This window comes from Neofelis nebulosa, chromosome 13 (assembly GCF_028018385.1).
Source record: "Neofelis nebulosa isolate mNeoNeb1 chromosome 13, mNeoNeb1.pri, whole genome shotgun sequence".
NCBI classification, from domain to species: Eukaryota; Metazoa; Chordata; class Mammalia; order Carnivora; family Felidae; genus Neofelis; species Neofelis nebulosa.
Genome location: NC_080794.1, coordinates 80,245,051 through 80,503,640, shown reverse-complemented (window position 1 = coordinate 80,503,640; position 258,590 = coordinate 80,245,051). Strand labels below are relative to the sequence as shown.

The following is a 258,590-nucleotide window of genomic DNA, read 5'->3' as shown; positions in this document are numbered from 1 at the left end:
CCCTCCCACCCCCCCCCCCCACCCCCGCTTTTGCAAGCAGAGCCCACAAAGCCCAAGGTCAGACACAGTTCCCTTCTGCTACTTGCTCCCGCCATCTGCTGCTGTCAGGCCTCTCCAGCATGTTTGCCAAACCTTAAACTCATGTTTGTACAAACAGAGCGACCAGACACTGTTACTTGTGAGCTTTCCGACTCAGACTTTTCCATTTGCAAAATTCCCTGATGTCGAGGGTGGCTGTGTAGTTTATTAAGCAAACCAGGAAACTTTTGAGAGAGAAGGGAAGTCAGTTTAGCAGTTGCCTGGGATAATAGACATAGACTGGTTCTCTTCTGATTGAACCAGTTTGCAATGGTGACCCTCCCCTAGTGTGACCTCTCTGCTCTTCCCCAGATTCCCTCATATCATTGTCCATTCACTGTGGTCGGAATGTTTCCTGTCCTTGCATCTCAGGCCTGGGGAAGGGATGCCTTCAGGGAGTCATTCACTGCTGAGAACGAAGTCCGAGCATTCAGCATTCATCAGAAACAGCAAATGCTTGATCCCCTTACATGGGGTTCTCTGCCTTCCCTGGGACCGGGACATCCCACACAGGCCTTCTCTCTGCTTGGGACGAGGTAGTGACACTGAGATAGATACCCAAGGGACAGGCCATCCTCAACGAGCAGTTTCTTAACCAGAAAGGTGCAGGGACGCGAGCCCACCCCACCCCACCGTTGCTGATGTAAGGTAATTGGGGAGCATCAGATTGCTGAGCAACCAGCTCGGTGCTCCCTTCAGAGCTGGTCCTAGGCACTGCAGGTGGGCTGGGAACCCTCTTTCTGGCTTTTTACCCTTTCACCACTGGGCTCAGAACCCCTTAAGAGTGGTGGTCTCTTTGTAAGTGCTTGACTAAAGGAAACAGCTCGAGTTAGCCAGAAGATTATCTACCAAAAGAAAAGCCTATCACGTAGGAGTTGCCCGGAAAACTGAGCGCCAGTGGGATGTGAGCCACGTACGTTTAACCACAGATCGCTCCTACCAGCATGAACTCACGCCACTTCCTCTGGCTTTGCTCCTGCCCGGCTGCCCGCGTCTCTGCCAGCTGCAAAACTGAGGCGCATACAGCATTCAGCTTCCTGAAGCCCCTGCACAAGCGAGCCGGAACTTCCGAGGAAACCAGGTAGCCAGAAAGATGCTTCTGCCCAGCTTTTACTCTCACCCCGTCTATCTGACCATCCCTCCATTTGTTGATGAGTATTTCAACCGTGTCTGCAACGTGCCAGGGACTGTGTTAGATGCCAAGATTCAATGGGGCTGGGGGTGGGGGGAATAGAGCAGCCACGAGGACTCGTGCTCTCGTGGCATTCACAAGTGTTATAAAATGTAGGTTTTGTTGTTATCCAGGTATGGGGAGGAGATCAGGAGATGATGAACACTGCAGAGTTTGTTTCAGGTCCTAAGAGCTGGGGCAGGCCAGGGTGACGTGGAGAACCACCGGGGGCCAGTCAGGAGACAGAGGGAGAAAGTGGAAACTGTGGACCGGGGCACTTATTACGGTTTCCTTGGGAAAAGCAAAGCAAGGTAAGCAGGCATGGGATTATTGGCCAGTTTGAATAACCCCCGCAGGCTCTGGGGCCCAGGGGCTGTCCCTAGCTGCCTGGTACCTGGGCCTAGGTGATGAGGGCAGGTGGCCCAGAGTGTGAGAGCCCTGTGACAACCTGATAAAGGAAGTGGTTGGAGTATGAGCTCTGGGTTGGTGAGTTAGCCCCGGTTGTTTGCTAGGTGAGCCCTGGGAAGGACATCCCTCCGGGGCCAGCAGGGCCCTGGATGTCAAGACATCAGAACAAAGCAAAACCATGCTTAACACAACAGTCTGTGGGGTCTCAAACTCTCAACCTGCAGGTCATAGATGTGTCTGATGGGGCACGTGTTTTAAATCTTCCAATGCAAATGCCTGAGGCAGAGCATGAGAGTCCCCTCCAGTTGGCTGTAGGACCCGTCGCTCCCTGTTGCCTATGACAGGCCACTCACATATTTATATTCTCTGGTCACTCCATGGTTTGGGCCCCGAACTCCACTTCCCTTGTGCAGAGAGCATTGTCTCGGTGACTTCTTAGGCCTTAATGAGATACTTCAGATCCACTCTCCAACCTGCCTTTCTTTTTTTTTCTTTCCTTCTTTCTTTTTCTGTTTCTTTCTTTCTTTCTTCTTTCTTTCTTTCTCTTTCTTTCTTTCTTTCTTTCTTTCTTTCTTTCTTTCTTTCTTTCTTTCTTTCTTTCTTTCCTTCCTTCCTTCCTTCCCCCTTCCTTCTTTCCATTCTTTTCTTTCTTTTCTCTCTCTCTTTCTTTCCTTCCTTTCTTTCCTCCCTTTTCTTTTTTCTTTCTCCTTCCCTTCCCTTCCTTTTCCTTCTTTCTTTCTTTTCTTTCTTTTTTTGTTGTTAAAGTTTATTTTGAGAGAGAGAAAAGAGAAGGAGAGGAAGGGGAAGAGAGAGAGAGAAGGAATCCCAAGTATGCTCCACACTGTCAGTGCAGAGCCCAATGCGGGATTCGATCTCATGAACCATGAGAACATGAGCCAAAATCAGGAGTTAGACGCTTAACTGACTGAGCCACCCACTCGCCCCTGACCTATGTGGCTTTCTAAGAGTAGACTGTGGTCTGTGTGTCCCCCGCACCCCGTCCTGCCTACCCTGCCTTCTGAATGGCAGCTCTCCCTCTCAGGCAGGGGTGGGGGCGGGGGGTGGGAGCTTTGCTTCTTTCCCACTACTTCACCCACCAAAGCTTAAAAAGTGGGGGAACAGCTATGTCTCCCAGTTTCGAGATGGGAAAACCAAAACCAATGACATGACTCAGACAGGCACATGCTCCCTGCCCCCAGCTCCCTTTCAGGCCCACCCTGTGCCTGGACAGAGACTTAATGACCACCCACTATGCCCCAGACCAAATACGAGACACAGGAACGTAGGAGAGGAAAGAATGAGGCGCAAACCCTGCCTTCGGGGAACAGCTGGTCACGAGATGAGGTGGAGTCTTTTCCCAAAAACCCCGCTACAAGGAAGTGACTGGAGAAGGGCCAATGGCACGTGATTGGCTGCTTGTGTTCATCTTTTAAGGTTGCAAACCCAGCTGTCTTGTCTTCCCCCTAAATATCAGGACATCCAGTGTTATGTTCACGCCGGTGAAATGATCTCTTTCAGAAACATGAGAACGGTTGCTCTGTCCTTGTGAGCGTAAGCTTTCCCTCAGTGTCAGGTGAATTCTGGAAAGTGAAGAATTAGTTGGTGCAGTTTCCCCTTGTGGTTTTGCTCACGGGGACACATGTCCCTTCCTGTGTGACAGAGTCGGGGCCTGATGAATTGGCACCAACTGCCAGGTCCCAGCTCTGAATTTGGGAGCGCGCTTTGTTTACGAGCTTTGCGAACTGCCATGCAGGCGGTCACGACCCGCATTCTCTCATTATTTACCTTCATTTGCACGTGTTCTAGAACTTGCATTTATTTAAGTGCTAAATGGGCTTGTGATACCATTAGCGTCCAGGTTTTTTAAAATTTGTGTTTCTTCTCAAGGTTAGTTGCACACAAGGCAGCGGGCACAGTAAGAGGGGCTGGCGCCCGGACAGAGGGGGAGAGACAGCTGCCCAAATGGTTCCCAAACCCTGGGCAGAGGAGCTGGGCTCTGCTCGGATTCCCATAGGCTGTGCAAGTTTTGCAAGTCCAAAGTTGCTCGAGCACAAACCTGGGGCGGGGGGCACCCTCCTGGGGCCTGTGAGTGAGGGGCTTGCGGGTCGTGCCCTCCCTGGGTGCTTGGGTGGAGGGTGTTCACGGTGCTGCATCCGTCTGGGGGGGGGGAGCTTTGGCAATTCCCACAAAGCCACCGAGTAGGGGCACCTGGCAGTGGCCTAAGCGCCTCCCCCTTCCTGCACCTCTCCGATTCATCAGTTGGTTCTCTAGATTTTCTCAAAAGCTAGCACGAAGGTGCCCACGCCCCCTCATCTCTACAGCCCGGGGCCCAGCCACACTGCTTCTTCATCTCCAGTCCCCACACCAGCCTCCCCGATGGTCCGACCTCCTCGCTGCACTCCCCTGCCTGTCACCGTGTCAGCGTGTCACCATTCATCCTGTAGAAGCACAGACCTCCCCGTGTCCGTGCTGCTCACCTGCATAAGCCCCCGCCGTGCCTCTCCTTGCCCTCAGAATAAACATTCGAGCCCAGCCCCACCTCACCTTCTGCCCCTCCGAGGATCTCCGTTCCGGGACTCGGTTCGGATTCGCGAGCAGGGCACACACGCTGCTTTCCACAGCCTCTCACGCGTTGACCTTGGTGTGGATGGCTCCTTCCCTGGTCTCGGGCCACATGTTAGCTCCCGGGAGAGGTCTTTCCCGAGGACCTCGCTAAGCAGCCTCCCCCCCCCACCTTAGGTCCATTCCTGGTCCCTGGGGAGCCCTGGCACACGACTGTTTGTCCGTTGCCCATGTGTGTCCCCCTCTCCCCAAGGATGAGGACCCAGCGTGTTTCACTGTGTTCCTGGAGTGCCTGGCCTGGAGCAGCCTCACAGCGGGCCCTCTGTAAATGTTTCCAGTGTGAGCGCATGAATGCCAAATGGGTCAATGTCTTGAATTTTGGTTGATTTCATGCATAGTCTGGCACCTTGCTGTTGCCCCTTGCCAATGGCCAACGCTTGTGATTGTCATAAAAGCGCAGAATCGGGAGGGACAGGAGAGACCTACCATTTCCTGAGTGTCTCCCACATGTTGGGCTTGTGTGAGGCCCACTGTAGACAGTGGCGCACTTCCCCGGGATCCCTCCGGAAATGATCTGCAGAGGAACCCATCCTGTACCAGGTGGCCACGGTTCACGGCTGGCCTTGGCAGGATTAGAACACAGGTCTTTCAGACCCCACAGGGCACCACCTTTCGCTCTACCGAGTGGGGCCAGATTTCAGCTCAGGGAAATCTTTGGCCATTCCAACTAGAAAATAGAGTTTCTTCTCGGTTCTTCCAGGGAAAAGGCCGCTGTCCAGCCACTCCTGACCTGTTCTTTCTTTTCTTCTCTAGGACATGCAGAGGGGGCTTCACCCCATCTGGGGAGGTAGAGTCAAAATGCTCCTTTAAATAGACTGGTTTTGTGTTTACAACCAGTTTTTTTTTTCTTTAGCAATGTATCATGACCATCTTTCTGTGCCAGTAAACATAATTATACACCATCCTCCAAAAAAGTCCAGTTTCAAGATTATCTAGGGAAGATAAATGTTTCCCTTGTGCTAATTCCAGTACAGTTTATATGCTGTTTTGCAACACGGGCAAACTGTTTTCTTCTTATTTAAGCATTTAAACTCTGCTTTTTAAACTGTTATGGCATACAGATCGCCTAAGAGTAACAGATGTCTGCTTGATAGAGATGTTCCCAGGAAAAGAATCTGCTGCTTCTCGGTCTCCAGAGGAAGGATGCCTTTGCAAATATGTGGCTTTTGGTCCACAAGCCGCCCCCCACCCCCCCAAACCCTCCTAAGAAAAAGGGGGAAGAGATATAGTGTTGCAGGCTGCTTGGTGAATATCTGTGAATATCACAGATCCTGGTGATAGTAGAGGGGAGACCCTGGTCCCCCGGGGAAGTTTGACCCTGCTGCTCCTGGAGGGAGTATTTCTCTGAATTCTTCTAGGTGGGTGAGGTCACTGTCCATGATCCGGAGATGTGAAATGTAGGCCCATTTTTACTAAATGTGTAGCTCTCCCCAGAATCTTAGCAGTGGAAGAAACTCTCTCAATTATCTCTAATTATTATTATTATTTTTTTTACTATTGGTTAGCATGAGAATTTTGGTTTAGATCATGTCATGAAGGGGCACCTGGCTGGTACAGTCCGTAGAGAATGGGATTCTCAATCTCAGGGTCATGAGTTCATGCCCCACATTGGGCATGCAGCCTACTAAAAAAATAAATAAATAAAAAAAGGTCGTGTCATGGAACTTGACGACCAAAATTCTAACCCAGGTCTGTCACTTTTTAGCCGTGGGATCTTGGGAAAGTCACATATCTTTCCAAGCCTGTGTCTGCACCTGTTTGATGGAGATAACATTGGTCCCGACATAAGATGCAAGGAGATAAGACACATAATGTGCATAACACAGTGCCTGGTCCCTAGCAGGTCAATAAATATTGGTGATCCAGAGAGGTTGTGTGGTCTGTCCAAGGTCACACAGGGAAGGCATACCAGATTCCTAGGCTGGGCTGATTTCTAACTCCTTGGCTGGGGCTCTTTCCCCCGCTGTTTGGCAGCAAGAGGAGGCCCAGGGTCAGGGAGCAGGATCCAAACGTCCTTAAAATGACTGAAGTTGAAGTAGGTGGGTCTCCAAGCAGGAGAGGGTGAGGACCCAGGAGGAGGTCCCAGCAGACAGCAGCCAGGAAGGTGGGGGGAGACCTGAGCCGGTCTGGGATTTGGTAACGAGGCCGGGGGATAGCTCCACTGCTAACCTAGAGCCAGGTTCCTAGGCCAGCCAAGTGGCCAAGCTAAAGGGAAGGAAGTTTGAGAGGGGTCACTGACAGCAGTGGGATGCCCACCCCACAAGGAAAAAGCAGTGAAAATAGGGAGCCAGCAGTCTCCTCTGGAGGCATTATTTTGCATCGGAAGGATAGGGAACAGTCCTTTGGGACCAGACATCCTTTGGGGAGCCCGTCGTATCTTCAGTGACTTTCCCTTGGCAGGCATGCCAGGGAGGACCTGCCCTCGTGCTTTGCAGGATAGCCTGGGCACCCCAGATTCCTCCAAGGGGAGGAACCTGGCGGGACAGCCTTCCTGAAGTTCCTGGCTCGGGCTCACGGGGGAGCTGGTGAGCTGTAGAGGGAGTGAGTGGCTGGGTCCCTGCAGCACAGGACCCTCTGAAGCCCCGGGCGTCACGATGTCTAAGTGCACTGGGGTGGCTCCTGCCCAGGTCCAGTTGTAAAGGTGTATTTGTGCCAATCAGCTTCAGAGAGCATGGGCCCAGGGATGGGGCAGTCCTGGCACTACGAGGTCTGTGCCACCTGACCAAGGCTTCCAGGTGTGAGTGGCACCGAGGCTGGGACTGGGCAGGATGGTGGGGCAGCTGCTGTATCCTTCCCAGCCCCCATGGTTCCATGGCTGTTCAGGCAGGAGGACGAGGCAGTTCTGGGCTTGCTCTGAGGTCTTCTTTCTCCTTTCTCCTTCTTTCTCCTTTCACTCTTTCCTGTCCCCCTCACCTGCCACCTTGACCTCTGCCCTTGACCTCTGCTGGCTCCAGAGACCCCAGATATCCCACCGGGCCATCAGTGAGAGACTGTTGTCTTCATTTCATTCATTTCTAAAGTCACTGCTAATTATTTTTAAATTGTTTAAAAGTTTATTTATTTATTTTGAGAGAGAGAAAGAGAGAGAGAGAGAGAGAGAGAGAGAGAGAGAACAAGTTGGGGAGAGGCAGAGAGAACAGAGAGAATCCCAAGCAGGCTCTGCACTGTGAGCGCAGAGCCAGATGCAGGGCTTGAACTCACTAACTGCGAGATCGCGACCTGAGCCAAGGTCAAGACTCTTGACGCTTAACAGACTGCGACACCCAGGTGCCCCACTGCTAATTTTTTAAAAACACTTGGTAACAATGTTTTGATGTGAGTTTATTACTTAAAGACCTGCAGGACTTTGTGCAATAAACTGCCTGGTACTAAAAGTTCTATTAACAAGATCAAGAAATGACTGGCTGTGTGCACAGGGGCTTAAAGGTTTAAAACGGTAGAGATATTAAGTCTCTGCCTCTCCCATTGCTGGATTTTAACATTTTTCTCTAAATCCCCATCTTTCATCTCTGGTGTTTGTTCTGAAATGTAGTTATTGTTTCTGAAGCTTCTAAGATAAAAGGCTAAAATTTTACTCTTTTCAACCCTGTTCTCTGGGATGCGCTATTTGGGGAGGGGGCATTAAGTGAGATAAAACTAATGTTCGGTAAAGGAGACAAATCTCAGGTGGGCAGCTCAGTGAATGTGAATGTTTGTTTACACACTTGGAGCCACCACTGGGTCCAGCTACAGAATACCGCCGGCATCCGGAGTATAGTTTTTAAGGGGCGTCTTCTTAAGGAACAATAACCTGAACCCTGGGACTGGAGGGGGGGGGTGTTGAGGAAGCCAGGGTTCCCACTCTGCTTGTCATCCTACCTTCCCATTTTACGTCTCTGCTCCCAGCATCTCAGCAGAGGGGGACCGTCCGTCCCCCGTCCCCGACTCCTTGTCCAGCTGTGCGGAGCGAGAACAAAGTGGCCTCTCCCTCATGCACGGAGCTCTTTGAGACTTTCATCTGATTTTTTTCCATGAGGGAAATTAGCCGCTTGGCAAAATCTTTAGCAGTCAAGGTGCCATTTTGCCCTCGTACAATCTTGTGGGATTTGGGAGGGATTTTCAGGGAACTTGTCCATGTCTTTAGACCCCTGCTTCTTCAGGGCTGAGAGGTTGTCTTGCTCAGCTTACCACTAAACCATTACTTAAGAAGAAAAAAAAGACTTTTTATAGGAATAATTTCAAAATATTTAAAAGTTAAATTATGATTATAATAAAACTATTGTCTGTATTTCATAATTATTGGCACTCTGCCATATTTCCTAGATCTGTTCATATTTTTTTTGCCAAACTGTTTTTTGAAAAATTAGACATGATGGGCGCCTGGGTGGCTCAGTCGGTTGAGCGTCCGAGTTCTTCGGCTCAGGTCATGATCTCGCGGTTCGTGAGTTCGAGCCCCGCGTCGGGCTCTGTGCTGACAGCTCAGAGCCTGGAGCCTGCTTCAGATTCTGGGTTTCCCTCTCTCTGCCCCTCCCCTGCTTACTCTCTGTCTCTCTCACTGTCTCTCAAAAATAAAAAAATACAAACGTTTAAAAAAGTTAGACATGATGGTTCACCTAAAAGAGGAACATTTATCGTATCTAATAAAATGACTAATTATTCCCAATATCATCTAATTCCTACTCCATATTCAAACTTTCCAAGTTAGAGCACACTTGGAAATTGTCTTTTTTTCAAACCAGGACGATCAAGGAGCAGGCATTATAATGTCTCTCAATTTAGACCACTCTCCCAATCTTTTTAATTTTTATATAATGAACAAACCAGGTTAAATATAGTGTAAAATGCCCTACGTTTTCATTTGGTTTCTTGTTTCTTCATTGTGTCCTTTAATTTATATTTCCTTTCCTTTTTTTTTTTTTAAGTTTATATGTTTATTTTGAGAGGGGATAGAGAGGGGCGGAGAGAGAGGGAGAGGCTCCTCTCCCAGAGAGGGAGCCCCAAGCAGGCTCCACACTGTCAGCACAGAGCCTGATGTGGGGCTCGAACTCACAAACTGTGAGATCATGACCTGAGGTAAAATCAAGAGTCAGATGCTTAACTGAGCTTCCCAGGTGCCGCTCCTTTGCTTCTGAAAAGGAAATAACATTACCTCTGCTGACCTTTCCCGTTAGTCCAGATGCTTCTGAATTTTCTCAGTTCATGATGCCACTGGGGTCTCAGGAAATTTTTCACAGTGTCCCTAGGTTAAACAAACAAAAATGTAATTGTTACATTTATTAAACAGGTCCACAGAACTTCACAGGTATTTCTAACAGCTTAGTAGCTGGTTGAGGGAAAAAAAAAAAAAAACAGAAAAGGAAACCTAACATAAATTGAAAAATTTATAAGAATTTTTTTTTCATTCAAAAATAACCAAGAATACTAGGGATGCCTGGGTGGCTCAGTCAGTTGAGCATCTGACTTTGGCTCAGGTTGTGATCTCACGTTTGTGGGTTCGAGCCCCGCGTCAGACTCTGTGCTGACAGCTCGGAGCCTGGAGCCTGCTTCGGATTCTGTCTCCCTCTCTCTCTGCCCATCCCCCGCTCACACTCTGTCTCTCTCAAAAATAAATAAACAAACAAATAAATAAATAAACTAACATTAAAAAAATCTTTTAAAAAATAACCAAGAATACTTACTAACGGAATGTGTGCCCCTGTGGGCACCACACAGCTTCTCAGACCATGGAATCAGATTGATGCCACCAGCCTTATGTCTCGTCCCACAATGGTTTTTAACAAAAATTCTTAAGTTTATTTATTTTGAGAGAGACAGAAACTGAGCAGGGGAGGGGCAGAGAGAGAGAGAGAATCCCAAGCCGACTCCACACTGCCAGTGCACAGCCCCACACAGGGCTCGAACTCACGGAACCACAAGGTCATGACCTGAGCCGAAGCCGAAAGTCGGATGCTTAACCGACTGAGCCACCCAGGGGCCCCCGTCCCACAGTGATTTTTGTGTGGTACTTATTTTTTTGTCACAGCAACCACAAAAACCCAGCTCTGCAAAGACAGAAAGAACGTAGCATGAAGTGATGTTGAAATTGTGAACTGACTTGAGCTAATTCACAGTATCAACTGTCACTGTATTTCCCTTGAAAATTTAAAATATCCTAGGGCATTCCTGTTGGTTTGCTGTGGCATCTGGGTGCCTCAGTGGGCAGCTGGGGACTATGGTGTGACTATAGCCCCTGGTAACTTCCTCTGCAAGGATTTTAAGCTGTTTGAAGGCCCAGTGAACGGCACAGGTTTGTCTCAACTAAGTGAACAGAGAACACCGCCTTGTAACCTAGAGCTGTTGTCTTAAGTCGGCTTTGCTTCAGAAACATCTGGGAAACTCCTGACCCCACCGAAGACTCCTGAGCCCTGCCCCGGAGGAGCTGATCCAGGTTTCAGGTATCTGTTTAAAAAGGGAGCAACCCCCCAGTGGTCTAAATAATCTAGAGACCCTGGTGTTAGGACAAGACTTCCCATTCATCTCTGACACAGAGTTCACTCTCAGAGAAGAAAATGGGAAAAGACAGAAAAGGAAAGTCAGCCAACAAAGTGGGTCTTGCTCCGGCCAACAGAGTGACTTCCATGGCCTTGTGAATGCCTCTCACTCACTTGTTCTCTTGAACTGCACACTGATTAAGCACATCTCAGGTGGCAGTTCCTGAGCTCTGGGCAGCAGGGGACCCAGAGGTGGACAAGCCCGCCCAGCTCTTGAGGTCCCCCAGCCGAGTAAGATGAGAGGGATGGAGATAATGTGTCTTTGAGGCACAGCTTAGTGTCCGGACAGCTTTAAACAGTGGTGTTACAGTTTTCAGGGCTATTGACTGATGTCACCCTGTGTTTTCTCTTTCCCATTCCATACCAAATAAGGCCATTCCCCCCAAATCTCAGTACTTGGGGGAGGGATTGGGAGCTCTTTTCTTTCTTTTTTCTTTTTCAATGCTTGTTTATTTTTGAGAGAGACAGAGAGCACGAGTGAGGGAGGGGCAGAGAGAGAGGGAGACAGAATCCAAAGCAGGCTCCAGGCTCTGAGCTGTCAGCACAGAGCCCTACTGGGGGCTTGAACTCACCAACCGTGAGATCATGACCTGGGTCAAAGCCGGACGCTTAACTGACTGAGCCGCCCAGGTGCCCCTGGGAGCTCTTTTTCTATGCAATGATTAACATTTCCAGAGTGAATTATTTAAAATTCTAAATGGAAATATCGGGGGTCTTTGTAGGTTTTCTTTCTTCATTCCTTCATAAATTTATATCCCATATACACCTACATTATCTCCACTGAAGGTAAAAGCAGGCTGTGAGGCCGGAGGAGTAGGGAACGGTAGCCCCATCTTATAGATGGAAAGCAATGTGGCCCCGGTAGAAAGGTGGCTGGTGGCTGGCCGGGCTGCTCCCACGACCTGCTGCGGCTCCTTGACTGCAGCAACTTTCCTGTCCCCTTCTTGGCAAATCTGAGAAGAAGCCATCGAAATTCTGATTGGTTGAGGTGAAATTGTGTGCCTTCAAAATTGTCATCTGCTCGAACATTTGGGGGCACCTCTTATCCACCAGGCACCGCGTAGATGCTTCCGGGTCATCTCTTTTGACTTCCTCCAGCCCCCATAGGGAGCCAGGATGGGGGGAGGGGAGGTGCAGAGTCCGGCATCGAAGGCCAGAGTACCCTTCAGGGGGGTTTGCTTGGGAAGAAGCCAGGCATCACCTGCTCTGCCTCAGGAGGCAGGAGGAAAGTCCCCTGACTCTGGAGATATTCGCGCAGGGGCCTGGCACTCAACTGTGGGCCGTGGCGTGGCAATGTGCAGACGTCCCTTGCGATTGGACTAGCTGAGCCCTGAAGCCTCTTTCACCTCCGAGAGGCCATGGATTTATGTTCTGGAAGATGCTTTTTTTTTTTTTTTAATGTTTATTTATTTCTGAGACACAGAGCACGAAGAGGGAAACACAGAATCCGAAACAGCCTCCATGCTCCGAGCTGTCAGCCCAGAGCCCAACGCGGAGCTTGAACTCACGAATTGTGAGATCATGACCAGAGCCGAGGTCGGTTGCTTAACCCACTGAGCCACCCAGGCACCCCTGGAAGATGCTTCTTAAGAAAGACAGGAATCACATGTTCATTTTCACCCTGAGGGAAAGCAGGAAGTGAGCTTAAAAGATTTAGGACAGAAAAAATATCCCAAGTGGCAAGAGTTGTTTCAACATTTGTACAGGCTCTTAAGTCTGGGCCCTGGAGAGCTTTGAGGGTACCATGAAATGAAACAATTTCCATAGAATAATAAATATTAACCCGGGAGCCTTCCTCGGTTACCAGCTGCCCACAAGAACCCCATCCTTGCCAGCTGGGTCCATCCCACACACAAAGAAGAAGGAGTTCTTTCTGGCCCAGAGAGGTTAGATTGAGCCACACGACCCAGAAAGGTGGAGAGGGAGGGAGGGAGGGGCAGGGGGAGATGCCAAACATTGTTGGGGAGGGCTGGGGGTGGGGGACTGGGGAGAGGAGGGGTGAGGGAAGAAGGTGGGAGAGAAAAAGGGATTTTATTAAGTTCCAGGAACTTGGTATTTTGAGCTCCTTCAGCGTTTTGGGGGAACAGAAGGAAAACGCATTGGACTGTGTTTCTTCTCTGCTCTGAGTCTGGGCCCTGTAGGTTCTGGGTTTTCTAAAGGTTACTTCATTAACTCTGGAGTTCACGAGGAGAGGCTGGTGGCACTGCCACCGTGGTGGCACTGGTGTTGTAGGGTGTGGTGAGGGAGGCTCTGTTCCCTTGCTTTACCTTAGCAACGGGACGGTCTTAGGAGCTCCCTGACCAACAATGCCCACCCCATAAAGCACTCACTCTTCCAAATGATTTCCTTTGAGCCCCACTGCAAGTCCGGAGATAACATACAGGTATCGCTGTGCCCATTAAGCAGATGGCAAAAGCAAGGCTCAGAGGCGTATATCATGGTGCAAGGAACACCCGGGTTTTAACTCACTTCTAACTGCGAATCTGGCTCTTGTGCCCCTCCCTGCCCTGTGAGCACCAGGCTCTCTCTCCATCCAAACTTTGGCCTGAAGAGTCACCAAGTTGGTTTGGCTTCTCTGTCCCCAGGACAACTCCCAAATAACTTTGGAACGCAAGACTGAATTGTTCTTCTTTGTTGTTTTTTTTTTCCCCAGGCCGTTCTTTGCTTGTGGTAGGCATTTTTTTAAAAGCCCGTCGAATTGTTTGTGAAAATGAGTGACAGTACTTTTGCCAAAGCATCATGTGGGTGGTGGCATTCTGCTATCTATTCTGCACAGACAAAGGAACGATGCTGCTAATTACATCTGTCCCGTCTGGATGCGCCCGTGTGCCCTCAGCACGGTTACTGTTTATGGTGTTCTCAGCCGAGACGTGAAAGGCAGAGGACCAAGGGAGACAGGGCTGTGGTTTCTTCCGGGTGTTTACAGAGAGCCCAGCACGTTGTGGAGGCTTGTGTTTCCGTTTTTGTTGTTGCTGGGGGTGGGGGGGGGGGGGATAGAAAAAGAGGAACAGGGTGTTTCTCCGACACCAGTGGGGTGGGGGAAGGCCACTGAGAAATGGAACCTTCCATGGTTTAACGTGCAACAAGTTCAAAGGATCCGTCAGGGAAGACGGCAGGTGCTGGGTCTGAGGTACTTGGAGTTTAGATGAAAAAGAAAAGAAGAACCACTTGGCAGCTTATTTCAGAGGGGATGTGTGCCGCTCCTCCCACGAGACCCTCTTTCTGTGGGTCCCAGCGGAGGCGAGGGTGCTGGAAGGGTGCACAGGAATGAGAAAAAGGGACCATGAAATGTATTTTTTGAGACAACTCATTTGCCCTGCTTTCTGCATGAAATGGAAGAGGGAATAAGAGCGAGAAGGCGCCACATCTTTCCACATTCTTTCCACAAGGAAAGAATTTCCTGATATTCCAGGGTTGCTCAAGCTCGGGCTGTAGAAACCACACAGTTTCTTCAGAGGTGGAACCAGTTCACTGGCCTATTTTTTATTGTATTGTAGAAAAAACAGGTTCCAAGATGCTATTTACCCTACGAAACTTACTTGAAGTATCAGAGAGGTCTAGAGTGGGAAGGGGCTGACTGGTGTCAGTCCAGATGCCGAGAGGCAGAAATCCCGTGACCCTCCCCGCCCCCCCCCCCACCATGGGCTGTGCCCCCAACTCCCCAACAGAAGCTGGCAGAGAGCATGCAGCCCTGATGCCCCGTCCTGTATCCCTTCCGCTGCCCCTTTGAGTCTTTGTAGAGGTCAAGTTCACGCACACCCCCCTTACAGCTTCCCTCAATCCCTCAATCAGTGCTGATTTGTTTAACAGACTTGTCTCTGGAGTATTTTTCTAGAACGATGAGCCCCTTTGGCTCATGCTGCCAAGCCCTCGGCATTCTCCTACCTCTGGACCGGTAGCTCTGTTTCAAGCATGTGCACTCTGCAGTGGCCTCCCTTTTTGCCACTTACTTTGTGTCTGCCAGGCATTAAGGAGGCAGTGGGGGGGGGCATGAGTAAGGGGGTGGTTATAAAACGGCATCATTAGGGACCCTGGTGGTGATGGATGTCCTCTGTATGCTGGATTCGCGTCAATATCCTGGTTGTGGTGTTGTATTAGAGTTTTGTAAGATGCCACCATTGGGGGGAACAGGGTGAGGGGTACATGGAATCTCTCTCTGTTCTTTCTTAACACTGCCTATGAATCTGCGGTGATCTCCAAAGAAAAAAGTTGACTTAAAAAACGAACAGAAGTGGGGGTGCCTGGGTGGCTCAGTCAGTTGGGTGTCTGACTTTGGCTCAGGTCATGATCTCACGGCTTGTGAGTTGGAGCCCCACCTCGGGCTCTGTGCTGACGGCTTCGAGCCTGGAGCCTGCTTTGGATTCTGTGTCTTCCTCCCTCTCTCTCTGCCCCTCCCCTGCTCCCTCTCTGTCTCTCAAAAATAAATAAAAACATTAAAAATATTAAAAACAAACAAACAGAACATAACAGCAACAAAACTCCCTGTGTCTCCATATTACAGTCCAGATGGGGAAATACTTCTGACAATGTATGTTCTTGAGAAAGGTTGTTTCATTCAGAAACTAGCAGGGGGGACGATGGGCCTGTCTAAAGGCTGACCGGCCTGCAGGCCCTACAGGAAGACAAGCTTGGCTGTGGGTCAGTGACTCTAACACGTAGAGGACATCAGAATTTCCCAGAGCCCTTGTTAAAGCAGATTCCCAAGTCCCCCCCTGCCTGGAGAGTCCCTGTTCTGGGATGGGCCCAGGGACCTGCATTTCAACATGGCCCCAGGAAGAGCCCATGGAGAGCTGTGCACACGTTCCCTTCCTTCCGCAGAGTGACTGCTTACCTGTGCTGGAATTGTGTGGGCTGTTGGTTTCTAGATTTTTTTCCTTTAAAAAAGAAACACACACACACACACACACACACACTTGGATTCAGCTGTTTTGTGGTTCTGTTTCTGGTCACGACCAATACCAATATTAATCAAGGACTCACTGCAGGCCTGGAACCAGGCTAAGCACTTCCATGTATATTATTAGCTCACTTAATCCTCACCACCTGCTGTGAGATACTGACAGAAGCCCACAGAATTTAAGAGACCTGCCTGGCGTGCCGCAGCCTGGAAGCGGGGGGGTCAAGACTCGTAAGACCATGTTCTCAAAATGCTATGGTCTGAATGTTTATGGCTCCCTCGCCCCAAGTTCATAGGTAGAAGAAGTCCCAGCCCCCAGGGCCTCAGAGTGGGACCGTATTTGGAGACAGGGCCTTTAAAGAGGTGAGTAAGTGAAAATGAGGTCCTGAGAGTGACCTAATCCGTTCCGACTGGTGTCCCTGCGGAAAGAGGAGACGGGGACACAGAGGCACAGAGAGGGAAGACCACGTGAGGACTGAGGGGGAAGACGGCCGTCTGCAAGTCGGGAAGAGAGGCCTCAGGAGAAAACGAGCTTGCTGACACTTCCTGTTGGACTTCTGGCCTCCACAGCTCTGGAGAACCGTGAGGGAATAAATCTCTGCTGTTTCAGCCCCCACTCTGTGGCACTCGGTGGCAGTTCTAGTGGACCCATACAGGCTTTCCCGGTAAGGTAACAGGAAAGCTTAAAAATCCGTGGAAAGGAAATGATTTTTCCAGGATGTCAATTTATGTTATTTAAGTCTGGGTCTGAACGCTACCCACAAGCATCTCCTATGTTGGGGAAGTGGCTGGACATCTAGTTTGGGGTCCCCAAATTTTCCAGGGGAGAACTTTATGCCCCATTTCACCAGAGGCTTAAGGCCATAAAGTGAGGAGGGGCTAAGACCTCAGCGAGGGTGAGGTGGGGTGGGGGTGGCCACCCCTGGAAGTGCCCGGGATTCACCCCAGAATCACCACGGGGACCTGTTGGTAGCAGTAGTTGTCCAGCCTCCTACGGACAAGGCGAGGTCAGCCTGAGGAGACTTTGGGTCAGAGGGAAGCAGCTTTATTCTCTCAAGTTCCCGAGACCCGATAGACCCCTAAGTCTGCCCTCCTTTGGTTCCAGGAGCCTCATCGTCCCCCTCTCCCTGCTCCTTTGCCTCAGGTAAAAAATCGTGCTGGGTCAGAATTTCCCGTGGAAACCCCCCGGGAGGGCGCTGGGTTGAAGACCAACATGTCTTGCTTCCCTCCAGGGTGGGACAGATTCCCGGGTCTGAGGACCAGTGCCCAGTGGAGTGGTCGGCCTCGATGGAGGGCCCGGGCCTGGTGAAAAATACGCATCTTTAAACAGCAGAATCACACCCAGTGGCAAGATGACCTCGCCAAGCGGGGCAGTGGGGCCAGCTGATCAGACTCCCGTGTCCCCCTTGCTCTTACTCAGGGGAGCCAGCCTCCCTGCATGGGATGGGGTGTGGGATTGCCTCAACTATATAAATGGTCATATAAATTATGTGACCTTGGGGCGCCTGCGTGGCTCAGTCGGTTGAGTGTCCAACTCTTGATTTCAGCTCAGGTCGTGATCCCGCGGTCGTGAATTTGAGCCCCTCATCGGGCTCCGCGCAGAGGATGGAGTCTGCTTGAGATTCTCTCTCTCCATCTCTCTCTCTGCCCCTCCCCTGCTCATGCGTGCGCGCGCGCGCTCTCTCTCTCTCTCAAAAATAATGATGAAAAAGTGATGTGACCATCTTGTACTCGGTGGCTCTCAGATGATGCCTGGGGTCCTGTCCCTCAGCCCTGACCCTACATACATACATACATTCCCTTTCCTTCTTTCTTCCTTCCTAAGGCTCCGAGTTGACCTCTTTCAGCCCAGATATGCCTCCCTCCTCCTTTCCCGAGGCCCCATGAACCACAAACTGCATAGTGAGAGGCCATGACCTTCTGGGGCTGGGGCCCCTCATGCCAACGCCAGCCTGGCCACTTTGGCGGGAGTCTGTTCCTTCAGTGGCCACCACCCATTTCCTTTTCCTCACTCTTCACTTTCAATAACAGGCATATATTTCCTTTTTACATATCTGGAAAAAAATAAATTTATTTGGTTTGGTTTATAGTTCTGTTTTTAAACAAATAAAGGCCGTGTTATTCTGGCTGGCTTTGGTCCACAGGCTGATAAGGATTGTTGACCTTCTGGTCTGCACTTGCTGGGGGATAGAGTGGAGCAGGAATTGAGGGGAAAGGATAAAACTAGCTGAGAGGAAAGTGCTTCCACCCCCCCCCCCCCCGGGGGGCTATGGTGGACAGAAGAAGGAACCAGGGGGACTTCTGGCCCCAGAGGCCATGTGTATCCATCCCATAATGATGTCCCATGTGGTGTCTGGATGCAGCTAATACAGCCCGTGAGAGCCAATCACGTGCATGTCTTCTGAGGGCCGCCTTCCGGGACATCACGTCGGTGGTACAGTCGGCTGTGGTGGGAATACTTAACCCCAGGGATGGCCGGTGTTAGGGCTTTTCACCGCCCTCCCCGAAGAACCTGTTGCTAAACACGTATCAGCACATCACTGAGCACTCCCAGGCACAGGTGCTCTCTCTCATAGATAGGGCTGCCTATCTAGCATCTATCTACCTACCCATCTAATTCATAGGCCCGGGGGTGGGGGTGGGGTTCATTCGTAGGACAGAAACACACCCTCCGTTGGGCAACGGGCAAATAGGACAAAACGGGGAAGCGGTGAACTCAGAACAGGGCAGTGGTCAGTGAAGAACAGGAGGAAATGAACAGAGAAATACCTATTAAGCAGATTTAGGACAGAGATGAAGTTCAGATCAATTCTTTAGAAGATAAAAATATCGTTTTAAAAAAATTTTCTTAATGTTTATTTTTGAGAGAGAGAGAGAGAGAGAGAGAGAGAGAGAGACAAAAAGCACATGTGGGGGAGGGGCAGAGAGCGAAGGAGACACAGAATCCGAAGGGAGCTCCAGGCTCCGAGCTGTCAGCACAGAGCCCGACGCAGGGCTTGAACTCAGAGACCGAAAGATCATGACCCTAGCCGAAGTCGGACACTTAACCCACTGAGCCACCCAGGCGCCCCTAAAAAGATTATTTTTAAAACTCATTTCCTTCTTCAGCTTTTCAGAATTTCCACAAGTTAGGTTGCAAAGAGGTGTGGTGTCATTGACCCCTCCTGGCCCTCTAGAAATGGCCCCAACACCCAACTTCGAGACCAGCTGCTGAGAGGACAAAGCCTTTTCTGAAAACACCGCCCACAGCCTGCCTGTCCCCCCTCCTCCAGAGGAACAGAGTCCAAGGGTGTCACCACTGCCCTGCCTTCCTTGCTACATTATGTTTAAATCACCTAAGGTTTTCCCATTCACTTGGGTGAATACTTGTGTATCATTTACAAAAACATGAGCAAAATCCCTGAACTACACTTTCCAACCTCAAACCCTCGTGTTGTTTTTGGCATCCTCGGTGAGGCCCGGGCCACTGAAGGGTGGCCTTTGTAGCGAGGCCAGTAACTCGGCCCAGATGCTCAGTCCTTGTCTCAGGCCCAGGCCAGGCTGCACAGAAGGACCTCTCTGAACCCCACCCCACCCCCACCCCAAAACACCTGGTGTAAAAACCCACCGAGTCCATCCCATTTTATTGTTGTTTTTTCCTCTTTGTTGTCGCTGGTTTGGGCTCCCTTTTGTGGGACGGGCGTAAAGATGGCTGTGCAGTCAAAAGCTAGGTGGTGAGGAAGTTGGCAGAGGGCACTGGGTTTGCTCTGTGCCAACCTACTTCCAGTTAAAATAGGGCTGGACAGCTGGAGGCCTGGCGATTGCAAAGGGGTGAACTCGGAAGAGCTTGGCCAGCTGCTGAGAGGTGCCAGAGGCCCTGGTCTGCTGTGCCAGGTGGCACCAGATGCCACAGGGTGGTGCAGAGGTAATAATGGACATGACTCAATCCCACCGACTGAATCGGAGCCCTGTTGTGCCATCAGCCAGGGCCCGAGGGCCCAGCAACAAGTTCTGCTGGGGACCACCCTCTGTCCCCAGTCCCAGTGACAGCCAGGATGTCAGATGTGTTCCTGCAGATGAAGAGGGTCTCCCAATAACCCATCCTCCTGGCCCCCGGGCATCTTCCGCACATATTACGCCATTCTAGCCCAGTGTGTGGCAAATTCAGCTGATTCCAAACCAAGGTGGACTGGATGGGCTGTGGGAAACACCCAGAAAGCCCAGCTCGCTGCCCTCAGACCCTGCTGGCGGGGGTCAGGCTCCTTCATCTCTCCCTGCTCTGGAGACAAGAAATTTTGGATGACGAAGTGCCTTGGAAGGAAGGGGCCCTGGGGAAGAGGATGCACTGGCTGTTTGTCACTCCATGTGGGATGTGTTAGAAAGAAATGAGTTAAAGAGACCAGATGAAAGGGTGGCCAAAGCCACAGCTCTCGGGGAGCTGCTGATTCCCTGCTCGGCTTCTGGGGGCCTGGCCTGAGTCCCGAAACCTCAGAGGGTTGGGGTTTTGGCGCACAGGGAACGGGCTTCGTTTCAGAGAGAGAAAACCCCAGGAGTGAGGGGAGGGCTGAGGGGAGGTGGGGCCGGAGGAGAGCATGGGAGAGAAAGACCAGACAGAGACAAAGAGAGCAGGACAGACTGTGGGATGGAGAAGGAAGGAGGCACTGAGGCTTTTCTTGGACTGGTCCTGCCCTTCCTGACAGTGGTCCTCCCAGCAGCTGGCGGGGAGGCAGGTGGGGTCTCTGGAGTCTTTGACCCTGGAATGTATCCTGGGGGGTGGAGGCAGTTTGGAGAATGAATGCAGCCACCCCTCCTCATCCCAAGAGGCCACTGGAAAGGGTGTAGGGCACTTAGAGGCTCAGGGGTGCCTCCAGCCCACATGACCCCCAAAGTATCGTTAACACCCCCCATCACTACCTCTCCCCCACTCCTGGGCACCTCCCGGAGAGAAGCAAGTTTGGCTGCCTCCCTAGTCCCTCTCACTGGGACAGCAGCGGGTGAGTGACCCTCCAGGCTCTGCCCAGCTCGCCAAGCCCCCACCAGGTCTGGGATTGTACCAAGAGCCTCCCTCAGGGTTCAGGAGCCCTGTGAGCACTGAGGAAACAGAGACTTACCTGACTACTGAGTGATTAAAATCATGGCCTGCTGGGGGCTGGGCTCTCAGATCTCAGAGGCAGTAGTAGATACCTGATGGCCAACAAGCTGGAAGAGAAGTTAGCCTGGGTGGCCCCACCCTTCCCAGCCCCTGGGGGCCATCACACCAGCCTCTCTTACTCCCAAAGTGTCCTTAGCGGGCTGGGAGGTCCCCCTTCTGCAGAAACACTTCTTCCTCTTGGGACAAACCTCCCTGCCAAGCATGGTACGCATGGTACTCGGGGCTTGATGCTTCCTACCTCAGCAAATGTCACGTTGGCCATTTGGGACAGCTGCCGTTCGATCAGTTTAACAGACAAGGAACAGACTCGGAGAGATTAAGTAACCTGCCCAAGGTCACACAGCTAGCACGTGGCAACGCATGATCCACTCTCTCTCTTTATCCAAAGCTGGATCTTGCAATAAACATGTTGTACACCACCTGGAGAACAATGGAAGGGGCCCAAAGAATTGAACATACGTTAAGAGGAAATGAACAAAATCCAAGGACTTAATTGTGTAGGTTTAGATTCGAGACTGGTTTTGTATTACTGGAAAACACAGCCCTTCCTGGCAGACCTTATCGAATGACTGTCAGTGACAGAAACGTGGGCTCACTCATGTGTGATTTGGCACTTTTTTTTTTAAAGTGTATTTATTTTTTGAGAGAGAGAGAGAGAGACAGAGCATGAGCAGGGTAGGGGCAGAGAGAGGGAGAGAGAATTCTAAGCAGGTTCTGAGCCATGAGCTCAGAGTCCGATGCAGGGCTCGAACTCACAAACCGTGAGATCATGACCTGAGCTGAGATCAAGAGTCAGATGCTTAATGGACTGAGCCCCCCAGGTGCCCCATGAGGTGGATACTCTTGCCCCCATGTCACAGCTGATAAGACTGAGGCCTAGAGTGGGTAACAAATTCCCAGGTCATGTCACTGCTGTGCTCCAGACTCAAAGCCAGTTCTCACTGCCCCCAAGGCCCACATTCTTTAGTGCCACCCTGACGCTTCTTTTCTCTTCCCCTTCCTGCTTTTCTCTTAAGTCTTGTAAGAGTAGAGGGAAACTACTGGAAGCTTTGGTGCGGTTCAATCAGCGATGAATTTGATTTGGTCAGGACAAGGGGGCACTTCTGGGTTTGGGGTGACTCACCAGCCTGACTGTGGCCTTGCTGTCTTGCCGTGGCTTTATGTCCAGGTGGCTCCTGTCACAGGCCCCGGGCCTGCTGCCTGCCAACTCAGAGTCCCCACGCCATCCGAGGGCCACCTCCCTCCCCTCCGAGGTGCTGACCCTGACCCTGACCGGTCTCCGTCCACCCCATCCTGTGACAGCATCAGCTCTCTGCAGAGGGAGCATAAGGGAGGAAAGTTGTCCTGAGGTTACAAAACAGGAAAAAGTGAGAGAGGCTCAGGCCCAGGTAGGAAGGGTAAGAAAGGATGATGAGGGCACAAAGTGCCAAGTGGGTTTCTTCTTCCAAGGGAGCAGGCGGGTCTTCTGGGGGGGGGGGGGGTCTGCACAGGGCCCTGTCTGGAGGAGGAGGGCAAAGGGACCAGCAGATGCTTCACTGCCCTCCCGCCCTCCTGGAGGGCCTTCCTCCCAAACCAGGAAGGACTGAGAACAGGCACTCAGCCCTTCTCCAAGGGCTCACAGGCTGTAGTGGGGGACTGGAAGGACTTGTAGACACCCAGCCCAGGGAGAAGATGCGGCCACGTTGTTCGACAAGAGGCATTCGCAAGGTGGGCAGGGTGTGGGCGTCGGCATTAGTGGTGTTGGGGTCAGAAATCTCTGGAGCCCACCTAAGTGGTCATTTATAGGAGACCGATGGAAAGAATCTGTATGCCCGTACGTACAGAACACCACGCAGATGAGAACTGAAGACGCAAATCTGTATGTGCTGGTACGGATCTGTCTTCACAGTGTGTTGTTAAGGGGAAAAGCTGGGTGGAGAGTGTGTACAGAGCCCCCATTTTAAGATAGGAATATGTATGCAGAGAGTATCTCCGGAGAGCTTCAGGAGAAATAACAACTGTCCTCCACTGATAAAGGGATAATTAAAAAAAGGGGGGGGAGGGGAGAAAAGAAAAAAGAAAAGAAGAAAAGAAAAAAAAGTGAGGCCTAGGGAATCAGACAGACCTGGGCTTTGTGTCCTGGTTGTGTTCCTTGCTGGCGAGATGATTTTGGGTAGATTCTTTTACATCTACAGACCTCAGTGTCCCGATCTGTGAAATAAAGGTAATAATCATAATGACGTCCAAACAGTCTGGGTAGTTGGGAGAATTGAGTAAGAAATGCACTAAGCACATGACCCACAAAGTATCGTTAGCATTGTCGTTATTAATAAAGCCCCCTTAGGGCGCCTGGGTGGCTCAGTCGGTTAAGCGGCTGACTTCGGCTCAGGTCATGATCTCGCGGTCCGTGAGTTCGAGCCCCCGAGTCGGGCTCTGTGCTGACAGCTCAGAGCCTGGAGCCTGCTTCCGATTCTGTGTCTCCCTCTCTCTCTGCCCCTCCCCCGCTCATGCTCTGTCTCTCTCTGTCTCAGAAATAAATAAACATAAAAGAAATTATAGAAAATAAAGACTTCTCACCTAGGCCACTGTTCCTTAGAGGGCTGCAGGAAGCGGAAACCCCCTTTTCCTTAAGATACCTGGCTGGGGTGCTGTGACTATCCCCTGGGTGGTCAGGGGGCAGACAAGTCTGACACTAGGTGGTTCTCTCCATGTGGGGGCTGTCGGGCTCTGACTGCCTCGAGGGCACACTGGCAGATGCCTGCCTGCATCACTGGACTTGGCGCCTGGGGCTGCAGGGGCGAGGCTGCCCGTCTGCCCTCCGTGGGGCATGGTGGAAGACATATGTGGTTTCACCATCACCCACCATGCAGTTCAGAGCAAACAACAGCACCCTCTGTGCCCAGTTTCCCAGCTCCAAGACAGGCGTGCCCTCCCAGACTGCCTGCCATCTGGAGCTGAGCAGTTCTTTGCAGTTGGGACCAAACTATAAAGTGCTTTGCAAAAGACACCAAAACCCAGAAGAAGCACTTTCCCCAAGATCACACAACAAAAATATTGAAAGGCTGTCTGCTTCTGGCATTTGGATGACTCATGAGGATTTGTTGTGGGGTGGGGAAGGTTCTGTTTGCTAGAACAAGTTTGCTGGAACACCGTTCCGCTGCCCTGCCTCCTCTCAAACTCTGGCTTTCTAGTGAACAGATCATTGAGAAAGAAAACAGCGATGAACTGACAACAGTTCCAAACAACGAACCAAAGAAACGGCCTGAGCTGGAAAAGGAGAAAGAGGGGCCCTTTTAGATGTACCCCTACCGACCCCCCACAAAGATGTGGGTCCACTGGGAGTCCATGTAACACCGGGAGCCAACGATATGACCTCATGGGCGTGCAGAAGACACGACCTCTGCTGGGCTCGGATTGGGATTGGGAAGGGAGGCTGCTGTGTTCTTGCGACAGAATTCAAGGAAGGTCACCACTGTCTTCACAACCCAGCCCAGCCCAGCCCCAAGCCATTGCCAACCCTGTGTGCATCCATTCTCCATCCGCTTCTCTGTCTTCTTTTTCATTTTGAAATCCCAGACCGTGTGTCATGTCATTTGTAAGCGTTTCTGTATGCATCTCCAAAAGTTAGGGACTTTTAAAAGAAACGCGACCACAGAAATATGAATGGAGGTTTTCAAACACAACACTACATTCTCTAACAAGAATAATAATACACTAGCATTCAGTATTTGCAGCATTCTGGATTCACATCATAGCTCATTTAAACCACCTACCTGCCCTCTGTAGTGGTCACATAATGTGATGCCCTAGCCGAAATTTCAACACTGGCTGCCCACAGAGACAGTGCCTATACTTCCTCCCTACTTTAGTTTACTTTTTTTTACATATTAAATAAAAACTTTTAATTTTGAAATGATTATAGATTCACAGCAAGTGGCAAGACAGTACAGAGGGGTCTCTGGTACCCTCTCCCCAGTTTCCCCCAATGGCTGCATCTCACGTCATGATAATACAATACCAGAGCCAGGAAATTGACGTTGGTCCAATGTGTGTGTGTAGTTTTGCGCCATTTTTATCCATGTGTAGATCTGTGTATTCACCACTACAACCAAGGTACAGAACTATTCCATCATCACAGACATCTCTCTCATGCCACCCTTTACAACCACGCCCCCTCAAGCTCTGGAAACCTCTAACCTGTCTCCCGTCTCTAGAATTTGCGAATGACGCATAATCCCCTTGAGATCCATCCAGGTTGTGAGTATAGATACTTTTCCTTGCTGAGTAGTATTCCACGATATCGGATGTACCACAGTGTATTTATCCGTTCACTTATCAAAAGGCATTTGTTTCCCTGCTTTATTGTTCTCTCCTTAGCATTTTTGACAAACAGACTTTGTGTTTATTCATGTGTCTTATTTATTTCCCATACCGCCTCTGGAGGACCAGCCCCCTTAATGCTGCGACTTTGGCTTCTTTGGTTCATTGCTGTATCTCTAGGGCCAGAGACAGTGCCTGGCATGCAATAGTTCAATAAACACCGCAGAGGGACTGTTGCATGGGTTTGACAGAGGAAGAGATTTAGATGTAGGGGCTGGAGGTGACCTGCCCAACGTCCTGGAGCCAGTAGGTTGCAGAGCTCGGTCTTGCACCAGCTGTCTTTGCTCAAAGCCCCAGGCTCAGCCCCACGCCGGCCCCCGGCTCCTTCTTCTCTCTGGCCAAGCATGGGCAAAGTGGTTCCCGTTTCTGTGTTTTCCTTGGCTTAAAGGACACCGGCAGGGGTTTTCAAAATGGAACTTTACTGACAACCCGCAAAGCCAAAGGGAAATAAACAAGGGAAACATGAGGACTTATAAAATGTTGAATTTGTAAAATAGATTCTTTTTTCTTTTTTCTTTTTTTTTTTTAAGGAGTGTGAAGATTTAATGAGATAAAGCATATGAAATGCTTAGGATAGTGTCTGGGACATAACGTATACTGGATAAACACTACTCTTTTCCTTCCTTTCCTCCTCACGTCCTAAGTTCCTAGAGCAGTGTTAGGCGCTATTGGGGTGCAAGAGAAGGGTAGAAGGTGACACACACCCTTAAGGCATTTATTATCTAAGTGGGGAGACAAGGATGTAAAATGCTTGATAATTAGTGGAGCACAATATTCGTGTGAGACATGATTAATATAATGAATATATTCATATCAATTACTGCATTTGTTTCCTATTTCTGCTGTAACAAATTACCATAAATTTAGTAGCTTAAAACATCACACGTTTATTATCTCTCATTCTGGAGGCCAGAAGTCCAAAACAGGTGGCAAGGCTGTTGGGTGGGACTGGCAGGTGGGGAAATGTCCCTTGGAAACCTGCCTACACTTGCGGTGCTCTGTGACCTCTACTGACCTAGAGTACATCGCTAAAAAAAAATATATATGTATATATTTATTTCTTTTCAGAGAGAGAGTGAGCATGGGGAAGGGGCACAGAGGGCGCAAGAGAGAATCACAAGCAGGCTCTGTGCTGTCAGCGCAGAGCCTGACGTGGGGCTCGATCCCACACACCCGTGAGATTGTGACCTGAGCCGAAACCAGCAGTCAGATGCTCAACCGACTGAGCCATTCAGGTGACCCCAAATATTTTTTAAATTAATAATAATGATGATGAAAACCATAAACGAAAATAAGCTTCCTGTTAGGAGACCCCACTGGGCTGTGGCCCTTTATCTGGGTTAGTACACATCTATCCTCCTGGCTCCCAGATAGCAGGTAGGAATGTGGAGGGGGGATGGGAGGCACTTGACTGCAAAGGGACACCGGGGAACTTTTCAGGGTGATGGAAATGTCCTATATCTTAACTGAGGGATTTCTGACTATACACACTTGTTAAAACTCATTGAATTGTACATTTAAAATTGTTGAATTTCATTGCATGTAATTACATGATAATCAAGCCAAAGAAAATAATTCTCAGGAGGGCTGGTTAAACAGCCTGACCTTGAAGCGCCTGCTATGCTCTCTTGGTCTTTGTCAAAGTTTTGGGTAGGGCTCAGTAGCACCATAGATGTCTCCCATCGGCCCTGTGATCAGTTCTCCTTCTCTTCTCCTCCTCTTCCCTCCTACTTCTCCACATGATGGACTTCCAGGCCTCTGGGAATGAGCCCAAATCCCCGGGCGTTCAGAAAAAGGAACTGATCCAACGTTAGCCCAAGACACCAGAAACTCCTCTGGCCCAAGCCATAGGGAGTTGTGCAAAGATAGAGATTTTCAGATAGAATCTGCAGGGCTATTTTGGCATGCCACCGGCAGCCCTCAGGAGCCTTGAGACCAGAAGGCCCAACCCAGGGATCCCTAATGGACCCGAGGAGTCACTTTGGCCAGGCACCCCCAGGACAATCTTGAGATTGTCGCGGTGGGGCCGTGACAGCTGGTCAGGGGACCATGTGGGCTGGAGCCTGGAGCGTGCCTGACTTGACCACAGAGTCTGGTGATCCGGACATGCTGATGTCCCATATGCCCCATGCAACTGTCCCCTGGGACAGCTCCCCCAGGGGAAGTTGGGTGTCAAGTTGATGCTGGTGCCACAGAGGTTAAAGATGGCGTATGGGACAGCGGCTCTGCCACCCTCCTGCATTCGTTCTCGGGTCCCAGCTCTACACTCTGGGGACACTATGAACAAGTCGCTGTGTTGGCTTCCTACGGCTTCTTACACAAACTCAGTGGCTTGAAACAATATACATTTGGTTCTGGAGATCAAGCTGGCATGGGTCTCACGGGGCTAAAATCAAGGTGTCAGCAGTTATGTTCTTTCTGGGGGCCCTGGAGGAGAATGTGTTTTCTGGCCTGTTCTGGCTTCTAAAGGCCAACTATGTTTCATGGCTTGGGGCCCCTTCCTCCATCTTGGAGGCCAGCAAAGGTCAGTCGAGCCCTCTTCACATTACCCTGACTATTCTGCCTCCTCCTCCACTCTTAAGGGCCCTTGTGATGACATTGACCACCCCCCCCACCCGCCCAGGAATGCAGAACAACCTCCCTACTTTAAGGTTAGCTGGTTGGCAACCTGAATTCTATCCCAGCTTGAATTCCACCTGTCCATACAGCATAACATACAGAGGTTCCAGGGACCACTGTTCTGCCTACCACAGTCCCTCAAGGAGCTCATGTTCTAATAGAGGAGAGAAGCTTACCAACCAAGTCCAACCCTGCATAGGTAAGAGCACGTAGGGAGGGCAGCCAGCCCAGACAGGCAAGGTATCACTGCCCAGAGCGGGGTGGCCAACTGAGGACCCGAGTGACAAACAGGAGTCAGCCAAGGGGCGCCTGGTGGCTCAGTCGGTTGAGGGTCTGACTTCTGCTCAGGTCATGATCTCATGGTCGTGAGTTCGAGCCCCGCATCAGGCTCTGTGCTGACACTTTGGAGCCTGGAGCCCACTTCGGATTCTGTGTCTCCCTCTCTCTGCCCCTTCCCCAGCTCTCTGTCTCTCTCTCTCTCAAAAATAAATAAACATTAAAAAAAAAAAAAAGGAGTCAGCTGAGAAGAGGAGCTGATGGCGGTACAGGCAGGGACACAGCATGTGCAAGGCCTGGAAGTGAGAGGTGAGAGGTGGTAATGGGGAGCTATAGAGTGTTTTATGCAGCAGGAGACATGATTAGCCTGTGCTCTGGAATGAGCATTCTGTCTATAGCCCTCTGCCCCTCTTTGAAGCTCACCTTCTTTCAGTATACTAAGAAAAACGCTTGGGGGTGTCATCCACAAAGCATCTGTTTCACACTTCAGACCCCTCCTGTGTTCACTTGTCCTTGTCTGGGCCCGTGCCCCTGCCTGTTCTCTAAAACCGTGGGCTCCACGGTTCTCTCTGGGCTGTGGGCTCCTGCCTGTTCTCTAAAACCACCTGAATGCTGCAGAGGGGACTTGTGTGGAAGGTCCCAAGTCCCTCAGTCTCCCCTCCTCCCCCAGGAGGCCCTGCATCTATAACAGACCCTCTGAAGGTGGGACCCAGAAGAAATTACACCACAGGGTGGGAAGGCACAGCTTGAAACTGGACCCAGAATATGCTCCCATGACCCAAAGATGCAGAGTCAGTCCTTCCCGGGGGCTTCTCCAACGACACACCCCAGGTCCAAGCCCTGTGTCAAGGTGGACCCTTTCCTGGGAGCGGGCCCAGAGCCGACCTACCCTTCCCACCCACTTTTCAAACAGTCACAACAGAACATTGGTCTTGTTTTCCAATCTGGCCACTTTTGCCCACTCAGGCAGTTCAAGAACCTAGTATCTAGACAAGGCCCTGAGTTTCTCAGAACGTTCTCCCCCTGGGGGGCTTCAGTACAAGCACTCCAGTGGTTTTTCACCAAATCCCCTCCATGAAAGCCTCCAGATCTTCTCCCGGGCTTCAGGTGTGTAACTAGTAACAGATTGGTGCCCACCCGCAAGTCCCAGGGAGCGATCCTCACTCAGAGCCCGGGGGGACCCAGGTCTCTATCTGGGAAGGGGACCTTTTGCAAATGCAAAATCAGAATCATCTGCCCAGACTCCTTGCTCTTGACTGGGTGTTCACGTGATGATGCTGGGCGGCTCCTTCCCCTGGATCCCACGCTGTGTGCAGAGCCATGGGGGGAAACAGGCGCATTGACAAAGCGGGCCCCACAGCGGCCCCACTCCTTACGCAGATGGGCAGAAACTTGGAAGCTTTTCTCTACTTCATTAATTTGTTAATTAAATTGCTAGCTAATTTGTCTGCAGTGTCCCCGCTCCCTGCCCCCTTCTCTCTCTCTGTTGGAGGCCACCCTCCACTTGGGGACAAACCCTTGAGGTGGTGGTGGGGGGAAGGCTTATTCTTCATGTCACATTACAAAGGGGGAAAACCCATCAGAGGAGCAAGTTTTCTATCTTGGCTGTCTTTTGTTGTTAAGTTTATTTACTTCTTTTGAGAGAGAGAGGGCGAGGGAGAGAGAAAATATCCACACAGTGAGGAGCCCGATGAGGGGCTCAAACCCACGAACCATGAGATCATGTCTTGAGCTGACCATGACCTTAGCCGACCGAGCCACTCAGGTACCCCTATCTTGGATGCTTTTTTGAGAATGAATTAGAAGGAGGCAGGTATGAGGAGAGGAAGATCTCTCCCCATCCTCCTGGCCCGTCATTAGTGGAGGGGGCTCCTCTCCCCCTTGGTCAGACACACCCTGTCTCTACCCATCTTTAACAAGAAGCATAATAATCCAATAGAAGAGTTAAATGAAATCACAAAAAATGCTCACTTACACCCACAGAAGGCAGAAGAGGAGGAAAAGAGAAACAAAGAACAAATAGAACAAAGAGTGGGGCACCTGGGTGGCTCAGTTGGTTAAGCATCCAACGTCGGCTCAGGTCATGATCTCGCAGTTCGTGAATTCGAGCCCCACGTCAGGCTCTCTGCTGCCAGCATGGAACCTCCTTCAGATCCTCTGTCCCTCTCTCTCTCTTCCCTCCTCCACTCATTCTCTCTCTCTCAAAAATAAATAAACTTAAAAAAAGTGGAATAGCAAACAACAAGATGGTATATTTTAATCCACCCATATTTATAATTATTTTTTATGTTCTTAATTCCAGTTTCTTACCATACAGTGTAATATTAGTTTCAGGTACAATATAGTGATTCAACCTCTGTACATCACCCAATGCTCATCACAACAAGTGTGTTCCTTAGTCCCCATCACCTATTTAACGCATCCCCCCACCACCCACCCCCACTGTAACCATCTGTTCTCTACAGGTGAGAGTCTGTTTCTTGGTTTGCCTCTCTCGCTCTCTTTTTTCCCCTTTGCTCATTTGTTTCTTAAATTCCACATATGAGTAAAATCACATTGTAATTGTCTTTCTCTGACTTATTTTGCTTAACATAATGTACTCCAGCTCCATCCATGCCGTTATAAATGGCAAGGTTTTGTTCTTTTTTGATGGCTGAGTAATATTCTAGCGTGTGTGTGTGTGTGTGTGTGTGTGTGTGTGTGTGTATCACATCTTCTTTATCCATTCATCATTCAATGGACACTTGGGCTGCTTCCATAATTTGCCTATTGTAGATAATGCTGCTACAAACATCAGGATGCATGTATTCCTTTGAATTAGTATTTTTGTATTCGTTGGGTAACCACCTAGTGGTGCAATTGCTGTATAACTATTTTAAATGTGATTAGTCCGAACATACCAGTTAAAAGAGAGAGGTTGTCTGATTGGGTAAAAAAAAGCAAGACCCAACTCTAGGTGGCCCACAAGAAACCAACTTTAAATGTAAAATGTTTTCCCTAGCCTTGCTGAGTGTATTTTCTCCCAGTAGCTGAACATTTATTTGCTTTGAAAACCTCTACTTCCACATTTGGGCAAAAGTCAAGTTCAGTTTCTTCCACGCTTAGATGAGCTCCGTAATATTGGGGGTCTGAGGCGTTGCCTCCCCCCACGGTTATCTTGTGTGTAGTTTACTTTGAAATACTTTGGTACAAACAGTGGAATAATACATGTGTGGAAACTAACTTCAGTCCACGCCCTCGAAGTGCATACTTAGCTTAATCAGACCTTCATCAGGAGTCCACACTCCCAGTGTCGACACAATGCTCCAAATACGGCTGCCCAATCTGCGCAAGAGGACAGAATTAGCACAAGGAGGCTAGAGACCCATTTGTATTGAGGAAATGAGGGAGGCTCAGAGATGTGGTTGCTTAGAAAGACTAGCAACCCTAGCTTTTTAGGAACAAGGAATAAGAATCCTACAAACCCAACAATTTGTACAAAAAAAATCCTGCTGGGGTTTTGATGAGAATCACCTGGAATCTATAGTTAAAACTGGGAAAAATGGATATCTTTATAGTATGGAGTCTCCCAATTCATGAGCAGGGAGTATTTGCATCTTCTTTAATTTCTTTCAGCAACATTTTTTTTTTTTTTGTCTGGCGTAGAAATATTTTACATTTTTTGTTAAGTTTATCCCTAGGTGTTTTATGTTTTCAGATGTTATAAATTTTTAAATTTCATTTTCTGTTTGTTGCTAATGTAAATATAAAGGTGCACCATTGATTTCTATATATTGACTTTGTGTCCTGAGACCTTGCTGAGTTTATCAGATTTCATGTGTGCATGTGTTGCGTTTGGTTTTTTGTTTTTGGATTTCTTTTGTATACAATTATGTTATCTATAAATAGACAGCTCTACTTAGTTTCTCCCAATCTTATGTCTTTCAAACTCTTTTTCCGGTAATACATTGGTTAGAACCTCTAATTTGGTGTTAATTAGAAGTCTTTCCTTTTTTCCTGCTTTTAGAGAGAATGTGTTCAAAATTTCACTACCAAATACAATGTTAGATGCTTTGCTGGGTTCAGGAAATTCCTTTCTATCTTAAATTTTCTGAGATTTTTTTTTTTTTATCATATATGAGTGCTCAGTTGTTTTCTTTTTCCTCAAATGCTTTTTCTGTATGTTTTGAGATGATCATATGATTGTTCTTTGTTCTGTTAATGTGTTGAATTACACTGATAGACTTTTGAATGTTAAACTAAACTTGTATTCCTGGCCAGCATCAACTCCATCTACTATTTGGGTGACAAATGGGGCTTGATTCTTTCTCATTATCTACTAGTTTTCAAGATACTGTGTTAGTTCTCTAGACTTTTTTTTAAGTTTATTTATTTTGAGAGAGAGCGAGCGAGAGGGAGCACACGCACGCACATGTGTGAGCAGAGAAGGGACAGAGAGAGAGAGAGAGAATCCTAAGCAGGGTCTGCCCTGTCAGTGAGGAGGCCACTCAGGGCTTGAACTCACCAACTGTAAGATCAGGACCTGATCTGAACCAAGAGGCAGATGCTTAACCAACTGAACCACCCAGGCTCCCCACCTAGACTTTTCTAAAGGTGACTAACGGGGCTTTGATTTATTTATTTATTTATTTAATATATTTACTCTTTTTAGAGAGAGAAAGAGAGAGTGTGAGTGGGGGAGAGGGGCAGAGAGAGAGAGAGAGAGAGAGACTCTCAAACAGGCTCCATGCCCAGTCGATCTCATGACTCTGGGATCATGACCTGAGCCAAAATCAAGAGTCGACACCGGGTCACCCAGGCATCTCTGGTGGTTTTTTTTTTTTTTTTTTTCTTGTTGTTGTTGTTTTTAAGAAAATTTTATTTTGAGCTCTTGGATTTAAACAGGCTTAATGTGTTTTAATTTCTGTCACTTATTATTCTAACTAATGCTCCAATTGTTCCCTGTTGGGCCAGTGGGAACTCCTTCAAGTTGTTCCTGAGGATTTTGGACACAATCCTAACAGTCTTTGATAACGTCCTTGTTTGCTGGGATGAGCAAAATGCTCCAGGCTCCTCTCGGGCACTTCCTACTCCAGACTTGGAATCAGCCATTTCTCTGGGAGCCCCGGTGGCTTTTAAGTTGGAAATGGTACTTGAGGACACCATCTGGGACCCATGGTCCTCCCTGCCACCAGATTGGTCATTTCTTCTAAAGGGTACACATTTTTTTTTTAAAGAGAAAGTTAATTTTTTGTATCAAATTGCTTTTACCTCACTTTGACTTTATGTTATTATTTTTCCTTACATTGAAAATTTTTGTTCTTAATGTCATTGACAGAATTACTTGTTTTTCCCTATAACATATAAGAATTGCAGAATAATAATGCCCATATTATTACTAACAATATTCTTAGGGAAGATAGTTTAACATTTTTTGGCAGCTCTTTTTGTCCTTAGGATATGGCCAAGAGGAATGCACGTCTCATTTCTGTGTTTTAAAGCCACTTGGAAATGTTCTCTGTGTGGTTATGACACCAACTGCATACCCAGGCAGATTTGTTCTACTCATCTTTTGATTTTTAGGGATTGCTTTAAAAACGTTTAGTTTTGGGGGCACCTGGGTGGCTCAGTCAAATTAAGCATCCGACTCTTGATCTCAGCTCAGGTCTTGATCTCAGGGTTTGAGTTGAAGCCCCACTTTGGGCTCTGCATTGGGTGTGACACCTACGTAATTAAAAAACAGTTAGTTTTGTTTTATAATTACCTAAACCAGGGGCTCCTGGGAGGCTCAGTCGGTTGAGTGACCGACTTTGGCTCAGGTCATGATCTCACGGTTTGTGGGTTTGAGGTCCACGTCTGTGCGGACAGCTCGGAGCCTGGAGCCTGCTTCGGATTCTGTGTCTCCTTCTCTCTCTACCCCTCCTCTGCTTGTGCTCTTACTCTGTCTCTCAAAAATAAATAAATGTAATAAAAAATATTTATAATTATCTAAACCATTTACACGTGACATTGTTGAATTTTACCTGAGCCCTGTGCTCACCTCTCTGCGAGTCCCTCTTACCATTTTGTTCTCTGGGAGAACAGCCCCAAACCACCCTTCTCCTTATGACTTAGATAAGACCCAGGGATTCCCCACCCCCACCCCCACTTGTTTGACTATGACTTGGGCCCTCCAAATCCCCATCCTTTGCCTCATAAATGATTACCTGGACCGTCTGATCAGTCCTGACTGATTCATCAGAACAAAGTGCTTGGTAACCAAACTTTGGGTCAGTCTCTCCCCTTGCTCCGGAACCCTGAACTTTGGCCCATATTCACCCAATATGGCTGTCAGCATACAGCCCCTTCTGACAATAGGTTGGCCTCCGGCATTCTCTTCTAGAAAGATCAGGGTCTGGGCAAGTGGGATATGAGGAACCTTGTTTGCTCCTCTCCGTAAAGCAAACCCCTATTCACCTGAGACTTGAGACCTTGCAGATCTTAGGGTCAAAGTATCTTCTCCTCTGTGCTATCTCTACCCACTGTTGCAATAGTTCCTTTCGAATAAAAGTCTCTCCTGACTAAATCCAGATTTGTTTTCCATTTGATACTTGCTTCCAAAGTCAAATCTACAAGACAAGACACATTCAGCGAAGTCTGGTTTTTATATCTACCCTCTCCGCCTGTCCCCCTGTTGGCCACCTCTCTGTATAATTTTTTTTTTCAATTTTGCCTTATCCTTTCATTTTTAAAAATATACGGCAATATGACAACAATATATGTTGTTGTATCCTTGCTCCCATTTTTATTTTTATTTATTGAAAAAAATTTTTTTTTAATTTTTTTTAACGTTTATTTTACTTTTGAGACAGAGACAGAGCATGAATGGGGGAGGGTCAGAGAGAGAGGAAGACACAGAATCGGAAGCAGGCTCCAGGCTCTGAGCCATCAGCCCAGAGCCCGACGCGGGGCTCGAACTCACGGACCGCGAGATCGTGACCTGAGCCGAAGTCGGACGCTCAACCGACTGAGCCACCCAGACGCCCCTATTGAAAAATTTTTTAATGTCTAGTTGTGAGAGAGAGAGAGAGAGAGAGCACATGTGCGAGTGGGGGAGGGACAGAGAGGGAGGGAGACACAGAACCCGAAGCAGGCTCCAGGCTCTGAGTTGTCAGCACAGAGTCTGACACGGGGCTCAAACTTACGAACCAGGAGATCATGACCTGAGCCAAAGTCAGATGCTCAACTGACTGAGCCACCCAGGCACCCCATTTTTAAAATTTTTTAAAAATGTTTATTTATTTATTTTTTTTTTGAGGAAAGAGGGAGACAGAGACAGAGACAGAGTGCCAGAGGAGGAGGAGCAGAGAGAGGGGGGGGACACAGAACCCAAAGCAGGCTCCAGGCTCTGTACTGACAGGCTGACGGCAGTGAGCCTGACGTGGGACTCAAACTCACGAGCTGGGAGATCATGACCTGAACCAAAGTCGGACACTTCACTGACTTAGCCACGCTGGTGCCCCCCCTTGCTCCCATTTTTAAAAAATGTTGATTTTTGAGAGAGAGAGAGAGCTCATGAGAGAGGGATAGAGGATCTGAAGCAGGCTCTGTGGGGCACGCAGGTGGCTCAGTCAGTTGAGCGTCTGACTTTGGCTCAAGTCGTCATCTCCTGGTTCGTGAGTTCAAGCTCAAGCCTCACATTGGGCTCTGTGCTGTCAGCCCGGAGCCTGCTTTGAATTCTCTCTCCCTCAAAAAATAAATAAATAAACAAAACTGTAATGAAGCAGGCTCTGTGCCGACAGCAGAGAGCCCGACACGGAGCTTGAGGTCACGAACCTCGGGATCATGATCTGAGCTGAAGTCGGACGCCTCACCGACCGAGGCACCCAGGCGTCCCTTCCTCGCTCCTAGTTTTAAAGAACAAAGGCAGACACGTCTCCACACCATTTCCCGTTTACAGGTGAACATCTCAACCACCGGAGCCTCTGCCGTTTCCTCACAGGAATCTGTCCGTCGGGCGTTTCAATGAGATTTTAAGGAGGGGAAAGCGCTCTGTAAAGCAGCCGTCCTCAAACGTGCCTGTGCATCCGAATCACCTGGCAGGCCTGCTACCAGCTCCTGCCCTCCGAGCTTCTGGTTAGATCCGGGGTGGAGGTGGAGAATGCCCTCTTTCCCAAGTTCCCAGGGCGGTGGCCACTACTGGGCCAGGGGCCAGACTTTGAGAAGACAGTATGAACTCCCCTCAAGGGTAGTGCATATGTGAGTATTGATAAGAAATCTATACTTCTTCTTCTTTTTTTTTTTGAGAAAGAGGGAGAGATCATGTGTGAGTGGGGGAGGGCAGAAAAGGAGGGAGAGAGAGAATATTAAGCAGGCTCCATGCCCAGTGTGGAGCAGGATGCAGGACTTGATCTCATGACCGTGAGATCATGAGCTGAGCAGAAGTCAAGAGGCCGTCGCTTAACTGACTGAACCACCCAGGTGCCTCCCTGACATCTACACTTCTGGATGCAGTTCCAGAAAGGGACAGCAATGGGAATGTAGGTCCTGATTTGACTACAGACCTTGGCTTGATGTTGGGGTTTAGGCCCCTCTTCGCAAAGGCAATCCCTGGACCAGCAGGTTCCCCTGGGAGCTTGTTAGAAATGCAGACCCAGACTCAGACCTACTGAGAGTCTGGATTTTCTCAAAACGCCCAGGTGAGTCTATGCTCCTCAAAGTGTGCGAGGCACTGCCCTGTCTCCCATGCCCTCTGGTTTATCTACCAGTGGTGGCAACGTCCTCCTGGGATGCAAGGTACAGGAGGGCAGGGGCCTTATCTGATTTGGTTCCGAGATAGTGTTGAGGATATAGTAGGAGTTCACCTGCTGAATGGCTGAGTGGGAAGGAGAATTCACCCTCTAGCCAACTGCACGGGCCTCTTTCCTGCTGCTCCCCCCACAAAACAGCGGAGCGAGGCCCCTAGCCTGACCTAGGCCTGCAGCAAAGTGGTGCCAGGAGTCCTGGCCCTCTGCACCTTGAGAACCTGTTCCTGAGGCCCCGACTTTCCTCCTCTTCACGGTCTCTGGGGTAGGGGGGCAGTTAGATCCTGAAACCCTGTGGATGCCCCTCCCAGAGAGATAGTGGCTTTAAGTTCCTTGGTGCCCTGGGGATGCCCACTTTGAACCTATCCTGGAAACGAAGGAGGTGGAGACCATTCCAGTGCCCCTGATTACTGAATCCATGGCTGTCTGGAGCTGGAGGAAGGGAAGGGACCTGAGTGGGTGCAGGAGGTGAGGGAAGGAGCCACCTGCCCCCAGCCTGCCCGTCTGCTTGGGAAGGGACCAAAGTTGCCAGGCAGAGGGGTGTAAGTGGTGGGGTGGGTGGGTGCTGTGGGCCGGGAGTTTCTCCCTCAGACCGTGTGTCCCAGGAGGATGGTGGCTTCTGTCTGCCTGGGAGGCTGGCTCAGTCAGTGGAGGCTTCTGGAGAAGGTCCCAGAGAAAGCCCTGGGGACCCCGAGGGAACAGCCCCCCTGTGACGGGGCCCCCAGTTCAGAGGTTCAGAGCATGCCCTTTCCCCCAGTGGACTCTCTCCCGCGGTCGGGGGGGTGGGGGGTGGTGTATGTGGGCCAGAGCTTCAGAGGGGCCTGAGCTGTCCGCCTAAGGAGAGGGTTAATCAAGACGCGGGGGGAGCAGATGCTGGCATCTCAGCGGTGACAGCCGTGTGCAGAAAGAAAGAAATACTCTTTTCATTAAGGAATTTATTTCTCTTAAAAAAACAACAGTGGTTCGATCTAGATACAGCAGCACAGTGACATAGGAGACGGAACAAAGATTCAGAACAGAACAAAAGCCGTTATCTTCAGGAATGACCTCCAAAAGGGAACTATTTTCATTCACCATCAAAGTTTAAATTTCCCTGAAAAAAAAATATAGAAACCTTTGGATACTAGAAGGATTATTTATTTTAACGCTACCAACAGCCACTAAGCTCTTCTAATCGAGAACATTTGCTTTTGATCTATTACAAAAATGACGTCTCGATGGACTGGGGAACGATAATCTAGATTCTTTGAGGAAGCGTCTTTCCGTCCTGGGGAGAGCTAAGTTTCCAAATGTTTTAACCACCGTCCCCAGCATAAGACCAGCCGAGAACCCTGCCCTGCACCCGAGCAGGCTCTGACCCGCACCCTCTGGGCTTTGACAGCTGGACGGGTTGGTTGTGAAAGCCCGTGGGGTGGGGTCCAGGGGAAGGAGAAGGGGCCTCGGGGACGAGGCTTCACTGGTCCGTTGTGACAGAAAGAAGTGAGTTCCCTGCTGGTCACGTCTCAGCCCTGTGCCTTCAAAATGCGTGGAGGTTTCACACTCCTTCTTCGGAACAAAGGCTGTAAAGTTTAGGAGGTCCTGTGTCAGAGGGTGGGGTTATGAGGCCAGGGGACACCGGGCGAGGTTGCCCTTGGAAGGACGCAGGTGCTCACACGGACGGGGGAGTCCACAGAAGCCCAAGAGGAGAGCTGATGTCACCCGGGTGGCACTTCATCTCGGTGGGCTTCTCGTCCGCGAGGCTCCTGTTTCCTCTGGCAAGGCCTGGACGCCAGGTGCAAGGAGGCGGCCGTGGTCCCTCCGAATTGAGGTCTGGGTCAGTAGCTCAGTCGAGTCCGTGGGAAACCGACTCCCTGAACCTTTCGGGAAAGGACAGGGGTGTGGAAGAACGAGGAGCTTCGACAGCGGGCGTGGAGAGCCTGGCTTCTCAGAGGGCATGCCCTCAGCATTGTCGGGGCTTGCCAGGCTCAAGGGCAAGCGGCCGCATGCTGCTGTGCCTTCGAGGCCAAGGTGGCGTCCACACGAGTCCCCAGAACTCACCACCATTCTTTGCAGTGGTGCGTGTCAAGGGTGCATCAAGCCGAGGTACCCTGCGCTCTTCCACCCAGCCTGCCTCCCTGCTGCCTGCCCCCTCGGAGCCCCAGTATCTGCTAAGAACAGTGCATTTCAGGAAATAAGCCTGGGGCTGCTCCAGACATGGCAACACTTAGCAACGGTGCAAGCGACCTCGAGACCTCATGGCTTAAAAAGTGATGTTCCCGGCCTAGAAAGAGTAGAAAGTGAGTGGTGCGTTTGGGGGGCGGGGGAGGGTGCCGTCCTCTGTGAAGGCAGGGGTCAGGCGTGTGTGTGGTTATGGGCGACATTATGGGAGCCCCCCTGGGGGCTCGATAGACACTTGTCGGTGGTGGTGCTCATGGCGGAGACCACCCCGTCCCACTGGGGGCAGCAGCTTGTCTCCGGAAAAGTAGAAGCAGAGATGCTTCTGCGAGGCCCTGCGTCTCACCTCAAAGGCACGAGGTCGGCGAGCGTCCAGTGAGAAAAATGTCGTGCTTGGAGAAAGAGAGGCCCTTCTATGAAGAGCTCAAATGCAGTTTAAAAAAAAAAAAATTAAATTCATTCACTGCCCAAACACGCCTCATCCCAGATAAGCGGATGGGTGCGAAAGTGGGTTCCCCCTCCTTAATTTAAAAATGCCTTTTAGGGGCGCCTGGGTGGCGCAGTCGGTTAAGCGTCCGACTTCAGCCAGGTCACGATCTCGCAGTCTGTGAGTTCGAGCCCCACGTCAGGCTCTGGGCTGATGGCTCGGAGCCTGGAGCCTGTTTCCGATTCTGTGTCTCCCTCTCTCTGCACCTCCCCCGTTCATGCTCTGTCTCTCTCTGTCCCAAAAATAAAAAATGTTAAAAAAAAAAAAATGCCTTTTAAAAATGCAGCTACAAAAAACAAGTCAGAGTAGAAGCTAGGGAGAGGGTGGGGGGCAGGACCTACTTGTTGGACTTGGTGGAAAGGAGGGCTGATATTCAGGCATTGTTTGAAACGGACTTCCCTTCTCTCATAGGAAACAATGGGCAGTAGGAACAGGATGATCAGGAAGGCGGGTGACTCTGGCCCCACGTCCTACGGGCACTGGGTGGGGACAGGCAGCGAATGAGGAGGAAGACTCCAGTCGTTTTAAGAGTCCCACAAAGGCCTGTGCGTATCGTCTGAGCTCCCACGATGCAGAAACACACAGCGTTGGATGTTTTTCCCTCTTGTCTCTTGACGATTCTGGTCCTACAAATGGCCAGTGTGGGACTTTGAGGAATTAAGAGATGGCTTCTCTACACGGGTCACCGGGAAGCACTGAGTTGCTGTGAACGGGGCACAAGGAAGGAAGGAGAGTGGGGGCTCGGGCTGGTGATGGTCCCAGGAAGATGACTGTCCTTTCCATTAAGAAAGGAGGGTCAGCAAGATCTCGAGGCTCTTAAAATACTGGCCAGGGGGCTTTCCACTTCCTTGGCAGAAACGGAGTATGGCTGTTTGTACTTATCTTGTATGCAGCCCAGGAAAGTAACAGAAGAAGCCTCGTGAGGCGAGAGCCGGTCTTGAAGAAAATAATACTGCGCATTAGAGGACCCGAGGGAAGCCCACCGGTTGCTTCTCTCCCACTTATCGGTCACACGCCCTAAAATGACCCGTCCCAAAGGCAGCCCCTCTCCAGCGGCGTGCTCCAGTTTGGGGGCAAGAGCACGGGCGTGGGGCATGGGGCTGCCGTGCCCCGCCACTGTCTCCTCCCTAAAAGCTCATGCTTCGCACTGCCCGCATCACCTAAAGAAATCGTTTTGGGTCACATCCAAAGCCCCACTGCAGCCAAGGCTCACGTGCCCTTCCTTGAGGGTGCGTCAGAATGTTCTGGAGAACTTCTTTAGATGCAGATTCTGGGGCCCTGCTTCTAAAGCATCCCATCCCACAGGCTTGGGGTGGAGCCCAGGAACCTGCATGTTGACGGGAGATGCGGATCACAGAAGTGCAGGCTCCACACCGGGCGAAATCCTGGCGACTGCCAGGCGGCTGCCATCAGAAGGAGGAGGCTGGCTCAGCCGCCGGGGACGCAGCCAGGCAGGGGAGCAGGGCTGTCAACCACTCACCCTATTCTGGAGTGGGGGGGAGGCAAGCGTGGATTTGCTTCTTGTCACCTTGTGGAGGCAACAGGAGGGGGCCGGTGGCTCCTTGCTGCTGGACGGCCGTGCTCAGAGGGCCTGGACACTGCCTTCAGAAGACCCTGGTCTGGCAAAGCCACCGAGTCCTCCTGAGGGCTATTTGTGCCTGGAGTTTTGAGATGCCCCATTACATCTTGCCTTTGTCCCACTCCTCCCGGGAAGGGACAGTGGCCTTGAGCTTCTTTGGGTCCCGGCCCTCCCCTAGAGCATCCCATTTGCTTAGAGAGCGAACTCCATCCATGCCGCCTGGGCCGGTGAATCTGTGGGGCCTTGGGAAGCTCTCCAGACCCTCTGGTCCCGTAAACGCTTAAGGAATGTGCCAGGAGTCCCTGGGCAAGCCTCCCTCCCCCTCTAGGGACTCATTCAGGATGATTCCATTGACCCTCACTCCCTGATGCTTCCTTGGGCCATGAGGATTTGGGATAGTTGGGGTTCCATGACTACACCTTATCACCACTATGCTTCTCTTAAAAATAGAATAAAACAAAAATCCCCAAAGGCAAGCCTCTTAAAGCATACCGGTTTTAGCAGTCAGAACCTGCTTAGGAAGAAAGAGACCCAGTTCTGCGTACCGGCCACGTTCCAGAAGGAAGAGAAGGCCAAGGCTGAAGCAACACTGGCATCGTGTGCCTCTAAAGGAAAAGTGCACATCGGCCCCAGGTGACCCCGGAGACCCCACAGAGGACATTCTGACTGAGGGGCCAAGTCCCAATTGTGTCTTGAGCACTTAATTCGGATTGTTACAAGCCAAAAGCACGGTGACATCAATGTGAGGGAAAGGTTACACAGATGGATACAACCAATCCTTTAAAGGTGAAATGTGAGTCCTTTTCTACATTTAATAAAAACATTTTCTCATTTGAGGCTCTGGAAGTCTTGAGTCACATTTTTTTGTTTTGTAAATCCCCACCCCCCACCCCCCCCACTCTAAAATGTCTTAAAACACATGGCTTAACAGTGGCTGCACAGAAAATATACACCCTCAAAGTCTGACTTTCATTTAAATACAAATATACAAAATGTAAACTGAGACAATAGAGAAATTTACAAAACTTTTCTTTAAAAATAATAAAGACAAAATTCAGTTCTAGGTATGACGCCATTAAAATACGTGCAAATTGTCGTATCCAATTGGATTTCTATTGCAATGTTCCACCTCGGCTTGAGGGCCACCTCTGGAGACAGACCTGAGTGGAAATCTCTTTGAGAAACCTGGAGGCTCTGCGTCGAGGGGGTGAGCGGCCTCCGTCCCCGGCTCCTGGAGGGCTCCCCTGTCCGTAAGTTCTGTTTCTAAGGACAAGGGTCTAGGGCTGGTCCCACCGTGGACTTCAAGGCCAGAGCGCTAACTAGCTGCTTCCCGTGGAGTTTGAACTGACATGGTTTGAATTCATGTGGTGGTTAAAACTGGTCTTGGGGTTGGGTGAACTCTTGGAATTGTTTTGATGCTGGAGGAGAGATAGACAGAGAGAGAGAGAGAGAGAGAGAGAGAGAGAGAGAGTTAGTCCTAGTGGACAGGAGAGGCCTCTGAATCTGAAAACAGGGCCACGATCAGGGCTTGCTGACCATCTCTTTTTTTCCGCTGCCTTGTACATCACCCCCCCCCCCCCGCCCCCACCTGCCACAGACCCAGGGTCAGAGGCCACCCCTCAAGGCAGGGGGAGGTATGGAATTAAGAAAATCCCAGGCAGGGAGGGAGAAGGTGGCCCCTCCCAGAACATCTACGCGGCTAAGTACCGCAGGCCCAAGGTTAAACTGCCATGGGTTTGAGCCTGACACCTGCCACTTAGCTGAGTGACCTTGGGTGAGTTATTAAATGTCTTGGCTGCCCTGCTTGTAGTGTAGGGGAAGAGTTGCTTCTCCACAGGGCCAGGCTGTGTGCAGAGAGGGCCTGAGCGAGTGCCTGGCCCGAGAACCACAGGCTGCTTGTTTTGGTACCCCTGGCACCCTCTTGGCATACCCGTGGGTGCGGGTCCCCCACACCTGCAGGGAGGAGGAGAGAGACCCGGGCCATCTGCTTCCCTGGTGGTAGTGCTGGGCGCTGTGCAGAGGGCCACTGACCTCCACTTCCCTCTTCCCTGCTCTGGGCACTGACCTTTGAGACGGGCACACAAAGGCTGGGACAGGGGCGGTATAGTGCCACCCAAGTAGCAGGAAGAGTCAGGGCCAGATTTGAACCCCAAGTCGGGGAGCCTCCACAGCAAATGCCTGTCCCAGGACCTGGGGACTCAGCCATGTGGGAGGAGACAGGTTCCTTTCTTCTGGGAGCTTCCATTTTCCTTGGTGGAAGCATTTAAAAATTATATTTTTATAGTATATGAACATGAGTATATTTTGGAACAGGATGTGAAACTCACATGAAGCTTTTAGATAAAACCCCAAACTTGGCATCAGGCTGCATTCTCTCTCCATATGTCTGATCCGTGCTCCCCACCATTAACCCCAGATCCTTCGCAGGGGCTCACTGGCCTTGTGACTGTGGGCAAGTTCCTTGACCCCCTCAGCCTCAGTTTCCCTACCTGGGAAGTGGGTTAATTGTACACACGCTGGGCTCACATGGCACCAGCACGTCCCAAAGGAAAGATCTCAGTTTGGCTTGCTGACGCATCCCCAGCCCTGAGAAAACAGCCTAGCACACAGTAGGCACGCAATACATATTGACTGAAGGAATGAATGGTTGGACGGAGGCCCGGGCTTTTGTGGAGCTTAATTAGGAGAAGCTCTCAAAAAGCAGCCAGTGCAGAGCTGGTCCACACCAGAATGCCATAAACAGCCACCCCATCCTATTAGGGGAGCCGGGATTCCTGGGGCCTGGGGACCAGAGCTTCACAGCCTCTCCTTCTTTGTCCTCCTGGGAGGGGCACAGCTCCCTTGGGGTGGGGGGCGGGGAGGAGTATAAGTCACAGGAGCCTCAGGCTGTGGCATGGGCACAATGGGGGGCCACGCCTCCTTCAGGGGCCAGGCCAGGAGGGTGGACGAGGGGATGAGGTGGGGGCCTCAGTGGCCTCTCACTCACAGGCCTGTGGGGACACGTCTTCTGTCTGGCCCACACCAGCCCTTAATCCAGGGGCAGGCTCTGAGGAAAAATGCGTCTTCCCAAGGGGCAGAGTGTCCTCTGGCTGCCAGCTGGGGGGCACAGCTGCCATGTATGGGGCCCCAGCCCAGGAGCCACTGAGGCTCTGTGGGGACCACCTCTCCCACACCTGTTCTCCCCGTTCTTTGTCACGTTCAGCAGTTACCTACAGAACTGGAGTCCTTACAATGGCCACATGGGGCAGTTAGCTCTCTGTCAGGGAGGTTGCGCCCCAGAGACACTGGGCAAGGTCTGGAGACGTTTTTGACTTGCACAGCAGGAGTGGGGCGCTCCTGGAGGGGAGACGCCCGGAGGCTGCTGGGTATCCCTCACTGCACACGACGGCCCCCACGACAGAGAGTTCACCCAGAATGCCAACGGTGCCGAGGCTGACAAACCCTCGTGAAGGGTGAGCTCTGGGCCGGCCCTGCCCCTTCTACCCAGCCGGTGGGCTTCAGGGGCTGGGACAGGCTACTGGGAGAAGGCCACAGCTCTGGTCTCAGGGAAGTACCTGGGCCCCAGGGCGTCCCGGGGCCAACGCCAGGACAGCCGGCCATGGTGGGGGCATCCCTCACCTGACGCTTGAAGATCCTCTGGAGCAGCCCTTTCTTTGGCGGTTCTGGAGGGTGATTCCTATTCAGGTCTGGCGAGAGGGTACCGTTAGGTCCAAACACGTTCAGCTCCTTAAAGCACTCGGTTTCTATCATCTGGGGAAGGGGTGCAAACCACAGGTAGCGTGAACAGCTGTGTTTGTCATCTTAGGTGGACAGGAGCCCCGGAGGCTGGGCCACCACCCTGCCCAGAGCCGGCTTCCAATAGGTCCTCCCCTTGCCCTGCGTCCTTCAGGGGCCCCGGGCCCAGGCTGCTCCTCGCCTGCCACTGCCTCTCCCCTGCCGGCTGGCCGCAAGGGTGTGCTCATCATCCAGCTACCAAGCCCACACCCCAGCCCCCCCTACACCCTCCCAAGCCCAGGTCACCCACATGCTCCGGGCCCTTCCCCCTGCCAGCGCCCCCTCCCCTGCCCCATCATTTCCAACACATTGGAAGCAGCACCGACTCCCCCAGCTCATTCCCACCTGTGCGTCCAGCCACAGTCCTGTTTTCCTCCTCTCTCCCAGCCAGACTTCCCGAGACAGCCGGCAAAGACGGCCGTGTCCATCTCACCTCCTATTCCTCTTCTGACCCCATGCCAACGGTGCCCTGGGCCAGGCCTGGTGCCCTCGACCCAGCGGCCCCCTTCGGGGTGCATGTGGCCACCGCCCTGCTCACCTCACTCTGCCACGGGATGGGCACGGAGCCCGTGGAGAACTTGGAGTAGAAATCGTCGTCCGTGTGGTCCAGGTTGACGCCCTTCACGGTGGAGAACTGCTCGATGTCCAGCACGTCCTTGCAGTACACGGCGCGGGGCTGCGGGCAGAGGGCTCGGTCATACAGGGTCCCGCCCCAGGCCCGGTGCCCCCAGCCTCGGGTTCTGATGGGGGGCAGGGGGCACCTTGCAAGGGACCGGTGCTGCTCTCTCCCAGATCTGCCAAGGGGCTCCTTCCCGCCATCGGCCTTAGGCCGGCTGCAGGCCTCCCCACTCTCCAGGCTGGGGCCACGGTGGGGAGACTGAACATGCCCTCTCTGACCTCACGTTCCTTGGCACCCCTGGGGATCCCCACGCCCCCAGCAGATTTTCTTGTTCCCCAAAGCCCACAGGATCAGGATGATGGAAGTGTTTCCGGGCATCTCCGTCCAAACGAGGGCTGCCCCAGCTGGGGCCTCCAGCCTGTCCCCCACAGAGAGAACTGATGCTGGGGACCCAGGGCCAGAGAGACATATGGCCCAGAGACAACCTCCAGGTACTTCTCACTACCGGGCACCCAGGCTCTGCAACCGGACAGGCCTGGGCTGGGCTCCCAGCTGTGATGCTTAGGAACTCTGGGAAAGTCACATATCCCCTGTTGGCCTCAGTCTTCGCACCTGCAAAGTGGGGACATTAGAAAAACCTATGCCGTGGGGCTGATGTAAGCGCCCACCATGGAGCTGGGCACCGGAACCATGAGCTGTGGCTGTTAGAGCACTAACATCCACTGTTCTCACTTGTCCACTGGCCCTGCCCTCTAGGAGTTCAAGGTCGGTCGGGGTGGCCTCCCAGGGCCCAGTGTGGACATTCACTAAGTTGAAGTCGTGAGTCTGTGCACAGGTGCAGCCTGGGTCGGGGAGGCAACTCACATCTGGAATGAAGGGAGGGTCCAACATCCCGGCTTCTAAGCGCTTGAAGTTCATGTTCCTGAAGAAGGGGTGTCTCTTGACCTCAGCAGCCCCCTCCTCCTGGCAGCCCAGTCTCTGTTTTGCATCTTTGGTGAGCAGCTGTGACAAGAGAGCCGTGAGAGGTCATGGCTGGGTGGGCCTTTCGTCCCGCTGAAGGCCACAGGGGCTTTGGGGCTTCAGGCCTCCTTTCACAGGTGCACCCCGGAGCCTCCCACACGTCCTCCTCCAGCCTCTGCGGGGCCCGAGCCACCCCCAGATACCCAGGGGACACTGCCTTGGCCTGCTCGGGCCTTGCAGCGTGCTTAGATGCCTAGAGGCTGCAGGAGGGCGGGGGGGTCCTGCCTGCCCTCCCCACAGCAGTACACCAACCCTGCGGCACACTGGGCACCACCCATGTCTGTGGCCCTGTGTTACTTCTTCTGCTACAGGCAAGCTACAAAGGGCACGGATGGTCTCTGCAGGTCTCACTCATTCGTCTACTCAACGCCCGAGTACCCTGTAGATAGGTATCTAGTTGGCACAAACCTCTGTGCAGAGACTGGCGACGGGCACGGAGTACCTGGCCTCAACAAGGCCACATTCAGAGGACCCATCAGGGCAATACAGGTATGACACCATGATGGCAGAGGAACACGACCTGGCTGCCAGCTGGGGGGATGGGGAAGCTTTGCAGGGAAAGGGCATTTGCTACAGGCTTTCCAGGAGTGGGGAGGTGGGGAAGGCATCGGCTGGCAAAGGCGGGTGGTGGAGACCCGAGGGCAGCCTTGGGGAACACCTGTCTTTGAGTCTGGGCGAAGGATGAAGGGGCGGGGGATGGGCCAGGGTGAACTGGCTGGGGAGAATGCTGGTCAGGGTAGAGGAGTGTCCTTCTCAGAAGCCACAGGTGGGGAGGTTCATAGGGCAGGAAGAGGCTGCAGAAGCAGTCAGCCAGGCCAGACGGGTAAAGGTATGAACGGGGCGGGAGGCGGCAGGAGAGTGGGGGGCGGCGCTGGGAGGGGGCTGGGAAGGGCAGGCTGTGATGCTGGAGGACCACCAGCTGACCCCCGGGCATCTGTTTGCTCTGAGACCAGAATCAGAGTGGATGGCCTGACCTCAGGCCATTCTCTCTCCAATACGCTGGCACCCCGTGTGTGCTCTCCTAAAATGCACATTTGCAGCTGGTTGTGGGGGCTGGGGTTGCGGTGGTGGGCCAGCGGGCAGGCGGGCCTGCTGAGGTTCATGGTCTAGAGGTGGAGGCTTGCAGGAGCCATTCCCTTCCCATTTCCCTTCAAACAGAGGACTCAAAGGCGGCACCTGGGCAAACACCAGGTCACAGCCTAGAAAAGACTTAAGCTGTGAGAATCACTATGTCAACCTCTGGTCCACCGATCACCCAGGCATGTTTTGCCCAGTGAGCCGGTGCCTCGGGACTTTAGCTTGTCTTCTCCAGAGGCTTTGCAGTTCCACAAAGGCTCCAGGAATCAGGCTGTGCTGGGCCAGGGCTCCTCCCTGTTCTGAGAAGTCCCAAAGAGGCAAGGCTCCCTGCGTAGAGGCTGGTCCTCCCGGCTGTAGACCCCAGAGCCTGCAGGGCCAGCCAGCCAGAAACACGAACAAGGACATTAAAGGCAAGGTGGGCTGGGAGGGCTGTGCCAGGCCGCCCATCAGTTCTGCCAGGAGTGTTGGCTTGTGCCCAGGGCTGAAAGTCCAGGTTCTCATGTGAAATCTCTCCTGCTTGAAGTCTTGGCAATTAACCTACCATCCACCTCTTTCTAAAACACCGTGCAGGCTGAACACCCATCTATGTGCTACCTGATTGCAGCCCTGGTATCAGGTATACACCAGAAGTGAGAGGGAGAGGTGGTGTGAGCTGGGCAAGTGGGGCAGGCAGAGTGGGCTTCCTGAAGGAGGAGAAGAGATGGGCTGGAAGGCTGATTAAGGCTGAGGTGGCTGAAGGGCCAGAGGGAGGGTCCTGTGAGGAGGTCAGGGCCAGTTCTGGAACTCAGCAGGGACCTACAGAGGTGGGGCTGAGGTCTGGGCCTAGGGACTGGACCAGCGGACAGGGCACTGACACGTATGAATTTTCTGGACCCCAGGGGGCAGTGGAGAGGGTCTTGTGGCATCAGGGTGGAATCAGGGAAGGAACAGGCGGCCAGGGACCAGCCTCCCTGCAGTCTGTGGAGTGGCCTTCTTGGGCAGGCAGGGCTGGAGCTGCCAGGGTCTAGAAACAGTCCAATGTGCCCCAAGCCTTCATGGTTTCCTCACAGACAGGCCCTGCTGTGTCCTGAGCTGGCACCTCTTGGAGGCGACAGGGCCAGCCTGGCTGCCAGACCGGACAGGCTGTGGGGAGGGGTGGCCAGGAAGCCCAAGGCCAGAATCCCACGACCCTATGGTCATTTTTAAGAAGATGAAGCAAGGCCAGAGGGCTTTGTCAGTTCTTCCAGCAGAGAAAGATGAGGGGACACTGGCTCGACCTTTGAAAGCCATTGGCCAAGGTCCACGCAGAGTCCCAGGCTCAGCCACCGCCTTTCCCGCAGTAGCCACCAGGGGGCAGCAGAGGGCCAGCAGTGCCCCTAGTCCTGGTGCCCAGACAGGCACCCAGACAGCGGGCAGGAGCCTCTCTGCCTCTCCGTCCTCCCAGCATGTCCTGTGTCCTGCTGGGGTTGCTCTGGTTCTCTGAGTCCCCGACCCTGACCTGGGATATTTGGTGATGCTCTGACCATGGCTGATGACTTCCCTCTTCTATCCTTCGCCCGGTTTGGCCCCACTGGACAGACACCTTGCGTCTAAGCCAAATATTGGCAGGTCTTCTACCCCAGTTTTCAAATGTCCTTAGGGTCCCACATTTCCACCTACCTGACTTCTGTCCCCCACCCCAACTCTGACTGCCGTGACTCCTTGGGTTTCTGGGAGGCCCAGGGGTGCAGGCAAGTGCCCGGCTACGGGCCAGCCCACAGGCCACATGGTTTGGGTGTGTGTCTGCAAGCCTCCTTCAGTGACTCCCACACATGTCGATGGCAGATCTATGGGTCCTCTTTTTTGGAAGTGGTCAAATGGTCAGATCTTGCCCCGAATCCTTCTTCCCATGGCTCTGTGACGTCAGACTGAAGCCGGTAAGAGGAAAGTGGTCAAGCAGTGAGTGGATAGCTCCAGAGAGGGTCCTCCTCAGGGTGGGGAGCTATGCCACACGGTCCCTGGGCCACTAACAGTGTGGCCTTGGCTTTTCTGGAAGCAGAAGCTTCACTACTTTAATCAGCATGTCGGGCCTGCTGTTCTATACCCTCCAGCCTTGTGGTTTATACACACGAGTCAGAGAGGAGGCAGGGAGGGCAGCCTCACCCCTGCTGTCTGCTGTTCCAGGTGCAGCAGCGCTCCAGGGAGAGGAAGTCTGAGGGCTCATGGGTACCCGGAGTGAGGCATCCAGGCCCTCCTGCCCATGCGTGGCTGGCACTGGAGGGCAGCTGCCTGGGGTTGGGGTGCAGCACAGTTGGGCCTGCATCAGAGGGAGAGGCCCCAAGGGGACACAGGCAGAACTTGGGAGCATGAGAGCCAGGTGGGGCCATTCCCCCCACAAAGCCTCTGGTGAGCCACTTGGGCTGGGGGGGGGGAGGGGCAGCAGCCAGGGGTGGACTCTCTCCCAGCCCCACTTCAAAAAAAATTTTTTTTAATGTTTGTCTTTGAGAGAGAGGGTGGGGGAGGGGCGGAGAGAGGACGACAGAATCTGAAGCAGGCTCTAGGCTCTGAGCCATCAGCACAGAGCCTGATACGGGGCTTGAACCCATGAACTGTGAGATCGTAACCTGACCCGAACTTGGTCACTTAACCGACTGTGAGCCACCCAGGTGCCCCACCCCCTGCCCAGCTCCATTTTTTTTTTTTTTTTTCAACGTTTTTTATTTATTTTTGGGACAGAGAGAGACAGAGCATGAACGGGGGAGGGGCAGAGAGAGAGGGAGACACAGAATCGGAAACAGGCTCCAGGCTCCGAGCCATCGGCCCAGAGCCCGACGCGAGGCTCGAACTCACGGACCGCGAGATCGTGACCTGGCTGAAGTCGGACGCTTAACCGACTGCGCCACCCAGGCGCCCCAGCCCAGCTCTATTTTTGATGGCTCCGGTCACTACTTCCTCTATCAGGCTTCCTAGCCCCAGTCTGGTCCTGCCCACCCAGCTTGTCTAAACGGTGCTCCCCACCCTCCCCCTCCCCATGGACGATGAAGTCCCACGGTCCTTAGATTGCTGTCATGCAGGACCTAAGCTAGTGTGGCCAGCATTCCATGGAGTGGAAGGAAAACTCTATTGTAAGATGTTCAAAGGCCGAAAATATCACCACCCCAGCACCTGCATCGCACCCGCTGGCCTCAGTCAGTGCCTGGGGATCCAGAGTTCGAGGCTGCAGGGCGCCGAGGTCAAGGGTAGGGGATGCCCCAAGATCCCTTTGTGTCTCGGGGAACCAGTTGGGATCATCTGCTTTCTCCAAGACGCTGACTTGCCCTAACAAAGCCGGATCTGAGTGTCTCCCGCGGTTCGCCCCAGCCCCTTCCCTGTCATGGGGCCTCCCTGCCTGCACCCCGGGCCTTCTCCTGGCGGCCGTGGCCGACCACCCCAGTCCACGACCACGGCTGCTCGTTCCTCTGGCTCGGTGCTGCCACTACTTCTACCCCAGCGTGCCTGACCCCGTCCCTGTCAGCCTGTTTGCGCAGGAGGGGAGACACCGCTGGACACCCAGCCCACGGGCAGCGTCTGGCCACCAGGAGCTCACCATTTTGCAGATGGACTTGGCCTCCTCAGAGAACTTTGAAGAGTACACCTCCTCCGTCTCCAGGACGCGGCGGTCCACTTCCTCCCGCTTCACCTTCTCTTTGCGGCCCCGGAATGGCGACTGGCCCTCGATCATCTCATAGATGAGGCAGCCCAGACCCCAGTAGTCAGGGCTCAGGCCGTATCTCTGGTTGTTCAGGACCTCTGGGGCTGGGGGTAGAGGGGGGGAGCGAAGGGAGGTAAGAGAGAGCTGGCGGCAGGGCAGAGTCAGGGCACACGGGGCCAGGGTTGTGACTCACACCAACTGCATCCACGAGTGATGGTGTTGCTCACAGAACGCCTGAAGCTTCATGGCAAGGACATGCTTCCCCTGCTGACTCCTACTCACCAAATGCCATAAATACCGTCTCTTCCAGGGAGCCCACCCTGACTGCTCTCCTCTGTGCTTCTGGCTTCAGAAGCTTGATCACAGTGGATGGAAACGACCTGTTCCCTTCATGTCTCCCCGACTAGAATCTGAGCTGCCTTATTCACTGCTGTGTCCCAGTAACAGGTATGACATCTGGCACAGGGTACGTGCTGCACACATATTTATTGCCAGGAAGGAAAGTGTGTCCACCCAAAGAAAAGAGGATTTTAAGTTTACCTGGAATTCAAACAGCCTCTCACTATGGCTTCCCTACTACTTGGATAAAATGAATTTTAGATTAACCATAGAAGTGCAAAAAAGGTTAAGTTTCATGTCTTCAGGCAGGTGACAAGCATCCAGAGGCAAATGCGTCCACACATGTGCTGGATAACACGTATAACAGAGGCCCTGCAGATGGAGGCAGGCAGCACTCTGTGCGAGACAGACATACAGGTACACAAAGGTGTGCAGATCCTTCCTTCCTTCCTTCCTTCCTTCCTTCCTTCCTTCCTTCCTTCCTTCCTTCCTTCCATGTATCCATCTATCCATCCATCCTTCCTTTCTTCCATCCATCCATCCATCCATCGTTCCATCCATCCACCTATCCATCCATCCATCCATCCATCCATCCATCCATCCATCCTTCCTTCCATCCATCTTCCCTTCCTTCCATCCATCCATCTATCTATCCTTCCATCCATCCATCCATCCATCCTTCCATCTATCCACCCATCCATCCATCCATCCTTCCATTCTTCCTTCCATCCATCCATCCATCCATCCATACATCCATCCATCCTTTCATTCATCCTTCCTTCCTTCCTTCCTTCCTTCCTTCCTTCCTTCCTTCCTTCCTTCCTTCCATCATTCCAGCCTTCTATCCATCCATCCTTCCATCCATCCATCCCTCCATCCATCCACTCATCCATCCATCCATCTATCCTTCCATTCTTCCATCCATCCATTCATCCTTCCATTCTTTCTTCCTTCCTTCCTTCCTTCCTTCCTTCCTTCCTTCCTTCCTTCCTTCCTTCCTTCCTTCTATCCTTCCTTCCATCCATCCATCCATCCATCCATCTATCCGCATTTGCATGGGTACACACACAGCCACATAAACATAGATACACACAGGTTCCCCAATAACATGCAACCTGAAAAGGACCTTCTAGCAATAGAGACAACACACAGAATCCTGTACAAGTGCTGCTGGCATGAGCCTAGTGGAGGACAGCAGCATCTTCAGTACCCAGAGCTTTCTGGAGCCCCCTACCCCCTGGGACAAGTGGACATGTGTGTGAGGTACATGCAGGAGGAAGCCCAGGGGATGCCCATCACCAGAGAGGGATTCAGGAGGACCAGATGTAGCTCCAGTCTTTTCCCTGCAGCCCCCAGGATGGTGGTCCTAGAGTAGGCTTGTGGTGGGGGGCTGGGGGGCAGGGCAAGGAGGCTAAGGCTGGTCTCCACTTAGCATCATGCCTAGTGACACAGCAGGTGGTGCAGTCCTCTCCCTTCTGGGCCTTTCCTAGTGACCTCACTCCTCTCAGGGGGCCCCTGAAAGGCCGCCTGCCAATCACCAGACCCCTACTTGGGTTTAGCCTCCCCCAAACAGCACCATGTGCCCGCACTGACTGTTGATCCTGAGAGTGGCTTGGCTTTGAGGTGCAGGTGGGGCTGTGGTGGGGGGCTCAGAATGCTCAGTTTAGGCAAGATGAACCCTGGGCCTCAACGCTCCACCTGCCCCAGCTAAGACCTCCCACTGCCTGCTGTGGCTCCACTTCTGATCAGAGCTGCATAGAGGAGGGAGGCCCAAGAGGTGGGCTCAGGGAGGGTCCGGGCCCACACTCACCCATGTAGCCCACGGTGCCCACCCGGCCGCGGATCAGGTCTCCGTCGGGAATCTTCACAGCCAGACCCAGGTCTGAAATCCGAATGTGGCCTGAGGCGGGGAGAGCAGAGTCAGCGGGTCGCTGGGACAGTCAGGGGACACATGGCCCACCCTGGGCGGTCCAGAGACTTGCTTGCCCCTGGTCAAGGTACACAGACTCTTGGCCCCAAGAGGGGCATCCCAATCAGCCACCTCAGGGTGACTGCAGACCCTTGGGGGCATCCAGGTGTCAGAGGACGTGGGTAAATCATTACTTTACAGGAGGAAAACATAAAGACGGGAAAGGATGTCTGGATTTGGCTGGACGATGGCCAGCCTACCCATAAAATGCCCTAACGGGCTTCTTGGAAGGCTGAGATCACCAAGTTTAAAAGACCTTGGCCTGATTCTATGATTGCTTCATGGGAAAAATGTGAGATTTTCCTGAACTTTTACAGTTTGCTTAAGGGGAAAAATTATAAAGCAATTCGGGAGGCAACTCCCTGTCCTTCCCTGTTGCTCTTTGGAGGTTCTTTGCATTCTGCCTTTGGAGAGACAAGAGTGAAGTCATCCAGGCCGTGGGGAGACTGAGATGAAATGGAATCCAGGACTCCCCTCCAAAGGCCAAGATGACACAGTGCTTACAGCTCTGTCTTGCTTGGCGGCCCACTGAGGCAGGGTCATGGCCACACCAGGGCCCCACAGCCCGGACCCCAGTGAGGTCCAATGTCAGGGACTCCCCACCAGGCCAGAGGGGTGCAAACTCCCTGGCTCAGCAGCCCTGATGAAGGTGGGGAGGGGAGAAGAGAGCACACAGGTTCCAGCTATCAGGCTGCAGATCAGTGGTGAGCATGGTTCTGAGAGCAGCAGAAGAACCCCAGTGGGGACAAGAACCCCAGTGGGTCCTGGGCTCATCCAAGAAGGGCGCAGGCCCTGGGCCCTCTGCCCACTTCCCCACTCAAACCTCTCTCCAAGTCATCAATGACCTGCCTCCCTTTCTCCCTCCCCCTGCCAGGGGCTGCCTGGCATCTGAGGCATGCTGGTCTCAGCTCGCCACTGATTGCTGGGTGACCTTGGCTTGTCGGCTCCTCTAAGCCTCAATCTTGTCATCAATAATATTGGCACAGGGATTCTGGCCCTGCCCCCTCTGCAGAAATGGGAACATCTAGTCTGATAACAGATGTGAACACCATTAGCCCAGGTGTGAGAGGCTAAACATGTTACCTGTGTGTGTGTACATGTGCGCATATGCATGTGTGCATGCACACATGCACACACACACACACACACACACACACACACACACACTCAGGAAAACAACAATGGTAATGCACAGATAATGCCTAACACATTTAGAGCTGGCTATAGCTGGCGAAACAATTGCCCTTTAAGCTATTTTATTGGAGCCTCACCTCCACCCCACCCTCTGAAGTAGGCAGAGCAGGGCCCATGTTTCCATTTCACCAGCAAGGGAGATGGGGGTACCAGGAAGTTGTGTGAGAGTGAAGTACTTGCCCAGGATCTCTGAAATTCTGGACTCCTCAGTCAGTGCTCTCCGTCTCTCTGTCTCTCTTTTGGCCAAGCCACACTGCTGCCTCACCATGCCCACTGCCTGCCCTGGGTACCCAGGATTGGGGAGAGGGAGTGGGTGCTCTCCCTCCTTGCCCACTGCTCTCCCCCAGTCCCAGGGTCGTGCCTCTGAGAGTCTCTGCAGGAAGGCCCCCTGCTCCTTTTGGATTATGATGCTCTCCTTGGCTACAGAGCAGGAAAGGGGTTTCCCAAGCGGCTCCCCAACTTACCATAATCATCTAGCAGGATATTTTCGGGTTTCAAATCTCTGAAAGAGGAAGAGGACAAGCATGTGAGTGTGGGCACTCTCAGCATCAGGGCATGGCGTCTGGGTTGACTTCTTGCCGTGTTTCCTTCCCATCTCTTGGCTCAGGCTGTCTGGTCTCTTTCTGGATCCAGACAGTCTTGGACTAATTTCCTTCCTCCCAGTATGTAAAACAAATGTCGCTGTTGCCATAGGCATCTTCCCGACCTGGAGATGACTGGGAAGGGGTCAGGCAAGGGCCAGCCCTGGCTCCTATCCACACACTGACCACACCAGGGGCGGAGAATACTTCTGGCTGGTGTGGTGACAGACCCCTCTAGGGCTGGGAACACCCGGAGGTCTCAGGATGCTCTGGGATGCCCTGAAGGCAGAGCGGGGCCTGGGAATTAGGGAGGAGAAGTTACTGAGAACACAGCACCAGCTGTATAACTGGGGCAGAGAATTGTAGAGGGCAGGCCCCCTTGGGGAAGGAAACCCCTTGTCCCCCAACTCCAGCAGAGTCATAAGCCCAAGAAAGCACAGCTGTAGGTGTGCCCGTCTCCATCTGTCCCTCCTCTCTTCTCTCTGATGACACAGTCACTCTTCATAATAACAAGCCCCTCCCCACCCAACTGGGGTAGGGAGGCAGCAGCAGTGTCTGGTTTTACTAGAAGGTCCTTTCCACGGGTAAAAGAACAGCCAGTAGGATAGCATGTGCGACTCAGTTAAGCCATTAGCATCTGGATTGAGGATCCGACTCTCTCCACCAACTGGCTTTGTTTATTTAACTGCTGGCAGCTGTCCTCATGGGGAATGGTTAATGTGTTCAAATCCAGTGGGGAAGCCACACAAGGTGATAATGCGTTTGTATGGGGTTATTTATCACAAATGAACACAAATACTTTGTTGCTCTTATTTAATTCGCGTTCTTTGATGTATTAACCGTTCCAAATAAGGGCAAGAGCCACCCTCTCAGTAAGCCAGCAGCCACAGGGTTGGAAAGATAGCTGGCAGACTAGGGCCAGAGCCCAAACCCATGGAGAGGCCACGGCAAGTGGTCCAAGTGGTGGAAGCCAGGGAAGCGCTGTGGTTCTCTTCCTCCCGAGAATAAGGGCCAGAGCTTGGAGGACCGCCTTTCTTTTTGTTTTAAGAGAAAAGCCATCAAGTGGAGATTTCTTTTTTCAACCCAAAGGGATTTTTTTTCTCTTTTCACTTGAATGAAAACAAAACAAAAGCCTAAATGGGGAGAATGTTGGGGTGTGTGAGAATGTTGAGGGGGTGAGAATGTTGGGGGGTGGGAATGTTGGCGTGTGAGAATGTTGGGGGTTTGAGAATGTTGGGGGGTGGGAATGTTGGGGTGTGAGAATGTTGAGGGGGTGAGAATGTTGGGGGTGGGAATGTTGGGGTGTAAGAATGCTGGGGGTGTGAGAATGTTGGGGGGGTGAGAATGTTGAGGGGGTGAGAATGTTGGGGGGGTGAGAATGTCAGGGGGGTGAGAATATTGGGGTGTGAGAATGTTGGGGTGTGAGAATGTTGGGGGGGTGAGAATGTTGGGGGGGTGAGAATGTCAGGGGTGTGAGAATGTTGGGGTGTGAGAATGTTGGGGGGGGTCAAGGCCATTCCTTCTTGTTTCAACACCTTCTTGGACTCCCAAGATCATCCCTGCCAAGAGCTCTGTGGCAAAGGTCTCCAACTGGGTTGTGTGTGTCCACTGGGTCTGCGGGAACAGTCCAGGGGGTTCTCTGTGGGCTGAGGTTTTCAAGAACGTGTATTTCTAGGTCTCTAACCTGAGAAGGCCCTGTCCTGGCATTCTCTGGGATCTCCCCACCACGTGCCCTTTCTCAATGGGCAGATTCCAACTGACAGAAGAAAAGCAGGCTCCTTCTCGCTCTGATTGCTATGGTGTCCTGCTCCAGGACCCCAATCAGAAATGGGTTCTACTAGGGGCACCCGGGTGGCTCAGTTGGTTATGTGTCTGACTTCGGCTCAGGTCATGATCTCGCAGACCGTGAGTTCGAGCCCCAAGTCAGGCTCTGTGCTGACAGCTCAGAGCCTGGAGCCCACTTCAGATTCTGTGTCTCTGTCTCTCTCTGCCCTTGCCCTGCTGGTGCTCTGTCTGTCTCCCTCTCTCTCTCTGCCCCTCTCCCCACTCAAAAATAAATACACATTTAAAAAAATTTAAAAAAAAAGAAATGGGTTCTACTAAAATCGTTACAATGGCAACTTAACACAAGTTATTTTAACACTGAGAGCCTATGGTGAAAGGAAATTAAAATAAAAATCTTATATATATCCATCCATTTCAGGTCCACATGCTGCTCAATGATAGACTTTTAGGCCAAAAAAGAGATGACGTTATAATAACATTCTGTGGGGGAGGAAGGGAGTGGGGAAGAGAGTGATAGATCCCTCACCTTTAAAGAGTTTTCATGCGTTTTTTATAATTAATTAATTAATTAATTAATTATTAATGTTTATTTAATTTGGGGGGGGGGATGAACAGAGAGAGGGAGACACCGAATCAGAAGCAGGCTCCAGGCTCTGAGCTGTCAGCACAGAGCTTGACATGGGGCTTGAACTCACGAACTGTGAGATCATGACCTGAGCCAAAGTCAGATGCTTAACCGGCTGAGCCACCCAAGCACCCCTGTCAGGTGTTTTGACTTTAAAAAAACTATTTTCTTAAGTCTATTTATTTATTTTGAGAGAGAGGCGCATATGCAGGGGAGGAGAGAGAGGGTGAGAGAGAATCCCAAGCGGGCTCCTTACCGTCAGTGCGGAGCCCAATGCAGGGCTTGAACTCATGAATTGTGAGATCATGACCTGAGCCGAAAGCAGCTCGGGTGGGACGCTGAACCGACTGAGCCACCCAGGCACCCCGTCATGCATTTTTGGTGGAAATCCATTTGCTGTAGCAATTAGATTCCACTGGCTACCTTCAAAAATGCGATGTTAATTGCTGAGCTTCAAAATATCAGCCACTGTTTTAACAAATGATATACTATTTAGGATGTCTCCTTGATGTATGAGGGCACACAGATTTTCAAACTTCCTTGAGAGGGGCAGTGAGAAAAGTTTGAAAACCACTGCTTGTGGAACCCACAAAGTCAAACAATATGGGATGGACCGAGGTCCGTGCTGCTGTGGTGACGATCCTACTGTCTTTCTGGGACCGGCTCACCGAGCTTCTGGCAGGCCGGGCTGGAAGGCACCAGTGGCCTTGGCCCATCCTCATCAACTCTGAAGGACTAGCACCTCATACACTTGGCCCCCCAAGCAGCCCGCCTCACTTACGTGGTCCAGGGCGTGAGTTTCTCTGGTGACGGCCGGGCCCCGAGTCCCAGGGCGGGGGTCCCTGCCTGACCCCGGGTGTGGAAGGTCAGACCCCACTCAGCCACTGGTGGCGGGACCAGGCGGCGAGTCCGCTCACCTGTACACGGTGTCCTCCCGGTGGAGGTCTTCCAAGCCACAGAGGATTTCTGCCGCATAAAACAAGGCTCGCTCCTCCTCGAAGCCAGGGTTGCCCATGTTGTAGATGTGGAACTTCAGGTCGCCTCCGTTCATGATGGTCAGAACCAAGCACAGCGCATCCTTGGTCTCGTAGGCATAGGCCAGGTTGACCTGGGAGCACAAGACAGCCCTGCGGTGAGGTTCCAGCCACCGCTATCCGCTTCCACTCTTCCTCCTCAGGGTCCTCGAGGCTGGAGGGGGAGGGCCGGAGTGGGGGGGGGGCTCTCAGCAGCTTCATGCCACCGCCCTGCACCTGGGCAGCCTCACGGCACCGCTGCCCATTGCCCCTCTTGGCTGACGAAGGACTCGGACCTTCCAATATGGTGGTTCCAGGCAAGGAGGCAAAGTGGGGGAGGGCAGGCTGGTACTCGGCCCTTTCGGGAAGCCTGACAGATGGTGCCTATACGTTTACACAGACAAAAGCACGTGCCTGCTTCATTTAGTTAAAACTGTGGGTTGCCTTAGCTAGCCAGTTAAGAAAAGCAGGGCCCAGATGCCTTTTGGGCTGGGGTCTCATTGTCACGGGGACGCTGGGAGTAGGCTGTGGAGGTGGCCAGTGGGACTCTGTGAAGTGGAACGCAGTTTGGCAAAGACTGTCTCCTCTTGCACGCAGGACACAACCGGTCAAAGGGACCATCAACAGGCAGGACCTAGTTCCTTGCCGGTGCAGACCAGCTGCCCAAGGATGGATGCAGGCCATGAGACTGTGGGAGAGGCGGCAGGGCTGGGTCTGAGGCAAAGTATGCTGGGTGGTTCTCGTCCCTCTCCACTTAGGGAGCCAATACAAATGAAATCTGGCCACCACGGACCAGGCTGGGGACAGGCTGGGCCATAAAACTCGGATGCAAAAGTCAGGAACGATGGGAATTATTTCTGAGGGAAGGAAACAGAACGGGAGCCGAGCGGGAGGGCTCTGGGGACTGTGCTGGGTGCCAGCCTCTGAGCTGGCCCTCCCTCCCACACCTGCTTACGATCACCAAGGAAGGGCTCCTGGAGGGCACTACGGGGACTCCCTGCCAGGGGCAGGGGACAGGGCACAGTGGAAGGCGGTCTGGGTCCTTGATAATGTGCCACCCCATTTATCAGGCACACGGCCCTTCTCCCCCAAGGAGGACCCACCATCACCAACCCCTATGAGAGCCAGTGCTGCCCCTTCCTTTAATGATGGGGGTTCCACAGGCAGCACTGAGGCAGTGACCTATGGTCCCAATTGAAGGGGGCCGGCAGCAGAGAGGAAGGTTCTGGCCTCAAAGAGGCCTAGGGCCAAAATGCCAGCTGGTGGGAGCACAGCACCATCACACTGCCGGTGTGATGGGGGCGGCAGCTGAGGGCAGCCTGAGATGACGGGGAGAATGCACGCTCCCGTCCCCTCTGAGCGTCGCCTTACAGAACCACGCCCTCCGGGGAACGACTGAAGCACTGGGTTGATGGCCTCTCTCGCTCCCACACAGCTGGTGGGCGTTTAGCTGGCACAACCTTCACGGAGAGCCATCTGGGAACTGCTTCCAAATGGAAAACGCGCACACCCTCTGACACTGCCTTCCTCCACAGGGAGTACATCCTACGGACACACGGAAATGTGCCAAAGGCATGTTCAAGGGGTGACACGGCAGCCTTGTTCGCAGTGGCTTGGAGACCAGAACCGATCTGTATCTGTGGGGACGGGCTGCACAGCTTATGGTTTATCTCTTTGCTGTGTCGCAGGGGATGGCGCGCGGCGTGAAAAAAAGAGGTGCCACCGTAGATCTGGCCACAGGAAAAGACCTACAATTTAAGGGGAAACCACTGCAGCGAAAGATGTCTGGTAGGACTCCCCTGGCTAAAAATAATAAAGCTGATACATGAATCAGACATGTTGGAATGGCTACCCAAAGACAGAGGCTTTTGTTTTCAGTTTGAGCCTGTCTGTGCTGTTTGAGTGTCGACCTTGTACATATATATTGTTTTTTACAGTGACGTGTGGCAGAGGCATTTCGAGCTGACCAAACACCCACGTACTCTTCCACACCTCCCTGCAGCTGGCTTGTCCCTTGCAGGGACTGGTTCTGGCCAACAGCCTGTGGGCGGAGTGAGGGATGTTCCTGCAGCTGAGGCAGTGAGGGTCCCTGGGCAAGCCCCCCGGCACACGCTTTCAAGACTCCAGGTGGGGCAGCTGTAAGGTGGGGGAGGGTGGCCGGATCTGGCTGGACCCTACGTGTGTGACGCTGGCCCGTGTCGTTTCCAGCTACTTCGAGCTGGGGGTTAGTTCCTGCAGCAGAGCCTGGCCTGGTCATGGTGACACAAGGCACGTAAACAGATGGCGGCTCTCTAGGATACTGACGCTTAGGTCTCCCCTGTGATGAAACCAGCCTACAGGGATCTGTGGAAACAAAGCTCCTTGGCCGGGCCCAAGGTGGGTTGCTTTTGTCCCCTGAGGAGTTTCCCAGGTGGTCCTGGAGAACAGAGGCCATGGTCCCACACAGAGGGGAGCCAGGCCAGTTCTAGTGACAGGACCAAGGCAGCCACAATTGACCACGAGTAGCCTTGTGATGGAGGGAATGCCTGGCCGCCTTTCCGCAGCTTACTGCTGCCACACTGGACGGCCACTCCCTTCCCTAGGCACGGAAGCCCTGGTCACCAGAAGGGTGGCCTGTTGCTGGGGCCTGGACACTCACCACAAACTGGCTGTTGACCTTCTCTAGGATCTGCTTCTCGTTGAGTGCCATGGACTCCCCTTTCCTCTTTTTGATCCTCTTCTTCTCCAAGCGCTTGCAAGCATACATTTTGCCCGTGGCCCGGACCTGGCAGGCACAGACCTGAGGTGCAAGAAAGACGACAAGGGCATGGAACAGGTGGAGGTCTGCCCCAGGCTCTTCCGTGGCTGGGTCTGCAGGGCTGGGAACTGATATGCCTAAGGGTGTTCCCAGTCTCGGGGCCCAAGGATGCCTGGCCTTGGACCCACCCCTGCCCCAGGCCCTGCCCTCAAGATCTGGCTTTAGTGCCCCCTTACCCTCCCTCCTTCGTCCTTCACATGAATCCTGGCCCTTGAAGGTGCACCATCAGCCATTTACGCAGATGTTTAGAGGACTGGCCAAGGCCTAAAGTACTGTCCCTCTCTCAGAGGCAACTAGATTTTCTCCGTCCCACGCTTCCAACCGGATGCGGCCATTGCTAACTGGGGACTTCCAGGCACCAGCTGCTGGTAAGGGAAGCTTGTTTTGGTGTCGGACCCCCAACAACCCCGACTTTGTAACTCAGCAGAACGGGAGCCGGGGCATTTGGGGTCTCGTCTTCTTGACTCCACGCCTCTTTGGTTGTGTGACCTTGGCCCGGGTTATCAACCATTCTGACCCTCAGCTTTCCTCATCCCTAAAATGGGAATAACAAACCTTGCCTCCCAGTCTGGGAACATCAGACAAAATACAACAGCACCTATTAACAGCAGCATCTGGCCACTCCTCCCTCCAAAGACAGCTAAGAACACCCGTTTCTCCTCTTCAGACTCAAACCCTGACTGAGGCTGGTTCCAAGAGGACCTCTGTCCCACGGGCCCTGCGGCACAGCCTCGTGTCTCACCTTGGTGGCACCTCCAGGCCCTACGCCCCACCCCCCTCTCCACCAGGGGGCGCAGGGCACTGTAGGTGCCTCCGGAAGGGACAAAAACAGTGACAGAGTCTGGGAACTTCCAAAGACGTGGATGTTCACTCACCTCCCCAAAGCCCCCTTTTCCCAGCACTCGGTACTGCCGGAAAGTGTTCTTGGTCACCGGTTGCCTGGAAAAAAGCAAGAATCCAACATGGGTCTCAGGCTGCGGAGATGCAGAATCCACAAGAAATCAACAGCAGCAGCATCGCACAACTTCCCGACCGAGCCAGGAATCCTCCCTGTGGGTGGGACCCCCAAGGACCGGCTCCACGGCTGGGTGTTCACATCCTCGGCCCCCTGCGGCTTGGGACACCTGCCAGTCCTCGCTGGCTTGGAGGGAAGAGTGGAGGCCTGGAGATGTGCGCTAAAGCTGCTTCACCACACTTTCCGTGTGGTTCCCCTCTCTCTCCCCAGTGAAAATCAGGTGGCTAAGCTCAGAAAGAAGCTGTGTTCTCTGCAGGGAGAAGGGAGGGGCCCAGGAGCCACAGAGGTTCAGTGTCCCAGGGAGGGCACAGCAGTCCTCCCCACACCTGCACATCTCGCCCACCTGCCCACCTCCGGTCCCCAGGGAGAAAGGCTGCTGGTCATCCTTTACCACTGGTCCCCAGCCTTTCCACCCCCGAGGGTCCCTTTATCACATTTCCCCCTGAGCTCCAGAACACTAGATGGTCCTGTCTGCCCAAAGCGGGATTTATGAAGTAATCATCGCTTTGTGTCTCCTGACCCCCCGTTTTAATTAGCTGAGGCCATTTATGATGTCTAATCAGGCAGGCCCTCTATGAGGCCAGGGTGGGACTTCACAGAGTAAATAATCAGTCATCTAAAATTGCCTCGAAGAACCCCATGGTGCAGACAGCTTGGGCTTTTTCATCACTGGCCTGTTTGGTTAAAAATAACCAGCTTCCTTTCGCCCCGCCACCCCAGCTTTTCTGAGGTATAACTGACAAACGGCATGCAACTTGGTGTTTTGATGCACGTACACAAACGATGCACGTACATGTGAAACGATCACCACGATCAAGCTAACCAACGTTCTGGCACCTCACATAGTTACCGTTTTTTCTCTTTCTCTCTCGCTCTCTCTCCCTGGTGAGAACACTTAAGATTTACCATCTCAGCAAATTTCAAGCACACAATACAGTACCGTTAACTAGTGTTGCTTCGCTGTACATCAGATCTCCGGAGCATATTCATCTCGCACGATGAACTGAAACTTTATACCCCTTGACCTACATGTCTCCCCATTTCCCCCACCCCCAGCCCCTGGCAACCACCAGTCTACTATGCCTCTAGGACTCTGACGTTATTTTAGATTCCACATATAAGTGAGATCAGGCAGTATTTGTCTGTGTCTGCCTTATTTCACTTGGTGTAATGTCCTCCGGGTATCCCCCCCCGCCGCCCTGTTACCATAAATGGCAGGATTTCCTTCGCTTTGAAGGCTGAATAATATTCCGTTGTATGTATTTGCCACACTTTCCCTCCCGTGCTCCCGGCAGCATTATTCACAACGGCGAAGATATGGAAAAACCTGAGTGTCCTTGGACCATGAGCGGCTAAAGAACAACCCACTTTTAGGATGCTGAACTTAGCTCTTGGAGCTCCAGGACTATTTCTGAGCATCCGACCCCACCCCAGAGGCCGGACCAGGGCAGAGGCCGGGGTGTGACTGAATTGGCCCAAATAATTGGGTCAGCTTGGGAAAGACCAGTGAGCCTCTGCTCACCCAGCAGCTCCTGAATGAAGCTTCTGTGGAAACCTTTCCGGCTGCTGGGTCCTGAGGAGGATTTGGATTTCAGGTCCTGGGCACCACACTTCTCTCAGGACAGTCCTGAGACGCCAGGGCTCTGCTTGGAGTTCACGCGCCCTGACCCTCTCTCTCTTCTGTTTCTTTAGGAAGCAGGGCCCGACCCCTCTGGGAGCACAGGGCCGCCCCTCCGCAGGGCTCTCCCCGGCCCCATGTCCTTCTGCACGCGAGCAAACGGGCTGCAGCGAGGCCTGCCATACGGCTGCACCCGCCATGTGGCCCTGGGAAGCCTTTCCACAGCCGCCCTCGAAACCACATGAAGGCGCCCGGGCCTAACAGTTTACGATACATGGAGAACAAACAGTCGGTCGACATTACCACAGAGCTCCTCTGCTAGGGGAAATGAGTGTAATACAATTTCCGAGGAATTTCTTGGTTAACCTTGGGAGGGAAAAAAAAAATCCCTTTAATATTTCAACAGGGCAGCACCAACAGGCCATGATCTTGTTAGGAAAAAAAAAAAAAAAAAAAGGAAGGGAGGAAGCAGGCTGTTGTCAGTCACTTGGGGCATTTCTAGGCCAGTCCTGCCCTACAGGCTTCAACAACTTAACGCCCACAAAAGGGCCTGACTTCTTTGCAGCCAGCGCACGGATTCAAAAAGTCTGTTTCCCCATTTCGAGTGTTCAGTACAGACAAGTAAAATGCAAGCCAGTGGCCACAGCTAAAGGATTCTATTGGAACAGAGTGCTGGGTGGAATGAGGACTGGGTGAAGGACTGGATCAAGAACCTTGGGTTCAGGTTCCAGCCGTGCCAGGCCCTTGAGTGTGAGCCAGGGTCAATCGATCAACCTCTCTGAGGCTTGTGTCTTCAGTAAAATGGAGATACTGAAAAGGCAGCTTTGTAGGCTGATGTAGTCAGACATCCCTACTAAAACTCCAGGAATAAAGGACATGTCTCCTCTGGGGGTCTTTATGCCAACAGTCCCCACTGCTTGAAGCACCTTGCATGCACACTAATGTGATCCTCACGCCTGCCTCAGGAGGTGGGACTGTCCCCCTTCTGCAGGCAAGAATGCCGAGGCTCTGAGAAGGGAAGTGAGTTGCCCCAGGTCATGAGGGGGGTGGTGGTGGTGTTGAAGCCGGGATCCCAAGAAGGATGTTGCAGAGCCCACATCCCGCGTCTCACACCCACACTGCCACCCTGGGAAGGCGGGTACAGATCGGGTCGTGTGGCACACAGCCTAGGGCTCTGGGGCGGGGCGAGGGGGCACGATGACTACGTCCCCACCAGACTTTCCTGTGATCATCAGAAACACAAGGGCCAGCTGTTCCTTCCCATATCAGAAGCTTGAGGATGACAGCCACAGCGACACTGATGACCTCAACGGCAACCACAACAACTGTATCCAGCAGTTGGACTTCCTGGGGCCAGACGGCTGACCTTTCTGGAGCACTTGCCTTATTCTAGGCGTGGACTATGCTTAGTTCATCTCATCCCCACCCAAGCCTACAAAGGCAGGCACTATTATTATCCCCATTTTTCGGATAAGGAGACTGAGGAGGGGAGAGGTGAGCAACCCTTCCTGAGGTCCCTCTGGAGACGGTCGAGCCGGGACTCAGACCCAGACTGTGGCTCTGGGGCCCTCAGCAGGATGTCTGCACTGACCCCTCACTTCTCTGGCTCTCCTGGAGCCATGATGTGCATGTGCGAGGGGGCCAGTGGCAGTGAGTGGCCAACAGAGAAGACTGTCCCCTGTTCCACTGTCAATTCCCACCAGTGGGGGTGGAAAGAAATGCCCCCCCCCCCAGTGGTACAGAACAGGGTGTTTTCCTCTGGGCTTCCTGAAGTGGGAAGGGAAGGGTCATGAATGGGGTTTCTAGGGCGTTCCTGTCCTGCGGCTTCCTCAGAGTCTGCAGGGCACTTGGCCAGCAAAGGTGGTGACACACAGAAGCAAGATGGCTCCTTGCCTTCTAACCAAAACGTGCCCAGATACCCATGAGTGTTGGAACTCTGGCACAGGGAACCCTGGGCTGTGGGAGGGGATGCTCCCACCCTCGTCCCGCAGCTGAGCCCAGCACGGATACAACATAGGCATCGCCCCGTTCTGCAAATCCTGCAAAAGTATGATAGGCAGAGCCTGGTGCTGGGGGTCCCCCTCGGCTGCACTGCTCGCCTGCTGTGTGACGAGGCCAACCACGCCCTCTCTGTGGGTCTCCCTCCTCATCGGTCACATGGAGGCCGCAGCTGTCAGGCCAAGCCACCACCATGTCTGCGAGAGCACTTTGCAGCAGAAAGGCAGCAAGTAAAACAGGAAAAGATGCTTGGTCTCACCCATTATCAGAGATGAAAACATAAACAAGAAGGAAAGCCCGATGCTCACATGGGAAGGCACGAGACTGGTGTTAATGAAGCTGAGAGGGAAGAGGGCACTGGGGCACTGGCGGGACTGGAGATGGGGGCAGCTGTTGGGAGGGCAATCTAGCAGTCCCTCGTGGTTTAAAAGCAGTGCTTTGTGACCAGACATTCCTCTGCTAGAGATTTCTATGGACGTACTTGCGAAAGGGCAGGAAGACATATGTATAAAGCTATTCATTATTTAGGGAAGATGGTACATAAAATTGAGAGCAACCTCCATGTCCATCAACAGGGGATTGGGCTAAATAAGGGATGTGTAATTTGCTCAAAAATATGGCAGCTCTTTAGTCACTGGCAGAGGAAGAATTCCCAAAGACAGTGAACCAAAAAAATAAGGATAAGTATGTATGAGGGTGTGAATCGCGTGTACACTTTAATAAGAAGAGAGCGTTTCTAGAAGAATAGCCAAGAACTTCAGCAACGGGAGGAGGATGGCTAATTTTATTTGAACCATGGACCCATGGAGGTAACGGATTTGTATGTGGGTTTTCAGGTGACAGGCGTGTACTCTCGTCCCCTGCCCCCCACACCCTGGCACACCCTTGTAGGTGGGTGTACAAGGGGAGCACTCACCTTTCCAACCACTTCCACTGGAGAAAGCGATCAAAATACATGCTGTCCAGATACTCATGGAATGGTTCGCCCTTCAGGTAGTCGTGGACAGACCTAGCTCGGAGGGAACCAACAAACATTTTACAATCCTGACCTTAAGCAGACGGGCGGAGCCATATATCCAGCAGGTTAACCACCAGCCTCAGAGGCCCAGCATCCTGCCAAAGTGATGGGCTGATCCTACAAACCCTAACTGGGTACCTGCCACAGCACTGCTCTAGGCGTGGGGTACAGCCGTGAGCACGAAGTTGGCATCACGACGTGGGACACAACCAGCAAGTAACAAACATCTAATAAACCGCTGCAGAGGCATGTGCTCATGAGAGAGGGTTAAGTGAGGTCCACCCTCCACCCCTAGCCATGTAATCATGACCTGAGCTGAAATCAAGAGTCGGATGCTCAACCGACTGACTGAGCCACCCAGGCACCCCAAGAAGGGACTCTTGAGCTGCAATGAGGACAGAGGAGTACTTAACGGGGTGCAGGGGTGTGTGGGGGGTAGGGGCAGAGCAGGGATGCAGCCCCTGAGATCCCAGGCTCTGGATCTGGTCCAGGACCAGTGAAGCCCCTGGGAAGTTTCCATCTCCACAGCCGAATTTCCTGGTCGCCTGCTCTGGGCCAGGCCTGGAGGGAGGGTTCTGAAACTGGCTGCAGGCAGGGATGGATGTGCTTCTTCCCTTTAAAAAGTGGCAACACTGGGATGCCTGGGTGGCTCAGCCAGTTGAGTGTCTGACTCTGGATTTCAGCTCAGGTCATGATCCCAGGGTCATGGGATGGAGACTTGCATTGCACTCAGAGACTCTCTTTCCCCCTCTCGCTACTGGCGTGTGTAGCCTGGGCTCTCTCTTTCTCTCTCCCTCTCTCCCTCAAATTAAAAAAAAAAAAAAAAAAAAGTGGCAATGCTGACCAAGTGTAGCCCAAGCACTTGGGACCTGCAGATGCCTGCGGGGGCGGGGGGCGGGGGGGGGGGGGGGGGGCGGGTACAGTGCGGGGCATATACAGTAGAGGCATGTGGGACACTGTCCCGCCAGACATAACAGCAGGGGCTAGTGTAGGGGACCAGGTTGTCCACTCCCTCGGGGTCACAGTGACAGCCCAGGGACCTCACCCACTGTCAGATCTAACCCTCAGCCAGCTCCAAGAGGGCAGCAACCACGTTTGTTTCTGCTTATGGGGGGTCTGTCCCTGGCACCTACCAGGGCTGGGTCCCCAGCTGGCCCTCCCCAAATGTCCATTCTCATGATGGTGCTCCCGGCTCTTCCCACAGTGCACAGGAGCACTGGTTTTCCTGCCTGGCTGTAAGCTTCCTGAAAGCTGGGACTGGGTTCTTGCTCACCATGGTATCCCCTGTGCTAGGCGTCAGACACACAGCAGATGCCTGGTTGTCTGTGGTACAAAGGCTGACCAAGGGCGCACAGCAAGTCCCCAGACTCATCCAGAGGTGATGAGGCTCCAAAAGATTTTGGTGCACATACTGGCTTATACGGAAGGGTACACATGTGGACACATGAACGTGTGTGCCTAGTGGCTCAGGCCTTCATAGTATGTGTGTGAGGGACCAGTGGGGACTTCATTGGTGCCTGGCCAACAACACATGCACCGATTTGTCTGCTATTGCATCAGGATCGCTGTATGGCCTGCAGACAAGGTGATGGGGTGACTGAGAAGGCGGCCTGTAGCCCCCCTTCCTGCAGCAGCACCACCCAGCTCTGGTTGGTGGCAGCAGTGGGGGTTGGGGGCCGGGAAGGACTTCCAAACCACCCAGACGGGGTCAAGTTTTTACACATTCCTCTGTCTCAACAGCCTGGAGACCACTTGCTTTCAACACCCTTTGAGGCAAATGTTTTCTTTGGACTTGGAACTTTGGTATCTTTTCCCTTCATAAGAAGTATACAAACAGCTGGATGGCTTGGCTGGGGCCCCCGGGCACTGAAGCCCTGCCCTGGTGCCCAGCACGTCAGGTGTGGGGGAGAGGCAGCCTCTGTCGGTGGCGGGGGGGAGGCTGTGTGGCTGCCCAGAGGAGGCTGAAGGGCCCCGATGCTCGGTCTGGGGAGGGAGCGAGCACTTACTGTGCACAGGCAGAAAAGACTTCCTTGCAGGGCCTCTGTAGGAGCCTCTCCTCCGTCTGGGAGACCAGGTCCTGGCCAACTTGGGCTATGAAGACTGGGGACTGGAGGAAGAGAAGAGAGGGGCGTCAGTGAGGGGCAGGAGCGGAGCGCCACCTGGTCCTGGGCCACGTGCAGCGTGGTCACTTGGCTCCTCTGCAGAACACGGATAATGATGTCCCTGTGTCCCAGGCTTGTGGTCAGACTCAAACGAGATGTGTGAGACCTCGTGGTTACGGGGCTGTGCAACGAGGCCTGGCTGGTCGGGGAGCCCCCTGTGACCTTGCTGATGACCCCTGCCCGTGCTGGGCCTGTCTGCTCAGCAGGCAAGGGGAACACCTGCCCAGCCCTCAGGGCCTCTGTGACAGGGTCTGGAATGGCAGAAGGGCCAGCAAAAGGACAGCGCCAGGGGAAGGGTGCTCGGCAGGCACAGCTTCAACTAACAGATGGGGGTTCGGATCCCAGATCTGCCACTTGTAGCTGTGGGACCTTGGTCTGGACTCAGCCCCCTGTTATCGGGAAGATTATCAGGAATACGAGTGTCTCCCCAAGAGAATCAGTGTAACCTCTGGGTCCGGCATGTGGCCCAGATGTGACACCTGGTGGAGAATTTGCAATAAACATCACTGCCGTCACTTCCTTCTCCTTCCAGGTGAAGCTGTGTGTGGCCTCAGCGTTTCAGCTTGAAAGGACAGTTCTGAGAGTTTCTGCACCCAAGAGCAGCGGTCAGCTCTGGGAAGGTGCTGGGCCCACCAGAAGGCGGCCTACCTTCCCTCTTCCCGCGACCATTCACCCTCCATCAGCTGTTCGTGCACCAGCTGGGCCACAAGCTGGGTTTTTAACAAATGGCAGGGATATTTGAGAAAATTGCCAGGAGTGGGCTCAGACAGAGGGGAGGTAAATACATCTTTCTCCCCCAAAGATGCTGAAATTGGAAAGGCCTGCTTTCTCCTTTCAGCTACTGAAATGCGACTATGGAGCTGATTTCCCTGCTAAGCCCACTGGGCAGTGTCTGTGTGTGTGTGTGGGGGGGGTCCATGTGAGGGGCGCTGGCAGTAAGGGGTCCTGATGAATGAAATCAGTGGCTCATTTTCTATTCATCAAGCCTCTGAAAGCCCACATTCCTGAGTTCCTTCCTTCTTTCTTCTCTCCTAGGTCCTGCCCCCTCTGGAGGAGGGCCCCTATGTGGGGGAGCCTTAGATGTTGGGGGGGGGGCGCTGCAGTGATGGCAAACGCCGTGGGTGCACCCAATTATGCCACATAGCAGGCTTGTTTGCCATCACCAGTCCTGGGTGGTTGTGGTTCTCTCCCACCTTGCCTCCCCTTCTGTCCCTGGCCATACCTCCCTCCCCAGCTAAAAATGTTGATAAGTGGAACTGCAGAACAGCAGCCTGTAGTGTATTGGCTTCTGATGCTCGTTTTGCGGAAATGATGCTCGATGTTGCACAAGGAGCCCAAGACAGAGAAATGGGAGCCCCACACACCGGTCCACCCTCTGCCATTGGACATTTTGTGCCTCTGTCTCCTCCTCTGTTACAGGAAAGGGCTGCTGCAGAGATGCTCTGTGGGTCTTTCAAGATTCAGGAATTGATAGTTGGGGGGGGGGGGGCGGGGAGGGCTGCATCTAAGACTCGGGGAACTTTCTTGGGAATTCTGGCAGCTGAATCTCTTGGGGATCAGTAACTCTGGGCTACTTCAGAGCAATCGGATCCTAAAACAAAACCCAGAGGCCACAGGCAAATTTGCTTCAAGAGAGCTGATGGCTGGGCAGCCTTGGTTTGAAGGGCCCGGCGCAGGGCTGGTGTCCCCACTACATCACGTGAAACAAGGTATTGTGCCAGGATGCGACTCGAATCTGGGAGGAGTCGGAGATGCTGGGTGGGATGGTCATGGGGGGAAACCACCATTTCCTGGATCTCAGAAGAGGCACCTGAGTTGCCCACCTGCATGCAGTCCGCTCTGCCCCTGTCTTGTCACCAGACTCCGCCCAGGGAGGATCCACCCTCACCAGCAGTGGCTGAAGCTGGTGTCGGGCACATTATGAGGGTGTTAAAAGGTGAAGCCAGGGTAGCCCTCGACTATAAATCACTTTTTCTCCAGTAAAGACAGAAAACACAGAAATCAGGCAATACCCTAACGGGGAAGTTCTCTCTGGGCATCTGTGGTGATGTATATAAAAGGAGCTGATTGAACTCAATGGCTCTCAAACTTTTTTTTTTTCTTTTTTACTAGCAAACGTCTTTTTTCCTCTTCCACATGATATTTATCTACAGATCCAGTATTTAAAATCAGTGGAAATAACTTAACGGGTAGCCCTGGTTTGCCTCCACTGAAAGCCAACTCTGGTCGGGCACTGTGAGAAATACCTTATATGCATTATTTCATCTAATCTCTGTTAAGACTCTGTGAGGTAAATACTATTATAATGCTCATCTCACAGATGAGCAAGCTGAGGTTCAGAAAGGTTAAGTCACTTGCCCAAGGTCACCCAGCCAATAAGTGGCAGACAGGCGATCTGAACACAGGTTGGGTGGGTGGGTCTACAGTGAGTGTGGTTGAAGGTGGGGGGATGTCTGGGCCCCCTGTGCTCCTCCCACTCACTCCCCCGTCTCCCAGGAGTCCCTTAGCCCTCAGGATGAGCAGGGCACTGTGCAGCCCTCCAGCAGAGGCAGGAAGAACTGAAATGGAGGATGATACGGCTCAGGGCAACGAGCTCCTGGGCTCAGAGAAGGAGATCATTAAGGGACGAGGTCATCTAGGAAAGGCTTCATGGAAGACAGGGTCAGAGACCAAGCAGAGTTTGGGCTCAGACCTCCCACTCCTCATGGATCTTTCCACATGCCTGGATGACTGCACTCTGCTTCCTTCCTAAGCAGATGGGAGGGGCCGTGCAGGGTCTAGGGGTGACCCAGCTGTGTGTGCGAAGTCACACTACTCTCTCTCTCTCTGGGGACGCTGCCCACGGCCAAAGCCCCAATAGGAGTTAATGAGTAGGTTTAACGACCATGGGTTTAAACTCAGTCTCTGGCTCAACATGAAGAGATTAAGTGATTCCCACCAACCCTCCTTTCAAGTGACTCCAGGGACTAACGCCTCTGCCAGTAAGGGAATCAGAAGCTGTTGGCCAGTTTAAGCTGGGAGCTGAAACCCAAACCCACCAGGAGAGTGGCACCTAGGGGACATTTCAGTGGGACATTTGCAACCTGCATCAGTAGAATCGGAGGGTATCGGTCCTTCCCCTCCAGGTCAGAGAAGTCAGTTTCCAAGGGAGACACATTAGGAAGGCTCTCCCCAATCCACAGGCAAGGTCTAACACACCCCATAAGACAAAGCGCCCCCAGGCACCCAGAGCAACCACAGCCCAATCCGCCCCCTGTGGCTTGAAGACAGAATTCCACAGTTTCAGATCTCATTCCAGGAAGCTAATCCCTTCTGGTCCCAGGAGGCTTTGAGGGGGGCCGGGGAAGGGAGGGGTGAATCCTTCAGGCCAGGCGGGCTCTGGACAGGAATGTCACCCTCACCGCGAGAAGGCTCAGGGATGCAGGGGGACTACGGCTAGCAGTGTGGCCCTTTCTAGCAGGAACTGTCCCTCTGGGATGAAGCAGAGGTCAGGGCGGGGAGAAGGGTGGGAGCCATCCTCCTCCATATCAAAGGTGTCCCCCTAATTTCTAATCAAACAGAAAAGGCCCTATGGTCCTTAGATATTTGCAGGGCGGAAAGCGGCCAGGAGAGCAGGTCTAATGGAGGTCTCTGCTAAAAGGTCCCCTGGGGCCAGTAGTACTTTGAAGTGACGCTTTATTTCTTTGGTCACCAGATGGTCTCCTCAAGTAGCTCCAGCCAGCAAGCCTTGATTTGTAACACAGCAGTGTGAATCTAGGCATCAAGTTTCCTGCGAAAGGTGTGGAATTAGCTCTTGGTGGTACATCTTCGGAGGACAGGAAGAAGGAATTAGGGACAGGGTTTCTCTGCTGGAGGCCCTGTCATGAATGCCTGGCCTCCTGATGGTCTTGGGCACTGAAGCTAACCAGCTGGCCAACCGCCATGTGATCGTATGCCCAGCCCTGCCAGAAAGCCCACTCTGATGACAGTCAGGATGACCCCCAGCTGCTCTTAAGGAGTGCTCCATGGCCAACTCCTAGGACAGCTTAAAACAGCAAGACATGCCTTGGGGACATGGCTATGCTTGCCAGGGGCTGCTCTCCATCCCCTCCCCCGCCCCCCCGCCCCACAACTGACAAGAAAGAACTCAGCTTCCTTCAGGAACTGTAAGCTGCACGGGGCACCTGTCCTGCCCCTGAAATCACAACCAGAGCAAGAGAATCTGTACTGTGCTCCCCTTGTTGGCTAAGCCTCCTCCCCACTGTTTTCCCCCAAAGCTGCTGGCAAAGAGAGGGGGCATTAAACCTTGGGTGTGCTTTATCCACTCTCCGTGACTCTGTGCCTCTGGATAAGAGCCCCCCTCGCCCCCAGGGGAAAGAACCTGCCCCACCTCCTTTGGAGTGAGAAATTGACCTTGAATCTATCTCCAGTACCAGAGGAACTTGGGCCCCTCTTGGCTGGGGACCGGCTGCCAGCACCGCAGCTGGCGGGACAGACTCGGCACGTGTGTGCTGGGCGGTAACTGCCCCTCCGAATCCCTCAGAATATCTGCTCCCTCTTACCTCCTGCCCTGGTGGCCCAGACTCACTCTCTGCCGTTCCCGATGCTTACGCCACAGGTTCTGGGGATACGGGCAGCTCCTGCCATCCGCGCTAACCAGAACCCACCTTCTCAGGCAGCAAGAGGTGGAGGCCGCATGGGTGTTTTTCTGGGCACCACAGCAGAGTGAGCAGAGCCCCTCCTGCCGCTTTGAACACGGGGAGGGAAGACCCTTGAAGGGGGTAAATGGGGCCAGCGGGCTTCACACCATCACTGTCCCGTGGGTCCCTCTCCTCCCCTTTGTTCCCACCCTGGCTGAGTGCTCTGTGCCGTCACGCTGCCTCTACTGCTGCCCGTGACCCTAAATTCTGACAGGTGGCCCAAGCTAGACTCCTCTTACCCTCTGCTCCATCCAGAGTAGCCTCTGCAACACTGAGGCACAGTATTGACGACCAGTAACGAATCAATGCCCCGGAGGCCTCAGGGTTTCTAAAGAGAAGGTTGTAAGGGGAAGGATGGAGGGGGTGGGGGTGGGGGTGGAAGAGCTGAGGACTTGGCCTGAAGCTGCATTTGTAGACCCCACCCCCCACCCCCACTCCACACTTGGTTTGGGTGACTTCCGGCTAACAAAATACCGGTGGGAAGTCAAGAACTACCCCAGGGCCACTGGGCGCTGCGATTGCTCAGGGGTCCACCCTCCCAGGTCATAACGGCAGCTTCCTAAGGGCCTTCTGTGCGACACCCGAGGCAGGACAATCCGGGCGTTTCGGGGACTGAGGCAGGGCTAGAGAGGGACAGATGGTGGTGGGGAACGCAGGGGCCTGGCCTCGGCAGGAAGCCACCCCAGGGTGCTTTACTCAGTACTAGGTGCAGGAAGCAGCCGCTGATCACCCACCGCACCCAAGGCTCTGCCTCCTGGGGGGCGCCAACACCCATCTCAGTGACTTCACAGAGAGGTGCTGAAGTCTCAGGGCAGCCCAACCCCAGCTCTGCTTCCACAGCCAGGTCCTTCCGCCTCGGCCCGCCCAGGAGTCCGCCCACACGGTGGCGCCACGGAGCCCCTCGCTGCGCTTCCCTGCGCACTCACCCCGCGGGGGGCCCAGCCTCCCCGGCCTCCAAAGAGGGAGGCCAGATGGCACACCTGAAATAATTACCCAGTGATTCATCTCAGACCTGAGGCGTGCAGCCCTTGCCGGAACGGTTGAGGGGGAAAATGAGAAATCGGCCCGGGAGGGAGCCCTGGGGAGGGAAGGTGAGAGCTGGACCTTGAGGGAGAGGCCGGATTTACGCAGGTGGAGGAGGCTGGCACGGCACGGACAAGGGCTAGGAGGCCGCAGAAAGCAGGGAGGGGGCGCGCCGGGTGAGGAGAGCTCATCTAGAAGATGTTAAAAAAGCAGGAAGAGTGCTCGCTTCGGCAGCACATATACTAAAAAAGCAGGAAGAGCTGACGCTGATGGCACACTGCCGTCTCCGCGAGGCTGTTTCTCGCGGACTGCTGAATCGTTAGCCCGAGGGTGGCATCCTGAGAGCCCTGCCATCGGCTGCCCCAGCGGCTGCACCTGCTCCCCCTGGGCACTGCTGTCTCCCTCTGCATCGTGACAACTGGCAACACGAAGGGATGTCATTTCCCGCATGAGTGAGGAACTCCGCGTGTCTGAAAACCTTGTTCCTGAAGCATCCCCCAGCTTCAAAGTCTCTTGTGTAAAGACGTGAGAAAGGGGACCAGTTGTATGTGGCTGGTGTCTCTGGAGGCAGCCAGGGATGGAGGCATGGTTGGGCTGTGAAAAGCCCTTCAGAACTACCTCCCCTACCTCCTTAGTAGTTGCCAATAATCCTGAAGTGCCCCTGGGGTCACCCTCAGAGCCTTCTGGAAACACATGCCCTGCACTGTTCACAGATTCAGGACCCAAGGTGGAACAGGAGGAAGTGATCACAGAGGGCTTTCCTGGAAAGACCTGTCAGAGTCTAGCTGGTTCAAGCCTCTCATAGCATAGATGTGTTAACAAGACAAGGGACCAAGAAGGAAGGAGACCCCTCCAAGGTCATACTGTGGCCCATGGCACAGCCAGCAGTAACACCTGGAGGTCCTCTATGGCAGATCTGAGCGGACTGAGTGGATCTGAGCTGCACTGGCTCTAAACCAGGTGTCCCGAGCCAGCTCTAGGGGAAGGGCATAGCTTTGGTCTCGTTGGACCCACTGAGATCCAGCTTGTCCCTCACCTCACAGAGGGGACATGCACATACAGCAATGCCAGCCCTGGTATCTCTCTCACCCACCCCTCCTCTCCATCCCCCACCTCACTGCCCTGCATTCAAGAATTCTCTTCTCGCACCTGCTACCGCCTGCTCCAGCATTGACACAATGGTCCCCAAGGGAGTTTTTCCATACCACACAGGAGAGATGGTCTCCACTCCACAGGACAGAGCCCACGGCCTTCTTGGTCCTGAACCCAAACGCCCTTCTTGACCTGCTTCCCCTTCCTGCCTTTGGCTCATGGATGTTCTCCCCATATGCATCGCTTCCTGGGCAAGCTCTAGCTTTCTAACTGCTGGACCTTTGCTCATTCCCTTGGAAGAAGCCCTTCCTGCCCCATCAGGACATGTCCAAATTCCACCCAGTCTTCAGGACCCACTTCCAATACAACCTCATCCAAGTTGATTTTCTGAGCAGGAGAGATCTTCCACCCAATCCCAGCTCCCAGTAAGAAGTGTCACCATCATCACCACTGCTATTTCCCGAGCACCTACTATATGTTAAGTCCTAGAAGCTTTACATGGGGTTATCTTTCTAAATCCCCTCAAGGTAGGTTTTAATTATTACAATCTCCATTTTACAGATGCATAAATAGGCTCAGAGAAGTTAAATAACTCGTCCAAGGTCACACAGCTAGCATGGGAGCAAAGACAGGATTCAAAGCCAGGTAATCCGGTCAAAGAGCCTTATTCCTAAACACACCATGTCCTCCAAGAATGCCATTGTGATAAGGATGTGACTTTGGTCCTAGAGGTCCATGGGGGCTAGATAATGAGATAAATGGACTCTGCATGTTTGGGTAAACACTATTTGTACAGTGTTGTTCGTACCACACAGACACGTGCTCGTGTGTGTGTGTGTGCACACACGTGTGCATGCACACACACACACACACAGGCTAATAGCCAACATATGCTTCGCTTCAACATATGAAAACATCCCACCGAGGAGCTCCGTGCTCATTAGCCATGGTTGCATCAGTGAACAAAAGGTCAGCCCAGGAGACTGTCCGCTCTATCTCCAGACGCAAGCACTTAGGGCTTAATGATGTGTATATTTTCATATGTGGGCAGCTGACATTCCCCATGTAAACTATTTGCAATTTCCCAGTGTGGACAGGCTCCGCTTTCAGGAAAAGCTGAGTGGGAAAGGGCATCTGGAGGGCCCCCTGCCTTCCAGAAAGGGCTGCTGAGAGGTTGGCCTGTCTGGCCCATTCCAGGGTGCAGACAGCTGTTTCTTGGGGGGCGACCCCCATTTCCCATTTCTCCTCCAGGAAGGGAACAGGGGAAGGGTGCGCCCACAGACGTACCCTGGCCACCCCTTGACCTTCCCGAGGGGATCTGCGTCAGCCTCGGGAAGCCCTGTGCACGGAGCTGCCAGGGCCTGGCTGTGGGCGGGGGCAGGGGTAGGAGCCAGGCCTCCAGCAGGGCCAGGGCCAGAGGCGGTGTGGGTGCCTGCAAGGGGGGCCGGCCTGATAGCTACGGCCCCTCGGTGTGAGTTTTCCCACAGATTTATACTTCTGTTACTCCCCAGAACAATGCCATTTGGTGGGGCTTGTTGTTCCAGGGTTGTAGACATGGAAACCGAGCCATAGACAGCTCTTTGAAGGGCAGGGAAGTTGGTCATTCCTGTCTTACCAGAATCAGAATACTAGAGGGGCATCTAGTACCCCCTACATGCTCCTAGACGGAACAGTTGGCAAAAGGTGGGCCTGAGACTCAAATCCAGGCCTGGCTGCCTCCAAAACCTGTTTATCTCTCTGCTCTGCTCTGCTGAAATGAACTGATGATGGCACACAATAGTACTCAATGTATCTGTTGAATAAATGTGTGTGCGTACATTCACATTTATAGCAGGGAAGAGGGAAGCAGAGAGCAACGCTGTCTTGTCCATCAGAAGTACCCTCATGAGGGGCGCCTGGGTGGCTCAGTCAGTTAAGCATCAGACTTTGGACCCAGGTCATGATCTCACGGCTCGTGACTTCAAGCCCTTGTGCTGATAGCTCAGAGCCTGGAGCCTGCTTTGGATTCTGTGCCTCCCTCTCTCTCTACTCCTCCCCTGCTCGTGCTCTGTCTCTTTCTCTCTCTCAAAGGTAAATAAACATTAAAAAAATTTCTTTTTTAATTAAAAAAAAGAAAAGAAGAAGTAGTAATACCCTTATGAGGTCATCTGGTTTACCCTGCCTTTGCGACAACCGGGCCGGAGTTCTTCGAGATGTTCTTAGTTACAACTGGTTGGGAGCGCCTGCCTCGGGCAGAAACTGTGGGCTGGAGGCTTGGGGAAGAACCTGGAGCTGCCCTCGGGGGCAGATCCCGGTGCCCGGGTCCCTCGGCCCAAGCACAGCTGTGTCTCCCTCCGGTTTCATTTCATCATATCCCCACCCTCCCCATAAATTCCTCCTTTGTTTGAGCAACTGGGAGTTAGGCATCTGCCGCTTGCCGCCAATAACGCGGACGAGTTCATGAGGTGGTAGGGCAGGGAGGACCCCCCAAACACGACCCGAGCCACCAGACCTTTCCTCTCTCCTTGCGTTTCCTTCCCCGCCACCTCTCAAGTCGGCTGCTTCTAAGCTCTGCGAACTCAGCCCAGCCCCCCTGACTCTAGGGATGGGAACCAGGACTGGCAGGAGGCGGGTGGGGCAGGGCTCCTTTTAACCCCAAATCCTGGCTTGAAATGAAACCTGCTTGTACAATCTTGACCAAGAAGACAAAGGAGGGAGTTTCCTGAACGGCAGCCTTGGACAGAGAGTTTCCTCACTCGAGGGTGGATGTGAGGTCCGGCTGGCAGGAAGAAAAAGCACCACTATCCCACCTTTTTAATCAAAACCTTCAGTGCCATGTGCAAAAGCCACTGTCGAGCAGTTCCTCCCTCTGACCACGGCCGGGAAGCAGACACAATCCGCGAGCCCCAAATGAGAATAGAACCGAAGGACAAAGTCAGGGTTTTGTTTTCTTGGCCACCGGGGGGAAGAAATAAATCAGCCCAGACAAATGCTCGTGAGCAAAGCGCCGTGGGGCTGTGGCTCCCTCCACTCAAGGCTTGATGTCTGGACCCTCCGGCTCTCAGCTGAACCGTCCCCAACGCCTCCCCGAGGGTCCACGTGGTCAGCCTGATTGGTGGGCTTTAAGGCCCGAGCACCATGCCAGATGTAGCCCCACTGGGCAGAGACACAGGCTGGACAGGCAGCCAGTGGCCAGAGGTCCCGGGGGTAGAAGCCAAAAAACGACAAGTCCCACTGTGCCCCTTTTGAGTTCTAAGGGAGCTCACCGCTTCCCTTCAGGGTGGGCACAGTCTCCAGTCAGAAGTGATTCCCTGAAGCAGAGAAAGCTTAAGCTGTGGAGCCCTTTGCTTGCTGTCCTGGGAGCCACCGAGAGCTCTAGGTGGGAGGGAAGCGTTTCTGCACAGGCACTGAGATACTCACTTCACTCACTTTGGGTAAACTGAGATCTCGGATAAAAAGGGCCCGAGTCTCCGAGGCTCCAGTCATTTGTTGTGATTTCTTTTCTCGTTCTCAGGAAATGCTTTTGCACCTCATCTTCTCTTCCTTTTTGGAATGAGGACCGTCTCCAAGTTATTTCAGCTTCAGTCCCCACAGCACCTGGATCTTCCCTCATCTCCAATGGACAGCACTTTGTCTCACAGGGGCCTTCTCTGGAGACACACCCAGGAGTCCACCTTCTGTCTGCTACCAAGTCTTCAGGAGACCGATCTTCACCTTTGTCTTTCCATGGTGAACAGCTAAAGACCCAGAGTCTGAGGAGCTCACGGGGCTCCCTGGAGCTTCTCGTGGAAAGGGGAGAAGGTTCAGAAGGCAATACCCTGACATTGTTGAGAAGTAGCCTGGCATCCTCTGTAAGGCCCACGATCCCATTATGATGCAGATACACGGGACCACCCTGGCCATCTCCTTCATTCTTTGAGTAACAGTCTCTTTATTTATTTATTAAAAAAAATTTTTTTAATGTTTTTATTTATTTTTGAGACAGAGAGAGGCACAGCATGAGCAGGGGAGGGGCAGAGAGAGGGGGAGACACAGAATACGAAGCAGACTCCAGGCTCCAAGCTGTCGGCACAGAGCCCGACGCGGGGCTCGAACTCACGGAGTGTGAGTGTGACCTGAGCTGAAGTCAGACACTCAACAGACTGAGCCACCCAGGCGCCCCCGAGGAACAGTCTCTTGTACCACTTTGGAGGTGAGTCTGGAGATAGCTGGTTACCCCACCAGGCCAGGAGGACACTGCAAGGGATGGGAGCTGTCTTTGGAAGCAGAGCTGAGGAGGTGCTTGTGAACAGTCAGAAGCAAGGAGCTCCCCAACTCTCCTGCTGGAGTCTGAGCTGAATTAGTCTGTCAGCCACATAGGTTCCCTGAGTGTCTGTTCTGAGCTCAGGTCATGAGCTGCATCCCAAGGACCTCATAGACCAACTTACTCGGCCAATGGCAGGAAGCAGTTCAAGACTGCTGGGGACTAAGGATGGCTAAGAGACTAAGAGTGTGGTGCAGCCTCTCAGCCCCCAGGAGAAGAGCTCAGAGAGGCAGTATCATCAGGATACAAGTGGCTTCAAGGCTGATCACCGGTGAGGTCTGACTAAGTCCCCGAGGATGCAGGGGGCTTGGTTAAGCAATGAGGAGGAGGACCTTTCCTGCTTTTAGGTCCTGGCATTTGCACACTGAAATATTGTGAGAAGCCCAGCGCTCTAGAAGAATCCATTCTTGGGCGCCTGGGTGGCTCAGTCAGTTAAGCATCTGACTCTTGATTTCGGCTCAGGTCATGATCTCATGGTTTGTGGGATCGAGCTCTGCATCAGGCTCTGCACTGAGAGCATGAAGCCTGCTTAGAATTCTCTTTCCCTCTCTCTCTCTCTGCCCCTCCCCATCTCGGGCTCGCATGTGCGCTCTCTCTCTCTCTCTCTCTCTCTCAAAAATAAAAAAAGCTTAAAAACAAAATCAATTCTTGTCCTGTGGCAAAAATTTCTGGACAAATTTAAGATGGCAGCATTGTCTTTGAGGACCCCAAACAGCAGACTCACAGAGGTCACCAACTGAGTGAAGGGCTGTGAAGGCCTGGAAGTGCTCTGAGCAAGCCTGCTGCCTCTGAACGGGCTTCCCACCCTTTTGGACAGTGCCCCTGCTGACCTGGACGCCCCAAGTCACAAGGTGTCACGTCTCCTGGGTCAGCAAAGTGGAGAAACACAGCCTTTGAGAAATGGCCACAACCCTTCAAAAACAGAAAAGCAGACTGGGGCTTAAAGGGGCTTGACCTGTATTTCCTTTGCTGTTCAAGTGGCTTTGCAGAAATCGGGAGGAAGGATTTTTAGGGGTCACGGAGAGAGAGAGAGACAGGACATTTTTAAACATCGGCAGAATTTAGCCAGGGGCCCCAAGAGCTGGGCAATTTTAATGAGAAAGAGGAAAATACATGAGTGACCCTGACCCAGGCCTTGACTCTTTACGTCAAAAGCAAGAGACGATAATTAACAGAATGAAACGTGTCTGGACGTGGAGTGAGGGGCCAGCCGGGCTCTGTCAATTTGATAATCCCCGGTCATGACCTGTGGGCGCAAAGCATTGGATGGGGGAGGATGTGCTATTTACCCGCAGGCCGCACACACTGGCTGTCGGGACCCAGAGAAGCGTGACTTTTCCTGGCGAGTTGTTTGAATCCAGCCCCCTGTCCTCTGGGTCAGTGCAGCCGCATGCAGGTAACTCATGAGTGGTGCTCTGGTCCGAAGGGGCTGGCGTGCAGGACGCTCAGGGCAGGGAGTGTCCTTCATTCCTTGTGCGTGAGAGGCGCGGGCACAGCAAGCCAACTTTCCATCTTCCAAAACACCCTCCCGTTCCCCGGCTTCCAAACCGGCTTCAGTCTGAAGTTGTGTTGGAAATATCTTGGCCTTGGAAGGTATTTCTCCAGTGAAGATTTCATTCCGTGGGGCTTGGGAGTGAAGGAGGGGCAGGAATTTCCAAAGATCCAGGGAATTTAACCGAAACCCCCCACCCCCTACCCCCCATGATGTCATTTCTCTGCCCAAGGCCCAGGGACGGGGAGGGGCCCGTCAGGCTACACAGTCAGCGGAGAACAGGCAGCACAGAGCCCAGCATCGCTGCCCACCCAGGGCAGATCTGGGGAGGTGGGGGAGGGGGGGTGTCCTCAGGAACCCTAAGGCCGACTGCTCTGTCTCCAGCCACTCTAAAGACAGGAATGCCGGGCAGGAAATACTATACACACACTCAGGAATGGGGATCAGAGGCAGAGCTGGCTCCATCGGCATCAAAGGAGCATCCAATTTTCTGACCTGGAGGGTCACGAGAAAGGAAAGGGACCCAGACGGGCATGCTGTGAGGAGCCCGGGCTGGCACGTTTGCCTCCAGGATGTCAGAAGGAGCTGAAAAGAAGTCAGGCTGCGGGCAAAGAGAATTTGTTTTCCAGGAAAGGTTAGGGGAGAAAGATAAGTATGTCTCTTTGAAGGACAAATGCACAGTCGTTAAAAGGGCTGTGCGGGGAGACTCGGACAAGAGACAGTGCTAATGACCCGGGGCAGAGTGAAAGCCAAGCCTCAGGTTCAGGGCCAGCAGCTGGATAAGGGCCAGGAAAGAGCAGCCAGCACGTACAGCCTACAGATGGCAGCACCCTGGTATTCCCAGACCTGCCCATTCCTGCAGCACCTGGGACACTGATTTGGGGCGAAGTCTGTCTCTGGTTAACTTTTTTTTTTTTTAAACGTTTATTTATTTTTGAGACAGAGAGAGAGCATGAACAGGGGAGGGGCAGAGAGAGAGGGAGACACAGAATCTGAAACAGGCTTCAGGCTCTGAGCGGTCAGCACAGAGCCCGACGCGGGGCTCGAACTCACAGACCGTGAGATCATGACCTGAGCCGAAGTCGGACGCTTAACCGACCGAGCCACCCAGGCGCCCCTATCTCTGGTTAACTTTTGAGAAGACAGCACCGTGGAGGAGAAAGATCACAGGCTCTGAATCAGATAGACTGGGCTTATATCTCAGCTTCACTTTTTTTGTTGTTGATCTTTTTCTTTTATTATAAAATATATGTAACATAAAAATGGCCATTTCCACCATTTTTAAAGAGTACAGCTCAGTGGTGATAATTATATTTATAATGACAACCATCACCCGCCATCTTTTTCCAAAATTTTCTCATCACCCCGTTATGCAGTAACACCCTATCTCTCCCTCCCATGGGTCCCCGGTAAATTCTAATCTATTTCTGTCTCGACAGATTTGCCTATATTGACATTTCACATAAGTGCGATTATACAATGTGTGGCCTTTTATGTCTGGCTTCCTTCACTTTGCATTATGTCTTCAAGGTTCACCCACGTGGTAGCCTATGTCAGGACTTTGTTCCTATTTATGGCTGAATAATACTCCACTGGGTGGACAGACCACGTTCTGTTTATCCATTCATCTGTTGACGGGCACTGGGTCCTTTCCACCTTCTGGAGACTGAATAGTGCTGCTATATATATATACCTGCATACAGGTACCTGTTGGAGTCCCTGTGTTCAACTCTTCCAGCCTGCCCTCTCAATAGCGAGAGACCTCTGCCCAACACAGAAGGGTCAAGTGCATCCAGGCCGCGGGACTGCCATGAAGATGGGACGAGAGAGAGGTATAGAGCATATAGCATACAGTCGGTACTAAATTAACCTTACTTGTTCACATAGCCCCCCCACCCCTGTCTTAGAATCCACTCTTAGAAAAGAGTTAACGATTCCCCCTTCAAGTGTCTCCATTTAAAAACACGGATGATTACATGGTGGAACTTCCGGCACCAGCAGCTTCTCTGCTTGGCTTGGATGCAGCAAAGGTCTCAGTATTTAGACACAGAAGAATAAGAGCCTTGGGGGAATTCAGGCCCAGCTGCAGGCCAACGACAGTAGGAACTGGAAAATGAAGTCAGTTCCTTCTGGTGTCTTCTCACCAAGCTTCCATCCCCCTTCCATTTCCAGGGTTGGGGAAAGCCTGGCAAGGAACATTCCAGTCTCCTCTTCCAAGCCATGTGACACTTATGGGGGAAGGGTGCAGCCCCTCTTTGGGCCTCAGTCCCCTCACGTAGGGAATGAGAAGTTGGGCTTAGTTCTGGTCTTAAAGCTGGGTTCCACCAAGCCAGTAGTGTTCTTTATTTTCTTTTAAGTTTACTCATTTTGAGAGAGAGAGAAAGAGAGAGAGAGAGAGAGTGAGCATGAGTGGGGGAGGAGCAGAAACAGAGGGAGAGAGAGAATCCCAAGCAGGTTCCATGCTGTTAGTGCAGAGCCCAACGCAGGGCTCGATCCCATGAACCACAAGACCGTGACCTGAGCTGAAGTCAAGAGTCGGACACTCAACCACTGAGCCACCCAGGTGCCCCCCGACCCCGAAGTGTTCTTTAAAAGATAGGGGATGGGGATGGAGGCAAAAGGGAGTCCAGCCCCCAGGCTGCTCAACTGCAGCTGGTCTGTGTCTTTTTTTATTTTTTATTTTTATTTTTTTAACGTTTATTTATTTTTGGGACAGAGGGAGACAGAGCATGAATGGGGGAGGGGCAGAGAGAGAGGGAGACACAGAATCGGAAGCAGGCTGCAGGCTCCAGGCTCTGAGCCGTCAGCCCAGAGCCCGACACGGGGCTCGAACTCACGAACCGCAAGATCGTGACCTGAGCTGAAGTCAGACGCTCAACTGACTGAGCCACCCAGGCGCCCCTGGTCTGTGTCTTTACATACTATGAATCTTTAGCTAAAGCTATTTGCAAGGCCATGGATTAGGTGGCCTATGAGATTCCCCTGGATGCCATGGCCCACCCCAGGAGGTATCCTCTGTCCCCTCAGTGTAAACTAGAGGAATGATCCTGCAGGATGGGCTCTCAGCTCCTCTCCCAACGTACCAGCATTTCTGAGGCTCAGGCCTCCATTCAAGAAGGCGGCTTAAGCAGCAGGGGGCCCTTCATCGGGAGTGGTGCTGTGGTGGGCACTGGGGTGAACTTCAAATGAGCCCTCATAGGCCCTGCTGTTTTCCAAACAGCACCCTAGCTCCCTGGTGAGTGCTTCTGGGTCATTAACAAACTTTCAATCAAGAAGAGACTTAAGCAGAGCCCAAGAGCCAGATTAGGTCATCGTAAGAGAGCAGGATGGGTAGGGTCAAGAGCACAGACTCTGAAGTCTCAGCTTCCCCCATCCCCGAGACCTTCAGAGAGTTACTCAACCTCTCTGTGTCTTCATCTCTTCACCTTTGACATGGAGACAGTAATCCATGGGGGTAGATGTGAGGATTAAGTGAGTTCTTTAAAGCCCTTGGACTCCTGTCTGGCACAGAGTGAGAGCCGTCCCTAGATGTACAGGGATGTGAAGTTGGATGGCCAACCTCCTCACTCTACTGATGGAAACTGAGGCCCAGGGAGAGGAGGCATCTGGCTGTGAGGGGAGTGAGAAGAGGGCAGAATTTGGAGCTCAGGCCTGGGTTCAATTCCCCACTCTGCTCAAGCTTGGTGTTTCTGGGCAATTACTCAACCCCTCTGAGCTCTCATTTCTCCTCCTTTCAGCTGGCTGTTATGAGGACTGAGTACAACAGGGACAGGGAGTTCCAGGCATGCAGTAGTTGCTGAATAGGTGCTAGCTCCCTTCTGTCTTGCCCCTGATAGCTAGTAAGCACAATTCGTTTTGAATTCCGCTCTCTGCTGTTCCCAAAACTGGAAGAGGAAGAGACCCAGCCTCCACTTCCCCACTGCTGGAGAAAACTCCAGAAGTTGCTCTCTTGAGTTTCCTTTTCAGTCCTCTTCTGGGAGTCTTTTTGCAGTGCTGTGGCAAAAAGCGGGAGAAGCCAGGGTGCATGGCCCAGCTGCCCCTCCAGCCCAGCCAGCTGCCCAGCCGCATCCTGCTCAGGAGGGGCTCAAGCGAAGGCGGACTCCGAGCTCCCTGGGTTCATTGACAACAGGATAGAGATGCTGTTCCAGGTGCTGGGAGACAGATGAGGGCCAAGCAGTCTAGCAGAGATGAAATGCTGGGTCCGGGGCTAGTGTCTGGAAGCCCAAACCCCATGAAGGATGGGGCAGGCACATGGAAGGGAGGGATTTGCCCAAGCCCCCCATATCCCATGCCTTGGGTTACCCTGGTGACCAAGGCTTGGTTAGATGGTTAGGCAGACTCCAAGCCAGCTCCCCCCCAGACCACAGACTGCAGGAAGGGAGATGGGGAATGAGCCTGTCTCCCAGTCCAGTGCTCCTTGCTCTAGATCATGCTTTCCCTAACAACAGGCCAGCATTTACAAAATGCATCACAGCTGGGAAACTGACAGTTAGCCAGCCCAGCATTTTCCGAAGATGATGAGATGGTCTTAGGAGGTGCAGGGACACAATAATCTGAATCGCTCTCGGTGAACAAGGTATTCCCTTTTCAATTCTCCTTTGAGCCTCCTGCCATCAAGAAGAAAGTCTCCGTGTGATACCACCATCTTGCTAACACCTCTCCCATACTCACTAATCTCCCTTCCAAACAAAGAGAAAGGTGGCCTTAGGCTCAGAGCCTTAGGCAGGCACAAGAGGATCCAGCTAGGATTTAATGCCACTTTCCCAGTTGTCTTTCTGTATGACAAACAAATACTGTTTTTCCAGGCATGTTCCTGAACACAAGTTTCTTCTGAAACTTTATTTTTTAAAAGATTTTATTTTTAAGTAATCTCTACACCCAATGTGGGGCCCGAACTTACAACCTCAAGATCAAGAGTTGCATGCTCCACCGATTGACCCAGTCAGGTGCCCCGAAACTCATTTATTTTAAATTAAACAGAAAGACATGAGTTAACTTAAAAAAAAAAAACAACAAACTATAAACAATTGTAAGGTTGGTATGCAGATTCAGCAAAATCTGTGAAGGTACAGCAACAATGAAGGATGGGGGGCACCTGGGTGGCTTAGTCAGTTAAGTGTCCAACTTTAGCTCAGGTCATGATCTCACGGTTCATGAGTTCAAGCTCCACATCGGGCTCTGTGCTGACAGCTCAGAGCCTGGAGTCCGCTTCAGATTCTATGTCTCCCTCTCTCTCTCTGACCCTCCCTTGCTCTCTCTCTCTCTCTCTCTCTCTCTCTCAAAAAATAAATAATAAGGGTGCCTGGGTGGTTCAGTGAGTTAAGCGCCAGACTTCGGCTCAGGTCATGACCTCACAGTTTGTGGGTTTGAGTCCCACATCAGGCTCTGTGCGACAGCTCAGAGCCTTGGAGCCTTGGAGCCTTGGAGCCTGAGCTGTCGCACAGAGCCTTGGAGCCTGCTTCAGATTCTGTGTCTCCTTCTCTCTCTGCCCCTCCCCCGCTCATGTTCTGTCTCTGTCTCTGTCTCTCTCTCAAAAATAAACATTAAAAAATTTCTAAATAAATAAATAAATAATAAACGTTAAAAAAATTTTTTTTAGAAAGTAATGAAGGATGGCCATGATACTCAGACAGGGAGACTGAGGCTCCAAGGATGTAGGGCTGGAAGGGGCAGAACTGGGGCTCTGTGTGCTCTTCAGGGCAAGGACTGAAGCCACCGACTGCCTTCCTCAAAGGCCGAGGAGCTGTTCCCACCAAGAAGCTAGCCAGCCTGGGCTAGCTGACTGCTGATCTGCTTCCCGGGTCGGGAAGGGGGAGGCGCCAGTGAAGTGAGCAGGGGACAAGGGGCCAGAGAAAGAGGAACTCGGAATAATTATTATTTCCTTTCATTCAAGCTCTCTACTTTTTAAAAGGTGGATGTTTTCCGGAGAGCCACACCAGCACTAGGAATAGATTTCTTTTGTGCAAAAACTCAGGCTGATGGGTAACTTCCCCTTAACGAGAACAAACTTCCCTGCTTTACCCTATCATTGTTTATAGAAGCAAAGAGGCATGTGTCTATGTGGGGCCCAGAGAACAATATCCTGCCGGCAGACCTCCGGCAAGAAGTGCCCTCTAGAAGCTGCCCGCCCTGGGCGTTCCCAGCATCCCACAGAGGCTGCCAAGCCGGTTCATGCCAGAAGGCTGACCCAACCTACCAGTGCACCTTGGTGTCCAGGCCCTTTCAGCAGAACCCACCACCAGGTCTGAGCTACCCCTTTTGCTACCTAGCAAACCCACATCAAAACTGGGTGCCATCTGCCAGGCCTCAGTGACTGGGCTGGCACAGCTCAAAGACGGAGGCCCAGCACAACTGCTTACGAGCCCAGTTAAAATGAATCATGGCGAGACGTCCTACAAACAACATGGCTGACGCAGGATACTCGGGGACTCGCCTGAAGCGCTGCCCCCACAATTCTAAACCAGCCTCTTCCTTTCCCCGACCTTGGCTGCCTGACCTGTAAAATGGGTACACTAATTCCCAGCTTGGAGCGTTGCTATAGAAGGAGCCAAGAGCAGGTGTGTAAGATGGCATTTCAGTGTTGGACACAGACAGACTAAGAAATATAGAGGGACTTTTTGAATATTCGCGAAGGACTGTGCCTGGCCCTGCTTTTCCCAACTGGCAATGGGGCTTTGGTTCTCCAGGGGAAGCCAGATTCATGTGCCTAACGTGCACTGTGATTTATTTGTCCCCATATGCACCCTGTTCCCCAAAACCCCGAGGCCTTCTGACAAGGATAGATAAGACAAAGTGGAAGCAAGTCATTTAAAAACAAGTAACAAAACTGAATCTGAATTTTATCAAAATTAAAACCCGTTGTGCTTCAGAGGACACTATCACAAAAGTAAAAGGACCACTCACAGGATGGGAGAAAATATTTGCAAATCACATATCTGATAAACGATTCGTATGCAGAGCATACAAAGAAGCCTTAGGATTCAACTTTAAGAAGATCATCAACCTAATTTAAAGATGAACAAAGGGTCTGAATAGACAGTTCTCCCAAGAAGATCCACAAATGGCCGATAACGTCGTCAGTCATCAGGAAAATGCAAATCAAAACCACCACGAGATACCATTTCACACCCTCTAAGATGAATAAAATTAAAAAGAGGGAAAATGGCAAGTGCTGGTGAGGATGCAGAGAAACGGGAACCCTCCTGCACAGCCGGGGGGGGGGGGGGATGCAAAATGGCGCAGCCCCTTCCAGAACTTCCTTCTCGGCAGTTCCTCACATGACTAAGCACCGAGTTACCCTGTGACCCGCTACTCCACTCCTAAGTATCTCTCCAAGGGGGATGAAAACACATGTCCAGGAAGAAACCTGTACACAAATGTTCACAGCAATGTTTTTCGTTATAGCCCCAAAGTGTAAACAAACCAAGTGTCCATCCATTGGTGCCAAGATAAAAACAATGGGGTCTATCCATACAGTGGGATACTATCCAGCCATGAAAAAGGATGAAGTACTTAAATACGTTACAACATGGGTACACCCTGAAACATTATACTAAGTAGAAGAAGATACAAAAGGCACGCGCTCTATGACTCCATTTATATGAAATGTCCAGAATAGGCAAGTCCACAGAGACAGGAAGTAGATTAGTTTTTGCCAGGGGCTGGGAGGAAAGGGAGACAGGGGGTGACTGCTAATGAGTAGAGTTTCTATTGGGGGTGATAAAATGTCCTGGATGCAAATAGTGGTGATAGTGGTACAACTCTGTGAATATTTTAAACCACTGAACTGCACACTTTAAAAGGATAACTTTCAAGGTATGTGAGTTATATCTCCGTAAAGCCAATATTTTAAAGTCTGTAGTGATGGATGCTTTCGTGATCACATATTATTATTTACTACTATAATTAAAACTACTTCCTGGTCCACCCCAGCTCAGAGCAAGCCTGCCCCTCCCCCCACCACTCCGAACACCTATATCACCTCTGGTCTGCAGGTACCTGGAAGATGAGCACACACATCTGATCTGCCCCGGGGGCCAGCTTCTCCAAGCTGACATACCTTTGACTATTTCTAGGACATGCCGTGTTCATGGCTGTCTCACCAGCATCAGAGACTAGCCTGCCACAGAGACAATGTTTTCAGTTTAGGGGTTTGGGGGGTGAGAAGGCAGGCAGAAAGACATATTCCGTATGCTCCCCCAAATCTTTCAACCTCCCTTGCTGGCCAGGGGAGCTTTAACAATGCAGTTCATGCTTGAGCGCTTCCTTCACTCATCTGCTCCCCTTTGGCAGTGACCATGAGACAACACCTTCAAGATGGTGGGGCCACAGAAGCAGCCAGGACCCCTGGTCTTCACCCAGGAGAGCTGAAGACCCAATCAGATTGTGCCTAAGAAAGAAAGGATCTCTGTTGTGCGAAGGCCCTGAGATTTGGGGGTTGTTTCTTGTAGCGGCTAGTATTAATCATCCTGACGAACGTATCGCCTTCTACCGAGCCTGGCCTCTCTGGCCAGCCTCTGCGGCCGGGGGCCCTCCAGACCCCTCCTTGGCCTCGCTCAACCCCACAGCTGGAGTTCATGTCTGAGTGATTTCCTCATTCAACAGCCTCGTACTGAAAGCACAGAGAGGAGGGGGAAAGTCAGACGCTAGCCCCCACTGAGCGAGTGTCTAACACGGACCAGCCCCTGGGCTGTGTGCTTGCTGGCATTTGGGACCCTCGCCACCACCCCACCCACTTGACAGCTGGAAGGCTAGTAACTGTCCCAAGGCCACGCAGCTGAAAGAGGCCAAGTCTGCCCTCCGACCCAGGTCGACCTGGTTCCAGAAGGTCTTCTTGCAGCTCTCTGCCGCCTTTGTATTAGAGCCCCGCTTTCAGTGCACTCCAAAGCCCACCCAGGGCTGGTGTCTCCAACAGCCCCCAGCGCAAAGCTGGCCATGTCTGGCCAACCGATGCAAGGTCTGGGCAGTATCCAAGGAGTGGGCTTGCCTCTCAGGAAGGAAGCCTTCAAGCCAGGGTTTGAAGGGCGTCATCGCACAGGGAGTGAGAATTCAGCTCCAGGCATAAATTCTGACTTAGAACGAGAGGGATTTTCCAGCCAGACTCCTAGCAAACACACCATGTCAGACGCCGGGGAACAAAAACCAGCCAAGCGGCAGCTCCCCAAGAAAAGACACAAGGGACACGAGGTGAGGGGCTCGCGGAAGGAAGCTTCCCAGGGCCCTCTCGCGGTCTCATTCAAAGCAGCTCACAATGATTGCAAGCCGTGAGTCCAGCACTGGCAGGTGCAGGGGACACCCACAAAGAACAGATGCCACCATCTCTGCCCAGTGAGCAGCAATGACCTTCGTCCCATGTCCTCTGTCTTTCCTGGGGGCGCTGCACCCACTCAGTGACTCAGGATGAAAACCAGGAGTCACCTGGGTCTCCTGCCCTTCCCCTTCACACCCCACACCTGGCCGCCCCCAAGAACTCCTTCCTGCTAACATTTCCCAAGACCCTCGTGCTGTCATGTCCCAGCGTGGGTCACAGTCACTCCCGTGGCACCTGCATCAGCTCCCTAGTCTTCTGCCTCCAGTCCCCCCACCAATCCCCTGTTCTCCATGTGGTCAGAGGAACCAGCCTCAACCGCAAACGGCTCCCACTGCCTCCAGGATGCTGTCAATCTCCTCAGCATGGTTTGCCAGGCCCTGCTGCCCAGGGGATCCCCATCCCCCTACCTTCTACTCCCGCTACACCCTTGCCCACGTCTATACCAGGGTTTCTCAACCTCAACGCCACTGACATTTGGGGTCAGAAAATACTTTGTTATGGGGCTGTCCCGTGCATCGTAGGACGCTCAACAGGACCCCTGGCCCCTACCTGTTAGATGCCAGGAGCACCTCCCCCCAGTTGTGCCAATCAAAAATATCTCCAGTCTCTGCCAACTGTCCCCTGGGGGGCAAAACATTCCCAGGTGATGCTCTATACCTTTGCCCATGAAACGCCCTTCTTTCCTTTCATTCATACCTGGTCTCTTCCTCCTCATCACCTTAAAATTTGATTCAGCTGCCTCACCTCCCAGAAGCCTCCCTGGCTTGTCCAGGGTGGTCTAGGGGCAGCTTCTCAGGATCCTCCTCCCCTCTTCCCTCTTCCCTTTGCACAGTTCCGCCACTGTTCCCGTCACATTGCCGCTGACGGACCCGTTGATGTGTGTCACCCTCTGCAGGGCGGGCTCCTCAGAACCCCTGCACCGGGGCACGGAAGCACCGACCTCATGTACTTGCATGAGTACACAGCGTGGCGTGCTTGGTGACCGCCCAAGTATGTGTGATGGCATCTGACCAGTGGCAAGGGGCTGTGTGCAGCCAAGGTATCAGGCTGAGGAACAGGGAAGGGAGAAAAACAGAGTAAGGGTCTAGGTGAAGGGCCTTGTGGGGAACGGCCTGAATAGGGACAACGAGATGTGGTCGTCAAGAAGAGACTGGGCCAAAGCCCAGTGTGGGGCCTGTGGGAGGGGTATCAGGAGAAAGCATTTTGAAGCAGAAGGAAACCAGGTCATGAAGCCCCTTGGATGTGTTCTGTAGCCACAGATGTATTCAGCAGGGTGTAAAATTTGGGCGGCGGGAGGGTGGCAGGTTTTATGGTCAAATAAGTTTGGGAAATGCTTTGTCTGCGGTTAAACAGGTTTCTTTATTGCAGGACTTCTTAGGGCCTTTGAGATGCTCACGTGCCAGGCGAATTTTCACAAGGGCACATGCAGCAGATAGTGTTGCCCACATGTAGTTGCCCACAGAGCTTCTCAGATGATCAGTGTCCTTCAGCCTACCCTTTGGAATTGCTGCTTAGAGCTGAGACACGGGGGCTACGCCTTGAAAGGCTCAAGGTAAGGACAGTCTGGGTTTGGGGACAATGACTCTGGGGGTTGTTCAAAGACCTGAGGGCCAATGCCGGAGCCTCAGCCCCTGGCTCTCCAGCACCGGGGCCATCTGCAGAACTGAGAAGCGAAAACGGCTCCTGAGAGATTGTCTACAGGAAGGACTGGGAGGCAGTGTGAAATTTATTGTAGGAAAACAGTCGCCCCATGGGACTGCTTCGACCACCTCCCCCAGGCCCCTGAGCCATAACACATGGTGTGGTTTAAATTCTTTAAATTGAGGAGTACTTAAGGAAAAAATGTTGGCAGGCTCTGAGGCACTTGTAAAACCATCTGAGCTGATGAGGAGTCTGGGCCCCATCCCTCCAGGAAATGGAGGCAGCACCGAGCAGGGGCAGGGAGGTCTGGAGGGTGGGATGGGGTCCACCAGCAGAGGCTTCTGGTCGGCAGAGAGCGAAACAGTCCCCTGCAGCAGCCCTTGGATGGGCCCGAGGAGCTGGCAGGGCCGAGCAGAGGAACACTTCATCCCCACTGTGGATCACAGCCAGGCCCGCAGATGCTCCCGGGCAGGGTGGCAGGAGGGCAGTGAGGGGCCGGGAGTGGGAAACAGTGCACCACGGGGTGAAGACCAAGGGCTCAAGTCCCAGCTGCGTGACCTGGGATGGTGACAGCCCCTCCTGAGCCTCCCCGGGCGCAACCATAAGACAGAGCCAACAGAATCGCATCACGTGGTAGCTGCAGGGATCAGGTGAGCGTGTCTGCACACAGTGGGTCCTCAACACATGTCTGGGGGAAGACAAGCGGGCGGGCAGCCCCAAACTGGGCGCAGATGCAGAGCCGGACTGGCAAAGCTCAGGCACTGCGGAAACCGCCTTTGCTGAGGGCAGCGGAAGACCCTAGCGTTTGAGTGGCCGCAGCATGTTACTCGCCTCCCTGGGCCCTGGCCGCCACCTGGCCACCTCTCGTGTCCCAGAGACGGAAGCCAGCACACACAATGCCTGGGGGCTGCTCAGCTGGTGAGCTGTTGCTCTCACCCACCTCCCCGGGCCTCTGGGCCCTGCTTATGCCCAAGGCGTTCCTGCTGTTTCAAGAGGTGACCAGGTCAAAAGCCGCACGTCAGCAGCTGTAAGTGTGGGTGGACAGGGACCCCGCTCAGACACGTGTCCTTCTTGACCACTTTCAACCTGAGCGCTTCCATAGACGCCAAAGAGGCCTGTGTCTGAAACAAAGCAGGGCAGAGCTGCCCAGGGGCCCCGCAGACGGAGCGGGCAGCCACATGTGCCCAGGGCCACGCCGTGTGCAGAGGGAGCCGGCCCCGCTCAGCGTCCGGGGGCGTTTTACGAACTGAATCCTCTCATTTCTGAAATGTGCCGACGTACTGCGAGCGCTTGCCCGTCACGCGGACAGAAGGAAGCAGAAACAGAGAGACCCCAAGGGAAGGCAGCGAGAGAATGACAAGTAGGGGTGAGGGCTCGGCACGAGTGGCAGGAAGTGACGCAGGAGACATCTCTGGGTGTGAGACTGCACAGGGATGCCCCCTGGCCACCTGCAGATGCTGGAGATGAGCACCCAGAGCGGGACTCGGTGTGGTACGAGAGACCCTGGCGGTGGGGGAACCCCACACGCTCAGGGCCCCCCGGACCTCCGTAACTCCCGAGAGGGCAGCAAGGGTGTGAGGTGGGACCAGGGCTGCCAAGGACCCCCTGGGACCCTCGCTGAGAACATCAAGATGGGGTGTACCACTTCAAGGGACTTTCATGTCACGGAGTTAAAACCTACACAAATATGCAGAGACAGTCTGTACGAGCAGGGGAGAGGAGGCCTGATTTTAAAGTCTGAAGGAGCTGCTGTGGGTAGAAAGCCCTGAGGTCACCCTGGATGCCTTTGCAAGGGTGTCGCTGGCTGTCAGAAGGCCACCTGGTGCTGAAGGAGCTGTACGTGACCCGGATTGTTCTGCCCACAACCCTCCCTGTCTGAGTGGGGTCACCCTGAGCAGCGGCCGAAAACCAGTGTAACTGCATCCTGCTTTGGTGCGGCCGCGAAGGGACACCAGCCACGGGGCAGCGCCCCCAAGGTGGCAGGCAGGTAGGGGAGGGCTGGTCTTTTATCAGGGGCTAAATGTCACATCCGGGGAGTCTCTATGCCTCGTTGGTAACACCCCTCTCTCTCTGACTGAAGCATCTCCCATTTTTCTCCTTGTTTGGTTCTTATCTTGTGAATCACGTGTCATTCAGTGTAGGCTGAGAGAACGGAGTCCACGATGAGCCCATTTGCAGGGACCCTCTGCCATTATCTGGTCAAGTCTCACCCATTTTACGGCAAAGAACACTGAGACCCCGGGAGAGGAGGACCAAGGGCACATGGTAAACTAGGGGTGAAGCCGTTTCCTGATCTGCATGCCTGTGTTGCTAGCCCTGCCACACTCTGTGTGGACGGGTGAACAGCCAGGACCCCGTCACACAGGCTGTGGTAGCCCCAGTCCACCAGCAGCCTGGGACAGAGGGCGTGCCCAGTCCCAGAGGAGGAGGAAGCCACTGCTGGCCCACAAGGGTACAGGACACATCCAAAACTGTGTGGGTACAGGTCTCAACTCAGACTCTTAAGACCTCTAGAAGGTGGGTCTGGCAGGGAGGGCCACATTTAAGGAACGGAAACTGAGGCCCAGTGAGGGAACATGACTGGATTGTGTGGGGAGAAAAAATGGCACTAGAACCCCAGGCTCCCAGGCCAAGTTCTGAACCAGATGGAGACCACCTTTATCTGTCAAATTGGGGGTGAGAAGAAACAGGTTCCAGGGAACCAAGATCACCAGGACCCCAGGGGCTGGTACTATTCCTTCAGCATTGGGGTATGGGTGCTCCTGAGGTAGGGCCGTGGGGGCCCCTCTCCCATCAGTATACCCAGAACATACTTTAGGATCCTCCACGTTCAGTATGTATTCACCCAATGTCGCCTCTGCCACCCCATTTCCTTCCTGCCCACCCCTGGGCCCTTTCCCTCCACACCAACCTCTCCAAACCACGCCCGCTGTGCCCTTTCTTCTGGGCACTCCTGACCCCACCTGGGCCAGGCCTCCACCCGTCCAGCTACAAATCCTTGGGTATGGCCAGCATGGGGTCCCTGGAGGGGATTGGGCCCCAGCGAGCAGGCCTCCCCACCCAGGCCCACCCGCCTTGGGCCTCGCCAGTCTTGGGCACTTGCTGGGGGAGGATGAGATACGGGGTCTCTGCAGCCCCGTGGCTGTGCGTGCTTTACGTGTGCTGTACAGCCCCCCACATGGCCTGGCACGGATCCAGGGCCCAAATTCCTCTAAAAGACCTCCCTTTTCCTCTTGCTGTGGGGTTGGGGCAGCCTGTTACCTTTGGGGTGAGGTACTTGGTCATAATTTCCTTCCCTTTCTCTCCCAGTTTTTCATCTGGAGTAACTTCATATTCTGCCTGAAAGAGAAAAAGCACAAGAACAGTATCAGAACTGCTCATGAGCTGCTCATGGTTACACAACCTCAGCGGCCCCCGAGAAGACACCATGGAGGTCAAGGGACTAATCCCTCCTCCACAGGGCAGGAAGCTGAGGCCTGGACTGGGGAGCCGACCTGGCCAAGGAGCCTTGACGTCCAGCCCAGCCTACTTGGCACCATCCGTGAACACGTGCTTAGGGCAGGCCCTCTCCTCTCGGGCTGCACATTAGAATCATCAGGAGCAAACAGACCACCCCACACCAACCGACAGACCCTCTAGCTGCGAGGGCAGGGCCCCTGGCAGCTAGGGGTTGAGAGCCACCAACTTCGATAAATCACAGGAAGCCCCTGGAAAATAACCAGCCACCAAACGGGAAGGTCCAGAGAGGTTGTCCTGCCCTCAGGTCACTCAGACCTTACAGCTGCGTGACCTTAGACAAATTCCTTAAACTCTAAAATGCAGATAGAAAAAGCACTAACTACAAGGCAATTGTGCAGACAGAATGTGATAAAGTTCTTAGCCCAGAGCCAGGCACATAATAATACTGCTCAAATGGGGGCGCCTGGGTGGCTCAGTCAGTTAAGCGTCTGACTTCGGCTCAGGTCATGATCTCACAGCTTGTGGGTTTGAGCCCCACATCAGGCTCTGTGCTGACAGCTCAGAGAGAGCCTGGAGCCTGCTTCGGATTCTGTGTCTCCCTCTCTCTCTGCCCCTCCCTTGTTCACACTCTCTCTCTTAAAAAATAAATAAACATCAAAAAAAATTAAAAAAAATAAATACTGCTCAATGAACAGTTGCACAATTATCACCCCATCACTATTATGCCTTCCAAGAGAAAACATTAATATCGATGCCTTACCTTTTGCAGCTTTCAGATTATAAAATGAACACACAGAGATTTTTCATATGTTCTTATCTGAACCTTAAAAAAGCCCAGATAGTGACATGGGAGGCCGGGGGGGCCACTGCCATACCCCTTCATCTGCATGTGAAGGGCAGGAGAGGTTCAGCAGACATGCCCAGGGTCATTCAGGGAGGTAGCAGCCGACCTCCACACCAGAGCTCTTTGTCAACAACACCAAGGAATTTAGGACTCCAGATCGCTGGCCAAGTCAGTGGACCTCCAAAAGACAAACCTTATTTTCCTTGACCTCAAAAGGGGCTCCTTCACTCACATCTGATGCCTTTGCCAAGAGGAGGAAAGGCCTCCAGTTAACAAGAAGCCTGGGTAAGCCTGCCTTTCTCATTTAGACAAGAGAACTAATTGCACATTGTTTACAACCATTTCAAAATCCACCACCCAAGGATTTGTCAACCTCGGTCCAAAAGCACAGCTATTTCAAAAGAGACAGAGGAAATGACGTCAACACAGACAGACTGAAACACCGTGGAGCCAGGCGCCCCAGCCCTCCGGGCGCAGTTCAGGGCAACCCCTCAGCCCAGTGCCTAGGGTCCAGTTTCTCCCCCAGGCCAGTCCCAGAGAGCCTCCTGGACGAGGGAAAGCACAGGCACATTTGGAAAGCCCACGGATGCAGCTTGGCACACTTCCCCACAACGTGGCTGAGTTTCCTTGTGCTACCGTTTCTCTTCTCACAGAGAATCAAGACTCAGTGATTTTCACCAAGGAAGAAATATGAACACTTCAATCATTTGGATCACAGAGTGATGGGATCGTGGTTCTGGAAGGAATCCGACTCCCTCACTTTTCAGAGCTGGACACCAAGGCTCAGGGAAGGAAAGGACTGACCTAAAATCATACAGCTGGTCACAGCAGAGCCAGGACAGGAGCACAAGCCTCCTGACTTCCATTGGGCCACCCGTCTCAGTGCATGTCCCTGCCAAGGCCAGTGCCTCCACACCTTTATTAAGACTAGTCTCGTGGGATTGATCATTTCTTGAGTTGATTTGATTGATGATTTCGTGAGACTATTTAAGGAGAGACGGTGGCTCTTTCCCCTGGAGTTTTTCCTGCTATTGTCCCCCCTATGCTCCCCAACAATCCCCCCAAACTAACACATGTGTGCACATCTGCCCTCCCCCCGCCCCCCAGACACACATAGTGTGGAGTAGGTTATAGGCTCACCCAATTTACAGATGAAGAAACTGAGGCTCTGAGAGCACCAATAACCAGTTCAAATACAATAGAGTGAGCATGTGAGAGGGCTGGGAACTATGTCTCCAAAGGGGCTCATCGTTCTAGAGCACGACTGACCACCATTTTTCGAGGATGAAGAGAGAAGCACCCAGTGTCCCGTTGGCCTGAAAACCCGCCTAGTGGTCTGGCACCATGGGAATTACCCAGACTGCTTTGCAGGGCCCAGGCCCCGGGCAAATGGCCGACCACCTTTCGGGGTAACTCAATCCCATGCAGAACCCTGGATTTGCGCTGTCCCAAAATACATCTGTGAAGGCAGCTCTATTTAACCAAATGGAGGCTTGAAGCTCATTAATCAGCCTCAATAACCAGCTGAAAATATTATTGCTCTGGGTACTAAAACCCACGTTAAAAAAATAACATCACTTTCAGGTCAGCTGCCTCCCAGCAGAGGCCCGGCTGGGCGGCTGGGCGCCACAGTTCCACAGGGAGGCAGCCGGGAGCACGCGGGGACAGGCATCCCCAGCCCAGGATCAAAAGGCCTTTCTTTGAGAGTCCATGTCAGGTCACCACCACCTGAAGAGCATTTGTGTTGGGAGGCAGAAAACCAACAGAAGGCTTCCAGCTGGGCTTTCCACACTGATTAAGTCACCTGGAGTGACAGGACGTGTCTCTACAGTGACCCCCGAGAGGCCTCCGACAGAGAGAAGGCACCATGGCGGCTCAGCTTGGCCGGCAGAGCTCAGGCAGATCACAGCACCAGAGGCAGGGGACCACCCGGGAATCCACTGCTATGGGAACACTCTTGCCCAGGTAGTGGGCAGAAGCTGCTGAAATCAGCTAAAACCAGAAAACATAAGCAGCAAATAAGAGGTTGGGCCAACAGCCTAGAAATTTACAATTAGCGTTGGCTCGGGCAAGGGCACACAAAGACTTCAATGAGAAGAGAGAAAACTACATGCGAGGAATGCCCCCGTGACCTCCATCTGTAAGGGGGTTCCCTCCACCCAGAGAGGGTGATAGGTCTTCTCCCCTTCCCTCACCAGAGGGGACACGAGCCGTCGTCCCTGCTGTAAGGCCCATTTGAAACCTGTGAGCTCAACCCTAACAGCCAGAGTGCCAAAGGGCACCTATGCCGATCCAGGTGGAGGGCATTTCTCTTCCAACGGAGGGAGGCACCATTTCGTGAGCCTCTGTTCGCGCTGTGATTTATGCCAAACGCAGAAATGGCCTTTGTGGAGGAGATGCTGCTATAACACAAAGAGCAAAACACTACGTTAGGTTTAAGGCAAAAAGAATTATTTACAGATCCGTGCCTGCCGAAGAGTATAAACATCTGTGCGCATCCTAGTTTATAAACCTAACGTTTCATCCTCTTGGTCTGCTCTAATTACATCATCAATCTCAGAAAACGCCGGTGAAAATATGGCCTATTAAAACACACTTTCCTCTGATGAGTTCTAAAAATGCGAGGCCCGCAAGCCAGTAAAAGGGGACCTGCCACGTTTTCAAAGAAGCCGGCACTGGTTTAAAGAGCGGAGGCTGAGCCGGATTCCTCTCGGCCTCTGACCAACTTCAGATGTCACCTCCTCCTCCTGGGAGACCTTCTCCTGCCCCGACAAGAAGATGAAGTCAGAGATGCTATGAGGTCTTGCCACCTCCGGCTGCTGTAATTATCAACGTGGTCAGCTTTTCCACAGTCCTCGCGGCAGGGACAAGTGACGTGCTTGGCTGGCAGTGCTGCTCACCACGGCCCTTTCTGGAGAAACACCCAGCTCCACCCACACCGGCCTCGGCGCCTTGCCTGTGCTGCCCGTGTGGTCTGGAGGTCTCCATGTGCCTCTGTGGAATCACTCTCCACCCTGGTGTGGGGCAGGCGACAGGGTGGGCAGTCACCTGCCCACCTGGGCACCATGGTTCCCGGACCCCACTTCTAAAGACCCAGCTGGTGTATGCTGGCCTGCATCGGTCCCTTCCCTGGTCCCTGCAGACCTAGAGGTGGCAAAGGCCCTGACTTACCGCATCAGCGCCACTGATGTCCCCATCCTGCCTGGCACTTCAGCAGCAGCCCCGCACTCACTCGTGGGTGGGCCTTCCATCTCCTGCCGGGATCCTGACTGAACAGTCCTTCAGATAGTTGGGCCCTGACCTTGCTGCTTCTCTGCTCCCCAGCTGGAATGAAGAAGTACTTACAAAGGGGCATCCCCCAGGGGTCTGACGGTGGGGTGGGCCTGGTCAGCCCCAACGCCTGTATCTACCTGGGCAGAATGTTCTCTGGTCTCCAGCTGCCATCTGAAGAGCCCTCTTGGGCCTAGGTCAGGAAGGGAGTCACTGGCCCCGCCCCCCCGAAGGCAACAGATGGGATGTGACCAGACAAAGAAGGGAGGGAGGAGCTGCCTCCTGGCCATGTAGGAACACAACCCGAGAGTGGTAGCAGTGACCCCAAGGGGACCCCAGACTATCCTCGACAGCACCACAGTCCTTGTGTGCTTGTGCAACATACCCTGGCTGGGGCAAAGGTTAAAAAGAAGGAAGGACCTCTGGGGTGAGGTGACATATTCACCAGCAGCTGTCAGCCTCCCATAGCAAAGGGGCCACACCCTCACCTTCTGCTTATCTCATCGTCCTCCTGACAGCCTCAGCCCAGAGTGGCTCTCTCCCCACCCCGTCCACCACCCCTGGGCTGCCTAGCTGCTGCTCCTCTCTCCCCTAGCCCCAGAATTATTTCTCCATCTTCATTCTCCAACAAGGCTCATAAGGCCACTGTGCAAAGGCCTTTCACTCTCTCTATTACTCTTTCAGTTCTAAGGAAGAAGAACGTCAACCTAACCTAGTTCGGGCAGAACCGTTATCTCTCAGCTCCTAGAAATCAAGGATGGATTGAATAACCAAATTGTGAGGAGAATGAAAATGCAGCCAGACCTGGACCACCAGGAACCAGCAACGTGAGGGCTTCTGGAACCCACTCTCATCTGTGTGTGCGCACGCACGTGTGTGTGTGTGTGTGTGTGTGTGTGTGTGTGTGTGTGCACGTGCCCACACGTGCCTCGTTCTCTCTCAGTGCTGACTGGCTTGCTCCAGTGGCACATGGCAGTCAACAGCTCTCAACATTTTTATTTTAAGCCTTCTTTACCAGAGAAGGACTTCTCCAGCTTACAAATTCTAGAGAAAGAGCTCATTGGCTTACATTGGCTCACATGCTCATCCCTGCTCCAGAAAACTGTGGACTGTGGGTCACACCATTAACAACATGGCAGCTTCTAGGACAGGAGAATGGGTGGGGTATCCAGGACACTGGAAAATTCCATAGGCTTCTGCTATATGAACCCATTTTATAAGCGTTAGACTTCTTCAAATGACCCTGATCCCTGGGTCTGGCTTCACCAACTGTTCTGAGGGTCTCTACGTCCATCTGAAGAATGGTTACTCCCCTCCCAGCTTCCTCTTTGGGGGAGAGCACAAAAGTGATAGAAAGACAAGACAAATACTGGGTCTGAATTATAAGAGAAGCAGGATGCTTGACTACTCTGATGAGACACAGCAAATTGTTTTACAAATAATTTCAGAATAACCAGGCATATTTAAAGCCAGGTGATTGCACACTGATTTCAAGTGATTCCCTATAGTCTAATGAATGGCTTGAAGTGCCTTTCAGCATTTCCTGATACAAGATTTCATTCGTTGTAACCTCATAGTTGTAGCTGCCGGTCTCCAAGATGGAGACTTCAATAATCCTTGCCTTCTGCTACTCATGCTCTTGAGAAGTCTCTTTCCATACTGAAAAGGGCTAACCTGTGTAAACATGATAATGGGGCCATGATAGTATGGAATCACTGAGGCTAGGTCATAAAAGACATTGCAGCTTCTAGCAGGCTGTCTTGGACCACTGACTCTGAAGAAGGCCAGCCATGTTAGAAGGACACTCAAGCAGTCCCGTGGGGAGGTTCACATGGAAAACACAGAGGCCTCCAACCAACAGCCACCACCAAGTGCATAAACTTGGAAACAGCCACCAGCCAAGTGCATAAACTTGGAAACAGATCAAGCCTTGAATGACTGGCAGCCCCAGCCAACATCTTAATAGAAACTTTTAAGAAACTGTGAGCCAGTAGCATCTTGGGAAAGCATTCCAAAATTTTTGACCCACAAAAGCCGTGAGATAGTAAGTGTTTCTTGTTGTTTCAAGCCGCTAAGTGTTGAGGTAATTTCTTACACAGCAATAGATAATGAATACTTAGTTTTCTAAACTCGTGGCTAGTATCACTCACTTCATTGAAATTTTCCTTTACGTATTTATTTTTCAATCTTTCATTTAATCAAAAAGCCAGTGCCATGAGGGCGGGCACTTATTTCTGCTCAGCGTGTAGCCACCAACTGCTAGAACGGAGTATGATATACTGGATATATTCAGTAAAGGAGTGCTGAAAAACTGCCAAACCTCCCCTAACCCCAAAGAGAAGAAACCTGCCAAGTTTCAGTCACACCCAAGTGGGGGGATAGGAGGGTTTCAGGTGAGCCGGGATGCCATCAAGGCTCCCAGAAAACAGGTGAGAGAGGCAGTACATCAATCTTTAAGGAGTCCGTGCAAAGACTCTGTTGTCCTGAGGAGGTTACACTGGAACCCTGACCAGATGGTCAAATCCTCTTTGAAACCAAATCTAGTCATGGCTTTGACTCTGGCCACTGGCTCTGTTTCTCTGTGGGAGGCAATGAGAGAGTCCTTCTGAGACTCCTAGAAAGCCCTTGAAAACCGAGACGAAGGGCTGAATGACCCCTGCAGAATTACCTCTGATGAACGATACACACACCGTCCTGTGCCCCACCCCCGAATCACCCAGGCCCCATTTTAAGACAGCCATGAGTCCCCTGCTTGACTTGAGAAACTCAGACATTAGGACTGTGCAGGAGAGCAGCCTTTCCCGGGGACTACGTCAGAGCCTGACGAGGATGGGTTATTTTTAATAAACTCCGCCTGGTAGGAATTCAACACAGAGGTGGGAACGGTGTGGACGGTGCTGGCTGAGCCAGGGAGCACCGGGGCTGTATGCTACCTCCTTGGAGTTCCAGGCAGGATGGAAGGAAAAAACATATTTCAGACAAGAATTGCGCCAGCCCTGGAAAACTCAATAAAGTCTTCCTGCGTAAAAGAGGTGTTCCAAAGGCTGGTCATTTGACGTCAAGATGGGTGATGAAAAGGCCCCGCTCATTCCCAGAGATGCAGACAAAACGCAAGGGGCGGGTCGGCTCTAGGAGTGGCGGCCGCGTTAAGACGTATGTAAAGAGCATTTGTCGCATCAACAGAGGAGCCAGACTCACATTTCCTTTCCAGAAAAAAAAGCTCTTGGTACAGGCCCAGCAAAAGGGAGCGTCTGCACGACCAGAATGAAAATGGGCATCCATTGGATTTTTTTTTTCTTCTTCTCAAACTGACTATAAGTGTCTAACAAGACACGTGGCTGGAAAATTCCACTGGCTCCTGGGTTTAGCCTTGCCCTGCTCTGCCTCATCAACTCTCTAGATGAGTCTCAAAGCTGGTGATGCCTCATCGTTTCCAAATGGGGGGCAGTCTTGGTCCAGGGCTCAGGCTCTGGTCCTCATCTTTCCTTCCACATTTGTCTCCTTGGTCAGTTTGCCCAGCCCATGGCCCTAAATACCAGCTGTGTGTTGACAAGTCCCAGTCTTCCATCTCCAGCCCAGAACTTTCTCGCAGACCCCAGAATTGAACATCAATCTCCCCTCAATCATCTCCACTTGGGTGTCCGAGAGACCATCCAGCCGCGTGTGCCTAAAACGGAGTTCCTGGTCTTCCCCCAAACGCACCTCCCACAGCCTTTCTCTCCCACCACCCTTCCATCCGATCAGGTCAACACTTTGAAGCCATCCATAACTCTTCTGTCTCGCCCACACTGCATCTGAAAGTACTGTTAACTCTGCCTCAAAAACACGCCCCAAATGCAGTCACTGTCACCACTGCCGAATGCTCCCACGCTGGCTCGAGCAACCATCAGCTCCCATCATTAGTAGCTCCTATCAGAGCTCCTACCTGTTCCAACACAGGAGCCTCAGGGATCTTTTAGAAACCTGTCGGATCATGCCCCTGCTCTGTCCAAAGTCCTCCAGCGGCTCCCCATTTCACTCAAAGTCAAAGTTCTTTAATGGCACAAAGTCTTTCGTGACCACACCTCTCCTAGACCCCCCTCTGCCCTTGCTCCCTCCACTCCAGCCACAGATTCCATGCCTACAGGCCGCCACACTAGCTGTTCCCCTGCCTGCCATGCTGTTCCACCACACACTCACCTGGCTAACTCTCATAGAGGGTTCCACAAGGTCTCCCGGCCCAAGGTCTCCCCACCAGCCGGTTCCTTCAGTCTTTCTCTGGAGCCCGCACTCCCTACTAACATACCATTCTGCCAGCACAGCCCAGTACTGAGGCTCGGGTGCGTGCTGGAGGGAGGACCCAGAGCAGAGGGTGCAGCAGGGAGGGGGTGTTGGGGAATGCTTCTGAGAGTAGGGTACGAGACAACAAGCAGGCATTCAACAGGCAGAGGGGAGGTGGGGGGCATTTCAGGCATCGAAAGCGAGGGAGCCGGGGCCGAGAGACTTCAGCCTCTGTGGTGGCAAGTCAGGTGGCAGGGCCGGAACGCACAGCTCAAGAAAGACCCAGGCGAAGGTCGAGGATGAAAGTGCAGGTTCGGGGGCCTGTCAGAGGGAGGCCTGGTATTCGGCCTCAGAACGTGGACTTTATCCTGGTTGTCCATGTCCCCCAGCCCTGGATACACAGTACAGTCATGGGTGGCTTGGAAAATACCAATGTCTATTAGAAATAAGGGCCCATCCACTGGTAATGAGCACCCCTAGTGCCAGACTGTGGTCTCCAAGTACCATTTCCCAGTAGAAGGAACCAGGGCTCCTTGGAGATACAATGGACTCTACGTCTAGGGCAGGAAACATACAAGATGAGCTGTCACATCACATCCTACCACTTAGCAAAGAGACTGTCCATGACTCCTGGGTCTTCTCAAGGGCTCAGAAGCCAACCTGGGGGCCAACAATGAGAGCATGGAGAATCAACCACCATGCATCGAAATGCATCTGTGTTTAAATCCACACCTTCAAAACAAGTTGGTTACTACTACAGAAGGGTGCTGGTGAACTGATTTGGTACTTTAAAAGCATAAATACAGGGATAGAATGAACGAACTTTATCAGTGGGTAACCAAACAGTAATTGAAAGGAACTGTCACCCAGTTAGCAAATGAAGAAGGAATGACAAAATTAGAGTGTCAGCATGCTGCAACCCCTAATTTATCAACAGATTTAGGCACTGAATACCTAAACCTGCTGCCATCTCTAAAAGAAAGACAAGCAGATAGTAATGTCCCTTGATGGAAGAACACAAAACCACTTATGAAGTCAGTCCCCCAGCCCTTGCGGGGGGGGGGGGGGCGAAAAAAAGGGGAACCTGAATATGATCAGGTTTCTAGATTCGATGAGCAATTTATAAGCAACACAGAGAAACCTATTACATGACACATGGGGTGACAGAGCAGAATTCAGACTATGGGTCACTCTTCTGGATGAACAAGGGGAGATGGTTATAACCTGTCAAAACATGCATTTATGAAAAGTATGAGAAAGTTGGAAATTTAAACACAAATATTTGATGATAATAATTACTTTTTTAGAGCTGCACTAAGGGTATTGTGGTGATGTGTGTGTGTGTGTGTGTGTGTGTGTGTGTGTGTGTGTGTGTGAGAGAGAGAGAGAGAGAGAGAGAGAGAGAGAGAGCCCTTATCATGTAGGGATACCTACTGAAATGTTCACGGGCAAAATATATATGATATTTACTACAAAATGCTACAGACAGGGAGGACATGGTCAAACAAGACCGGCCAAGAGTTTGTAATTGTTGAAGCAGGGTGAAGGGCGCATAGACTATTCTTTGACTTTACTTTTTACAGTTTGAAACTATGAGAAGTTATGAAAATATTAGCTCTCACCCTCCACCCCACAGAGATTCAAATTAATGAGTCTGGGCTTCAGCTCAGGCACTGGTATTTTTTGAAGGCTCCCCAGGTGTTTCTACTGCTCAACCAAGGTTGAAAACCATCGTAGTCGCTTATGTGAGACATGCTGGGAGCCTCCACTGAGACCAAGACAGAGGTGATGGAGGGAACTGGTCCGTGGGAGGCCAAGGAACCAAACACATGGTGTTTGATTAGATGGGGGAGGAGATGAGGAAGATGGAGAGGTCAAGGACATTGCAAAGATTTCAGGCTTGGGTGACTATGGGTGCTGGTCACTGGAGTAGGGAACATGTCAGGCCTGGTAGCTTTGGGGATCTGGGGGAAGGCGACTTTTGGCGGAGACGCTCAGTGGGCAATTTGGCTTGCAAATCTACAGATCCACATTGAGACCCTGAAGCAGACACAGAAACTTGGGCCCCACAGCGCTGTCCCCCAAACCGAGACAGAGGTCAGAGTGGCCGCAGCCAAGGGTGGCATTAGGGCCGCTAGAAAACAGCGGTCTCTCGGGAGCCTGGAAATACCCCACTCCTTTCATGACTGGTCTCCATTCCTTGCCCTCCCACCCACTGTCCACCTTCCTTGGATAGACACCCAAAGGGCGGTCTTCCAGGCTGAGGTGAGAGGCCTTCCTGCACAAGTGCTGAGAAATTCCTGCTCATTCCTACACCCTGTCCTAAAAGCCCATGCAGATCAAGCACCGTTTGTTAAACCAATGACTAGGAAACCCGAAGAAAGTCTCCATATGGTATCAAACATAGCTACACATGCCAGCAGGCGCTGGAGCCAGCAACTGTCAGATTGGCTTGAAATGACCAACACATGTTCATCCCACAAAAGTTCACTTAATGCCTGTAGGTGCCAGGCCCTGTGCTAGGAATCTCAGGGTCCTGGCCTCAGGGAGCTTGCATTCTAGCAGAGAAGTAGACAGTAAACAGGTACACAAACACAAGCTTTGGACTTTCAGAAAACGGGTTTTCAGCCAAGAGAAGGGGTCCCGGAATCCAAGCGTCATCTTGGGGTGTCATCCAAGTTCCTCAGGCACTACCTGGTATACTAACCCAGGATCCCAGAATCAGAGAACTGACAGGGCTTCACTTTAAAGCAGCAGTCACCGAGGCCCACAGAGGAAGGCGGGTCACCCGTGGCCACCCAGCAGGTGCAGACTTGCGGACAAGTCAGTACTCTCAAAGTCTGCACGGGACATCTCTTGAGCAACAATTCCATTCTCACCCTTATAAACGATGTGGTCTATCTTCTCCTTTGGGCAAACACAATCACTGGTCACAGAGGACCACAGGGCCTCCCCAGGAGCAGGGACTTACCACTGAGTCCAGGAACTGAATGTAACACTCCAGCCCGGGCCTGGTTTCGCAGAACTGCCGGAAAAGCAGCCTCCCAATTGGCTGCTTGTCACATAAACTGCAGTAATCTCTGTCTGGAAACAGAGGGGAAAAAAAAAAAGAATGTGGTGAGATGCAGGAGAGAGCCAGGCTGGGCCGTCCAATCAACCCACACCTGGCTCCAGAGCCCCAGATGGATGGAGCAAGATGACTGGCAAATTCTCAGGACCCCTTATTTATCTCCAGGCTGTGCAGACTCAGAGGGGACAAGGGCGGTGTAGAGGAAGGACTGGTTATGACCCAAACTCTAGCTCCTAGCTCACTCCTCCTTCCTGATGCCAGATGCCAGCAGTTCTGGGGATGATGCCTCCACGCCCTGGGTGGCCGATCACCCTGTCACACTCCCCAGTTAGTGACTGGATAAGGGTGGCAGGCATGTAACCCAAGCCAGTTCCAATCAGAGTGGACCACAGACTGTGCCTGGGCACACCGAGCAGAAGTGCTCTTTCTCCCTCTGGGTGTTGGGGTGCATGGGGGTGAGGCCAGGGTCTACTTGCCGTGTTCTTGACCCTGCAAGGAAAGTTGTTGTGATAATGAGGCTCACGCACAGAAGAGGTCAGAGCTGGGAAAATGACACCCACCACCGTGTCCTCACGGTGTCATGAATCTCTGGATCAAACCATGCCTGCAGCTCAAACCACATCCGAAAAGTTGATTTATGAGCTGATTTCAAAATTACTTATAATTCAAAGCATTTCAAATTATGAAAACCTTGCATCTTCCAGCTGAGGAGCCAGAGGCATGGAAACGAGAAGTGACCAGCCCTCAGCCACTCAGCAGCCAAGAGAGTTCTAAAGAGGAAATGCAGTGTAACACTCCAAGCCTGGACGCCTGGAGACCGGGTGTGAGCCAATGACCTGCTATGTGACTTTAAGCAACTCACTTGCTCTCTAGGCCTCAGTCTTCCTCTGAAAAATAAAGGCACACGTTGGAAGTAAGATGGGGGAGAGGGGATCTTCTGGTTCTTCCTTAATGATGCCAAAGCCTCCACAGGTGATTTCTTTGACCAGAAAGATGTTCAGAGGACTGACTGAGACACGGTGCCTCCTGCCCTCTCAAGCACTGAACACTGGATCTTTGGTTGTGCAGCTGCATTAGAAACAGTCAGGTGACCTCAGGGGCAAACCAGAAGGAACGACTGTATCCTCCTCAAATGCAGAGGAGGAGCAAGGGCGGGGGGCGGGGGGGGGGTTCCTCTGGACATCAGGAACACAATAAGGATATGCATGCCACCATCACGTCAATTCACTTTCACACCCAAAGAGCTTTACAGAAAGTAAAGCTCTGACTTGAAAGGAGAGTGGTGGCTGTGAGCACCGGCTCGGGAGCTAAACTGCCTGGGTTCAAACCCCAGCCTCACCAGTCACTGCCTGTGCCCTGAGGCAACTGACTTAACACTTTTATACCTCAGTTTCTCCATCTGTAAACTGGGGACAGTAGTCATACCTATCTTCTAGGACTGTCATGAGGACTAAGACAATGCATAGGAAAGACTCAGAACAGAGCATAACACATAGAAAGTGCTTACTAAACACCATGTCATCATTGTGTTTGTCGGGTTTTTGGTCTGTTCCATCTCCATTCCTTCAAGGAATCTCCACTGAGTCCGCAAAAATCCAGCCCTGGGTTCCAAGGGAGCCGCACGACGGGCACATGACCCTGTGCTACAATCAGAGCCCCCATCTCCCAGCCACAAGACCGGATGAAGGACGGGCACCTGACTCAGCCCTAAACAATAAGAGGTCCCTGTTTCTGCCACAGTGATAGGTTCAAAAACAGACATGTGACTCAGTGCTAGCCAATCAGAGCCCTCCATTTCCAGGGCACAAGAGTTGAGTTGGTGGGAGTCCTGTAGAAGTTACAGGAAGGGCATTTGCTTCTCCTCTGGATGCCGAGGTCTTAGGACCAGTCCACCAAGAGCTAGCACAATTGTCTTTCCCACTGGGCAGTGAGAACCCACAGAGGATGAAGCAGGGGAGAAAGCAGGACTGAGTGCCCAAGGAAGAAACCCCGTGGTGTGAACATCTCAGGAGCCCGTGAAGCCAGCCTCACCAAGGCCAGCCTGGTGCCTGCACATTTATTTACCCGACAGAATGTTGAAGTAATTTGGTGTTGGGTTTGTGTCTCCGGCAACCAAAAGAGCAAGTGCCTAGGCATACAGGCTGGAGAGTTTTATAGCCCACTTCTCCTCTCATGGGTAAACTGGCTGAAGGCAGGAACTGTTTTTGTGGGCAGTCACCAGTTCTAAGTACACTGTGTAAGGCACTCAAAAATTTCTCATTCTCTCCTGAGTGGATGCTTTGATCAACACAGATAGCCACCTTCCAAGTTCCCCCTCTTGATCCCTCGTCAAGTGGTTTCGGGGATGAAACTCGCCTTGGACTGCTGCCTGAACTCCCTTACCTTTCCATGCACAGATGGTTCACAAATGGCCACTCCAACAAACATTTAACCCACCTCGATGTGTGCCAGAATTGGTGTGTGTGTGTGTGGGGGGGAGGGAACGGGATGCAATCCCAGCCCTCAGGGGGCCTGGATTCTGTTGAACAGGGTGGAATGTGTGCGTGAGCAGACAAGATCCCAAGTGACAGTAATAAAATGTCAAGTTAGATGAGTGTTATCATCAGCCACAGCAGGGAATCTGGGAGGGAGGGAGCTAAGAGGGTGACAGGTCTGTGGCCTGCACCTGTTAGCATGATGCCCTGTAGATACAGCCTGCGTTCTCACTGCCTCCCACTGAACCTGATCCCCCCACCGAGGTGAGGAAAGAAAGCTACCTCATCCTTTCCCAATCAGCCAAACCTTCCCAGCACAGACAGGATGGAAGTAAAGTACCTTGTGTCCAACTCCGGTTTTATTCAGTTATGGCAGAGAGAACCGCATGGCTGATGTGATTTGAACGATGGGCCCCTCCCCATTTCCAAAAGCAATTAAGAGATTTCATGTACCATATTGTGATTCCTTAAGGGTTCATCTGACAGGATTTTTTCTCTCCATATGGCGTTTGCTGTCAGTATGGAAACAAGACTGTTATAAACTCGCAGCACAGTAAACACCATGTGATTCCAACACAAGCTGTCAGCACCTCAGTTCCATGCCTCTCCCAGCTGTACAGAGGATCCCAGGCAAGAAAGCCACTCACTGGAAGCCCGGAAAGAAAGAAAACAATCGGTAATCATCTATTTGGATTCTTTTCTCAGGCTTCTATAAAGATAAATGGGCTTATCTTCTGAGGAAGCATCGCCACCACCACCACCAAAATCAAAATGCAACATTTGTGGTTCCTTGAGAAATAAAGACGGAGGCCATAGAAGGGAGCCTATGAATTTGGAAACTGATCAGAATGACAGGAGGAGATGCAAATTGGCAAGTGCAAACCCAAGGTGCTGGTCGCTTCTGCAAAGTCAGACCATACAGGTTGGAAGCACAGGGAGGTCTGTAATACATCTGCAGAGGGGACCTTTCTTCTTGGTTTCCACAGAAGCCTCCCTGTCATTGGAACCCAGCTTGCAAGGGCCCTGCCCACACCCCTCCTCCGAAGTGTGATCTGTTGGGCTTGGTGGGGAGGATCTTCCAGGAAAGAAGGGCAGAGCTTTTTCTCTCTGTCTCTGAATCTCTCTATCTCTCAGGCTGAGAGAACCCTGGGATGTTATGCACACAGGCATGCACGTGCTGCACACACACACACACACACACACACACACACACACACTCTTCTAGAACGTGAAAATCCTGCTTTGGGCTATGTGTCTCATTGGCCCTTCCCTCCAAGCCAGAAAGAAGCTATCGTTATTCAAGTTATGAGGGAGCATCGGGCTCCTCTATCCCAAAGTACCCACCGATCATCTAATTATTCTAGCTTTACTCTTGTGGGTCCTTCATTTAACAAACTGTCATCCGAGCTCTCCTGATTTTTGATACAAGAAGGTTCCTTCAACTTTAAGCCTCTCTTCTTGAATTCAACAACTGGGGGGTGTGTGGAAGAGTGGGAGGAAACATATCTTAAACTTACTGGCCGGTTAATGATCCAGTAATGGGCTTAGCGTTAACAGCTGGTGGTCAGTTGAGACCAAGAATGGGGGTGTGGCCTGTGTGACATGACATCCGACCTTCGCTGTGGTTAACAGAGGTCTAGTGGATATGGCAGGCTGGAGCATATCTAGAGGAAGGTGTGGACATGGGGAAGGCTCTAGGCCCCTTATAAGCTCTAGGACAGCGAGCTGTGTCCTTGATCAAAGGGCTGAGTGCCCCAGGGAGAGGCTGGGTTCACCAGCCCCTAGGTGCACACAGGAGTGTGGTGGGAGATAATATGTTGCAAAGGCAGGCTGGGCCCAGGAAAGGGCTGGGCTCCAAGGCCAAGGAGACTGGAATGGATGCAGTGTCCCACCACGGATCATATTAGAGCACATATTATTCAAGTACAGCGCACAGGATGCTGGGCAATGGGGCGGCGAGCAGGGAGCCCGCTCAAGAGCGGTATTAGTGCCCTTACAAAAGAGACTCCTGAGAGCTCCCTCACCCCTTCTGCCATGCGAGGACACTTCTGCGTTTGTGAACCAGAAAAGCAAGCTCTCGGCAGACACCGAACCTGCCGGCACCTTGATCTTGGACTCTCAGCCTCCAGAGCTGTGAGAAAGAAATGTCTGTTGTTTCAAATCCCCAGTCTGTGGTGTTCTGTTCCAGCAGCCGCCGTGGACTTATTTGCTCTATCGTCTCGGGCAAGTCTCTTAACAGGGGCCCAGCCGCCTCACGTCTCACCCGGACACGCTGGGTTAGGCCGAGGCCGCCCGGGGGGATTAGCAAGACGGGAGAGCCCCTGCCCTGTGTCAGCACCTGGCAGGTCCCACATGAAAAGCCGCCCCTCAGACAGATCGCAGCTCTTCTAGAAGACTCAAGAAATGGTGGCTTTTACTTCTCGGAAGGTTCAGAAAGAAAATGGGAGGTAGCCAGTGAAAGGGGACTGGACTCCACATCACACCAAAGAAGGCAAAGGCCGCCCCTCCTGTCGCTGAGCAGTGGACTCCCGGCTGGGAGAGGGCAGGGGCCAGGGCGCTGCCGGCCCTCCTCTGCCTCACTTGGAGCCTCCCTCCCAGAGAGAAGCCATGGCCCCACAGCACATGGCCGAGGTTAGGCTCTCACAACCCAGTCAATTCCTTCAAGACTCATAACCCCCGGTGGACTCAGAACCAGGAATGATATTGATAGTGCAGATAAATAAATGCTGTCACTGTTTTCATTCTTTTCGAGTGACATGAAATGGGAACATACTTTCTTAATTAAGAGCTGTGGTATGCGGATGCTTGGAGGGCAACCAGATTTTCCCAACTGAAGGCCAGAACGCAGGCAGCGAGGACAGCGTGGCTCCCCTCAGAAGGCCACAGACCCAAGTGAGCGAGGCCGCCACCCTCTGCCCCCGGCTGGGAGAGTTGGCCTCTGTCCCTCACGGATGGGGAGCAAGGAGAAGTCACAGCTTGCGGGGGGGGGGGGGGGGGGGGGGGGGGTGTCGCTGACTGAAACCTGCTTGGGACTGTTTTCATTGTTGCCCCAGGCGCTCCTTGAACTTGGGCCAATGAAAATGCACGTTCCATTTCAGAAGTAAGAGCAAGAAAGGCGGCTTCCTGAGGAAATGCAAACGCTAACACCGGAGCCCTTGGAAATGAAACCACATGTTTATTGTACATGAGGGGTTGGAGGGCGGGGGGAGCCCCAAAGGCGATTTCTGGAGCCATTTTTCTACCAACTGGAGGTTTATATTACTTCATTTTGTTTCATTTTGTTTTATTTAACATTGTTTTTTCCGAAATACCAGGTTTTGGGGGTTGGTTTTGTTTTTAGGTTTTTGTTTTTTTTCGGGGGGTGGGGAGGTGCTGATGTGTCCTAAGGTAATTTAGGAAAACAGATGTGAGGAGAGTGGATTAGGCAGGGGCCACGAGCCCTTCACTTTGCCATACCCCAGGTCTACAACAATAAACAGAAAAGTGATTTGAAGAGAGCTTTCTCTTAAAAATTCCTGCCAAGGCTGGAAAAAACAATCAAGTGCTTGCTCTAAGGAAAAAGCTCTCTGACGTTTGAAAGGCGAGATAGCATCACGGATAACGGATAACGGCAATTCCTCACAGCCCACCTCTTGGAAGGAGCAAGAGAGGAGAAGGGAAACATTTGGTATTTGGTCAGCTGAGCGGGTTCCTATTGCTTCAACAGAGATGTTTTTATGTGAAAAGAAAATGACATATGGCACATTACACAAACACACCCCAGCCAAGCCCCATCTTCCTGGGCCTCTTGTCCCCCTCATTCTGGTCTCGAGTTTTACTGCGAGTCTGGGAAGGAGCTGGGGCTGAGCTGGACAGGACACAGAGCATATGCTGTCGCCGCAGGGCCCTCTGGGCAATAATGGGGCCCCAGAGTCAGGCAATGACCTTTCCCTCATCCTCAAGGCCAAGAAAAGCAAACAATTTAGATATTCCCTTGCAGTGGTGATGAAACTAAGAATTGGGTGGGGAAGCGGAGGAGTGGGTGGTGCAGGTGGACCCAGGGAGCAGCCAGGTGGACAGAGACACTGTGCAGGCAGTAGCTGGGATGAGCGTAGCACGTTGGAAAGGGTCGGGGGCCGAGCTGGGACCCGGGTTCCAGGCCCGGCTCCTCTACCTGCCCCCACCAGATGAGAGTCCCGAACCACTGTGCTCCGAGCCCTCTCCTGTGCTGTGAGCCCACTGCTCTGTGACTGGAAGCCTTCCTTCCACGCTAGCGCTAGCTGAGCGAGGCAAACCAAGGGGCATTAGCAGGAAGGCCCCCGGTATATCAGCCGTGGTAGCTCCTGAAAAGCTCCCGGCAAAACGGGAGACACGCCGATGTGTGACCTCTGGTTCTTTCTATGTGTCTAGATCTTCAGTATTTTTGCAAACGAGGGGAGAGCACCTGTTCTAAAAACACAGCTACAAAATCACTGAGACCAAGAAGGCCCTTGGAAGCAAAGGAGCTGTAACCACCAGACATGTCCCCCTTTTAGTTGCAGGACCCGGGTCACATGCAGGTCTTATGGGCACTCCGTGTTCACCCCGAGTGGCCTGCGATGCAACCTTCTGGACACTGGTGCCAGGCCTGCTGTGGTGCTGGCCACCGGGACAGCAACACCAATGGTGGACGCTGTCCCTCCCTTGTGACCCAAGGCCTTCCCTTGCCCCACTCTGCCCACAACCAGCCTGAGGATGCTATTCTCTACAATCACATTCTTTCTACCAGCTCTTTTCTCCTTGAAAAAAAAATTTCCATGCAGATACAGGCAGTTTTAGGAACTGAAATACCCAGGCCATGCCCGGGCCAACTGCATCAAATCTCTGGAGATGCGTCAGGGGTTTTTAAAGCTTCCGGGGTGATTCCGGCTCTGTGTTAACCGTAAGGTCTGAGCTCACATTTCAGCCCCAGCCCCTGGAGCAGTGCCTGGCTGGAGCAGAAATGCAGGTGTATGTGTCAACAGACAAAAGATGGAACCAGGGAATGAACAAATCAATGTGACGTGGAGGCCACTGGCTGCCAAACAGGGGAGTAGACGTCTCGGGCCCACACCCCGCCCCCTGACACACCCCCCAGTGGGTGATCTGCCAGAAATGAAGGTCCCCCTGTAGAACTAGAGGACAGAGTCGTTCCTAGCAGGGTTTCAGTCCAAGAGAAACAAAAGGGCTCAGGGCGCCCGAGCCGAGGCAAGGCTGCGTGCTATGCTCGGAGGGGACACCGGGGTGGGTCCAGAGCCCCCAGAAGTGAGGTGGGCCTGAACGTGGGGTCCTGCCCAGCCCTGCTTTCCGGAAAGCTCAGCCAGAGCCATAGGAATGGGGCCAGGGGACTGGACTTTGCCTCCAGCACCTTCTCTGACCCCTCTATGACCTCAGACCCATTATTATTGTCCCTGGACCTTGGTTTCCCTTTCTACAAAGTGAGCCTGATGAATGAGCGGAGCTTAAATGAACTCCCAATTTGGCAGTTCCTGTGAGGAGCCTCGTGGGGATGGAGACACCACGGGGCATGGGGCCTTTCTCCAACATCGGAACTCCAAGTAGAGCACACAACCTTCGGGGCCTGCAGCCCACAAAGGTGCCTTCCTGCCCACATCTGCACTGTGACCAGCGCAGGAACAGAGCAAGCACACGCTTAGAGGCAAAATGTCCAGAAGGCCCAGGAAGGGTGCTGTCTGGGGGCCGGGAGCCCTGGTTTCTATCAAAGCCCACTACACTTTGCCATGAGGCCCTGGGGTTGTTACTCCCTGCTCTCTGTGCCTCAGTCTCTCTCGAGGGCTTTTCTGGTTTACTCTTCGATGGCGATGCCTGGCCCACCCTTACTGTGAGCTGCGCTGGCCTGGGAGGTGTGGGGGCCCTGAAGCCTCCAGGGCTGCGCCATCCAGGGCCCCGGGGACTGGCTTCACCTGGAGCTATGAGCTCATGAAGCAAAAGCCACGGCAGGGCGGGGCCAGGAAATGGCTGGGCAAGCAGGGGCCAAGGCAAATAGCAGCCTCTATACAGAGAGGCAGCTGCTTCTTCCTGGGCCGGGGGCCAGGGCCCAGTGAGGCTCACAGCTGTGCTGGCCAAGGTCACTTGAGAAATGAATGCCCGGGAAGGTGGAAGCAACTGATGACCTCCCGAAAGTCGTGACGTCTCAGGGTCTGAAGACCCCCAGCTACAATAATCCTCTTGCCATGAGCCCCATCAGAGACTCAGCCGACCTGAGTTTGTACACTTCCAGGAACTGGAAGCGCTTTACCTGCAGAGTGTCCAGTGCCCTTTGTCAACATCATGTTAACAGTCCATTCTTATTGTGAGGTCAAACCTGCCTTTCTGTAATATCTGCTCCTAGGTCCTCATTCTTGGGATGCAGAAAATGAATGTCAGGTGACAGTTATTCTCTGGTCCCGGAGCCTTCTTGCAGTTAAACTGGTTTCCTCTAGCCGCTACCTTATGACTTCCCAGAATACCAGTCACATGATGCACCTAAACTGTTTCCCCGGAGGGCTTGGCCCACTGGAACCCGATCCAAGTTTTTGGCAATTAAACGTGAAACCATGTCAACAGCTCCCATCAAGCCGTCCTTGCCTAAGTCAGCCCCAGACGCACGAGGGGCTAGAGCGGGGAAGATGTTCACGGCACAGAGTTCACCCGATGTCCATGTTCCAGACAAGAAACGGGAGAGGCATGTTGTTTCCGCAGAAACTAACACAGAGAAAGCTGCAGTCTCGATTCAGAATGCTTGGCTGAGCTACAGCTCAAGGGGGTGAGGATTCTAGACATGGACTTTTAGAGTGTTTGGCAGAGCTAGTTTCCAGAAAGAGATGACCTCTGGGCCAGGCAGCGGCTTTCCCACTTTGCCACCCGATGTAGAGCGACGATAGTAGGAACAATAATAGCTGACGTGAATGGGCTGCTTGCTGTATCCCAGGCACCTTGCTAGGCATGTTACATGCTTGTTTCCTGCAGTCCTCCTAATAGGCCTATGAAAAGGATGCTATCATCAACCTATTTTTAGATGCCAACAGAGGCACAGAGAAGGATTAGCACAAGGCCACAGAGCAGCAAATGACAGAGGCAGGATTTGAACTCAGCTCTTCCTGGTAGTGGGACAACTGTTCTGGAACTTTTAGCTTCCAGGGATCCACAGCAGCAGCAGGCAAGGACCCGAGACCCCGAGAAGTGGGGCGAGATCTCACCGGTGGCACCATCTGGCAACTTCTGGGGGGTCCATGGGGAATGGGGCACCCCTGTAACCCGGACCTCCCTATGGCCAGGGGTCGTCCCACGATCACGGGCCCAGGGCTGCTCTGCACACTGAGCCTGGGAGCTCCAGCCTCCACACACGAAGTACTGGAAAAGCCATGACAGCTCAGCGGCTGGCTATCAGCTGGACAGTTACACGCCGCGGGCTGGGCCAGCACAGGAGAATGATTTGGAATGCCTTCTCTCCTCTCCTCCTCCAGAACACCTGATCCAAGTATGCTGTCCCCTCCCTGGCTCTGAGCTCCTTCAGCTCCGAGGCCTGCAGCACACCTGTGATCACGTAACTTATGTGCTGTCTCATTCCTCAGGCTCTTATCCCCAGAGTTGGCCTTGCCTCTTCGGCTGAGCTGCAAACTGTAAATTCTCTCTCCGCTGCCACCCCCCCTTTGGATCCTCTGTAGAGTCTGGGACAGTCTGGACACTATGAGGTCACCAATAAATATAGGATTGATTGAAGCAGAAGCAGCCATGAGAAAAGTTATTCACTGGGATCCTGTTTATACTTCTTTTGTCAAAACAAATCCCTTGCTCCTTGAAGATAGAAGTCTTAAAGTCCTTGGTGTCTAGAAGTAAATGCTTGGCTTTTAATAGGGTGTTGGAACTGCATTTCATAGCACATTCCTGGGCTTGGACCTACACGGAGGCAAGTCCTTAAGCCAACAGGACAGAAGTCCAAGCAGGGCCAGACCCAACTTGGAGCAGGCAGGGCCAGGCTGCCTTGTTCCCTGCAAAGCCCAGCACCTGGCACCGAGCCTGGCTGGAGCCGTGGCGCAGGAACATTCGACGAGTGAATGAATAGAATACATTAACGACCTAACTCATCAATGTGCTAGCCATTGGCTATGTCCTAACATACCTGTTTCCAAATTCCTCCCTGCGCTGGGTCAAGTTAACGAATGGATCTGCCATACTGGAAATGGAGCCCCTTTCCAGCACTGACATGGCCCCCCCCTTCACAATGCAATAATGTCAGAGCTGGAGAAAGGGCATGTTGCAGAGCGTGGCCATCTACTCTGCAGAAAACCTGGAGGAAAGCCAGTCTGACACCCTCACCTCCCACGTGGGGAAACTGAGGCCCGGGTAGGGAAAGGGTCTCATCTTATCCATCACCTCAGGGCTCGCTCAGCCGCCTCGGACGTTCCAATAGTGATCAGGGAGTGGAAGTCGTTTAGTAAAACTCAAAGACCCTCACCCAAGGGTCCCACCCAGGCCTGGCACAGAGACGCCCAGTCGAGTCTTTTAAAAGTCCCTCTTGGGATCTGGCATTTTGTGCGCGGGCAAGTGTAGCTGCTTCTGGCAGCCTGAAGACCTGTAATCGATGCCACACAGGTGCCTCATATAAATCTTCAAGGGCCGTCTCTGCATGGAGCCAAGTAGAGGCTTTTAATCGTCAAGAAGAAAAAAAGCAAAATACCTCATGCATTTTCATTTTTATCTAAGTAGAAGAGCACAATCAATTTGCAACGTGCAGCAACTGCTTCTTGCCAAAAACCACTTATTTTCAACTGAAGCTTTCTTTTTCTGTACATCCAAGTACAGAATCAAAGCATGCAGGACCCAAAAGCACATGTTTTTCTTTCGTCCCTTCTCTCTTTCTTTTTTCAGGGCCCCACGTATCTCTTAACTGTCTAGACCACGTAAGCACCGGCTCAGCCTGGAGCTCGGCTCTCCATTAATGCTTTTTCCCTTCCCTCTGGCTGCCAGGCTCGTGACAGACAGCTTGACAAATATTTAACTGCTGTTAAGCCTAATAGGGATCCTCCTCAGCGACTCAGCACAAGACAGATAACTGGGAACAGAAAAAAAGAAGTGACTGGGATGATCAGAGAATATTCCTATTTCTAACTGGTCTGAAAATGTAACCCATAACGGCTGTTTGTTTTAAATTATTCCTTGCCAAGAACAATGTTCAGATGATTGAAAAATTCCACACTGGAACCTCCAATGCTTACTTATTTTTCCTTCTGAGCACCTGCACGGAAAGAAGCTTTGCTCAGAAAATGTAAGTGGTGAAAGGGATAGGGGAACTCTCAGCAGCTCTTAGCATGCTGTACCAGAAAGCCTCCGAGGACTTCGTAGTGGGGACCTGGGTTCTTTCTGACAGGCGAGCCTGTAACTGCATTTTGCTCTAGCTGAGTCAGGGCCAGCTAAAGTAGGCGACCAGAGGCCCGCAGGAGGGAGGCTGAGAACCTTCCTTACAGACAGGGTCCGCCTGGGGGCCAGTAGCTGACAAACCGGACCTATGCACACTTGGAACCAAGTCAGGAATGTACGTGGCACAGCCCAAGTGTCCACCACTACGAAGGAATCCAGTTCCTCCCAAAGGGGGCTCGGAATCAAATTTCCAACTTGAAGCACAGCTCACAGACGTTGTTCACGGTTGGGGTAAAGCCAGGGAGCCAACAGGATACCCTGAACCTCTGATCCAGACCAAAACAGCTCCAGAGCTCCACTGTGGAAGGGAATCCCCCCGGACCTGGCTGCCTTCTGGTAGTTTGTCCCCAAAGTTTCCAGCTCCCTCATATTTGCATCCAGCTTTGTTCAACTCATTAGCTGGGATTGGATTTGACAGGCCAGGACGCCCTTCCCCACCTTTCTTTTAAGATTAATTTACTGAGCACCTACTTGGTGCCCTGAGCTGTGCTAGGCCAGAGGATCAAGTGATCACCAGAAACACCTACTACCCCAAGCATCCAAGAAGCCGGTCCAGCTCTGGGCTCTTTTCCTTGGAGCTAACCTAGAACTCCTCCAGGATGAGAAGCAGTGGAGAGGTGAGAGGCAGAAGGAGGAACTCACTTCCCAGCCACCTTTGCAGCTAGGTGTGGCCATATGACCAAGTTGTCAAAGGAATGTGTGCAGAAGCAAAGGCTCCAAGTTAGTTCCGGGTTATGCCCTTCAAGGGAAAGGGCGTGTGCCTTTTCCTTCACTGTCCCCCTTCCCATAGACACACACGCCTACAAGGCAGATGCTGTGGGGTCCCACCTGGGACCATGAAGAAGAAGGAAACACCTTACAGTCAGAAGAGACTGGAACTGAATAGCCATACAGAACTTCCATAGCAGCCCTAGGCTCCTACCCAAGCACTGTTCCAGGAGAGAGAAATAAGCTTCCACCTTGTTTAAACCAGTGTTAGCCTGGGTCTTGGCTATAGCAGCAGAACCTGTATCAAGGCTGCTTGATCCAGCCACCTACTAGCTGTATGACCTTTCCTGAGACTCATTTTCTTGGTCCTAAAACAGAGATAATGAGACGATGACCTACCTCATAGGTATGGCTCAATCAAGGCGCTTAGCACAGTGCCTGGCACACGCTAGACCCTCAGTAAATACGACCTATCCACCATTGTCATAAGCAGCCGCCGCCGGTACTCCTGTCCAAATCCACTGCACCCACCCCCTTCACTGCTCAGCCAGGAAAGAGTGTGAACACGCATGGCCACAGAGGGCTTAACCAGAACCAATGTTCGCCCGCTTCAGCCTCATCTAAATCAAGCATTGTTTCACATGCTCCTTTGCCGCAGAGTGGGAGACCGTGGCATTGCTTCCCACACAACATACCCACCCGACCTCCCTCGGCATGACCCAGGTTGCCGTTATAAGGCTCCAGGGGCCCTCCACTCCTCTGGCAGGCCCTACACGTGAGCACATGCAGGACTGTTTCCCTGATGGATTTAAGGCACCCGAGTCTCAAAAAGCTTGTGTTCATCTCGAAAGAGGGTAGCCTGAGATGCAGAACATTTTTCCTCCCCAGCGAACACAATTCAGTCTTCCTTCCCTACGATATTCTGAGTAATCCACACTGAAAGAGTATTTGAGGAAAAATTATCGTTCGGATGCTGGAAGGTTCTGAAGTCAACAGAACTGGTTTTGCTGTATATTACATAAAATAAACACTCTGGTTCCAGGAACTCCAGGGAGCACATGGAGAACCACATTTGTTTTCCCAAGATGCATGTGTTGTGCAAACTGCCCCTGTTCCCGGCCACATCAGACTCATGTGTCTCTAGGGTTTCCGAAGGACACAGGCAAGGGGCAATCCCAAGCTGGCCACACCAGCACCTGGGCCGATATTGCCTGGGAAGGTGGGTGAGGTGTGTGTACTCAAGGGGAAGACATCCAGGCAGCCTCTGACCCCAGGCTTTATGTAAGTGGCTAAATGCAAGATTGTATACAGGGCAACTAAGGGCTTCCTAAGAACTGACGTTCCTTTTTTTAAATATTGACTTCCTTCTTGCAGGATCACCGCCTCTGATGGTCACAGAGCACGGAGTGGGGGCAGCCTGCAGCTGGAGCCCATGTTTCCAAGAGCTAAGCTGCCTTTCAACTCTGAATCCTCTCTGAGCCTCACCTGGTGCTGGGCACCAGCATGGGCCCCTAGCCCGGGCTCCTGGCACTCAACACCCGGGCTCCTGGTGATCTTCGAGATCGGCCCGGGTAAGATTGCTTGATTTACTTCCCTCCCCACCTGCTGCCTGGATATGGAGCATAAGCCCCACTCGGTCGGATTCCTAACTGTGCTCCCCAGAGCAAAGCCTGGTGCAAGGCAGGCTCACAGAAATGGGAGCACGGATGAATGGACGGTGGCTGGCGCTTACTGAAGAAGGGAATGATTTCAAGCATGATGAAGATGAGGCCTCTCCACCTAGACAGTCAGACAGCAGCAGAGGCCATACACTGACACGTGTGAGTGGCCATCTGGTCACGGTCACCAACCGGACTCCAGAACACTCAAACCGTGGTGGGCACACGGGTACTTGGCACCTACTAGGAGCCCAATGCTTTAAGACTCTACTCTCTCACTTACTACTACCCTGCGGGTGGAGAGTACCGCCCCCTGGCACAGCCGGCCTCAGGGACTTGCCCAAGGTCATAAAGTGGCAGTGGAGAGGCTCACCCTTGGGAAACAGAGGGAAGCCAGCAACTCGCTCTTCCCTTAAGAGGAAGCGACCAGTTCCCACCAGAGAAGCAAGGACACACAGGCTCAGAAACACTCGGGGCCTCCATCAGGGAGGAAGAGAGACCCGGGGAGACACAGGGCCTGGGAACAGAGCATGACCCCGAGCAAAGGGCCCTGGGCCAGGTGCAGAGGAGGAATATAAGGGATGGGAGATGCAGGGAGAATAAATATTCCCATGACGAGGGGGATGCAACCACGTCCGGTACTTCAGGATGGAGTTTCCCCTCAGAGACAGGCTCGGGTCGAAACTCTGAAAAGAGCAACTTACTGAACACCTTTGGAGCCCACCAGGGGCCCAAGTGAGCTAAGCTGAGGGACAGACACGAGAGAGGCCAAAACCAGGCTCTGCACCCCCAGGATGGATGGGCTCACAGACTCTACTTTGGGGGAGGGCTGGGTCCTGGGGCCTTCATGGAGGAAATGTGAGAAATAGGAAGTTCCACCAAAAGAGCAGCCTCCCCAGCCTCCCCAGCCTCCCAGCCTCCTCAGCCTCGCAGCCTCCCCAGCCTCCCAGCCTCCCCAGCCTCTCAGCCTCCCCAGCCTCCCCAGCCTCTCAGCCTCCCCAGCCTCTCAGCCTCCCCAGTCTCCCAGCCTCCCCAGCCTCCCCAGCCTCTCAGCCTCCCCAGCCTCCCCAGCCTCCCCAGCCTCTCAGCCTCCCCAGCCTCCCCAGCCTCCTCAGCCTCCCAGCTTCTTCAGCCTTGCAGCCTCCCCAGCCTCCCCAGCCTCCCAGCCTCCTCAGCCTCCCCAGCCTCCCAGCCTCCTCAGCCTCCCAGCTTCTTCAGCCTCGCAGCCTCCCCAGCCTCCCCAGCCTCTCAGCCTCCTCAGCCTCCCCAGCCTCCCCAGCCTCTCAGCCTCCCCAGCCTCTCAGCCTCCCCAGCCTCCCCAGCCTCTCAGCCTCCCCAGCCTCCCCAGCCTCCCCAGCCTCCTCAGCCTCCCAGCTTCTTCAGCCTCGCAGCCTCCCCAGCCTCCCAGCCTCCCCAGCCTCTCAGCCTCCCCAGCCTCTCAGCCTCCCCAGCCTCCCCAGCCTCCCCAGCCTCCTCAGCCTCCCAGCCTCCTCAGCCTCCCAGCCTCTTCAGCCTCGCAGCCTCCCCAGCCTCCCAGCCTCCCCAGCCTCCCAGCCTCCCAGCCTCCCCAGCTCCCCCAGCCTCCTTGCTGATACCTTCTGCAACCCTGCCTGGGACCTGGATCTTCTCTGGACGCCACATAGGACTCGGTGCATGAACCCACACTCCTGCCCCAAGAACACTGTCCTCACTCCAGAAACAAAGACACTGCAGACATCTCAATTTTCTACACCTGGCAGTGAGGACTCCCTTTGCCAGTTGACTCTGGCGTGTGAGTCTCAGGGCAGAGGACAGACACGAGGTGAAGAAGAGAGATCACGGCAAGGGCCTGTGCACACAATGCCGTCCTAACACAGTCCATCTTGACGGAAGGATCGGCCTTGCCGGCAGCCGGACCTCAGTGGCAGGGGCCTGGCCACCACAGGCTGCCACCCTGCCCTGCAGATGTCTCTCTCTGCTGGAGGGGGTTCCACGGGTCCTTGGCTCTACTTCCGCCTGCCTTTGCCCCGCCCCGCCCACCTGGAGTCCCACTCCCTTCCACATTGAAGACCTGAAACGCCACCTGATTGGCTGAATGGAGCTACAGCTCCCTTGCTGGGCCAAGCAGGAACCGGACGGTCCCCTCCTACCATGGCCACAGAGAGAAAGTGGCTCCTGGGAAATAGCCACAGCTCATCTGAGTTACTGGGGTGGACTGTATACGGGGTTCCCTGAAATGGGCTAGACTCCCCCTAAGTGCACATGCTACCCAAGTCTAGCATATGTGCACGCGCGCACACACACACACACACACACACACACACACACACACCCTTCCTCCTCCAGGAAGCCTTCTCAGATTGGCCCAAACCCATTTCTAGGCTCCAGCACCACCACTCAAAAACGAGTACCTTGATATGTAGTAGCACCTATTTCCTGCTGTGATATGGGGGCTCAAAGCCATGAAAGGGGCTCAGGGTGTATTATGGGCTGAATCGTGCCCCTTCCACAATTACCATGTTGAAGCCCTAACCCTCAAAGCAACTGTATTTGGAGATATGGCCTTTATGGAAATAGTAAAGGTTAAACTTGGTCCTAAGGATGGAGCCCTAGTTGGAGGGCTGGTGTCCTCATAAGAAGGTAAAGAGACACCAGAGATTGCTGTCTCTCTCTCTATGAGCACAGAGGAAGGGCCCTGTGATGACACAGCAGGAAGGCAGCCATCTACAAGCCAGGAAAAGAGGTCTCACCAGAAACCCATCCTGAGACTTCCAGCCTCCAGAACTGTGAGAAAATAAATTCTGTTGTTAAAGCCCCTGAGCCTGTGTCATTTTCTCATGGCAACCCGGGTCGTGGCTAATATCGGGCGGGTGATCAAAAGAGCAAAGTTTGAGGCTTAGTTCTGTCATTTATAAGCTCAGTGATCTGTGACAAATCCCTTGGCCTCAGTTTCCGGGTCTGTGAAATGGAGCTACTGACCCTCTACCCTGCCTCCCTGAGACGCCTATGGAGGTCCAGGGAGAAGGTGGCCCCACTGCCGGGTAGGCGGGCCTGGGCCGGGGCGTGAGATGGACATGAGGCCAATCCTGGCCCCACCACTCACCTTCTGGGTGACCCCAGACAGATCACATGCTCAGGGCAGCTGGCGTAAGCAGAGCATTTGCTATGTACCAGGCACAATCAGCTGAGCAATGGCAATGAGAACCCTGCTGTTCGTGGGAGTGACAGCCACCTGCTACTGTGGGCACAGCACCCAAGTCGGGACGAGCCATGCCCTCTGGGCAGCCAACCCGGAATGCTGCCTCCCAGCCCTCACCACTGTTGGCCCCAGAACACTGGCTGGTGCTCCAGGAACTGGGGAGAGCCGGCCCTTTGGTCCTTCCCACTGCACAATGGGGAAATCAGTCGGGGCCTGGGAAGAAGGGGCCAAAGCATTCCAGGCCATGTGCAGCAATGTCCAAAGCTCATATACTTTCCACACTGAGGCCTCTCCCCTTGGGGTGTCGTTGACACAGCCACCCCAAGGGGATGGGAGCTCCTCAGCAGACACTGCCCAGCCTGGCTCAGAAGGCTGCCTCAACACCCATCTAAAATCCAGTCCCCAAGGGGCCAGGGCATATGCGTGAAGAAGCATCCCCCCCCCCCCCCGCCACCCACATGAGGATGTTGTGGCTGCTGAAGATGGGAAGCCCTGGCTCACCACATGGCCATGTCGGCAGGCAGGGAGGTGAGTGGCCAGCAGGGAACCAAGGGCCCCTTGCTCGCATGGAAAGAAACACCTGCAGAGCAGTAAATGGCGGGAGCCGGCACAGGGGTGCTGAGTTTGAGCTGCTATCGCTAACACTGAACGAATTTCAGGACACAGATCTCTGGAGAACAGCCAGGTGTGCAGCAGAATGGAACATTCCCCACCAGGGCTGGAGGGACGCCCTCCCTGTTACGGGCCACAGCCCCTGCAACATCTCCCCGAGCGCAGGCACCTCAGTGGGCCACTCCCACGTGTGCCTCAGCCACCATCTCCCGGGGGCAGACCTGCACACATGATGCAGGTCCTTCCGAAGGCGCTTCCTCCTTGTGCTGGGATGGTCTCGGACTTCAGGGAATTTGCCCAGAGAAAGGGAACAGCTTCCAAATGCAGTGGAAGGCCACAGCCCACCCTGTCTCCCGTTTGCTGCTTTATCTTCAGAGTGTAAATAAGCTTCGCCTACATTTATGGTTACGTTGGTCAAACCCTATTCCCCAGCCAGCTCTGCTCTGTCATTTAAAAGGAAAAAAAACACCACTCAGATCACTTTCATTACCTTGGATAGGGCGAAGCATTTGGCATCAACTTCACTCCGCCTGGGCTCTGGGCTCTGGTTGGCCACCACCCCCTTTCACACCCCACTGGTTATTAAGAATTTTTCACTTCCCTAGCCAGGTTTCACCCACATGCTGTTCTTCTGTGGGAGTGGAAGCTCCTTGTCCTGGGGCTGGGTCTCTGCTGACAAAGCCGTGGAGGTATCATGAGACAGCCTGGAACTGGTAGGTTGCGAAAGGGAGGGCTGGCCGTGCAAATTTCAGTAAAGCAAAGCCTTTTTCCTTTTGTCAGTTTTGAGAAAGGTTCTCATATGAGAAGACAAATCCCCCCATAGGCTGTGTTGAAAGCTTGTGACAAGAGGGGTCAGTGGTGGCTTAGGCTAGCCCTTGGCACACAGAGGGCTGGGGTTCAGTTTTGTTGTTTGTTTGTTTTTATTATTTTTGATAGTTCTCTCGATTCTAGACCCTTCCGTGTTGATGGTTCTGGGGCATAAATGGAAATAAGCCTAGGATCAAAGGAGAGAGAAGGAGCCGGAAGGGCCCAAAGTCCCAAATTTGGATTTAGGCCATGCTGGGAGTAGACACCCAGGCATAGTAAAGGGGGTACTCTGATAGGGCATTGGGCAAACAGGACTTGAGCAAGATCAAACTGGGAAATCAGACAGGACCCCAGAAATCAAGAGGCACGAACACGGTCTAAAGTCCAAGGACTTGGAGTTCCAAACCTGGGCATTGACAGCAGTGGAAGGAATACAGCAGTGGGACCAGTGGAAGAGCTTGGGGTTGACACCAGAATAGCTCAGCCTGTCCAGCCCTGACATGGCTCCTATGGGACAGAAACCATCATCAGCAGACCCATTCTGGGCCAGATATTGTAGCTAGGACTACATTCTCTGGCGAACTTTTAAAAATTATAAAATTCTGGGCCCAGAGACTCTTGATTCCACAAAGCCTTAGAACTATTTATTTCTTAAATGCTCCAAGGTGGCTCTGATATTAGGCTCTGCCCTGGGCTGCCGTTTGAAACCACTAATTTTCCATCTAACCAAGGAAGAGGGTGCATAGGCAATGGAAATTTCACTATGTCTTTTTTGAGTTGCCCTCTGTTTTGTCTAAGAATGTCTGTCTATGCCTGGTATAATGTCATATTCTGCCTGACAGAATTTGCTCTTTTCTACGTCCTTTTTGGTATGAATACAGTATTTACTCTTGCTGGTCATTTGTTCCATACAGCTGGGTTGCAATATCCCCGGTGTTCAGTAGGTGTCGCTGTAACACAGGGTGAACATGACCCAGTCCTGAAATTCTTCCAGGTCCCTGATCTCCAGTCTGCACACAGGTTAGTACCGTTCTCCATCAGTCCTCTAGATTTAAAAGTTTCTATCTTGAATTATCTTAGAATGAAGAATAACTATGAATGAAGTTATAGAAGAATAACTTATAATGAACAATCACCACCATTTGTTTCTCAGAGCCCAGGAAATGATATTTCACAAGGATGGTCTCTGTTTCTCTCCCACTTTTGTGCCCTCTCCTACAAGGGAGGTTCTCAAACTTCATGGCCTCAGGAAATTGTCACACCTCTAGAAATTATCAACACCCCCCCCCAACTGCTTTTGTTTATGTGGGCTATATCTATTAATACTTTCCATATTAGAAAATAAAATTGAGAAAAAATGCAAACACAGGAATACACAAGCATATATATTCTGTTAACTGTTCAAGTGATGATATCATCTTGTGTCAAATGGGCTCTAGAAATTTCTGCACTTGTGAGAGAATAAGAGTGAAAAAAGAGAATAGTACCGTTATGGGATATTATGTATCATTATGAACACAGTTTCCATCTTGCTTAAAGAGTCCCCGGAGAGTCCCAATTCACATTTAGAAACTGCTACTCTATCAGTTTTGAAGTTTTGCTGTCTGTTCTTAACAAATCTGAGGTTAATCAATATTTGCTTCTGAAAGACAGAGCTTCAAATGCTTTAATTCTGATTATTCCACCTTCGTTTTTTTAAAGTTTTCTTCCTCACCTTTTATATGCTTTGTCATTTTTATACCGTCTTCTTCCTTGTTCATATTTCCAAGTCTCTCTTATACTTCTTAAAATATACCTATATCCCATATGTTCTGCATGCAATGTGACTGAGGCCCCGCCCCCTGCCAAGGGCTGGTGTCTCTGTTCCCTCTCTTTGAATCTGGGTAGGGGTTTGTCACTACTCCAATGAGTAGAATGTGGTGAAGGTGATGCTTTGTGATTTCTGAGGCTGGGTCACAAAAGGGATGTAGCTCCTGCTTCACTCTCCATTTCTGGGATGCTTACCCGTGGGATAAGCCACCATGCTGTGAGGAAGTCCAGGCCACATGGTAAAGCCACATGGGGAGGAGCTGGGGACCCATTAACAGCCAGCATCAACTGCCAGACGTGTAAGTGGGTTAGTCTTCCAACCTTCAAGTCTTGCACTCAGGCCTTGAACAACATGAAGCAAAATAAGCCATCCCTGCTTTACTCTCTTTGAATTCTGGATCTACAGAATCCATGAGCATGATGTTTGTTTTATTTCACTACATCACTCATTGGTGGTAGGTGGAACATTCCTAAATTTCTAATTTAGGTCTGGCACATTTAGGTCTGGCACATTAGGTCTAAATATTTGTTAGATGTATAAAATACCATAGCTAATGTATTATTCTTCTGGAATCTACAGCCTACTCTTTAGGAAAGTCCCACAACCTTCATGGGATATCTTCAATCCATGAGTGGAACAAGAAGTCCCTCTCTCGTTTGCCGGTGAATGAAAGCCCCCAGATCACAGGGGGCTCCTGTCCCACACAGCTCCTTGGAAAGTCAAGAGCTATGGATTCCCTGGAATCTACCCTCAAAGCAAATAAGGCCCTCATCCCTCTGTTTCCCAAACAAGTAGCTGTATTGTCCCTGGCTGTGGGTGCCATTTTGTTTTCCTCATAAACTGGGTAGTTCCAGGACAAAAGTGATATGGGGAGAAACAGACATTTTCCAAACAGCACCTGCATCATCCGGTCTAAAAATAAATCCAGTAGGACTGGTTTTAGGAGTGAAGCCACTGCTAAAAATAATGCTTACACGTACGATGACATCAGCAGGTAACTGACCTGGGAACTGCAGGGCCCCAGCATCTAACCGACATCTTGAGTTCTGGTCTGCTTTGTGAGGTGATCAATCTGTCTTCACCCTCCGCCCACCTGGCCTTCATTTCAGGAGCCCAGGGCTGGGCCCGCTAAATTCAAGGAAAGGGGCTGGCAGAACATAGGGAAGCTCTGGATTTAGAGCTTTCATTAAAAAATAATATGGACTTTCTATTTCAAGAACAGAACGTCTAATAATGCTGCTGAGGAGAAGCTCTCCAGGACCTGCTTTGATGGTAAATACAAATGGTTTTAATTAGCATATTAATAGCGGTTTGATTTCTAAGGCCGTAGGAAAGCATCTCTCCAGCCTCTACAATACTATCTGCTTGGAGGTAATTACAGAACAGAGACAGAGCACCAGAGGGCGGAAGCCTGCTCTCCCAGTTCTGCCTCCAACCAGCCTGCAGCCAAGTTTCTGGTCAAGAACACGGAGGCGTGGAGGCTGATCCCCCCCACTCGCACCCATTTTAGCCCTAACCTTTCCATGGTCTGACGACCTGAGTCCCCAAAAGTGAAAACAGAGCATTTCAGACCCAAAAGAACCCAAGGCCCAGCAGAGAGGGCCTCACACGAATAAGGATCGACGCTCTATGAACGAGTCCCAGGCCAACTTTGGCAACTCACAAGAGCATCACTGATTTTTAAAGAACGCTCCAAACCTGATATTCCCGGCAACCAGCCAGCATGCACCGCCTGAGAGCTGAGAAGTGAAAAGCAAACGCATGCCCCCAGGGCCGGGGTAGGGGTGGGGGTGTTGAGCCGGGAGGGAGGTACCAGGCAGGCTGCGGTTCCCAGGTCTCACACCTGCCCGCGAGCAGCTGCTGCGCAGAACACCCCATGCCCACCTTGGGGCTTGTGAGCACCACGCTGGGCTCTAAATCGCAGCCCAGGATTCAGGGAAAAGCGGGCTCTGTGGCTTCTGCTCTAAGGGAGCTGGATTCGTTTGTACTCAAGAGTGGTTCTTGTCTTTTCAAAGGCGCTGATGGGATGGCAGGCAGGGGCCGCCTCAGGCAGCCTAATTGCTGCAACTCTACACTCCAATTAAACACCAAATGGGGGCGCCTGGGTGGCGCAGTCGGTTAAGCGTCCGACTTCAGCCAGGTCACGATCTCGCGGTCTGTGAGTTCGAGCCCCGCGTCAGGCTCTGGGCTGATGGCTCGGAGCCTGGAGCCTGTTTCCGATTCTGTGTCTCCCTCTCTCTCTGCCCCTCCCCCGTTCATGCTCTGTCTCTCTCTGTCCCAAAAAAAAATAAATTAAAAACGTTGAAAAAAAAAAATTTAAAAAAATAAACACCAAATGAACGTGCTGAATAATCCAAAACAGACCAAGCTTCCGGGGACCACTCCAAAAGCAAGTTCCAGTCCAGAGGAAGCTTTTTCCTCTCCACTCAACTGCTGATCCCTCTAACGCCTCAAACTGGAAGCAGCTCACTCTACTGGAAGAGCCTCGAGGACAGGACGACTGTCCTCCACTTGCATATGCCCAACACACAGTAGGCAGCCTCCCTCAGAAGCAGAGCTGGCCAGTGAGATGAGGACAAGCTGTTAGGTTCAGCTTCCAGAAAAGCTCCTTCAAGGTCATTGACTCATTGAGAGAAATGTGCATTTTTCCTTTTCCTTCTATTCTTTTTTTCTACTGCTTGGAACAAGAATGTGATGGCTGGAGCTGCATCAGCCGTAGTAGGCCATGAGGTATCTGGTAGAGCAGAAAGATAGCAGGAACCTGGGTCCTTGATGACACAGAACTGCCAATCCACGGCCTACTTCAAGACTTCATTTACGTGAAGAAAAAATGTGCTGTTCAAACCATCCAGCCAGTAATCATGGGTATCTAACCCATGGGATACTTGCCTTACCACCAAAACTTCCCTTGCTAAATCCTACCACTCAGTCAAGGCTGCCTCCTCCGGGAAGTTTTCTTGGATTATACCCGAGGGAGGGAAAAATCACTTCTTTATTTGACCAACTGCAGTACTTTGTCCTCTAGTATAGCAATTAAGAATTTATTATCAGGAGCCAGACAGACCAGAGTGCAAATCCAAGTTCTTCCACTCACTAGTCATGTGACTTCGGGCAAATCATTTCACCTCTTTCAGACCCAGTTTCATCTGCTGTCAGTTGGGATGGAAACACTACCATCTTTGGGAGCTTCCTGAGGCTTGGACAATAATATAGGTAAAGCCCCTGGCATTCCATCAGCACACAATAAACATGGCCCTAACTTTTGTAGCCATCAGCCATTTGTAAGCCACTGTTGTGATTTTTTTTTTTTAAAACAACCTTTGCCATAATCTATCAACTGCAACAGTTCCCATTACTATAGCATTGACTCGATATTTCTCTTTAACTTGGGTGTTAATGGACTCTCCCTCCTACCTGTTAAGCAATTACATATGGGAAATTACTGCTGTTACTGTGTATTTTTTATGACATACATTTAAAAAAATGCATAACCACGGGGCACCTGGGTGGCTCAGTCGGTTAAACGTCCGACTTCGGCTCAGGTCATGAACTCGCTTTTGTGAGTTCAAGCCCCTCATGGGGCTCTATGCTGACAGCTCAGAACCTGGAGTCTGCTTCAGAATCTGTGTCTCCCTCTCTCTCTGCTCCTCCCCTGCTTGTGCTCTCTCTCTCTCAAAAAATAAAGATTAAAAATTTTTTAAAAATGCATAACCACAATTCAGTGTGCTACCTACAATCATCACACACACCAAGAGGTGACTGCCACCCTTCCTAATGTCATTCTGATGTACTGAGGAATGAAGTGTACATATATCTTCTGTTCCCTATCAACCAGGTTCCTTGAAGATGGGGCCTGGGTGGCACTTGTCTCTGACTAACCCAGCATCCGGGACACAAAGGAAGTCCATTGAATATCTGCCTAATGAGCAGGAAAACATTCTCTCGCAGCCATTATCGGAGAGCCCAGCCAAATTCCATTCCAGCACATTCTGAGGGCCATCCAAATTCTTCTGCTGTGCTGGGTGCATGTTCCATTAAAAAAAAAAAAAAAAAAATCACACGTAAGAAGTGGGCTGTCAGCGAAGGAGTTTGCAATTGTTTCCACAAACACTTCCATGAACCTTAAATGGCTTTTGCTGTGATGGGATTTGATCCATTTCATGACGCCCTGGAGAGACCCGTACTGGCCAGGGAAACGTGGCAGGGACTTCACAGAAAAGGGGTCCTTCTCTGAGCTGGACAAAGAGGACCTTCTGAAGGAGTTTTGCACCTCCTCAACAGCTGAATACATTCTTGCAAAATATTTCCATCAGGGAGTGTAGTCCTTATGCAAAGCAAGAGGTGGTGACATTATGAAAACACTGGATCCCAAATAAAATGTGAGCTGTAACGAGGATGCAGCAGGACCCAGCTTCTGGGTCAGAGATACTTCTTTAACGGTGGAAATGTTTTCACGGAAAATAGTGCACTTGGCCTGTTAAGGAGTAACCAAGCAAACTGTTTTGGGGCATAAGGAAAATGTTTCATTTGGCAAATCCACGCCAATTCAGACTGGACGGTAACTCACTTCTCCTACCACCTCCACCTTCCGTGGCCAAATGGCAGACTGAAAAAAATGAGGCAGGTGTAGGCAGGAGGTTGCTTGGGACCAAAGGACCAGAGACGACATGCCGGAGCTGGAGGATGCCCGCCTGGCGGGAAGTTCATCCAGCAGGAATGAGCTCGACCCTCAGGCCCCAGCTGCACTGTGTCCTCACCCCGTCCTGGGTAGGATGCCGGGTGGTCGTCACAACCATCAAGCCCCGAGAGGCAGCAGTACGAAGTCACATCCAGGCCTTGCCTGTAAACCGGCAACTTAGGCAACTTCTGGAAGCCTGATCGGAGAAGGAAAATGCCACTTCCCGCAGGATTGCTGGGGGACGGCGTGCGCTCAGGGGGTGTGAGAAGAGCTTGGCAAGCTGCACAGCAGCCCGCTGCCTCCACGGAGAGGGACATAGCCACACTCAGAGCAACAGCCAGCGGCATGTGGCCTGAGTGAGCCCCACAGGCCGGTGGTGATTTTGAGGATCATAGGAAACCCCGAAATTCGGAGGCATAGGAGGTACCAGTAGTTGAATCCATCCCCGAAGGGAGAGCTGGCTTTCCCCATCCAGACCCAACTGGGAAAATAATTGGCTGCCGGCCAGAGACCCTGGAGAGGCTATCAGCAGAACTGCAGAGAGATAGACCCCACACCCACTGCTGACGACCATCTCAGGCTCCGGAGAGATGCCTTCCACCCTGCAGGGGCCTGCCCTGTGCACAGGGGTCTTAGTTGAAGTTCATGGAGATGCCAGGAGGTGTTATTTATTCACTCCAGAGTACAGGTGAGGAACTGCTTCCTAAAGGTGACAGACCTGCCCAAGGTTGTTCAGCGAGTAAGTGGAAACACAAAGAAGGAGCCTAGTCTGGTTTTAAAGACATCGCTCTCCTTCCAGAACCATCAGAAATATGATCTAACACAGCATCCCCTCAGCCCACCTCCCAAAGCCCCTGCCTGTAGCTGCCGTATTCCTTTTGTTTGCCTTTGTAACTGAAGCCTCGGCCCAGGGCTAACAGCCCGTTAGCTCCCTCCCTGTGTCCTTCCCACACGAGCTCGCCTCTGAACTCAGCAAACGGACTATGTTTAACCTCTCCACCTAGAGCTCATTCTCTCAAACTCTCTCTCTTGTGATGGCAGGGCATGGCGAGAGCAAAGGGGAGGGGGGAGGGGAGTGGAGGACGGTAGGGGATAGCTCGCCTCTCCTCTCTTGCCGACATCTCAAAAAAAAATCTATCTCCTGTGGTGGCCAGGACTTCAAGAGCAGCCCTCCTGCGGTGGCCGAGGGAGTGAGCAGAGAAGTCCTGTCATCTGCTCCCCGCACCCCTGGCCCACCCCCAGCACACACACTCCTATTTATACCTCTCGATCCAGCTATCTCCTTTTTTGGACAATGTTGCCCTTTGGGCTCACTGTGGAAGCTCGGTCCTTGTGTCTCTTTACCAGGAAGGGGGAAGCACAGCGACGCATCAAACATAGTTGGCCTGCCACCAGTGCTGCAGCTGGTGATGTCTGATTCCCCGCCGGGGCACCTTCCGATGGCCTGTCTAGCCAAGCTCTCAGCCAGTTTCTCCAAAACGGGGAGCTGGCCAGCTGTGCCCAGCTGGGCAAGCTCGGAGCCCCCCCAGGCCGGCTATGCCATGGCCAATTCCGTGGAGGCCCACTGCATCTTTCTGCCTGAGCAACCCCACCTCGCAGAGCCCCGGGGCAGGCCCTGGCCTGGCACAGCCCGGCACGCTGGCCTGTCATAATACAGTCCTCTCCTGTGTTCCTCGAAGCCAGCAAGGACGGCTGCCACTTTGCCCACTCTGCAGACAGGAGGAGCAGGACTCAGACACACCCGCTTCCCAGGGGCAGCGGGAAGAGTTTTCACCTTTTCATGTCTAATGTACGGAGTTATTTATTGCTCGCTTACTTTCCAAAAAGGACCCGCAGCGTGTCCCAATAAAAGCACGTTTCAATTGTTCAATGAAAGACAAAGAGCAGGAAATGAGCAGCGAAGAGGGAGGGGAGAATAAAATGAGCTCCCCCCAGGACATCTGACGCAGGAGCGCTATGCTTTCAGCATGAAACTTGGCTGTGGGCTTCCTCGCAGTTTGAACGAAGAGAGACACGGGTGGGTGGTTCGTGGCGGTGCTGGGCGGGGAGGAGAAACTAAAACCAGGCTTCAGGGCTCCTCATTAAGTAAACAGACCACGAGCACCTACTGTGTGCAGGCACTGGCTACATGTCGGGGGCACCGGGGACTGAGATTCAGCCCCTGTCCACAAGGGCAGGCAGGCAAAGTTTGGTGGGCAAGCGAAGAGCTCCCGGGGGGCGGGGGGCATCACTCTGCCCTCCCTCAAGTAGCAGGGATGGTAGAGACACTGGAACAGAATGGGACAAAGGACAGTGTCACCTGGCATCCCCTGGCCACACCCACAGGAACAAGTGAGGCTGTCCTCTCCACTTGCCAAGCTGTCCTCGTCCCCTAGGGAAGGTTCGGAGCCTAGGAGAAAGGCCTTCCCTAAATCGGAGTGCACAGCCTTGCCTATATGCCCTGCAGTTACCTCTAAGGCAGGATGTGAGGAGGTCAGGAACCAGTGTCGAGTCCCTTCCTGCCACAGGCCCAGAAATGCTTCTCCCCAGCTCTAGCCCTACGCCCCACATGCGAGATGCCACTTCTGGGAACTGCCAGGCACCTCCTGAGTCCACAAAGCCAACAGACCTGCTTCTTCCTTGTTTCCTGACATCCTCAGCCTCCAGCCTGCCCTGTCCATCCCTTTTGCAGGGCCTCAGTTTCCCCACCTGGCAGCGAGGCAGTAAGGCTCACACAGGACGGAGGTTTTCCAGCTCTCACATTATAGAAAAATCCTAACTTGTTAGTGGGGAAACTGGACCAGAACGTGGATCCTCAGCTCCAGGCACTGGCACCGCCACCTGGAAGGAGCCACCAGGACGGAAGGACGTGTGAGCTCAGTGGCCAAAGGGAGGGGCTGAGCTTACTTCCTGCTGCAAACCAACATGGAAGAGATCAAAGCTGCTCCTGGGGAGATTCTCCGAGCCTTACAACCCTTGGGACCCTCTCAGCAGGAGGCAGAAGCAGAGGCAGCTCCCCCTTCCCCTGCACACACACTGCCTCTTTGGACCCTTGGGTTAGGCTCTCCTACTCACCAGCCAGTGGCTCTGACAAGTCCCTTCTCTTTGAGCCGTAGGGAGGCAGTGTGACTCATAATCAGGGGCCATACAGAATTTGAAAGTTCTAGCTTCTGGCCTAGGAGACTCTCTACCATAACCACGGCCGTCTCTTGCCAGTTTTGTCTCCGGGTCAGAGTCATTTTCCCTGACATCTGTTGAGGTGGGAGGCCTACAAGACAGCCAGCAGCCTGCCTTCAGGGTACTTAATCTGGAGACATTCACACACACACAAACACACACACACACACACACACACACACACACTCACTCACTCACTCACATAATACAGGGATGGATCACAAATGCCACGCTGTGTCCTATCAACAAGAAAGAATCCCTGCAGATTCTTCCAGAAGGCTGGACAGCAACGGATAACAAAAGCCGAGGTTCCTCTCACATAAGTTGGGTCACGGTTGTACCTGAGGCCTCAGGACGAGGCAGTCAACCAAAATGAAATGGTTCCCAGAAATCAGGACTACACCTTGATGCTGAGGTGGGGAGAGGGAGTCCCACGGACAGCAAATCAGCCCAAATGCCTTCCACTCCTGGGTGAAAGATTCTAGCCTGAGAGAGGGCCCAGCCGGCTGTGTCCTCAGAGGGGTGCAAAAGACAACAAGAAAGACCGGCTCATTCTACTGAGCTCCCTGGTGAGCTGGTTTCACCAGGGCCCCAGCCAGGGCCCAGGGATCGGGTGAACAGCGAGGACCCCCCAGTCCTTCCGAGCAGGGCCCACAGGTCGGCCAGCTAGCCCCCTCTGATGGCGTCTGACGGTCAGGCAGGTGGCGTGCGAGCTGGCCGAGGTACTCAGCCTCACAGCTCCAGCTCACACGTCCCACAGAGACCTGAGGCCACTCCCAGAGCGGGGCAGCCAGTGCCATGAGGCCAAGGCTCGACTACAGGGCCCCACAGGCAGGAAGCTGCAAAAGGAGAGTGTTCACCCTCCATAAACCCGGCCCCATGGGGCTTTTTCCTTCCTGTCCCCGGAAATGAGAACTCTGACCCAGGAGGTCACAGTCAGGGAATAACAAGCAAATGCCCCAAACAGCAGATCATGAAGGTGTGAGGACAGACTGCCAGGCAGGGGTGGAGGGAGGTGTCCAGCTGCACAGGCTCCAGAGGACCACTCCTCGGGTCCCTGCGTGACAGTGGCTTCTCATCTTCTGCTCCTCCCTTCCCCATCCTTGTAGATTCCTCTGATGACTCGCTGGCTCTGTGGACACTTTCCCATCTCCCCACGGAGGCCCAGGCACTAGGGGAGGGCCAGGGCTTACAAAAGTGTCACGCACCTTCTAGGAAAATAGACACCTGAAGCCCAGTTCTGTTCCCCGTGGCCAGGGTTTGGTGATGGCATGTGTGGAACACTCTAGGGCCCCGGGTGGAGGGGTGGGTGGTTATTCCATTGACTTTGGAGGTAGGACCTGGCCAGGTAGGGAGGAGGACAGAGGATGTGGCCTGAGCAAAGCCAGAAGCAGGAAGAAAACCTGTTTACCAAGGCCCTGGGTGCTCAGCACTGGACAGATGTTCCCAAACGTGTCCCTGCATTTAAAGTCTCCAGCAACTCTGAGACCACCTCCAGCGTGGTCCCCGTATCTACAGGTGAGGACCAGGCGAGGACAGGACCTGAGTCTGCCTCTGCTTCTGAGTGGTGTGTGACCTTAGGCAAGGGGTTTCACTGCCACAAACCCCGATTTCCTTATTTGCCAAAGAAGCCTAAAAACACCTCTCTCTTAGGGTTCTGGGGTAGGTACGAAGAGGCAATGCAAAGTGCTGGGCACAGTATCTGGCACATGATAAATGATGGTCAGTGATGGCTATCATTATCACATGGTCAGTGATGGCTATCATTATCATTATTATTTTTGCAAGGGGGGGGGGTTAAGCAAATTGCCTGAAGCTACACAGCTCGTAAATAAAAAGCAGCGATTTTGTGCTGTGATGTGCTGATAACCACCATGCTGGTAGAGGTTTACTCAAAGGCATGAGAAGCCCGAAGGCTTCCGGGGCTGGGGAGAGGACCACTCTGGGTAGCTTCACACAGCAAGTCAGTGAGCCACTTTAAGGGGGCAGAGGCCAAGCTTGGTAAGATGCCCTGCCTTAGGGCTGTGTGCTTGGACAGTGCGTGAGCCATTTAGATCTGCTAGAAGTCTCAGCTCTGATGTCTTCAGAAAAGTTAAGAAGCTTCTAAGTGCTAGAGTCAGCAAACAAGGTCAGATTGGATGGGCAAGAAGGAAAAAGAAACGAGCCATTAATCGTGGACCAATGAAGAAGAGGCTACTGCATCAGTCCCGGCAGGATGAGTGTCAGGGCAGTAGGATGGAGAAGAGGGGGCTGACCTAACTGAGTGGGGACAGGAACTCTGAGGTTTCTACCTGGTGAGCCTGGTAAAGCCACTGTGGGACATGGAAATCTAGGAAGGGTGCAGGGTGGGAATGGGTGAGAAGTTAACCCAGCAGCAGGTAAGCGTGGCTGAGAACTATTCCTTCCATGTTAAAGTCAGATGGGAATGGAGGGGAGCAAAAGCCCTAACAGAATACGTCTCATGGCCGGCTGGCCCAAGGAGGCAGCCAGGAGGCTGTCGGGGTGGACAGCCCCCTCTGCACCCACACCCACACCCTGACCCCCAGTTAGCACATGCCCTGCAAGCCCCACCTGGTGGCCCCCAAGGTGGTCTCTCAGAGACAGCCAGTGTCACATTCATGCCCATCTGCTGCCTTCCGAAAGGCCTTGTGGGGGCGGGGGGGGGGGGGGGCCCGACAGCAGGGGAGCGAGAAACCACCTCTGAGAAGAGGGAGGAAGAGACAGGTGGACAGCAAAAACAGCTGCCAAAGCAGAGACCTCATGGGTGGTGTGAAAGGCATCCTGTGACCCAGCGTCACAGAGAAACCTGCTCCCAGCCTGACACCACAGGGGACCAAAGCCCCAGCGGCTCCTGCCTCCCATGGTGTTACCTGAGCTATGGAAGAGCGTCCCCAGGAATGGAGGCCATTTATGGTACATTTCAGGTCCTGGCTGGCCACTTGAGAAGCGCTGTCTCATTTCTCCCTGGCGCAAAGTAAATGATAAATATCTGGAGAAGTGAATGGATCTCATATCACTCTGAAAGCCCTGCTTGCTCTGTCCATGGCTCCCCTTCGTTCTCTGTTCTCACCCTGCGGACTGCTGCAGGGGCTCTCACAGGAACATTTAGTGGCTCCCTACTACCTGTAGGACAAAGACCTAACCTTTCAGGCCAGAGGCACAGATGGTGTCTCGGGCCTGACGCAGCCTCCCTTGGACCTTTTCCCTCATGACTTGTCTGCACTAAGCCCGTCGAAGCAGTGCATACATCACTCCCCAAAGGTGCCCCATGGTGCCCTACTGTCACGGGGAAAGCGTGGCCAACGTGGTGGGGATCCACGGCCAGCATAGGCTTGACTCGGGCCCAGGTTTGAATCTGGGCTCTGCTTCTTCCAAATCTCTGTAACTCTGAGCAGTTTACAAATCTCTCTGAGTCTCTGCATCTTTATTCATAAAATAGAGGGTGGGGGAAATGGCGCCTGGCCCATGGGGTTTCATAACGATTCAACGAGTGTGTGCCTGTAAAGCAAATAGCCCAATTCTTGGCCGCAGTGAGTGCCTAGGAAGGGACATGCTTGCCGGCTGTACGATGCTGCGCCTGCTGACTCCAAAAGTCTTCCTTTTCTACCACCTTCCCATCCCACAGAGATGTCTGTTTCCCGTCCCAGCCCACCTCCATGCACTTGGTACTGAAGACGAACATCTGACAGCTGCCCACTTTCACACGGCTGTTAACCAGCATCACGTGTGTGCTTTCTGCCCCGTCTTCCCAGCTAAGGACACCTCTTCACCTCCCCCCTCGGGACCCTCGGCAGGGCCCTGCCCAGAGTAAAAGCTGAACAGGGGTTCATGGCTGGAACTGGCTATCACCCCATGTGTCTGAGTTGATTGAGGCCCCTCCTGCCCGGATGCGGAGGGATGGGTCAGGTGGCCTTTGTTCAGGGGGCGGGGTACCATCCTGAACCTCGAAGGTCTGCACAGAGTTAGTAAACAGAGCTTTGAGGGATGGAAGTAGGCTAAGGGGAAAGCGGTGATACTCAGGTTACATAAAGGCAATAAAGGTGGCCCAGCCCGTGATGCCAGGAGCCACTCCCGAAAGCAGCTCTCCACCACCTGGCAGCTCCCCAGATCCCTGGCACAGAGCAAGGGCATAACAGAATGAATGAACGAATGAATGAACAGATAAACTTAAGCCCAGCAGGACCTGGCAACCACCACCCACAGGGGAACCAGGAAACAAAGCTTCGAACCGAGCAGGATTGTTGCCGACATGATGGCAGTGGATAGCAGTGACAGGGCAGCTTCGGTGTCTGCGTGCCTGACGCGTGCCAGACCCTCTGCAGAGCCCTCCCGGTGCGTTTCTTCATTTGCTCCTTGTGACCCTCCTATTCCCATTTTGCAGGTAGGGAGACTGAGGATTGGAGAAGGCAAATCACTTGTCCAAAGTCACAGTCAGTAAAGAATCGAGCCTCGCCAAACCCAGGTCCCTCTGACACCAGAGCTCATGCCCCTCACTGTTGTCTCCCCCCAGACTTGACCGAGCTGGGTTAGCCCTTCAGGAGCTTTGTCCCTGAGACATAAGCCCAGTGCCAACAGCGGCTGGGCGCTCCCAGGCCGACACCGAAGCCTGATGTTGAGTCTCTGGGCAAAGCCATTCTCTGTGCTCTGCTCTGCTCCAAGCTGGGCTCAGCCAAAGTCCCGGAGCAGCATCCATCTTTGTGTCCACCTCTGCCTGGCCAATCAGGCTCTGACAGCCAGAAGGGGCCAGCATGACAGCTGGAAGCATGCACCCCTCTCTCAACTCTCCTATGCCTCCCCCCTCAGGCCAGCCGGGGCCCAGAAGGGGAGAGAAAAGCAGGGTCTTTTAAAAGGACTCAGAGAGAAAAAAAAGACCCATCAGCAATCATTCCAGGATTTGGGAAGACTAAGATTTTTTTGTTTTCCATCCCCAGGGGAGAACAAAAATATCTGAGCGAGAAAAGAAAATCAAAGGGCACCTGGGTGGCTCAGTCAGTTGAGCATCCGACTTTGACTCAGGTAGTGATCTCACGGCTCATGAGTTCGGGCCCCATGTGAGGCTCTGTGCTGACTGCTCAGACCTGGACCCTGCTTCGGATTCTGTGCCTCCCTCTCTCTCTGTGCTCCCCCCGCCCCCACTCATGCTCTGTCTCTGTCTCTCTCAAAAGTACATAAACATTTTTTAAAAAATAACACAAGAAAGAAAGAAAATCAAGATTCCAAAAGAGCCTGGTGAAGAGGAAACACCTGTGTTGAGGGCTGGGCAACAGCACCAGGCAGATCCAGGCTCCACCCTCACGGAGCCCTGTGGTCAAGTGGAGGACGGAGGTCAGTCATCAGACTGTGGCAAGGATAAGGACAAAACCCAGGCCTGGTGGGGTCACCAGTGAAGGCTTCCAGGGGAAGTGACCTGCAAGGTAGAGAGGCCCAGGGTCGAGTCGATTCCCAGGCAGAATTAGGGAAGTGTGTCTGGCGAAGGCATGGAGAAGAGAGGAAACGTGAAGGAGCGGCTGAGTCGGGGGCAGGGTGAGGAGCTGGAGTGGTAAGTGAGGACAGGTGAGGCAGGGCCTGGTCAGCTCTGATAAGACCCTCGGCCTATCGTAGCAGGTGCTGGCATGATGAGATGGACATTTTAGAAAGAGCTTCCTGGCTGCTGTGTGGAGCGTGGCTGGACACAGGTAAGCCTGGATGGAGTCAGGGTAGGGGGAGACAAAGGAGTTGAGGCAGGAGAGGGAGGTGGCCAGGGTGAGGGAAACAGTGGGGGTTAGGGTTAGGGTTAGGGTTAGGGTTAGGGTTAGGGTTAGGGTTAGGGTTAGGGTTAGGGTTAGGGGAGAGAGGCCTGACTCCAGAGATACTGGGATGCAGAGGGGCCCGGACTTGGATTGGCCGTGTGTGCTGGGCAGGGGAAGGTAAGCAGGGCACAGGGAGAGGGAGGTCCCCGGGTCTCTGGGCAGCATGGATTAGGGTGGTGATTTGCACCAAGATCAAACACAGAGGCAGCTTTAGAAGAAAGGGTTGCACACAGTTCATCAGGGCTACAGGAAAATTACATCAGCCGCTTGTCGTACCCAAGGATCACACGACCACACTGAAAACAGCCAGCAACAAACTGCCGAGCACTCTACAAAGCGTTTCCTACCAGGAACTCCTGTAGCCACCTGATCATCCACTAAGGTAAGGACTGCTGGGTCCCCATTTCAAAGATGAGCAAATCAAGTTTAAGGGACTTTCCCAAGGCCCTGGAATCAAGGGGGAGGCATGAGAGTCTCAGTCTTCTCGCTCCCAGTCTAGCAGGGACTCTACAGCCATATGTTTTCATTTAAAACGATATCTGGGGACACCTGGGTGGCTCAGTTGGTTGAGCATCTGACTTTGGTGCAGGTCATGACCTTGCAGTTCACGAGTTCAAGCCCCACATCTGGCTTACCGCTGTCAGCACGGAGCCTGCTTCAGATCCTCTGTCCTCTCTCTCTCTGCTCTGCCCCACTTGTGCTCTCTTTCTCTGTCTCTCTCAAAAATGAACATTTAAAAAATAAAATTAAATAAAATAAAATAAACAAAACAAAATAAAACAATATCTGATTTCTGGGCAGGGAAACAAATGACAGAGGATACAATTCCCTTGCCATAAGCAGAACTATGACGGGGCCACAGACCAAAATGTTCGTAGTTGGGTATCTCACTGGCCATTTAAATTTTCCTCTCTTTAGATTATATTTTGGAAATGTCATCAATGGATGGATTTTATTTTTGTAAAGAGACAACGAACTAAAAGATAATTCTAAAAATAATTTTTAAAGATGATACACGGACAGCACAACCATGAAACAGAAAAAAACAAACACCAGCACTCAGAATGTTTCTTGAGTTTGCATTTTCCTTTCTGACACTGGCTGTGAAGGGCCACAGCTAGGAGTCAACAGGAACCCGTGCCCACAGGCGCTCTTTAGGGGATAAACTTTTTGTTGTTGTTCTTTGGTGATTTTTTTTTTTTAATTTAAACGTTTATATTGGCCCCAAATCTCCTTCCACCCACATTTTTTCTTCTCACTCTCTTGGGTGCTAGCTCCGAGGTACTCGGAACAAGGGGTGTTTAATGCGTTGAGGCAGATGCCGCGAGAGATGTTGCCAAGGGGCTGCTGAGCAGACGGAGCCCGGGAAATAAATTCGTAAATAGAGTCTGGGCAGAGACCATTAAAAGTGTTGTCCTAGTGTCTCTTTATGGGGCAGAACGCTGTCATGCTGAGGCTGCTGCGGGTCAGCTGGCCCCTTGTGCTGGGTTGAGGTCCCCGTTGCTGCATAAACTAGCTTGTTTTTCCCACTTTCGGCGACGAGCCTTAAAACAGACAGAAAAGCCCTTCTCATGCCTGCGACTGCCGTGACTTGGGGCTGGCAAGCAGGGCCCAGGGCGCTCACCAAACCTGGTTTGCTTTGTCTGTCAGAGAGACACGGTTCAGGTTAATGGCGTCTGCAGATGCAAGCACAGGCTGGAAATGGAACATTCCAGAGGAAGCAAAGGAGGTGGAGAGGCCACTACACTCACTGCTTGAGTTTAGCTAATGTGTCTGGCCTTCAAAAAGACAGTATGGGCTTTCTGGCCTCTGAGCCAGAGATCAAAATGCCACAATGAGGTACAAAGGTGTTAATCTGAATACTAACTGTAATGGTAAAAACCACTGGAAAAGAAAAACAAATAGTTCTCACTGTGTGTGTATGTGTGTGTGTGTGTGTGTGTGTGTGTGTGTGTGTGTGTATACATACACATATATATATGTATATATATATGTGTATGTATAATCAATATGAAGCCTTCAAAAATCAAGTTTATGCTATACTTATGGGCAAGGGCTTATTTTCAAGATAGTTTAAAGGAAGAATACGCCCACAAAAAATAAATAAATAAGCCACAGGTAAGGATAGACTGCAGACCTGGACCAATGCTAGGTAGAAGGCATTAGGCCAGTTCCCCATTGCCCATTTGTATGCCCACTCCCCTGGAGAAGGGCAGCGCATGAGAATAGAAATTTCTGTGTTTTCTTCACTGATGTATCCCCAGTGCCTGACACTCAATAAATATGCATCAAATGGAAAAACATAAATCACATGTATGGAGAATGTTCATGACATGAGAAATATTTTTGAAATTATATTAAGAAAAAAGTAAGAAAGAAAAGGTAAGTATGTGCATGGGGGAAAATGCTAGAAGGAATTACATGAAAAGTGTTGACTACGACTAGCTGAGTGCTAAAGTTATGGGTGACCTTTCCTTACAATTTTCTGTATGTGTTTAAGCAAAGTAATTTACCAATTACAATGACTTGAACAAAGACAACAATGATAAAGATGGAATAAAAATGTAGTGTGCAGCATGGTTCAGAAAACTGTTAATCCTCTCTAGATGGTCCTGTGGCCTGTGGGGAAGCAGTCAGCCTGGGCCTGCCAGAGTTAACCCTGAGCCAGGGTCAGCAGGGAGTGGGGGGGTCTATGCTCAGACCTGGTGGGAACTGGGAGCCTCTGGCCCCTTGAACTTGACTTCCAAAGACCAGGTAAGAATGTGGGTATTAGAATACCCTAGAAAAGACAGATTAGAGTCCTAACTTCTAGTACTCCAGAATATGACCTTATTTGGAAATAGGGTCTTTACAGAGGTAATAGAGTTAAAATGAGATCATTAGGGTAGACCCTAATCCAGTATGACCAGAGTCCTTATAAAAAGGGGAAACGTGAACACACAAACACGCATACAGAAAAGGACAGGTGAGGGTGAAGGCAGAGATCAAAGTAATGCTTCTACAAACAGAGCAAAGCCAAAGATTGCCAGGAACCACCAGAAGCTAGGGGAAAGGCTTGATCCCAAACTTCCAGCCTCCAGAACTGTGAGACAGTAAATCTGTTGTTTAAGCCACCCAGTCTGTGACGCTTTGTTATGGCAGAGAAAGTAAACCAAGACAGCAAAGGAAAGCCTACCATGGAGTCAAGTCATGGGGAGAACATGGCAAGTCACTTCTTTCCCTGGGACTCGGTTTATCTACATGGAAAATGGGAGACCTGGCCTACAGCAGTGGGTTTTAAACATGGTTTTAACCTTGGGAATAAAATCTTACAAAGAGGTACAAACATAAAAGGTAAAAAGAAACCCTGATCAGTTAGAAGCCTGCTCTGGACCATACCCCCTCCCTGCAGAGCAGCCTTTGAAAACAATTCCAGATCATCTGTAAAATCTTGGTCAATACCCTATTCTAAGAACCTCCAAACTCGAAACCCACCAACTAGGATCACTGAGCATCTCACATGCATCCAAGCTTGCTCTGGACACCGGGAACCCAACCCCTTTGCCTTCAAGAGGCTGTTGGTCTTGATGGAGAGGTGAGGCTAATACCCGGAAAACCGGGCAGATAAGCCAGGCTGCCCTGTCCCTCCTGAGAGCTACAGCTGCAAACAGGTCACCTGATGTTCTAAATCCACCACATCTAAATTTATCTTGCCCTCCAAGGACGAGCAGATGCTGTGCCTTATCAGAGCATGGTAAGTGGCAGAATGACAGACGTGACGCGCCCTTATCGCCCCAAGGACGGGAATGACGTCTGCAGAAAGACTTGGTCTCCCTGACGATGAAATCAAGAGCTCACGTGCCAGGAGGACGGACGGGGACTGGGTCACGCAGGCCCTCAGGTGGGGTGGGACCTGTCCCAGGAGCCCAGATTCCTTTCCAGACCCTTAAGTGTACCTCGGGATGCTGGGGCGGGGAGGGGGAGCCAATGGCCCCTGAGGAAGGGTGCACAGAAGGGGAGGCTGTTTGCAGTAAGACCAGTCCCTGTTGCATCCCTGGGGGAGGACCCAAGGCGTCCCATTCCACACAGGAAGAGGAAGAAGGAGAACACTCAGTGAGCACCAACAGTGTGTGGGCAGACCACTGGGAGCTGGATTAAGGGGCCACTGCTGGTCAGAAAGCAGAGCTGAGCAGCCCAGTCTCTAGGGATAGTGTCCAGGGTCAGACTGGGCTGATGGGGGCCTGGGCTTCCCTCACCAGACAGAGGCCCTACAACCCCACCTGCTGAAGGCTACAGGATGGTTCCTGCCTGCCAGCATCCAAGCAGAATGGAGCAGGCGCCCCTCAGCCACGGTCCTGCAGATCAAAGGGGAAGAGGCTCTGACCATCCTCTCGGAGCCCACAGACTCATTAGGGGACACAAAGTCAACAAGGAAAGAAGATTCTGCCCTGCCGTGGAATCAGGTGGGGGATTCAGTCTTTACTCACTCAACTTTGGTTGTTTGTTTTTTGAGACAGAGAAAGAGAGAGAGAGAGCATGAGCGGGAGAGGGGCAGAAAGAGAGGGAGAGAGAGAATCCCAAGCAGGCTCTGCACTGTCAGCGCAGAGTCCAATGTGGGGCTCAATCCCACAAACCATGAGATCATGACTTAACTGACTGAGCCACCCAGGAGCCCCTCATTCAACTTTTAAGTACCCAAATAACATGCCAATGCATTCTCCTTTTTTAAAAAAGTCACCTTATAGATAAAGCTGATGTCCCCTCTGACTTCCATGCCTCCCCTGGGGCAACCACTGTTAGGACTATGGGGTGCCACCTTTCAGAACACCCACACGTCCTTTCAAAGAGATCTACCAGGCTAGGGGTCAGGGCAGAGTGTGTGACACTATGGGCTTCCCAAGGTGTGCGGTGGGGCAAAGGGAAGGAAAGAAGGCTGAGGACTGCAGGAATCAGGGTGAACCTCCAGGAGAAGGGGTCTGGAGGTGGGGGCTCAAGAAAAGGTAGGATTCACCAATGACCCCAAGGCAGGTGTTCTGGGGACTGGACCCATGTGATGTCAGCACAAAAAGAGACTCATTCATCATTCGTAGCCAATTCAGCCTCTCTAAAGCCCTCCCAAAGGGTCCTCGCCTTTGCCCTCCCACCACTAGCACCATGATGATGAGGATGACAAGGACAATGACAATGAAGGCATGTGCCGGGCACTCTGCTGGCCCTAATAACAGTTCTCCTGCTGTGGCATCAGTGTTTCGATTTAACAGGCAGTGAAACTGCAGCCCAGAGAAATTAAGCAAGTTGCTTAATGTCACATGGCTGGGGGCACCATTGACCACAGTGCCAATGCTGGAGGTCCCTCCACAGGACTGCACAGCTTCTGTAGCCAGTGCTACAGCTCTTGGGCCTCAACAATGCCTGGCACACATCAGGGGCTCCACAAATAGTTGTAGGCTGACTTCTTGTGTAAAGAGCATGAGCATTGTTGGGTGAATAAACAAGCAGTCCGAGGCAATTTTCACGCTATTACAGTGTTTGGGGTTGTTTTGTTTTGTTTTTTAAGTTAAGAATCTATATTTTCTTCTAGGCATCCCCAATAATCTAGAGCTTCTGCTCCTGGAGAGTTAAGGCTTTGGCAAGAAGCTCTCCCACAAGGCAAACGAAATGTCCCCCATCCATCTGTGAGTGCACAGGGCATCACGGCAGTTACTTTCTGTGAATGGCCTCCTCGTGAACGTCAGTCCCGCCAGGGGGTGGGGAGGGGGACTTGATTTATTATATGGCTTTTGGACAGTTCCTCCAGAAATACTGCCAAACAGAGGAATAATCAACTCTTTCACTCAAGCCCCTCATACTTTTTTTTTTTTAATGAAAGAATAAAGTACGCAATGAGCCTGAACTAAATAAATAAAAATGCCACACTTTTGCCCAACAGAACTTTCTGCGTCACTGAGGAATATTTACAGACCTCAACAATCTTTTATCTTCATGATGACGTCCAACCTTCTCAGTTTTGGGCATTCTGAGAACGTCTTTGATTTGGGTTCTCTAATTGTCTTATGGGAACAATTAGTTTATTAACTAATAATGTCATTATTCGATGGTGCTTTGAACAGACATTAGAGAACCGCTTCCCTCCCTTGTGGTCTGCCCACCCTCCACCAGGGCTGTCTGAAATCAGTTACTCACGTCTGGGCTCACACTGGAAACAGATATGTGTGGCAAGGAATCTCTGTCTTAATACTCATTGCTGACAATCACAGGTCTGGTTTCAGGCTGGGTAGGGAGGCAATGTCCATTCAGCCACTTTATCCATCCGCCCACCCACCCATCCATCCATTCACTGTGCCAGCCATGGAGACCTCCATGATAGAAATGACATGGTCCATACCTTCAGAGATCTCACGCAAAGAGATGCCCTGGGAGGCTCAGAGTGAGGCCACGTCCTCCAGGAATGTTCCTCATGGGTGGAGACCTCAGTATTGTTCTCTAGCTCAGCAGCCGGTATCTCCATCATGCAACTCTCTTGATTTGTTTTCACCTCCTTATTTCCCAGTCTCCTGGGCAAAGCTGTGAATGAGTTCCAAGATGGCAAGAACCAGGTCTACCTCCCCAGTGGGTGGTGCATAATAAGTGCTCAACGGGGTGCCTGGGTGCCTCAGTGGGGTAAGCACCTGCCTCTTGATTTTCAGCTCAAGTCATGATCTCATGGTTTGTGGGATCAAGCCCCGCATCTGGCTCCATGCAGACAGCATGGAGTCTGCTTGGGATTCTCCCTCTTTCCCTCTCTCTCTGCCCCTCCCCCCTCTCAAAATAAACAAACACTTAAAAAATAATAAGTTGCTCAATAAGTACTTTTTGAATAAGCAAATGAACACACAATCCATTCTTATGAAATAAAATAAAGACAGAAAAAGACCAACTCTGCTTTGAATACCGGCTGTGGCCTGATGCCCAAGATGTTTATGAGTCAATCTGATGTTGGGGAGTGGAAAGCTGTAGCTCAGGGCCTGGGGCCCAGACCCTCCTGGGCAGGTCACTTCTACTCTTGGAGCCTGTATACTTAGGTCCGAAATGTGTGGTTGGAGAAGATACTTTCAGTTCCTTGAGTCAGGCACTCTATGAAAACCTCACATCCCTGGGAGAATTGGTCAAACTGCAGCCTCAAGGAATAGGGGCCTGGCTGGACTCCCCCATCTAGCAGATGTGAGACCACGGCCCCGTCTTGTAAGTGTATGAAGCTTCTTCATGCACACAGCAAGGGTTGGGGAAAGGGTGCCATAGACTAGATGCTTCCCAAGTCCAAGCTTCTGGTACTTTTAAGTGGAGGACACTGGCTAAGATGAAATTTGGGTACAGCAAGCACAGGTCACATGATTTTTAAAAGAGCCCCAACTTCCAACACTGCACACCTCACTCACTCCTTGATTCACCCAATATTTGGTGAGGCCCTACTATGTGCCAGGCACTGTTCTAGTGGTGAACCAGACAAGACACAGTCACCACTGTTGTGGAACATCCAGTCCAGTTGGGGAGACGGAGAATACACAAATCAACAACTGAACAAAAGATGATTTCAGATACAGTTATGGGCAAAGAACATTAAGAAATTGTGAGGGGTGCCTGGGTGGCTCAGTGGGTTAGGCATCCGACTTTGGCTCAGGTCATGATCTCATGGTTTGTGAGTTCTAGCCCCTCATTGGGCTGTCTGCTGTCAGCACAGAGCCCACTTTGGATTCTTTGTCCTCACTCTCTCTGCCCCTCCCCTACTCTCTCTCTCTCTCTCTCTCTCTCTCTCTCTCTCTCTCTCTCTCAATAAACAAACAAACAAACAAACAAACGTAAACATAAAAAATTTTTTTGCACCATGTGAGAGGCAGCAAGTAGAGGGAGAAGCTGGTTGGGAAGGCTTCTATCTGAGCTGAGACCTAACAACTACCTGGCAAAACGTAGGAAGAACATTCCAGGTGGAGGGAACGGCAGGTGCAAAGGCTCCAGGCTGGAAACATACCTGGCGTAATTGGAGAACAGAAAGGTAACCCGTGCGGCTCGTGAATGGGGCAGGAGGGGGTGACCCGAGACGAGGGTGAGGGTCTGCCCATGCAGGGCAGGCTGGGAAGGGCATTGCCAAGAGGTCTGTGGGTAAGATTGAGAGGGTTTGTGGACTTGGAGGGAGAAAAATGTCATCTCTCTTTTCACCAGCCTTTACCTGAAAACGAGCACTTCCTTCCGTCACGAATGCCAACAACCGACAGTGACGTTAGTGGTGCCAAGCATTCGTCAACAAGATACTGCAGATGCATTCATAACACCACTGTGGCAGACATCTGGAAACATCACTTCCGCTCATCACAAACCCAGAGTTACAGCTGTTAGACCAGCCAGTTGGACACTACTATCTAAAGTGTTAACAAAGGAGCACACATATTTCAACATCATCAATTTTTAAAGTATCTCATAACTGAATCTGAAAAGAACCGGTTTCCTTTGTAACCCTACGTATTTTGTTTTATATAAGGAAAAGCATTATTCTGAGAAGGGGTCCCTAGGCTTTACCCGACGGCTAAAGTGCTCACAAGGAGTTCGATTTCTACTCCAGGAGGGACGGAGAACTGCGGACGTGCTTTCCACAGGTTTCATGGGCTGCAGCCTCCGGGTTGCAAAGTCACCCTGGCTGTGGGAGAAGACTGTGCCCGTACACGGTGGTGCCAAGGGCAAGTGAGGGCATGGCCTACTCCGACCTCTGTCCTGGGCAATCTGGAGGGGGCAGCGCCCCTAGGGCCTCGAGGGCTCTTCCCAAGCCTCTCCCACCCACCCACCACACCACCTCATGCTGCCCTCTTGACCCAGAGGAGCCCTGTCACTTGGCCCAAAGCCCACCCCAGGGCATCCTCCCAAAGAGCTTCAGAAAGTGAGCACACATATCCACAAGAAAAATAAATGCGGCCTTTGCCACTGTTTGGTTTGAATATTGGTCCAGAACAGAAACGAGATTTGTACTTTAGAAAAGCCTTCCAGCAGGACCCCAGCAGAGGCTGGGCGAACACCAGGCTGATGGACGGTGAACGCTCGGGAAGGCCCGAGCACAGGGACCCACTGCCCCGAGCGGCAGCTTTATGGCGGCCTTCCTGTTTTCCCCGGGCCTCTCTTCACACTGCCCTCTCACACACTGAGTCTTTTCAATGCCCTCCAGGAGAACAGAAGAATCCATTTGCACACGCCAGCACGCACGTTTCTCTCACCCTCCCCAGGGGGTGGACCCTGCCAGGAGGCCTGTTTATGGACATACAGGGACAGATGGGGAGGGGGCCCGCGGGTGGGGTCCTCAGAAAATCTGAGAGCTGAATCCCATGCTCCCAGATCCCCCAGACCAGAGGTGAGACTGAGGTCTGGCCAACTGGAAGGTGAGGGACATTTGTGGTGTTTCTGGGGTGGTGCTAGGAAGCTCATGGGGGGCAGGGATGCAGTGTGGGGTATGGGGGAGGGGGCTGGGAAGGGCAGGACTGGCTCACCTCAAAGGATCAGAACAGCATCCGAGAGGAGTGGAGAGGAGGCGTGCACCGGGTCTTTGGAACCAGATTTAGTGAGCGGAAAAGGAAACTGAGGCACCCACGTTGCTGATGAGGACCAGCAGAAGAGAGACAGCTCTAGCAGCCAGCTACACCAACCGCTGCCCGTTCAGCTCAGAGCCCCTTTCCCAGGCCTCTGACTAGAAAAGAACACGCTGGGGTTTCTTTGGAGGGGGAGGGGGTTGATTTTTTTTGTCTACACCCATTGGCATTTCTGGGCTGTGAGTGTCTCCCGCACCCGGTGCCTGGGAATAAGGAAGGCAGAAAGGAGAACCCAGGAGCTCACTGTCAGGTCATTCTTCACATTCCCGGGCCCCCAGCCAGTCTGCCTTCTTGTCTCCACTTTTCAGAATTTTCCTATATTTGTTTCGTACATAATGTCCAGAGCTTTGGCCTGTCCTTGGTGGGAGGGCCAGGGACAATACATCTCTTCTATCGTGTCTGGAACCAGAAGTCCTGTATTTCATACTTATATGTTTTATATTTTTAAGCAACACATGACTCAAATATAGAGAATACTCAGGTTTCTTTAACCTGCATGGCAGGAATGCCCTTTACACGGCTTTCAATGCTCTTCCATTTATTGGAAACACTGTATAAGTTGATTGTTATGCCCCTTCATCCTTTCCTTTGCTCATTCAGCCACCCAGCTGTCTGCTGTGAGCCTCCAGGCACCAGGTACACAGTAGAGAATTTAAAAGATCCTTCCCAAAGAGCCTTTCCCACTTGGGGTGAGCAGACAGCAAACCACAGCTGAGGCAGGGTACCCCCACAGAAGAGAACAGTGCGCTCTGAAAGACCCTGGCCAGTGGGGTAATTTAAATTCTCTGAGGAAGACATGAACAGACACTTTTCCGAAGAAGACATCCAGATGGCCAACCGACACGTTCAACATCACTCCTCATCAGGGAAATGTTGAACAAAAGACGTTCAACATCACTCCTCATCAGGGAAATACAAATCAAAACCACAATGAGATACCACCTCACACTTTAGAGTGGCCAAAATGAAGAAATCAGGAGACTATAGATGCTGGCGAGGATGTAGAGAAACGGGAACCCTCTTGCACTGTTGGTGGGAATGCAAACTGGTGCAGCCGCTCTGGAAAACAGTGTGGAGGGTCCTCAAAAAATTAAAAATAAAACTACCATATGACCCAGCAATAGCACTACTAGGAATTTATCCAAGGGATACAGGAGTGCTGATTCGAAGGGGCACATGCTTCCAAGTGTTTATACCAGCACTTTCAACGATAGCCAAAGTATGGAAAGAGCCCAAATGTCCATCAACTGATGAATGGATAAAGAAGATACGGTATATATATATACAATGGAATACTACTCAGTGATGAAAAAGAATGAACTCTTGCCATTTGCAACAACATAGATGGAACTGGAGGGTATTATGCTGAGTGAAGTAAGTCAGAAAAAGACAGATATCATATGTTTTCACTCATAGGTGGAATTTGAGAAACTTAACAGAAGACCATAGGGGAAGGGAAGGAAAAATAAATGGCAAACAGAGAGGGAGGCAAACCATGAGAGACTCTTAAATACAGAGAACAAACTGAGGGTTGATGGGGGCAGGGGGTTGGGGGGGCGGGGAAAATGGGAGATGGGCATTGAGGAGGGTACTTGTTAGGATGAGCCCTGGGTGGTGTATGTAAGTGATGAATCACGGGAATCTACTCCTGAAGCCAAGACAACCCTGTATACACTGTATGTTAGCTAACTTGACAATAAATTATTTTTAAATAAATAAATAAATAAATAAATAAATAAATTCTCTGAGGAAGTGGTCTTGGGGCCTGACTGTGCCCCACAGGGCATTCCTGGTACCACCACCTGTGGGCGGTCCTCCCAAAAGCAGAGAAGCAAATGGCTTCCCAAGAACAAGCTTTGCAGGTAAGGCCCTCCCAAATGAGCCTGGCTCTCACACAATGACCCCGCCTCTCTGCACAGCTCTCCACTTTGAGGGCAGGGGTTCTTACCTCCTATTCAAGCTCTCTCCTCTAAATCAACACCCCAGAAAGGTCTCTTGCATCAGTCCTTTGGCTGTAAGCATGAGTGGGAGCCCCTCCTTGGGCCCACTGAGGAAAACTGGGCTCAGCACCCAGGAAAGACATTCTGGTCTCCGGTGAACTTGCTCACCCTGGACAGGAGAGGGCTTGTCTCCCCAAGGGGGTATGACAACCATGGCAACTGAGGTCTCCACCCCTAGCCCTATTCTCTCCAAGCATAAATTAGCAGTGAAGAACAAAATGGCCCCAGGAAATAATGGGCCAACTCCAGATAAGCTCTTCCTGTCTTCTCTCTGAAAGCCACTTGGAGTTTAACTGGCAAAACTCTCCCAGCCTCAGGAGATGTGCCCATCTTCTCTCCCACCCTGCCCCATGTGCCCCAAAGGGTGAACATCAAGGGTGAATGTGGCACCCCCAGCACAGGAAGGACCTAGCAGAGTGATGGCTGCTGGGCCTCCCAGAAAGAAAGCTGAAGTGCTAAGGGAGGTGTCCTGGGCTCCTGAGGACAGCTCCAGTGAAGCCCTTTACACATGGTCTCACTTGACTGGGTTCATGATCATTTCTTTCACCCGAGGAAACAGAGGCTCAGTAAGATTAAGTGACTCGTCAGGGGGCCAGTAGAGAGGGTGAGATTTGAACCCAAGTCTGTCTGGACCCAGAGACCCTGATCCCTTAGGCCAGCTCCACTCACCCTAAGAACACCGTGGGGGTCTGATCTGAGGTAGATCTTGAGGACATTTCCCATGCATTAGCACCCCATCTTCTTCACCTGCTCACATCTGTCTTCATCAGGTACAGGTGGCTTCCTTTCATTTCATAAACACTAATTAAGCGAGCTCCTCCCTCCATGGTGGGCATGCAGGGCACACAGAACAAGCAGTTGTCATCTGCTGCGACAGCAAGGCAGAAGAATCTGGAGGGTGGGCTAAGCGGCCAGGACTGAGCAGCCCTGGGGGGGCCATGTAAGTCCCGCCTAGCCTGGGGAACTGGTGGAGGCCAGGCCACATGGAAAAGCCATTCGGAAAAGCTAAGTGGTTTTGAGTGGCTTCACATTTCATAGCAGGCACTGGGAAGTTCACCCACAGCCCTGGACAGAAGTCCCAAGAGCAGCAAGGCCCACAGAGTTCTGGGTGACAGGGCCATCCTCTATCCAGCATTCAATGGATCTCGGTCTAATAAACAGTGGTTAGCACGTCCACAAGCGCTCCGACAGACAGGAGCAGATAAGAAGCCTTCACGCAGCAGGGGCTGGTGTACATGGGGCACACAGGGGAGAAGGGTCAGGGCCCCCACCAGTAAGGAGGAGCCCCACCATGCCCACCCCCTCCGTGGGAGCCCTGTGTCCTCATTTGGTGAGTTTGGCTGTGCCAGCCCCTTAAGAAACAAGGTCCCTCTGCTGTTCAAGGTGCTTTGCTGTGTGGGTGCCGGATAAAGAGTTCTGGGCTGTTACCACTGAACAGGGTGGCCCCTCAGTGAGCACATCAACATCCTCAGCAAGAGGACAGGGAGCCTAGACATTCGCCTCACCCTCAATTCCCAAAGCTTTGCTTGCTGAGGGCAGAGCCCACAGTCTCCAGGAAAGAAGGGTGGAAAGCTATATGTGGGTGCTCAGTGCCAGGCCTGGCCCACCTCCACCACCCTCCTACAAGCTGTGCAACTTTGGGCTGGTTGCAGAACCTCAGTTTTCCCACCCAAGAGACGGAGTAAAAAAAAAAAAAAAAAAAAACAGTACTTGCAGGGCGCCTGGGTACCTTAGTTGGTTGGGTGTCTGACTCTTGATTTTGCTCAGGTCACGATCTCACGGTTCAGGGGATTGAGCCCAGCGTTGGGCTCCAAGCTGACAGCACGGAGCCTGCTTGGAATTCTCTCTCCCTTTCTCTCTCTCTCTCTCCCCACTATCCCCCCTCTCAAAATAAATACATAAACTTAAAAAACAAAACAAAACAGTACTTGCCTCCAAGGGTAATTGGGAGATAATCCTGCCCAGCACACACCAAAGAGTCAACGAGCGTTAGTTCCATCTTTACGTCAATTAGCAAGGATGTCAGCCTGGAGCTCCTATCTGGAATCACTTTGCTGCACTAATTGTTTCGTATTTGACTCACTGTCCAAATAGTTTGGTTGTAAGTGGGCTCCTTGCTCCCCTCCCAGCCCCTTCCCATGCCCCCTCCAGGCAGGGCAGCTTACCTATGGTCCTTCGGAGGTCTTCACACTGGCTGATGTGAGGAAACTTCAGGATTTCCTTCCACTTCTTGCTTTTCCCCTTGCGCTTTCCTCCACCCCCTGCAGAAATGGGGGGAAAAGATGTCGGGCTCATGTTGGTCTTGTGGAAGGCTCCAGAGCCTGTTTCCCATCCCGGCGAGCCTGTCCACCAGCTCCAGGGGCTGGGAGACAGCCAGGGGGCTCAACGTCAAATCAGTGGCACACCCCAAACCCCCCAGGCACACACACTCCCTCCTGACCAGCATCAAGCCTGTGTGTTCTCCCCACACAGTTGGGCCGGGCTCCTCAAGCAGCAGGAACAGACGAGCCCCTCCAGTCATCCGTGCCTGAACCCACGCCAGTTGCCCTGTTCTTTCTCCACATCTCCCCCTGCTCTTCAGGCCCCCTGGGTGCCCAGTCTGTGGCGTCAGACTAGACCCCAACCTTCCCACAGCAGGGGCCAGGCCGGCTGGACTTAATATTGCCTTCGGGCTTGGGAAGTCCTTGCGGAATGGATCCACAAGTGAGTGGACTGCAGCTGCCTCACTGCCTCCTTTTGTCCTCTTGTTTCCTGGGGAGGGTCCCGTTCCCCAACTGGAGGCCAGAGGTTGGCAACAAGGACTTCAATTTCCACTTGTCTTGTGTACCCCCTTCTTCTCCCTCCCCCACAAACCCCAGGGTCTCAGAGGATGTATACCCAAGGCTGGAAGGACTCCTGAAGGGCCCCATCCTGCTTTGCATCCTCCTCTGTGCGCATGTGCGATGAACACGCGCATGCTAGGGATACGCACGTGTGATGGATGTGCACGCATGATGAGCACACGTGCAATGAATCTGCACACACAATGAACATGCACACGTAATGAACATGAAATTAACACGTGGAGCTGAGTAAGGTACACACTCGGGGCATTCCCACCAACCACGCTAGTCTTATCCAAGGGACAGTGGACAGATGTCCGAACGCTCAGGTCTACAAACAGCAAGGGGAGGCACCAACTCTGGCCTGTGTTCCTGAGCCCACCGGCATTTGAGCCCCAGACCTGGAGGCCCCTCTGTGTCTAGTGGCCAGGACCTTCCAGGGACTGAGATGCCATTACCCACCATCCACCTCCAGAGTGGCCTTAGATACCATATCACTAAAGATCATATAGCTCTTTAGGTCCTTCAGTATTTTAGGATATTGAGGGCCTCTCACCCTCCTCCATGTAGTCAACACCCCAACACCTGTGGACTTTAGAGCCCAGTTAGAGACACAGGATCTGGGGTAGGGCCTCGGCACCCTGGGCCTGCTCCTTGCTCTGGGTTGGGTGTGCAGCACCTCCAGCCTTTAACCCTTCCAGAGCGTGCCTGGGCCCCCCTCTCCAACCAGCAAACCAAGGGATACAGGAGGGCTTAGCTTGTGCCCACCCGGGCCCGATGTGTGCCCCAGGGCTGGCAGGGAGCTGGTCTCAAGAGTGGGGATCCCCAACCGTCAACCCTGTTGCCCTGGAAAGCTAAGGCCGGGTTCCCCATTAGCAAGTGGGTTGGCTTCTGAGGCTGGGACCAGGACCGCCACCCTGGGGGCTGGGAAGTAGGAGAGGGAGCTGATGGTGGGGGTGTCCTTTCTCTGCTCTCTGCTTGTCCTGTCTTCTTTTCCTCTCAAGCCTCTGCAGAGGGCAAAGGCCTCAGACTCTACAGGACAGAACAAGTGTGCATTGGGCATTTGCTGTGGCCAGGCACCATTTGAACATTATCTTGTGTAATCCTCAGAATGTCTTGTTGAGGAAGAGATCACTGTGAGCCACGTCACAGATGAAGAAACAAATATCCAAGGTTGAGCAACTCGCCGGCTGATGACCCATCTGACTCCACACTTGCTCTTTCCTCTAACCAGGGTCAACACACATGTGCGCACACTGCAGAGTCCTTCCCCGGGGCCCTTCCCTGGACTCTCTGCAGTCCTTACTCTAAATCTACAAGGCAGGACTATTACTGTTCCCCCCTGACAAATAAGGAAACTGAGGCATGGGGAAGAAAGAAGCAAGTGGCTTTCTTTACTGGCTTATTAATAGCAGAGCCAAGGCCCCAACTTGAGTAGACTCTGGACCCCAGGCACTCACCCTCACCCTTCTGTCTGTAAACCTCCCTTTGGGGTACATTGAAAGCCAGGGAAATTCTCAGGGATAAAAAAAACCCTGCTGGGGTCAGACCCCAGAAGTGATGCATCATCGAGTAAGAGGAGCAGGAAAGGGATCTCTCTAGCTGGGGCCCAAGCTTGCAAGCTCTGAGAAAAGACGTCACCCCAGACACCTGCAGACTTGTTCTGCTTGACCCACACGTGGCTTGTTTGTTTGCCGTTCACTGAACCAGTTGTCAAGATTTCAAACCACGAGGAGACTTCACATGCAAATCCGGATTTCAGATTTCTCTCCATAACGAAGCATCCCACATGGCAAGAATGGGTTAGAGCTAGGGAACAGCTGCTCCCGTGGACAGGCCGTGTGGCCTGCTTGGCCTCTGTAGGGATTAAAATGTGCATCCCCTAGAAAAGGGCCGCCCTCTGGAGACATCAGCAAAGTCAGACGCTCCCGTCTCAGCCCCCACCAGGCTGGGAGGTCAAAAGGGGCCATCAGAACAAGAACTAAGTCCTTGTCCTTTCCTATTCCTGCACTATTCGCTCCCAGATCTGGCTGGAAGAAAGCACATTTGTGTGTGTACGATAAAATATACACAACATGAAATGTGCCATCTTACCCATGATTAGGTATACGGTCCAATGGCACGGATACATTCACATTGTTATGCAGCCATCACCACCATCCACCTCCAGAACTCTTTCATCACCCCAGACTGGAACTCGGGACCTATTAAACACTAGCTCCCTCCTCCCCCCTAGCCCCTGGCAGACACCATTCTACTTTCTGTCTCTGTGAATTTCACTCCTCCAGTGAAATCACACAGTATGTCCACTTGTGACTGGCTCATTGCACTTAGTGTAACCTACACGAGGTTCGTTCATGTTGCGGCGTGTGTCAGATTTCATTCAGCTTTTAAGACCAAATAACATTCCATTGTGTGTAGGTACCACATTTGGTTTATCCATTCCATCCATTTTTAAAAATTTTTTTTAACATTCATACATTTTTGAGAGACAGAGAGAGACAGAGCGTGAGTGGGGGAGGAGCAGAGAGAGGAGACACGGAATCCGAAGCACACTCCAGGCTCCGAGCTGTCAGCACAGAGCCTGACATGGAGCTCAAACCCACGAACTGTGAGATCACAACCTGAGCTGAAGTCAGACGCTTAACCGACTGAGCCACCCAGGCGCCACCATCCATTCATCTACTGATGGACACTTGGGTTGTTCCCACCACTTGGCTTTTGTGATCGGTGCTGCTATGGATATCTGAGTCCCTGCTTTTAACTCTTTTGGGTATATGTCCAGGAGTGGAATCACTGGGTCATATTGTAGTTCCACTTTTCTGCAGAACTGATGAAGTCTTCTGGACAGTACAGATCACCAGGCTCTACTGCATCAGGCTGTCTCCCAACTCTCTGTGATCAGAACCCAGGGATGTGACTTCTGGAAAGACCCATCCCCCTACCCCCCGCCAGGTGATTCTCAGGTGGCCAGTGTATGGAAACCAGAAGCCTATTTTGCACGCATATACGTGTGTGTGTGTGTGTGTGTGTGTGTGTGTGTGTGTGTGTGCATAGTTCTTACAGATTAATTGAACCATTAGGAACATTAACCCACACTCATTCATTCACTCAGCCAATATATGTTGAGCATCTACTAGAAGGAGCTGGGGCAAGAGACACAGGGTGTCACCATCTTGGGGCTTCCAACCTAGCAAGGAAGACAGACATCAAAGGCTTTATTTCAGTGGCTCAACGCAGGGGGACAACTTTGTCCTCTGGGGGACAACCGGCAATGTCTAGAGATATTTTTGGTCGTCACAGCCGGGGCGGGGGTGCTACTGGCATCAGGTAGGCAGAGGCCAAGAACGCGGTTGGGCAGTGTACAATGCGTGAGGCAGCCCCCCACAACAGAGCGATCTGCCCCAAAATGTCGATAGTGCTGAGGTGGAGACACATTGCTTTATTTAACAAGCATTTGGACCAGCACTCAGAAGGGCAGGGTTTGGGGGAGACATTAGTAACGGGGCAACATGTCGCTGAAGCTGGAGTTAGGAAGGGAGGGGGTACCACCCAGGGAGCTGTCCCGGGCCAAGGGGGCAGACTTTCTGGCCCATGTGGGGCTCCTTTCCTCCTAAGGAGTAGGAGCCCCCAGAACAGGGCAGGGACTGTGGTGGGCAGAATAATGCTCCCCAAAGTGTCACCTGAACATGTTAGCCTATATCACACAGGGGAACGAATATTACAGATTGAATTAAGGATAACAGCGGGAACATTATCTCAGGTGGTCTCGGTGGACCCAGTGTAATGGTTAGAGTCCTTACATGTGGAAGAGGGGGAAGAAGAGTCAGTTTAGAGCCATGCTGTGTGAGGAAGACCAGAAAAGCCACTGCCGGCTTTGAAGACGGAAGGGGCCACGAGAAGGCGGGTGGCCTCTAGAAACCACAAAAGGCAAGAAAACAGATTCTCCCTGGGAGCCTCCAGAAAGAACGGAGCCCTGCCCACACCCTAGTTTTAACCCAGTAAGACCCCTGTCAGACTTCTGACCTCCTGAAATGTAACTCATTAATTTGTGTTCTTTTAATCCATTGGGTTTGTGGTATTTGTTACAGCGGCGAAAGGAAACTAATCCAGGGATGCTCTCCACGGGGTGTCCCCCTAAATGGCCACTGGGATCCTGAACTCACCTGGCCTCCAGTTCCTTGGACACAAACCCTGCCCCTCCATAACTCAAAGAGGTCGCCACTTCCAGACAAATAGTTAGCTCTTACGTGTGCTACTGGGTTATTAGATCACATATTTGATGACTGAAGTGTCAACACTCTATTATTTCAGTCAGACGTGACTGTCTCTCAGGACCCTGAGGTGGTGAGGCCCAACACCCTGCTGCAGAAGTTCCTTGCGTGTCCTGGCCCTGTGACCCCAGCTGCCCCAGGCCCACCTCCCTGCTTGGGAGGATGTCAGGCCTACAGGGAGCTAAGGCCACCACCTCTCCACTACTCAGGGCCCAGCCAGGCCCCAGCAGCTGGAATGGCCAGTTCCCAGGCCTGCCCATCAACCACTGCTCATCCGTTCTCCTTGACCAGTTTCAAAGCCCTTCACCATGTGGTCACAGTCTTTCCAAGCTTTATTTCTCTCCCTGCCATTGCTCTCGGGACCTTTGCACTCACTGTTCCTTCTGGCAGTAACATCTCCTGCCTACCTACTGTATAAATGACTTTCATCCATGCTTCAAGTCTTAACACAGGCATTCGGCTTCAAGGCTTCCTATGCACCATATGGCCATCCAGGAGGGCCTTCTCTGACCTCAGTAGCTGAAGTGGGGCCCGTTCTCTGCCTTCACCACTGCCATTAAACAGTGTTTGGGAGGCCCTGGTCAGTTGGGCAGCCTGTCTCTCTTACACACACTCATCAGCTGACAGATTCACTTATCTGTCCCAACAGATTCACTTGTTCTCCCAACACATTAAGCACATTTTCACTGATGGGTCCAACCTGTATGTGTGAAGTTACTACCAGATTTCCAGGACCAGCCCCAGCTCTTACCAGTACCTGACATCTTCCTATTTAGTGATTTACTTGCCAATCCTTAGTCTCCCTGTTTGAAGGAAGACCATGGTGGCAGAGACCTTGGTTTCTCTGCTCTCCGTTGCTCTCTCCTTGGCCCACTGTGGATGTGCAAACAGTATTTGCCAAGCAGATGCAAGCGTTGTCCCTGTGATCTCTGCATGCATCATCCTCTCCCCCATGACCCCACAGGAGAAGTTCCTGACCCCTCCACCTGCTGAAGCCCGCTCTTTCTTCAAGCCCCAGCCAGCTGTCCCTTCCAGGGCTGCCCTTGAGAGGAAGACTCCCCGCCCCCCAACTTGCCAGGCCTACAGCCTACTCCCGGTTCGGCCCAGACCTATTCAGTGTCCCTCCGGGGGGTGGGGCACCTAACACAATGCCTGGTTAATCACAAGCTTTCATTAAGTTAGGACGACTGACTGGGTAAATGAATGTTTGCCGGAATAAATGACAATGTCCACCCCACCCTACCCCCAGCAGTCTGAGGTTAGCACTGAACTGGGTTCTGTATGTTTGGTGTTCATTAAGGTGGCATTAGCCCCATTTCACAGATGAGAAGCCAGAGGCTCAGGGAGAGGAATTAATGGGATCAGTGAATGAATTCCCAGCCATTTCCTGTCTTGAGCAGCTTTGGGTTTTATTTGCTTTACCATCTGACCCACTGCTGCTCATAGTTTATCTTTCGTGTGCCGGAAACAATCAGTGAACTGGACACAGTCCCTGCCCTCAGAGACATCCAGTTCATTCCAGGCCTCAAAGAGCAGAGACCATGGGGGTGGCCTGGCAGGCGGGGCGGGGGGGGGGGGGTGGTGGTGGTGGGGAGCAGCTCCAGCCGGGAAGGGGATGGCAGCAACAGGGACCAGGGGGCCAGACAGGAAGGGAGAAGAGGCCAAGATGCTGGGGGACATGGGCTGAAGTCTGCCAGCCCACGGTTCTGAGGAAAAGCACCAAAGAATCAGGATGGCAGGTCTTGATCCTGGAACGGGAAAGAGTTTTGCCTTTTCTCAAGGCAAAGCCTGGAGAAAGATGGGCAATGGGAAGATGGGAGTCTTCTCTGACTCTGGACCTCACCCCCAACTGTCCCCATAGGAGGGAGGGGGCAGCTTGCAGGAAGGAAATTGCTTAGCAAAGCATTGCTGCTTTCTCTAGTCCCTAGCGCCCCCCTCCATTGCCAGCAATGGCCTCACACAGGTGTACCGGGGGGGTGGGGGGGCACAGCTAAGGGAAGTGTGATAAGGGGGTGGCAGGGCAGGAGACAGGCAGCCAACAGAGAGGGCTGGGGGGCTCCTCTGGCAGGAGGGCAAGTCTTAGCAGGGAGTGGAGTGTGGGACTTGGGGACAAAAAGCAAAGTAATAGTGGCTCCCATGTCTTAAGCATGGGCCACACACTCATTTCTTGTGCTCCCATGGATACCCCCAGGGAACAATAAAAGGATCACCCCAAATAAACTGCCACAAGAGAGCTGTCACTATGGGGGAAGAAACTGGCTTACTGTTATTCTTGTTGCTTGTACTGTGCCAGAGGGAGGTATTTATTTGTGCAGAGGAGAGGACTGAGAGAAGACAGCACTGAGAATGAGAGGTGGACCCATGTCTACTCCGGGGGGGGGGGGGGGGGGGGAGGGTAAGGGGGAGGGCTCTGGCTCTGTGGCAGCTGGATCCCAGCGATGACAGCTTCTGAGCAATGAGCAGCCTCCAGGCCTGTGGCCAGACAGGCACAGCCGAGTGAAACTGCCAGCAGAGGCTCCTCCTCCGAAGGACACTGACAAAACCAGCGGCGGCAGTGACCCCGATGGTCTGTGATCTCGTTGGCTGGACTCCTTCGGGCCCTGGAGCATCTCTTCCCATCCTTGGAAGGAAGTGGGACAGACCTCTGCAAAACAACTGGCCCTGGAATTCTCATTAACCTTATGGTATGATATATTTGATCCGGAAAGTGAAGCAACGTGACACTTCCTGTGCTCTTGGGGTCAGGGGACAATCAGCTATGACATCATCGCACTTAATTCTCACATCAAGTCCATGAGGCAGGTCCTGCTACGGAACCCCTTTTGCAGGTGAGAAAATAGTCTCAGAGAGGCAAAAACCTTGCCTTAAATCACTCAAGCTGCCGTGTCACAACCTGAGGCAGGAGCCAGGTGCCAGACTCTCAGTCTAAAGTTCTTTCTTCCCTGCTGACCAACGAGCAGTTCATCAGGGGAAGCTTCCATGCATTTGGTGGAAAAACCTTCCTTCATGCCCTTGAATCTGAGGTTGAGTGTGGCTCTTGGACTGGCAGCATCAGCATCACTGGAGAATTTGTTAGAAATGCAGATTCTCGGGCTCCACCCTAGACCTATTGACTCAGAAACTCTGGGAGTGCACCCAACAGCCTGTGTGTTAATGAGCCCTCCAGGTGATTCTGATGCTCAGTCAAGCTTGAGAATCACTGCCCTAAATTCAGAGAAAGTCCCTGAACATCACATGGGAAATGGGAGATGGAACCACTCTCTCTGGGAATTTCTCTCTCTAAAAAAGGATTTGAAGAGACACAGCAAAGTTGGGACAAACCACCAAAAGTGTTCCTCCCAGCCCCCATATTCAGTGATCCTGGGATCTGCCTGACAAGCACCGAGGTCCCTGCAACCTGCCTGACTTGAATCAGCTTAAGCCACTTACCAGGCCACCAGCCAGGGCGAGAGGCAAACTGTACAAGGGCCCTCCTGTTTCCAACATGCTCGGTGCTGGCCCATAAGGGTCCAGGTGGGGGAGCCAGTCTCAGGGAACCCTATTCTATGCCCCCAGGCCCTGGCCTGGCTCCTAACAAGCTGGACAGGACCCCCCACAAACCCCTCCTGTACCAACAGTAAGTACACACTTCCCCTACCACGTGTCTCTACATTCTGACAGCCTCTGGACCTTGATTGTTCTACGGATCCCAGAGAGGAGTGAACCACCTCTGGAGATGGGCTCGCCGGGTCCACAGAGGACCTGACGTGTTTCGAGGGCTCTGAGGAGGGAGAATATTTTCCCACAGAGTATGTTCCTCTAGGAAAGACTTGTCGACTCAAATCGAAAAACAGTATTGGTGAATACAGTTCCAGCCAAGGTTAGCAGGAAGAGAGACTCATTTGAGTTGACCTGCAAAGGGGATTGTTACCAGGATCATGGGGGCCTCTAAGAATCCAAGGAAAGGCAGCCAAGAGCAGCTGGGTTTTGGGAATCAGAAGGCCATGGAGACATGGAGAAGCTGGGGCTGGGGTGTCTGCCCCTCACTCCACCAGCTGCCCCTCTGTAGACCATACTCACTCACCCCCTTGCACAGGCCCAGCTGGCCACTGGTGTACAATGAAGAATTTGGCCTTTGTCTCTGGTTCCTGGATGGTGACCTCTAAGTCCTTGGAATTTTCCAGGTGACAGAATGGCATTTTTATTCATGCGGGGCCCCCAAAACCATACCAGAGTCTATGCTAACAAGATGGCTCAAGGTGGGGCTGACCATGCCAGAATGACCAACCATATGATCGGGTAGGTTCTGAGCCTGGTGATACCATCCAGGGAGAGATGAGCAACTGGAGATTGGGCTCAACCCCATGGCCAACGATTCCATCACTGCCGCCTAAGTAACGAAACCTCCGGCAAAAGCTCTAGGCACCAGGCTCAGGTGATCTGCCGGCTGCTGCCGGGAAGGTGATGTGTCTCCTGCAGACCTTGCCCTATGCACCTCTCACGTTTGCTGGTTTGGATGTGTCCTTTTGCTCTAACAACATTGTAAGTAAAGTGATCTGAGGTCTGTGAGTCATTCTAGTGAATTATCAGCCTGAGGGGGTGAGAGAATCCCTGACTTTGTAGCCTGCCGGTCAGAAGTGAGTGCAGCCCGGGACCCCCAAACTTGCTGCTGGGGTCTGAAGGGAGGTCAGTCTCTGGGACTGTGCCCTTCATCTGTGCAGTCTGTGCTAAAACTCTGGGGTAGTTAGTATCAGAAATGTATTGTAGCTGTCTGGGAATGCAAGCTGGTGCAGCCACTCTGGAAAACAGCATGGAGGTTCCTCAAAAAACTAAAAATAGAACTACCCTATGACCCAGCAGTGGCACTACTAGGCATTTATCCAAGGGATACAGGTGTGCTGTTTCGAAGGGACACATGCACCCCCATGTTTATAGCAGCACTATCGACAACAGCCAAAGTATGGAAAGAGCCCAAATGTCCATCGATGGATGAATGGATAAAGAAGTGTGGTATATATATACAATGGAGTATTACTCGGCGATCAAAAAGAATGAAATCTTGCCATTTGCAACTACGTGGTTGGAACTGAAGGGTATTCTGCTAAGTGAAATTAGTCAGAGAAAGACAAAATCATATGACTTCACTCATATGAGGACTTTAAAAGACAAAACAGATGAACATAAGGGAAGGGAAACAAAAATAATATAAAAACAGGGAGGGGGACAAAACAGAAGAGACTCATAAATATGGAGAACAAACTGAGGGTTAATGGAGGGATTGTGGGAGGGGGGATGGGCTAAATCGGGAAGGGGCTTAAGGAATCTACTCCTGAAATCATTGTTGCACTATATGCTAACTAATTTGGATGTAAATTTTAAAAATTCAAATTCAAATTCAAATTCAAAAAAAAAAGAAATGTATTGTAGCTGTCAAGGACCCCAAGTCCTTAGGTCCCCCTGGCCTGGCTCACCACCTGCCTCCCAGAACCCTGATTCTTTTAATGTTTATTTATTTTTGAGAGAGAGAGAAACAGAGCATGAGCGGGATAGGGGCAGAGAGAGAGGGAGACGCAGAATCTGAAGCAGGCTCCAGGCTTTGAGCCGTAAGCACAGAGCCTGATGCGGGGCTCAAACTCGCCAGCTGTGAGATCAGGCCATGAGATCATGACCTGAGCCGAAGTCAGACGCTTAACCGACCGAGCCACTCAGGTGCCCCCAGAACCCTGATTCTAAAGTCCCGGCCACAGGTCATGGGCCAGCCTAGACTCTGCACAATCCAATCAGTTCTGGCCCTTGCAGAAGGGAGGCCCCGGGGCAAGAAGGCAGGCTGGCCAAGCAGCAGGCCTCCCTGGGGCTCGGGCTCGAACGTTCGGAACAGAAGCCCCCACGGCAGCAGTGCCAGACATCACCAAAGGCGGGCTGCGCAAGACCACAGAAGCAACCACCCTCACTTCTAGAACATTTGGGTGCTGCCGGTTGAAGGCACGGGCTGTGGTGGGAAGGGGCGCAGGCTTCAGGAGCCCCCGGATTCCCACTGGGGCCCCTTCTTCCTCCTGCTGCCACAAGGTCTTCCCTCCAGCGGATGGCCTGTGGGCTGCTGGGGGCCACAAGGCTCAGAAAAAGTCAGCATTATGGTAACGCAAGGGACTAAACCTGTTAGAAATCCGAATTATGTGGTAAAGCAGTTCTTTACAACACTTAGGGGGTGCGGGGAGCATGAAAAGTGGAGGAGCCTCTCTCGACGCACTTTGATCAAGGTCTGGGAAGTTCTCGAGTATCCTGGTGACTGTACGTGGGAAGGATCTCTCTCTGTGTTCCCAGCACAAGAGGCCGATGACTCACCCACTCTTGGCCAGTCAAGTGGAAGGTAGTGTTACAATTTCGCCTGTGACGTCTGTGGGGCTAAAGAATCTGTTCAAGTCCTTTCTACCCAGGTGAGCTTTCAAGTCTCGGTTTCCAAAGCACCGCCAGCAGGACTGGCTTTCCAGAAAATGCCGCCACGGGGAGGCTGGGAGTGTTCTCAGAGGCCACGGGCAAAGCGGAGGAGGCCGGTTTTTCTGATAAGGTAGGTTACCCCTGCGTCTGCTGCCTCCTACCCTTGCCCTCCCAGCACTGATATTTCTGTCCCATCCAGCCGGGCTTGGCCGCCTTTGCCACCACCAGAGTGGCCCCCCGGCTGAAGCTGATGAGGCGGGTGTGCAGCATCTCACTGGTTCAAAGTCTCTTTTCATCCAGCCCTGAACAAGGCAACTTCCAATTATAGGACCCAGCTGGGCCCCGCAGCACTTGCGTGGTCTCTGCCTCAGGGCGCCCTCCTCTGTGAAGTTTCTAGATGCCTCCTGCCCTCAGTTCCTCTGCTACCACACTGTCCCAAAGTGCTGGAGCTGGGAGGTCAGGATCTGGTGGTGCCGGGGACAGGGTGGGTGGAGATGCCCCGATAACTACCCGCTGATTGGAATGTTTGGAGGAAAATGTAACCTGGGGCCGCCAAAGGCATCTCTGGCCCAGAATCTCCTGAGATGAGACTGTGCCGTTCATGCTGGACCCAGTCCACGGCCCCTCAGGAAGCATCACGGAGCCTAGGGTCTTCGAGCGTGTTCTGCACCTTCCTAGCTGGCATAGGACCCCCAGGGGTGGGCCAGAGGGGGAAGCAGTGGGGGGGTGGGCACTGAGCCTCTCCCCGCCCAAGTCCGCTTGCTTTCCACGGCCCGACACAACCAGCAGCGTCACCTCCCAGCAGACACTGACCCTTCTTATCACTCCAGAGACCCAAGGGATAGGCCCAGAAGGCAGGCTTGAGCCCAGGCTCCGTTCAAAAGGTTGCCAGTCTGGTGCAGGTGCAGCCAGCCCAAGGAGCCACCTGCCCAGAGTCAGCGAAGAGAGAAGGCAGAGAGACTGGAGGCCTTTCCAGGCCCCATTAACCCGCCTGGGAGCTGAGCTCAGCTGCTTAGCTGGGGGCTCCCTTTGTTCAGGGGACTCCCCGCCCCCACCAGGAAGGCGGGCAAAAACCACGGTGGGCAGTCGCACACCCCAGGCCCGTAGGACGTGGGGAGGCAAACACCCACAGTTATCCGACCCCAGAACGTCTCCCCGAGCCGCAGCTGCAGCCGCGAGAACCTGAAACGTCCAGCATGCCCTTGAACGGAAGTGCCGTGTGGAAGTGGCACGAAACACGGAGGGTGGCACAAGCCACGTGGGGCCTGTGGCCTGTGGGCAGGTCCCAGCACCTCCGGGCCCCCCTCACGGCCTCACCACAGTGGGGTTTCCAGAGAAGAAAAACCTCAGCCACCACCAGAAGGATCCCACAACCTCAAATTAGGAAAACCCAAACCAACACCAGGCCTGGTAAACGGTAGCCACGGGGACAGGGAGACATGGCCCCTCTCCAGCACACTGAGCCTGCGAGAAAGGAGGCCGCTGGTGTGGCTTTGGCAGGGCGGGGAGGCAAGGTAGGAAAGCTTGCTGCTGAGGGCGGGGCTGAGACTGGGCCACCTCGACCAAAGGCTGCCGCCCCCCGAGTGACAGCTGGGCTGTGGACCAGGGACTCGCATGCGCACTGCCTCGAGGCTTCCTCACTGCGACGTGACGCGTGGGTACTTATCTGTCACCTGCACTGTCACCCGAGCCGTGCCGCACAGCGGCTGCGTGGTCTCGCTAAGTCACTCGGTGTTTTCTCCGGCAGAGGATGAGGCCGCTATGCAACTGTTTGGCTGGGTTAAGAATTAGAGCTAAGTGTGCGAAGTTCCCAGCATACAGTAGGGGCTCACTAAATGCAGCCATGATCACCACCGCCACCGTCGCCACGCCCCCCAGCATCCTCCTCACCACCATCCCCGCGACCATCGCCACCACCACCATCACTAACAAGAACGCCCTCCTCCCCCCTCACGTGGCCGCTGCCACCACCAGCATTCTCGCCACCACCCAGTTGCCCACCACTGCCACCATCAACACTCTAGCCACATGACTTGTGTAGATAAGAGAACTGAGAGCACGGAGTTGGCCAGGGACAGACAGCAGGCCTCCAGCCCAGGTCTTTCTTCTGACTCCAAGTGCAACCATCTGTCCATCCTACCACTCGTCCCCCCAACACACACACACACACACACACACACACACACACACACACACACACACACAACTTCCCCATCAGCAGGATGTCAGCATCTATCCCATGTTTTTCAGAGGGTACCACACGGAAATCATGCCTCCGTGATATGGACCCATTTCCTCTCTGACCTCACCTGCCCCGACTCCCTCCCTCACACCACACTCTCCTCAAAATCCTCACATGCCCTGGGTACCTTCCCACCTGAGGACCTCTGCTCTAGCTCAGGAGTCAGCAAACATCTTCTGTAAGGGCCACATGGAGTCTCTGGGTCACAGACAATCTGTAAACAAACGGGCTGTGTTCCAATACAACTTTATTCCAAAAGCAGACAGCGGACTGGATTTGGCCCCAGGGTCTTAGTTCGCCTGAATTTCTCTGTTCTTGCTGTTCCCTTTGCCTGGAACCCTTTTACTTTTTCATTTGTGTTACACCCATAACCTTGTAGCATTCTGTGTGGCTCCTTTATTCTGTCCATTGTTTGTCACCTATCTCTGCCCCTCCTTCCACTGGAATGTAGGCTTCATGAGGGCAGGAATCTTGTTTTATTCTCTGCTATTTCCCAAGCACCCAGAACAGTGCTCGACACATAGTAAAGGCTCAATAAATCATTTATGAGTAAGTAGATGGATAGACAGAGAGGCAGGGCCAGAAGAGAAGAGATGGTTTCCAAATGGACTTCAAAACAAACAAACAAACAAACAAAAAACCATACCACACACCATAGCCTTTTCTGAGCTTGTGTTTTCCTCCCTCAAAATGGGAATCCAGCTGCCTTCCCTGGGAGGGGGCAGGGTGCAGACAGCCTCTCCTGCCCTTCCCCTCAGTTATGTCAGCTCTCCCAACCCTGAACTTAGAGCCCCTTCTCCGTGCGCAGCGCAGAAAGGCAGGGTGGGGGCTCTCATCAAATGGGCAGCGTGGGACTTCTGATGCCTCTGTCTGTGGCCTGAGTGGCCCCAGGCCACCTCGCCAACCTCTCTGGGCCAGTTTTCTGATTTGGAAAACATCCAGAAGCCCTTTGTAAGGGTCAGACAGAGCACCTGCTTAAAACCCTAGCGCCGCACCAGGTACCAGGTAGGCACTAACATGATTTAAACCCCGCCGCTCCCCATCCTGGCCCCCCCAGACCTCCCCTCCCCTCCCTGGGGCTTTCCACTGTTTGCTCCATTCCTCTGTGTCTCTTCAGGGCTTGAGAGAAATTTCCTTCAAGCGAAAGCAGACACCTCATCCTCTTGCAAACACTGATGACCTTCTTAAAAATGTCCTTTCCAAGGAAAACCATATTTCAAATGTATTTTGGGGCTTACTACACTTTGTCCACACCGGTTTTCACAGTTGAGAAAGTTTGGCCACAAAAACTAACTTTTCACTGCAAAAGTAATCCTCTTCTCTCAGCAAAGCCCAAATTTGGTTACTTTTGTCTTCGCTATGTTTTCTTTCGGTTAAGGAAGAGAAAGGCTGGGTGGGGGGGACAGGGGGGTGTGAGCTGACCCCGGAGAAAAGCCACTGGCAGCTGTAAGTTGGCTCCAGCGGCCCGGCTGTGGTTATTTTGTTGGAGAAATAAACAGGACTATTTGCTCATGAAAAAAATGCCCCAGTTTTTCATACGATATTCATAAAAATATTTGCATTTCCCTGTGAGTAATAATTACTTCTGTTGCCCCCAGAATTTTTGCATCACCTACCTAAAAGAAGCTGAACAGATTCTTTAGAAAGCCCTCCCAATCATTATCCATCCAGCGACCTGGGTATGCTGTGGTGTAGATACAACTGCCCATATAGGGCTGGGAGGTCTGAGGTACAAAGAGGAAAGGGAGGGCCAGGCCCTGGTCTGAGTGCTCCATTTTCCCTGAGCCTCAGGACACCACAGCAAAGTTGATTTACTGTGCATGTGAGGAAACAAGCCCAGAGAAGCCAAGTATCTGGCCCAGGTTCACACAGCCGCTAAGTGGCTAAGCTGGGATTTGAACCCGAGAACGCCTGGTTCTTAACTCCCAGCCCACAAGGCTCATGTGGAGTTATCTCAAGAGACACATGAGAACTGACCCCTCAGAACGTTCCCCCAAAGCCTGAGGCCACAGAAGCCCAAAATTGGCGCAGCACAGAGACAGCTACAGAGAAAAGAGTTTCCAATGCAGAGATGAAGCCTCCCAAACTGGGGTCCAGGAGAGAGTTCTTGATTCCCATCTACCTTCATCCGTGCTTCCTCCCCCAGCTTCTCCCTCTTGGCAGATGGCACCACCATTCATACAGGCACTGAGGCCAAAAACCTATGTGTCATTCCTCATTCCATCCTCCTCCTGGCCTCTATGGTAAGCAGCCTCCAAGATGGCCCAGTGATTCTTGCCTCCTGGTATCCATAGCCTGCATGGTCCCCTCCCATACTGAACCTGTGTAATCAACAGGATGTGGCAGAAGTGATGGAGTATGACTCCGAGGCTAGGTCATGAGAGTCAGTGTGCCCTCCTCCCTGCTCTCTTGGATCACTCTCGTGAAGGGCACTTGTGCAGACCTATGAAGAGGCTCATGTGGGGAGGAGCTGAGACCTCCTGCAGACAGCCAGCATTAATTTGCCAACCATGTGAACGAGCCCCCTTGGAAGCGGAGCCTCCAGCCCCATTCAAGCCTTCGGATGATGGCAGCCCCAGCCGACATCTTGTCTGCAATCTCATAAAAGACCCTGAGGGAGAACCACCCGGCTAAGTCGCTCCCAAATTTCTGACCCACAAAAACCACGAGACAACAAATGTTTGTTGTTCTAAACTGCTAAGTCTAGAGCAATTTGTTACACAAGTACAGTTAACTGACACTGCCTTCTGCCTGCAACCATCCATCAAGTCCTATGGATTCTACTTCTAAATGACGTATTGACTCTGCCATCTCCCTTCTCCTCCACGGCCACTGCCACGGGCCAAGCCACCATCACATCTCATACGATGACTGCAGACTGGCCTCTCTGCCTCCACCTGGTTTCTGCCTGACCCATTGCAGCCTGTAGCATTCTACAAATGCAAACTACTTCCAGTCCTTCCAGTGGCTCCCCGTGGCCCACGGGATGAAACCTGAACTCTTTGCCACGAGCCATAAGGCCCTTCAGGCCAAAGCCCACCTGCCTCCCTTCCCTGGCCTCATCTCCTGGTCCACTCTGCTCCAGCTGCACTGGGCTGTCTTTTGTTTCTCATATGCATCAGCTCTCCCCACTCGGAGCCTATGTCCTGGCTGTTTATTCCGCCTGAAACACTCTTCCCATGGCCCTACCTTCACTTTCCAGCTGAGAAATCACCTCCTCAGAGGGGTCTTCACTGATCACCCTGTCTACTGAGCATGATTCCCCATCAGTACTCCCCATCGCTACGTCTTGTGGATTCCCTTTACAAACTATAATGACCTGAAATTAGTTTATTCATTTATTAATCCTGCTTATTACCATCCACTCCTCTCTATCCCTTAGGCTATTTTTTTGGAAGCTGGCACCATGAATGTACCCAGTGCCTGGCACCAAGCAAGTATCCAATAAAATGTTGTTAAATGAATGAATAAATGCATTTCCTGTCTTAATGTGATCCCAGAAAAATCCCCTGTCGTTTGAGACCTTGGAATCTCCATCAAGGAAACAATTAACTAACTAGCCGTGAGAGCCTAGGTGTGCCTTCCCCTCTCTGGGCCTCAGTTTCTCCAGACAAGGAGCTGGGTGGAGGAGTTCTCAGGTCCTATGGTCCTTGTGATGGATCTGAAAGCAGTAAAGCCACATTCTGGGGATGTCTGTGTGCTCCCGGAAGCAACCAGAGGGCCTCACCTTGGGGTCTACAGAGCCGGCACTTTGTCCTTAAAGATCAGCTCAAGGCAGCATCTCTGCGGAAAGAACTGTTTCCTTTAGAGGATATGTAAATTCTTGACCCAGTAAAGTTCATGGGCTACTTCCACCAGGAGCACACTGTACCTGAGAATGAACCATGAGCCTGAACCATGAGCCCAGGAACCACCTGTGTTCCCTGCAAGGACCTGAGGACTAGCCCACCACCTACTGCTGTCATAGACTTTCGCCCTGGCTCTGCTTGCTTGGCCCACAAAGATGTGGCAGGCATACAGTGTTCGGGACCGCTCAGAGGAGACTAAAGACAGTGGTTGGGGAAGTGGAGCGTCTACCTGGGGACTTGCAGAGGCAGGCTCTATACTGGGGTCCCAGGCCCCCCATGACCATGTTCCCTCTGTACCTTCTCCTCCTAATTCCATTACACAGCAGAGTAAACAGGGACAAGGCAGTTGGCCTTACAAAGTCTTCCTCTAAAATATGCTTCCTTCACTGTAAAATGGCCAAGGAGAGCTCTATTTGGCGGATGAGATTTCTACCCTTAGAAATTCAGAATCAAATCCAAATACAAAAAGCAGAGATTGCCACAGGCGACAGCAAGTGGAACGTGGGTGACTTAGCTTCCTATCGATGCTGTAACAAATCACTGCAAACTCAGTGGCTTAAAATAACATGAATTTATTACGCTAAAGTTTTGGAAGTCAAACTGGGCTAAGATCAAGGTACAAGTAGGGCCGGTTCCTTCTGGAAGCTTTGGAGGAGACTCTGTGCTCTCACCTTTTCCACCTTCTAGAGGCCATCCATCCTGCGTTACGTGGCTCATGGTCCTTTCCTTCATCTTCAAAACAAGCAGTCACCTGCAAGCATCACCACTCTGGCCTCTTGCTCTGTAGTCCAATCTTCCTCAGTCTCTCTATTGTAAGGACCCTTGTGATTACATTGGGCCCACCTGGATAATCAGGATGACCTCCCATCTCAAGATCCTTCACTTTATCACATCTGAAAAGTCCCTTTCACCATGTCAGTAACACACTCAGGTTGCATGTGGATGTCGACATCTTTGAAGGGCCCTGATTCAGCCTGGCACAGTGATAATTAAGACCATATGTTCCAGAGCCAGGCTGCCTGGGTTTAAATCCCAGCTGTGTCCTTTACTAGCTGTGCCACTCTGGGCATATCACTCAACCTCTCTTTGCTTCAACTGACTCCTGTGTGCCTCACAGACATAGGAGTCAGGACATGATGTGTGTAAAGCATTTGGCACAGTGAAGACAGCTCAGTGAGAGAGGGCTGTAATTATCCCCTCCTCTCCACCAGAGTCAGAACTAATGGATGTCAGAGCTGGGAGGGACCTTGGTGATCACCCAGCCCTGCCCCTCAGTGAACAGCTGGGGACAAAGAGGCCCAGAGAGGAGAAGTGAATCACCAGGTCATACAGTATTTTCTCAGGCAACTCCCCATTACCCTTTAACCACCACCCGATATGGACTAGCCTGAAGGAGGGTCTGGCAGGGTGATCATGGTCCCCTGGCACCCTGCCCTACGCCCAGTACCTACTAAAGGACACAGCAGCCAGAGTCACACAGTGGAGGAGGGAAGTGCTCCCCAGCAGAACAGCTGCAGGAAACATCTGCAGGTGCAGAGGCCCCGGCCAGAACCTCACATGTATGGTTCCCACCCCACCCACCAGGCTCAGGGGTCAGAGTCAGACACAACGCATCTTTCCCCAAAAGAGGTCAACAGGACTAACCTTGGCTAGGGACATAGAGACCCACGTTCAGGGCCAAGAGAAAGTGCTCTGGAGTGCAAATGGCAGCCAGGCCCCCTGTCTCTCTATGTGACCTCAGATTGGACACCTTTGGGCCTCCGTTTCCACATCAGAAAAGCAAGGTGCTGGACAGATCTGTGGTCTTCTCTGTGCAATCCAGGTTTCCGGGGTCCGGGAGGCCCTGACTAACTTTCAGAGAGTCCTAGAAGAGCCAGCCGTGCATGGACACAAAGCTGAGGCACGTGTCCAGCTTGCCTGTCTAGGCATCACAGTTCATCAGTGAGTGCAGTTCAGGCTGAACAGACCTGCTCAGAGCTGTCTGTGATTAACAGTGGGGAACACAGTGACTCACTTCACTCAGATCGCCTGTTTCGCAGGCAAAATGCCTCCCTAGAAGGAGACAGGGATCACCATGGGTCCTTGGTGGAAGCTCAGTTAGGCTCTGTTTCTTCCAGCCAGAGGGCTGACTCACCCCAAAGACTTTCCCCTCCCACAAATCTGGCCCAGACAGGCACTGCCCCAATGGTTCAATTTCCCCCACCGTCACACTATCCTCAAACTGACTCCAAGGGCTCCTCCTAGAAAGGTCTTCATAAGGTTCTGTACGGGGTCTTTCCTGGTCTCAGGGGCAGCTTTTGAACAGAAAGAGGCCCAACGTGGGGTGGCCTCCAGGGCAAAAGCCAGGCCTTCACTTATTTCCTCACTGAGAAAGTTATATCTTCTTGCCTCAGGGCCTTTGCACACGTCATTCCCTCTGCCAGATATATACTTCCCGTTTCATTGTTTTTAATGACATGTTTCAAGGTTAAAGAGAATAAAATTTTTTCAATACGCATTCACATAGGTTTTGTCAAAATAATTCATTCACTCTGTATTGAGAGACACGTAGGCTATTATTTCCAAATGTTTACCATCACAAATAAGGCTTCTCTGAGCACTCTGAGACACATCGCCCTGCTTCACTGGCCACGTGTTCAGGTCTCACTTAGCGTCACATCATTCCCTGAACCCCCTTTCTGTCAACCCAAGAGTTATGTCTCCACTTTCCTCTCTCCCACTGCTCCCCAGTCTTTCCTTTAAAGCACATGTCATAATCTGTGTCTTTATTAGGTTTCCCTGCAAGAGAACAGGGACCACATCCCTTTTGCCACCAGTGATCGGTGCCCAGGACACTGCCTGGTGCCCAGGGAAGTGTCCGTAAGTGTCTGTAAAGAAGAAAGTATTTGAACGAATGACCGAGCAAAGGCATCACCCCAGAAGCAGGCTGTGCCGTGTTCCTTTCCACTCAGGACTCAGAGATGAACCCAACACATCTTTCCACCTGCCCCCTGCTCTGCCCCCGGGTTCCTGCCGCGTCTGAGAGCCCTGTGCCCTGATGAAGGGAGCGCTGGGAACTGGAAGGCCAGAGGCTCTGGGCCAGACCCTCAGTGTACCCTCACTCACAAGGTGAGGTTAAGGAGACCTTCACCCGGGCCCTCCCACGGCTCCTCACGGCCAGGCACCAGCTCCTGTGCCACCACGGCAGGTCTGGGCGACACTTGCCACGGCCATGCTGATGCTCTGGGAACCCCGAGAGCCAGAGTCTGTACCTCCTCCCTTGCATCCCCGCACAGCTGGAATGGACCAGCCCCCACCTGCTGGCCACACCTGACCCTGAGGTCAGGCCAAGGAGTAGGTCTGAGCTGTGTGCCTTCGCTTGCTACCAATCACTTAAAGTCTCTGTTTCTAAAGCTTCAAGAGAAAGTGCTGGATACAGAAAACTGGGTGGGGGGCGGCCAAGGAAATAAAAATAATAAGAGCCATTAGGTGCTGTTGCCAAAGGACGCTCTTTACAGGCTGACCCGCCCCAATCCCACAACTCGACAAGTCAGTTCTGGCTCTGACAGATGAGGAAACTGAGGAACGGTGGAAAGTGGTGATTTCATTTTCCTTTTTGTTTCACTCGCCTGTACCTAAGTCCCAGGAGCAGGACTCCATCATGATCTGACCAACACCCCCAGAATCACAGCCTGCCTCCTTGAGAAACATCTTGGCCTACACACGAGGCACTTCCTGCCTCCTCCATTTAATTCTGACACTGGCTTGTAAGGTTTGACTGACCATCCTCATTTCGGAGGTGAGGAAACTGAGGCTTAGGGTCCTGTCTTTGGTAATAGCCAGGAACGGTAGAATTAGTATTCTAACCCAGATCTTTCAAACATGAACACTCAATCAATGCCTTTGAGGTAGGGAGACCTGGAAGCTGGACGGTCAGAAGCTCCAAAAGATATATAATACAAGTCACATAGACAATTTTAAATTGGCTGCTAGCCAATTAGAAAGGAAAGAGAGGAGCTCCTGGGTGGCTCTGTCGGTTAAGCATCAACTCTTGATCTCGGTGCAGGGCATGATCTCATGGTTTGTGAGTTCAAGCCCCGCATCAGGCTCTGTGCTGGCAGCGTGGAGCCTGCTTGGGATTCTCTCTCTACCCCTCTCTCCCTCTCTCTCTGCCCCCTCCCTACTCGCATTCTCTCTCTCTCAAAATAAATAAACATTTTTTAAAAGGTATAGAAAGGAAAGTAAAATTAATTTTAAGAACATATTTTATTTAACTCCGTAAATCCAAAATATTACCACTCAACACGTAATCAGCATAAAAAATTGTTAATGAGGCATTTTTACTTCTTTTCACACAAAGTCTTTGACACCCGGTGTATATCGTACCCTTAGAGCACATCCCAGTTCAGACTGGCCACATTTCAAGGGCTCCACGGCCACATGTGGCGAGCGGCTACCGGCCTGGCTAGTGCCTGTCTACAGCAAGACAGAAGCATGTAAGACCACGGGCAATTCGTTCGGTCTCACCCGCCCCACCAACCAGGACCTCCTGTGTGTCTGCCGGGGGTCAGCAGCAGAAGCAGCCCTGCACCCAGGGGTTTCCGTAGGGAGGCGGGTAGACACAGAGGAGGCAGCAATGAGGGGCACCACACCTCACCGTTCAGCCCCGGAGTTTCACACCCTGTCCCCATAAAGACAGAGATGGTCATCTTTCGGGCCAGAGCCCCTGAACTGCGGTTTGGAAAAGGTAGGCATATCACACCCCCCTCTCCTGGACGTCAGAATAATGACCACCCCTCCTCCCTGCTAAAGAAAACTTGATGTAACAACCTCCTGGCATTATTTTCACCCTCAGACCCTAAGGGAATCCTTTGAGTTCCTCCACACCTGATGAAGGGACTCCACCTCCCACCCGTTGGCAGGAAGCTGCAGGTGGCAGGCCCCAGGCAGCTGTGGGGGCTCAGACGCCCTCAAGGGCAGGCCCAGCAGAGCTCCTGCCCAGGCCCAAAGGTCCCCTCTCCCTATAGCTGCCACCAGGCCTGACCCCAGAAGCAAGTCCTCCAGGAAAGGAAGGAAAGAAAGGGAGGGAGGAGAAGGGGAAGGGAGCCCTCAGATGACTCCCATTAAGATACATGCCCTGTCGGCACTGTCCCTGCAGTCTCAGCCGCGTGCACAGAGTGAGCACCTCCCTGGGGAAGTGGGTTGTCGGGCTGCCACCCCTACACAGGCCCTCAGCAGACGACTGGCAATGGGACAACATGGGACACTGAGGACGGTGCTGGGCACGGGCTAAGGAGTCGGGGCAGGTCAGGGAGCCCGGCCACTCACTAGCTGGGTGACCCTGGGCCAAACACTCTTTGAGCCCTGCTCGCTGCATCTGTGAATGAGAATGAGATTTGCTTTGCCACTCAGGGTTGGGAGGAATAACTGAGAAAACACGTACGGCTCCCAACTCAGTGCACGGTGAGAGCTCCGTCCCCCGCCGCTCTCACTGTTGTCCCATCCTTGTCACCAAGGACCAACCACTTCTCCCCATGCCCTTCCTCTCCCCGGTTCACTCCTCCGCCGGCCGCATCTCGCTCCCTGCGCCCATCAGCCAGGGGTGCCCAAGGCGGCCCCTCAAGCTGTTCTCAGGCACTAAACACAGTCCAGACCCATCCCCAAGCTCCGGGTAACATCACACTGGCCAGCCTGCCTCCAGGCGGGACGATGGACACTCGCAGGAGCCGGGCATCACACTGGCACTTCAGGGTAAGCCAGGATCCTGGGTCTGCCTGGGGAGGGGACGCGGGGCACAGTGCAACCCTGGGTGGTGAGCGGATTAGAGAAGCCCTCTCCAGCCTCAAACCCTGGAGACACCCCGGATCTTCACCTGCCCCTCCCCGCCTTACATTCCACACTGGGTCCATCTCGGAGTCTGTGGGGCTACCCGAAAACACCTGCCTGTTCCCTCCCTCCGTCTCCACTGCTGCCACCTGGACCAGGCCAGCATCCTCTCTTGCCACTCAACTGGCCCAGCCTCCTTCCTGCTCTCCCACCTGTCTGTTCTCGCCCCCTTCAAACCATCCCCGCCCAGCTGCCAGGGTTGGCCGAACTCAAAGCACACCATGGAATTCTCTCACTTAAAGTCCTCCAATGATCTCCAACGTGCAACCGCCCTGCGCACGACCCGCGCCTGCCTGCCTCTCGGCTCGGCCCCTGCCACGCCCCAGACGCACACTCCACTGGGCACCTGACCTCTTTCCCATGCCCACCTCCGGGCCTTTGCACCAGCTGTGCCTCCTGCCCCACCACCCTCTGATGGCTCCTTTCTGACCCCTGTGATCCTATGCCCCCGTGGAGGCTCCCTGGGCCCCTCTACAGTGACACTTCCCCTTGCAGAGACTGTCCCCTCCCCTCATCGAATTCTGCTTTATCTCATCGACTCTACAGTATCTATCACTATCAGGAATTATTCCTGTTTATGTACTTATAAATTGTTCCTTTCCACATGACACGATCTTGTTTGCTTCCTGGTTCACTGCCAGCCTACCACCCCCACCCTAGGGCAGGGAGAGCATCTGCCTTGGTCACTGCTGAGCCTCAGAGTCCAGACCATGTGAAAAGTTAGCCCTCCATAAATGCACGTGACCATCCTCTACTCACTGAGCAATCTTGAGAGGGTCACATCTGAGCCCCTCTGAGCCTTGAGGTCCCCCTTGTGAAATGCTACCTCCTGTCACTGACCCTGAGGGGGTGGGGAAGGCGAGGGGGGTCAGGGAAGGAGGAAGGGAGCAGATACTGTCAGCACCAGAACAACCTTTGCCCCAGTGATAGCGTCCACAAGCAGCAGTGGGGCAGGTGGGGCGTCGGTCTCCCTGGCAACAGGCGCTCCTCTAGAGGCCCCGGACAGAGGCCCCAGGGAACCCCAAGTCTCTGCGTACAAGGAGCCTGACAGGCCCCACCCTCTCCTCAGGCTCCTGAGCTCTGCTGCCTCTGCTCAAACGCCTGGAAAGACCTGCTTTCTGGCCCCAAGAAGTATTTACGTTTTGATTAAGTCTGGTTTTAAACCAATAGGTAGGCTGGCCAGAGGCCGATACACCAAGCCAGTCCAGCTGTAATAACACAGTGCACTGGGAGGGGGGGAGGCGGGGAGTAACAAAGGTGGGACCACAGGAGGAATCGCCGGGGCTCCACGTGGCCCCCGACCCCATCCTCAGCCTAAGCCGCCTGCTGGAGAAAACGAACAACCAGCTCTCGTGAACAGAGGTGGTCAGCACTCCAGTGAGCCCTGGAGTGCTGCCTTGGAAATAAACATGCAGAGCAAGGAGTGCCCAGACCAAACCTGGCCTCGGGAAAGTGACCGCTACCCTTGGGCTGCCCCCACCCCCAGTAAGAGCCTCCCTTCCGCCAGGTGGGGTCTCACTCAGGAAGCAGAAAGTGAGTCTGTTCCAAAGTGGGGGCTTGTATCAAGTCACATTTGTGACCAGAGGACTCCACTAACCACCCACAGTTATGAGACCCCAGGAGGCTGGGACTAAGCCCAGGTATTTATTTTACTATCTTCCAGTCTCCTTCAAAGTGTGATTCTGGAGGCAGTAAATGACATCCTAAAGGAATGTGTACTCCTGAATTCAAAATACCCAGTAGCCAAGACCTGCCTCATCACCCACTCCCTGCCTTCCCACCCAGAAAAAGTCCAGGCAACTAACAACTGCTTCAGAAAGGTATCTTTCATTCATTTCTGGGCACTTTCATTGGAAGTCAAGTTTCCTGGGCAGAAAGCAGGATTTCTGTTTGTACCACTTGCAGCTACAATGGCAAAAAGGTTTCGCTAAGCCCGCGAGCTCCAAACAGATGGCCGTGGCTGCCTGGAGTGCCAGGACCTAAGACAGGGGTCAGGCTCAGTGGACAGGAGTGCCACAATCGATTAGCAATGTCTGCCACTGGCACAGGCAGGGAGAAAAATGCTATGCATGCTACATGTTTGCTGTTTAGGCTTAGCTGCAAAGCAAAACCAGCATGGGAATTCAGAAAACCCATGATTCAATTGTAAGGAAACATGGTCAAAACGGAGAGCCAGGGGCTTTTGGAGGACCAAAGCGCCACTGGTGATTTCTAGGGCAAAGGTGACAAATCACTCCCAGAAAGATCAAGTCACTTCCTTGGCAGGCTGTCAGATGGGACACATCCCGAGCCACTACGATCTGGACTATCGCTCAACCAACAATCCGCTCCCAGCTCCTCAGGGTGACACGATTCCAGACTTCTCCAGGAGACGAAAGGGCGTTTGACCTTTAGGGCCCAGAAATAAATATCTAGAGTTATGAACATACTTTGCTGCTGCACTGGGGAGGCGGTGGTGGGGTGGGACAACAGGCGTCCCATTTAAAGACAAAGAATAAGGAGCAGCTGGGGCACAGAATGTTCCAGTAGCAGGCTTCTGTGCCTGTGCCAGGGCTGTGCAGGAGTGGGGTTTACAGCAGGAGAAAATGACAGGGCCTCCTAGTGATTTGTTAGGACAAAGTAGGCACCTCTGCCTATGTGCCCACCTCAACACTAGGTCTGAGGAAAAGGTTCCCAACATGACCACCTGAGGCAGCCTTCCCAGGAAAAGCCAACCCTCTGGAGGTTTTCTAGCTGGGTTCACAGTTTGGGAATCACAGCTAACTAAGGAAGGGCTTGGGGGTGAGCAACATGGATAATTATAGGGTTGGAAGGAGGGTGAGTTCAGGAGGCTGGCATCCCTCAGCCAGCCAGCCAAGGGTGACTTCCAGGGAATGTGAATTATTTCCCAGAGGAGTGAAGGACAGAGTCTCCATTTCTCCAAAACAAAAGAATATGTAAAAGTTAACTCCTATTGCAGCACGGAGGGGACTGGAGGGGAAAGTTCCAGAACATATTACATGGTATGGGAGGAATAGGTTCTCACTGCACTGTCTCAGCGTCTGGGGAATGGAGACTAAGGGGACACATTTCTGGGGGAGCCCCAGCTCACCTCTGATGACCTGCGTGACCTCAGCAGGCTGCCTCCCTCTCCCAGCTGTGGGCTTCCTTCTCCATAAGACAGGAACAACAATCCCCACCCTGTGCCGCTTATGGGCTGCCGTGAACATCAAAGGTAAGTGGAAGACAGTGGGATTCTATGCAGGAGAACGAACCCGCTGCAGCTACATGTAACCATGTGGCTGGATCCCAAACACAGGGGTGAGTACAGGAAGCCAGATGTAAAAGGCAAACATGATAAGATTCTAGTCATCCAGTGTTCAAAGGTGAGCAAAACCAACCCATGGTGTTAGAACCACCTTGGGGCAGATGGTGCCTGGAGAAGGCTCCAGGGTGGGGGCTCTGGTTCCAGGACGTGTGTGCCCTGTGAAAACCCACCCAGCAGTTCATCACGGCTTCTATGCTTTCTTTCTTTTTTTTTTTTAATAATTGTTTTTAACGCTTATTTTTGAGAGAGAGAAAAAGAGAGAGAGAGACAGAGTGGGAGCAGGGGAGTGGTAGAGACAGGGGGAAACAGAATCCAAAGGAGGCTCCAGGCTCTGAGCTGTCAGCACAGAGCCTGGTGCGGGGCTCAGACTCACAGACTGTGAGCTCATGACCTGAGCCGAAGTCAGACGTTAAACCGACTGAGCCACCCAGGCGCCCTGGCTTCTGTACTTTTCTACATGGACAGTACACCTCAATGAAAAGCTTACCCAGAAAAATTATCTTTTGTAAACCCCTAGGTCAATATATTAATATAAAGGAGAATGCTCTAGAACACAGGTGCTACTGATCTCCTAGAAGCAGACAGCAGGTGAGACAATGTCCTGATGTCCTTCCTATTCCATCCTGTGATTGGGAGGAAGCCAAGGGAAACATGTCGTCTTTCTGGGACTATGAGTTTCTAAGCTGAGCCACCATATAGATGACAGCGGGGGCAACCTCTGTCTTTCGCTAACTGCACACTGACGTCTTTGTCCAGACTGGGCTGCCCCTTCCCCTCCCCATCCCCACAAAACACATACCGCTCACTCTTCTTGGGCCCGGGCTCCTGCCTCTTGTTGGAGCGTTGCTAGCAGTGCTAACCCCAGATTGGGGGTCAAACCCTGTGGCTAGTCCTCTGGAAGGTAACACACTAGTCTTCAGTTAAATGTCAGTGGTTCGGGGCACCGGGGTCACTGAGTCGGTTAAGCGTCTGACTTTAGCTCGGGTCACCATCTCACAGCTCGTGAGTTTGAGCCCCACATCGGGCTCTCTGCTGTCAGCACAGAGCCTGCTTCGGATCCTCTGTCCCCTCTCTCTCTGCCCCTTCCCTGCCTCTCAAAAATAAGTAAATAAAACATTAAAATATATATATATATATATATATATATATATATATATATATATATTTAAATGTCAGTTGTGTGGCTACAAAAAGGAATATTTGTTTTCTCCTCCCTCCCAGGCCCACATCCTGTGTACCTCTCAATTAAAGAAAAAATTTTTCTTTATGTTTATTTATTTTTGAGAGAGAGAGAGAGAGAGGAGGGGCAGAGAGAGAGGGTGACACAGAATCCGAAGCAGGCTCCAGGCTCCGAGCTGTCAGCACAGAACCCGACGCGGGGCTCGAACTCACAAACCGTGAGATCATCACCTGAGTCGAAGTCAGACACTTAACCGACCGAGCCACCCAGGTGCCCCGCACCTCTCAATTTTAAAAACACAGCTGTTCATAGGCATTTGTGGCTCAGGCGCCCAGGCTCAGAGGGCATGCATATTTATCTACTCCTCAGCAGCATTTCAGCATTTTCTTTAGGGAGAACGACACTTTAAGTTTGAAGAAAAATCCCAAGTGCTGGCCAGTGAGCATGTGCAATGGGCACGGTCCCTGGAGCCAAGCGCACTGGGAGGAGAAAGGGCTGCTTGAATAGGGGATATGGTGGCACCCTGGAAGGCGCTCTGTCACAATGGCATCAGGAAGTTGGAGGCACTGTCTCTCCTGCAGCCCTCACTGATAAAATGAGAGCTTGGCTAGACTGTGGTCTTTCAAATTGTTTCACAAGGGCCCCACAGGGTGCCCCTGGCACCCCTTAGAAACCATTAAAGCGGGGGATTTCACTTGAACAACAGGTTCCTAAGACATTTAAAAACAAGTTTGGAAACTATGGAATTAGATGAAGCTAAAACCAGGATTCCGTCTAATGTGGCACGAAAGATAATGAGCATCTCAGCCTCTGTCGGATCTGCTCCGCTCCTGGGGAAGACACTGTAGCTCTATGCTGCTTTCTGCCACCCTCGGTAACTCCCACTGGGGTGGAAACTCCTGGGGGAAAAGTCGGTCTGCCTTACTCAGCACCTGCAGTCATGCCTGGTACACAACAGGAGCTCAATAATCTTGGCGAGCAAGCGAGCGAACAACTGAGCAAAGAACACAGACCTCAGGGGACTACGCTTGCAAAGATCAAATAAGAGGTCACAGGTACACAGTAAGCGCTCTATAAGCGGTAGCTGGGATTTGAACTTGGGTCTGTGCAGTGCTCTCTCAGCACCGTGAAGTCAAAAGTGTTTGGAGAGTCCCACCCCATCCTGGCAAATGGCATCCTTAAGTTTGTGCCTGACTTCAAAAGTACTTATTCCCTGAGGGTAAGAACTAAGTTTGGGGTTTATTTATTTTTTTAGAATTCTCTGAAAGACCCCCAGAATAGCTACCGGCCCAGGGCACAACCCAGAAACAATGAGCGGATAAGGCTGAGCGAAGGCACCAGGCGACTGTGAAAGCCAAGGAGGAGGTCCTCGAAGACAGTTCCTTCCTGGCTCCACAGAACAGCTCTGCATCCCCCAGTGCCCACGGTTAGCTGTGGTCACACCCTCGGTGGCCAACACATTCAGGTCATGCCCACTCACCCAGCCACTACCTCCGAATGGGGGATCACAAAAGGCGCCTGTGGTCAGACACCTGTCTTTCCGAGGACGCCAGGCATGTAGCTGAAAGGGTGCCACAGGCTTCCCTGAGTTTCCTGCTGAATTTGGTGACACCTGGGAAGTCCAAAAGAACCTTCCTTTGCCTCTCATGTCAGCTTACAGAAAGCGGAAGACATCAACCCGCAGGAAACTTAAAGGTTACAGAGAAAAACTCCCCATCAGATCACCCTCCGGCGTTGCTCACGGCTGCAGCTGGGCCTCCTAGCCTCTATCTGCCCACAGCGGGCTCCAGCAGCCTTGTCACACTGTTTCCACTACCTGAGACCCTGTACCCCAAACCACCCAAGTGAATGTCTACTCACCCCTCAACGGCCAGCTCAGGTTTCACCTCGGCAAAGCTTCTCCCTCTACATCAGCCAGGGACCCCCCGTTCCTGTCCCTCTCGCTTTGCTACAACCCTCCCCATCTATCCCGGGTGCATTTACTAAATAAACACACGCCCATCTTAGACTTGCACTGCACTGGGCTTGCTGCCAGGAACACAGGGATAAAAGCCCCCTCCCTCCTTACAGGAGCCCAGTGTGGACGACAAGACAGACATGGGAACAGAGGATTATGCCCAACAAGGAGATCTACAGGACCTGTGTGAACAGAAGGCTGTAGAAGAACAGAAGGGGACAATGGAGGACCCAGAAGGACAAGAAGGTGTCTGCCAAGCAGAGGGCGGGAGAGCAGTCCAAGCAGAGAGGGATCCTTGGGAATGGCTGGATCTTGGGGTGCCTGGGAAGGCAGAGGAGTCTGGGCAGAAGTGGGAGGCAGGCTGTGAAAGGGAAGCATGTCTGATGCAAGGTTAGAGCCACCACAATGCCAGCAAGGTCAGGAAGCATGTCAGGGGCCATTGCAAAGGTCCAGGAGAGAGAAGGAATGAGACTGACCCAGCAGAGTGGCAGCAGAGGGGAGAGAAGGGGCTGGAGACATTCTTCCAGAAGCTGTTCAGCATCTGGGGGTCTCTCATAATTTAACCTCCTCTGCTAAGCAAGTACTCCTTGTGAGAAGTGACCCGTTTTCTATTTTACTTGAGTGCAGAGTGGCTTCCCAATGAGTAAGTAATTATTGAACTAAGTTTTAAACTCTAGAAACATCTCTGAAAAGATGTGCTTAACCTCCCTGACCCCGATAGTGGTTGAACAAAGAACACAGTTGTACAAACTGAACACGGGGGAACCACACCTAGGCTATCCCAGTCAGACCAAAGAGCTCAGTCTGTGCTTGAAGCAAAATGCCTCCAGGAAGCCAATCAACAAACCACTGCTGGGCCACAGGGAGACTCGAGAGTAGGGCGCCCACGGTACAAAGACCAAGGGAGAGGGAAGCCGCTCTCGTTCAGAACTCCACTCATCATCTTCCGAGTGGCTGTGAGATGATGGCCAAGTCCTCGACCCTCTCTGGAATTCTGAGCCCACATCTGCCAGAAGAGAATTCAGGGACTGCAAACACGCCCCTGGGTTGCTGGCATCCTTGACCCTCATGGTGGGAGGAGAGGCACAAGCCCGTACCCTGCCCAGGACACCAGCCCTCAAAAGCAGAGACATTAAGCACTTCCTTTCACGGGAGGGAAATTCTTGTTTACAGCTCTCAGCTGGTGCAGCCCCAGCTCTTCCGGGGGGGAGAGGAGAGAGAGGCCCCCAAATCCTTGATCACAACAGTGACCCAAACAGCCACAGGCTCACCTTGCACAGCCCTCTCTCAAGCAGAAGCCGCGTACAAGGAGCTCTAGGCACAAAACAGCTCCAAGTAGTTCCCACAGGACCACCATCACCAAAAAACCCCACCTTACGCTCTCCATCCCCCAAAGCTTATTTTTTAGTGGAAAAAAAAATCTTTTAAAATGACAGTTTTGAAACGAAAATATGCTCCCTTACCATACTTTCTCATGGAGTTAAAAATACAAATAAGTGTCGGAGGGGGAAAAGTTTTGTTTAAGGTCAGAGGGGAAAAAAAAAAAAAAAGAGGCATGTTTTCTGAAATCTCGGAAAATAAACAGACTGAGCCCTCATCTGCAGGCTCTCTGGGAATATGACCTGAAATGCAGCTGGGGGTCGGAACACCATTTAAAGGAAAGCTCCAGGGCACGCCCAAGGCCAGGGACTAGTGGCTCGGACACTGTGTCCCCCTCTCCAGAGGACCATCCTCCTGGCCACTTGGGATAGGAGTGTTCAGGAACTGAGAAGCAGAGGCGGGTGTGTGAGAAGAGCATGGAGGACGACCGGAAGGAATAGTGGGTGCAGCAAGGGCCCCGGGGCCGGCTCTGGCCTAGCGGATGTTTATCCAACCACACCAGGTTATGAGGCCACACTCCAGGCAAAAGCCGGACCGGAGACACCAGTGAGGGGCAGCAGAGCTGCTGTCCACGCAGGAGACAGGGTCACGCTGGGTAGTCGCTCAGCCTGGCCCACCGGCTGTACAATGCCTGCAGTCCGTATCTATTAAGCCCTACTGCATGCTGCATCCTGCCACAGGCACTGCACCTGTAACTAGACAGCTAGACAAGGCCCTTGTCTGCACAGAGTTTACATTTGGGTGTCCAGAGTCCCTCCACTCTTTCCTCCAACCCCCCTGCCCACAACCCTGGTGGACCTGCCAGTCCCACGGGGAACTGATATGTGCTGAGCCCTGTTGCACAGGGGCTGGAGTAAGCCAGGCCCCTGCCCCAGGGGGCTCTTGAACTCCTGGGGGATCCTGCAGGCAGCCGGGGTGAGGAGGGGGGAAGATCCCACCCCGCTGTCCATAATAACGTGGAGTTACACTGACCATCCATAGAGATGCACCCACACTTGATTACTGCACACCTCCGGTGTCCCTAGCTCTGCACTAACCCTGGGAGCAGCGGACACGGGCACGGGCTCCATTCCTACCTAGGAGAAGTGCCAAACCCAGAGAGGGAGAACCAGAAGCAAAGGATTAGGATGCACTCAGAAGCAGCGGGAATAGGGCTCTGAGCGTGGCTTTGGAATTAGACAAGGCTCAATTTGGATCTACATCCAACCGTGTTACTAGCTGTGTCCACCCGGGAGAGTCACTTCACCTTTCTGAATCTCAGTGTCCCCTATGGTAATGTGGAGATGACCATGCCAACCTCGTAGATGTACATCTGATGACCAGCTTGCTGCTGCCGTCTGACAAAGCGGAACAATGACCATCCTCTTATCTGGGCTTTCCAGAAGCATGAACAACGGGGTGGGACCACAGGGCAGGGGGCCGTGGATTTTGCCAGAGAAAATCCAAAACATTCTGATTAAAAGATGAAATGTCTGGGGCGCCTGGGTGGGTCAGTTGGTTAAGGGTCCGACTTTGGCTCAGGTCACGATCTCACAGTTCGTGAGTTTGAGCCCCGCGTCGGGCTCTGTGCTGACAGCTCAGAGCCTGGAGCCTGCTTCGGATTCTGTATCTCTCTCTCTCTGCCCCTCTCCCTCTCATGCTCTGTCTCTGTCTCTCTCTCAAAAATAAATAAACATTTTTTAAAAAATTAAAAAAAGATGAAACGTCACTGGAGCTAAACCTGGAATAAGAACATAATTTCTACAGAAGAAAAAGTAGAGAGGCATTCCAAGCCCAGAAGGATCAGGCATTTTTTTTTCCCCTCAGGGGCCTTATAATGACATTTCTTTATTCCTGAAAGGTGTGTGATGAATAGACAGATAAATGTAGTTTTCCTCTCTCTCTCTCCCTCCCTCTTTTCTTTTCTCCCTCCCTTCTGTCCTCCCTCCCTCCTTCCTCCTTCCCCCCCACCCTCCTATTCTTCGACATAAATTTATTGAGCACTTAATATGTGCCAGGTGCTGTTCTAGGCACAGAGGACAGATCAGTGAACTAAACGGATGGTGCTCTCCTGGAGCTTACATTTGACCCTCATAGCCACCCACAGTAAGATTGGCCAGGTACCATCATCAACCCCATTTTATAGATGAGAAAAGGAACCACAAGTTAAGAAGCCTAAATGACACACAGGAGCTCTGAGCCAGAACAGACAGAGGCAGGTCCAGTCAGCCTTCACCCCCGCCTCCCCACCTCCCAACCTTTCCCACCAGAACCTTCGCACCCGGGAAAGGGAGTGAGTGACCATCCCCCAAAGTGACCACTTCCGGGGCGGGGGGGGGGGGGGGCGCCTGCGTGGCGGGCTGATGGAGACAACAGACTCCCTCATTACTCCTGCCAGCCACTCCCAAGTTTCTCTTGTAAATAATCATTTAGACTCCAGAACAACCTTTTGCCTTCAAATTATAGCAAGTTGAAAAGCAGAGTCAACAGAATCCCCCAAACTCCTGAGAGAGCTGACCTTGCCCTTGTGGTTTAAGGAAAGGCAAGGGGGTCACAGGGTTGTCCAGGCCCTGCGTGTGATGCCACACTGTCCACCAAACAATTAGACGTTGCTGAAAAGCCAATCACAACCTAATATACAAAAGCACTGTTTTCCCCAAAAGAGGGGGAAGCTTTCTTTTTTGGCAATTCAGTCCAGTGAGATTTTAGTTCAAAGGACTTTAAGCATTTTGGGAACTCAATTAACGAAAGGGATTATTATTAAATGAGCTCAAAAGCTCCCTAATGAAATATTAAAAATCGCTGAAGCGGGTCCAGTATTCCGTCCTCTCCGTCTCTGAGTACGTCTGAAATTTATCATAATGAAATGTTTTAAAAGTCCTGATAAACCAACAAGACAATAACTTAAAGCAGTGAAGTGAATAAAAATAAAACATCCACACTGGCGTTACTAAAAATAATAACCCCCAGATTTGTGGGGCGTTTTGCTCCACAGAGTCCTTCCACATGTACGGTATCTAATTACTCAGGGCTCGAACTCATGAGCCGAGAGATCATGACCTGAGCCGAAACCAAGAGTCGGATGCTGAACAGACTGAGCCAACCAGGCACCCCTCTAATTTGAACTTTCAAGGAAGGCAGGGGTTATTAGCCCCATTTTGCAAACGGGGAAGCTGAGACTCAGATTTGCCCTAGGGTTTTCTACCAGGAAGCCAAGCAGTGGGGACATGAACCCAGCCACGGGGACGATATGTGGACTTCATGTGGCCCAGCCCCAACCCCCGTAGCAGCTCCCTGCTCCTCCACTCCTGCCTCCAAGAATGTGGCTGTTATCAACCGACCTTGTCAGGCCTTTTTTAATGCTAAAATATTTTGCTGGTCCCCACTCGGTTTCCTAGCCACCACCCTATCACCACGCGTGGCGGACTTTAAGAACTGTGCCACGGCCCCCACAAGCCACGGTGGCTCGACTGTTCGGCGGCCCACCAGGGCTTCTTGGGCCAGCATCCATCTTCCCTGCTGGATCTTTCAACCAAACGCTTGTTTGGCCAGTGGATGGTCTTCAGTATAAAACATTTCCAGCAACATAAATCAAGTCCTTCTAACGAGCGCTGCCCCTGGCCGGCCTTAGCTATTCCAACCCCAACTCACCTTTTCAGAAACCTTGTGGGGGCAGAGACTGGCCACAGATTCCTCCCATCTCTGCCCCCAAGGCAGGAATCAACCTAGGGGAAGTCTGGGGTGGGAGGATTTCTGTCACCATCCACCCTCTTCCCACTGCACCTTAGGACCAATCTAGAAACTGTTTTAAGTGACAGTCCTGACCCCTTTCATTTGAGACCCATTCGAGAAGACACTGGTTCCTTACTGCCCACCCCTCCACCTCCCCTCCTGGGTCTGTAATTTCTTTTTTTTTTTTTTTTTTTTTTTTTTTTTCAACGTTTTTTATTTATTTTTGGGACAGAGAGAGACAGAGCATGAACGGGGAAGGGGCAGAGAGAGAGGGAGACACACAGAATTGGAAACAGGCTCCAGGCTCCGAGCCATCAGCCCAGAGCCTGACGCGGGGCTCGAACCCACGGACCGCGAGATCGTGACCTGGCTGAAGTCGGACGCTTAACCGACTGCGCCACCCAGGCGCCCCTGGGTCTGTAATTTCTATTTCCCCCCCTGCCACAGGCCGCTTCTGAGCCCAAGGTGCCCTCAATGCGTCAGCCGAAGTTGACCCCATGATGTATGTATGGGTCTGATGACTTCACTTCTGACATCGGCCCTGAGACATCCTCTATTTTTACACTCTGAACCTCTGTTGTGTCTGAAACCTCATAACCTTTTTTGAAGAACACACCGTACCTGTTCTGTGCTCTAGGAGTTTTGCAACCACCTTTGGCCAAAAGCAACAACCACTCAGAGCCAGATCCCCACGCAGACTAGCAGACTCAGAGGCCGGAAGCTCGGGATGTCTGCGTTCTCCAAAGCCCTGCCCAGGCTCTCCCAGAAAGTGAGCAGGATGCTTGATTTTTTTCAGGGGCGGCCCCCCAGGAGACACTCCTTTGCTAAGGAGGGAGCTTTCACCCAGCACTCACACTTGGGGAGAGAGACCCAGCGAGTGCTTTCGGGAACCCCACACACATGCTCGGGTCCACCGTCCGATCTGTTACCCCCGCCTTTACCACACGCTCACGCTGCCCTCAGCTCCAAACGGCAACTCCCAGTAGCAGAGTGGCCCAGAGTTGCACTGCCCAACACAGAAGCCACCGGACACAGGTAGGCACTGAGCACCCAGAATGTGGCCGGTCCAAATTGGGATGTGCCGTAAGTTAAAATCACACTGGATATGGAACACTTTGCTTGGGGGGAAAAAAAAAGAATCTAAACTATCTTATGCATAGTTTTATATTGACTACATGTTAAAATGATAATATTTTACATGTATGGGATTCAACAAAATACATCATTAAAGTAGTTCCAGCTGTTTCTCTTTTACTTTTTTGGTTTTTTGTTTTTTTTTTTTAAGCGACAACTAGAAATTTTCAAATTTCACAGGAGGCTCACACGATTTTTCTATCGGACAGCGCTGGTCTCGGCAGTGGCTCTGATCCACTATCTGGGTCCAAACCTCAGCTCCATTTACTAATAGTTTGAGGTTGGGCAGGTTTCTGGTCCTGCGTGCACTCCAGCTGCACATCATCCAGGGGATGAAGGTGCTGCCCCGAGCCGGGGGACGATTCAATGAAATCACATAGATTCGCAGCTACCGCAGTTCTGGCACTCAGTAAATGCCGGCTGCTATTACTCATTCAACAAAGATTTCCTGATCCTCCACTGACAGGTCAGAGTCTGCGCTAAGCCCTGGAGACGGAAAAGATGAACCCAAAACATCCTCCTGCCAGGGGCACCCCCAACCCAGGCCTTGAAGAAGCAGGTTCCTGCCTGAGCTTTGTTACCGTGTGACCTTGAGCGACTCATGTTGCGGGGAGGGGGGCTCATGGTCCCATCTGCAGAGGGAGAGGTGGGATGTCCGGCTGGGACTGATGCGTGAGGACTCCGAGACCATCAGCACAATCAGGGCCCGACAGAACAGGCACTATTCCCAGAAGGCTGGCATCAGAGCTCAGAACAGCGGTTCTGGGTGATTGCGTTTGCAACCCCAGCCCCATGCTGATTGGCCAGGGAAACCAGGGACGGGATTCCTGAAACCTGGCAACCCCCAGCCCTGCGAATGTGTGTGACCTGCCCCTTCTCCCAGGCGCCACTCCTATATCCTCATTTCTTAGCCTGGGAGGACTTGAGGGGGTGGGAGTAGGAGAGGAAAACAGGAGATGAGGGTTGGAGGGGTGCCTTGGCCTCACTTTCGTGGAAGCCTCAAGGTCAAATATTTTATATCATCTCCAAATGTGACTATGCTCAACCACAGGGATAGGGGACTCTGTCGTCACAGCTCTGGCCTGCCCGGAGCATGCGATAAATCAGTAGTTCTTATAAATTTTGTCATTACCCTGTGACTACAACTCCTATGCAGTCTTTGTTTAAAAAGCACCATCTTAATAAAGGTAAATAGTTTTAAATCCCATAATGTTTATAACCTTCCTATGCAATTAATTTTTTTACTAAAGTGGGAGCCTCAGAACAAAACAAAAAATCAGATGCAGGCCAGGCCTCTCGGCAACCTCAAGAGGCCCCCAGATGTGCCCCCTCCAGTAGAGGGACCATCGCCAGTGGACATCTGTGACCCTCCAGGCCAAGAAGAGGAACAGCCTGGCTCAGCAGACCAGCTCCACTGGAATGAATGCTGGCTCCTCCTAGCCCCGCTGAAGACCTGCCTGCAAGAACTTGCCTTTAAGATTAGACCATCTTGTTTGCTCAAGAGATAGCAGCTCTAATGCTTCTAGAAAGCCTCCTAAAAGCCTCGGGGCCTTCACCAACCCTGGGCCCTACTGACAGCTCAATGCCCAGCTGCTGAATGTGAGAGCAGGAAACTGTCACAGGTTGGGCACACCCTTCACACTCCCGGGGGAAACCTGCACCCACAAAGGGCCTCAGCCCATCCGCTGTCTGCCTGTCGCCTGTCAGTACATCCGCCCATGAGTTCAACTGCCCGACAACTCATCCACCCATAAATCTGTCTGCTCCTCCGTTCATTCACCCATTGGTCCATCCACCTCTTAGTTCATCCACACTTGGCACAGGTTTCTCCAGCCCCGTCATGCCCAGGCCCTGGCCTAGGACTTGGGGACACAGCGGGACAATTTGTGGTGAGGTCAGCAAGGGAGACAGAGAAGGAGAACAGACCATTAAAGACAGTCTGGTGAGCAGGGCTGTGAAGGGAAGTGGGGGAGGCCGCGGGGACAACAGAGCGGGGGTCAGAATACGCCTCCCGGGGAGGAAGGCCTGGTGAAGAGCTGGGAGCAGGCTCCAGGCCTGGCACACCGCGCACGGGAAACAGGACAGGGAGAGGGAGAGGGGGACGCGTTCAGACGGCCCAGGACCCCCAGGACCCGACTGGTGGGGGAGGGGCTGCCAGTGAGTGAATCAGCGGCCTGGGGCTTGGAGGGTGCAGCTCGGATCTGAACCCTGGGAAGACTGGCGTGGACAGGCAGCCGGGAGTGCGAGCTGAGCGGACGTGCAGGAAGCCCCTGCGCTCGTCTAAGCTGGAGGCATGGACGCGTCCTTCCGAGGAAGAGTCTGCAGTGTGAGAAGCTGGATGGGCTTTTGCAAGAAGACGCTGGGCTCCTGGCTGGGGCAAGAGGCCACTCAGGCTGCTCTCAGTGCCACAAGTCAGCCCCTAAGGAGAAGCAGCCCCCCGAAAGGCTGCTTCTCTGTGACTTGTTCCTAGTGGGAGCATTCAGCCAGCTTCCCAGCCACCGCAGCAGGGGATTGGGTGACCTGATGGCCTGGCTCGGGGATGGCAGCGCTCGAGGGCATGCTTCCAGATGGGCAGGGGCCCAGGAGGGGGAGGCAGCCAGTCACCACCCTGGGAACCCGGGGCGGCCTGCCAGCATGAAGGCTCAGCTCAGCACACTCATGCCGGGGCCAGCCAGATTCCTCCGTGTGACAAGGACGCCACGTGAGGGAGGCTGACAGCAGAGCAGCGGCTTGCACAAGGGCCAGCAGTCACTGACTGGGGATGCCAGGCACGGGCATGGCCACAGGGAACAGTCTGAGTTTGCTTTCCATGCGCTGGAACCCTAACGGGAGCGAGACAGCAAGAGGTGAGGAGCAGAGAGTAACCTCAGGGCGGAGATTACTAACCCACGTTAGCCAGTCAGTCGGGATCACGGATCCCAGACCGCCTTGGGAGCAGCAGGGAGGGACAATTTTTCCCAAAGGAGGCAGTGAAGTTAGCGTGCGCACTAGGTCCAGGAGGGAGGGGAAGGGGTGTCTCAGGTGAGAGGAAGGACGCAGGCCACGCGGTGGCAAATCCATCAGGTGGGAGTAGATCCTGGTGCGGAGCCAGAATCAGAAGAGTCCTGAACGCAAGAGGCAGGCACTGAGGCTTCATCCTGCAGGTGATGGGAAATCGGTGCCTCCGGCAGCATTCCGAGAGGAAAACGGCTTAGCAGATCCTCAAAAAATGAAACACAGAAGCTCCCTGTCTATCATCCAGCAATTCCACTCGTAAGCGTACACCCCCAAAGAATTGAAGGCAGGGACTCGGGTACTAGTGCACCCAAGTTCATAGGAGGGGCATCCTTCATAAGAGCAAAAAGGCGGCAACGAGCCAAGGGCCTGTCAATGCGTGGAGGGGAAAACAAAGTGTGCTACATCCACACCACGGACTATTATTCCGCCACAAAAGGAATGAAGTGATGGCATGTCTTCCTTCCATTTCGTCGGCCCCCAGAAAATGGTGCCGCGAAACACCAAGCAGCAACTGGCATGCGTGTCACCGCTGGCCACGGCCTGGTACACAATCCTCACCCTGCGGGGCCCGGGTCGGCCTTCGCCACAGAATGCCAGGGGGCTGCCGCTGGTCACGTCTCGGGAGTCGTGGCGTGCCGTGAAGGGTGTGCGTGGACGGGGATGAGGAGCCTTGGCCCTCGCCACTGCAGTCAAGTCTGGCTTAACCGTTCCACGGACACCCCCACTGGGAGCACCAGGCCTGCCCCCTTCTGGGCCTCCTTTCATCAGAAAATCTAGCCGTCCTGTCCTTCCTCCCAGGATGCTGAGCCCCACGAGGGACAAAGCTACCTGTTCCTCCTTCTGTGATGAGCACCTAGCTCAGGGTATGGCTGGGTGATGGCTAGAAGCACTGGGAGGAGGCGGGGAGGGGAAAGAAAAGAGGAGCTCTCTGAAGAGGACTCACCTCTCGGGGCAGATCAGATTACAGACTGTCCCTTCAGGGGCTCTCGTCAATCCAGAAGTCAGCCGAGAAATGACCCCCGAGGAATCCGAGCCTTCGCAAGGAGACCACAGAAGTTGTCCTCTCGCTTAAGGCCTCTGTGTGAGACACTGTGGCCAAGGATGAGGCATTTCCTTGCCACACAGCTTGTCAACCCTACAGAAAGTCAATGCACCTGCTGTCGTTTGGGTGGGTTGAAGGCATGTATGGACAGAGAGAGTCTGAGAGGCCCTTTCTCCTTCTCCAGCTCCCCCATGCAGAGGGGGCAGCCTGCGGGGAGGTGCCAAAGCCAAGCTGTGTCTGAGAGAACAGGTGGAAGAGACATGCTCACAAGACCTGTCACTCAGGGCCAACCACAGGGCCATTAGATGGATGATCTCAGAAAGGAAAAGGCTTTAGGGGAATCACTGGGAAAGCTTACTTAAAAAGCAGATTCCAGGGCAACTGGGTGGCTCAGTCAGTTGATCGCCCAACTCTTGATTTCAGCATAGATCATGATCCCAGGGTCGTGGGATCGAGCCCCATGTTGGCTTCTGCACTGAGCATGGGGCCTGCTTAGGATTCTCTCTCCCTCTCTCTCCCTCTCCTTCTGACCCTCTCCCTTACTCTCTCTCTAAAGTAAAATAAAATAAATAAAAAATAAACAAAAAGAAGATTCCTTGTACAGTGGTATAATTGCTTCAGAAAACTGTTTGCCAATTTCTAGAAAAGCTAAACCTATACCTACCATATGATCCAGCCATGCCATCTCGGGTGTTGACCCAAGAGAAAAGGAAATACATATGTCCATAGAAAGACATATACAGTATTCCCGGAAGGTTGATTTAGAATAACAAAAAAACTAGAAACAACCCAAATGTCCTAACAGGTGAGTGGATAAGCCAACTCTGGTCTATCCAAATGGTGGAATACTACTCAGTGATGAAAAGGAGTGAACTATTGATACATGCAACAAGTTGGATGAATCTCAAATGCTGAGTGAAAGAAGCCAGCCAAAAACAAAGGCACTTACTATATGATTCCATTGATAGAAATAGCTAGAAAATGTCAACTCTTCCATAGTGTCAGAAAGCAGGGCAATAAGGGGTACAAGGCAGGGATTATGGGGGGCATCTGGAAACCTTTAGGGGTGATGGATATGTTCACTCGCTTGTCTGTAGTGGTGTCTTCACAGGTGTAAGGATTTGCCCCATACTTCTCAAATGGTTTTTTTTTTTAATTTTTTTCATGTTTATTTATTTTTGAGAGAGAGATAGACAGTGCAAGTGGGGGAGGAGCAGAGAGAGAGAGGGAGACACAGAATCCGAAGCAGGCTCCTGGCTCTGAGCTGTCAGCACAGAGCCCAATGCGGGGCTCAAACTCAGGAATTGAGAGATCATGACCTGAGCTGAAGTTGGCCACCCAGGTCCCACCTTTTTTTTTTTTTTTTTAACGTTCATTTATTTTTGACACTGAAAGAGAGAGACAGAGTGAGAGCAGGAGAGGGGCAGAGAGGGAGCCCACACTTCTCAAATTTTGTATTATGAGTAGGTATGGTTTAACATCTGTCAATTATTCCCCAGTAAAGTGGTTTTAAAAGAATACAGATTCCTGAATGCCATTCTGGAGAGTGGAAGTCAGTCATGGTGGAGGTGTTACAAAGGAGAGCAAAGGGGGTGCACTGAGGCTTTCCCCAACACCCTGGAGCAGAGCAATGAGAACCAGCCGCGAGGAACCCAGGCTGCCACCTTCCACTGTCACTTCTCTACACTGCAGCACGGTGGTCTGGTAGGCTCACTCATGGGTCTGGTTAAGCTGATCCAGATGTCAGTAACCCATGGACAGTGTCCAGCAAGAGGATTCCAACCAAGCCACCTTCTGGACCCAACACCACCTAATTCTTCACTTGAGGACATTTAGGTTAGAATTTTGTTCACCAGATGAGGCTAAAGCTGGATCATATAATCCAGGTTTGGCCAAGGAACAGAAATTTTCCCAAGTCACAGGAGAAGGCAGGAAATATGGCCATCAGGAGACTCCAACTCAATTTCTAATAAACTTCAAGGTCATGCTAAATGATAGGTCAAACAATATTATAGTTATATCTGCTTGTGTATTTACTTTGTGGGCCTTTTTTTCCCTTTCTCTTCTCATTCACTTGCTCAGGCACAAATGAAGGCAGAACAGAAATGTGCCAAAACACTAATGGTGGACGGACTTCGCTCTTTATAGAAAATTTTAGGTAGGGGCACCTGGGTGGCTCAGTTGGTCAAGCATCTGATTCTTTTTTTTTTTTTTCAATATATGAAATTTATTGTCAAATTGGTTTCCATACAACAGCCAGTGCTCATTCCAAAAGGTGCCCTCCTCAATACCCATCACCCACCCTCCCCTCCCTCCCTCCCCCCATCAACCCTCAGTTTGTTCTCAGTTTTTAAGGGTCTCTTAAGGCATCTGATTCTTGATCTCGGCTCGGGTCATGATCTCACAGCCCCACATTGGGCTCTGTGCTGATAGCGCAAAGCCTGGTTGAGATTCTCTCTCTCTGCCTCTGCCCTGCTCACGCGTGTATGCGCTCTCTCTCTCTCTCTCTCTCAAAATAAATAAATCTTAAAAAAAAATTTCTGTGATATGATTATGTCCATTTAAAAAAAGACCACATCATATGGTATAAACTTTATTTGCCAATAAAAATTGGTACAGAAGTGACAAATAGCATAATAATCGATCATTGTAAAAAATCTTGTGAACTGCAACAAGTTATAGGCCTTCATGGGAGAGTCCCAAGATTACATGTTAAGTCTTGGGATCAGGTCTCAAACTGGCTCTAATTAGCTGTATGCTGTTAGACCTTTCACTTACCCTCTCTGGGCCTTGGTTTTCTCATATGTAAAAGGAGAACTTCTCCTCCCCCCCGAATCCCTTCTTGCTTTCACTTTCACAGTCTGGAGCTCATCTCATACCCCACTGGAGTCTCCTACCATGCTCCACTAGCTGTGTTTCTAAAATGTCAAAGCAACTTCCAGAAAACCAAAACCACACTCTGATTCCACTCTAAAAACTCATCCTATACACCAGGATCTCAACTGTATACCTTTCCAGCAAAAGCCCAGCATATTCCATCTCTGGAGCTAAATGTGTTTGAAATGTTCATCTAGCAGAAGAATGAGGAAGGACAGCAAGACTTCCTTCCAACCCCAGCCAGGGGCATTCTCCACCAACTTCGATGCCGGGACAGCTGTGTATACAACCTGATCCCCGTCTGCTTCTTAAATATTGCCCAGCAATAGGCCAGTGGCCCTTCTTTCCTCTTTGATGTTGACGCTAAGTGCATCAGACCCATTTTTACACATGCTCAGCCCTGTCCCCCAACAGATGCTGCATTTTTAGTCCAATGAGTAATTTCTGAATGCCTTCCAACGGCACCCATTTAATTTCTTGGCATCTCACTGGGATCAGCAGCCAGAAGGAACAGCAGCCAAAAGGAACAGCATGTTGTGACTTTAAAACCACGGCAGAAAAAAAGAATCCTGCCTTGGAAAATTCAGACTTGACCCCAGTTCCAAAGGTCATCATTTATCACAGGAAATGAAGGGTTTGCCACACGGGCTCTTCCTCTGTATCAAATCTCCTTCACAGGAAAGTTTAAATAAATGAAAGACGAAATTGAAAGGACTCGCTGTCTCCAGGAAGTAGTAACATGATCAGTGGTCACAGATACAATCCAGCCCAGTGCAAAGGAACCTCTCCCAGGTTGCCCTGATCCGTTTGTCCCAGGTCAGCTGCAGGTCATATGACCACAACCAGTCCAGACCACTGCTTGGAAAAGAGAGAGCAAAGATGCTGATCAGCTGTGTGCCCTTAAAACGTGGCTCTGGGTGCTTATCTGGGCTGTACCCTCAGTGACAGTCAGGAACCTCGCTCTCCACGGGGCGACGGTCACACCCACAACAGGCCACTGTCTGCTGAGTCTTTCCAAAGTGCCAGTAACGGTGCTCCGGTGTCCATCTCGTTTCATCTGCCCCAAACCCAGTGAGGTAGGGACTAGCGTTAGCCCATTTTACAGGTGAGGCAACTAACAGCCTTAGGAAGCTAGCGTGTGGTCAAACTATAATTCAAATCTGCTTTGCAACATCGCCCTCTCCAAGAAATTTCACACGAAAAGGGTCTTTGCGTTTCTGCAGCAACTTTGTGGTGTGGCTCACGGAAGCCAGGAGATTTGCCCAAGGGCACCTAGCGAGAGCTGGGGTCCGAGGTGAGAACCCTTCGATGCTGACTCCTCTGTCAGTATTCTGGGCGCTGCAGCCCGGGCCTCACAGCCCACCCAGAGGGGGCCAGCTCTTTTAAAGGACGCAGGAGCCTGCCAGCTAAGGGGACAGAGAAACCTAAAACTGCAAGTTCCTTTAACAGGCAACACTTTAGAGAAGACATGCCCAGCCTGTGCATTTAAGAGGTAAGATGGCAACACTGAAGGAAACAGAGCCACCAGAGAACAGCCATGTAAAGAGACCTGTCCCGAGTCTCTCAGGTTTCTGATGACCCAGGCACCACTGTCAGTGCCAGGGTGACAGGCAGAGTCAATGCGCTGATCACCTTCTGAGGGAAGTAAGAGCCTAATGAAGCCAGGAAACCAACGTTCCGCCTGGACTCTCTCTCCATGTGTGTGCTTTTCCCTTGATGTGCGACCCACCCCGGAATGTGTATCACTTGCTGGCTCATATCTCCCAGCCTTGTCAGGGTCAGATATCTCCAAGATAAATGTGGTTTGTGTTCCTGTGGCCCAAGGGAAACCGCTGGCCTCCTGGGTCAGTGCTACAATTTGGATGCCAGCCAGTGCCTGGGACCTGTTCCTCAGAAGCATGGCTGTGCTGGAACCAGTTCCCGATCAGATGTCAAAGGCAAACCGAGCTCCACCTCAAACCAAGCACCTCAGGGCTCTCTCGCGAATGACATACACCCAGCTCAAACTAGCTAAAGAAAAAGATTGAGGGAAGGCTACCCAGAAATCTCAACCAGAGATGATGGCAACACCACTGAAAACCCGTAGGTATGAGAAGATAACACGGGGGCGCCTGGGTGGCTCAGCTGGTTAAGCAGCCAACATCAGTCAGGTCATGATCTCCCAGATTGTGGGCCCGAGCCCCACGTCGGGTTCTGTGCTGACAGCTCAGAGCCTGGAGCCTGCTTCAGATTCCGTCTCCCCCTCTCTCTGCCCTCCCCCTGCTCATACTCTGTCTCTCTGTCTCTCTCTCAAAAATAAACAAACATTTTAAAAAATGTTTTAGAAGATAACACAGGAGAAAATCTAGATGACCTTGCATATGGCGATGGCTTTTGAAATACAGCACCAAAGGCCTGATCCACGAAAGAAAGAATTGGTACGTGAGACTTCATTAATATTAGAAACTTCTGGGTGGCTCAGCTGTTAAGCATCTGACTTTGGCTCAGGTCACGATCTCACGGTTTGTAAGTTCAAGTCCCACACTGGGTGAGCTCGAGCCCTGCTCCTACTGAGCTTGAGCCCCACTTCAGGTAAAACAAAACAAAAAACCAGGAGCCCTGCTTTGGGTGAGCCCTGCCTCTCTTTCTTTCTCTCTCTCTCTCTCCCCCTTCCTTCCTCTCTCACTGTCTGCCCCTCATGGGATTCTTGCTCTCTCTCTCTGTCCCTCCTTTACTTGTGCCCTCTCTCTCTCTCTCAAAAAAGAAAGAAGGAAGGAAGGAAGGAAGGAAGGAAGGAAGGAAGGAAGGAAGGAAGGAAAGAAAGAAAGAAAGAAAGAAAGAAAGAACACTTCTACTCTGTAAAAGAAATGTCAAGAGAATGAGAAGACAAGCCACAGACTAGGAGAAAATATTTTCAAAAGATACAACTAATAAAGGACTGTTATCCAAAATATACAAAAACTCTTAGAACTCAAAAATAAGAAAACAAACAATTTGATTAGAAAATGGGCCAAAACTTTACAGACACATCATCAAAGACAATACGCAGGTGATAAACGTATGAAACGATGCCTCATATCATAAATCCTCAGGGAGATGCAAATTGAAACAGCAGTGAGGTACGGCTACACACCTAAGGGAATGGCCGAAATCCGGAACAATGACAACACCAAATGCTGGTAAGGCCATAAAGCAAAAGCAGCTCTCACTCATTGCTGGTGGGGATGCAAAATGGCAGCCACTTGGGAAGACCAGTAATTTCTTATAAAACTAAACGTACTCTCAAGGGCACTTGGGGGGCTCAGTCAGTTAAGCGTCTGACTCTTTCAAGTCAGGTCATGATCTCATGGTTTGTGAGTTCGAGCCCCACAAAGGGCTCTGTGTTGACAGCGTGGAGTCTGCTTGGGACTCTGTCTCCCTCTCTCTCTTTCCCTCTGCCCCTTCCCTGCTCGTTCTCTATCTCTCTCAAAAATAAATAAATAAACATTAAAAAAGATGAAGCATACTCTTCCTTACCTACATTCCAGCAATCATACTCTTTGGTGTTTGCTCAAAGAGGTTGAAAACTTAATGTCTGTACAAAAACCTGCATGCAGGTGTTTATAGAAACTTTATTCATAGTTGCCAAACTTGGAGGCAACCAAGATGTCCTTCAGTAGATGCACGGATAAAGAAACTGTGACACATCCAGAAAATGAAATGTTAGCACCAAAAAGAAATGGGCTATCAAGCCATGAAAAGACATGGAGGAAACCTAAAAGCATATTTGCTAAGTGAAAGATGCCAGTGTGAAAAAGGCTATGCATTTTGTGATTCCAATTATATGACATTCCAGAAAAATCAAAACGATGGAGACAGTGAAAAGATCAGTGGTTGCCAAGGGTTGGGGGGAGGGAGGGATGAATTGGCAGAGCACAGAGGATCTTTAGGGCAGTGAAAATACCGTGTATGATGCTATAGTGACAGAGATGTGTCATTATGCATTTGTTCAGACCCATGCGATACACAACACCCAGATTGAACCCTAATGTAAACTATGGATTTTGTACAATTATGACGTGTCCATGTAGGTTCATCAACTGCTAACAAATGCACTACTCTGGTGGGGGATGTTGTTAATGGAGGCGGCCGCACACACTTGGGGCAGGGGACAGATGGGAACTCTACATTGCTTCCTCTCAATTTGATTGTAAACCTAAAACTATTCTTAAAAAAAAATAAGTCTTAAAAACAAACAAAACAAAATAAAACTAACATATGACCCAGCCACTTTCCCACCATCAAATAAACCCCAAAACTAGAGTCAAAAAGTAGGTGGCCAACAGGGACAAAACCTAGGGAACTAAGTCCAGTCCCACCTGTGGATCAGAGAGCAGTGGCCCACCTGCACCTGTGGTCTAAGGTGCCAGCACCTTGGGCACATTGGGTGGGCTTGAGGAAGCCCGAGGCTGGAGCGTGGAGGCTGGCACCCCGCTTCCCACATCCACTAAGGGCCACATGAATTGCTTGTGGCTGAATTTACCTGAAATCTTTTCTACATGGTCATGTGGAGTCTGCATGCTCTTGAGGTCACCTACTCCTGCTATTTACAACCTGTCAAACCAAGGCAGGCAATAGAATCCCACAATGAAGCTCCATCTGGAAGGGACCACATCAAAGTCTTCTTGATGCCACAGTGTTTGCCATGGCACCTGATACTACTGGCCTCAGAACAGGTGCCAGTAGGTGCATCTCCAAATCACTTTCTTTGAGCTTAGGGTGGAGCAGGAAGGCCTCCTTCCAGAAATCCACATTAAGTCTACCCAAGACCCCATGTAATTTCCTCTCCAACTCAGGCCTTTAAAACTGGTGAAAATGACCCGCAGTTTAGTTGCACTCATATTGCAAAGTGCACAGATTGGCATGGGTGTGGTATGGAAGAGGAGTATTCTCTCTGGTTCTGTATAAGAAGCCCAGAGTGACCAGACTGGAAAGGACTTTGAAGGCTACCAAGACTGACTGCCGTATCCCTAACCCCACTTTGGGGCCATCTAGTTCCTGCTTGAAGCTCTCTTAGAACAACAATCCACTCTTACCAAGGCAGCTCAGGTCCCTGCAGAAGGGTCTTGCCTCCTGCCACTCTGTGCTATGAGCTGGACCACAAATGACCCAGATCACCCGATAGGGTCAGGCCTTGAGAAATTTAAAGGTAGATCATCACCTCTGCTCCCTGCTTCCACCGCTCCCACCGTTTCTTCAAGATTATGTTGTATCTCCAATGCTTTTTCTAAGGATGTGGAATGCTGGTCTTTTCAGGTACAGCCCGTGGGTCAGGGCACCCCCCTGCCCCACCGTGGGCTGGCTCTGTGCCAGGCCCGCCTAAGCACCTTACGAACGTGGGTACAGCTAACACTTATGGCTCCCCTAAGAAACAGGGATTTTGCACGCTCAATTTCACCAATGAGAAACACTCAAAGAAGAGAAGCGGCATGTCCAAGATGACTCAGCTGGTCAGAGCAGGAGCGGGGTGCAAACCCAGGTCCGTCCCATTCAGTACCAATTCCTTTAGCTACTGTCCTATTCAGCTGTACACGCCGTACAAGGCAGGTGTGCAGAGCGTTCTGAACAATTTTTGACGAACAGACCACCACCACAACGTCCAGAAGGAAAACATCAGCCTACAGTAGCGGACCCCTCGATTCCACTTCCAGATCAACTGGTCCGCGCGAAGCCTTTCCCAGTGGGACCTCTGAGGAGAGACCACAGAACAGGGCCCAACTGACCAACAAACAAGAGTAGCACCAGGCTCTGTACCAGAAGGTTTCTGAACATTCACTTCCATAAGCCCTCCCCCCTCCGACTACCCTGGGGTAGGCACGGTTTTGACAGATGAGGCAACACATGTGCATCAGGGAAGCAACCTCCCCTGAGTCTCACAGCTGATACACGTTCGTCCAACTCGACGAATCCAGTTCTCAAACACAGGCTCCCCCTGACCAGTAAGAGACCCAACATCCCCGCCCCCCATCGCCTTAGCTGGCCACCGAACCTCCACACATGTGGGCCAGCGTGGACGGTATGAGTCATTTATGAGTTCTGGACTATCCGAGGTCCTCAGGCTCAAGGAGCAGTGACTCAGCGCAGCCGCTGGTCCAGGACTCCAGATTTCTCTTTGTCGAGCGCACAGATCTGTATATGCTAAATGTCTGCTTACCAGAGCAACACAAAGAAATCAATGCCAGCAAACAAAATCTGTAGGAAACACATTGTTTCAGCAAGTCACTGGGGTGGCAAACAATAGAAGGTAATAGAAGGGAAAGACCAGGCAGAGATCTCTAAAGAGAAACTGCCCTGCAGTTCCCAAACCCACAGACCGTCTGCTGGTGCTGGCAGCTGGGGGCAGGGGGTTGAAGAGCCTCTAAGAGGCGAGGCCAGCGTCTGAGAGGCCATGGGCCTCCACGGGCGCCTCTCTGAATGGCCAGGGCGAGGAGAATGTGGCCAGGGTGGGGCTTCCGGCCCACACTCGGTCCCTCACAGTGGTGTTAACTGGGTCAGTCAGCGCCTCCCCAGGCTCCACAGTCCTATCAGACAGCCCGAGCTTAGGAAAGGGCCTATCTGCTATTCAGCAACTTCTAGGCGGGTCCTGTTATTATTATTAACAAAGATAAGATTACAACTAATAATAACACTCATGACATTTAAATGCATTTTGTCCTATCACTTTAGCCTTGCCCTCTGAGGCAGGGTAGAGTTCAGACTCCACATCTGTATTGCTCCAGAGGGCTAGCATGCCACTTCGCCCAAATGCAGAAGAAATTTCCAGAACCTTCTTAGGAACTAAGTGATTTTTTTTTCCTCTTTGAACTTAGTGTGCCAGGCACACTACAGTCTGAGCTGCTGGAAGGACAATGCCGATGGTCTGACTTACAAAACCATACTTAACTCTCAACGCCATACCTCTCAGAAGAAACGTCTCAAAGTCTCCTAGAGACCCCCGTTTTGACCAATTCGGGCCTTCACCCAATGTCTGCAGGGCTTCTGCGAGCCAGGCCGGCACCACAGAGGCAGCAGTGGGCAGCTTACCTGTTGCGTCAGGAAGGGGGACAAGACGCAAAGTGTAAACCAACTAACGCACAATGACAGATGTCGGGGAGTAATGGGGACAGAAAGAAATGAACAGGGGCTGTGGTTAAGAATCATGGGGCTGGCAGTGGTCCCCAAGGGAGCCTAGCTACCTCGGACAGCACACGAGGCCTCCTGAGAAGGTGAGGTTTCTGCCAAATTCTGAAGGTCAGTGAGGAACCCAAGGCGGGAAGGGCAGGGAGAGGACGGAAGGGGTTCCAGGCAGTGGGACCAGCACCCAGGAAGGCACATCAAGGAACAGAAAGGAAAGGAAACAGTGTGAGACGGAGCTGGAAGCGCAGGCGAGCTGGGGCAAGCCTCCCCACCGGAGGTCAACATCCTAGGCCTGGGGCTGGGAAGCCTCTTCCAAGATGGTTCCCAGGAAGAGGCTAGGAGAGCAGAATCCGGCAGCTTGCACCAGTCCGGATCGCCTCTACGGTATCCGTGGATACCGTGGGCCCTTGGGCTCTCGCTACGGGGCCAACACATAGCTGCCGTGACCGTGAGGAATCCCCGGCCACACTGTAGGGGCTGTGAGATGCTCTCAGGAAATCCTTTCCTTGGGGACCGGGGCCTCCTGACACCCACCTGTGCCCATTCTTCCTGCTCACAGGAAGCAAGCCTCGACAATCGTCTATTGTTCCCAAGAAAGTCTAGCGCATTGTCAGAGAAGGGGCCACGCGCCACAGCAAGCAAGGAGAAGGTGTCAGGTCTACAAACTTCCTGCGAAAAGTCCCTCTTTGTTCAGAAATGATGCCAGCTTGTTTCTGTGTTTCCATTAGAGAACAAACAGAAACTTGCCCGGAAGAGTGTAGAATGAGGTTATGACCAAGGCCCCACTTCTACCCTGACCTGAGGAGGGGCCGGAACAGCCTACTCCTCTGGAGGATGGCCTCCTGGGTCCACAGGGGCTCAGCCGCCAGAGGAGGGCACCCCCTTTGTTACCCACTCCAAGTCACCCAGAAGTGAGGCCAGCTGGGGCCCAGGCCTGTGCGGGTAACTGATGAACCCCACCTTGGCGTCCAGGCCTGGAGACAGATCCAGGACAGCATTCCACAGGGATCACAGAGACAGTGTGACCCAGCCATTCCTCACCTCTCCTCCCTGTCCTGAGATGCTGACATGATGACAATGATGGCTACCGCCACACGACTTTTATGACAGTAGCTCCCACTTAGTCAGCATCTATTATGTGCCACGTGTTAACGACTTAAATCTCAACAACTCTATTATTATGCCCATCTTGCAGATGAAAAGACAGAGGTTCAGAGTAATTAAATAAATCACCTGAGGTCTCGTCCTAATTGGCAGAAGATCTAGAATTCAAGCCCAGGTCACCTGGCCTGACCATAAAATCACACCCCGTCTCGTACAATGAAGACAGCAATGGGGCTGGGGCCTAGCTTATTGACGGGGCTGGTCATTGGGACCCCCCAATACAACGGGTCTGCCTAGAGGTAGAGGGAAGCCAAGTTGGGCTTCCCCAATAGTGAATTCACTTCTTTGCACTGAAAACTACTGCATCCAAAAACTAGAAAAGCACTGCGTTGGATTTTGTTTTTAAATAATCTCATTATTTCCACCTAATTAACACAAAGGTTGTTTGAAAGTTGACTTTGCTAATGCCATTTTTCCATCTGCTGCTTCATGAGTAGGTGGGAGAAAAACAACAAATACGGAGAATTTCTCCATCTGGGACCGCACACGGCGGGGGGTGGGGGGGGTGGGGGTGGGGTTTAGGCAAGGCCAGTGAATAGAATGGGGGAGGAGTTGGCACATCTCTGCCTTGTTCTCTGCCCCCTAGTGACACATCCATAGGTCCCGGAACCCAGCGGGCTCCAGAGAGGACACTCATTTGGGGGTCGGCACAAACAAGGACACCCTATCCCCCTCTTCCTCACTCTGCAAAAATTTGGTCGGCTTTTATTCATCTCCCCAGGGGACCCCGTGTCCTGCAAGGCCGCAACCACCATTTTGGATCTGGCAGGGGGCGCCTATTTTCCAATGCTCCAGCAGCCTCCCTAGTCCCATGCCACTGTCCGTGTGGCTGAGCCAGGGCAAAGCCCCCAATCAAAACCTAAGTGGGAACGAGAACATTCCCAGAGGCCATGTCATCTGACCTCTTCACTTCATGCAGGCTAAAACTCAGGCTCCTACAGGTAGTTGCTGGACCTACTTGCTGTAGAACCCAAGTCAAATGCATTTTTTTCCCCTACACCATAAAGGCACCTGCTAAGAGCAGCGGGATGAATTTGAAGTGTTCTGTCAAACCATAGCTAAAAGACCATGAGCAGTTCTTCCGGGAAGGGGAGGGCCTAAGCCATCCCCCTTACCCTCACCTCCACTTCTGCCCATCTCGATTTGTCACTTAGAAGTGCCAATCAGGCACAAGCGCCTGGATGGCTCAGTCGGTTAAGCAACTGGCTTCGGCTCAGGTCATGACCTCACAGTCTGCAGTCCGGGAGTTCGAGCCCTGCATCAGGCTCTATGCTGACAATTCAGAGCCTGGAGCTTGCTTCAGATTCTGTGTGTGTGTCTCTCTCTCTGCCCCTCCCCTGCTTGTGCTCTGTCTCTCAAAATAATATACACTAAAAAAAAAATTTTTTTTAAAGCGCCAATCATGTGCCCACTTAGACAAGGATAGACACCTGGCCCAAGAGGTTTCTGTAGCATGGACAGGACAGATGATCTCTCAGTCCCAGAGACTCCAAGAGCTCATGGTGCTCAGTTATGAAGACATGAGAGGCACAGGACCACACACCTGAGGAACAAGGCTGCCATGTTGGGTCACGTGCTAAGTCAGGAGGCAGCCCCTGAAATACAGGAAAAAAAAAACAAAACAGCCTTTACTCCTTATTTTCTGGCCCATTTCGAATCCTCATGGAGCTTGTCTTGAGATACCTGTTGTACAGGTACAATAAATCCTGCTTTACTGGTTTGGGCTCTGATGGGGATTCCCTCCCTGAGATCAGACCATTCCATCTTGATGCATAAAAGCCCCTGGGTAGGTTCAACATGGCAAGCAGTGCCTTCAAAGGCGGTTGAAAAGAGCCCACGTGATCCCTGTAGGTCAGAGTCGTACCCAAAGCACAGCCCTTCTGGAGGAATCACCAACAGGAGGGTCTGGAGCACGCCACTGGACCTAGACCTGGACTAGAGAGGGGGGATGGGAGTTTGAGAAATGCTAAAGTGAGAGCAGCATGCTGCAGAAAGAAAGAAAAAGGCCTTCTCATGGTTTCCAGGGTATGGGTCCAACCCTCTGAGCCTATGAGGCTACCTAGGGCCACAGGGTCAGATTTCTAAACCACTAGCTGCTCCAACATTAAAACCTTTACAGCTCCCTAGTGCTGAAGCTCTACTTCTTCACTGAGGTATCCAGACTCTGGCTGGAGTCTCCAACCAGCTCAGCTCCTTCTTTCCCACCTGCCACCACTCCCCCAGCAGCCTACGTTTCCCTGAGCAGCTTTGCTCTTTCACACCACAGCTACAAAGAGAGGGCACAAATGCCACCCTTAGGGGACCTGGTCTAAGACTTTGTCTCTCAACTTGCCACCATCCTCAGTCCCTAAATCAGAGAGAGTATGGCTCAGCCTCCAGCCCCTGGCCAGCCTGTGGGGAGGGTTGTCCAGCCCCAACTTAGAACCCCTTGTCTGGCCAAGATAAGAAGGTCTGTGGCCAGCTTATCCAGCAATTATGAACCCCACTCCCAGACTTGTAAACTGGCAGGAGGGACCATCTAAACCAGAACTAGATAATAAAACATCTTCTCACCCCTATCCCAACCCTCCCAAACTGGCCAAATCCAGGCCTCATGGGAAAGCGGCAGAAAAAGCCCGCTGGTTTCTCAACCAGCTGCCCAGCAAGAAACAGCAGCTAGGCCTCCTTGGCTCCAGTAGACCCACCCTCCTTGCTTCCCACCCTGTGGCTAGGGCTAGACAGTGCGTTCCCTTGGCTGACCCTGCAGCTTTACTATTTAAACTTCCTTACCTTTAAAAACATACCAAAACTGCCCCGGTGGCTCAGTCGGTTAAGCGTCCGACTTCGGCTCAGGTCATGATCTCATGGTTCATGGGTTTGAGCCCTGCGTCAGGCTTTGTGCTGACAGCTCAGAGCCTGGAGCCTCCTTGGGATTCTGTGTCTTCCTCTCTCTCTGCCCCTCCCCCGCTTGTGTTCTCTCTCTCTCTCTCTCTCTCTCTCTCTCAAAAATAAACAAACATGAAAAATAATAATAAAAATAAAAAATTAAAACATACAAATTACGGAAGGGAGGGAAATCTCATTGGATGGCGGCTGACCATTCGGGAAGGGCTCTTCCTGGTAAAAACAACCAGCATTGTTTCTAAGAGCAGGTTAAGCACTCAGAATGCTCAGGCCCACAGCAGCCTCAAATGAACTTCCCTAAGACAATGGACACAACTGTTTCACCTCAGGACATCCTCCTAGAAGAAGCCAGGGGTATCCTCTGTCTCCAGGTGGTCCCAGGATCAGCTGGAGGGGTGAGGCCTAGAGAGGGACCCGAGGTATCTCAGTCCGAGGGGCTGGGACCTGGCCGGAGCAGTCTCAGGGGCCTCTTTGAATTAAGTGCAGCTAAGAGGGATGAGCCAGCAATTCTAGATTAGGACCAGCAAAGCCCAGGGATTTCCCAGAGGATCCAGAATGCCTGGAAATACATACACGCCTTTCTAGAGGAGTGATTCTTACTTCTGTCACAGTGGAACCCAGGCCCTCCAATGGGGGTTGAACCCAACTGCCTTAGTCAGCTCAAGTTGCCATAAAAAGTCCCGTAGACTGGGGGGCTTAAACGGCAGGAATTTACTTCTCATAGTTCCGGAGGCTGGCAAGTCCCACATCCAGGGACCAGCCAATGTGGTTCCCTGGTGAGGGTCTCTCCCCAGCTTCCAAATGACTGTCTCCTCACTATGTCCTCACATGGGGGAAAGAGAAAATTCTGGTCTCACTTCTTCTTCTTGTAAGGACACTAATGTCATCATGGGGTCCTACTTTCACAACCTCATTTAAACCTAATCACCTCCTAAAGGCTCACTTCCTATTACCATCCCACTGGAGGTGAGGGCTTCAACCTATGGATCTTGGAGGATGCAAACATTCAGTCCGTAACACTGACTTTGGATCCAAATCCCCGCTCCGCCGCTCACCTGCCTGGGAGCCTCAGCAAAGGCTTGCTCTATCCCGAGCCTCAATTTCCTCATCTGTAAACAAGGCTGGTGATGTTTGGCACACAGAGGAATTCACAGGATGAGGAAAACTAAGGAGCAGAAATCAGGGAGGACAGAGCCGGGCACGTGAGGAGGGCTCCAAACATTACGGGCTGGAGGGAAGCACTCTGAGACCAAACATGCATGCCTGGTTCACAAGGGGAAGAAGATCCAGACACCTATTGCGTGGTGGGTGGGAATCTGAAGCCAGGTCATCTGACTTCCAAGAGGACTTCTGCTTCCCACTCTTGGCCTCCCCCCTCAACCGTCTGCTGAACGCATAGGAATGTTGAATGCTGAATTCCCAAGGAATGCTGAATTCCCAAGCTAGGAATAGGATAGCCTCTCCTCAACTTCCAGGCAATCTTCCTGGAGGGCCTCACACTGCGCTGTGCTGGACCTGGCCAATTGGGAGTATCTGCTCCCATCTGCCTGCTGAGGGAAGTCAGGTTGGTAGCTTGAACTAGGCCACGGAGGGAATATGGACCTGGGTGAATGCTATCAATCGGGACATTTTTATTTCCAGAAAGTTACTGTTAAATGTTTGACACGCCGGTGGCCTCACAGCTACTACACATGTGGTCAAGCTCTGGCCTCTCACTCAAGAGGCCAGACTCAAACCTAAAGTCGCCCTGTCTGATCAGGTTTTGAATTCCAAAGCCCAACCGGGAAAACCAAAGATTAAAGAGACATGCCCCACATGGCTTCTCAGGGTATCCCTGGCTGCGAGGAGGAGACCGTGGGCACCATTAGTATGTGACTGTTGTTTTAGTCCACCCCGGGCCCCTCTCTCGGCTGAAAAGTTGTCCTGCCCCCACTTACTATGCTACGTTGCCGAGCACCGCCTTGTTACATGCACATGACTCCTAGAACCCCACACCACATTCACAGTGATCAGTTGTGGGTATGGACACAAAACCCAAGCAAAGCTGATCAGCATGCTTTAATGAAGTTTGAGATATGGGTGTTGGGACAGGAGCGTCTTTCTTTGGGTAGGGGTGTAGTTGCAGATCTTAAGGAACAGACAGCAGCTGGCTAGCTTTCCCATGATGGGGAAAGAGATGAGCTATCACAGCAAAGAGAGAGGCCAACTCTCAGGGAGAAGCAGAGCCGATACAGAGCTTTGGAAATGGAGAGACAGGAAACAGAGAGGAACAATCACCCAATGATAGAACTTGAGCCCCATTCGGGACTAAACTTCCCAGACACATGTGCCAACAAGTTCCCCGGGGTGGGTGGGTTGGTTGTTGGTCAGTTGGTTTCACTTAAGCTAGTTGGAGTTGAGCTTCTGTCACTCATAATGGAGAGACGTACCTAACCTCACTTATCTTGCTGAAACTCAGAACATGCAAGCAGCACGATGACACAGAAACAAGTTGAAAGCACCAACGTAGAGCACTTGAGGTGGCATGCAAGCAGCTTGGTTTGATTTTTTAAAAAAAGAAAACATAGAGCTTCCTGGAGCATATCACATTTGAGACAAGTGATGCTCTGAGTCTCTCTCCAACGAGCTGCCCACCATATCTCTCAGAATGTGTATTATGAAAAAAGAAAAGACCCATAATTAGTCATCTGCGAGGCTTTCAAACTTGGGGGAAGAAGGAGTAGAGAAAGGAACGAGAAGTGAAGATTAGAAAAGAAAAGCTAAGGGCATGATGGAGAAGGCAACTTCCTCTTTAGCCACGGGCTCAGACTTCCAGGCCAGAAAACTTTAAGAATCACCCATTCCTGGGGCGCCTGGGTGGCTCGGTCAGTTAAGCGTCCAACTTCAGGTCACGTCATGATCTCACGGTTAGCAAGTTCGAGCCCTAAATCAGGCTCTGTGCCGGACAGCTCAGAGCCTGGAGCCTGCTTCGGATTCTGTGACTCTGCCTCTCTCTGCCCCTCCCCGACTCATGTTCATGCTCCTGCTCTCTCTCAATAAATATTTTTTTTTTAATTTTTTTTTTTTTAACATTTATTTATTTTTGAGAGACAGAGAGAGGCAGAGCATGAGCAGGGGAGGGAGGGAGAGAGAGAGAGAGAGACAGACAGAATCCAAAGCAGGCTCCAGGCTCTGAGCTGTTTGTTAGCCCAGAGCCCGACGCGGGGCTCGAACCCACAAACTGCGAGACCATGACCTGAGCTGAAGACGGACGCTCAACCGACTGAGCCACCCAGGCACCCCTCAATAAATATTTTAAAAAAATCTTTTTTAAACCAAAAGGATCACCCACTCCTGTTACCCAAACTGATATATCTATAGAACAGTAGTCTAGAAAATACCAAGAGATGGTCCACAAAAATAAAACAACAGCAAAAAGGTGGGCTTCCATGCTGAAATAATTTTGGAATACCTTATTTGTGCAGTGAACAAGAACATTTTATTTGTCTGCAGGACTTCTCAGTGCCTTTGATATAAGAACGTGCATTCTGAATATCCAAAAACATATAGTAAGCAATATACTACCCCAAATACTTCACCATAGAATCCTTATTCTCAGATATGCAGGTGGTGTTCCATGGAACATGTATAAAGTGCAGATCTAATCAAAATTCTGTATTTACAGGTGAAGAAAGCAATGCTCAGAAAAATGCAGTTACTTGCTAAAGGTCCTATGAAGCAAGCAAATCAGTTGTATAGCTTGAATAAAAACTCTGGTTCCTTGACTCCCTGTCCAATGTTCCTTGAAGCTCCATCTTGTTATAATGACTCCAAAGGAATTTAAGTCAGGAGTCTTTTGGTCATTTCCTGAACGCAAGGCAAAGTAATATTAAAAGGCAAGGTTAAGACACTTGTATATAATCTTCGGACGGCACAGAAACTAATTTGGCTCTGACTTCAGTAATTCACACTTCAGTTGCCATCAGGAATACCACTCATGCTTCCGAATTCCAACAGACAACTTCAGCCCTACTTCCTGGTGGGCCTGACCAGCTGCCAAGTGTCTCCATGTGTGAGGGGTAGTATCAGTCACACGCATGTTTGACAACACAAACTTGGTTTGGAACAAATGTCACAGTGGGTTACAGAATTAAAGTGAACTTCTGAGAATAAAAAGGAAATATGTCAAAGGCAGATTCGTAACAGAATTCATACCAACATATTATTGGGTCAGTTTTAACATCATTGCCTAAAATGATGGTATTTCTAATTTTTGAAGCAGATGGCAAAAAAAAAAAAAAGATTTTAAAAGATTCATAATCAGAATGATAAGGATTCTGAATCAGGTACTAATTAGCTTTTAAAAAACTGAGCTCGGGGCACCTGGGTGGCTCAGTCAGTTAAGCGTCCACTTCGGCTCAGGTCATAATCTCACAGTTTGTGAGTTCCAGCCCTTGTCGGGCTCTGTGCTGACAGCTCAAAGCCTGCAGCCTGCTTTGGATTCTGTCTCTTTCTCTCTCTGCCCCTCCCCACTTGTGCTCTGTCTCTCTGCCTCTCAAAAATAAATAAATGTAAAAAAACAAACAAACAAACCTGATCTCAAGAGAATGTTATTATCGCATTGTATGTCCAAGAGAAGAAGCCAATGACCCTTCTGGGTCCATGTTCTAGAACTATGCTGCCCAGTATCGTAGCCACTAGCCACTATATGAATTCAAATCTTAATTAAAATTTAACTAAATGAAAAATTCAGTTCCTCCATAGGACTAGCTACATTTCAAGAGTTCAACAGGTACATATGGCCAGCAGCATATATAGTATTGGACAGATAATAGAGGACATTTCCGTCATTGGGAAAGGTTCTATTGGACAGGGGTACTCCAAATGCTCTGACTCACTTTCCTGGTCAGAGCTGATTGGCCAGACCAGACCACGTGACCCAAGGGCACCCAATGGACAGCCGGAGTCTCCACAGCATTACCTAAATTGAAGGCTTTGCCCACCAGAAAGGCAGTGACTAACTCACCAACCAGTCTCTCTCTTTGGGGAGTGTGAGCTCAACAGAGTTAGTTGTTAATGGGAACCGGAGACACACAAGAGCAGAAATTATGAAGCAGAGAAGGAAGTCACGAGTGGACAGAGTCATGTTGAAAGAGAGAGCATGGGGAGCATGCCTGGCCCCTCAGCTGGGAGAGAACTCAGGCATGTTCTATTCTGTTTCTCAAGAGTTCCCAGTGGAATGGAGTGAGCTGCCCAAAATGGTACGTTGCTTGAAAGCATGCCCTTTATTGGCTTGCTTCCTTCCTTTTCCTCACTTCTCCACTGGGACCACCCCCCAAATAAACCACTTACATTCAAATCACTGCCTCAGAGTCTACCTCTGGGGGAACCCAAACTAAAAGGGGTAAGGTAAACAGAGTGAGTCTTTGTTCCTTGCAACATGTACGATATGTTCCTTGTGCATATTGGCTCTGATCAGTTTGGGAGCCTAGAACATAATAAAAGGTAATGAATGTTCATATATCACTGGTGGGAATGCAAAATGCTACCACTCCTTGGGAAACAGCTTGGAAGTTTCTTATAAAGTTAAACATAAACTTACCATATGACCCAGCAATCCCACTCCTAGATACTTACCCAAGGGAAATAAAAACTTATGTTCACACAAAAAGCTGTTCATGGATGTTTATAGTGGCTTTATTCATAATTGCCAAAAATTGGAAACAGCCCAAATGTCCTTCGACTGGGGAACAGATAAACAAACAATGGAATAATACTCAGGAATAAAAGGAAACTGATACACGTAGCAACATGGGTGACTCCAAGTGCATTATGCCAAGAGATAGAAGACAGACTCAGAAGGCTCCATTCTGTGTAATTCCATGTACGTGACAGTCTTATAAAGACAAGACGAAGGGGCAGAAAACAAATCAGTGGTTGCCAGGGGCTGGGGGTGGGGAAGGAGGTGACTAGAAAGGAGTCTGGGGGAGTTTCAGTGCATAATAAAAAATGCTTTTGATCGCGGTAGCAGTTACATGACTGCTTATATTTGTTAAAATGTGCAGAACCATGCACGTTAAAAGGGTGAATTTTACTAATGGATAAGTGGGAAAATAGACAATGATGGCAATACTCTCAGCCAGAGCCCCAAACATACTCTGGGACTGGCTGCACCACAACCCCTCTTCCAGGCAGCCCACGTGCCATGTAAACAAAGACTGCAAGACTGCAAGTTGGTCAGTCAGACCAGCCCATCCACAGCATCCTTCCCAGTGGGCTCAGCGACTTTGCCTCAAAGCTTCTGAGATATGACATACTCCCAGGTTTACCAGTGCCTCCAGAGGCATCGTGTCAGACCTGGGGAGCTGGGAGAGAGGACATTCTCCTTCCCGTTTTAGAATCACTGCTTTTGTTTCTCCCTAGGCCCACTTGGGAAATGTGTCCAATATAGCCAGTCTGCCAGGTGGAGAATGTTGACCAAAGTTTCCATTAGAAAAATTAGAAACGACTTCCAAACACTCACCGGAGAACCCAAGAAGACAGCAGGGGGCTGTGATTGGAGTTACTGACAGTTCAGTTTCGTCTTCCTACAAAACAGGCCGTTTGGCCAAGATGACCTTCCAGGGCCCCTTCCTCCGACCGCAAACACAAGCACTGACGAGGCACTTAGAACTAAGAGAGTGCCATTGCAAGGGGACGGCCATCAGCCCCAGCAGGCTCACATGTGGCTCATCCTCCCCGGCTGGGGTTTGGTTTGGTCTAAAGGCAAGAAACAGTGAGAGGAGGCACACCAGCCCCTGCGACAAAGGCATGATAATGTCCATTAAGTGTCACAGCATTCTGTGCTTTCTTCTTTTCCCTAGGGGACTCCCAGAAATGGCCCCCAGGAACACCTGAAAACGTGTGCCCTGTGCAAAAGCACATACCCAACACAGCACACACCCCTGGGGCAAAGAACCACCAAGAGCTTGAACGAAAAACACCCTCCAGGCCCTCTTCCCCGAGGCAAAGCTCCAGAAGCTGTATCCGGGAGATGCTGCATTTTTCCAGAATTGTGTCATTATTCACCGAGAGGTTCACTCTCAGGTCTCGAATTCAGCCTGGAGCTGGGCTGGGCTGCCCAGAGCCACAGTGAAGAAAGAGCTGGCCGCTCACACCATTTTTATGGTGAGCTATGACCTCCAAATGAGCTGGGTGTGTGCAGGGGATGGGTGCCGAGGCTGCTGGTCCAGCCTTGGAGAGGCCACGCCTCTGCCCTCCGTGCACATCAGGGAACAGGCCCGTGCAGGGCTTGGACTCAGTCCACTGGGCGCATGCGATTGAGCAGCCGCATTGAGGACTCCAAGCTTCTGATGAAAAAGGGACAGCAGGCTTGGCCCCCTTCTCCAAGGTCTCTCACAGCCGCAGGGTCCAGGAGGCTGAGGAGACCACTGAGCCTGGAGAAGTAGACATTGGTGACCTGAGGTGACTTATTTTCTGATGCAATGCTAAACTTGAGCTAGTTCTTGGCGGCTCCAGTCGCCCATGCTCTTCCTCGGAATCTAAGGATTCCATCAAGGACCCGTGTAACCCCTCTAGACCTGAGCTCTACTACCGAGCTCGGAGGGCACGGGGTGCTATGGACACCGCTGTGCCATCCCTGGGCTGCCACCACTGAGCCAGAGGGACTTGCTAGCAGTACTCCGTCACTGACAGGCTAGGACAGCCAGGGTTTAGAGCCAGTCTGCAGCAAGGAGGGAGCATGTCAAGGAAAGACAGGCTAACATCCCCTAACCAGTATGGGACAGGGCCTTTGCAGTCTACACTGACCCTGACCCTCGCCCTCCATCGTCAGTCCCTTTCCCTAAGAACTCCTTGGGGATGCCTGAGTCACTGGTCCCAGGGGAGGAGGAGGACTTGCCTGATAAATAAATTGGGCAAGCTCCAAAGTTCAAACTTTCAATCATGACCTCATCTCTCAATTTGCTCAGGGAAGAGAAATGCTATTTATTGGGGTCTCCTCCAAGACCCATAAACATAAAGCCAAAACCACCAAATGACCCTTAAGCCCCTCACCGACATTCTCCCCCCCTTCCCGCCCCCTGACACACACACACACACACACTTAGGAATTCACAAATAAAAGCAAGTCAGGAAGGTCACAATTCCATGTCTTAATACTATCACCTTTACCTGTAAGACAGGAGAAAAACAGAAATATAGAATGTTCTAGGGGCGCCTGGGTGGCTCAGTCGGCTAAAGCGTCTGACTTCAGCTTAGATCATGATCTCGCGGTCTGTGACTTCGAGCCCCGCGTCAGGCTCTGTGCTGACAGCTCAGAGTCTGGAGACTGCTTCAGATTCTGTGTCTCCCTCGCTCTCTGCCCCTCCCCCACTCGCGCTCTGTCTCTCTCAAAATAATAAACTAAAGCAAATTTTTTTTAAGAATGTTCTACAGGAACAGGGGAAGGGGGCTTTACGGGAAAGATGAAGACCAGAAGGAAGGCACTCTTTGCCCAAGGTCATGCTGCTACTTTGGGTAGAATCGAAACCATACTCGGGCCTCGAGTTCCTGGTCCAGCGACCTTCCCCTGCCTCGCCAGTACAGTCCAGTGCACCAGCTCTCAGTGCCCTGGAGGCTGGAGGGGCCACACGTCCCAGGAAGAAACATTCCCAGAGCCTCCCTACTTCCTGGACCTGGGAAGGGGCTGCACTCCTGCTCAGTGAGGCCCAGCCAAACCCCTCCTGGGAACTTCACCCTATGCACTCTTCAGGCTCCCAAAGGGGGAAAAGCAGGGCAGCGTTCTGCCTATGGCAGGCCTGGGCCGCTGGGGGTCAGAGCACGGGGCTCCATCAGCGGCCCACGTCACCAGGGCCAGAGGTTGGAGCTGCCCGGCTCTACTCCATGGCAACCTGATGTGTCCCTTCTGCACACCTGTCTCCAGAGCATCCTCACACACCTGCTCCCGGCAGCACCAGCACACCACGCAGACCAGCAGCAACAGGAACCCACGAGGGACCGTGCTTGCCGCGCTCCAAGTCACATGCCTTGTTTCCATTACCTGGGCCTGGGATGAGCTTGGCACACCAGATGTAGCAATACCCCGAGGCAGTGAGGGTGGATGAGAAAAAGAAAACAAAGCTTCCTGGCGGGAGAGCTGAGGGTGGGAGGTGCCCAGGACAAAGAAGCAGGATGCAAGTTCAAGACCACCAAGATCTAGGCCAGTAGCTGTCAGTGCTGGCACATTTGGCAGTGTCTGGAGATGTTTTTGGTTATCACGATGGCAGGCTACTGGCACCTACTGGCATCAAGGGGTGTTGTTAAACACCTGCAAGGTGCTGGACAGCCACCATGACCGAGGACTCTCCAGCCACATATGTCAGCGGTGTCGAGGCTGACAGATCCTGGTTCAGGCACATGCCTTCCGGAAGAAGGTTTTTCCTTTTACTTCCTTTCCCCCAGACCCTTTCATCATTGCTCTATAAGACAGCAAGAAAATAACAGGGGAGTCTGACAATTACAACTTCAGATAAATGTTCACAGCCTATCAGAATGGAAGCTTCGGCTTTTCATCTGTTACAATGACCATTAGTAACCGGGCTGCAGAAAAGAAGGCTGCCTTTTGGGAAAATAACTCAGAGCAAAGACAGGCTAAAGAGGAAGTTCTGAGTGTTCTTAAAAAGTTTAAGCATCAAAGAAAGGCCTCCGTGAGGCCATAAACAACCAGCGTGGGCTGCCTTTTTGATTAAATAAGAAAGTACTCTTACAGGGTCTTTTGGATATAGGCTGCTTTTTGTTTTAATGTGGTTTTAATCAGGGAATCATGGCTCTTTGTTCCTTCAGGAAATTCTGTCAAATGGTTCACATTCCTCAGAGAGAACTACTGTCTATGCGAGTTAAGATCCCAAGTTCTAAATTTCGGGGTAAGCCCCGTCTTGTTGTTGTTTCTTAATGGCAACGTGAGAAAAAAAAATGCGTGGGGAGGAAAGAATGCAAATGTTCGTCATTGAAAACACACACAAAACCAGAAACATCTCCCTAGTGCACAAGGTCGAGAACATGTGGGTAAATCTGCCTCGTGTTTTGCAGACGTGCTAATGGGTCATGAGGAATGCTGGGGCAAAGGCCCTTGACAGGAGCACAGGGAGATGCCTAAAAATAGACATTTCGCCCAAAGGAGGGTTATCTGTTAGAACTACATCTTTCTTAGCATGACTGAGCAGCACACACTCTGACGTCGGAGCGTGAAAAACATAGACGCGCTATTACCAATTCTCTTCACTTAGAAGGAAAGGAGATGAAGTCAGCTGCAGCTAAGGCACTCCCTTCAAGGCTCACTGCAAATTTTTCCCGGAGCTTGTACCCAGTTTCTGGGATGCCAATGTGGAAAAGCAAGGAGAGAAGATACAGTGCATCTGGGATCTCCTCACCCCTTTCTGGAAGTAAGGGACTCCAGCAGAAAGTTTCAGGGAGTCTCCGACAGCTGGGTTCCAACCCCACTTAGCATTGGCAGCTTAGGGACTCAGAGCAAGTTATTTCATTTCCCTGAGCCCTCCCCACCCCCCACCCCACCTCCAGTTTCATCATCTGTGACACAGAGGTGGCTGTGAAAACTAAAAATGAGAATTTGCAGGTGCAGGGCCGAGCACGATAAACGGTGAGTATGTGCTGATTCGAGGAGAGAGCTTTCCAGCAACAGCCACGGCCCACAGGTCTGGGCACAGGGCTCTGAGGGGCAGATTGGCCTCCGAAGAGAGCCCACCAGGCTCCTCCCAGACTCAGCTTTCTCAGGGACTGCCTGAGCCCCTATATCTGGTATTGTCAGGAATGTGGGACAGCAGAGACTCCATCCATGGGAGCAAACTCTGGTGAAGCGTTCTGGAAGGCAATTAAGGTAGCACTTATCAACATCCCCTTCACCATCCAGCCCACTTCTGGGCATCTGTGATATTGCTCCGTATGTGCACACAGACTCACGCTAATAACAATGATGCAAACATAGTAACCAAACTCTACTGAGCGTTTAAAAAATTCTATGCATTTTACATGTAATTTATGTATGTACATTTCCTACATGATACATCTGGCATATGCCACATGTGATATTTCTTTGATACGTGCATTAAGTAACTTACTTAGCTCTCCAAGGTAGGTATTATTGCTATTACCTCCATCTTACAGAAAAGGAAGTTGAGACATGAAGAGATTAGTAACTTGCCCTAGGTCAAGGGTCGGCAAATGTTTTCTGTAAAGGGCCAGATGGTAAATATTTTAGGTGAGCCAGATGGTCTCTGTCACAACTACTCGGCTCTGCTGTGGTAGCACGAAAACAGCCCCAGACAATAGGTAAACAAATGAACATGGCTGTGTTCCAACAAAACTTTATTTATGGACACTGGATTTTGAATCTCTTGTGATTTTCATGTATCAGGAAACACTATTTATTGATTTTTTTTTTTAACCACATAAACATAAAATCATTCTTGGCTTGCAGGCCATACAAAAACTGAGGAGGATGCATTTGGCTTGAGGGCAGTCATTTGCCATCCTCTGCCCTGGGTCATTCCCCCAGTCTGTGAAGTTCCGGTCAAAGTCAGGCTCCAGAAGGCATGTGCACGATCTCACGCTATCATTACTTCATTTAAGAGCAAGAAGAAAGAGTAGGCAAATGGTTTGATAAATCATGCATTCATATTATGGGATACTCTGCAACATTAAAAGTCATATATATATACATACATATATATATATATATATATATATATATATATATATATATACACACACACATATATATATATATGTATATATATATATATACACATACTGACCTGAAGGAGCTCTGGGCATGCTAAGTGAAAAAAGCAAGTTGTGCATTAATACATGTATCATGACCCAGTGTATGTATTCAAAATAAAACTAAGTATGTACATGTGTATGTATACATATATACACACGTGTTACAACTAAGTACGTACATGTGTATGTTACATATATACACACAGTGAACATAAGAAAAAGATCTAGGGGCGCCTGGGTGGCTCAGTCGGCTAAGTGTCCAGCTTCGGCTCAGGTCACGATCTCACGGTTCATGAGTTCGAGCCCCGCTGTCAGCACAGAGCCTGGAGCCTGCTTCAGATTCTGTGTCTCCCTCTCTCTCTGCCCCTCTCCTGCTCTCTCTCTCTCTCTCTCTCAAAAATAAATTTAAAAAATTAAAAAAAAAAAAAAAAGGACAGGAAGTACAAGCAGCAGGAGAGGACCGTGGGGTGGAGATGGCGAGATGGAATCCCAAGCTTTCTATAAGCTGCTCTATACGCAATCTGAAACTTCTCTTACTAATATAATAAAAGAAAAAAACTGAGGTGCTAGTTACAAGGCCTCACTTGCCAACATACTTTGAGCTCTCTGAGCAGTTTCCGTGTACCAGGTCTAATCCAAAGCTGGTTAAATTAATTACAGCAGGACAAAGACATGATCTCTAGAGGGAAAAACAAATAAGCAAACAAAGGTGGCCTAAAGTACAGTAAATAAACACAGTTATGTCTCTCTTTGACTGTCAACGGTGATCTTCTTTTTAATTGCATATGTGTCTAACCTAATCTTCTCTAGATACCATTAACCTTCAAACCAAGGATGTCAGTCGTAAACAAAGGCTTCAAGGTTTTCATCTGGTGTGTGATATTCCAGGCATAGCTTTCTTGCCTGCATAAACTTTACTTTATGAAGTTATTTTGGTTTGCTCCACTGGCATGAGCACAGCTGAAGGGGGAGTCATGGACTGGGGAAATGAGATTTCCCTCAGTGCCAATTTTTAAATCCAGCCTCCAGGTCCTCTTATTTTTTTGGATGCTTCCCACAGTCACATTTTTTGTTTGTTTGTTTTACATGAAAGAGTACATTCCCTTTCCTCAAGCCAGGTTTACCATTTTCCATTGCTTTTTATTAAAAACGCATCTTATTCAAATGGAATGTTCTCAGAGTTTCCGCCTTTCATTGGCCTGGGTAAGAGAGTCCTGGAGTGGATGATGCCTCAGGATGGTTACAGAGACCCTGCATTCCAGGCTGCCTCCATGCACCAGATAATCACATCTGCAGAAAATAAGAGAGTCCGGAATCCCATCTCTGACCCAGGACCCCAGACTCATTCTCAGATCTAAAGCAGACAGACCCCAGTGGGTCCTTCTGTGCCCATTAAAATAGCAGCTGGCTGGAGCAGAGTCTGAAGACCCTAAAAGACAAATCTGAGAAGAGCCTTCTTAGGTGACATTCCCATCAGTACAGTGAGGGCTTTCTGTTGACCAAACAATGAATGTTTTCAATCCTAAGCAACACCTTGTCTGGAGGGTACAGGAAGGAGCTTTAAACTTCAACTATGCATGCCTCACTAACCCCAAATTCATGACATAACTGTATGCACTGCCCAAACTGGCAGGACAAAGCTAACCTAGCCAGTGTTCAAACCGAGCCATCTTGTTGGGGCCTCTAGATGCCATATCTTCGGGGCGCCTGGGTGGCGCAGTCGGTTGGGCGTCCGACTTCAGCCAGGTCACGATCTCGCAGTCCGTGAGTTCGAGCCCCGCGTCAGGCTCTGACCACGACTGACATCCTCAGTTGTGATGGAACATTACTTACCCCCTTAGGGCAATTCTAATTCTTTGCTTTGCTTTTGTGATAGGATCACTGTTATGTTTTCCAAATGCTCCCAGCCATATGAGGAACCAAAAAATAAACTATTAACACAATTCAGTTTATATATATTTTTTGTGATTGAAAAAAAATAACATGAGATCTACCCTCTTAACGATTTTTTTTAATGCTTATTTTTGAGAGAGAGAGAGAGAGAGAGAGAGAAACAGAGCATGAGCGGTGGAGGGGCAGAGAGAGGGGGAGACACACAACCCAAAGCAGGCTCGAGGCCTGAGCACAGAGCCTGACGCGGGGCTCGAACTCACGAACCTCAAGATCATGACTAGAGCTGAAGCCGGATGCTTAATTGACTAAACCACCTAGGCACTCCAATAATTTTTTATAAATATACAACACAGACTGTTAAATAGGCACAGTGTTGTAAAGCTCTTTCTAGAACTTTTTCATCTTGCATAACTGAAACTTTATACCAGTTGAACAGCAACTTTTCATTTCTCCTTTCTTCCCAGCCCTTACCAGTCTCCTTTCTGTTTCTATGAATGTGACTACTTTAGATTTCTCATATAAGTGGAATCATACAGTGTTTATCCTTCTGTGACCGACTTATTTCACTTAGCATAATGCCCTCAAAATCTATCCACACTGTTGCATGTGGCAGGATTTTTTTCTTTTTTAAGGCTGAATAATATTCCACTGTGTGTACATATGACATTTTCTTAACCTGTTCATCCTTTGAAGAACATTTAGTCTGCTCCATCTGTTGGCTATTGTGGATAACATTGCAAAGAACCCGGGAGTACAGATATCTCTTCAATGCCCTGATTTCAGTTTTTTCAGAGAAATACCTAGAAGTGGGATTGCTGGATCACACGATGATTCTGTTTTTAATTTTTGAAGAACAGTCACACGGTTTTCCATAATGGCTGCACCATTTTACATTCCTACCAACAACACATGAGGGTTCCAGCTTTCTCCATGTTCTTGCCAACACTGGTTATTTTTTGTTTCTGATAATGGCCATCTCAACAGGTGTGAGGAGATACATCACTGTGGTTTTGATTTGCATTTCCCTGATGATGAGTGATGTTGAACATCTTTCCGTTACCTGTTGTCATTTGTATGTCTTTCTTTGGAGAAATGTCTATTCGAGTCCTTTCTGTTTTAGTCAGGTTACTTGGTTTTTTGCTGTTGTGTTTTAGGAGTTCTTTCTATATTTTGGATATTAATCCCTTATCAGATATGTGGTTTGCAAATAAACAATTACTTTACTGCAGTGTCTTATGGCCTACTGGAACATAAATTTTTTGGACATTTATATCAGGGGTCAACAAGATAATGCCTGTGGGGCAAATCTGGCCTAATGCCCATTAAAAATAAAGTTTTCCTGACATACGGCCTCACCCTTTGTTTAGGTATAGGCTATGGCTCCTTTAAACCTGAAACAATAGAGGTTAGTAATTGCAACAGAGACCACATGGCCCATAAAACTAAAATGTTTACTCCCCACTCTTTATAGAAAAAGTTTGCTAAACCCTGGATTACTGGATCAAGGCTTAAAAGCATATGCCAAGTTTGGCCCCAATCATAATGTGACAGGAAAGACAATTCTGAGTCAGATCATTCTCACTTAAACACTGTGATTTTTGTCACTGAAAACAATTTTAAAATCCAAGCTCCTAGCACCCAGGCATATGAGTTACCGTTGAGTCTCTGGTCCTCCCGACGGATGCCTTATTCTTACAAGGTTCAGGTGGACAACTGTGGCTTTCACTTACTTAGCACTCCTTTATCAACTATTCCACGTGATCCCCATCATCCTTCCCTCCTTCCAACTCCAGCCACCACACAGGCAAGTGATATGATGTCACCAAAAAGAGTCTTTTCCAGGCACTCCTGTCTCTTTTCCAAAAAGGGGCTCTCTTTGCACCGAAGTTGTTAAGTGAAGATCACCAGACGAGAGACCAACAGAGCTGAGAGACAGGGACAGAAAGCCCCCAGGGACGGCGTTTGAATCTCTGGATCCAGAAATCCAGGAATACCCCTGGATTCCCAGGTACATTTGCATTTCTGTCACTCACTGCCGCAGGATTTCTGACTACTACAATTGTGATCTTTTCCTGTGCTACTCCTTGCATTGAAGAGTTTATGTATTATTTTTCATGTTTCTACACTATCTTAATCATTTTCATCCTTAATGGGTACATAACCCATGAGATGGGCCAAACTCTTACCTGGCCACCCAGCCTACTGGCACCAGCAAAGAGCTCACTGGGTGCCTCGATACTGACTCAGTACACCCTTCACGTGGCAGACACAAAGGAGCGCCACGATGCCACGGGCAGCCCTTGTTACACAGGAGACCACCCCCAGTTAACCACGTACCCACCTAACCGACAAGCCCAGGCATCACCAGCCAAGCCCAAAATGCTCACCCAGAGTAACTTCCCGATGAGAAAGAGCTCCAGGATGTTTAGCTATGAAAGACCAAAGCCCCGTCCCTCCTCACCTAGACCTCATCCCTCACGGCCGAGACTGTGCTGTCAGGCTCCCGATTTGGCAATAAAACTTTTCCACTTAGCGCTCTGTCGCTGGTCTCTTGGTCTTTGTTTTTTCTTTGACAGATCGTAAGTCACATGTGTTATTTGCAGGTTGTTCCCTCAAGGAAGTCAGTTCCAGATGAAGGTGGATAACGTGTCTGCTGAAGCCGCCCCAGTCACCCCAGCGCCTGGGACCAGAGCTGGGTTCGGTAGCCGTTTGCCGGGAGGGCGGGTGAACGGATGAACATATCCTATGTGCCAGCCGCTGTGTCGTTTTTCGCAATCATACCTACTTCGTCTTGGCAAAAGATGTTCCCAGTGGAGTTTGTGGTCGGCAGTGTGGGACAGACTTTGAAGAAAGATACATGCTAGGAAAAGCTACTTGAACATCCCGGCAAAGCCTCATCGAATCTGTCAGTCGCTGACAGGGCTGGGAAGAGAGTGCACTAAAGGCCATCTGTCACGTGTCCCTGACACGAAGGCGCTCAGTGTTACTGCTCCCTCTTGCCCATAGGAAACACCAGTCCTTGCGACCACCCAAGGGCCACGGAGCTCTCCTCTCATGTTGGCGCGGCTTAGCCCGGCTTACTGATGCCTTTTGCTCTCGTCCATCTGGTTCCCACAGAAGCCCTGGAGACAGGCGGTGGCACCATCCCCACTTTACAGATGAGGAAGCCGAGGCTATTTGCCATAGGTCACTCCCCCTAGGAAGTACTAAGTTAATTAACCGAGGAGGCCATCAGATTGAGTGGCAGTCTAGGAGGCATTACAGTCTAAGTCTGTAAATGCCCCAAGGTTATCAAAACAAAATGCTAAGGTCAACCAATCATAAACCGCCAACGAGGCTTTAAGCCGTAGCCGGTCAAATAACTGTCTTCCTGTGCTTGCGTACCTTCTCTGTGTGAGTCCTGCCCCTGGTTCTTTCGGAGGAGTCCTCCTACCCACTTCCCACCTGGCACTGCCTGACTTGAATCCATTTTCGAGTAAACTTAAATTTTGTCACATGCCTCAGTTTCTCTTTTAACAGAAGTGAGTAGGTCTTAGGGTTGTGGGGTTGCTTTGTTTGTTTGTTTTTGCAAGTCCTAATCCCCACTCTTGCACTCAACCATGGCCAAGGATGGGCTCGGGGGCCCCAGCAAAGGACCGAGAGGCCTGGCACCATCCCGCCGACCTCAGGGCCCCTGGGCTCGGACGTCTGCGTTCCCGGATGTTCTAGCTATGCCACATCAAGTCCTGGACGTCTTGGCGTCCTCTTTCCTTTCAAACCCATGCTCTGTGGGGGCCTGCCCCGTGCTCACAGAAGGCAGCCCCAAGCCTCCTTTGGGCCCCCACAGCGGCAGCCTGATTACGGCCCCCGACTGGGAAGCCCCTGGTTCTTTGAATGAGCTTTCTCAATTATAAAACTTCCTTCCTCTCTCTCCTGCAAGAAGTCAGGCCCTGAATGCTGTAATGTCACTTAGATTACAAAAAAGAATAACACATATATATTTAAATGGGAAATCACGCCTTTCAAAAGCCTTGGTTTCAATGCCCCCTCCCCAAACAGTTTTCTACTGAGATTCTTCTGGTCTTTCCGGGTAGGCTGGCTATGTAATTTATTGTCCAAACAGACACCCTGTGAAGGATGAAAGGAGACGCTATTAATCCTGACACCAACCATAGGATCACCCTTCTTTGTGTGTGTGTGTCAGGGGCGGGGGGTCAGCGTTTCTCATCCAAGCCCAGAAGAATGTGGCAAACCACTTCCAGGCAGCAAATTGAATTAGGGTATATTAATGTCAGGCCTTGAGAGAATCAACAACCGCGCAGGCCTCTTTCAAGTAAGGGTAAGATTCTCTTTGCTCTACTTGCTAGCACTGGAGCTCAAGTCCCTGCAGACTCCACAGGTCTAACAGAAGGTGGGTGTTTTCTTGCTTGCTGCCCAAGAAGCCAGAGGACCCAGCTTTAAGGATCTTTATTTTCTAGCAGTAATTCTAATGTGCTGAGACTGAACCTTTCTAGTCCCAGAAATGTCTCAGGCGGGTGAGGGGTGGGGTGTCTAGTCTCAGAACAAAGAAGGCTGGGGAGATCATTGGGTCCATCCCAGCCGCCAGGCAGGGCCACACCCATCATTCCAGATGGAATTGAATCTCTGCTCTTTATTTTAAACCTCCAGAGGAAATCATGCCACCTCCCTGGGTGAGCCAGTCCAAAGTTTAATTGAGATCTTCAGGGCCAGGCACCCCTCCTTCCAGCCCACACTCCACCCAGGAAACCGATAACATCTAACTCTCCCACCCATCATCTCCTCAGCGTCCATAGCCTACAAGGGGTATCTTCTTCTTGGCAGACCAGAAAACCCTCTCTGGGCTTAGAAAATATTCAGAACGTGAAACAGAAACACACGTGTGCGTGTGCGTGCACGCGCGCGCGCACACACACACACACACACACACACACACACACACCTCCTTCCTCCCTCGCTCAGCACCCTCCCTCCTGGAGCCTTTTAATCCCCAAGCAGATTGTAAATGGAAAGACAGGAAATACAAGAAGCAAAGCTTAGAGTCACTCCATCAAAAGTCCAGCCCCTCCCCCGCCCCAGCCTCTCTCCCCTTGACAGACAGACAACCCATTAAGAGCTTGCCTGTAATAGTCTTTCCTGTAAGGACTTGTAAACAGCATCATTCAGGCTTATACTTGGGGTATTTCCCAGCTCCCTTGCTTGCATTTGCTTTGTTGTGGAGTGTCCCCATGGGACACATACCTTACCCCACCCACCCTCCCCAACTCCCTCTCCTGTCCCCCTGAAGTTTAAGGGTCTGCCCTTTGAATACAGCTTCTATCACTGAGCATTGTATGTTACTTTTCATTTCTTTACAGGAAGCCGTTCCATTTAGTGTGCTGGAGATTCAGATAGTGCCCGCCCTGTCCTTCATTCCAACTTACTCCTACTGCTAGGTATTCATACAAGATTCTTGCCAGGTCTCAGCATTAAATGAGCAAAATCAGTGCCTGCTGAAATTGCGTTTTAAGTAAACTCTGTGCCTGCAAAACTGCTTTTTTTTTTTTTTAAAGGGAAACTTGTTCTTATTATACAACTTAAAGTTTACAAGGCAAATATGCTATGGAAAAGGACCAGGGTCCCAGCCCAGGGGTTGGCCAGGTGACATAACTGAGTAGAAAGGACTGAATGTGAGGCAAGAGGGAAAAGTGTGGTCTGTGGTGAAATGGAGAGCCTGGAACTTTGCCCCAAAATAGACAACCTATACTCAATTGTAGACAAATGTTGTTACGCAAAGATTCTTACCCAATATTGCTAGAACTTCCAATTTTCTTTTTTATTAAAAAAAATTTTTTTAATGTTTATTTATTTTTGAGGGAGAGACAGAGTGTGAGAGGAGGAGGGGCAGAGAGGGAGGGAGACATAGAATCCGAAGCAGGCTCCAGGCTCCGAGCTGTCACCACAGAGCCCGACACGGGGGTCGAACCCACCAACTACGAGATCATGACCTGAGCTGGTCAGATGCTCAGCCAGCTGAGCCACCCAGGTGCCCCTAGAACTTCCAATTTTCTAAAAATAAATCTTAAATCAGGAACATTATGTGAAATTTTTCTAATTTTTAAAATATTGTGTGGTCTGAATAACCGGCAATTCCTTGACTAGATGGTAAATAACCACCACCACCACCAGGGCCCGGGTGCCATTGGGCACTGGTACCATCTGCACAAAGGAACACAGTGCCGGGGGCAGTACCCATGGCCTAGTGGGTGAAGGAGAGCAGGCATGAGGACAAACGTGTGGCCAAAGGCGGATGGATCCCAGACCCCCACTCCTCCTGGGACACTTTCTGAGAGTGATCTTATTTTTTAGGAAGGAAACCAATCAGGAAATAGGATTCACTTTACTGTAATTCACTTTACATGAGCTCACTTTACAGAAATACACTTTACAGCCAGCTTTGCTGAAACAGATCTAGCAGAGATATGATGGGCGGTGGCCTATTCTCAATAAAAATACACACGGAACACTGAGCCTAAAGCTCTAAACCAGTTCACCACCCCCTGTGATTGAGCAAAAACCAGTAACTTGCATAAATAACTCTATAAAACAAACACCTGTACCTTCCTTCCCGAACACAAAGCCGGGGAACAGGCCCCTGTCCCAGCAGAGAAGAAAAGCAGGTTTAAGTGTCGTATTCCCTTGCTTGGTTTAAGCAACTCAGAAGACACATGATGCCGGGCAAATTACTTATCCTCTTGAGGCCTCAATCTTCCCCTCTGTGAAATGGGACAATGACAGCACAATCCCAATAGGACCTCAGTAAGTACGAGGAGATAAAGCGTTCTAAGCTGCGGACTGTGCGTGGAGATAGTAACACGTTTTGTAACAGAAAGGGAAAGTGAAATACAAGTGCTATTCTAGAAAAACAATGTATTTTGGCAAACCGACAGGAAAAGCGGTAAGAATGAGGTCAGTGCCCAGCACAGCACATGGCACACATGTAACATGTGTAACACAGTTAGCTCTTAATGAAGGCAGCTCCCCAGGGCTGAGGCTGGAGGTGACCTGGAGGTCCCAGAGGGTAGAAACAGGGTCTCCGGGGCAGGTCACCACAATGCCCAACCCCACATCTCTGGGAACAGCCAGACCCAGAGCCCCTATCTGGCTGAGGCTCAGGTCTGCTCCAAGCCAGGCCTGGAGGCCTCTGGAGTCTTTTGCCTCGGCTTTCCCCCGGCTTTATCCCCTCCTGTGCTGACGGAGAGGGACTTTCACCCTTTCTGGCAGGATGGCGAGAGCTGACTGAGACTAAGGCTGAGCCCGAGGAGGAAAGTGGCTCTTGGGCTCCCAAACTGGGTCACTTCGACTAATTGTCCAGAGCCCCACCTTGGGGCCCCAAACCAACTGGAACTTTACCATAAGCTTCTATTAGCTCTTGGCCATCTGCCAGTCTAAGGAACCTCCTGGAGGGGCCTGGACTTGGCCAGGTGTCCCTAAATTCATCCTTCATTCAAAAAGTATTCTTTGAGGGGCACCTGGGTGGCTCAGTCGGTTGAGTGTCACTTCAGCTCAGTCATGATCTCGCAGTTCGTGGGTTTGTGCCCCGCATCGGGATCTGCACTGACAGCTCGGAGCCTGGAGCCTGCTTCGGATTCTGTGTCTCCCTCCCTCTCTCTCTGCTCCTTTCCAGCTCATGCTATTTCTCTCTTCTCTCTCTTTCTCTCTCTCTCAAAAGTAATTAAACATTAAAAAAAATTTTTTTAAGTATTCATTGAGACCTACTGTATACAGACATATGGCAAAGAGCAATAAATAATGAGACAGGCCCTGTCCTCACAAAGCTTATAGGCTACCAGTCCCCAAATCCGCTGTTATTTCCAACAATAAATCCCAAATATAACACATGTTCAAAAAGAAAGAAAAAGCATCAGAAATTACTCAGGCAGATGTTCGTGCATCTTCATATTAAAATGATTCATGCTTTTTTGTTATTGAACCAATTCACGAGTTTGGGGGAGTTGAAGCGGCCCGAGTATGTCTTACAATGGGCTTTCAATGGAAGACAAAATCGTCATACACTCCCACTCCACAGCAGTGGTAACACGTCCAGCCAGCCCACGAACAGTAGTACATTTGGTTTCTCCTTCCCCAAGGAACTGATCTGCATAGACTTGAAAGGTATGATTTCGTTTTCGAAGCTTATTCCCCTGCTTTAACGCTGTCCAATTACTTATATGTCAGTGAATTCCGGGATAGGGTTTTCCCATGCTCATAGACAGATCAAGCTACTGTTATTCTCTGTCCGCTCCCCTGATTTGTTTCTTCAACATAAACCTACACATGAAGAACATCACAACTGATGAGAGCCAGATTTAGAAATTAGAGTTAACACCCATCCTGGGCTTCCAGAATAAGGGACATCAGCATCTCAACTCCATCTGAAAAAAATAGCCTCAAAATATATTTCTGCCTCCTACTGGCTGTGGAAGTTGGGCAGGATTCTTAAATCCTCTGTGCCTCCCTTTCTCATTATAAAGTGGGATTAGCCAGTTGTGCCTGCTTCATTGGTTTGTGGTAAGGACTCAGGAAAATAAGACAAAGGCTATGTATTATTTAGCAAAAGTATTAGCTACTCTTACTAAAATTTTTTTTAATTTTTTAAATTTACATCTATTTATTTTTTTGAGACAGAGAGAGACAGAGCACAAGTGGGGGAGGGGCAGAGATAGAAGGCGACAGAGAATCCGAAGCAGGCTCCAGGCTCCGAGCTGTCAGCACAGAGCCCGATGAGGGGCTCGAACTCACAAACTGTGAGATCATGACCTGAGCCGAAGTCGGACGCTTAACCCGCTGAGCCACCCAGGCCCCCCTCTGACTAAAATTTTTTAACACCAATGTGAGGTAGTAACATGGCTGTTGAAAGGGCACAGACTGAGGCCTGGGTGCAAATCTCACCTTTTTCATTAATATCTGTGGCTTTGGGCAAGTTAAGGAAACTCTCTCCATGTTTCTCGTCTGTGAACTGGGGATAAAACTAGTATCAGAAAGCAGTTGGGAGGAGAGCCCTGGTTTGCATAAGCACCATGTAAAGTTTATAGCTGTTTTAATGACGATGAAACCAAGGCTTACAAGAGGTGTTACCCTCTCTGGGGGAAGCTGCCCATATAATGAGTTTATGGATATGTCCAGGCTCCCACAAGGAAACAGATCTGGGATGAAACCAGTGTCTGCCTCCACTTCCGGACTCCACACACGGCTATTGTTCCTAATACCTTGAGTTTACATTTCCATGGTGACCAGCATGTTTGTTTACTTGTTTCCTGATTTTTTTTTTTCTACAACTAGAGTCCCACAAGGGCAACCAGGCTGCGGATTGTACTGTCTGTGGCAAACATCAAATGCACCTGCCCCTATGCTCAGGCGAAGCCTGGGATAAATGCTCTCCAGCCTTCCTTGACTCAGGGCACATTCTCTTGATTCACGTCCCACCCCTCCAGGCCTGCCTTCTTGGGCCGTTTAAGGCAGGTATCCCCTAAAGACATGGCTTCTGACCCTGAGTGAGCCAGGACCCCTTAACTGGTAAGCATCAAATTATTGGTTTGCCCACACAGGAAGCCCAGGTTAGTACATCTCGCTCCTGAGACAGCTAGAGACCAAACATCAGATATCGTGTTGAGAAATCTCTCTCTCTCTCTCTCTCTCTCTCTCTCTCTCTCTCTCTCTCTCATTCATACTGTCTTTATTCTCAGGCAACGGCCACCAGCAGCTCCAGGCTTCACTTCCATCAGCTTGGCAACCCCAGAAGCAGAAGAGCAGCACTTTTCAGACTGTGAATCACATCCTCATCCCTAAATCCGCAGAGGGAGGGGGAGGGTCAAAGACAGAGGGGCTCTGATTGGCCAAGCCAATGAGAAGTCACCCCCACCTAACCTTGAGGACTGACTATAGAAGAGGGGTGGTGTCCCAAAGCAAAAGGGAAGTGCTGTTAGAAGAAGAAAGAGCTGGTGCCGGGCAGGGAAAAACAACAATGCCATCTGCTCCCAAGTTCTTCAAAGCTGCTGCCTTGCCTTCACCTCCTGAGGACCTCCAAGGCTCCGAGCTGGCCATCCCTCCACTCAGTGAGGCCCAGGCCACGCCTGTATCTTTCCCCAGAGCCCGCAGTATCTCCCGGCTGCCCTGCAGGGTCACCTGGGTTCAAACTTAATAGTCTTGTCCTTCCACACATCTTCATGTCCCAAGTTCTGTAGAATCAGCCTCCCCAAAGCTGCTCCCACCCACCCCACCCCTCTTTTTCGCAGGACCACATACTTCGCAGAACTACTGCTCGTTTGTCCTCACAGCCTCTGCTGCCAGATTCACTGCCTTCCAGCTCGGCCAGTATTAGCCTCCTCTGCTCAAAAACTCTCAGTGGCTCTGTTTTGCCTAAAAACTTAACTCCAACTTCTCACCCTGGCACTCAGAGACCTCCCCATATGATGGTCCAGCCTTCCTGTTCTGTGCCCCCCTACAACTTCGTCATGCTCCAGGTGAACGACTACTTCAGGCTATTCCCCCATCACCACCATTTGGCTCTGCCGTCCTCACTGCCAGGAGCCTGTCTCCACCATACCCCACACGGTAACCTCATGCAGTAGGGATTCCCACAGCACTGGCTTAAGGGTCAGTCAGATCCAGGCTCTAACATTTACCTGCCCTTTGACCTTGGACAAGTATTTTAGCCTCTGTGGGTTTGTCATGTGCAAACGACAGTGATACCTAACTTATCAGATTGTAATGCAAAATCGGTCTCTACAAAGTCCCTTTCACAGACCTGGCACCCAAGAGGGGCCCTTTAATGGCAGCTCCACACGATCAGCCGCGAGGCTTCATGGCGCAACCCAAATGCCGTCTCTCTGTGATGCTTTTACGAATCTCCCCCCCCCCCCCATCATGACCGTCTTTGTACTTAGATTCCACCTTGTAATGTAGTTGGCCATGCACCTGTCCTCCCCAAGGAGATCAGAACTTCTGGAAAGGGAGGGGCAGTCTCTTTCATCTTTGCATTCTTGAAGATCTCCACTAGTGTTATACATCCAGGAGGTGCCTGAATCGCATTAGTGAAATTAACTCCGACTATGTGCATCCCAAAGCATTCCTGCTTATTAGTCACTAGTTCACCAGATAGGGGTGACAGAAATCCAGTACCAACTGGGCACATCCCTGGTTACAGGACTCCTGACAGTCACGGTGTCTCTCTCTTCACCAACTGCCCAGCCTGTCACATAAGAATCAAAATGCTCACCTCCCACAAACTATTACATGAGGAGAAAATAAGCAAATGACAGTGGTTACCATTAAAGCAAACATACCGTGCCTGTGCAACCAGAAAAATCCAACCTGACAAAGCGAATGCCCGAGGGGGTTTCGATAAACCACAACGCTGGCCAGGGCACTAGGAAGGTTCCCATTCTTCCTTCTTGCCCCAGTCTCCCCACCTCCAAAACTGTTACCCAGGGGGGCTACCTTCTTTATGCACCAAACCTGACAATAAAGGAACATAGGCTTTTCCCAAAAATCAAATTCATCCTTGAAAGCAAATTCACCATTTTAGCCGAGTCAAAAAAAAAAAAAAAAAAAAATGTGCCAGATGCACTAAGGCATTTATTACACAGGTTCAGTCAAGCCAGTCAGTAAACAAATGGGTCCAGGAGAAATGTCAAGGCTCATTTAAGCAAGATGGCTAGAGTAATCTTATGACTTCCCATGATGAAATGCTAAAGAGGAAAACCTTTGGTGAGATCTGGAGGGCCTAACATGCATTGTTTTTAAAAGTATTTTATTTCTTTATGATCCCACCAAGCAGACTTACATTTACAAGGCACTAATTGCCATCCTCCCTTCTCCAAATGAAAATATCTTGTTTTTCCAATTATAAATATATTGTACGCTCACTATACAAAATCTAGGTTCTCCTAATCTCCCCTAGGTCATGATCATTTCTCCACATCAATAAGAATAGATCACCATAATACTTTTTTTTTTAAGTTTATTTACTTATTTTGAGAGAGTGTGTGCACGCGTGTGTGTGAGCAGTGGAGGGGCAGAGAGAGAATCCCAAGCAGGCTCTACACTGCCAGTGCAGAGCCTGATGCGGGGCTTGATCTCACAAACTGTGAGATCATGACCAAAATCAAGAGTTGGACGCTTAACCAACTGAGCCACCCAGGTGCCCCAGATCCCCATAATTCTTAATTGCTACATATGAGTCTGTTATTTGAACATTCCAAAATCCATTTTATTAATCCCTACCAATGGTCACTGAAATTGTTTCCAATTTCTGTTATAAATACTCTCTACCATTTATAACCCTCTGTATATCCTTGTACACAGTTTTCTTCTTAAGATAAAATCCTAGAATTGGAATTTCAAGGTCAAAGGTTACATAATTTTAAGTCTTTTGATGTATATATTATCAGACTCCTTGAGAAAGACACCAATTTGCACTCATATCAGCAAAGGGAGTGTAGTGTTTGGAAAAAAAAAAAAAAACCATCTACCCACACTTCCTTATCAACATGTTACATTTTTGCCATTCTAAAATTCTGCATATACACGAGATTCTGTTTACTGGTGAGTGGAGCATATTTTCAGGTGTAGCGAATCCCTATGTAGTGCTTGTCTGACCAACACCCTTTCTTCTCCCCCTAGAAACCACCTCCCCACTTAATACCCCCATCCTCTCTAGCTGTAACTACAGCCACCCTGTTCCTACAATTTCACCCCTATGGGCTTTAACCTAAGATTCCAAGAATTAATGCCTGCAATCTACATTAATTGTTCCAGAGTGCTCAGCCAACACAAGACAGGCCAATCAGAGTCATTCCTTAGTTTTTCAAATCAGGATCAGGGAGGAAAACACCAGTCTCTCTCTACTGGTGGAAGTTATAAGATGTGAAACATGTTTCCCAACATATGGAGAAAGTGGTGAGGAAAATAGGAGGCTGGTAGATCGAGAAGCAGATGAGAGAGACGGAGAGCACTAGTAGTGTTCAAGTTCCAGGTCACAGGGGTTCTGAGGCCGTTTGGGTCCCTGTACTTCCCACCCTTCCTTGACATACAAGATACCCCAACTTCCCACCAGAAGAGTTCCCACTTGCCTATACTAGCTCAAACTGGATTGTTGTCACTTGCATCCAAGACTCCTATACAATTAATATAGCTTCTTTCCTACATGTTCTTTCTTTTGTAAAATACCTCTTCATTTTCTGTGGTCATTTCTCTACCGGGCACTTCCTCTTTCTGATTTCTCTGAAAGTATCTTATATGTTAAGGCTATGTTCCCAGTTTGTCACTCAACTTTCAACTTGTGTTATGACCTCTTTTGTCAGAGGTTTGTTTTGTTTTGTTTTTTGCCTTGTCAACTATGCCAGCCTTTTTTCTTATGATTGTGCCTCAGAACTGTAAGAAATATTCACCTACACTTTCCTCTAGACTGCTTATAGTTTCATTCTTTACAAATCTAAATCTTTAATCCATCTATAATTTGTTTAGTTAGCGTAAGGTAGGAACCCAATGTTATGTCTTCCCCAGTGATTCATGAGCCAATTATCTCAACACCGTTTCCTGAGTAAACCATTCTTTCCCCTTTTATTTGAAATGCTTCCATTATTATATACCAAGTTTTAGCGACACTTGGATCTGTATCTGGACCTTCTCTCTTATTTCTATTCGGCACATGGTCTCTATAATCATGAGGGCATTATTCCTACGTGATGAGAAAGATACTGAGGGGCTAAGTTACTAGCTCTGTGACCTCAGACAATTTACCAAATTGCCAACCCACCTTTTGCCACCTACAGCCACAGAAAACTGAAGCAAAAGAGAACCACCAATCCTGTCAGTATCCCCCTAGACTGTGAAATCTGTGTGGCCAGTCAAGATAAGGCAGATGCCTAGACCAAACGTTGCAGGCGAATGCACAAGTGGGTCAGGAGTTGCCAGGAGCCTATGAGAACGCTTGGTGGTGCCCATTCCCATTCGAACCCCGTGGGTGACAACAGGTCCCCAACCACAAGCCTTGAAAAGCAGGCAATGCTTATCAACCTCGAACTCCTTGTAGGATATCTCCAGGTCTACATGACCACGTTGCCATCACTCATGTCTAGATGGAAAATTCTCGCATTTTCTCAACAATATTTACTTATTGTTTTCTTTGGCCAGACAGAACACTCTGTATTTTTAAACTTTCCAGGAAGACTGTTTATTAAGATAATACAGTGAAGAGCAATCAAAATGTTTATTTTTGACTTTGATTTAATTTTCCTTTCTATAATCCACTAAAGAAAATGCACTAGAATCATGCATTTGCCTTTCTTAGATTGCAGGCATCAGTTAAATTAGCAGCGGTGGGGTTTTTTTTCCTGTTTGTTTCTATTACAATGTAACCCTTCCCAGCACTAATTCTTTCCTTGGAGTAATTTCCATTTTAACGTGTTCTGGCTGCTCTTCAAATAAACCTTGAATCTTATTGTGAAGTACCTGCAGTTGAATTACTATCAGTGGAAAATACACCCAGAAAATTCTCAGATCTGAAGGGTAAATAGAACTCTGGAAACCACACGGGCAAAGTGTACATTTATACAGCTCAGGGAGGTCAAGTGATGTGCCAAAGCCCACACAGCATGTCGATGGCACCTCTGCCTTCCCCTTCAACCTTTTCGCGAGAGGCTCAATAGACCTTTCGGGAATCGAAACATCTTCGCTTAGGACACTTAACAGCAACAGAAAATACCAATATTACCTTGAAAAGAAAGAAAGTGGGTGTCTTGACCCCACCTCTGGGAAGTTATTAAATGGCTGTGTCCTTGAGCTCTGCCGGATGTTAGCAACACAATATCCCCCATCCGCTAACAGAGTCTGATCCTCGGCTGAATGTGTCTGTTACTTGAATGTGATGTGCAAGGAAAGCACCGACCTGGGAACCTAGAGGCGGGAAGTTCTGGTTTCAATTTTACAGTAGGGAGCACAGTTATCTTCTAATATTAGAAGGGCCCCTCTCAGCAGAGGGTGGTGCATTTCTTCTGGATGCCTCCAAAGAGCGGAACGAGGACTTAATGTACCAGGCATACCTGGGCTTGACAGCAGACTTTGGTTTACCAGTAGCATTTGGTGAGGCCCGGGAGATACTAGGAAAGAAAAAGACCCTGGTCCCAGCCCTCAGGGAGTTTGCAATTTAATGGGTAAAGCAAGAAGCCTATCTAATAAATATTCTTCTTTACTTCAACAGTTCGAAATAGGATGGGCTGCTTGAGGGAGGGAGTTGAGTTCCCCAACACTAGAAAGATTTGAGCAGAGGACAGATACCCACTGCCAGGGAAGCTGCGGGAAGCCCTATTTGGAGAGCTGGGTTGGAGCAGAGGCTCAACATCATCTCAGGAGAAAGTCAGAAAATCTTTAGAGCAGTGGTTTCCATGCCTGGCTGATCCTGGAGAGTTTTTAAAATACAAATTCCTAGGTACTACCCAGGAGCTTCTGACTCAGATCATGGGTAGGGCTTTTTGTTATGGGTTGAATTGTGTCTCCCCCACCCCACAAAAAGAAAAAAAAAAAAGATATGTTGAAACCCTAACCTCGGAATGTGACCTTATTTGGAAACAGGGTCTTTACAGAGGTGATTAAGTTAAAACGAGGTCATTAGGCTGGGCCCTAATCCAGTTGGATGTCCTTATAAAAAGGGAAACTCCGGACACGAAAGGAAGACCGTGTGAAGACAGCTAAGAAAATGGACATCTACAAGTCAAGGAATGCCTGAAGCCACCGGAAGCAAGGAGAGAGGCCTGGAACAGACCCTTCCCTAGCACCTCCAGAGGGAGTTCTGGCCTCTAGAACAGTGAGGCAGCGAGTTTCTGTGGCTCTAAGCTGCCCATGCGGTGGTACTGTGTAGCCCTGGGAAACAAATGGCAGCCTGGGATTCAGGCCCAGAGCTGCTGAATGGCCTCAGAGGACAATCCTGGCCTGGGGACCAGTCCTACGTTAGAGGCTGCTTCTGCTCTGGCACCACATTCTGTGTGGGCTTCCTCTGGTCCTCAGACCCCTCTCCTGAGGCAGAAAGGAGCTCAGAGATGACCGAGAGCCCGCGGCCACATACAGACTAATTATCCAGTCAATGGGCAACCTTTCTCAGTTTGGTCACCCAGCTGCTTCCAGGCAGCAGCGAGCACTGGAGTACGAGGCAACACATGAGCCAACACATCTACAAATGCCTCCAGGAAGAAAACGCCACTCTCTCCTCCAACAGTTAAAAACCGAAATATTAAATAATATTGAAATAAATATTGAAATATTGAAAATATTGAAATAAATATTGAAGACCCTAGGCTTCAGACTCTGCCCTCATGCCAAGCTTCTCTTGGAAGGAGACAGAGAGGGAAGGGAGGGCCAGTGACTTGTTTTTGTTGTATTCTACTGTTTTCATTTGTGCTTTTGATTCTCAAGGTGAGACTCCTAGAACTAAGAGTCTTTAAATAAGTGTATCAAGATGTTATACAACATATAGGATATGCCTACGCTGTTTATAATATTCTTAAAAATCATAAAACCTAAATGGCCCACGATAGGTGCTTGGTTCAATACACTATTAAACTCGCCCAAGACGATGAAAGACACAGACCCCTTTAGAACCGGATTACCCCTCAGGCTTTGGTAGAAAACACTCAGCATTTCACTGAAATGACACTCACACTCGGTTTCCAAAGCGTTTCACAATTTTTCCCAACACCCCTCCGTTTCATGGGAAACTATAAACACAGATACGCAGAGGCTCTACAACATATTGCTGACTGAACACAGCTGCAGAATGGTGTGTGCACAGTGCGTCATTTGTGTACAATGTATATGTTCACGTATGCGTGGACACAGAGATCGGGAAAAATGTCCACCTGAATGCGGATGGTAACGATCTCTGAGGGGTGGAACTCGTAGCCGGGATGCATGGGAAGACACAGATTTTTACTTTCGTCTTGATGTTCCACATTGCTGTTTGAATGTTCTTTAGCAAACAGGCATATTGTCCGTGAAAATAAATTTTTTTTACTCTTAAAAATTAGACAGAATGACTTCTAGTTCATTGTGAGTCACAGCCACACACTGGATTCTTTTTCAAATGTCTCATATATGCTAGTATTGACGTTCCCATAACTGGTAAGGTTGATGAGGGCTGTGACAGCTGTGACAGAGCAGAAAGAGGGTCAGGCGTGGAGACGGGGCCTGGTGTTGTGTCTAGACTCTGGAGCTAGGAGAGTACTCTGTGCTAAATCGTTCAACCCTCTGAGCCTCCAATTCTTCGTCTACAAGAATCGGGAAGAATAAAGCGTACTCACAGGATTATAAAGATCAAATAAAAAACAATGGACACAAAGGGCTTTATAATTTCTCAATGATTCTTCTAGAAAGATGGGAGACTCCATAAGATGGGAGACTCCATTGTTCGCCCTGTCCGCTTTCCGGAGCCTGCCACGGTGCCAAGTACACAGGAAACAGACACCAGATACTGGATTTATGACACCGGGCAAGACACAGGAGTCAATCCAGGGCCATTCCCATCAGATTTTTGCTTCCGTGGAACCCCCAAGCTCCCATATTTAAAGCAGACATTCAGAGTGCAAAGGCCCACCCTGGGTGAATGAAATGATACGCAGACATAGGTTCACTTCTAAGCACTTGCCCAGGAACAAGCCGACTCTGAACAGACCTCTCAAACCCTTGACCCCCTCACGTTCAGTCCTAAGATGTGTTTAAGCTGCCAGAAAGACTGGTGAGAATACCAGGCACCATGATATAAAACCATCAGCCACCCAACAGTTACCAAAATGTAAACTGAGAAGTGTACTTGAAGCGTACCCGGAAACTAACCTTCACCTTGGTAACCCACGGAACCACTGAGGAAATCAGGTTTGTCCTTCTTTAATTTATATTCTGTTATACGTTATAGAGAATTAAGCTTTAATTTTCAAAATCCCTCTAATTGGATAGTACTGATGGGAAGACATCTGGGGCAAATATCTAGGCTCGGTGCGTTCCATCCCAAGCAATGGTTAGTGGTTTGTAGAATGAGTGTGTGGCAAAATAACCAGTGGTTGCTAATTATTCTATATCACAGGGTTTGGCATCATCCATAAAGCCCCGCCATGCTGGCCTCTTCCTCTCCAGAGAGGATTACAGAATTGCCTGTTTAGAAATTTTTTTCTCCAAGTTAACATACGTTTTCCTAGTCTTAATTGGATCCAGCCTCTTTGCCCATAAGCAGAAAGGCAACGTTTCTATAATGATTGCATCCTTCACAGGGCAGGCCATCAGCCTTTCCTAGGTCTGGAAGGATCATTGGCTTCCTATTTTCTTTCCATTTGCTCAGCCTCGTTCAAGTGGTGATGTGAAAAACATGTGAAGATTGTGTCCTAAGGTGCCTTCGATTTAGCCAAAAAAGGTATGAGCGTCACGAGCATGAAACATCTCCTCCAACCCACACAGAGCCTCAGAACTGGGGAGAACTGTTTGCCCCAAATGTTTTGATCTAACGCAAATATTTATTTCTTCCAAAACAAATAAAACAAACCCCTCCCAAATTGGGGATGGGGGTGGGGGAGTTTGCCAGACATTTTTCACAGTTAAGACAAACATTTGGAAAACATTTTCCAATTTGCCCTATACCCTCCGTTAATCTTTCTTAACCACGTCGAATCGTTTCCTAATTTACCATCTACTGTGACATCAAGGCCATTTCTTGAAGATCTTACTTTCTCTGCTCTCCCCCTCTCCCCCACGCAACTTGGAGCATCCATCAAGTGTTTCTTGAACAGACCAGACACGTGCTCATTTGGCAGACACCCTCCCTAATCAGTGACTGTAGGCTTAGACACATGGACCCACAACAGCACTAGACTTGAGAAAAGCTGGATCCTAAGACATTGTTTGCCATTCAAGTTTGGGGCCCAATTCCTTGTCCCCCACCCCTCCCCTATTTTTCCTAGGGCTTGGAGTTCCTCCTCACAGATGTTATCCGAACATCCCAACAAGCTCCTCCCGAGTGCACTAACAGACAACATCGAGATGAAGCAGAACACATTTCTGCATCAGCCATTACCAAGCTGTTTTTCTTGGGCCATTTGCTGACCCTCCAGCTTGTTTTCATTTCACAAGTGGTGTAAAACCCTTGCCAAGGTAGAACTCCGTTTTCAAATGACGTTTCTCCAGACCTTTTATCAGCTATGCCCACCAATTACATTGGCTGGGCTCCCTCTGTCCTGCAGCTGAGTAGTTCTATCCTTCACCCCTCCCTCCCTTCCTGACCTGGTTAAGCTAGAAGGTTCACCTTCCCTTGCAGGGCCAGAGCAAAGGCCTGACTTCCTGTCCCCTCCTTAGCAGGCAGTGACATCATGCTGCCTCTCCAGCATCTCAAGTTTGACGGGGACCCCCTAGGAAGAGACCCTCTCAGCTGCAAAGATCCTTGGAAAGTAAAGCTGCTAAATTAATGCAACACACACACACACACACACACACACACACACACACACGTTACTGTCTTCTAAATGCAAACATTTAAAGTTTACCACTGAAAAATGGAAAGAGGTTAACCCTGAAAAGCTTTTCTGGAGGAAAAGGCTGCCTCGCCCCGGGACGGAGACAGGGATGCCCTGAGATCTGGCAGAGGACTCACTCTGGCGGGCTCCCCCCACCTCCCCCACCCCAGCCCCCTACTTTTTAATCAAGTAAAGAAAACTGCAGAGACCCGAGCACACACCTAAGGTGCCATCAGGCAGAGGTGCCTGAGGGCAGGGATCTCCCCAAGGGGTAGCAAGCACCCTAGGAAGGGGGGCATGGGGCAGACGTGACCGGCAAGGGGTAAGCCAATGCCAGCAGGAACGGGCCTGCCCAGTGCCATGCGTCAGCTCTGCCGAGGAAAGGGAGCAGCACGCTGGCAATGACATACCCTCACCACCACCCATCTGGTTTAACACCCTGTCCCTGAGGGGCAATTCTGTGGCCTCTGTGGCAAGATTCTCTCCAAGCTCTGCCAGGACGACAGGCCAAGAGGCTGACCTTGCTCTTTTGATGTGTCCCTACGTGTGAGGGATGGGGGAGGGAGGAAGATGCCAGTAGAAGGAGAATATCAGTAATGAGGCTCCAGAAAGGACCAGAGCCATGGGTGCACACATATAGCCCCCTCCTCAGTCACGGATTCATTTGAGTTGATAAACAGTTCTACTTACTTACCTACCTACCTACCTACCTACCTATTTATTTATTTATTTATTTATTTATTTAGACAGAGAGACAGAGAGAAGTAGGCTCCACTCTCAGCATGGAGCCCGACACAGGGCTCGATCCCACAACTGTGAGATCATGACCTGAGCTGAAATCAAGAGTTGGGTGCTTAACCAACTGAGCCACCCAGACACCCTAGGTGTTTCCATTTTAAAATAAAACTGTTCGGTGGCACCTGGGTGGCTCAGTCGGTTAAACATCCGACTTTGGCTCAGGTCATGATCTCACGGTTCATAAGTTTGAGCCCCGTGTTGGACCTCTGTGCTGACAGCTCAGAGCCTGGAGCCTGCTTCGGATTCTGTGCCTTCTCTCTCTCGCCCTCCCCTGCTCACACTCCGTTTCTCTCTCTCTCTCAAAAATAAATAAATATTTTAAAAATTAAAAATAAATAAAAATAAAGTAAAACTGTTTAGGTGTTTCCATTTTAGAGTAAAACTGTTTATGAGGCACCCGGGTGTCTCTCTCTCCCTCAGCCCCTCTCCCCCACTCATGCTTGCTCAGTCTCTCTGTCTGAATAAATAAATAAATAACAAACAAATAAATAAAATGGAAACACCTAATGTGAGGATTCACCTATCAGTAGCCATTCACAACCTAGTAGGAATTACTTCATCCAATGTCTCAAATTGGCATTGACCTGAAATCAGGGTGTGTGAGGGCAATTATACTCCCATTTTGCCTTCGTCAGGAAATCTGACAGAGACCCTCTTTCTCTTCCATAATTGCAACCTCATGGGCATTTATTTTTTTAATGTTTATTTTTGAAAGAGAGAGAGAGAGAGAGAGAGAGAGAACAAGCAGGGGAGGGGCAGAGAGAGAGGGAGACACAGAATCTGAAGCAGGCTCCAGGCTCCGAGCTGTCAGCACAGAGCCCGATGCAGGGCTTGAACTCATAAACTATGAGATCATGAGCTGAGCCAAAGTTGGAAGTTTAACCGACTGAGCCACCCAGGCGTCCCGGGCATTTACATTTAGAAACCATACTGCCCTGAGAAATGAGTTTGCTTTTTGGCTTACATGACATGGAGGGGAAAGATTTATTTTGGAACATTAAAGGACTGTGGAAGGTGGCTTGAGGAAAGTCCACAGTTCAAGTGAGTTCCTTTCTCTCAACTCAGTTTCCCCATCTATTAAACCAGGGTAATCTCTAGTCTGGAAAGTAGGGAACAGACTAATAGACCAACTGAGAAGGCTTGGGGCAGCCAAGGCACTGGCCACAGTGAGCCTCTGCCACTGCACAACAGGGCAATCATCTTATCTGTTTATCTCAGTTTCTTTGGCTTTCCCCACATGCCCGGAAGTTGTCCTTCCAGGTTCATTTCATTGTTGCCTTTTAAAGAAAGATTGATACTCCACAGATTGCAAATTCCTAGAGACAAGGCAGGCCCTATGGAAATTAGCCTAATTTATTACTGACTTCTGTCAGGAGGATGTTACCAGTCGACTCTGGCACAACTTCAAATAGAGTTCCTTGCTTCAGACACCAAAGAACAGCAACTAACTGTTTTATTGTTTCCAATGCTTATGCTGCTCTAAGCCTACTCTAACTGGGTTATCTTTAAAATCTTTCAAATCTCGGGGCGCCTGGGTGGCGCAGTCGGTTAAGCGTCCGACTTCAGCCAGGTCACGATCTCGCGGTCCGTGAGTTCGAGCCCCGCGTCAGGCTCTGGGCTGATGGCTCGGAGCCTGGAGCCTGTTTCCGATTCTGTGTCTCCCTCTCTCTCTGCCCCTCCCCCGTTCATGCTCTGTCTCTCTCTGTCCCAAAAATAAATAAAAAACGTTGAAAAAAATAAATAAATAAAATCTTTCAAATCTCACAGGCAACAGTTTTTAAGAAGAAATCATTTGAAAGCAGATCCAAAGATGGTGTGTTTTTGACATCTTTCTCCACCGTCTTATTCCAATCCGTCCTGTTCAGAAGAAATGGAAAGCCTTAAAATTGTTTTACCTATTTTCACCCTTATTTTAAAACACCGTCTTGAAGTCCACAGAAAGAGTTGGGTTGTTGGGGGTTTTTTCCCCCTTCCTTCTGTGGATTTACTGTATATATAATTTTCTTTTCTTAATAAAATGATTGTTTTAAAATATCCTCAGGGCGCCTGGGTGGCTCAGTCAGTTGACCATCCAACTCTTGGTTTTGGCTCAGGTCATGATCTCATGGTTCGTGAGATCAAGTCCCGTGTCAGGGTCCTTGATGACAGCAAAGAGCCCACTGGGGATTCTCTCTCTCCCTCTCTCTACCCCTCCTGCACTCACACACGGGGATGCCCCCTACTCTCTCTCTTTCTCTCTCAAAGTAAATTTTAAAAACTTTAAAAAATAAAATAAAATAAAATAAAATAAAATATCCTCACATCAAGAGTTTCAAGAAGGAACATAGGGCTCTGTCTGCATCTATAATATGCACTTAATTTGAATCAGGAAAGTCAAATAGTTGCTCAATCTAGGCAAATTTCTCAACAAGATATGAAAAAATAAAAATATGACTGGCTCATCACCACCACTAATATCTATGAGTGTCCTTGAACTAAATTTTTCTCCGAAGTGACTCATTCCTAACCCCTAATCCCCCAGCTGCCCTCCCTACCTCTGCCTTTTTCCCTCTCTCTTCTCCACACCCTCCCATTTCCCTCACTCTTGCTCCTTTACCTTCCCCCCAGTTTTCATGTCAGAAGCTAGGGGGCTATTGCCCTCTTCAACTGAATATGCAGAACCCTAGAGCCGCTATGTCCAAATGCACTTTTTGCAGTGCTGGGAATGTTCTATATCTGCGCAGTCCAACCCAGTAACTGCATTTGAAATGTGGTTAGCATTCTTAAGGAACTGAATTTTTAATTTTAATCATTAAAATGTAAATAGCACAAGCAGCTAGTAGCTGCCATGTTTGGACAGCACACCAAGCTAGAGAACTAGATGCCTTCAACCCTTCCAGGTCATTCCAGGTGACACGCTGCATCAGAGGACGTGCTCAAACCAGTCCCAACAAAAAGCCAGAAAGGAAGGCGGCCTCCTCCGTCGTCACTCCAGAAGGGCGGCCCATCAGCCCCACCCAGGCCACTGCCCTAGCTCCAAGGTTCCACCTGGAAGGCACCCCGGCACACCACTCTTCCTCTTGGATCTTGCCATGTCTCAACCAAATGGTCCTCCTGCCACTGCTTCGAGTGTTTTCCATTTGCAGGAACGCAGGAACTGACCTTCAGGAAATCACAATGTCTTGGAAAATTAGCAGTTGTCCTGCACACGTCAGCCTGTCCCTCAAGTATGACCTTTGAATTATCCTTAAAGTATATTTTGGTCCCTCAGGCTACTGAGGACCAAGTTCCAAGTTCTAGAAACGCCAAAGGCAGTACAGTAACCTAGCTATGCAGGTCACAGCACCATCAACTTCAGCTTTTGGGGAGGGGGGGGGGGAGTCTAGTTCTACTCATATCTGATTTACCAGTTTAAAAGCCCAAGACAAGGGGCGGCTGGGTGGCTCAGTCAGTTGAGCATCCGACTTCAGCTCAGGTCATGATCTCATGGTTCATGAGTTCAAGCCCCACATTGGGCTCTGTGCTGACGGTGCAAAGCCTGCTTGGGATTCTCTCTCTCCCCCTCTCTTTCTGCCCCTTCCCCACTCACGCATGCTCCCTCTTTCTCAAAATAAATAAATAAACTTAAAAAACAAGCCTAAGACTTGGGACACCTGGGTGGCTCAGTTAGTTGAGCGTTGGACTCTTTGATTTCTGCTCAGGTCATGATCTCACAGTTTGTGAGTTTGAGCCCCTGCATCAGGCTCTGTGCTGACAGCGTGGGGCCTGCTTGGGATTCCCTCTCCCTCTCTCTCTCTGCCCCTCTCCTGTTAGTGCACTCTCTCTCTCTCTCACTCTCGAAATAAATAAGTAAACAAAATTTTTAAAAGTCTAACATGAAAACGATGACAGGCCCCTGACCTCTAGCAGCATGTGTATAAGGCTGATATCCTCCCACAGGGTCCTTCAACAACAGATGCTGAATGAATGAATAAATGAATGAATGAGTGAGTAATTCTACTCTTAAGAATCTCCGAAGACAAATTAAGAATGGTTTTCTTAACCTTTGGTTAGCCAATGGTTGGAGGGGCATGGGTGATGGTCTAGTGAGGAAACAACTGCTTTCTTTTTAAAAGGTAGCATGATTGGGGCGCCTGGGTGGTTCAGTTGGTTGAGCATCCAACTTCGGCTCGGGTCATGATCTCACAGTTCATGAGGTGGAGCCCCGCATCAGGCTCTCTGCTGACAGTGCAGAGCCTCGTTGGCATTCTCTCTCTCTCCCTCTCTTTCTGTCCCTCCCCTGCTTCAGTGTGCGTGCTGAGCCCCGCTCTCTCGATCTCTCTCAAAATAAATAAATAAACTTAAAAAAAAAAAAGGTAGCATGATTTATACAAAATGGTGTGTGTCCTCCAGTGTTTGAATGGTAGTAAATGGAACAACATGGTCTTTACCCCAAAAAGATAAAGTTTAAGATGTTTGATTGATTGATTAAAATCTTTTCAATCTTTAGGATATTTTAAAATAAAATCTTCCCTGAAATAGAACAGAAAGTGTTTTAAAGTAGAAATCACTCCCATTATCTAAGCCCGCATGAGCCATTTTAATCATTTAAAATCACACCTTAAAACCCTTTATCTTCACTATTCTATTTTGATATGAGGTGTGGGGGCTGGAGGGAAGAGGACTGGAGAAATTCCTGAAATTCCTTCTCTACCTGTCACCTGTTTGTAGTCACCTTCTCTCATGTTCTCAAGTCTCCTTTTGGTTGCATGGTCCACCGCAGTGATATCTTTTGGTAACCATAAGACTTTTTTTTTTTTACTTCAAAACAAATGTCTAGCTATCATAATGCTTTACCTTGAGCCACAGATATATTGGCAACAAATCTGAACTTTAACTATTGCCCGCAGTCCTGGATGGTTTCCCAAGAACACTGGGAGCTCCCAGGTGTGAGGTGAATAGCCCTTGGTAAAGGTGAATTTGGCCATATATTGAGCTCTTTCCTGAATCCGCATGGACATTACTAAAGACTTCAGCCCGGACCCAAAGTGTATCATTTAGCAAGCCACTGCAAGAGCTACAGCACGAATCAAGCTTTTTGGAGTTTGGAATCTGACAAGAAGCAGCTAAGCTACCGGAAGATAAGAGCCTTGTGAGCATTTATCCGATGATTTTTAAAACAGGCAGCTGGATTAATTAAAACCGTCGCTTGAAGTCTTTCTGTAAGAGAGCTAGGCCTTCTGAAAACATCGCTTTTGGTGTCTGTACCTTACAGTTGTCAGTACTGAAAAGAAACTTAGAGAAAATCAACGGCAGTTTCATTTATCGGCATTGTACTTAATGGGCCAGGCAGCTTTTCGCCAGTGAATGCTGTTCCTCCTGCTCTCCCGTACGGTTAAGATTGAAGCGAGAGGCCGCGGGGTGGAATCAGTATGCCTGCCGATGGCAGTAAGGAGGCTTAAGCTTCAGAGACATTCCAGCGTTCTAATAACGAAATATACGGACATGTCGGTTTTATCATCATGAACTAGGGGTGCAAGGGAAAGAGGATGGGGAGCGGGGTGGGGGGTGGCGAGACAGGGACTTTCGGTCCTGTTGTGGAATGCTGAGGCTGTGGGGGAAGAGCCTGCCCCTCGCGCCTGCCCCTCACAGGTTCCCTCCCTCCTCCTACTAGCCTCTGCTAGCCTCTGCTAGCACACAGCTTCACCTTTTCCCCAGGCCCCTATCTCATCAGGAAGAGCCAGGCCAACAAGTCACAGAGTTGTCGGAGAGAAAAGTTCCTACGCACTCTGCTTTTTGGCAATTGTGACCAATGGCAAAGTCATCACATTTCTGACTTCTGGGTTCCTGTGCTCAGTGTCTGCTGAGATCATGAGCGGGAAAATATGATCAGTACTCCCTCTGTCGTCCTTATCAATCAGATATGGCCATTGCTGGCCCTGTGAAGGAAGGTGAGCCCTGGCAGAATGGCTTCTCATCACTGTTCACTCAATGAGTGAGGCGAGAGATCTAGAATATGAGAAAAACATAAAAACCTTTACTGCAACAATAAAACCGAAAAGAAACACACAAAAGGAATTCTGCAAACGCTCCTCACTATTATTTCAACGCCAGCTTGCGTGCCAATTTTCTGAGATTCTAAAATGTAAACAGATAGATAGAGAGTTAGTCTGGATCTCTTTTCATTAAATGCTTAATCACTTAGCTCATTTCCATAAACTGGCATGAATTCAGCCTCAACTTCTCTTTTTCCTTAACCACTTTTTAGGAGAGTAATCTGAAGTTCCTAAGAGTGATCAAGGCAATGTTTTCTCATGAGACCAGGACAAATAAACAGCCCACAACATACATTTGGATGGTTTAAAATTTTGAACTTAGATCTTCCGAGATCTATCTTTTCTTATTCCAAAACAATTTTCACAAAGGTGCCGTGAGTTTGCTTTGTTTTGTAATGACTAACAATGAATCATTTGACTCTAATCCACTTATAGATTTTCTATTTTATTGCTATATTCATGTTTCCCCTCATACATATTTTATTATGGTAAGAATTTGAATATACAGTGAATTAAGCAGCCATCTGCCTTTAAGAATGCATAATAATAACAAAAGATAGGCCCCAAAATTACCCACCAACATGGACAACTACAATTTCCTTTATAACATTTCCAAAGTGTGTCTGTCTTTCTTCAAGGCCTGTTTCTCTATTGTTTGGGACAAATGTGACTTTTACTTGAAAGCCACATTTTAAATTGTTTACAATGTATTTTGTTAAGTGAACTAAATTAAATTTCACATACGCCCATTATATTTCTCATCTGTAACCTTTCACAAGAATCTCCAAGTAAGAAGTGCTTTAGAACATTCTAAACAACTTGGATTATTAAAGATACTAGAAATTTTACGTTAGATGTTTCATTAAACTGAAATTTTCATTTCTGAATATTTAGAAAATTTATTTTTCTCTTCTCAGTTATATACTTGAAGTCACTCTTTCAAACTAAGGAGTTTTTCCCCCAAAATTGCTTTTATTTCTAAAACCTTCCACACTAACTAGAAGCCATGTGCTCAGATATTTAATAAAGACCCAGTGAGAAGAAAGTGGAAGCACTTAAAATCGTGGATTCTCTTTAAACATAAGAAAGAAAGAAAGAAAGAAAGAAAGAAAGAAAGAAAGGAAGGAAGAAAGGAAGAAAGAGAGAAACACACATTAAAAAATGCAACTTCCATGTCAGTGATTAATTTTTCTCATTCATGTGTCAGTCTCTCTGTTTCCTTACAGACAAGGCCCTCTCCATTTCAAAGACATCATCCAGAGCTATTTTCTCACTGTGAGATGACTACCAAACTCCCCGAGAAATTGAAAAGACTTCCAAACGCAAAGGAAGTGAAAGGCACATTCTCCAGCACTTTTTATCACTGTAATTCGGTCATTCCATATAGGCTTCCGGCCTTCAGTTCTCTTCCCTACTGTTCTGAAAAACCCAATTTGTTAACCTGCCAAACAAAAATATCAGGCTGTGGAAAAAAAAAAAACAAAAAAACGAGAGAGACCAGTTTGGGAGAGAAAATTGATAACACTTTGCCAACTCCAAGCAAAACATTTTAAAAGAAGCCACCAAATGCTGAAAGAAGAAAACAGCATGCCCCAGGCAAACGGATGTGTAGAGCGGCAAATCTAAAGAACAGAATTTCTCCTTAGGGGAGAAACCAGTGAAATTTGCAAAGCCTCCAGCACCACCATATCCAGTGATTTCCCAAGAAATAATTTCAGAATGGAGGGAGGGTGGAAAACTTTCCCAGCCCCCAAGCCCTAAGATATGCCACCACGTCTCGCCACTAGGTGGCGGTTGCAAAGGCAGCGAGAGGGGGGCTGTTTTCGCCACTTCTTTCCCTCCGGGACGCACAGCCCAGTCCAGGGGAGAGCCCACTAGATCCCACCTCGATCCTGTTCGCTAAAATGCCAGGTTAGGTAAAAAGAAAAAAGCTCAGGGCTTACAACCTGAAATCACCAAGTAACAGCCTCGCCTACAAATCTGTTCTCACCAAAGCTGACCAATGGAGCGGGGACGGACGTGCATATTTTAAACTCTGCTGGGGTTTTCAAAGCAAACCTTCCAGGCGGCTGGTTTAGAGCACATGTGACGACGAAATTACGACGTGAAGCCTGGGTTGAGTTACTGGGCTGTGCATCACCCACCCGCACAGCGTGTACAGAGCCACAAGGTGATGGAACTGGCTGGGTAAACATGAATCGTTTTATAGCGAGCCAGAAATTCTTCCTTCATTCATCAAAGTGGGTGAATGAAAATATGAAGTAGGTAAGGCATTTTTGTGCGCTGCCCCCTGAGTCTCCTTCTGAAGTCAAGACCTTAACTTAGGCTCCCTTCTACCTGGGGCGTCAAATAAAGCCTCCTCCCATGAAAGAGAAAAACCACTTCCCCTTTTTGTAAAACGACTGCACGCCAGAGCTCAAATCTTGGCAAAAGAGATGTTACATAAATTCCAGGTGTTCCTAAATATGTATGTTTACATGCAATCATTTTAGGAAGCATCTAAGTTTCTGGGCCACTTTTTCTTTTCTTCTCTTTTCTTTTCATCTGAAGGAAGAGGCCAAATGTGTGTTTATAGCTTTGACCGAGGCTTTTACCCACTTCGTTTTGACGATATTTCCTGCCAGCTAAATGCAGGAAATCTAATAATTTGCACCCAAAATGCATCTAAGCACCCAGCACACTTACCTTTCCTTTTTTTCTTTTTTTTTTAACTGAACCCAGATCAGGCAGTTCAGTTACGTCTCCCTCCCATCACCAAAGGGGAAAAAACCCAACTCTGAAATACCGAATTATTTTCTAGGTGATTTGTACAGCCATTCTCCCGTTATTCTATGAACAGGCTAATTCCTTAACATCTTACTTTGCCTTTAAAAAGCTTCCTTCCACACGACGGGATTTCCCTAAGAAACATTCCCAGCGGATGGTTTCCAGCAATAGCCTATATCAACTCAGCCTGCGCAAGCAAAGACTTGGCTTCTGCTAATTCCACTCCCCCCCCCCTCCCCGCCCAACACACACACACCAATTCACACACACACACCAATTCACACTCACAGAACCATCCCGGGCCGACTGGAAAAGCTATTTTGTTTGCATGTTTGCCCATCTCTTCCTGAGTGAATGCTTTTCCAACTGACCTTTCAACAGCTGCCGAGAAGGCACGGTCTGTAAGGTTAGAGCCGGAAACTAAGGGATATTTTAACATCCTAATCCCTGCAACCTCTACGTTTCTCGTTCTCTACTCAAGTCCAGATTCTGTGATCCCAAGGGCAGGAACCCTGAAGCGTCTGCAGAGCAGCTCTCCGAGGTGTCCTGCTCGCGACCAACTCACTGCAGGCATCCTGCACACGCACAACCCCAGCCTACTCGCTGCCCGACACCCGCACCCTGGCCCGTGGCGAATACGCCAGGCACGCACCAGCCCTGCCTCTTACCTTCCCTGGCTTTCAGCAAGACCGTGTTGGCCACGATGTTTTCCAGCTCCATTGACAGTCGGCGGTCAGCGAGGGAGCCTGCCGGCGGGGCTGTCAGCTGCTGGGGGTGCTGCCGCTGCTGCTGCCGCTGCTCGGGCTGCCGCTGCTGCTGCCGGAGCCGGGAGCCGGGAGCCGGGAGCGAGCAGCCCGCCTTGCCTACCGCATTATTCCTGCTCTTATCCCTCGGAGTTTTCCCCCTCTGCGAAGAGGAGCTGCCGCCGCCGCTTCTTCCTCCCTCTGTGTCCCCCCTCCCCCCTCCCTCAACACTTTCCCCCCCACCCCCCACCCTCCGCGTTTCTCTGTCACTCCATTCTCCACCCCTCCGGCTCCCTCGGATGCTTTAATGCCTCGGATGCTTCTGCCTCCCCTCCGTCCCTCCCGGGGGTGTGGTACTAGCAGGCTTGGGCGGCCGCACTGCGCAGGCGCCAGGCGGGCCGCGCCTCCTGTCTCGGCGCTCACAGGGCCGGGCCTGCTGGGACTTGGAGTCCTCAGGATTCGCGGCGCTGGGGCCAGACTGGCGCGCGGCTGCCGGAGTCCGAGACCCGCCCCGGGACTCTCACCCAGAGTCAAGGCGGGCGCGGCCCGGGGAGGCTAGGGGCGCGGGGTGGCGAGGGGGCAGCGGGCGAATCGAAGGCGGTTCGGCCGAGTCGGAGCCCCCCCCAGTCCCGGGGCCGGGCTCCCTCTGGCCCGCTTCCCGCCTTGCCGAGAGCCGGGAAAGCGAAGTCCACGGGCCACGGCGGCGGCGGCGGCGGCGGCGGGAGTAGCGCCGCGTTCCGGCAGGAGCCGGCGCGGGTCCTGGCCGCCCCTCCGGGCGTGCTCGGGTGGGAGGAAGGTCAGCCCGGCGGGCTCCGCACGCTGCGGCCGGCCAATGTGCGCGGTCTCACACGCCACGAGCCGGGACGCCGACAAAGGTGTACTTTGTTTCCGCCGAGGGCGCGAAGGGGTCTGCGAGTCGGCGGCGACCCGGCGCTGGTGGCGGCGTGGGTAGCCGTGCGGCCTGAGCGCCCCCTGGTGGCCACGGGGTGGCGGCGCGGCGGCAGGTCCACGCGGACCGCGCCCCCCCCAGGGCTCGGCACCGCTTCCGCGCGCTGGCGGGCACTCGGGGGATCCGGGCGTGGGAAGCGGCTCCTTTCTGCTAATAAAGTGCCTTGCAGCAAGCGGGACCCGCGATTCCACGACCCTCGTTACAGTCAAACATTCCGATTTATGAAAACGCACACGGAATCGCCCGAGTCGGCCGTGGACAGCAGTAACGAGTAACGGCGGGGAGCCTGTGTTGGAGATAACGTTTTCAGATTCCAAGCGTATTTATCTTGGGGCTCTGAGCGCCTTTCAGCTGTCTGCTCAGAACATCAAGCCTTCAGATCTACTCTCAGCCTCTCTCCCTTGCTTCCTTTGAACGTCCCACTCCTGGGAAACGGGCCCTCAGTCACCCGTGGTCGGCGACGAGTGTCCTCCGGGCTGGGGGAGGGGCGGCTGGCCCCAAGGAACAATGAGGGCTTTGCCTCCTCTGCATCCTGTGGGCCGGATATCCGTTCAGAAACCTGGCTCTGGGCCTTCTCTGCCAAAAAGGAGGAAACCTTCTGTCCCTAGGGCTGCCAGGAAGTGGCAGGGAGGTGCCGGGAGAAACAGAGAACAATTACTACACATTGGAGAATGTACAGGAATTAATAGACTTTCGAAGCCTTGGAAACCGGAATGGTCGCAGATTTTAACAGCACAGCATTGTCTTGTTCCTGATGCCATATACCCACCACCAGCGCTTCCTGGTGTCTGGGTTCGGGTCTGGGGGTCTCCCTGGGCCTCACTTGATCTTGACTGCAGAGTGGGGGCAATAACAGTATGCCTGTCAGAAGACTGGGAGCTGAGCAGATGACTTTTTAGGCATCTTCCACTGCAGGAATTACTGTTCTAAGCAACCCAGCCAGGCTTGGTCTTGGCTATATATCCACATGCCCAGAGCCGTGATTTATAATGATAGGGTATTTCTCAGAATCCTAGAACTGGCCGCATCTTAGAGCTCACCAACTACAGCCCGAGGCCTGTTGGAACCCAAAGTTTGTGTGACTGAACACTAAAGCAAAACAAAATAAAACTAAGCAAAGTTGACTGCCTTTAGATGGTTTGTGCTCCGAAGCAGCCTTCTCAAACTTTTATGTGCATAGAGATCACCTACGGACCTTGTTAAAATGCAGATATGTTTCACTAGGTCTGTCCTGAGATTCTGCTATTTCTAACAAACACCAAGTTTCTGTCAATCCTGCTGGTCAGTGGACCACACTTTGAGTAGCAAAGGTTTATGGTTAGCCATATTATCTGGTTATCCTATCTATGGTTATCATATTATGTTGTTAGCCAACACTCTTATTATCTTATACCCAGCCCAGGTCCCCAGTGATTGCCTAATTTTACCTAGTTGGCCTTTGTAGACATTTGAGTTTGTAACTCTGGAAAATCCTGCCTGTCCCGACTGATTTGACAGATGTGAAACAGACCCAGAGAGAATAAGTGGGTTCTGCATGGTCATTCAGCAAGTGAAAGCCTAGCTACTCTCTCTGCTGCATGGTAAGACATCCTGCCTACAAAATAAATAAATGGTTACACTTCAAGTATCTGTGCCTCTGTGAGGAAATTAGGACATTCCAAAGGGAGAATGGAATGATAATGGCTAAATTTACTGGATCCAGCTGTGGGCCAGGTCCTGTGCTAAGTGCTTTACATGGATTATTGCATTGAACACAACCTCCGGACGAGGTAGAGAACATAGCCCACTTTTATAAAGTCACCAGGTTAGGAGAAGTTTTATAAATTGCCTAAGGTCACACAACTAAGAAGCAGAAGATGTGGGATTTGAACCTAGCAGTCTGACTCAGAGTCTATGCACTTAATTTCTGGCTACCTCAGGCTAGCCAGCAAAACTTGGCTGCAATTGACCTATTTGGCTGCCAGAGTGAACTTAAATTGTGTTGTAAGAAAGCAAAGCAGGCAGTTGGCTAAGTGATTAAGACTTAAGGGGGTTTTCCACTCCACCATTATAGCTTCCTATAATTCCACCATTATAGCCTTATTCCTTTCAATTAACTGCATTAACAGCTGCAGTCTTCTAGACAACTGGGTTTGATTCGAGAAAGAGTCATCTATTAAATATCAATAGATCAGTAGAGAATCTTGCTAGCTGAGCGCAAGAATGGAAATCCAAATGGAAAAGTGGGTGAGTTTGAGAGGGATGGGAATATGTCAAATACTGACTTCCAAATCCGCTTGGGATCAGCTGACCCAGAAATGCAAAAAAGCCACAGTGTCTCACTCTTCATTTGGCACCTGTATTACATGGCTAACGTTGCTTGCTGGGTCAGAGTTCTTGTAAATAGAAATCAACTATTCAGGAAAGCCACAAACTTATCTTGGTCCTAAAATATAGATTGCTTTTGCCAGAGTAATCCAACTGGCTTTCTGAATAGTACTGGATCTGGAGTTTTCAAGCCTTTCCTGGCATCACAGCTTCCTAATCATCAGGAAACAGCTGGAGATAATGCTTTCATTCTCCCGTTTATCCTTTCCTTCTTCGGAGCTTACCGCCATGTGCCAAGCGCTGTGGGGAAAGCAAAGGTGATTTCCCATGAGAGCTGGCCAGTGGGAAGGAAAGCAAACTGGAAGGCAGACTACCAAGATAGAATAGAATAAGGATCATTTTGGACACAAACACAAGGACTTTGGAAACAGAGAGGAAGATTCCAAGAGAGGAGAAATGAGAGCTGAAAGTGGGATTGGAAGTGTGAGGTTTCCAGTTACATTCCCTCCTCTGAGAAGTGCCTTCGTGGATGGTCCCAGGGGTTACCAAATTTGACATTAAAAATTTTGCCATGCTGTAGACCGCTGATCATTCTTCTATTTACTTAATATTTATCTTTACAGTCAAGTTGCTTTAAAAATTTTTTTTTAACATTTATTTATTTTCGAGACAGAGAGAGACAGAGCATGAATGGGGGAGGGTCAGAGAGAGAGGGAGACACAGAATCTGAAACAGGCTCCAGGCTCTGAGCTGTCAGTGCAGAGCCCGACGCGGGGCTCGAACTCACGGACCGCGAGATCGTGACCTGAGCCGAAGTCGGACGCTTGACCGACTGAGCCACCCAGGCGCCCCAACAGTCAAGTCACTTTTAAAAACATTTATTCATTCTAATTAATAATATTTATGAAATGGGGGTAGTAGTAGAACCATCACAGTTTGGAAACAAGTGACCTCCAAGCAACATGTGGGGCTTTAGCAGCCTTTGGTTTCACCATGAACCAGCTGATCTTCATAAATGTGTTGGGAGGCTTCATCCTGCTGTTGTCAGATGATTATGACCTTTAGACATCTAAACACCCATCTATCGGGTTCTTGCATGCAAGTTCAGAAAAGAGGTTCCTGCCAATATGCACACGTCTACTGATGGTCCCAGCCACATGTGGTCTCTATGCTCTTGGAACTACAGCACTTTAACGTGGCCTTCTTTAGTGGGAAGGAAAGGCCTCCTTCTTGGTGCCATATTCAGTTAGGAATGTCTCCACAGTAGATCAGCTTGTGTCCTGAATAGTTACAAAGTTGTTGCCTCCATTGTATAGAGAGGAAACTGAGCCTCAGAGAATTAGGTCTGTTGCCCAAGGTCAACGGGTAAGTGAGCAGTGAGGCTAGTCATTTAGGTATCTGCCTTCTATACTTGACGGCCTGAAATGTGTCTATATCATCTTCCAATTCCCTTGTCTATAGAATCTAGTAAATGCCTTGCACGTTGTGAGTATATAGCAATATTTTCTGACTTGGAGCAGACATGGCATGACGTTGCCCCACCTAGGCCTCTGGGATCCGGTTAATCCATTCTAGTTAACTATCAAAATCCCCATGTCCCTGCCAGATCAGATATTAAAAAGGAAAAGTAGGAGACTTACCTCCTGGTATCAGAGGTCAGTATCACAGAAAGTCATGGACAATCTCAGTCCCCAGAACTCCCGCTTCTCTGGCTACACTTCCACCCTCAAATCCAGCTGTCTCCTGCAATCAGCCCAGTAGTTAAACTGATAGCACATTTTTTTTTTTTTAAACTAAGCAGACGAATTTTAATTCATTTTTCAGACAGAGTGAAACACAAGATATTCACTCCAAAAATGGTGCACAGAAAGCTGGACATTTTTTGTTTCGTTCAGCACTGAGCCCTCAGATTTAGGTGGAGGAAAATGTTTAAGTTGGTAAGGAAATTGCACAGCAAAAGTACAAAAATTAATCCAGAGTGGAAGGAGGGAAAATAGTCTCTTTTCTA

The 258,590-nt window shown here is 51.1% G+C and overlaps 1 protein-coding gene and 2 long non-coding RNA genes across 5 annotated transcripts; 2 read left to right on the top strand and 1 right to left on the bottom strand.

Moving 5' to 3' along the window:
* Positions 1-42,000: 42,000 nt before the first annotated feature.
* On the bottom strand, positions 42,001-253,585 carry GRK5 (G protein-coupled receptor kinase 5). Of its 2 annotated transcripts, XM_058697932.1 has the most exons (16): positions 253,252-253,585; positions 155,764-155,859; positions 107,629-107,741; positions 96,086-96,163; positions 69,150-69,250; positions 67,042-67,134; positions 62,370-62,433; positions 61,336-61,476; positions 58,602-58,792; positions 55,158-55,195; positions 53,341-53,430; positions 51,087-51,295; positions 46,310-46,447; positions 45,365-45,502; positions 44,671-44,802; positions 42,001-42,470 (listed from the first exon to the last, which is right to left on the bottom strand). In XM_058697932.1, the coding sequence occupies exons 1-16, from the start codon at positions 253,301-253,303 to the stop codon at positions 42,372-42,374; spliced, it is 1,773 nt and encodes a 590-aa protein (XP_058553915.1). In that variant the 5' UTR covers positions 253,304-253,585; the 3' UTR covers positions 42,001-42,371. The 2 variants fall into 2 exon arrangements, with proteins under 2 accessions (XP_058553915.1, XP_058553914.1); XM_058697931.1 differs by lacking the exon at positions 96,086-96,163 and having other exon boundaries at positions 253,252-253,553.
* On the top strand, positions 126,406-130,484 carry LOC131493461 (uncharacterized). Of its 2 annotated transcripts, XR_009252689.1 has the most exons (4): positions 126,406-126,487; positions 127,496-127,601; positions 128,971-129,663; positions 130,407-130,484. It is a non-coding gene; the product is annotated as an uncharacterized LOC131493461 (long non-coding RNA). The 2 variants fall into 2 exon arrangements; XR_009252688.1 differs by lacking the exon at positions 130,407-130,484 and having other exon boundaries at positions 128,971-130,115.
* Positions 167,116-172,822, top strand: LOC131493460 (uncharacterized). Its single transcript, XR_009252687.1, has 2 exons — positions 167,116-167,238; positions 171,497-172,822. It is a non-coding gene; the product is annotated as an uncharacterized LOC131493460 (long non-coding RNA).
* Positions 253,586-258,590: the final 5,005 nt, after the last annotated feature.

What these genes read in the sequence shown, in the direction of transcription:
- GRK5 (XM_058697932.1), bottom strand. Translation starts at nt 253,303, where the DNA reads ATGGAGCTGGAAAACATCGTGGCCAACACGGTCTTGCTGAAAGCCAGG. An exon ending in AGACCTCCGAAGGACCATAG is followed by an intron (nt 107,742 to 155,763) that starts GTAAGCTGCCCT and finishes CTCTGTTTCCAG; the next exon opens with ACAGAGATTACTGCAGTTTA. An exon ending in CCAAGTACCTCACCCCAAAG is followed by an intron (nt 69,251 to 96,085) that starts GTAACAGGCTGC and finishes CTCTTCCTCCAG; the next exon opens with TCCCCAGTCTTCATAGCCCA.